A 245,979-nucleotide genomic window follows, 5' to 3' on the forward strand; every position below is an offset into this window, starting at 1 on the left:
GCATTTGATGTTACTGATAAACACATTACTCTGATAGAGTTTAATGGGAATTATATATAAAGTGCGATTTACAACCATGAGAACTTCAATTTCCATGTGAAACAGTAAAGACCATACAAATTGAAAAATACTTTCGTAATTACACAGGACGTATATCAGTATGTGAACGGGGCTTTGCATCGACTTCCAGTCTTTGAAAATAGGTTTCAGTGGGGAATGTTGTCTACCTTTCACTTTAGTTTTAATGCCGTTAGATAACCTGGTTTGTTGGAATTGATGGAGCTGCGCAAATGGCGTTTCTTTTACAAAAGATTTAATTATAGCTTGTCATGAAGGTTAAATTTAGTGCCAAGGTACTGTAATTCGTCTGAATTATTTGTTTCCATGTCACCAAAAGCATCTTCTTCACCTTTGATCGGTACCAGCACAACAGCAATATATACTCTGCACACAAAAAAAGAAACGTCAAAGTAGAAAAATCCTAATTACCTGACAGAGTGTTGCCGACATACATACAAAATTAATACCAAAAGTCAATTGGTCATTTCTGCATTGATTAGGATTGATGTGTTGGGAAAGAATGAGGTAATGCAAAAATTTGGTGAAGAGATGGAAAATCTCAAAAACACAACCACGTGCGAGCCTGACGCCGAAACACACCAACTCGACATGCAGCATCACTTGTTCGGCTATAAAACGCTGGGTTTTCATTTGCTTGCCACCACAATCATGCAAGCGAACAGCGAGTGAACAGCGAGTCAACAGCAAAAACATGCCATGACTGACGGAAACCCAACGCAACAACGCCATCGGCCGACTGCCAACTGGAGAATCATCTCCAGCTGTTGCCAGTTTTTTCCACGTGGCGCCAAGCACTATTACAAGAGTGTGGGACCCTTATCAGACCGATTGACCACGTATCACTATTACAGCACAGGACAGATTTATACGGCTACGTCACTGAAAGAACCCCCACGACCCCCTACAACCATGACAGTACCAAGATTACGTAGGATATCAGCTCAGACAGGGAGGAACCGTCTACTCACTGAAGGTATTCGCGCTAGACGACCAATTCGAGGTGTCATTTTGACGGACCTACATCGTCAGCTGCGATGTCAATGGAGTCAAGGTCACAGAGTATGTCAACAACTTCGATTGAGACAAGTTTGGTTCAGCGACGAGTCACGTTTTTTGTGTCGCCGTGCGCATGGTAGACGTCGTCTTTACAGGTGTCGAGGGTAACGTTATGCATGAGACTGCATACAGGAAGTGGACAGATTTGGGTGTGGTATTAGTGTGATGATGTGGGCAGCCATCTCCCACGCTGTTAGAATAGTCTTGATGCTAGTTCAGGGGAATTAACGGCATAACGTTACACGGATGAGATTCTTCGGGCAGGCGCCCTTTCCATTATGCAACAATTGAACGTCATTTTCCCAACAAGACCACACCCGACAACACACGTCAAGACTGACAGCAACCTTTTTCAGGAATAACAACATTCAGGTACTGCAATATAATAGTCCTCAAGGTCTCCAGATTGGAACCCAGTCGAACATGTATGGGATGCACTTCAGAACCTCCGACAGTTGGCACAAGCACTGCAGGCAAAGTGGGTGAACACCCCACAATTTTAGATCTGATTGCTTCCATGGGACGACGATGCCAATCAGTTTTGGACCAATGATGTCCATACAAGATATTAAGAACATATGGAAATCAGTTTGAAAATCAACTAAAATGTTTGCGATATGAAACTTGGGTCAATGACTATGATGAGTGCCAAATGTTGATTATTCATATGATATATGAAGTATGCATCTAAAATCAATTTGCGTTACTTTTTTTAAAAGAATATATGAACAAAAGTATTGTTCTTATTAGTGAAGCAAAGTTGCCAATAAAATCGTTGTTGAAAGAGGTAGCGTGTAAATGAGAAATTAATATGAAATTATGGAGTAAGCAATTCCTCCTGCAGTATCTAAATTACCCAGTAACAGAATATGCTGCATATTTGAAAACTTCCTCAACCCCTTGGCATCATGTCAAATAAGGCGAGTGACTTGCTGACAGAGTGAATACACTTTAATTATTGATGATTTCCTTCCCACACAATTCGAATCTTAGATGCCTAAGTTAGATACATCCATTAATCAAGCATAACAAGGTATTCCGACGTTCCAGATCAGACTACTGACATCTAATATCCATACATCTGTTATTTCGTTATCGGGCCACACAGAATTGATGGTGGCACGCTGTTCTTATCTTTACAATTACCTGCCCATTCGTCCTATATCTCATACAATATCCAAAATCGCGTTCTTTTCAGTATTCATTAAAGATCCCACAAAGGAATATATCTTGTTAATGTTGAAATATGAGCATTATGGGACTGTAAATTTCAACATTATAATCCTTGAAAAAAGAAAGCAACAGATGCGTGATTTTACTCTTAATAAGCACAGGCACTAATTTGATAACGAAACCATTTTTCACAATCCCATAGTCACAAATCAAATACGTTTACGTTCAAAAGATACAATTTAGGCTAAACTTGCAGTTTATGACAAATCGAAGTCGGTGCCAATTTAAATGACGTCAAATGGGCTTTAAATGTCAGAAATAATCCGAAAGAGGTAAGACACAGTTAAATGGTATGCAGTCCTATAGGACAACTAAAATGCGCCTTATCGTTTCGCTGACATCCGAAAATATAGAATGATACAGTATATGACATGTCGGAGGAAACTTGTTATTGAATATAGTGATAAGATAAGGTCAAGGTATCAATAATGAAAGCTATGATCATGAATCATTAACACTCCTGCCAAGTTGCAAGGACGAGCTTTTCATTATGCCGCTTATTAATGTTACAGAGGAACGCAAACTGTGTGTAACATAGGGCATACTTGTTACACATTTGTTTGTAACTGCATGCGTTTTTTGTGTAATAATTATTTCCATGGTATTTAGTATATCTTTTGATTATACTTTCAATGCCAATGTGTCAATGGGTTTTGTACATGGAAACAATTTCTGAACTAGTGTATCCTACTGCAATATTATAAAACAAAAAATGTGGATAAATCAAATAAGTATTTTTTTTCAAAATAAGTGAACCAGTGAATAAGTAACTGTTTTTGAGAGTCAAAGCATTTTGGATTTCCATACTGATATATCCGTCAATTAAACAAAATCCAAACAAAATTGTACCGACACACTCATGGATCGATCTTCGCCCGAGGTGTCATTATAATTAATAAACATACAACTTTATGGATCACAACATGATTTAATGCATCTAGAGAGGTTTTGATGAAGAGTCTTTCACCGTTATCCAGATTGAAAGAACCTACATCAAAACGTCGCTAAATGCAATAAACCAGAAATTGTTATCCATAAACTGTATGTTTTCTTATTTCCTCACCAAACAAACAGTCATACAATTGACGGTGATAAGTGGGCTTACAACAAAAACAGAAAAATAAGGTAATCATATGAATAGAAAGACGTACTGTACCTGCACTATTTCCTATACATGTCAAAAATGTACCTGAGTCATTACAAATTCACATTCTTCGGATTCCGGGTTAGAATAGGCAACCAAGGCTGGTCGTTAAAATCGACTAAATATATCGGGTGTGGTCGGTTTTAGTGCCTAGGTTAAATTGCGTGCCATCGTACCCCAACGGCGTTTTACAATATCGACCATGGACTGTCTGGTCCAAACGCGGTTATTTACAGGCCGCGTCATATAGCTGGAGTGCGGCGTTAAACAACAACAATTTGAAACAAACCAACGACGTAACACACTAATCCACACAGCAACTCCACGCAGGTCTTCGGTCACTTTACAATGGTTTACATTTCCTATAGATATACTGCAGTATCCTCACACTGACCTACAATAACTTTGAAGTGATCTACAGCAACTTTCACACTTTGTTTGTTGTTTAACGCCGCCGCAATATTTCAGCTATATGACGGCGGACCTTTTACGGGACCGGGTGACATAGGGGCACATTCCCCTTACCACATTCACGTTGATTGTAACATAGGGGTAATAATGAGGATCAATATGTTAGAAGCTATTGCATGACAGAGATAACATGCGATGTGAAATTAATAAGTACCGTTAACGTTATTATAATGATAGGAAGAAGAAGAAGAAGAACAGTACTTTTCGAACACTGGAGGAACTCCAAACAGTTTCCAAAGACCACAAAGAAAATTAAAAGAAACAAGGAAAGATATATCCTAGATAGAACTTTGTGGGAGGATTACAATAATATTGTACATGACAAAATAAGGTCACCAATGTGTTTCTTTCTTTACATATGAAAAAATTGTGCCTTAAAAATGTAATTCAATCTTATACGCCAGTATTCGAAACGGGTTTTAGAAGCTATTCCCACGTATCCAAACACCATTTCTTCACTATTTAAATTCTCTTGTGGATACAGTGGATATTCCACCTTAATTGTGCAATCCTTTTCGAACAATACCTCTCCCAAAGAAAGGTAATTTGAATGACCCTATAAACTTCCACCCTAATACTTGTCTGAATACACAGTGCAAACTATTCACAGGGTGTCTTACAGATCTTGTATCATCATACTGCGCTTCCGGTGACATTATTTACATGGAGCTGAAAGGAGCCAGAAAGGGCTGTTGGGGTTGTAAGGATCAATTGCCAGTTGTGAAAAGGATCCTTGAGAAAGCTAAAACGCACCACCATAATCTCTCAATGTGTTGGATAGACAACAGAAAAGCTTATGATTCTGTACCTCACAAATGGATTTTATAGTCACTGGAATGGATTGATCATGACCTCCCCGACGATTACTTGTTTGTTGGAACCTCAGGCCTATACGTACTTGGGGATGCAGAATGGGGACAAACTCCAGAATGCCAATGTCAAGGAATAACAAATGGAGACTTAAGAGTTAATGGCTGAAGTTAATGTGTGATTTTGAATCAAAATGTAAATATGAAATGTAGGTATCATGCAATAAATTTAATGAGACTGTCCAACTTAAGCGACATGATGGAATGGTTCGAAAACTTTTATTACCGACTTCGCCACGCTTGTGGTTTTGATACAGAAGTCCATCCATGGTCCGACGTAGAATATGTTGAGGGCGTCATGGAAAATGATCAATACATAATTCTTTGGAATAGGCCCGTGTACAATCTCAAACCTGATCTTGGCTTTTTTTATAAATCCAATGAAATCATTTATATCTTTGAATTTTCTGTCTCTTTAGTCGTTAATGTGATTGACAAGATTCAGGAAAAACATGGCAAATCCGCGGACCTTGCTTCCGAAATATCATGCTTGCACCCCAAATACCAAGTTGTCCGATTCCCCATTGTTCTCGGTGCCTTAGGTTTGGTACCTCCCAATCTATTGACTGACATTGGGAGAGTACCCGGGTTTGCTACCAGGAATACAGCCCTTCTGACAATCGGGGTAATGCAGAAGGCTGCAGTGTTGGAGAGTCTTCACATTCTCCAAAAAGTTCTGGGTGGGTTCGACTTGGCAGTGCTTCTTGGGAGAAGCCCCATTGGCTGTCTGGGCTGCGTGTAGAGGGGACAAGGGCCCTGAGCTGATGATGAGACTAACCAGCCTGACTGCGCCAGGAACCAAAACCATCTTTTATTTAAATCTAATCTGTACATGATTATAATATGCCAGCACCTCCTACAGTGCGATAATGTTACGTGAAGCCGCGCGAGAGGGAATGTTAGTTTCCATTCTTTCACAAGGTCTGTCACCGAGTGAGTCTTCACGACCACATACTATCACATGTTGCGGTAATGACGAGCAGCAGGTTACAGACTTTATTGCCGCTCGACAATATCTGCAGCACCGATTCAACTCAGTGACATTTCCACACATCTATAAAATACGAGTTCATCTAAGAAGATTGTCCTAAGAAGATTCGTGAGTGCGTCTTATCCAGAATCACTGGCTGTGTCATAAAATTCAGTCCTGTGCATAACATCAAATGGAATTAAACAGCTTCCACGCGGCGATTATATAAATAAATAGGTCTCAAGGGTACAAAAAAAAACTATTGATTGTGCACGGAAGATACAGTGTACGCAACTGATATCCTGTTAATGTTGGAGGTAGTATCAAATATTTGGGGTTTTGTGTGCAAAGGAAAATTTGAACTCGGAGACGACTACCGTTTCCAGTATAATTGTGTCACATATCAGGTGAAGTTTAGTAACGTTTGTCGCGGAAAGTCCTGGGATGGATGACCGAGTTCGGCAGCCTGGCTCCTGAGAATTCTACGTCTTCGGTTCTGCCCAACACTGAAACACATGCAGCATGCGGTGTCTCCTTGGGCAACTTACTTTGTTCGAAACATGCCTCCGTTCACACAGCTATGAGTGGTACCCGGCAGGATGAGATGGTAATGTGAATGTTAACCTTCTAGCGCCTCACAGGCATCTTGTGTTGCAAACTCCCCATAGAGCTGAGAATGTAAATGTGCACACTGATACATTGACCGGGATCAATTTCTTCTGTGCAACCCTTTTATGGAAGACTGAAACATGCTCACAAGTATTTAAATAACTTCGACTATTCCAATTGGTAGCAAAGAACAGTTTTACATGCGAACGAATTGAACATTTACAGATATCTACAGTGGTAATTTTGTGGCAGGCTCTTGTGATGAAAAACATTTTGGTAACAACCGCACTAGAAGCATCAATCATGTAAATGGGAAATAGCACAGATTAATAATGCATGAGTTGCCACGAGATGAAATTATGTGTCGAAATAAACATACTCGCGTTGGTAAGAACATTGAGAAATATTATTTACCCAGTTATTGTTAACACATTGTTAACAAATACTTTGAAGCTGAATATGGACAATAAAACATTACATACCTGATATTAGAATAATATTATGTAATAGATATTTAGCATATTTAAGGTACCTATTCCGAGGATTTTACTAAATATGACTCTTTGCTCGTCAACATGATGCACGATTCTATCCCATACTGTTACCTTTGCATAAACCTTTCACACCTCCCTATTCACTGCCACTTACTATAACGTTATTGGAATAGGTGGTAAGACCCGGTGACTTGGTTGATAGAGTGACTACGTATCCCAATGTCGTGAATGATTGATTATAATATATGCAATGCCCTCAGAGCAACAACTCTCCCCTTCCCTTTAGTTTGTGGCTCGGATAAAAAAAGCCTTGAGTTGTTTGAGACAAAGTTGGGTAAAAATCAAAATAGCAAAAGTCAATGGTTAAGTTTTGTGGAAATGTGTTGAACGGCTTTCAAATTATGTCGCGGACACTTACCCTACCATCGTTTGAAACTAAGTCGAAATTGTTTCCATGGATACCTGACGAAAAATGACAAAAAAATAGATTTAGCAAAGGTCACTAATTAAGCCGAGTAGCAATGCATCTGTCAAGTTTCGTTGAAAAACCTTGAACGGTTTTCAAGTTATGGCCCGGAAATGAATCCCACAGACGTTTGAGACTAAGTCGAAATTGTAGTCGAAACATAAAAAATATAATTATGAAAACATTTTAGATTAGCAAAAGGCACAAATTAAGGTGATGTATGTGCATATGCCAAGTTTCGTTGAAAAACATTAAAGGGTTTTCAAGTCAACACCAACGCCAACGGGAACCGAGCCAAAAACACTGCGTCTCCCCTCCCATGGGGAAACCGCTTCATCTGCTTCACATTAGGGTCGATGCATAAAGGTTCCGAGTGACACATAAACGATCTAGAAGTGGCCCTTTTCGTCGAGCAATATCCCAGCAGCTCTGGCCTTTGGTGTCTACATATCACAACACTTGAGGTACAGTCGAGACTCTAGAAGAGCATCATACGACTCTTGAAGTTGTTTGACCAAGGTTACAACATTCAAGGCCTCAGTAAAGCTTTCAAAAGGAATTTTGGTAACATAAGTTCCCGTGTTCTTTTCAGGTGAACAATTGACTCGCCTGTGTTTGTGACGGGTGTCACTGGTGGTGTTTGGCGAAAATCTGCTAGTATCACTATTTGATAGGGGGGTACGGGTGGCCCACTCGTCTAAGGCGCCGCGATTCGCTGTGTAGAGTTGCGTCCCTTGGGCACGCCAGAAACCTATGATTGTGGGTTCGAATCCCGGTTCGCCCCGATTATGTTTCTAGGTTTGTCAGCACCATACCCGTGCCCGTGGGTTTCACCAAAGTGGTAAACGTCTGAGACCTGCATCACTTCGGGCTTTCCTCCCACATTAAGCTGACACGCCGCGATGTAACTGGAATACTGTTAAAAGCGGCGTAAATCCAACTCACTCACTCACTCACTATTTGATAGTGATCCATGAACATGCTATATGACGGCGGTCTGTAAATAAACGAGTCTGGGCCAGACAATCCAGTGATTGATATCATGAGCATCGATCCATACAATTGGGATCCATGACATGCTTCAACCAAGTCAGCGAGCCTGACCACTTGATCACGTTAGTCGCCTCTTACGACAAGCATAGTCGCTTTTACAGCAAGCATGGGTTGCTGAAGGCCTGTTCTACCCCTGATATCTTGGAATCGTACAACGGACTTGCATTATTTAAGAATTGACCTTCACTTTGTGTGAGTTCATTGGAGTATGAACCTTTATAGAGTGAGGGCCACACTGTATGAACGTCGGAGCTTGCAGACTAATTGCTGACACATCTAAAAGTATGTCTTCAACTAAGAATAAATAACACTAAAGTCTTGAAAGCCTAAAAGCTCTAATCTCTCTAAGATGAATACATTCCGAATAACTAAAGCATTGCTTCCTATTTTAGAATATTTTATGGACTATAGACTCAGAATTTGGTGCGTGTAATTTAACTTTATATCATATTCATCTAAAGATTTGGATAAAATCTGACGGATTTAGTCTCCCTTAGTGTTGCTAAATTGATGATAAACTACAAGACTGGGCTTCATAAAGTCAATCTGAATGGTATCTTGCAATAACTTTCAGTGATTAAAACTCCGAGAATTACCTCGAAAGAATATCTCCTCGGAAACGCAACTCCGAGCTGTCGATTCACCATGCACATAACAAGGATAAAACTATCATACAATCTTCACCGCTGAGCCTTTGTTGAATCAAGTTATTCTGGAACTGGAATTGAATTTTCAATATCATGTGTAGCACCACCACTACAGTTGTCATTCCTCAATCTAGTTCAGTTTCGGGTTTGGAACTTTTGACTAGATAACGGCATGATTATGCGAGTAGTTTTCTGTGATGTTTGTCGTGGCCATTGAAGCCCAGTGGTAACGCCTATCCACTGTAAGGCACAGTACTAAGTGAAGAAATTACACACTAATTCCTGTTTTCTCTAGAGTTATGAGATAATTTGGTTTAACGCATCTTTGAACAGTATTTCTGTTATACAATAGCATGTCAACTTAAGGTTTGAGGAGAGCCCGAAGTAATGTAGTTCTTAGATATTTACCACTTTGCTGAACCCACGCGCATAGGTATTGTGCTGTGCCTAGAAACATTATCAGCGAATTATAACGAATTCTACTCCCACGACCTGGGTTTCTGACGGACACCTGTAAGACACAACAAAGCACAGCGAACTGCGGCGCCTCAGACGACTGGGCAGACTCTATGTAAGAAATAACCCTCGAAATTGTCATTATGAATATAGATAAAGAATCATACATGAAACATCGTGCATTATACACCCATAATTTGGAAACACAACAACTATACTGTGCGGATGATAAACCATTACAAATGATCATCTTTAAAAACAATATTCCTATTATTATACACACATGGTCAAAACCTTATGAAATCTAAATAGCAAATGCCTTACCTACATTTGTGATTCATAAATAATTTATTAACGAAATACAATAATGTTATGCAAATATTTGGGAATTATTTAAATTTAGAAAACACTAGAATTATTATTAAGCCCTCAAAAGCACATACGATATCATGAAACTTCCGCAAAGGAGGGGCGGTCGGGTAGCCTAGTGGTTAAAGCGTTAGCTCGTCACGCCGAAGACCCGGGTTCGATTCCCGACATGGGTACAATGTGTGAAGCCCATTTCTGGTGTTCCCCGCCGTGATATTGCTGGAATATTGCTAAAAGCGGCGTAAAACCATAGTCACTCACTCACTCCGCAAAGGAAATTAAGCGGCTTTTCTTCTGCGAGGTAGCCTTGATTATAGCTTTCGCTCTTTATGTCGAACACCCGGGTTCGATGCCCTACATGGGTAAAATGTGAAGCCCATTTTATAGCTCTGGTGTCGTAGACCATATCCACTAACTAACTTTTCCACTGCTGAAACAGAAGGACATCAGGAACATCATTGTCCTCTCGAAGTCTTGCCAATGTCACATTCCAAAAGCAGAGTTTTGACCAAAGTCGAACAATTCAAAGGGTACATGTAGAATCCGGAAGAGCTGTATGTGTCGTAGCGTATCGTTCAGACCCTGCAGGTTAACCAATTCCAAGGCTGCTACTGCGGATTTCATTAGCTGGAAGGGGCACGGGTGGCCCAGTCGTCTATGGCGCCGCGATTCGCTGTGCAGTTTCGTCCCTTGGACACGCCAGAAACCTATGATTGTGAATTCGAATCTCGGTTCGACCCGATTATGTTTCTAGGTTTGTCAGCACCATACCCGTGCTCGTGGGCTTCACCGAAGTGGTAAACGTCTGAGACCTGCATCACTTCGGGTTTTCCTCCCACATTAAGCTGACACTCCGCGATATAACTGGAATACTGTTAAAAACGGCGTTAAATCAAACTCACTCACTCACTTATTAGCTGGATGCAAACATATCAGTTCATTATAAACAATTTCTTATGATAATGCTATTCAAATCAGGCGCATTTTTAAAGCATATGAATTTCTATACAGTTAGGATGTCTTGCACAGACATGATTGGCTTTGTATATACTCATAGAATTTGTCAAGAGGTGTTGGATAGAAACGTTGACGAATATCTCTTTAAAAGTGATGATCATATTTTGTGTAATCATTTAACTTGGATATACTTGTAGAAGGTCTTTTGAAAACATTTGTGGTGAATATTAAAACTGAGTGTCGCCATAGGGGAAATGGTCGTGTGAGAACCATCGAGGGCAGACATTAATTAAAGCCATAATGGAGGACTTATGTCCCTAACTGGAACTGTAGCAAACTGCAGTGAGCGGATAAATTCACTGTTACATGCCCCACAGTATAGCTTATTATTAAATACCACAGGATTACCTTATTTGAACAACTTTTTGTGAAATCTCTTGGCTTCCACAAATCAATCGCAAATAACATTACGTTATTATACCCTAACCATGTAACGGTTTCTAAATTGCCTGACTGCAAACTATACCGTTATTGATTCTGCATAATAACATGTCACTGAGCACAACAAACGTATTTGTGCACTATTTTCGTCCAAACAGTTCCAAGTCTAATTTGAAATTCTATTCTGTGATGGGCACATATCGCAGGAAAACATTTTGTCTTGGAATCAAAAGAGGGGATTGCAGTTGTTATTGTCATGCGAAATGACCCTTATATGGAAGGATGTGATGTTAGGGTGTGATATGTCCCTCAGGCCCTAACCGTTAATATCTAACCAGACATATTATACTGGAGCATATCACCATCGCCGACTTCATTCATTCCCACGACCCTACCTCACTATTGGTACAATTGATATAAACGTTATGCAAGATGGATTCAATATGTTGTCAATTATCAGCCTTGTGTTTGTTGAAATACTCTTAGGATTAATGGTAACAACCGACATGTATGTAATCTCTTTAGTAAAACCGCGGGACATTAGATACATATATGTTGTTTGATCTGAAAAGAATAAAAGCCTAATTCTGTATTGCTAGTATCGTTACATGAATTATCCCCTCCAAGTACTTGACTGCAACATTTACATTACCTGATTTCATTTACTTTTTTAATTTCATATGAACATCAAAAGTCAACGCAAGATAATAATCAGTCTCAAATATGTCCTGGAACCGATTCCATTGGCCCTTAAAGGCAAAGTAACGGTTAAAATCATATGAATGAGTCACTTAAAATCAGTGACCGGACCAGGTGCTCGCACGAAGTGCAAACACCCGCCACTCACGTTAGATGCATTAAAAGTCAGTGTGTTGCCTGACGCCCAACAGGACGCCTTCCATCCGACTGCAGCCTGTAAGCGATCGAGCCTTGACCTGACAATCAAGTAATTGACCAGGGAGTCCTGAGTCATCTCTTTATTAATGACTGCAGGAAATACACTGTGTACGTCCTAAAGAGATGAAGCAGAGTACACATATATCAGTAATACTGTTACTATATTCACTAAGGGCTTAAGCAGAGGGATAAGTATGTGCACACCGGTATGTGAGATCATTGTACCTTAAGAAATTGTGTTAAGTATGCTACTCCAGTTTGAGAGTTTCGTCTTTGATATCTTAATTGACAATGCCCCAAAAGCAATACGGCTTCCGTCTACTCCTTCCTATAACAACCCCTGACCCCAATTTAAGAAGGGCAAGAAATAGAAAGAAACTAAGATCGAAATATACTCAAAATATCTGAACAGCAAATATTTTCCCAACTGTAGTTGATGAATTCAGCCTCACTGCGTTTGTTTGTAGTTCAGTTTTTTCGGCATTATCTATGCGTGAACAGAACTAGTTGGGAACAAAAATAATTGAAATAGCGTAAAAGAAGAATTCCTTAACCTGGAATCAGGCAACTTCTTGAATAGGGGTTTTATTGAACAAGAAACATAAAACAAAATGTTAATTAAGTTTCTGAAAGAAATTGAAGTTGAAGACTTAGTTAAATCCTATTGTGAAACAAAATTATAAAGCACAAGTCGCCTCAGATAGGACATCAAACCCTGTAAACTAAAGAAATCAGATTCTAAAACTGCCTAACAATTGGAAGAACCCCTGAACTATTAGCTATTAAAGGAATTAAAAAGTTATAAACGTCACGCCCCTGGTGGCTTTACAGGTGAGTTATACTCATTTTTCTGGAAGGACTTTAACAATTTTATTTGGAATTCTATAAATCTCGCTATAAATAAAGAATTATCCATAACACAAAGACAAGCACTCATAACATGCAACCCCAAATATAATAAACTCAAGAAATATATTTCAAAGTGGAGACCAAGTCCCTTATTGAATGTTGCCTATATTTCAGCGTATGATGTAAGTGCCGAACAAATACAGATAATATTACCAGAATTATTTAGCGAGGAACAAAAAGGATTCTTATCTAGAAGTAGTAACTCGACTTTTATTTGATGTGATGGAATACACAGAAACATCCAGCCTTCTCCTCCAGATTGATTTTCATAAAATGACTTTGATATAGATCCATAAAATCCTCAAATCGTCAACTTCGGATCTTCAAATCAAAATTGGACTAAATTGTTCTTTAATGATATTCAGTCATGTAAATTACTTGATTGACTCGCAACTGCATTCTCTGAAATACATCGAGGCTGTCGCGGAGACTATCCGTTGTCGCCATACATATTTGCGCGAACACGGTACCATCCATTCATATAATTGTCACTGCAATTTTACCATTTACGTTCAATGAAAAATATTTCGGCAGATACTCGAGACAAATTATTCTCTGGCATTGACGATTTATATTTCCTATGTGCAGAAATTATATCGAAGTTATTATGTATTATGTCCAGAAACAAGAAGAAAAAGATGGAAAAATATACAGCACATGTTAGCACATTCATGTCCTAAAGTGTTATGTTAGATTGTTCCGGTTTGAGGGTAAATATAGATCAAAGCAAATTGTTTTCGAGGGAACCGGTAGGCTATTAACCCGCCATTAACAACTTGTATACACAAACTGGAATTCGTAAGTAACCACTGACACGTTTAACCAACTGGGAATTGTTTCCACGTACATTTAGATAATATTATAGATTACAATAATTGCAAAACAATAGTACAAACTGAAAATGTTATTAACACATGGTAAATTAGAACCCGAACTCCATTTGGAAGAAATACTATCATGAAAACAGTTTTGCTGCCCGAACTTCACCACTTACAGTCACTTACAGTGGCTGAATGAAGAACTGTGTTGATGGAGGTGCCCTCCGAGGCCCACATGCCTCTGCTCACGATTCTTGAATGCCTGACTCCCTATGGTGAAGCGGGCTCATTTTTGCTGGTGTAACACGTTATTCACGGCAGAAATTACGTCGTCATCAATTCCATAATGCTTGTCAGACAGTTTTTGTGTGGAAAGAGGTAGAAATCTGAAGGTGCCACAGCCATACAGGACGTCAGCAGATTTGGTGATGGTAGTGTGATGATGTGGGCGACGATCTCCTACACTAGTAGAACATACTTGGTGCAAGTTCTGGGGAATTTAACAGCACATCGTCACACCGATGAGATTCTTCGGCCACACGTCCTTCCCATTATTCAACACGCGAACGTCATTATCCAACAAGACAACGTCCTGCCACTAGACGATACAACCGGTAATGATAGTTTGTCGGCTTTTATTTTCAGCAACAATTACAAATAATAAAATTTTCGTTTTGTTCATTGTAATTCCTGCATTCTAATCAGTTGAATTGGTCACGTGTTTTCCCATCCATTACCCAATGAATGTACAAAAATAAGCCACGCCCACAGAAGATGACTACTTTTATTACTACGGAATGTCGGGGAATCCCAATATTACAGTCGAGGGAATTCCCTTTCTGCTCACGTGTATCGTCAGGCATATGACATTTAGCGAAAATCATGCTTATTCCTTGTCCAAACTACTGACTTTGTGGGCGTGTCAAGTTATGTGCATAAATTAAACAAACACCTGATTCATGTCAAGCATCAGTATATGTTCCTACTCCTTTTTGTCTGCTTTGATATATACAACAGTTGCTAGTTAAACAGTTGTAGATAACACATGTTTTCGTTTTCGAATCTAATTATGGGAACCTTTGTAAGGATTCAGGCAAAGCTTAAATATGTTTGAGATACATAAACATGTAAGTGCAGTAATTGCAAGGACATTAAATACTTGTTGGGATTTGTTATGATTATATGGTCTAAATAAATGGAATAGGGTTGAGTGGGGCGTTAAAACACAAACAAACATAAACATGGGCTGACTATTTAAACATCCTTTTGAAAATTTACAAAGCAAATGTTTATGGCCAAAGGACAACGTTCCAATAGATGGATAACCTCTTATTTTCACAAAGGTGTTAGATAAATTGGCGATCTCTTAAAAGAGTAATGGACAATTTATGACAAATTCCGAAATATCAATATGGATGTAAATTAAACTTTGTTCAATATGATGGTTTTATACAGACAATAAAGAATTGTTAGAGGAAACTAGGAACACGAATATTACCATCTGTTTTGATGCACTGATAAACAGAATAAAGCGCTGTAACAAGTTTACACTAGAATACTAGAACTTGATTTTAACAAAATTCTGAACAGCATGAGAAATGAGAAAACAGCTCTGGGCAGACAGAAATAAAGAGCTGAACTGTTGTAACACTATCATTCAGATGCACAGATTTAAGATAGTTCCTACCAGTATATAATAGTCATTTCTGTATCAGCTACTTACAAGCTTATGTATCAAATGCAGATTGTTGATAATGAAAGTTGTAGCTTTTGCGGCGGAAACCAACAAGGAACATTAGCGCACCCGGTTCATGAAATCTGAATCTATAAGTAACGTGTGGAAACAAATGCAAAAGTTGATATGTGGAACTGTAGGCATAGACATATAGCTATCCTTGAAAAAATGGTATTGGTTTTTCAAAGCCTTCAAATTATCCACTTAATATCTTAGTTCTTATAAGAAAACAAGCCAAAAGTCTTTTGCCCTAAAGAAACAGTTCACAATTTATAACTATAACAAGAAAGGTTATAACCTATACCAACAACAGTTACGATCACTTTTAATTATTTCTGGTCTTCAGTTCAGCAGCTGTTGATAGACTTGATGAGTAGTGCAAAACACGTTGTGATGACACCAATGTGATTTCAAACCTGTACAGTCGATGTAAACTACAGCAATGTGTGCGAGGATCATGTTTTGGATGACATAAAAAAATCACCCATAAAATATAAATTAAAATATCTCTGTACACAATGATTGGGTAACCTCTTACTTTCATGATGAACGGAGAGAGGCATGCAGTCGTGGGGACGATGTGCACTAGGTGCTTGAAAACTGTGTTTGGATGTATCGTGACAGAATCGTTGCACATCATCATCAGAGAGCAAACATTTGCAAAGATGTCGTTAGACGTCCGAAGTATCAGGTAGATGCAGAGCCATGCTTGAAACTGGGTCAACACAACGTCGCGACGCAAACGTCTATGGTGTCAGCCATTGTGTGACCAGCAGGTCATGGAATCAATACCAGACGTTTGGATCAGCTCCCCAGTAACATGCAGGTGGTCGACAGCGTTCCACCACACAGCTGTAAAACAGGTTTCTCCTAATTGCAGCAAGAGGTCATCACTTTGTGACTCAGAAATGACCTGCAGAACGCCGGTGGCGTTAACGTTTCTACTCAGTGGGTGCTTAATCGTCTCCATGAGGCCAGATCAGGTCACGGGGGGAAGGGGGTGGGGGTTTGTTGTCGTTATTTTTTATGTTTCAAGTTTGGTTAGATACTCTCATTTTGACGAGTGATCTGGCTGACTATTGGTCACATGTTATTTGCTGGCAATGTGTGGCACAAGCCAACGGACGTTTGTTTATTAGACATGTTTTCACACAATATTGTCTTTGACTATCTCTACAGATGTACACAATTTGAAGCATTGCCTTTTAAAGTGGTGTTCCTTCGCAAACTTTAAGTAGTGTATGTAAAAGTGTACTTTATTCGGTTCTGAATTTCTGAAAATTGCAGGTAACGAAAGTTAACTCCATTCTCCCAGGATAATATCACTAGGCTTGTTACTGTTTTCTTGACCTAGCGAAAAGACATAATTTGTTTACTTGTCATGGAAGGAAAACCCTAGAATCGTGTTGGCCTTGTCACATTTCACTGAAGAACTAACTTTAATGACGGGTTCATTCACGGGCAGATCTTAAAACCATCAAAATCCTTTTTAAATCCTGAGCAAAAGGCAGAGTCGATTGTACAATTCTGACTATGTCATGTATTGTGTTTATGAATCACTATCAAATGGTCATGACACCAGTTGATCGCGAAAAGCTGAGCGTATCTTGGTCCTCCAGTGCCATTTGGAATGAGAACCGAATACTTTGCTATAAGCAATTACATTTTTGATTTATATGATTCTGACCATTTGACATGTTATAGTATGCTATATAATTGTGAGATCAAAAACTGAAAACAGTATATTTGTAGACAGGTTAAAACTTTCCTTCTTAAGGCTTCCCCCTGATGAACAACGAAGCTGTCCGGTGTTTATCTGAAATACTAGTACGTTGTAGGAAGGTTACTGTTGTAGCGCTCACATAACTGCTGGCATACACTCGGGATAAAACGGATTGTCAGTTTTTGTTCTGATCGGGTTACGGGTTGAATGCAATATCGTATGGACGCAACCTCTTATCGTCTAATAACGATACAGTATCGGAGTTAGAAGCCATTATGATAGCTGATGATTTGTTTACAAACATAGGGTCACAAGGCCAAAGCAACTCGCTGATGAGACCATCAATAAATACTTGGTCTGACATTGATTAGACACAGCTAGCGGACAAATCAGAATGCAGGATTCTAAAGTGTCGTTGTAGATATAATTTGGTGAATATAAGTATCTTTTGATGTCTGCACATCATGCTTAATCAGTAACAGTGATGACGGTTAAACCCTAAATATATAACACAGTGAGGATAATTACGCTTTCCATCACCTCTAAGTGTTGGTAACAGCGAGCAAAGTTGCATTTGGAAAGAAAGACTTACAATAAAGACTTGATGAGTCAGGCAATCGTCTCTGCACAAGCCACCACCCATATAACAGGGAAAAAAATATTGGCGGAGGTAGGATGTGTAAGATATAATACACTTTACTGTCGTTCAGTTACGAGCAAGATTGGGGCGGGCACCAGTAGAGGAGACCAGTTCACTTAAAGTTACTGACCAACAAATACATTTGTCTAAGTTTATAAACAGCTGGGTAGATTGGGGCGCCGCTACAGGATGGTCATTCATTTGTTGAGATTATCATTCAGCTGATAATCAAAAACATTTGTCAAAGTTAATGTACAGCTGAGTAAACGTTATTTCATTCCTGCGACATGGGCACTTTTTCATGTCCTATTTAATACTTCTATTTTCCCGGTGATACTGTTGTATGCTTATCCTCTTTGGCGCGATTGAACAACACTCACTACAACCCATTTGACGTTAAACGAGCGAGTGAAGGCGTGCTTAAGGGTCAGGGATGACTTTTATTAATTTGTGTTGGTTTTTTTATGTATGGCAAATGGGAGTCTTAATACATCGTCAAAAAACATGACTCAATATTATTTGTTTCCATGCGATTGCCTCACAGGGAAAAGGCCAACCCCAACCCAGAGGAACACGGGAAAAGTCGATCAAAGAAAAGGCTGTTTATGGGCTGATAAAGACAAAAATGTATTATATGTCTGTCTTAGTTCTAAAGTTCCTCAAGATCTAAGGTCTTACTAAATGAATATGCATGCTGCTCGTATAATCCTGTTTGATTGCCTGGCGGTAATGCTCATAGTCACTTCACCTTACATGATTGGATGACTTCCTGTAATACTCTTCCTGTACTTACGTGACCGTGGAGCCTACACATATTCCCGCTGACATAGTGAACAGTTGGGTAGCAGAATACATATGTCCAGGGTTTTAACGTGTTCCTGCTTCATTTGGCTGACTAGACATCTGTGTCAAAGTACTTCTAATGATAACCATATAGCAACCACCTGAATAGTGGAATCGGGAAGTTTTGGGCTTTGAAATCAGCCTGGTTACAAAATTGCTTTGGTTGTAAAATTCATTATTCTGAAATCACCTAATCATTCAATTATCTTGAAAATGGATTTGAAAGTTTTCAAGATTGATTGTTCGTTATGCAAGTTGAGTTGTTCTTTCCCACCCTATTATCATGACCCTTCTAAAAAGACGTAGCTTCAGTATAGATCAAGTCTAAGCAAATAGGGATTTCAGACACTGTTTAAATTACAAATGGTAGTACAGTAAATATACATGATGCGATTGATTCACCCGGTCCCCACGTCCAGCGATACGTCCAATCTGGCTTTCACCGTCAGGAACGCCTAGTTTAGTGTAGACAGCATTTGAGGTTCCGGAGTCAAGACTGGGACAGTACTCTGTCAACAGATAAGTCCAAGTGAATGTGTAATTGCATGGGGTGGCACCACAACTCATGGCAGAACACAATTTCATCGTTGTAAGTGGCAATTTTAATGGCGTACGGCAACCGGGACGACATCGGTAACGCTAACGCAGTTCGACAAATCTTTGGTTGACATTTGGGACAACATCCCCCAGGCTGTTGTCAATCATCTGGTGTCTTCATTGTACCCTCTGCTGCCTCGCCTGTATCAACGCAAATGGAGGGCAGATTCGATATTGACATTGGTTATTGAATTGTTACACCACCCTCGCTTACGGTGTGTTGCTGTGTCTGTTACCACGGGTTTTGTCAATGCATTTGTAGTGATATAACTTTGATCAAATAACGGATGACCAAATATTATGTTGCTATTTTCAATAACATAACATTTGCACCTCTTCATATGAAACGGAGTCTTCCGCTGTTATAATTATTTTAATTGCAACCTATCCTCCAGTATTCCATTAATAAAAGCAGCGGCCATGTGTTGAACATAATACAGTGAACTCCACAGTAAGCTAACAAGTTAACCACTGGCTTAAAGATTGAACAGGCTGCCCGAATACAGCAAGTTAATAACGTGCGGTTGATTAACAGGTTGCCCGACGAATGCAGCAAGATGCTGGTGAACAGGTTGCCCGAATACAGCAATTAGTTGGTGAACCAGATGCCTGAAAACAACATATGGGCAAAAATAAGTTGATGGTGAATAGGTTGCTTCAATACAACACGATGTGGTGATATTCATGAGCTGCATTCTTCACGTTTTCGATGAAAGGCTAGGCAGCTCTGTTTGAGTGGAAGGCTCACCTGAAGGAACTGGAAACATATGGAACAAATCAAAATAGAGAATTTCATCCGGCATCATAATTGCTACTGATGTGTCAAGTTCGGAAATGTCCTCCACATGTCTGTCAAAAAACATTTTGAAAGCTATACCGAGGCCTTGCATGTTCAGCTTTCAGGCAGTGATTAAACAATAAAAACATGATTTGTAAATAATTTCAAGCGATAAAACCCTTTCCATGGCCACAAGTCACCTTTGCTAAAAGACATATTTTATTCTGATCTACGGTAACTGGAACGGAATATCACATAGTGTTCGATCAGATACAGAGGACATTTCAAGGTTCATGTGGAAATGTAGAGGCGCGTTATTGAATGTGATCCTTCTTTTCACGCCTTGTCATGACAACAATAGCAGGACATGACAATCAATATTTTTCATCACCAGCGTAATACATTTTCATTATGGATAGAATAGCGTGGAAATGGGTAAACTTGCCTTTAACATAACAAACTATCGGAAAGGTCAATTTTGGTAGATGTGTAATTGCTGCTAATAATTCATCAAATTTTAAATGATTGAATTTCGCACATTTCACTCACAAGTGGAAAAGACAGTCATGAAACACTTTCAATTAAGAAACAACGCAAATGACGCTAGGAATTCATAAAATATTGACACAAGACCGTAATGGCAACTCAATAGACAATGAGACACAATTTCAAATTCTTGGGAGTTTTATGTACACGAGTTCTGTTGCCCCAGAATAGAGTGCGCATTAACTTGAACTCAGCAAATAGTGTAAAGGAAGGTAAATATTAACAAACAAAACAATGATTTTTGTTTGCACAAGGAACAATGTGCATACATACACTTCAAACAAACAATGTGTAGTACATACATATATCAAGACATTAACTAACAATGATTAAAGAACACAAACGACAATGTACATTACACATCAACAAAGGTACAATGACAAAAGAACATTAACGACAATGTACATTACACATCAACAAAGGTACAATGACAAAAGAACATTAACGACAATGTACATTACACATCAACAAAGGTACAATGACTAAAGAACATTAACGACAATGTACATTACACATCAACAAAGGTACAATGACTGAAGAACACAAACGACAATGTACATTACACATCAACAAAGGTACAATGACTAAAGAACATTAACGACAATGTACATTACACATCAACAAAGGTACAATGACCAAAGAACATTAACGACAATGTACATTACACATCAACAAAGGTACAATGACTAAAGAACATTAACGACAATGTACATTACACATCAACAAAGGTACAATGACTAAAGAACATTAACGACAATGTACATTACACATCAACAAAGGTACAATGACTAAAGAACATTAACGACAATGTACATTACACATCAACAAAGGTACAATGACTAAAGAACATAAACGACAATGTACATTACACATCAACAAAGGTACAATGACTAAAGAACACAAACGACAATGTACATTACACATCAACAAAGGTACAATGACTGAAGAACACAAACGACAATGTACTTTACACCTCAACAAAGGTACAATGACTAAAGTACACCAACGACAATGTACATTACACATCAACAAAGGTACAATGACTAAAGAACATTAACGACAATGTACATAACACATCAACAAAGGTACAATGACTAAAGAACACAAACGACAATGTACATTACACATCAACAAAGGTACAATGACTGAAGAACACAAACGACAATGTACTTTACACCTCAACAAAGGTACAATGACTAAAGTACACCAACGACAATGTACATTACACATCAACAAAGGTACAATGACTAAAGAACATTAACGACAATGTACATAACACATCAACAAAGGTACAATGACTAAAGAACACAAACGACAATGTACATAACACATCAACAAAGGTACAATGACTGAAGAATATTAACGACAATGTACATTACACATCAACAAAGGTACAATGACTGAAGAACACCAACGACAATGTACAGTACACATCAACAAAGGTACAATGACTAAAGAACATTAACGACAATGTACATTACACATCAACAAAGGTACACTGACTGAAGAACACAAACGACAATGTACATAACACATCAACAAAGGTACAATGACTAAAGTACACCAACGACAATGTACATTACACATCAACAAAGGTACAATGACTAAAGAACATTAACGACAATGTACATAACACATCAACAAAGGTACAATGACTAAAGAACACAAACGACAATGTACATAACACATCAACAAAGGTACAATGACTGAAGAATATTAACGACAATGTACATTACACATCAACAAAGGTACAATGACTAAAGAACATTAACGACAATGTACATTACACATCAACAAAGGTACAATGACAAAAGAGCACAAAATACATCGCTTATAATTACACAAAGGCATTAAACAGAATAAATTGGGGGAAAGTATATCCGTATCTCAACTGGAACACCTACACATCCTGGAATGGAATAATGAACGGTCATATGTTGGGGACAACCTGGATGGGTGACAACTTTACTTAACTTTACTCGGTCAATGTGTCGTCCTGTCTCATTCAAACGACAGTGTCTTTTAACGAGTTTTAGCCACTCACTCAAACGATAAGTCCTAAATGAATGGGCCTCCGTGGTATAGTTGTAGTGCGTCTGCCCGGAGAGCGGGTTCGATTCCCGGGCGCGTCACACCAAACGACGTTTAAACATGATACTTGTGCTACCCTGCCTGGCGCTCGTCATTAAGGGGATAAAACAAGGATTGGACGGCTCAGAGTCCGTATACTGTTTCTGGGTGGGGCATTCTTGTTAACTGCAGCATGTTATCCCTGTGGGTTTGCACTATTATATCGGCATCGGTCCGAGTACAAGCACACAAACACACGCGCACACACACACACACACACACACACACGTGCATGCACGTCGCTGCATAAGTGAATTCGACTTTAAACCCCATTTCGCCTCACCTATATGTATGCGAGCATTAATATGGACTGTTGTCTCACTGCTCCGCTGTGCCCTGCGGTTACAGACTTGTCCAAGTCGGTCGAATCTCGCTTAGACGTGTGGCTTCCTCACTGTATTTATCGTCACTAAAAAATATATTTCATCAAAACTTTATTTATTTATTGCTTTCACAGGATGTCTGAAGTCCTAATCTACTTTATCAATACATTCCTCGATGACTATATTATTATTTCCTCTATTAAAAAGAAATTGTAGGATAAAGATTTGTTTTTTGCTGAATGAAATCCAACTACATAAAATTTTATCCAAGCATTTGAGCAATATGTGACAGTTTTAATCCCCTTTAGCTCTGCTGAATGGACAGAAAAAAAACATGATAGGGCTTCATAAAATTTTCTTGCAGTATCTCCAATGATAAACCAACAGTTACCTCGGAGGAATATCTCTCTTACACACAACTCAAAAATCTCTTTTCTGGGAGCAAATATCGAGATGATGAAAACGTCACTGTAAATCCCCAGAACTGTTGCCAATAACTTTCTTGTCTAGGAGCATCTTTGCGATCGAAAATATTCTCTGATCCGCAAGGTGACGATAGTTTGCAGATTTTTCCACAATAATCGGTTTTACAAAGATTGTCACAAAATAATACACGATGCATATGGTATGTATGATTCTGCAGTAGCTACACTGCTAGCACCTAATTGATGAATCAAAATGATTTTGTAAAACAAAAAGCAGCTGCTTATCTTAGCGTCTAAAAGGAAAATAACACATGCATCACACTTATTGATTGATGCATCTTTAATTCTCTGTTGATTTGGATGATACGGTGAAGAAGTGCATGAATATGCTGCACATCCACGCTTCTCATTGATTTTAAACTGGGTTTTAGAATGTTTACTCATATTATGCACAATGTGAGGTTCACCTTTTGGGGCAAAGTTTTAATTGATCGCAATTTCCATTTTACAACAGAAACACTGCGATTTGTATCTGGGGTCTTTAGGATGCGTTATAGTTGATAAACGTTCGCTGCCCTGGTGATATTGGCAGTTATTGTACATCAAGGAACTGTAAAGGCTTGATTCAAGTAAACCTGGGTTTATACGGTTAATTCTATACTTTGAAAGTAGTTAAGGAGATATTCTCCTCGACAATGTGTAAGATATATATTCTTTCTAAGAAGAAAGCATATTCACTTGGTTCAATCTGAATTTTGTCATCTTGAGAAAATTACATCAGTCTTGAAAAACACTGCATAACTGGCCACTCAGTAGATTTCATCATATATTTCTTGCAGACCATCTGAGTAGTTTGACAATTCAAAGAAACCAGGGAAAGGAGTATATGTGCATATATATGTCTAGAACGTTTCTTATTTGAGAGACAATTGCGGTGGCACCATCCCTGCAAAGCTGAACTTTCGTTGCTGACAATTTAAATGGTATAAAAGACATTTCATACATGGAAAAAAGAATAATTGTTTGTTTTTAGCCTTTAGAGCCTGAGGCGCCTTTTTTATTTATCCATGAATATGATATATTCAATTCTACAAACATTGTTAAATTGTTTCTTTGTCAGTTCTGCTTAAATAGATATCAAACTGACAGGGATCATCACTACATTGATCTTAAGGTCCCTTTTGAAAAGATAATTACTCCCTCTCAAAGAATATCGAACGTTTCATCTTTCAGATCTGGGAAGTTATTACCAGGGAAAACGTTGATGAATTCAGTTAAGACTATATAGCGCAATAGAATATTTCGGACAATATAATCATTCCCATTGTTTTTTATGCACAGTCAGCATTATTTGTGCTACATCACGGTGGTGTGGACAGTCTAATAGCGGACAGGTAATCCAATGGTTAACAGCATGTCCAGGTATCTATGCCGTCGGGGCACTATGACACAATCAACCCATTCACGCACTGTATCCACCCAATGGCGTCGGTAGTCGCCGTGTAGAGTAACATCCTGCGGCGTTCGAGCTGTGACACAACAGAATGTATAACGATCCTCCGATGTCCATAATGACATTCACCTATTTCGCATGACCATTTGTGCTCTATCACTCAAGAGTGTTATCAACTGTCCATTTAAGCGTGCCGTAAGCCTGTGATCATCATCTTCCCGAGGCAAGGGAGTTAACCGATTATAAAAGTCCAGTTTCCACCCTTGCCGAACTAGGCTGGAATTATGGAATTATATTTTGTCTGGACTAACGAGTCTATACATAGTCCAATGAAAATCGACTAACGAAATCGACATCCAATTTGCAAACTGCCATGCAGATTTCGATCGACTACAGTGAGTGAGTACGATTTTACGCCGCTTTTAGCAATATTCCAGCAATATCACGGCGGGGGACACCCGAAATGGCCTTCACACATTGTACCCATGTCGGGAATCGAACCCGGGTCTTCGGCGTGACGAGCGAACGCTTTACCCACTAGGCTACCCGACCGCCCCCGGTCGACTACAGGATTTGCGTACCGAGTACCGTCAATTTAGCGTCAAGATATATATTCCAATTTTTTTAATGTCTTTAATTAAGGTGCTCACGTGATTTGATAAACTTCGCGAAGTAAGACCCGTTTTATTAAAATATACTAGTATATATAGATCTTGATTATCGATCAGATCGTCTTGACTGGGAAGCGCCATTTTGTTTGCAAAATTTAAGTCATAAGAGAAGTTGAATCTGATTAGTCAATATTACGGACATAGATGGGACATAACTCGTAATAGCCACTGGTGGCGCTACGATAGAGCCCAGAAGTTCCAGTCTAGTTCGGCATGGGTGAAAACTGGACTTTTACAGTCAGTCACTTCCTTGCCTCTTGAAAATGTTTCGATAGGTTCGAATCCAAGATTCCACCTGTTGGTTAATCAGTACCATACCGTTGATGTCATCAATTAGAGAATGTCTAAAATCTTCATGACTTCTGGCTCTCCTCAATTATTAAGCTGATATGTGATGCAAAATCGTGTCCCTAGTCCTGGATATTGCGAAACGTAGTCACTCATATATTGTTCGACTCATGGATCCGGCCCTGTTACTATTGTTTAATGATCATGATCACTACCATAACTGTTGACACGTTCTAATATAACTCACCCACTCTCCAGTTTCCATGTACACGTTACCTGTTTTGTCAACTTTCAGGAACGCTATTACTTCTTATGAAGCGAAACAGAACCAGTTGAATTCGTTTGTCACAATTACTGGAATGGTAAATAACTACTATTTTTTACTGTATTTCACCAGACCCCAGAAAGCATCGGTTAACAAATTATAGTAATTTCTGTAATAGATGAGACATAGACGAATAGTTGTATTTCCACATAAAACGTAATTATCGGCTGTCAAATAGTAAAGGAGATGAAACGTGATGTTTTGTTGCAGAAACAAACTGCCACAGTGTCTTTTTTATTTTACTTTTTTATGCCATGGGTATGAGTGAGTGAGTGAGTTGGGTTTAACGCCGCTTTTAACAATATTCCAGTTATATCACGGCGTGTCAGCTTAATGTGGGAGGAAAGCCCGAAGTGATGCAGGTCTCAGACGTTTACCACTTCGGTGAAACCCACGAGCACGGGTATGGTGCTGACAAACCTAGAAACATAATCGTGGCGAACCGGGATTTGAACCCAAAATCATTGGTTTCTGGCGTGCCCAAGGGACACAACTCTGCACAGCGAATCGCGGCGCCTTAGACGACTGGGCCACCCGTGCCCCCCGCCATGGGTACGAAGTTTGGGAAGTACTTGCGAAATGCCCTCTATAACCAGTATCAGATAATCGATGACTGAAATAACACTAATTGTGGTGAGTGCAATTTCACTCCTAGAGTATTCCAACTGGGCCATTATAAATGATGACAGTGCACTCTTATCTTGCGGTGATCCATACCTCGAAGGGTACACACAGCGGTGAATTATTATCTGGTCAACGGATCAGTGTGCAATCCAATTGCTTTCTCGGCTCCTTGGGGATCAAACAAGCCAAGCTGCCTGTTAGACGCCAGACAATTTTGCATCTACACTACTGTCTCATTCCACCAGGTACTGAGTAGATAAATGAGCAGAGACACCAACGTCAGTTATTTGGTGAGGACACACCACGCGGCATAAGTACCTTGTGAGACACCAAGCAAAAAGTCCAACCTATATCTTCCATTATAGTAAGAACATAGCATTATTATTTTTTTCAAAGCATGGGTCATTACCGTATTTGTCCTATATGACATCACCGCCTCCGTGGTCTTATGGTTGAGCGTCCGCCCGGAGAGCGGAAGGCCCGAGGTTCGATACCCAGCCGCGTCATACCAAAAGACGTTAAAAGATGGTACTTGTTGTTACCCTGTCTGGCGCTCGGCATTAAGGGGCTTAAACAAGGACTGGTCGTCTCGGAGTCAGTATACTGTGTCTGAGTGGGATATTCATGTTAAACTGCGGCATGGTATCTCAGTGAGCTAGCACTATAAATCGGCATCAGTACGGACTAGTACAAGCAGCCACACACACACACATATACACGTGCATGCACGTCGCTATATAAGTGCAATAATCTTGGACGCGACGTTAAACCCCATTTCACCTCACCTCACCTATATCACATCAACACAGCAGTATGTTTACGTCTCCGTGCATGGGTCATTACCGTATTTGTCCTATGTGGCATCAACACAGCAGTATGTTTACGTCTCTGTGCATGGGTCATTACCGTATTTTTCCTATGTGGCATCAACACAGCAGTATGTTTACGTCTCTGTGCATGGGTCATTACCGTATTAGTCCTTTGTGGCATCAACACAGCAGTATGCTTACGTCTCTGTGCATGGGTCATTACCGTATTTTTCCTATGTGGCATCAACACAGCAGTATGTTTACGTCTCTGTGCATGGGTCATTACCGTATTAGTCCTTTGTGGCATCAACACAGCAGTATGCTTACGTCTCTGTGCATGGGTCATTACCGTATTTGTCCTATGTGGCATCAACACCGCAGTATGTTTACGTCTCCGTGCATGGGTCATTACCGTATTTGTCCTATGTGGCATCAACACAGAAGTATGTTTACGTCTCTGTGCATGGGTCTTTACCGTATTTGTCCTATATGGCATCAACACAGCAGCTGTATACGTCTCTGTGCATGGGTCATTACCGTATTTGTCCTATGTGGCATCAATACCGCAGTATGTTTACGTTTCTGTGCATGGGTCATTACCGTATTTGTCCTATGTGGCATCAACACCGCAGTATGCTTACGTCTCTGTGCATGGGTCATTACCGTATTTGTGCTACTTTGCAAGGCATAGCGTGGTATGTCCGTTTCTACGCTACATGACTAACACAGTAGCATGTTTACCTTGCTGTGCAGGGTGTGGTATGTCCATGCTTATCCTGTTAGACACCAACACGAGAGAATGTCTGCACTGCTGTCCAGCCATTAAGCGTTCGCCACAGATATCAGCCATAGAAAACGAGTGCGTGTGATATAAATATTCCTAATGAATATCGGATAACAGTTTGAACTTAAAAACAGAACAACAACGCAGAGGATACATGCAGGCGCACATTAAATACAATTGATTCGTTCCATCAAAGGTTGATGCAAGGTAAATCAAATTCATTTTGATAGAGACCACTGACGGTGATAATGATATACCGTGTGATCAAGATGTATTTCTCTCTGTATGTATTATCGCTTTGCTCCTGTTGGCATACTGCTAGGCCATTTTGCCACACATGATCACAAGAATGTTGACACTCTGTTATTACCATGTACATTGTATGTCACGAAGAACTTAACCATGAAGGCTGGTGTTTATCAGATGTAGGGAGGTCATTAGCTAATCGGCTTCGACAATGCAAGAAGTGGAAACTAATTACGACTACTGACATGAGCTGACACCAATCACTTTCTTCTTTCATCTGGTAAAGCCTGTCGATTACGCTTCTCATTTCCTTCATGTCTCTGTGTCTGCATGATCGTATGTTTTTCAAATAGACAGATTGGGTACATGTGAAAAGTGGAACAAGTCTCCAGTAATTAAATTGTTTTCAATGTGCTCTCTAATCTAGTCTAAATATGCCCAATTATATATTTAACACACGCCTTCCACATGTAATCTCCTCACCCTTCTCTCTTTGTTCAAAAGGAGATCAATATTGTGCAATTAACTGGCATTTTTCTCTCTGATTATTAACATAATCCAATTCAATCTATAAGTTTCCTTAGTGTGGCGGCAATGTATTCTGCATAGTCCATGGCAGTTAGATAGACAAAAAATGGTTAAGTATATGTTGATACACAAAAAACATTGTAAATTGCTTGAACGTGTCCAGGTGCCTTGAAAGCAAGACCTATACTAATCCCTGCTCTACGCTCGTATCATCTTAACGTATACTTGTGAAATGTCTTTCGGTCCTGTTATTAGTAAAAGAATTACGTTCACTTTCCAATTTTCCAAATCTGCATAACAACATTTGCTTCAATTTATACGAATATTAAACAATTATCATGGAATGTTTTTGTCACTATTAAATTCAAAATAGCAAAATTCTTTGTTCATCTCTATAGGCTTGGGCGGACGTTTGGAAAACGTTGAATGCAAGATCGTGATTGGTAACTGGAATATACAACTGATCCAAAAGTATAAGCAATATACAACTGACCATGACTAAGTGTACATAACGTCCACTTTGCTGCCAGTTTTCGCTCATGAGATACGACTACTCACGTAACATAAAGTATAGGGAATTGGTTTAGTAAACTAGATATTAGATATTTAGTATCCCATTGGACAAGAGTGAGTTGGGTTTAATGCCGCTTTAAAAGTATTCCAGTTATATGACGGCGTGTCAGCTTAATGTGGGAGGATGTAGGTCTCAGAAACATTTACAAATAATTCTTAATTGATTCCGAAGTACATAGAAGTGATTGTAAACTTATGTAAATGTATTAAGAATACCCAAAGGCCATGTGTTCACCGTAGTTACAACCCTTTCATAACGTATCTGGAAATGTTGGCAAACATCCATTCGTCATAATTCAGCTGATGAAATGGCGTAAAAAATTTTTTATAACATTTAGGGGTTGAAGTAGCGTAAAATTATTGTCCCCCTAAGAGGGTATGTAAGTCCAATACCATTCAAAGTATGTTTATGTATGCCATGTTTTTAATCGTAGTATATTCGTCATTTTAATCTTTGGCTTATCTGGTACACCGTCGCCAGTTACTGAAGGGATCATATAAATCCTGCTGGGGTCCATGCATGAAGCAAAGGTACTGTAAGTCCCCATGGTCCCTAGTATGGTGATCTCCCTTCAGTGACTGACGATCTCTAGCCAATTTTTATATTGGGTTGTTCATTAGTACTTACTGCTTTTTTATATTCTCAACTAGGTTTAAAACAAATCTGTGATATTCTAGTTATTCTACTGTCCATCGTTGACAGGTTTTTATAAAGTCTCAATATATGTATCATTAATGTATAACTTCACGATATGGCTGAAATACTGCCGCTGTGAAGTTAAATATTAACTCACTCACTCACACACTTATAACATTTAAGATCATCTCGTTTTTCAATCACAGAATATTTCAACGATAAGGATGTCATGTCATCCCCTTTTCAAAACGAGAAACGTGAAAACTACTTTTCGTATATTATTTGACTTCTTTGAGAGAGGCCATGTAGGAGGGAATGTCTAGCGTGTGATGTCCGATGCAATTCAATATTTTGACATTATCATTTTTTCGCGTTTTTGCCCAGGTGAACATTTGACAGGGTTTGCAACCGGTGTCATCGGTAGGGCAGGACACGCCCACCTTTTCGCTGAAGGACGTGGAAAGATGTATTTATTACACCCCCGTTCAATATAACAGTGTTTTGATAAACACACAGCTGGGTTACACAATGGGGAAATAATAACGTACTAACGGGTGTATTTGTGGTCAGCAGCTGGTCATTGAGGTTGCCTTCAGTTTTCACTAATAAAAAAAACCGTTTCTAATGGGGATTGGTTTTTTTGTTTTTTTATTTCCCATTTGACTAGAGTGAGTGAGTAGGTTAAACGCCGCTTTGGAAGTATTCTAGCTATATTACGCGTGACAGCTTAATATGGGAGGAGGCAGGTCTCAGACGTTTACCATTTTGATGGAACCAACGAGCACAGGCATTATGCTTACAAACCTAGAAATATAATCGTTGGAAATCCGAAATTCGAACCCACGATTATAGGTTTCTTGTGTACCCAAGGGAGGCAACTCGGCACAACGAATTTCGGCGCCTTAGACGAGTGGGCTACCCGTGCCCCCTCACAGTCCAAGAATCTTACATTTAATGTAAAAAACATACCACCTACCCTCCACACATTATGTACTCAGCATTCTTTCTGTGTAAAAAGTAATCAATATTGTAACACTGTGATATTTTATATAAAATACAATGCATATTGTAAAACTGTAATATTTTATTTTGAAAGTAGTGTGAGTGTGTGTTATTTAAAATATCATAGTCAAGCCTCAATCCGTCTGTATTATAATATGGATACATATACGTTTAGATTTCCATGTGTTCATATCTATCCTCAGTATGAGTAGGCATACACATCGCAATTACGTAAACAGACTATTTTCCTTGTATGGCAATAAAAAAACAGGTGCTCATAAAACACGGAGTTCTGATTTCATGTCCAGCATAGGACGTCATATTATATTTCAGAACAGACATTTATTGCCTCAGGGAATTTCCTGTTGTATAACATCAATATCAAACCAGCAGTATTAATGCACACACGATATGCGATGCAGTTTTTACATTGGATGTTCAGTGAGAGTTGTTGTCATCAAGTCAGGCAAAAGTGTCACTGTATTGTAATGTAATGTAATTTGGAGACATTAAATGCATGACCTTAATTAATGAAAATATTTTCGGAAAGATTACGGCTGTTTTAAAGGATGTTTCACGATGTAGCTCAAATTTCTTCCTGCCATTTAACTTGCAATTTAAACTATTTAGCAAATTAAAAGTAAACACAAATTAGATAGCATTTTAATCTTCAAGAATAATATTTTAGATAATGACCGACAGTGTACTTGCTTCGCACATCAGCGATTGTCAACTCAACTTTGACCATTACAGGCGGAAACATTTGATTTGCTTGTTTGTTGTTTAACGCCACTCTCAGCAATATTCCAGCTATATGACGGCGGTCAGTAAAATAATCGAGTCTGGACCAGACAATCCAGTGATTGACAACATGAGCATCGGTCCACGCAAATGGGATCGATGACAAGCATCAACCAAGTCAGCGAGCCTGACCACCCGATCCCGTTAGTCGCCTTTTATGACAAGCATAGTCGCCTTTTACGGCAGGCATGGGTTGCTGAAGACCTCTATTCTACCCCGGATCTTCACAGGCCCTAGAACCATGGTACACAATACTATATTTAACATTGTATGTGTGGCGATGCACTTGTGTGTCGTTTAACTAAGACGTATGTGTTTTTTACTTGTAAAATAATACGTGGCGTAATGAGGGATCTGCTTTTAATGACAAAGCTCGTTGACGTTTAACGCTGGTTGGATAAGGAAGTACCGTGATTATAAACAGGGTTTGTGATTGTTATCACAGTGTGTACGATGACCAAAATCACTCGATAATGCCAACAGTAAAGTCTCATCGGTAAATTCGCACTTTAACTGTGTTATGTTAACGTCTTGCCATCTCCACTATTTACTCCTGAGAGGGCACGTAAGACATCCAAAGCTCCCGAGATGAAAGCTTTATCAAATCCGGATAGAAATGTACCATTTTCACATTCTCCCATATGATGAAAGCTTTAGCAAGTTCCGCCCAGTAGAAATATACCTAATTGTAGAACACGCTCCAAAGCTGCCGGAAAGGTACATATTAGAATTCCTTGACTTTAACCTCGGTAGTCAGCATAGTTTCCAAGGGGAAGACCGTGGACAATCATGGGTTGCTTAATCAGTACCATCAATGTCCCAGGAAGAAATCACTGCCACAGTAAATATGAATTATGAGACACTATGCTTCTCGGTTACAGGCAAATATGCCTCTCGGTAACACGCAAATGGTACGTCGAAGAACTTCATCTGGTTGACCACAGCTGTGTCCCTGCATGAAGCATCCTTGCTGACTCGCGACACTGGTTTAGTGCCTACACTCGCTACTGATAACCAGCCTGACATAAAAAAGAGTCTTCCTGTGCTTTTGCTGAAAATACTAACGACGTCCGCGTCTTCGATGTCCTCGTTCACTGTGAGGAAATCACCAGCAAATTTCACAAGAAACAGTTTATCTTTGCAGCTACGGCTTAACTATGATGGGCCAGCTTGCAGCTTTTGTATTCAGCTGGCGAGTTCAATAAAACCTTTTTGATTCATTGTGCATGTTCTAATCTCTTATAAAAAAACTTTACCACTTACTTTGATATTATTCCTGGGAAAATATTAGTCACTGTGACTGGACGATATTTAAGTCACGCCTTCGCGCATGTGGCAACATGCAGTTTATTGTAAACTGTACATCGCTTCATGTTTAGACTAGATATATATTTCGACCTCAGCTCGAAATACCTATCTTTTGTTTGTTTGTTAATTTTTAACGCCGCACTCAGCAATATTCCAGCTATATGACGGCGGTCTGTAAAATAATCGAGTCTGGACCAGACAATCCAGTGATTGACATCATGAGCATCAATCCACGCAATTGGGATCAATGACATGCATCAACCAAGTCAGCGAGCCTGACCACCCGATCCCGTTAGTCGCCTTTTACGACAAGCATAGTCACCTTCTACGGCAAGTATGGGTTGCTGAAGACCTGTTCCACCCCGGAATCTTCACGGGGGACAAGTATGGGTTGCTGAAGACCTGTTCTACCCCGGAATCTTCACGGGGGACAAGTATGGGTTGCTGAAGACCTGTTCTATCCCGGAATCTTCACGGGGGACAAGTATGGGTTGCTGAAGACCTGTTCTACCCCGGAATCTTCACGGGGGACAAGTATGGGTTGCTGAAGACCTGTTCTACCCTGGAATCTTCACGGGGGACAAGTATGGGTTGCTGAAGACCTATTCCACCCCGGAATCTTCACGGGTCTTACGATATTGAGACCAGTTACTCCTTTAGTTCAGTATCTTTCAAAGTGATTTTGAGTGTTACTGTTATACTTATGCTCAGCTTGAATATTTGTTCTGGTTTCATTAATGGGTGATCTATTTCAACTCAACTCGTCTCACCTCAAGCAGATCAAAACAGCAGAGGCCAAAGATAAATAAAAATAAAAATTACTGATAAGTTATCATTTATCTTAAGTCAATCATATTGATTTATATAAAAATTATTCTGCGCTTGTGCTTTGTATGGCAAGAGAAAGGATAGTTTAACTGTAGCGCATGAAAATTTCTATTATTATTCTGCCGATAAAACTATAGGTATACAAAACGATTTTAATGGGACCCGGAGATTCTAATATAAAGCTTTTCTTTATTATCATAAGGGTTATTATTATTTTTACTTATATAATCACAGATATCGCTGGAATACGCTCACTAATAAAACAAATTTAAGATCATGATTTGCATGTATTCAGACGGTCAGACTAGACAAATTTGATGTTACCATAATTTAAGACCACAAAACACGCAAATCATGTTGAACAAAGCTTTGCTATCGTTAGTTAACGCCGCACTCAACAATAGTGCAGCTGTATGATGGCGGCCTAAAACATTCCAGCCAAGACGAGAAATAATAGTGATTGATATTATGAGCAACGTCCCATGAAACCCATCGGGGCACGGCGAAACGCAGTCAAGCAAGTCATCGAGTTTTACGAGGGGCGTTCAATAAGTTTTGCAACTTCAATATAAGACCAAGTCGCAGAATATGTTTTGCACTTTTATTTTTCAATATAATCTCCATTCACCTCAATACACTTATTCCATTTCTCCTTCAAGCTTTTAATACCACTTTTATAGAAATCCACAGATTGGCCCTCTAACATATTCTGCGACTTGGTCTTATATTGAAGTTGCGAATCTTATTGAACGCCCCTCGTATCATTGACGAGTGAGTGATTTGTGTGGGAGGGTTTCAAGCAATTCAGGGAGAATGCCACCAACCATAGCTCATTTTGTTAACAATGTCTCAGTGTTCTTTCGTGTATTTCATTATTCTTATTTAATCATCAACGCTTTACGTAACAAATCAACGATTTTAATTAAGTTACTAGAAGTGTCATGGTATTCACTTTTAGATTCATTTTATGCTTGTGTCCCTCATTGACACACCGACGCTTTCGTTACACCAATGTCAACTCACAATTAGACCGAAAGTCTTCTACCACAAAATTACCTTCAGAGAAGGTGCAATGTCTACAGACATTATGATAGGAAGAAATTCGCCACATAAAATAATTATGTTTTTTTTCTTTGACAGGTTATCATCGGCCCACTCATTGCTTTAATTATTTAGAAGAGTCAGAAAAGAATATGGAACTATTTCAGCCTCCCCGTGTGCGTCAAGAAGCCGTTGAAAACACTGTAAATAATTGAAGCCAATTTCTTGCCAACACGTGCTGACAATCGGCTCAATCCCTGTTCATTTGGAATGCGGCATAACTATGTGCCCAATCTACAATGTGTTGCTCGTTGACAGCTACTTCCATCCATCACTTGATTGAACAATTAAGTGAACAGGCTGTGATTAATCATTCAACTGTGAATCGTAGGCCATAGCTTGCAGCGTAATGAAGGGGACAGACACGGTGAGAGAAAGAGGGGGCAGAGAGAGAGGGTAAGAGAGAGACACTAGGGTGGAGAGAGTAGAGGGTGGTTGCAAGGGGAGCACAGTGAGAACTACTATCTTACCCCGACGAAAGCGCCCCAAATCCCACCACAATATCCCCTTCGTTTTGTATATTAAAATTATTTTACCCTCAGTAGAGAATGTTTAAGGTCAGACTAATTTAATTATTGATTTTCCTTCAATTTCCGTTTTAATACATTGAGATGGGGTAAATGTTTCAAGAAAGGACTTTTTGTAAGTTTGCTTCTTGTTTAACGCTGCAATAGTCCAGCTATATGACGGCGGTCTGAAAATAATCGAGTCTGGACCAGACAATCCAGTGATTAATATCAAGAGCATCAATCCACGTAACTGGGATCGATGACATGCATCAACCAAGTCAGCGAGCCTGACCACCCGATCCCGTTAGTCGCCTTTTACGACAAGCATGGGTTGCTGAAGACCTATTAAACCCCGGATCTTCTCGGGTCTATTTTTGTAATTTCTACGTACCTGTATATAGTACATATGTGTTCTGAAATGATGTCCGATGTTATTCCCTATTTTGAAATGTACCATATGTTCCCGTGTTTTTTTCATGTGAATAACTGACTTTCTTTTGTGTTTGTGACGGATTCCACCAGTTTCGCGAATACCAGATGTCATCACTGTTCGATAGTGATTTGTTAACACATGCTCATGGCATAGTCGGAGTCGTACAATCGACGCTGCTTTTGGCAGATATTTCTTATGAATATAGAAAGGGTTTAGTCGCTTTCATTTATTAGCATGTAAATAAAAAAGAGAGCACACGTAGATTCTTTGTCTGTAAACTAACATAAATGTACATTGGAAAATAACAATGATGTGAGGCGTAGTGTTTAAGTGAGGCGGGCGGGGATGAAAGTCTAATAAAAATGTATTGTGGCTTTAAGTTAATTGACTAAAGTATCAAGTTATCTCACAACGTTTTGAATCAGGTTATTTGACGACCGACAAAATTTGTACATGAATGATTTTTAAATGTTCCATTTACTGGTTTTTGTCAAAATGAATATAGTTGCCTTGGGGATTACACGCCGTGTTAATGTTATCCTCTTGAACATCAACACTTTAGTGTCAAAGAATACCAGATCCATAACCTTGTATCTCCAGGTCTCTGAATCTCATAGGGGCGGCGTGGTAGTCCAGAGGTTAAAGCGTTCCCCTGTGACGCCAATTGCCCGGGTTCGATTCCCTTCATGCCTACAATGTGTGAAGTCCATTTCTGGTTTCCCCGCAGTGACGTTCCTTGAATATTACTAAAAGCGTCGTAAAACCCAACTCATCACTTACTCACTCTGAATGTTCTAAAATATGGGGACACGATCTATAGTACTAATTATACCCTTGTATATTTCACGAACAACATTATCTTTTGATGAAATACAAATTGATACTGCATTGGTTTGTCCATTCTTATTTAGCTTCAATTCTGAAGTGACAGTCTTCGAAATGCTGGAATTCCCTTTCCATTCCCGTTATGATGCTGATGCACTATTTCTAAAAGCGTGATGCATCACTTCCACTGCATTGCTTATTCATTGTTCCTTCTTTCATGCTTTACGTTTATCATCTTCTGTGTCTCCCCCATGCAGTTTTACACGAAATCTCATTATGTTCCATCGTCCCCCATTCAACCTGTTATGCATATGAAGACCCTCCGCACATTCACCATTAGGCTCCCACAATCACATCTCCCACAAGTGCCAAGTGCAGTGGAGAAAAACCTGTAAGAGCTGTCAACGATATTCAGTCAGTTACTACTGACAGTTATGATTCCGAATTACCACCAAGTGGGAGCAGAAAAGAGGCATATTACTTGCATCCTAATGCTTCGTGGGGATGAAAGCATTTCTATGAATTCGCTGTTTCAGAAAGACATTTCAATATGCTCGATAAGCCCAGCGAGGATATAATTAAAGTTAATGTTACGCCACAATGATCCATTGGGTCTACCCATAATGGAACCACAGACGGCGTAACAGAAGCACTCTTGGTTCCTTGCTCAAAATAATGTTACCGCTAATATGATTGTAATTCCAATCATGTCTTATTTGCTTTTGGAGGTAGATTTATTTTGTGTATGAAATATAACGCATTCGACATTCTGAATAATGATCCCTGTGACATCCCGGCGTCCTTTTCTATGAAAGTAACGTTACCCCTTTCACGTAGGTTGAAATCAAGTTCATATAGTTAAAGTGATCATGATGTAGACCAAGTTAATTTTATTGTGTCAACATGTTTTCATTAATTTTACAGACATCCAATCACCGAAGCAGGGTTGATTCAGATGGTTATGTTTATCTTATAAAAGGTTCTAACTTAATTAAGCTGACACATTCCAGCTGTATACAATATTCACACACCCTGTAACCTCTCAAAAAGGCAAATTCAAGGCATATTCTCAGCTAATATGCAATAGGCATTCACTGAAAAGGCGTTAGCTTCCTACCGATGTTTTTAAAGTTTGAATCTGAATATCAAGTAATACACACATTCCTGTGGGATATTCATATTCGTGTAACGTTTACACTTATTCGTGGTCAAGTTTCATTTCGCTGTGTCGCTCTCATTCGTTTCTTGTGACTAACTTGCAGGATACTGGCAACCCCTATGCAAGGGGTTCCTTGTCACCGTCTTTCAAATTGTAGAAACTCTCATTTTAGATCTATGCATAAATCATCAACCTCCCCCTTACGCCGAGCAATAGTCCTGCAGCTCCAGCCCTTGGTGTCTACATTTCATAACTTTTGAAGTACATTCGAGCATGTCCTTTCCACTAAGATCTAAATAGCGTTAAATAAGGTTACAACATTCAAGGCCTCGGTAAAGCTTTCAAAATGTTTTATGGTAGGCAATGCGGACATTTCATAATTTGACGCATCAGTGACAACAAAATGAGGTACCATTCAATTCTCTAATTTGACCATTTTTCAGGTGAACAACTGACATGCCTGTGCATGTGTTTGTGACGGGAACCATCGGTCAGGCAGGTAACGATCACCTTTTTGCGAAAACCTGGTAGCATCACTATTTGGTAGAGAATTCTAAAAAACATGCTCATGACGTAGTCGGAATCGTACAATGGACTCTGTTTTGTCAAAATCTTTACAGTTCCTTTTTGTTCGACATCAAGGGGCAACAATAATATTATAATGTGGCAACGGCAACTTCCACTTCTGATGCAGTACCTACAAGGCCAGTTATGTCATCATCTTTGGGACCCTGTAGGCTGAAATCAATAGCTTGTCCCACACTATGGATCCTCCTCAGTTTAACGGATTCCAGCTGTGGTCCCTCCTAACTGTACACTAGCAGCTGACGTGTCCACGTTACCCCACAGCGATAGCAGATGGGAGAAGGCTGTCCATAGGCATCAATTGCACCCCTGTCTTGGCTAAACTGTCCTTAGTTGAAAGGCTTGCTGTCCCTGTGCATTGTTGTTCTGTGTCTATATTGAAGCAGGGGATGAAAACCGAGCTGGAGGACCCTGGGGGTTGCCGTTGCATCTCTTGGACTCCCCGAAACGGTGGATACCATGCACTAGCAAAATCAGCTGAGGGTCGTGTCTGTGCTGGAGGGGGGTTGTCGCACTTCTTCTTGAGATCAGCCAATTCCTTGTTCTCCTTGGAGACAGCCGCCATACCAGGAATAGGATTCTTCTTAGTAACACTAGAAGTGAGAGTAGTAGACAGGGGCTCTTCATGTGTCTTTATAATTACTGTTCTATTAAAATATATAACGATCCATATATACAATTATGTTCCCCACTTACCACTGTGTGGTAATGAACTTAACTCTAAGGCACACAGTCACGTTGAAAGGTTGATTACGGTCACGTCATTCCATAAAAGGTTGAAATAAAATCTTGATAATACTAATAATGGCCATATAAAATAATTTATAAAAAACAACTGATGTCCCACACACACGCCCTTATTCCATACCGCATTCAAACAGTTATAGGTTTAGAAAATGTTTAGATAATAATTTAGTTTAGTAAATTGAATACTGGTAATGCAGTATTTAAGTAGATAACATATTGTATAGATGCAATACGATACATTATAGATTTAAATGAATTGATCTCTACATACAACAAACCGCACTGATAGTTGCTATACCTACTTTACTGTAACTACCAGCTAAGTTTAATTGTACACTGATGCATTAATCTAATCTACAAGACCATATATACAGTATATGAAATACACAAGCCAAATAACTAACCTGGATAGTGAAATCCTGTATATACCCGCGTAAGTCTATGAAGCGTAAAATAATATTACCAACCAATCGTTGTTTCAGAAATTTCAATAATAGCGTTATTGATAAAGCAAACCCTATTTATCTATAATGTCACTTTCAATATTCTGACAATCAGAAACGTGTAAAAACCTTGACACAAAAAATCGGTTGCCCTTCTGTTGACACTAACGTTCATTTTACATAATCCTAAAAATATTAAATACATTTACTAAGCAAATTATGTTCCCTGCCTCAAGAAAAGCATATTTTCGTACCCAATAAAATCAGGTGTCTTGCCTCTAGTCCTCTGTCCAAGACTATATCTTTATCTATGCACCTATTTTTTTATATATTTTTTTTAGAATTAGTCATATTAAACCTCAAGACACTGATTCAAACGATGATTCACAAACTGTGACGAGATGTACATTGAGTATTACTTTTGCACTTCGTGCGTAGAAGAGAAAAATCCACCAGATAGCTTCGCGACTGAAGTAAGTTGGATGAGTGCGTGTCATTTAATGTCCCCAATCGCCGTGATTTATGTTATCAAACATAACAAGTAACGGCGATCTTGAATGTATTTCATTGTTAAAAGCTGATGAAGAAATCATTATTGGCATTGACATATTAATGTTTATCAATGCCCCGATAGACAAACTTGATTAAAATCAATAAGTCACTGCGTACAGGTCGGGGGAACAAATAAAAACAGAATGCTCATCGAAATCTTTATGAAACTAAAGGAAGTCAGGTTAGAAGTAACAAAAGATAAAACTGGAAATAAAAACTGTTGCAGTGATTTTTGTCAGTGGCAGCAAATGATTGAAGTGCTAGTAAAATGTCGAGTGCTATCGTGGTCAGATTTTAGTGGCAGTCAGCGACAGCGAGTAATTTAGTGTTATCCTGTTTGTCGTAAATGACATGCTTGATCGGTCGAGGAGTTTCGGAATGCGACAGTTTCTAGAAGATGGACTACACCAATGTTAGAGCGAGAAGAGTGCGATTCGATGGCTTTTTCGACCAGACTTGTGTCTCATCTACTTGCGGATAGGATCTATAATTCATAAACCTGCCAGCTTCCAGCAGTATTCTGGATTCAAGAACGGAGACAGGCGTGTTTCACGACATTCGACAGTTTCAAACAGCTTATGGCCTTACCGTAATCTCGGGGCCTGTTACCTACTGCTGCTACCACTGACGTGACTGTTACTTAAATATGGGTTTCGGTTAGGGGTGAAACGATGCACCGGTGTATCGTGAGTTTGCATGTGATGATACGATACACGATACGTTTTTCTCTGTATCGATATAAGACATACACTTGCTGAACTAAATTACTAACTACTCCGTGAATGACTCCTGGCGTTTTTATCAGTCAGTCAGTCAGTCATGTTCACTACTAAACATAGCCATTACGAACATGTGTCTACAGCTAGCTTTTCCTTTTGAACCTGCTCTGAAATATCTATTGTCAAGAGATTTCCATGCTATTTGACTTAAATATGTGTATCGCGATACGTATCGCATCTTGACCTATGTATCGTGATACGTCGTGACCTTGCTGTATCGTTTCACCCCTTGTTTCAATTAAATAATTGGTGTGATCGTTTACTTATTTCACACATACGTTCTGTGCGTACCAATCGGTTAACCTTATGACGTACATTATGTCTTCTGGAAAGGGCGTCTTGCCGGTGTGCGAAAGGTTGATTGTTCGATCCCCTGGCCGCGTCATACCCAAACCACATTCGACCCGTGAAGATCCGGGGTAGAATAGGTTTTCAGCAACCCATGCTTGCCGTAAAAGGCGACTTTGCTTGTCGTTAGAGGCGACTAACGGGATCGGGTGGTCAGGCTCGCTGAATTGATTAAAGCATGTCATCGTATCCCAATTGCATGGATCGATGCTCATGATATCAATCACTGGATTGTCTGGTCCAGACTCGATTATTTACAGACCGCCGTCATATAGCTGGAATATTGCTGTTTGCGGCGTAAAACAACAAACAAACCAAACCACATTACCATATGGTGCCTGTTGTTACCCTATCTTGCGCTCGGCTTTAAGGAGATAGAACAAGGACTGGTCAGTACACTGTGTCTGAATAGGTATGTTAAAGTGCGGCAGGAGATCCTGGCTCGGTCATTGATAATTTTCAACTTGACCGACACCTTTATGCTGATGATACCCAGCTTGCTTCCATCTTTGCTCTCCAGCCTGTCAATGCAACCACTGCAGCAGAGTCTATTTCAAATGTCGTGGCCATATTAAAGAATAGGTATCAACCAACAAACTTAAGTTTAAGTATAATAAGACTGAGCTCATGGTGGTTGTTCCAACAGCAAGGCGAATGAATACTGGACTACATTCAATTCTGGTGATTCACTTGTAACTCAATCAGAATCCGTCAAAGACCTTGTGGTAGTGCTTGATTCTGTGCCGTGAGGACGGACACATTAGTCAGTGATCAAGGGTCCTCCAGCTTATGAATATGGGGAATATCAAATAAGTCTTCTTGCTGGTGCTCCTTCACATCTGATAAACAGGTTTCATAGGACTAAAAATACTGCTGCGATGATGGTTTCCTGAATCACAAGTACGATAGTACACTCCAGTTTACACTGGCTTCCTGTGCGTTACAGAATAACCTTGAATTAACTGCCTTACCTACCAGTGACCAACTGAAGATACACACCAGCACGCATCCTAAGGTCTGAATCTCGCCATCTCCTTACTGTACCACACGGAAAGACGCTACTCGAACGTAATGTTTCTCCAACTTTCCAGATATTTAGCGTCGATTAAAGAATCATCTCAATCGTCAATTGTCAATAAGCATGTACAGTAACCATTTTTATATTTCAGAAGAGAACGTGTCATAAGAAAAGTAATAATATCTGGCATCAGCAATAAACTTATTAATATAAAGGAACAATATTTATGTACGAGGGTATAAATTTTGTAACGCCACTGTCAGTAATATTGGACTAACAGGCTTGTAAATGATCAAGTCAAGGCCAGGCACCAGTGGCTGGTTCCTTGTACCAGGACCAACTATATTGCCTGTCCAACTAACTAATCACTGACCTCATGACCTAATATATCAATGCGCACATTATCACGCTATCACGCTAGCGTGTTTTGTAGGATACGCTCACCTTTTGGCGAGCCCCTTGTATCATTTCTATTTGAGAAAGTGAGTGAGTTAAAAGTTAATTTACACCATCCCGTCAGCCTCATTGTTGTCAATGTTAGCCATCAATTAAAACTAACAGGTATACTACGATTAAAAATTTGGTAGACCTAAATTTACCATAATTTTACAGTACTTTACCCCCCTTCGGGGATACAGCCACTTCCAACCTTAGATGCTAATTTAATCAACCAATATTAAACCATTTATATTTTACAAAACATATCAATAAAAAACTTCAAACAACTCTTTTTCCTACCGATGATTAAATGAGAATTAATACTTTTTAAAAGATCCTTAATAGATGCATTACTATTTGATAATGATCCATAAACACATGCTCATGAAATGGTCGGAATCGTACAATCGACTCTTCATTTCGCAGTAATTTCTTATGAATGTGGAAAGGGTTTTGTTACTTTTATTTATAGAGATGGTAAATGTCCTGTATTAGGAATAAAAAAACAAGGATGGCGAAATACATCGTATGTTCCTATTACATGTCTTGATATTTATCATCCCCAAACCTCTATTTCCCCGCTTCATTCAATAGATTTGTATTACCTACATGGAGAGGCTGTGCTCTGTAATTCGTAGGACCGAAGTAATACTATGACTTCCGCCTCCCCACTAGTTGGTATCGCACATAAGGATATGTCTGTTGAGCACTAGCTAAAGGAACTATCCGAAAGTTATCCGAAAGTTATCCGATGTAAGTCCGGTCATGTTATTAAAAAAAAATATTTACATTCACCGGGTTCTACGATCAATCAATATCCAGTTGCATGTAAATTGCCTCCTGAATGAGTTATTGCCAGATCAAACAGGGCCCTTCCACGTGGGATGTTGGGATGACGCCAGTTTACACATGTACACTACAGAGGACTTTAAAGTTGACGTAAAAGAAATGGAAATATTCAATATTTTCACACATTCATCTCGTGACTAAAAATGGTCGGTGACATTTTATTCAAGTTTACTTTTTAAAGAAACATGTGAGTTGATGTTTGAACTAGCTGTTGACTTTTGCAAGGGCGGCTCGAAATACACTGCTTTAAACCAATCCACTGTTACGTCGTTTGATTAAGCTATAACAGGTGTGCTCCTTAGAGTTATTTTACTTTGGTTCTGACGTAAATCCTTTTCCTCTTTAAAGAATGTAAAATCTGTACAGAAAATGTCATAGTGGGCGACCGGACTACGATTATCGGTCGTGACATCGTTCCCTAAGGCGCGGTTACACTGTAAAAAATTACCGTAAACAATTACGGTAGAAGACCTGGCAGCTGGGTGCCAGCAAAGTACCGTATACAAATTACTGCTTCACAGTAGGTACGGTCTCCCCGTTATATAGTGCTAGTAATTATTTACGGTAAAATACCTGGCAGTTGAGTGCCAGCAAATTACCATATGCAAATCACTGTGACACCGTAAGCACGCACGGTGTGACAGTTAACTCCACCAAAAATCTGCTTGCTGAAAGTTGCAAGTCTCACAGCCGTGAGGAATTTGTTTAAGAAAACAAATGCCTGTCATTCATATTCTGGTTCAGACCATGAGAATATCAGGACACAACCATCTAATAGTAATCTTATCAACATACATAAGGGAACCTTATACTCATACTCATACAAATGCAAGAATCAAAAACGAGGAATCGATTCATGATCTTTTATTAACCAACAAATGAAAGAACATCAACTATACCGATGCTTGGAACACTCAATCAAACATTAAGTTTCATGAAATCCTCATCTCATAAAAAAAATGTCAATAACATAACACAATAAATGTTCATTCACAGAAATGATTGTCTTACTTTGCCTCTGCACCTTGAACAGTTTGTCCAGAATTATCTATAAAGACCTACTTGTAGGTCTGAGCCACAGGCACTCAGCGTTAAAACAATAATCTTTAAAAAAAAATTCCAACTTGTCAAGGTTGCCTCATTCATAAATATATTTTCTTCAATGATACATCAATCATGTCAATGCCACTGAGAGCTTTGATACATGAGGAATTTTTTTTATGAAAATGATGTTTGACCATGAATAATAATACAAACCACAATGGTTTGAATCTATAAACAATGAAACTATTTAACACAATGATGTTTTTCAAATATTCAAAGTTCTTGAGATTCTGAAGTAAAACTACAGTTGCCCATATGAAAGCTGTGTTCCTCTTTCACAGCAACACTTTACGTATCTTCACAGGACACTTTAAAGTTCCATGTAAACAATGAAATTATTTAACACAATGACCTAATTCAAATATTCAAAGTTCTTAATATTCTGAAGTAAAAATAAAGTTCCCCATATGAAAGCTGTGTTTCTCCTTCACAGCAACACTTCGAGTCTATCTTACTGACACAAACATATTTATATGAAAGCCCTTTTTCACAGCAGCAACTGTCATCCAATAAAACATAAATTTCTATGTTTCTGAACTTCAAATAACAAGGGATGAAGTGAACATAGCTAACATACCCCCGCCACGGCTTAACCCTGAAGACTAACATTTATTTTGTATATATTCTTCTACCTGTTCAACTGTAATATCACAGGATATGCTCTTAGTAATTCTGTTTATCTGTGATCATTCTGTGAACAGTACCTTCACAAGTCCAAAGCTCAGTTATACCAAATTAACCCATGCTGTATGAATGCTTAAGTAACCTGTGAATACCAAGATTATGTCAAAACGTTTTTGGTTATGAATCAACAAGAATCGAGAGTGATTGAAACGTGATCAACATACTGCAAGTTGGATAAATCATATACATCATAATAGTTTAAAATTTCTTTAAAAGTCACAAGTAAACCATGTTGGAAAACAGCTTCTTATAAAATTCCTGCCACGTATATTATCCACAAGAAGTACATGATAAAATCCTGGAAAATTTGCATACATTAAGCAAATTAGGTAAAATCCAAAATATTTCTTCAAAAGACAACTACACCATGTAATTCAATTAACCTGTGATTATTAAGAGTTTCTGATAAAGACTTTTGAGTTATGAAATCCACAAGCAACAAAAGTTATGTGAAGGAACATTTTGAAAACTTGCATAAATTGTGTTAAAGAAGTTCGTTGAAAATTTTGTTCAATAGGAACAACCTAATCACTAAACAAATGTTTTCTAGGCATCTATAAGATTCAGTGTGCCCTATCTGAATCACTGATCAATAATATGTAGAAGTCAAAAGTAAGGAAAATTTGCATAACTTATGCAAATTAGGTAATAACCATGATATCCAAAACATTTCTTCAAAAGACATGACTAGACCATGTAATGCAAGTAACCAGTGAATATGAAGTGTTTCTGACCAAAACATTTATGAAATCCACAAGAATATAGAATTATATGATGGACATGCTATATGTATTAAAGTCAGAAGACAATTTTCTTCAAAAGGCACAACTAGATCATGAAATGCAGGTAATGTGTGAATATGAAGATTATCGGATAAGGACTTTTTGAGTTATGTGTTACACAAGAATCAAGAATCATGTGATGGACATTCTGTACAAGTCAAATTTTGAAAATTTTCATAACTTATGGAAATGAATTTAGGTGAAAAGTTTCTTCAAAAGGCACAACTAAACCATGTAATACTGGTTACCTGTGAATATTAAGATTTTTGGAAGGTAAGATTTTGAGTTTTGTGTCACACAAGAGTTCAGATGGATGGATGGATGGATGGACAGTAATATTAACAACAACAGCATGATGTCAGTCAAAAGTCTTGATATAGGGCTTGTAAGTTTTCACTTTTCATTTTTCATCAACTGAACTTGGGGCCCATTCAAATCCTGCAATGGAGTTGATCATCTTGAGGACCTTTGGATTCACACAGGTGCTCTTTCTTTTCTTGTCCGTTTTACATCCTTTGTCCGGATTTATCCGCAGAAAGCCCCTGTAACAAAACATGGTTTATAAAATTATTATAGAAACTTGATTGTCAATGTTTAACAGAGTCTAAGAAAATCAAACTTGTCAAGACCATAGTACTTATATTTCAAAGCAAACATTCAAATAATGGTTGACATGGTTTATTTAATCTTTGCCTTGGAACAAGAATTCTTCACCTGTCCAAGGCCTTATCTGTTTGTGAAAAACATATTGACAAATAACCATTCACCATTTCAATAGTTTCATCCAAGTTACACACCCAAAACATTCTGACAAGCGAATCAGAAATTCATTATTTGATCATGTAACTGTTTATACTGCTCACCGCCGAATGAACTCGAGAGTTGCCCCTGCCCCTGACTGGTACTGGATGTTGAACACATAGTAGTGAGTGAGTGAGTATTTATAGTCACATCGGCAATATTTCAGCCATATCGTGACTAAAGCAATTTATACGTTAAGAAAACAACATTTTATACGATATAAAAACCTGTCATCAAAGGACAGTACAATTACTAGATTTATCACAGATATCATTTTTTTTTAAACTAGGACGTGATCATAAAAAATTTAGTACAAAACAGAACAATACATTATAAAAACGGGCTATAGATCGCCAGCAACTGAAGGTATATAGATCACCAGAACACATAGTAGACGGAAAAAAGAACTGCAACTGCAGTCAGAAAGCTTGTCATCCCTCTTGTGATGACACTGTGGTCAACAATAACCATGAAATTGTCTGCTGACAATAGGGACTCTCCCGTAAAAAGCAAGAATACTACTTACAACAATTGCATTTGGTTGTGTGAAGTGTTAAAGGTCAAATTGAAGTCATATGTAAAAATACAAACTATTTGTACCCGCTACGTATTTCGCAACTGAAAATTTCAGCTACATAGCTGTACACTTATGACTGAAAAAAAGTTTAATGTTTTAGAAGTTGGCTGTATACTGATCATGCTGATAGGGCCTTAGTTAAGAAACATGGACTTTATAGTTATTGGGCTATAACTGAAAAGCAGGTCATAATCATGACCTTACAAGCTCTTTATATATTCAACTAAATAGAAATACTGTTAAAATTTACCAAGCATAACAAGTCTTGGCCAGCTATCAGTGTTTTCCTTCTCTACTTCTTCGACTGTGGAAGTTGCCTGCAAACAAGACATTGGAAACTGATATACCATCACGTCACACAAATCTGTTAGAAGTATCAAAACAAGATATGATTTATTCCCTTTCTCAATATCATTACAAATATCAATGCAAATAAATGAAGCAAATTCTAAATATCAAAATTATCATCATCTGTGCTCAGTGTTTCAGGAGATTAATTATCATACATTAGATTTAAATTACTAACCATCATAATCAGATACATTCTTGTAGATGCTCAATAAAACATGGATCAATAGATTATCCCCAAATCCCACCACTTTCGGTACCTTTTTCTGTATTTGCTTTTGTGTGTGTACATGGCTGTTAAAACAGTCTACCATGATCAACAGACTGAAAGAAACTTTCTTCACCAAGTCAAATATACTTACATCAACAAGCAAGAAAAGGCTGCTTTCTTTTTCCTTGAAACATTTCATCATGCACAAGAAATTTGCAGGAATCCAAGCCTTTACATTGTCCCTTTCTGACTGCTGATGTGCCTCTTGTATTAGTGGTTCCACTAGACAATTTAGCTCAGATTTGAAATATCTTTGTAACCTCACTCCTTTTGACTGAACTCCTTCTCTTATTGATGCTACAGCATCTATTCCAACCAGCAGCTTGAAGTGATGAAGAATCCCTTGAGCTTCCCTGAGAAATGGCCATTCCTTCATTCCTTCAGTATGTCAGTAATAGAGTTGCCTTCATTTATGTCTCTTCTTTGGAGGCAAAAGGTTGTACTCATTTTCAACTAAGCATCTTCATTATCCCATAACACAGGATTCTGCTTGTAAATTTCTTTCAGTTCTTCCTTGGTTGTCTCCAACTGTTCAATGTCTTCTGGATTAACATCTGGATTCGAATTGATGCATCCATAAGAATCACGTAGCTGCTTAGCCTCAGAGCCAGAAGAAACACTTTCAGATGCTTCAAGGCTTACGTTTAGTAGCTTTGGGTCGGTTCAAGTTCTCGTTTCTCGAAATCATCTGCATGACAAGAGAGTCATAACCTGAACCAATGACCTCACCATCAGTGTTGTCCTCAAGGGACTTTGGGTACAGTCCAACCATTCTTCTGGCCAACACTTCAAACTGTCTCTTGTATGGATGTAAAGTTATTTTTCTAACCTCATCAACGAGCATCCTGATCAATCGCCTCCTTAAATCTGGTTCAAGTCTTTTGTTATTCTTCAAAGAAAACTGAATTTCTGGAACTTGGTCCCACGGTATCTTCACGTTCTGTGGCCAGTTTGGATCCCTGTTATTTGAAAACACGATTAGCTGGGGAGACCTAGGGGAGGTCAGAGAACCTGCTGATGAACTACTGGTACTCGGGGTTGGCGAAGGACACAATGGTATTCCTACTTGACTGTTTTCTGAAGTAAATTTGAACATATACAATTTTAAAATGACTTCATGTAACAACTTACATTGCTTTACAACAGTTGTTCTCAAAAGGTTTTGTTAACAGGCTCAAATTACTTAAATTCTCAATACAGCAAGAAAACTTACTCCATGATGATACTAGTAAATGCAAGTCCTTTAAGTAGCGCATTATTTGGCTGCTGTGGAGACCATTAAGACATTTGGATCAGAATGCCTTGAACAAATGGAGTTGGCCTCTAAGGTAGGATTATGCTTGTAAAGTTTCAGCTTTGTCAGACCAGTACCCAACTGCAACCTGTGACAGCCATAGTGTTAATGAGACGTTAGCTTGATTTGGGCTTGGGCTTGAATGGTAACACTTTCTGACTTAAAATTTATCAATGAAGTGATCCCTGCAAACAGTAGCTGTTGAAATGCATGTATTATTTAGTGTTGGGAATCGGTTGAAATTTCATAATCTATCACTGATTAAAATCAGTTTGTCCCAATAAGTCACCATCAATTATGTAATCGGTTACTACTATTGTTCCTATATTCTTGGAAATCCAATGAAAATTTACTTTTTTAACACCAGTTTTAAGAATTTTTCTGAACATATTCAGCAGTGCTTCACATGTTGCCTGTTCTAAAAAAATTATATCTTCCAATTATCGATTATGGGTGATCATAATCAATCATTCCATAGGATGTGGGTATAAACAAGATAATTGCTGAAATAATAATAAAGCTGAAATACACTGATATCAAAGGCAATGGGTTAATAAATGATAAAAAAACTGGCAAAATTGTGACTTTTTTTCAACCCCAACTTCAGCGGCCTATCATGACGGCCATATTGGTTTTCATTAAAGTTATATTTGGGATTACACTTTCTTGTAAAGTACCAATCATAGTATTGTTTTGGGTAGAGTGATCCCATTATTGATTTTTGAGAAGAGATTATTGGTGAAAAGTTTATGGATGGATGGACAGACAACGGACTATGCGCCATGACATAAGCTCACTTTGATGTCAAGGTGAGGTAAAAATGTTCTCGAAAAACATTTCAAATGTATGATGCAGTCTATGGAAATAAGTACTTTATAAGTTCCTGATACATACATCCATACAAATAAAAAGAATTTCATGGTTCAAATAAGAGAAATATATAGCTTTATCATGTTTATGTTCACGAAACAGTCATAGATGTGGAAATCAGGAATTCCTGCTAAAACAAGTAGCTTTCCTGTTTTATAAAAGTCAGGTGTATCTCACTTAAAGATTACCGAACAGGAATGCAGCCTATCCTTTCCAAATTCCTTTTTTAGGAGGAATGTCAGCTTTCAGTGATCATGGTGATGGTCAGCATTGTTTCTGTTTTGATTTGATTGTAAGAAATATCAGAATTTTCTTTAACGGGCCTAAATCTTAAAGAGACACATAAATAATAATAACCTGGAGTTTTGCTGAAGTGTTTCATCAGTTTTCTTGTCTGTATTGGCCTTAGGATTCCTTGGAGATCCACTTCACTAACCAAGCTGAGATCATCTGTTGCCTCTACACCAAGCTCTTCTAAATACTTCATAAGTTTCCCCAAGACTTCTACAGTCAGTGACGGTAGTAACTTGGTAATTTCTTCACTCACACTGCCCCATTTTGGTTCCACGTCCAGCGACATGACTCCCTTCACCAGTGCTTAAGTGAAAAATAGCAGTTACCATACTATTTATAGACAGTAATCAGATTGAAACTACACACCTCTGATACTTTCACACAATGGCAAGTGTGGTCACAGGCATATTGATAGCGATACAAGCCGAGAGAAGGCTCCGACACATACTGAAAAACTCGAACAATTACATAAAGTTCCCCATTTCTTTCAATTATACCACTGATTGTGCCACTGATCAAGTGTATGATCTCTGTAACTGACAACAAAATCTTTGGCATAAGCAACACCTTTGTATTGTGCTTTTACGGACATATTTGAATCACTGTCATGAAAATTAAACTTTCTTGTACACTCCTGAATTTCATCATTGTATGACTGGGGGTCAAATGGGATGGACTGTTCTGTGATAAGCTGTTCAGGAAAGAGTGACCCACATGCATAATATGCTTGCAAGAGTTGGTGCCAAAGGCTAATAGTCTTGGCTAAATGTTTGTAGTGAGTGAGTGAGTGAGTGAATATTTATAGTCACATCGGCAATATTTCAGCCATATCGTGACTAAATCAAGTTAGACAGTAATAATACATACATTTTTATCATAAAAACTGTCGTCAAAGGACAGTAAAACAACTAGATTATCACAGATGTACATTTTAAGACTAGTATGGAACCATAAAAAAGTACTACCATAAATAACAATACAGCATAAAAACGGGGCTAGGAATCGCCAGCAATTAAAAGTAGGCCACCATACTAGGAACCGTGGGGACTTACAATACTTCTGCTACCTGCACGGTTCCCCAGCAGGATTTACACCATCCCTTAGCTGCTGGCGATTATCATCAAGTTTAGCCAAATTAAAACAAACAAGTATACTACGACTAAAACGGTAGTAGGAATAAATTTACCTCGAATGATGTGGACTTACATACCTTCTCGGGGGGACAATAATTTTACAGTACTTCAACCCCCTTTGAAGATACAGCCACTAACAAACTCAGTTACAAGTTAAACACTACTATACAGTAAAAGGTAACTATGTACACATATTCAAAATTTATCTACTAGCTCAATTTCTTTTAAAAAACTAATTATTAAATGAGACGACACATTATTAAAAAGATCCATTATTGATGTTGCACTGAAATATTTATCCCTTGTGATGGAAAAATCAATACAGTCAAGCAGGACATGCTTGACTGTGATTCTTTCATCACAAGGGATACAGAATGGAGGATCCTCACCTTTCAATATATATTCATTTGTATATCTTGAATGGCCAATACGACATCGTCGTATAATGACCTCATCAAATCTGGACTGACAACCCAAGTAGGTATAACCGATATTTGGTTTAATTTCATGTAATTTATTGATACCCACCTGGGTGTCCCACTTCTTTTGCATCAGATCCCTGATGTAACATCTGATCACTGGTTTATAATCACTGTATGGAATTTGAAGTGGTGTCACAGATTTGTTGAGGGCAGCTTTTGCAGCAACATCGGCCATCGTGTTACCAGTTATGCCAACATGACTGGGTAACCAACAGAAAACGATGTCGTATTGGCCAGTAGCAAGATCATTATATAATTCGACAATTTCTAATAAAAGTGGATGATGACATGCATTATTTTGAATGGCCTGAAGACATGAAAGAGAATCAGAAAATATGATAAATTGTTGATATTGGGATTGTTGATGAATGTATTTAAGAGCTGTTAAAATAGCTTTAGATTCTGCTGTAAAAATGGAACAAGCATCTGGTAATCTGGACGAGATTGTTTTCGATCCAATGACAGTGGCGCTAGCCACTGAACCACCATCCTTAGATCCATCAGTAAATATAGATCGATAAGTATTGTAGGTATGTCGTAACTGATGATATTCCTGCTGATATTGGAATGGATTAGTTTCTGATTTCTTTAGTTTTGTTAATTCAAGATCTACCTGTGGCTTTACGAGTTGCCACGGAGGAGACGACAATAAATTGGTAGGAGATATGTTAGAAAGTTCAATTTCTGCAGCAGAAACGTCTGGCTTTATCCTTATGCCAAGAGGTGGAGTGAGGGATTGTTTCTTGAGATAGAGATCCTCATACAGCGGATGAAATACGCAGTGATAAGCTGGATTAGATGGATTAGAGAACAGTTTAGTAATGTATTGTAAGGATAGTTTTAAGCGACGGTGTTTGAGTGATGGTTCATCAGCCTCAACATACAAGCTATTGATAGGAGAGGTTCTGAAAGCACCAAGACAGAGTCTCAGACCTTGATGGTGGATGGTATCCAATATTTTTAAATTACTTTTACAGGCCCCACCATAGACGATGGAGCCATAATCTAGTTTAGAGCGAATGAGTGCTCTGTACAGTTGGAGGAGCGTTTTTTGATCCCCTCCCCACTTTGAATTGGAAACGACTTTCAACAAATCAAGGGCCTTCATACATTTATTTTTCAAATATTTTATGTGCGGTAAAAAGGTCAGATGATGATCAAATATTATGCCCAAGAACTTGGCCTCTTTCACAACTTTAATAGGAGTGTTATCCAAAACTAGTTCTGGGTCATTATGGTGTTTGTATTTTCTACAAAAATGTATACAATTTGTTTTCGATTTAGAAAATTTAAAACCGTTTTCTAAGGACCATTTATTTATTTTATTTAGACATAATTGCAATTGTCTTTCAATAGTACGCATGTTTTTACCGCGACAAGATATGTTAAAATCATCCACAAAAAGTGATCCATCAATCGAATCAGTTAAAACCTTGGAAAGACTATTTATTTTAATACTAAACAAAGTGACAGACAAAATACTGCCTTGTGGGACACTAAATGTTTGTAATTTTGTAACTTTCTTGTGCATTGTTTAAAGTATGAGTGCTTACTCTCAAATCGCATTGTCCACAAGTGGATTAGTGGTCCAAATTGTAGCATCAATCTTGGATAATGACTGAGAAAATGGTGTTTTGGTCTTAGTGGTACATCTGGGAAAAGTGTTCTTCTCCCATGCAGATATTCATCTATCAAAACGTTGAGGTACGCTACCTGAGACCTACTGATGCAAGGGGAACATACAATCTCACAAATCAGTTTCAGATTCAGGTAAAGCTGCTAAATAAGGTCTTGTGTGTCCTCTACACAGTTAAGGATCAAGAGAGAAAACAACCGCTAAAAAACCCAGTTCTCAACTGCATGTCCTGAAAGTCTATCTGACCTTGGTGAAAGCTCTGGTTGCTTGTCAAGTGCATCACTGTCCCTATATGGAAATTTTGTGATAAGTATGTTAAGTTTTATGTGAGTAAACCACTGAAGTTCCACAAAATGGTTAATGATTAAAGGAAAGTCATAAGCAACGACCCCTTCAAACAAGTCGTGACGAATACAAGGAGGCAAACCTGGATTCATTACATGGAAGTATTGAAGTTCATTAAAGATAGAGTTGCACTTAATGCCATTGAAGGAAGTTAATCTAGGATCATGAGCAACATGACTTACACACTCATCATAATGCTCTTTTGTTCTTGGTGAAGTACTTGCCATATCACCCTTTTTTAAATTCTCCTGTGTTGACAGACAGTACCTGCAGAAGTAAGTTGATGAGAAACTCTCCATGAAACCACCTATCATATGTTATCCCAAGTTGTCCCCTAGGATGCATGTAAGAGACCCTTTTATAACCTCACCCCTTGCAGTAATACCATTATTTTCTGTGAAAATACTTTCTCTGTGCCAAAGTGCTTTAAATCAGCTTCCCTACACATCAACGCAAGCTGCATGTGAACAATTGAAGATCTTTTGAAAGACTCAAAATTTGCAAGAGTGAAATAAACACCAATTAACTTAGTAAGGATAAGAATTTATGGATGAACAACTTCTTTATTACAATTTCGGTCGTTGTGATCAGTCTCCCCTACTTTGGAACAGTTAGCCACAAAATCCAGAGACTCTTAAAGAAACAGGCCAACATTGATGTAGTCTTCAAAAGAAGTCAGACTATTCAGAACTCTATTAAAGCCACAGGGAAACCACCATCCAGCCACAAGCCAGAACCATCAGGAGCAGTGTACCACATTCCGTGCAATTGTGGACAAGCTTACATAGGAGAAACATCCAGGCCCCTCAAAACCCGAATTAAAGAACATCAAAGCTCAATCTCCAAAGATGACTCTAAATCAGCTCTATCAGACCACATCCGTGACAACCCAAGCCACAACATCCAGTGGGAGAGAGTCACAACCCTCGCCACCAACCTCAAAGACTTCAAGATCAGGAAACTACAAGAAGCCATCAACATCAAAAGACTTCAGCCCTCAATCAACCGTGACCAAGGCTATTACATACCCCTGGCGTACCATCAACTCATCAAAGACCCCAATCAGCCATAATCCCGTTGTTTATATTACTGGCTTCATCCTTTGTATCATGGCACTGCCCTTGTGTGTACACAGCAGGCTTCGCTACTCCAGTATATCTACCCTACTGTATAAACATTGCCTCCTACGTGTATATATACTTGCTTACTGCACTCTGTAAATCACTTGCTTGATAACGGTGTCAGAACCTACACCGAAACGTCGCTCTTAATTGTAATAAAGAAGTTGTTCATCCATAAATTCTTATCCTTACTTAGTACTCCAACTTCTAAATGCCTATCAAAGAAGTTACCAATTAACTTATGTGTTTTTTTGCAGACCCCAGGGGATTCACAACCTCAAAGGCATCTTGATAGAGAACAATTTGTATTGTTTTATTTTCATTGGAAAATAACCGATTGTTTCTGAATGACTGGCCATTATGTATATCAGAGAGTATCCCTGATGGGGTATTATTGCAATTACTGAAGGTGAAATGAGTGGGAAAGTGCTGACACAAGAGTGCAATGGAATCACAGATTGGCACATACTGGTAGGATCTCGCAATGTTGTTGTTATCATGTCCAAGTGATATTTCTTTTGGTTCAACATAAACAAAGATTATTTTGAAGAATGTTTTTCTTTTCTGGGTCGTTGCAAGGGGGCCTGTGTTACAAGCTGAAAACAGGTCTGATTTGACAATTTCTGACTTAACACTTTGAATTGTGTCATCTGAGATAGACATTGATCTCATTTCCAATTCAAGTTTTTGTAGTAGAATGGATTGACTGATTTCATGCATCTCCTGAAATTCAATTATGAAATTTTGAATAACAGACTCAGGTAGGAGAAACTTTCCTTTCAATTTCAAATAAAATGTGGCTAAGCTATTTAAATAGTCAGTGTCTGTTTCAGATGTTAGTTCAAAATCATCTGTTTTCAAATTGTCTTCCAAATTAATATCATGGCACAACATATCTCCATCAGATTGATTAAATGATACCATTTCCTCTACCGATGACTCATTATGTTGGCTGTTTGGCACATGCTCCTGGGGTGTTAGTAAAGTAGTTTTCGACAAATTCTTCCAGTTTTCATTGTGATGTTTTCGAGAAAGATGTGAAGAAAATGTTGATTTTTTAGAAAATCGTGTTAAACAGTTTTCAAATGGGCATTCAATTTGTTCATGGTTTCCAATATGTACTTTCAAGTGTGCAACTGTGCAACTAACCCCTTTAAACTGTCAAAAACCATTCTACAATCAATTTTCTCACACTGCAAAAGTGTTGATTCAGCACTAGATCTAGATGCATATGGGCTTGTCTACTGGACCCAATACTTCGGTTTTGAGTCCCTATCATTTTGGCCTACTGAATGTGTTCGAATTATATGCGAGCGAAATGCCCAAAAGTTCCGAAAAGTCTTTTTACAGTGACTTATACAACAAGGGAATAATACATTTGGGATATGTCGATGGAATTTGTAGCGGGATGTGTATCTGACGAGATCATCTGTAGCAAATTTGCACACACGACATTGGTGCGACATGATCGTTTGGCCTTGAGCATTGAGACCTAGACAAACAAGAACTACAATCAAGTACCAGAGACACAGTAGCATACTCTCCGTGTAGTCATCTGTTTGTTTTTGTGAAATTCAGTAGTGTCAGTGCCTTAACTAATACCTAATATACCTCAAACCCCTTGATCCACCTCAATACCATGTGCTCCTCAAACGTAAAATGGCGGAAACCAACTAAGCGATGCCCGGATGATATCCAAAGGTTCCTTAGTTTACCGGACAACGGCGTAAAAAGTACAAGAAACCGTGGAACACGACAAGTCGACCGTTTCTTTTACGGGTATGCCAGTGATTATATAAAAAAGGCGAATTCCGTAGACAAAAAACAGTTACACCACCGTTTTGTATACGGTAATTTGTTACAGTGTAAGTGTTCATACTTTCAGTGACTGGTCTGCCTGTTCCAGACTCGAATCGCTCAGAGGTCGCCGTTGTAAAGGTGGAACAGTGCTGACTGCAGTGGTAAACAACATTCATTTACTCACTCACCCTCAGGACAAGGTAGTTGGTTGGTTGGTTGGTTGGTTGTTTAGCGCCGCACTCAGCAATATTCCAGCTATATGACGGCGGTCTGTAAATAATCGATTCTGGACCAGACAATCCAGTGATTGATATCATGAGCATCGATCCACCCAATTGGGATACTATGACATGCTTTAATCAAGTCAGCGAGCCTGACCACCTGATCCCGTTAGTCGCCTTGTACGACAAGCATAGTCACCTTTTACGACAAGCCTGGGTTGCTGAAGACCTATTCTACCCCGGATCAAGGAAGTAAACATGTACCTTTGACAATATAATCGCAGAAGGTTGTGGTAATTTTTATGAACATGAAATAATTATTTCTTTGAAATGTACATCTTTTATTGAAAGCGACAAAAACATTCATTATACGATTCCGACTATATCACGAGGATGTGTTAATGAATCACTATCAAATAGTGATGATACCAGGTGAACCTTTTGAAAGCTTTGCTCAGTCCTTGAATGTTGTCACCTTGATAAAAAATACTTTGAGCTGGAGTCGTACGCGGTAAAAATTAAGATACCACCTTGTCATACAGTCATGTGGTGAGTGTTTTGTCACTCTGAATCTTTATGCATAATTATATATTTGTATCTAAAAATGAAACAGATGAGGCGGTTTCATTGGTTTCATTCAGCGTATTTTAATAAAAGCAACACACTCTTATAGTCGTCCCTGCCAAAAGCAGAGTCGATTGTACAAGTCCGAGTATATATATAGAGCAGTCGGACATCATTTTTGTCATTGATGCGTCAAATGTGGACATGTCCACCACATGTCTACAATACAATATTTTTGAAAGCCTTACTGAGGCGTTGAACTGCTGAGCATGAGTTGTATGAATATTAATAGAGAGAGCATGCTCGATTGTATCTCAAAAGTTGTGAAATGTTAACACTAAATGCTGGAGCTTCTGGAATATTGCTCGACATTTTTCACCGGAAACCCGAACCCAAAACGTAAAGGACATAATTAAATGTAACTATAATGTTACATCCAATCACGTGACACAGGTTTCAGGACACCAAGTGTAACACCAAGTGTAACGACAAGTGTAACCAAGTAACTGTAGTGTTACATTCAATCTACATATACCGACTTTAAAACGTTGGACTCGTGCACTTTTTCATGTCGTTGAAATGTCTTTGTTCTTCAAGTAAGAAAATACCCGAACACTAAACAACCAAATAGAAGAAAAGCACCACACAAAAGAAGTTAAAGAACACCCGCCTCATAACTGCAAGCATGAGAGATTAGTCACGATGTGTGTTTTTTTAGGTTGATTCTGATTCATAAATATACTCAACAACAAAAGTTCCTATGACACCAATATTTTAATGTATTTTTCAAACAAGTAAAGTTTTCAATATTGTAGTACATGTATGGAATCAAACCACAAAAACGCAACAGCTACAGAAAAGCATGCATTCCATGAAAAAAAATACTTTTATGCAAGTCCCATGCATTTCACTACCCAAGAATGGGTATAAAAAACATGTGCGTAAACGGGATTCCACTTGCATTATTTGGCATCGTGCTGACAACAACCACTCAGAAAAACAACAAAAGTACGCAATTATTCAACATTACGAAATGCCACGCCTGCCCGAAAATGAGCATCTGCGAGCCACTGGTATGCTTGAAGCAGGATCGAGTCAACGTGATGTTGCAAGACAATTTAACGTCCACAGAAACACCATTTGGTGTTAATGGCAACGTTGGCGACAGAAGAATGCTGTCAGAGACCATCCTCGTAGTAACCAATAATCGACAAAACAACTGGATTCGAACAACACACCTACGAAATCGATTCCAGCCAGCAACAGTGACTGTAAGAAGCATACCTGGCCTTCGACGAATATCTTCACAAACCGTACGTCGTCGCCTCAGATGTGCAGGGATTGTCGCCAAAAGACCCGCCAGACGTCCTATTTTGACAGGAAACCACCGTCAAGCACGTCTACAGTGGTGCAGACAGCGTCTACGCTGGACGGCCATGCAGTAGGGACAAGTTCTATTCACTGACGAGTCTCGTTTTCACCTCAGCCACATCGATGGACGGATTCGAGTGTACCGACGTCGAGGTGAACGTTACGTCGATCATTGTGTCATGGAAGAAGATGGGTTCGGGATTGTCTTAAAAAAAAACAACTTGAATGTCATCCCCTGGCCGGCTCGCTCCCCTGATCTCTCACCAATCGAGCACATGTGGGATGAGATGGATCGGCGCCTTCGACATCAACCACGTGTTCCACAGACACTCCAGGAACTTCGAAACATGCTCCAGCAGATATGGAGAGATACTAGTATCCCACAGGACTTTGTGCGACGCCTGGTCCATTCCACGAGACGAAGATGTGTTGCTTGCATCGCAACCAGAGGTGGATACACACGCTATTGATTTGTAAATTGACATTTTGGCATTTCCATGGGTTTTTATATGAAATTACGCATTTCTGAAGTCAGTTTGGCAAATTTCACCATTTTAACACTTACAGGAGTCTTTTATCTGCAAACCGAAATTGATTCAGATTTGGTAAAAAACGTAACTTTGCATTAAATCTTATTCAATGTCACAGGATTTTTTGTTGTTCAGCATATATGCTCATGATAAAGTCAGAATAGTACAATCGACTCCACTTTTGACAGAGATTTCTTAGGAACATCGCTTTTATTTATTTGAGGAGTATATGTTACAGCCATTAAATAAAACGCTCAAACAGCAGCTGTGACCGTCAACATTTAGCCGGTAGTTTACGTCAGAGCCACAGCGAGAAGAGTAGTGATTACCGTCAGTGTCTACAGGCAGTACATGTTTCTTGTATTAATGAAGTTCTGCTTCACACAGGAAATGATCAATACATTATGGCAATTGTCAATTTCAGTGATTTGCAAGAAGAGTGTATTTGCATTCCGTTATATATTGTGGATAGGAATTATTTAGTTTCTAAGCAATGGTTATTAGCAGGCCTGTGTGCAAGAGCTGGTCAATTTACTCCATGCATCAACGTGTCCTCAGTCCTGGGTATTGCGAAACTTAAACACTTGGTATGACGTGTCACCTGCAACCTAGTTTGTTCGTTGCGTCGAAACCTAGATCCGGCATTTTCACGATTCTTGATACTGATGCCTATCACCAAAGTGGTAAACTTCTCTGAAATGCTGTACTTTAGTAGACTTTTCTCCTCATTAATTTGATGCGCATTGATATAACTTAAACTCACTCACTCACATTCTTACACATATCCAGGATTTTCTCGTATTCCCTAACATTACCACGTGGACGGAATCATCCACTTGGCATATACTTGTCGACCTTCAATTATGTATTCTATAGTAAACCCAAATGTCTTTAAATGTTACGGACAAGTCAGGTCAATGATCTCCCGGTTTCATACATGTGACAAGTCTCTCCGTTTGTAGCATTTGTTATGTTTGCACTCTCTGTGGCATGGCGATGATAATCAGGACTCCCCTTCACCGACTGCATGTGTCTGTTTCAGGTATTTTTCACTCCCGAGGCTACTTAACCATTTTCATCTCCAAGAACGCTTGATCATGATTACGGTCGAGTACCCCTTAAACCTAAAATTCACATTTTTTTCACTTTTTGTTCGGTGTCACTTTCGTTCATTATCACACATAAACCACAACAACAAAATACCTGTGGGATAATCAATATATCAAAGCCCACACCTAAATGGTGTCAGTGATTGGATAAACATTTTTTTATCCAAGTATGTTCCAAAAATGTTCTGATCTTACAAACGTAAGTTTATTAACAACTTGGAAAACTAAAACATGGAATGGGAAAAGAATCACAAACCTCCACTCGTCATTATTAAACTGATACCAGAGCTTACCGAAGAGGGGTAGCGTGGTTTAACTCCAAGTTATATGCAATAACAGAAAGATTATGTCGGGGAATACTAAACATTGCCATACATTTTGGAATCCAATCCTCGTCTTTGTATGACGAGCAAACGCTTGGCAATTTGACCACCTCGTCGACGTCAAAACAAGGGCAAGAGACCAGGGCGGGGTTACTCATCCAAATCGTTGAGCTCAATTAAGTGGCAACTACATCAAAGCATAGTTTCTGTTTTTGTAAATACAAGCGACAAAACCCTTTCTATTTTCGCGAGAAATATCTGCACAATGCAGAGTCGATTGCACGATTCCGCCTATACCATGAGCATGTGTTTATGAAACACCATCAAATAGTGATGAAACCAGGTGTTCACGAAAAGGTGGGCGTATCCCCTTCCATCGATGGCACCCGCCCCAAACACATGCAAACGCAAATTAATAGTTCACCTGTAAAACACGGGAACATGTGGCACAAGTCAATATAAGGAATTGCATCGGACATCATTCTTGTCACTGATCTGTCAACTTTGGAAATGTCATCCACATGCCACTTTTTAAAATCTTTACTCAGACCTTGAATGATGTAACCTTGAAGAAACAGCTTATGGGCAAGAGTTGTATGACGCCCTTTCATAATCTTGGTAAAGAGAGTATGCTATATTGTACCTCAAAGTTGTGAAATGTAGACACCAAAGGCTGGAGCTGCAGGAATGAAGGGAAGTTGAAGTCATCCCTCTTGTCATAGTCTTGTGGAGAATGTTGTGTTACTCTGCTTTTTATGCATGCATCCAAATATGAAACAGATGAAGCGGTCCTAAATCTCCCTTTTTTCAATGGTTATTGAACGATATCAGATCATCGATATCATCGCTTAACTTCTTGGCCAAATTACCCTGTGTTGGTTTTGCCAATCCGAGCAGATACTCTGATTCATATGTATAAAGGAGATCGGCAAGAAGACTAGCACAATTGGTGTCCGTGAGGATGACCATTTCTTGCCGAAATGTTTTACCCCCAAATTTCACATAGACGTTATCATTAGGAAGTCCAGCATTTCACATATTGTTTTCTCAGTGATTTTCAGACAGCATTTGCTTTAACTTTGGACAAATTGATCTGAACCTCTGAAGTTAGATATGTTACTCTATCTGTGGTCACCACGTTTTGAAACAAAGGCCCCTAGGATCAAGGAATTAATTGTTTCCTTACAATTGTCATGTTGAATAGTGGTGTACAAAGTTGAAAAATCAGTTTTTTGACAAAATTTAACCTGGTTCTTTTTTGAGATTGTAAGAAGTAAATCAATTTATTTTGAATCAACTTGGTATAATTTCGACATTTCTCAAATATTTTCTGTGAATATAACAAAAGTCCTTCCTTGATATTATTAAGGGCCATGGGACAACGAAAAACATTTTGATTAATTAAAGTCGTGGATGCAGAAAATAAGACTAATCAAAGTGATATCGCAAGAACTCCTCCGGACCATACCTCATCAGGATACCGAGGCAATTAGTCCCTCAATATTTTAGGTTTGATTAAAGAGTCGACACAAAATGACATCCGATCTGACCTTGGTCATTGCTTATTCATCAGCCAATGCTTGGTCTAATCAAGACGAGGATACAGTTGTAATGTTGCCGATTTTGACGTGAAGCAACATTCACAACTTCATGTCATGTCATCTTACCGCAACCGAGGGCCCTCTGACAACTTACATGTACCTACTCCTTCTCGCGCCACGTCAATTGAAGTTAAATTTCCCATCAGTGAGTGAGTAAGATTATACGCCGCTTTTAGCAATATTCCAGCAATATCACCGTGGGGGGCACCAGAAATGGGCTTCACAAGTTGTACCCATGTCGGGAATCGAACCCGGGTTGACGAGCGACCGGCTTGATCAGTAGGCTACCCGACCGCCCCAAAAGTTCCTATCAAAACAAACATTCAATTGATAACATTTATTAATAATGTTACTTGCATTACGTCGCCGTCGCCGTCGCCGAAAAGGCATCAAACAAAATACAGAGACAGTTGTAAGTTATAAAATTGTAAAGTGTTATTACACTCTGAAATGTGTTAATAGAAAGTGAGGCACAGGGTATGTCCCGATGAAGAACTGTAGATTGACTGACTCGGACCACCAGGCCGTCACACATAACCAGATTTAACTCGATGCTTACTTCAGAAAATTACTCCATATCAGTGACTCGTTATGTGAGGTTTCTTCTATCAGTTTGTTACTGAAGTATAAAGCATTAAATTGTAATTGAAAACGTAAGGCCACAGGTCTGTAAATATTTACTTACAGTTTCATTATTCTAGACTACAAGAGAAGCGTTTATCAAAAGAAAAATCTCCTTTTGATTTCTGTCGCATTATTTAAGAAATAAACGAGTGGGAGTTGTTTATTTCTTAAAAGAGATGTCAACAATATGTACAGCCTCTTTACGGATGTTTATAAAATGTACAAGCATTAAAAATAGTTACCTTGATTTTAATAATGATGACTCCCTGAATAGAATCCGACCTCGGCAATGCCATACAAGTCCATATAATGAACAGGTGGATTAAGTTTGGTATTTCCCGCATATTCCAATAATCCATGCGTCGATTATGTTTACCTTTTCCACTAATACCGATTGTCACATCTGTCCCACTTTTGATGCGATGGTTCGGCCACTGTGTTTACCTGCGTACCCCAGCTAAAGCTATTGGGGACAACTCACCAGACATTTCCCTCCAACAAATAACGTTGTCCATTATATGACGTCATAGAGTAGCGAGCACATGTTCGAATCTCCAGAAATGCCTTCATGACAGAAGAATGTTTCATCGTGAAATAAACCACGCTTCGTTCTTCATTGTTCTTTGCGATTTATCGCGAAGCTATCTCATATTATTATTATGTCATAGTGTAGACTTTGTGCTCATATCGACTTCAGATCATAAAATGACTTAATGAAAAACAGTAATTGTCCTTCAAGAAATTAATTAGGCTTATAGACACATAAGACATATCAGATATATACCTATGTTGTCTCTTCGTTATGTCGTTTTGATGTCGCCCACAGGAATAGCCAACTTATGTAACCGGTCCTCACCCATTACATTCAAACATACATTCCTGGACACTCCGACATTAAAAAAGATTTTGATTGTGGTGAGTGAGTGAGTGAGTGAGTGGACGAAAGAAACATGATATATACCAAAGTGCAAGGAGTAGCATCTATTCACTGTTTCCATAGCTCGTTTATATGTCTTCGTTTAAATATATTTGTAAAATTCACACAAATACTATTCAAATTTGTAATTGTATCCAATAAACAGCATGACAAAGTGCATGGAGTAGCATCTGTTCTGACTTGCATATGTCCTCATACAAATTCATTTATCCCACAACAATTGAACAAAAAAATTATTTTATCCAAAAGCAGCATGACGTACACTGTACCTCCTGTACCCTGTATCATATGAAAGGTTATCACATGGATGTGGTATTTGGGTTGTGACTGGCACTGCCGCAGCGTAGTTTTGAAGTCTCGTGTAGTCAGTGTTTACCGCTTAACGGTTCTGACCAAATGTCTTCAACATCTGGATGATGAGTGGTGCTGCTTCACCAAATCGAGGTGGAAGTGTATTAGGGGCACAGTTCTGAGTGTTCTCTTGTGATGCTGGAGTGTGAGTATGACTGCGTCCACCATCTGTCACATCCTTGAGTAGTCATTACACTGCCATCAGTAGAGTTAATTTGGCTTGATGATTTAACGGTTGCTGAAGGTACGGATTGTCCTGACAACTTCGAATGATCAGCATCAAAGAAACGTTAACACAAGGTGCCGCGCAGCAGAAAAATGGCAAAAAGATGATGGTTTAGAAATGACCAAGTATGTATATATCATCCTTTATGACAGGTTATTATTTTTTGACAAATGTGTTTTAGTCGCCCTGTCTGTCATGCTTTTTCATCTTGGAAGTTGAAACAAATTACTATCTATTGCCTTCTATATATCAAGCAGACACCTCACTCGTTTCCCACTTCATAAAACACGCATTGCTGTATTTGCAGGGATTATCAGCCGTGAATGTTTCCTCAGCATCAATATCACCATGGATATTGTTTATAACGATATTGACTAAAGCTTGCCGCCTGTAGGCCACTTTATCAATCATGTTCATAGCACAATCGACATCCTCCAATTACCAAGGCCCTCATAGCCAGGATTGGAACACAATGATACCTCACACCGGACATACGAAGCCAATCATGCAGAGCTTCCTGTCACGATAGCAGCTTTACATGTTGTTGTTTCCATTCTGTTGCGGGCTATCAACATACTCACTCATGTAGATTATTTAAATTGAACTAATAATGACATTTGACCAAATCAAAATGTACTCCTATCTTACATCGAAGTAGGACAGCAGGTTTATTTATCATTGACCTTTTTCCTCGGCAGCTTTCGTCGACATGTTTGTAATTTTACCAATTAATAAACGAGCCACTGTAAGCCAGTTTCCACACTTGACAATGGCAATTGCAAATATTTTCATTCTACCTATGGCAACCCCAGGTGGTTCATTCGACGCAAACGAAGGAATGTGATTCTGCAGCCGATTTACAGCGATCGTCCCACTCTCCAGCGACAGATAAACTATCAGATTTCCCCTGTCTTTTGCCCGTCTTAGACAAAACTAGGTTAATAATGTAACTTAATGGTTCAATGTGTTTAGATTCACTCAGTCGAGACTCCTGTCTCGGGGAATCCTATGCAACGTGATATGTTCTGTTCAGGGTTTTTTTCCTTCCTTTACAAGTTCTGTGGAAGTATTTTTATCCATCTCAGCTAGTCAGGGCTTTCGGGACATCAACTCCAATTAACCTAACGTTGAATTCTGATGTGTTTCTAGATCCTTTACCTAAATTTGGAATTCAAGATGGTTAGCAATCACTCAATGCTTCAACTTCTAAGATAGGGAGATGTGTGTGAACAATACACTGCAATAAACACCCACATAAAAGTCCAGGAGTCGCTGTGTCTACCGTCGTGCTGCTTCCTCAATCAGTAGTTAGTGATGACAGATCGAACGAGGTTCCCTTTCCTTTGGTATTTGGTGATAATGTTTTATTCATAAAATTCAACATAAACAACATCATATTAACACTTAATACTTTTCAAGAAGTAATGCCCAGGGAATACTGACGTGACTTTAGTCTTTGTTGTTTGTGCTACCGTTAGTAGTAATCCAGAAACATGTGTTACGTGTATACGTTCACACAGTTGAGAATATATGCACACCATGAGTGAATCCTACAAGATACAATACCCTCAAGATAATTGTTGATAACATTTCATAGGTTCCAAAAGGAGATAACAAAATACAGCTAACGCTTCTTCTCTTTTTCACCTCTTTGGTTTATGATAGTTTGTATTATGGTGATATTACCTCCCCTTCTTTTGTGTGAGCGAGGTTTTATTGTAATGTTAAGTCTTTCGTGCGACATTTTACATAAGGCCGACATAATGTAATCCTCAATCGCAGCTCACGTTGGAACTGTAACACTGATCTTCATTAGATTAGTTACTTCAAATGAGTGAGTGAGTGAGTTGGGTTTAACGCCGCTTTTAAAAGTATTCCAGTTATATCGCGGCGTGTCAGCTTAATGTGGGAGGAAAGCCCGAAGTGATGCAGGTCTCAGACGTTTACCACTTCGGTGAAACCCACGAGCACGGGTATGGTGCTGACAAACCTAGAAACATAATCGGGGCGAACCGGGATTCGAACCCACAATCATAGGTTTCTGGCCCAAGGGACGCAACTCTGCACAGCGAATCGCGGCGCCTTAGACGACTGGGCCACCCGTGCCCCAGCTGGCCTTAAGAGAGTACAAGGTGAATATGATTAAATAATAACGACCAACATAAAAGTTCTTGTGTCTACCGCCGCGTTGCTTCTGAATCAGTAGTATTGCTCACATACAGATCGCGGATCCTTATTCTTTGATATTCGATGAGAATGCTTTATTCAAATAAATCTTAACATGACACAACATCAATATTTGACAGTGATTCATAAATACATACATACAATATGGTCGGAAACGTTCAACTGATTCTAAGTGATTGTGGAGTAATATATTTCATATTTCTTCATATTTCTTTCAAACTTGTGGTCAAACCAGCACCTGATTCAACTAAATCAGAAACGACTGCATGGTCCTGAAATCTAAGACAAAAAATAGTTTCCCTGAATATTTCAAATGTCAGGAACCACCACTACAAACACGATCTAATCCAAGTTGTTTAATAATAGGAAGGCGTGGCAGAACGTGGACTTGGCAGTTCATGTCGTAAACTCCTTTTTGTGGCTGCTAAGACGCATTACACTGCTACCAACCTGTTACCGGTCATATATCAGAGGTGACTTCTCTATAGTTGACAATAACAACTTTCATCAATTATTCAAATAAGGCCCACAGTATGTTCAACAGGTTGCTACCAATTACAACTTTAAAATCAGTATGGATGTTGTCGAAGCACATGCAAAACAATGGGCTGAACGAGCAGATGAACCTGTAGAGTGTTAAGTCTATGCGTGATGTTGTCATAGGTATGCAAAAACGTAACAAAAAGGAAGCAGAATAGGAATATACGCATTCTGTCCCAGCCAGCCTCAATTGAAGAAAAAACATTATATATAAGTGTCACCACATTTATTGCTTGAGCAAAGAACTGGTACGGATGACAAATCAAACACAAATATACGGCCGGTATTTTAAATGAGGAAGAAATCAACATTTAGCCTGAATCTAAGACCTGAAAACAATTATGCGTACCTCTTTAGCACTGAGTTCTAAATTTTCATAAACATCCGTACAAAGAGAGATATATTGCTGGGTCCTGCAAATGTACCACCAAAATCCTTGTCTTGATGGACCCGTGAAGATTCCGGGGTAGAATAGGTCTTCAACAACCCAGCCTTGCCGTAAAAGGTGACTATGCTTGTCGTTAAAGGCGACTAACGGGATCGGGTGGTCAGGCTCGCTGACTTGGTTGATGCATGTCATCGATCCCAATTGGGTGGATCGATGCTCAATACGAGGGGATAGCCTCAGACAGTATTCCTGGTCGAATGGTACAATGCGCTACACCTGATGTAGATGAATGTCTTAGCTACTGATGCTATGTAGAAACATATTGCTGGCTGCAATTATTTTGTCACAACACTTCGTGGAAGAGACCTACCCCTAGTGAAATGGCAAAATGGACACATCTGAGTACAGAGCGGTGATAAAGTTCCTTGTCCTAGAGGCTCAATCTGCCAAACAGGTGGAAGAGCGATTGACTGCAGTTTATGGAGAGTCTTACCCATCGTCTGCAACTATCAAACGGTGGGTGAAGGAATTTCAGCGTGGCAGAGAGAGCTTAGAAGATGATGCCCGGTCCGGACGGCCATCAACCAGTACCAACCCTGAAAACATTGACACTGTACACAAACAAGTGATGGAAAACCGCCGTATTACTCTCCATGAACTAGAGGAAACAACAGGCCTATCATATGGATCCATACATAATATAATTCATGGCAAACTCCACATGTCCTAAGTGTGTGGCAGATGGGCCCCGAGAATGCTTACAGATGACATGAAGCTATCAAGGGTCACCATCAGTGGAGCCTTGCCAACTCGGTACAACGACAACCCAGATGATTTTCATTTTAGGATTGTAACCAGTAACCTGGGTTTATCATTATGATCCGGAGAGCAAACAGGAGTCGATGGAATGGAAACACGCCACTTCTCCAAAGACAAAGAAGTTCAAAGCCACCAGATCCACCAAGAAGGTTATGATGACCATCTTCTGGGACAGCAAAGGAGTGATTCACATGGACTACCTGCCCCATGGCACCACAATGAATTCGGAGTATTACGCCAAGTTTATGAAGCAGGTGCGCCAATCCATCAAGGTGAAACGCCGAGTCCACACTAGCCGTGTTGCAATGACAGCCGTGCAAGAATGTGGCTACAAACTCCCCCCTCACCCACCCTATTCTCCAGACCTAGACCCCAGTGACTTCCCCCTCTTTCCCAGAAAAAACACCTCCGGGGCCGGAGATTTGAAGATGACGATGAGCTAACTGCTGCTGTGGAGGGTTGGTTAGGAGACCAGAATGTTGACTTCTACCGATCGGGCATCAGTGACTGGCAAACTAGGTGGAACAAGTGTGTGGAGTTGGGAGGGGACTATGTTGAAAAATAAAGTAGTAACAATCCAATTCTTTTACTTTTTCTGTGTGAGGCTCAAAACTTTTTGATATCCCCCCGCATGTCAATCACTGGATTGTCTGGTACAGACTCGATTATTTACAGACTGCCGCAATATAGCTGGAATATTGCTGGGTGCGGCGTTAAACAACAAACAAACCTTCCACGTGTGATGTTATTATGACACCTATTTACCCAGGTGAGGTTGAAGTAAAGGAATGAACTATATATACCATAATCTTACATATTCATCTCGTGTCAAAAACTATTGAATGCCATTTAATTCACGTTTACACATTAAAGGAACACTTGGGTTGATGTTTTAACGAGCTGTTTACGCCTGCAAGGGCACGATTTATTCCTGCAGTTTCAAACCTAGCGCCTGTTTCGTTGTTCTCTCGGGGAACCATATGAGACCATATTCGATCGGCTAGGTAAGATAGCTACGCCATACATAGTAAAGAACTATGAAAAACGAGGTGTGTTTTACATCACGATAAAACATTGTTCTATCTTTACGTCATGTTTTGTAGATTCGAACATATGCTCGCTACTTGATGATGTCGTAAATTGGACGATACCAGTTTTGACAGGGTAGTGAGTTGTTCCCCTAAGATGTGGCTCGGCAACGCCGATACACTAACCCAGTTGTTGACTGTTAGACATGTTATACGCCATTTTGTGAAACGCTTCATGAATTACGGTTGAGAATCAAATATATATATTACTAAATTTTTCATTGTTTTGATGTTTCTTTGAATATTAAGGAAATACAAAACCTAACACACACACCCCCCCCCCCCCCACCCCACCCCACACCCCACACCCACCCCACCCACACCCACACACCCCAACCCCACCCGTTCATGGAATGACTTACTTACATTGCCGACATCGGTTTGTATGCAGGGAGTCAACATTATTTAGATACGGGAAATTACTTTTAAAGCTTTAGATTTTTGTTAACATCCTTAAAGAGGCTGTAAATGATGTTGATATCCCATATAAGAAATAAACGGCTCGTGGCCGTTGTTTATCGAACAATAAAATACTGCAAGGGGGAATAAACCACTCCAGTCAGCACCCTTGTGGTTTATTTCCCCTGCCCAAAGTGGGTTATTCTCCCTGCAGTGTATAATTGTACGATAAACAACACCCCCCACCTCGTCGTATATTTCTTGAAAAACCGCTGTCATCTTTACAATGCATTTACGTTGGTCCTGATGTGAATCCTGTTCCAAAAAGACTGTAAACGTCTGCACTTTGCTCCCAGCACCTTTCCCAGTGATAGATAGAATTATCGGTCTTCAGCCCTGTTCTTTGATTTAAGAGGCGACTAAACTAGATCGCCAGCTCAGGCTCTCTGACCTCGCTAATCACGTGTCATCGTGCCCCAAAGGCGCGTTTCGGTATTTATACTTTCAATGGTTGGTTTGGCTGTTCTAGACTTGTATCGTTCACAGCCCGCCGTTGTAAAGCTAGAATAGTGCTGACTGCGGTGGTAAACAACATTAATTTGCTCACTCACTCTCAGGACCTCGACACAACTTAGACAATTGGTCGATGATTGATGTGGCTTGCACTGAATGCAAGACTTAAAGACTGAAACAGTTCAATCATGGTTAATACAACTCTCAAATGACTAAACCACCGTTCCGGTCCTCCAGTGCAGGTTAATGTAATGGCCACAAACATTACGTCCAGGGTACATGCCAAAACAGTGCAGCATGTCATGGTTCATGCTTTAACAATATCAATTAATTACACGGGCAGTCAATGGAAACTGTTCGTGTGGCAACTGACAGAAAAACAAGCATTGGCTGTTTGTGTTCAGTTATCTGTGAATAGATGTGTTGTATTTTGTGTATATTTTATGATATTTCAATGGACAGGTATATTCGCTGTGCAGGGTTGCGTCCCTTGGGCACGACAGAAACCTATGATTGTGGGTTCGAATCCCGGTTCGCCCCGATTATGTTTCTAGGTTTCTAGACAAACCCCTTTCCTTAATTTTAAGAAATTTCTGTTAAAAGATTGTCCATTAATTGTTGTTCGATTTCGACTGTATCATAAGCATGTGTTGAATATGGATCGCCAGGTGCTCCTAAAAGTTTAAGTGATCTGTCCCTAAAAGCTAAAACTCACCACGCCAGTCATGCATCTGTATACATTTGTAGGAAAGGTGATTGCGCTTTCCATGTTAGGTTGCACTTCATGTATTGTGCGGGGGCACGGGTGGCCCAGTTGCCTAAGGCGCCGCAATTCGTTGTGCAGATTTGCGTCCCTTGGATACCCCAGAAATATGATTGTGGGTTCGAATCCCGGATCGCCCCGGTGATGTTTCTAGGTTTGTCCGCACCATACCTGTGCTCGTGGGTTTCACCGAAGTGGGAAACGTCTGAGACCTGGATCACTTCGGGCTTTCCTCCCACATTTAAGCTGACACGCCGCGATATAACTGGAATACTTTTAAAAGCGGCGTTAAACCCAACTCACTCACTGTGTTCTTAGTTTTGTAGTGATAACCTTTTATGTGTATATAGTTTTTATGTTTTGTGTATATTTTTAGTCCATATATAGTCTCTCGTAACCCTTAAAGGGTGGCTCACTTTTTATTGTATTTTGTAAAGAATATTTTTACCCTGTACTTGTGAGGTGCGACTTAGATAAATTATCTGTCTGTCTGTCTGTCTGTCTTTGAAATAAGGGAGAAAGAGATGCTGCTTGGCGACGGAATGACATCTTGGCGACCAAGGACGCAGTTTCATCACTAGATTTCGCGCAGTGTGTGGGTGGAACACATGTTGTAGCTCCAAGGAACCATGGTCACTGATTGTATTTACAGGAAAATCACTACAAGTTCCATCTGCAACCCCTTCAGCATAAACGACGTCTTAACAACGTCTTCTTTTAATGCGTAAAAGTGAAACAAAGTTGTTGTTTTTATTTGAAATGGCAGAGACATTTTGATTAAATTCATTTGATTAATTTACTTCGTTGATGCAGTTGATAAGATCCACAAATTGGGATCGATCTGGTACGTTGCTTATTTCATCAGCTTATACTCGGTCGGATGTAGACGAGGACACAGCGAGGGAGCTGTAATGTTGCCGCCTGTGACGTAAAGAAACATTCATTCAGTCATGCCACATCCTGTAGCGACCGAGGGCCCTCAAACATGCTAAGACTGCTACTCGCGACACGACACGCCACTCTACGCCACATTCATATCACGATAAACATTCTGCTGGTAACATTTCTTAATAATATAACAAATGTACGTTCATTATGTTATTTGCATTACGTCGCCATGAGTGAGTGAGTCAGTTGGGTTTAAGGTCGCTTTTAACAGTATTCCAGTTATATCGCGGCGTGTCAGCTTAATGTGGGAGGAAAGCCCGAAGTGATGCAGGTCTCGTGATACGTTTACCACTTCGGAGAAACCCACGAGCACCGGTATGGTGCTGCCTAACCTAGAAACATAAACGGGTCGAACAGGGATTCGAACCCATAATCATAGGTCTCTGGCGTGCCCAAGGGACGTAGCTCTACACAGTGAATCACGGCGCCTTCGACGACTGGGCCATCAAAATAATGCAGAACGGTTTAAGTTATTTAAGTGAAATAATACTGTATCATGTGTTGATAGCAAGCGTGGCAAAGGCGATGTCACGGTATGAAACCGTAGAGAGAGGACTGACTCACACCGCTTAGCCGTCACATGGTACCAGATTTATCAAACCCAGTGCTTAATACAGAAATTACTCCATTTCAGTGAAGTGTTATATGAAGTTTCTTCAATCAGTTTGTAATTAAACGGGAAAGCATTAGACTGTAATTTTAATCATAATTTAAAACGTATTTGCTATAAGGCTGATAAATGTATCTCACAATTTCAGTATTCTAGATTACTCGATATAAAGGTTATATGAAAAACATCTCGTTTTGATTTGTCGCCTAATAATGTAATATTTCACGGTAAAGACTCTGTGCTCACATCCCCTTAGATGATGAAATGACTAAATTTGAAACGGTAGTTGTTCGTTAAAACATTATTTAGCCTGATGGATATATAGATATATGATCTCTGTTTGTTTATGGTGTTTTCATGTCGCCTACATCACAAGATAATGGTACCTTACCAAATAAGGAATAGCAAACGAGTGTAATCGATCTCCGCCAATCACGATCAAGCATACATTGCTTTGATATTAAAAATACTTTTATTGTATGATTCATACACAAATCAGGACTGACATCTGGAAGATGAGTGGTGCTGCATCACCAAATCGAGATGGACGTGTATTAGAGGCACAGTTCTGAGTATTCTCTTGTCATGTTGGCGTGCGAACATGACTGCATCTACCTTGTTTGGCAACCTTGAGTATTGATCATTACACTGCCATCAGGATAGTTAATTGGGCGCGACGATTTAACGGTTGCTGTAAGTACGGATTGGTCTGACAATTTCGAAAGTTCAACATCAAAGAAACGTTAACACGAGATGCCATTCAGCTTACGAATGGAAATAAATTATGGTTTCTGACAGGTTATTATTTTATAACAAACGTGTTTCAGTCACTCTATCTGTCATGCTATTTTATCTTGACCTCTACTCGTAGGATGATACAACTTACAACCCATTGCCATTTAAGAAGCTGAATCCTCACTCGTTTCCCACTTCTTAACACATGCATTGCTCTATTTGCAGGGATTATCTACCGTGAATGATTCTGCAACACCAATAACACTATGGCCATTGTTTATAACGATATTGACTAAAGCTTCTCTCATGTCAGCTACTTTATCAATCATGTGTATAGCACTATTGACAGCCTCCAATTACCAAGGCTCTCATAGCCAGGATCGGAACATAGGAAGACGTAGCAGGTTGTGCAGAGATTCATGTCACGATAGAAGGATTATCTGTTGTTATTCCCAATCAACATACTTTTACGTATTGATTATTCAAATTAAACTAATAATAAATGACCTGATCACTATTTATTTCAATCTTACATCGAAGCCAAGGATAGCTGGTATCTTTATTATTGACCCTTTCCTTGCCAGTATAGTAATTTTACCTATTTGGAAATCTGCCACTGTAAGCCAGTTTCCGCACATGCCATTGACAACTGCAAATCTTTTCACTCGTCCAATGACATCCAGAAAGTGGTTCAGCTAACGATGATGAAGGAATCTGACGCTGATTCAAGAGGCTGCTGTCGATGTACAGCGATCGCCTGTTGGGCCCCATTCCACAACGATGGATAAACTTTTTTTCTGTTCTGATTGTCTTAGACAACACTGAGTTAATAATTCAGCGTGTTTAGTTTCTCTCTGTCGAGAAGCCTATGCAACATAAAATGATGTGTTTATTTTTCTATTGTCCTCTTATCCCACATATCTAGTCATGGCTTTCGAAACATCAGATCCAATTAACCTAGCATTCAATACTGATGGGTGTGTTTTCTCACTTAGATTGGGCCATGAAGGGGGCGAACCATCACGCAATGCTTCGACATTTAAGATAGTGATATATGAGTGAACAGTACACTCCAGTACACACCTTTCCTTGGCATCTCGACATGCGTGCCCTACATGACTATGGAGAATGTTTGGACCAAGAGCAGCTATGGCTACACTTAAGTCCAGGTGACCTTGTGTCTACCGCCGTCAGGAATCAGTAGTTATTGCTCGCAGATCGAACGAGGGCGCTTATCCATCGATCTTCGGTGAGAATGAAACAGGGAACAACATTATATTAAAACGTTTTAAGAACTGCTTTCTGGAGAATGCTGACGTGTTGTAGGTGCAACCTCTGTACAGTAAATCAGAAAAGATATGTTACGGTTTTTTGTGTACATATACACGAACCTATCGTTCACACCACAAGGCAAGAATTCACGTTAAAGTGACTTCGATAGAACGTGTAGTACATGCAGAGAAATGCGACGTCTTCTCGAGGAAAAGCCAATGGGGAAATCACTCATGAGGTTGGTTTTAAATATATGAATGCCCTCGGGCCCGGGGGATTTACCATCTTAAGGCTTCAATTGTTGATATTAACACTTAACTTCATTAGATAGATATACCACACACTTGGTGGGCTTAACGGGTCGCAAGTGATTATGATTAAACAATATCAACAATATTAAAGTCCAGAAGTCCCTGTGTCTACCGTCGCGGTACTTCCTGAATCAGTAGTTATGGCTCACTGACCGAACGAGGGTCCTGATCCTATGATTTTCGACGAGAATGCTTTATTCATACAAACCATAGTCTTTAGTGTTAGTGCTGCAAGTGAAACAGAAACGGTTATTTTGTCACGGTTATTTTGTACATATATTGGCACCTCTTGTATATTTTAGCTATTTTTGTCTACAAAAAAGCATACCACAGGGCTCTTGCAGTCACTCTAGTCCAGTCACTTACCATATAAGGTTTGGATAATGTTAATAATTTTTTTCTCTTTTGTGCAAATCATGTGAGTGGCGAATCTACCGGTCGGGCAGAACGTGCTTCCCCCTTTGGCGAACACCTGGTGTCATGGATGATTTTAAGTGGCTATCCATGTTATTTTCATCGCCGTTTTGCCCTTTTCGCCAAGAGGAATCTGTTGCGGTGGATAATCGAATCTGATTGTTCTCTGGCGTCAGCGTTTTATATTTAGATGCAAGAAAAGGCCACATCTTTTCGTCAGGGTTTGCTTTTTCCCTTATCCCCCATTTTGTACCCCTTGACGTTCCCCCTCCTCTTGGTGTGCAAACCGGGGTTATAATATATTTCCGCGTTTGACATTTTATGTGAAAACGTCACCCTTTCCTCGCAGCTCACGTGTTTTCTGCAACACTTAACGTCATTACATTGATTACGTCACCCTCGCCTCGCAGCTCACGTGGGATCTGCAACACTTAACGTCATTAGATTGATTACTGCACACCTGCTGGGATTAAGGGGTTGCGAGATCAAGAAAAGGCTAAATGTGGCAATAGGTCGAGACCCAGACATTACGGAAATCATGACAGCTTCAATTTATGAGATCTCATCCCAAACAGTATAAAGGTTCCCCATTATATGGTCATTCCTGACTATTTCAACCAATTATTTCCAATTACACTCTGCTGCTTTCAGCAATAGAAAGATGCGCTTGTTAACTGATAAATCGTGGTGGGCCTTGCGGTTCCAAGTTTTGACGTGTGCCCTGTGTTCTCGTGTTGTTCCTGTTGAACAGTTGGTTTGCCTTTGCATGTGTTTGTGACAGGTGCCAACCGTGCGTCATAATACGCTCACCTTTTCGAGAACAACTCGCGTCGTCACTATTTGATTCATAAATACATATGTAAGATATGGTAAGAGTCGAGCAATGGACTTCTAGTGAAAAGTTCTTCATATTGCATGCTTTAAACTAATGTAACATTCTCAGACTAAAAAGGTCCCACAATATTTCAAATTTCAGAGACCACAAACAACTTTAGTCTCCTAAACGAACACCGTCTCATCCAAGTTGTTCAATTATACAATGTGTTGTAGAGCGTTGACTTGGCAGATCCTGATGTAAACTCCACTACTTGTGGCTGCCAAAATTCATCATACTGCTACCAAGCTGTGTGTCACATAATCACAGATGACTTCTCTGTAGTTGACAATAACAACCTTCGTCAGTTATTCAAATATGGCCAAACAGGTCACGAACAGCCTGTAACCAATTTGGACCACAACGTTTAAATAATTATGGATGCTGTCAAAGCGTATGCCAAAACACGGGCCCAAAACGAAGATGGGCTTTTTTCAGTGTGGGTGAAGTCAGTGCGTTAAGTCTTCGGTGGAATGCAAAAACTTGAAAAGAGTAACCAGAAATGGAATAACTCAATTTTTTCCAGCCAGCTGTCATCCAAAGTCTGGCTGTCGTGCATGCAAGGTTTGTAGGTGTTCCCACTTCCATGGCCTTGAATATTATAGTCATTATATATACGTATCACTACCTTAATTGTTTGATCGAAAAACTTGGAAGACATGACATGTCAAATGATGCCACATATGGCCTTCATTTTAACGACAGAGACATCTGCTAAAATCACATCTCAATACTAGATTTTAAAACCTGAAGACTGTCCATACCTCTTTTGTATTGGATTCCAAAGCGTCATAAAAGTTCGTACAAAGCAAATGTACAGCAAATCTACCACCAAAGCTTAACTTTGATCCTTAGTACAACCAAAGAAGCGCTTTCTTTTGTATTCATAGAAAGTATTTGAGACAAATGGAATGAATATCCTATGGATTCCGAAAAATCTGAAAGGGTTTGCTTGAGTATTTCCTTCTGAGAGTAGAACCAGAGATTGGGTAAGTCATGCACCATGGGGGTTTTTATATAAAGGGGTATGGAAAAATATAGTAAGGGGCCTGGATGCACAATAGTTTTCTTTCCTGTGCCCCCACGTTTACGTTGACCGACATATCACAATTTTATTTCAACTTTACGACCAATAAATCGCCGATTTTCATCGTTGTTTAAACAACCGTACTTTTTCATAAAACAATCCTTTTTCTTTTCAATTCCTTCCAAAACGTCCCGATTATGGTTGATTTGAACTGGTTACATCATTTATTTGTTTAATGTTATTCCTATAAACATGGAATGTAGGTCGGGTGATACCGTAATTTTTTGTGTAGACATCACGAGACATGATGGTTTACAATTTCAAATGCATTTCTTGTTATGCTACAGTAGACATTGTTTTATATGCAGAGATTAAGATCACTGTGCATATTACCGGAAAAAGCAATCAGCAGAACAAACACTTTCTCCTAATTTACCGGTGTTACATTTGAAAAATATCCATGATTATAACTTATTATATGTAAGAATGTTGATACACTGTTTCGAACAATTTGACCTGTCACCGTTTAGACTTTCAGCATTTTGCTATTTCTGTTGCGAAAACGTTATGTTGAGATATAATAGTCAAACTACAACGAATCTGACTTTTAATGAGTCAAAGAATGGCATTTACGATTCATGTATCTCTTCTGTCAACCAACTTAATTGCGTTAATAGAGGCAATCTGATCGCTGTTCTGTCAAGAACAGTGAGTTTGTGCAATCTGGCCCGATCAGATCACACACGGTTTCACCGAAATCAATAAAAACAATATTTAAGAAACATTTTAAACATTATTTTTTACATTCTAGATATACAATGAACACCTTTATATTTCAGGATAGTGTAACAACGGGATTCACTTGTGTAATTCAGTATACTTGATATGCTATTTCCAATGACGTGGAGTTGTGTGTTTGTGTGGAATATAATTATTAAATGTATTGGAACCATTGATTACCCTGTTGTTTACGCTAATCCCTGGTTTCATGAAGGGCGTTATCATGATGCACGACAGTAGTTCATTTGTCAATTGGCACAGTGATGTTTGTTACTCGCGTGAAAACCTCTTTTAACCCGCTACAATAGATTTGTATTACTAACGCTGAGACGATGTGATCTGTAATTCGCAAGATCGAAGTAATATGATGCACTGCGGCTCTACCCGTGTGGGTATCTCACATCAAGATGTGCCTGTTGAACAGACGAAATATCCGAACTTTATATGTTATGAATCCGGTCATATTTTTAAAATATTTTTATTGTTATCGTAGGGGCAGGCGCCTCACATCCGGTGAAGAAATATTCCAGAATTAATGTTTATTTCCCAGTTTTAAAATCAATCAATTTCCAGCTGCATGCAATTTTCCAAGTGAATGCTTTATTGCTAGATCAAACAGAGCCCTTCCACGTGTGATGTTGTGATGACGCCTATTTACACATGTCCACTACAGAGAACTCTTGGGCTGCAGTAAAGGAGTGAACTATATTCCATATTTTTACACATTCCTCTCATGTCTAAAACTCTTTGAGTGTCATTTGATTAGAAATAAAGTTTGCATTACCCCCATGTTTAGAGTAATAAAGTAAAGTTTTGCTCTGAACTATTGTAGCCAATGCAAGAGGACATTTGCATACACTGCCCATAGGGGTAGAGCAAACGTTATTACTTTTCTAAAATTCCGAATTTAAGACTAACCTTGTGTTTTATTGGAGCTAGATTTAAGGTCAAATATATAATGGCCTGTGACGTAAATTGGAAATCCTCAAACAGGGCTACCTCACAGGCTCTTCCACCTAATCGCCTGCACCCTTACGTTAAGAGACGTAATAACATAATACAACAACACTGTTGTCGATTGTTTATTATTGAAATAGGTCATATTTCATTATCCGTTCAGTGTGTGGTTATCCATAATCTCATGAAGCAATAAGTAGGATTTTAAAATTTAAGTTTTATATTTATTTGCTTCAATTTAATCACGTGACTCGAAACATTCCACAAGTACATTGCGGGACCAAGCTATCAAATGAAATTCGGTGGCGCTGGTTATTGCGAGTTGAGGTGTTTTCTGTCTCACAAGTTGCAAGTGTGTTTCAACCACTAATATTAGCAGACTGCAGCAACTGCAATCCATGAAGTAGTGTGCTTACCGAGTTGGTTGTACTGCACGATACCGTAATCGACGTGAATCGACGGCCTGGGGCGTGATATGGCGTCGCCGTAGCACGAACATGGCGAAAGAAAAGTGACCGTGGTGGGTTTTTTCATCGTCCATACGAGGCTAAATGCCTTACACTGAGCAATTGGTGTATGTACATGGTTTTGACACTCTTTAACGATTGCTCGTCCTGTGACCAGAGACAGACATACATGCAAGTCCTGGGGAACCAGTTGCATTGCCTCCGACAACTTTGTGGCTGCTGTGGCAAGGATACAGCGGTTTGAATAGGTTTGGGAAAACGGCATGAGTGAGTTAGGTTTAACGCCGCTTTTAACACTATTCCAGTTATATCGCGGCGTGTCAGCTTAATGTGGGAGGAAAGCCCGAAGTAATGCAGGTGTCAGATGTTTACCACTTCGGTGAAACCCACGAGCACGGGTATGGTGCTGCGAACCTAGAAACATAATCGGGTCGAACCGGGATTCGAACCCACAATCATAGGTTTCTGGCGTGCCCAAGGGGCGCAACTCTGCGCAGCGAATCGCGGCGCCTTCGACGACTGGGCCCACCGTGCCCCCGAAAACGGCATGAGGGATGGTTGACATCATATTGCCATATTTCTTTCCGGGTGATTCATATTCGATAAGTTCAAAGAAACTATTTCAGCGATAACTGATGTGTATTCACCATCTTGATTGGCAGTAATGAAAGAACGATGTTACCAAGCATACATAAGATCATGGGGGAGGTTATTGAACAGCGACATGCGTCAGCCAATTATGACGTAACTCAAAAAGTGTACTTTATCGCAGGATACATTACAGTCGGCGCCTTTGATCTTTTAGCGAAGCATCTTTGAATTCAAGTTATCTTATATGAAAGGAAGTTATTGGATGATGTGTTAACTATCTGTTTTTGTGTTTTTTTGTTGTTTAAAGCCGCACTCAGCAATATTCCAGCTATATAATGGCGGTCTGTAAATAATCGAGTCTGGACCAGACAATCCAGTGATTGACATCATGAGCATCGATCCACGCAATTGGGATACGATGACATGCTTCAACCAGGTCAGTGAGCCTCACCACCCGATCTCGTTAGTCGCCTCTTACGACAAGCAGAGTCGCCTTTTACGGCAAGCATGGGTTGCTGAAGATCTAATCTACCTCGGAACTTCACCGGTCTGGGGGGCACGGGTGGCCCAGTCGTCTAAGGCGCCGCGATTCGCTGTGCAGAGTTGCGTCCCCTGGACACGCCAGAAACCTATGATTGTGGGTTCGAATCCCGGTTCGCCCCAATTATGTTTCTAGGTTTGTCAGCACCATACCCGTGCTCGTGGGTTTCACCGAAGTGGTAACCGTCTTAGACCTGCATCACTTCGAGCTTTCCTCCCACATTAAGCTGACACGCCGTGATATAACTGGAATAATGTTAAAAGCGGCGTTAAACCCAACTCACTCACTCACTCACTCACTCACCGGTCTGTTCACTTCTCCAAGGGCTGTTGCAAGTACAGTTTCAAATCTTGTCTTTGTTCCGTCGTTCGCACCAATACAGATGTTTGATTCAGCTGTAACCGATGTGATCTTAAGAAAGTATTTACGTTGGTTTTGACGTAATTCATATTCCTTTTTAAAGAATGTAAACGTCTGCAATTTCCCGACTAAACTGGATCGGTAGGTCTGACTGATTTGGCTGTTCAAGACAGCCCTATCGTTCACAGGTCGTCGTTGTTTAGTTGGATAAGTGCTGACTGCGGTGGCAAGAACTCAGTCACTCTAAGGACTAGGGTGTAAAACATACCCTCGACAATATCGTCGCCTATGACTGCGGCATGGTACTATCACTGAACATGAAATAATTATTGCCTTCAAGTGAGGCTAAAAACATCACAGCGTTACATCCATACCCGTACTACAGAATAAAGGACATTATATGATGACATTAGTTCGGTACATCCATTACAAGTTATTGGGCATCAGTATTCGTAAATCTAGTGTTACATGCAAATTCGTATACAAGAACAAAGGAAACACGAAAATCGTTCTACCAGCTACTGTGCTACAATTGTGCTGTGTTGTGTCACAGAATACAGAGAACGCATTAAAGTGTACATTTCTGAGTAATGGTGAAAGAGGGACAATAGTCTTGTTGACATTTCTTGTCTAGACGTAATAGTGACATGCATCGTGACATCTGAAGCCGAAGACAAGCAAAATGTTTTCACAACATTTTGATTTCCCTTATTCTAGGATAAAGGGTTGAAGTTAAACAGAAAAGTTACTGTAATGTGTTCTCTGTCTTCTATAAAACAAAGTGAGCTAGCACTATAAATCGGCATCAGTCTAGTACAAGCAGCCACACAAACACACACACGTACATGCACGTCGCTATATAAGTGCAATAATCTTGGACGCGACGTTAAACCCCATGTCACCTCACCTCACCTTACACTTGCAATGTTTGGAATTGTTGCCATGGTCCCGTATACAAAACTACCTAACACTTTCCAGTTTCAAGAACCCTTTGGAAATCAAATTTACCTTTTCTCTTTTTCTTCAAACTGAAAAAGCATCAAATTGTCACATATTGCCGATGTGACGTTAAATCTTAACTCGCTCACTCCATGTATGTTCCAAATCTGTTTTCCTCTTACAAATGAATTATGTATGCATACACGTCATTCGGAAAAGAATCACAAACCTCAAGCTCTCCATATTGTATTGATACGAGGGCCTTCAAGTTGGGGTGGTGTGGTTTAACACCAAGATTATAATTCTTTTATGTGGAACATTAAGAATGGTGATAAATTTTGAATCGAACCCTTGGTCTTCATATGACGTGCGAGCGTTTTGACTTTCAGCTCGTCCCCTTCATATTTAGAGTCACACATCAGCGCGAGGTTACTCATCCAAATCCTCATTTAGCAGTTGTTTCATTTGGCAACTTCATTGAAATAAAAGGTCACAACGATCGACTAATTCCTGTTTCAGTTTTTGGAAACTCAGTCCTTCTAGGTCTCATATTGCAAATTAATGTAATGACCACAAACGGGGTATATTACAAAACAGTGTAGCATATAATGGTTCATGCATTAACAACATCACTTAAGTACATGGCCAGGCAAATGGATAAATACGTGTGGCAAATTACAGTAACACATCCTTAACAAGCTTTAGCTGTCAGTGTTCAAGATTTAGTTACCCGTTAACAGAAGAGAAATATATGCTGATTGCAGACAGAATTGCATCGTAAAGGTCAAGGACGGCGTTACAACGCTAGACTTCGCGCAGTGTATAGGTGGGGCACATCTTGTAGCTCCAAGGAACTCACTAATTGTACTAGCAGGGAAACCCCACCACATTATCAACCTCCAAGGCCTAAGAACAAATATCATCTTCTTTTAATGAGAAATGGTGTGTTCCATATTTTAAATTAAAAATGTCAGATACCTGAAATACAGTTGAAACTACGGCTACTTAACAACGCAACGCAACGCAACGCAACGCAACGCAACGCAACGCAACGCAACGCAAAGTAAAGCAACGCGACGTATAATTCATTCCGATCAATATATAAAATCTGCTGATAATATTTCTCAATAATATTAAAATGGTCGTTCATTATATTACATGCATTATGTTCTTTGCATTCTATCGCCGTGAAGGCATCATACAAAATGATAGAGATGGTGTAAGTTATTTAATTGTTAAGTGTTATAATACTTGAAATGTGTCAATAAAAAGTGAGGTAAAGGCTACGTCCCGGTGTAGAGCTGTAGACAAGGGACTGAGCCGGACAATCCGGCCCTTCCATGTAACCAGGTTATCAAACCCGATGCCAACTACATGAATTACTCAAGTTCAGAGACGCAGTGTGAGTTGTCTTCAATTTTTAATTAAACGATAAAGCATAGATTGTAAATGACTAATAACTGAAAACGTAATGCTGTAGGCTGGTAAATATGACACACAGTTTCAGTTTTTCTAGATTATGAGAAATACGTTTGAATAAGAAAAATATCGCCTAATGATGCCTTATTTCATGGTAAAGACTTTCTGCTCATAACTCTTCAGATGTAAAATGACTACATACGAAATCGTAATTGTCTTTGAGAATATGATGGACATATATAGACATATATATGGTCTCTGTTTCTTTGTTGTGTGTTAATGTCGCCTTCAAGATAATAGAACCTAACCAAATAAGGAATAGCAAACCGGAGTATTTATCTCTACCCATTACGATAAAACACACATTGTCGGACACTTAACAATACGTTACAGTCATCATAAATACGTACATTGTATTTTTAAATACATGAAAGGCTGGAAATACAATATTATTTAATTACGTATTTTCAGATCACAACCGTTGGTATAACATAACACACGACAAAGATAATGTATACAGTAAATACTATAATAATTTGAGTATTTCTAGAACTATGTTAAATGTTAAGTAAACCATATTTTATGCAAATAAAAGCGTTATAACCCTTTCCATACTCAAAGGAAATAGCAGCCAGTCGATTGTGCGCTTCCGATTATATCATGAACATGTGTTTGTGAATCACCATCGAATAGTGATGAAACCAGATGTTCATAAAAGGTGAGCGCATCCTGCCCCACCGGTGGCGCCCGTTACAAACACATGCAAAAGCAAGTTAATTGTTCACCTGAAACATACAGAAACATATGGTACAAGTCAAAATAGGGAATTGAATCGGACATCATTTTTTACACTAATGCGTCAAATTTGTGTGCAAGAAACACAAAATTTGACAAAGTTCAAGGAGTAGCATCTGTTTTTGGAAGCATATGTCCTGATTCAAATATATTTATCAGACTCCTACAACAATTATACATAATTTATATTTTATCCAAAAGGATCATGAGGAACATTATAACTCCTTTCTGTATCCCATGACAGGTTACCACATGGATACGGCATTTGGGTTGTGACTGGCAATGGCTCAATGTATTTTGAAAGAGTCGTGTAGTCCTTGTTTACCTCTTGACAACGTCTGGAGGATTAGTGGTGCTGCTTCACCAAATCGAGATGGAAGTGTATTATAGGCACAGTTCTGAGTGTTCTCTTGTGATGCTGGAGTGTGAGCACTGCGTGCACCTTGCGTGCACCTTGTGTCGTATCCTTGTGTAGCCGTTACACTGCAATAAGTAGAGTTAATTGAGTGTGATGATTTAACGGTTGCTGAAAGTACAGATAGATCTGAATACTTCGAATGATCAGCATCAATGAAACGACAGCACTATGCAGACGAATCAGCATACGAATGTAAAAAAGATGATGGTTTCGAAATGACCAAGTATATATGTATCATCTTTTATGACAGGTTATCATTTTATGACAAATCTGTTTTAGTCACTCACAATGTCTGTCATGCTTTTTCATCTTGTAGGTTGATACAACGCACAATCCACTGCCTTCTATCACGCATAAATCGCGCTCGTTTCCCAAGTCACAAAAAGCACATTGCTTTATTTGCGGGCATTACCAGTTGTGAATGTTTCCTCGACATCAATAGCACCAAGGATATTGTTTATAACGTTATTGACGAAAGGTTTTAGCACAATTGACATCCTCCAATTACCAAGGCTCTCATGGGCAGGATAGGAATAGGATGAGACCTCAGGATGGACAAACTCAGCCAATCATGCAGAGCTTCCTGTCACGATAGCAGGTTTACATTCTGTTGTTTCCATTCTGTTGTGAGCTATAAACATTGCCATATATGTTGATTATTTATAATGAACTAAAAATGACATTTGACAAATGTCAAAATGTACTTTTATCTGACATAGAAGTCTACGACAGCAGGTATGTTTATCATTGCAATTTTACTAATTTATAAACGAGCCACTGTAAGCCAGTTTTCGCACTTTCACTTTTCCTTTGCAACGTCAAACGATCTGTAATTTCATGAATGCTATCAGACCATCAGGGGATTTACCACTCTTAAGACGTTTAATTGTTGATAACATTTCATAGATTCCAAAAGGATATAACAAAATACAGCAAACGCTTCTTCTTTTTTCCACCAAGTTGTAATATGATAATAAATCTTGACATTCCCTCCCCTTCTTTTGTGTGAGCCAGGGTTAATTGCAATGTAAATACATTCGTGTGACATTTCACACATGTCCGTCGTACTGTAATCCCCGATCGCAGCTCACGTTGGAACTGCAACACTTAGCTTCTTTAAAATTTTCACATATGTTGGGCTTAAGGGGATACGCGGTGATTATGTATAAATAATAACGAACAACATTAACATTCAGGTCAGGAGCCCTTGTGTCTACCGTCATGTTAATTCTAAATCAGTAGTTATTGCTCGCAGACCCATTGCGGATCTTTTTCCTTTGATCTTCGGTGAGAATGTTTTATTCATGTAAACGTTGACATGAAACAACATTATATTAATACTCTTCAAAACTATTTTTTCTAGACAATGATGATGTGACCATAGTCTTTGTTGTCAGTACTACATCATGTAGAGAAAAGCTAATTACGGCTTTTGTGAATATATATATATATATATATATATATATATATATATATATATATATATATATATATATATATATATATATATATATACGCACTTAGTGTATGTTTTAGCTATCGTTTCCTACAACAAAACTTACCTTTAGGCTTGACTTTGCATGGGCAACCGGTGGAGCAAGATACGCCCACCTTTCCGCGAATACCTGGTTTCATGACTATCTGCTAGTGATTCATAAAAACATACATACAATATAGCCGGAATCGTACATCTGACTTTCAGTGATTGGAAAGTAAAGTTCTTGATATTGCTTTGAAACGTGTGGCAAAACCAGCTACCGACTTCACTAATTAGAAAATAATGCATGTTCCTGAATTGATGCTTTATATTTAAGTAATATTTTCAAACAAAACATAGTTTCCCTAAATTTCCCACATAATTCAAATGTCAGAAATTACCAACAGTTACATTCTCCCATACGAACACGATCTCATCCAAGTTGTTCAGTTATAGTGAGTGAGTGAGTTGGGTTTAACGCCGCTTTTAACAGTATTCCAGTTATATCGCGGCGTGTCAGCTTAATGTGGGAGGAAAGCCCGAAGTGATGCAGGTGTCATACGTTTACCACTCCGGTGAAACCCACGAGCACGGGTACGGTGCTGACAAACCTAGAAACATAATCGGGGTGAACCGGGATTCGAACCCACAATCATAGGTTTCTGGCGTGCCCAAGGGACGCAACCCTGCACAGCGAATCGCGGCACCTTAGACGAGAGGGCCCCCTGTTCAGTTATAGGAAGATGTGGCAGTATGTGGACTTGGCAGCTCATATCGTCAACTCTGGCTGTCAAGTCTCATCATCCTGCTACCAATCTGTTCGTCATATGATCACAGGTGACTTCTCTATAGTTGACACAACAACCTTCCTTCATTATTCAAATATAGCCTACAATATCTCCAACTTTAAAATCAGTATGGATACTGTCGGAGAGTATGTACAAAACTTGGCTGAGCGAGAAGGTGAACGTGTAGAATGTCTATCAGAGTGGGTTAACTCAGTTCGTGATGTTATCATTGGTAGAATACAAAAACGTGAAAAGAGAATTGGAATAAACGTAGTGTGTCCCAGCCGGCCTCAAATAAAGAAAAACATTTAATGTAAGTGTCACAACATTTCTTGTTTGATCACAGAACTTGGTACAGATGACAAATCAAACACACAAATGAGTCCAAAATTTTATCTGAGGAAGAAATTAATTTTTGGCCGGAATCTAAGACCTTAAAGCATGTTCATACCTCTTTTACAAATGATTCTCAATTTGCCTAATCTTCCGTACAAAGACAGGATGATTGCTGGGTCCTGGAAATGTACCACCAAATCCCTGTCCCAAAGATCAACCATAATCATAATACAATCAATGAGGAACTTTCTTCAAATTCTCTTTTGCAATCTCTGAAAAAGAACCAACTCCAATCTGTTTTCTTAGGAATAAACATCAAGGCCAACAAAAACAATCATTTTCCTATTACAGGATTCGCGTCATAAGCACTCCGTTCCCGTTTTGTATTACCGACACTGAGACGCTGTGCTCTGTAATTTGTAAGACCAGTGGCTTTTACATCTGGATGTGCCTGTTGAGCAATGGGGGTAATTAACATCCGAAACTTCATATTTTCTAAATCCGGGCATCTTTTATAAGTACTTATTTTGATCAGCTAGGTGATGCCCACACATACATCTCGCGGATAACTAATACAGAACTACTGTTCATCACCAGTTCAAAAAGTAATCAATGTCCAGTTGCATTCAGTTTTCCTAATCAATGCTTTATTGCTAGATCAAACAGAGCCCTTCCACGTGTGATGTTGTGATGGTGCACACAAGAAGGCACTAATGTTGAAGTAAAGGAATGAACTATATTCCATATTCTTACTTATTATGCCTCAAAGTGAGATTGACCAATCATCGCGCAGAAGTACTAACCCAAAATACCGTATACCGTCAGTAAAAATCCAAGATGGTTGCTACTGACTTAATATGAGACCGTATACCGTCAGTAACAGCCATTTTGGTTTTTCCAACACTCACCTCACATATCTCACATGAAAATTCTGGTACTGAAAATCGTTATTCGAGACTGTTTTGTGTTTTAATATCATTAATTGTGATGAGCAAAGATATTAATTTTTTAAAGAAACCATGTTCGTGACTTTATTTATAAAATTTATAGAGAAAAAGCTAACAACGGACGTCACATTGTTACAAATAGCAACGTCATAGAACATAATATAGGATGACGTCACAAAGAAGAAACGTGACGCAAATGACGTCACATAGCAATAGATAGCTGCCCGTCGTTAGAGGAAAGCGGATTGCTATCAAGTTACAGTGGCCCGCAGATTTCTGTAAACATGCGGACATTTTTATAATTCTATCCATTTCAGCTACAATACTTTAAAAGTTCACATTTAGTTCATTATATATAATCCATTGTCAAATCGTTTATGGTTACATTAAAGTGTTGTATCGGAAACATATGTACTGGTCCTGTCGTTTATACCGTTGTAAGTGTCAAGTTTTTATTTTGAAAAGATACAAAGAAAAAGCTACCAAATAGTGTAAACTTTTCGGCATAATAAATTCGTTATGGTGTCTTTAGTTGCCGTATACGATGTCATATTAGGTTAGCAGAAAACGCCTCGCCCAATATTTTCCTGCTAACCTAATATGACACCGCATACGGCAACTTAAGACACCATAACTTATAATATTCCTCTCGTGTCTACAACTATTGTGTGACATTTAATTGAAGTTAACATATGAAAGGAAGATATGAGTTGATATTTCAACAAGCTCTTTACTCCTGCAAGGTGAGGTGAGGTGAAGTGAAATTGGGTTTAACGTCGCGTCCAAGATTATTGCACTTATATAGCGACGTACATACACGTGTATGTGTGGCTGCTTGTACTAGTCCAGACTCACTGAGATACCACTAGACCACGGAGGCGGTCTACCCCTGCAAGGGCGGCTGAATGGACACTGTTTTAAATCTTGTCTTTGCTCCGTTGTTCGCACCAGGGCACCATTTCAGATCTTGTTTACTTCAGCTATAAACGATGTCATCTTTATACATTGCTTCTGACGTCAATCCCGTTCCCCTTTAAAGACTTCAAAGTCTATATAGCAACTTTCCCATCGGGAACAAGGGTTAGAATTATCGTTCAACAATGGTGTTTTGTTTGTTTTGAATTCGCGAACTGGATCGGTAGGTCACGCTCAGTGACGTGGATAATCCCATATCATCGTGCACCAAAGCCGCAGATAGGTTTTCATACTTTCTGCCTGTTCTAGACTCGAGTCGTTAACAGGTTTCCGTTGTAATGCTGGAATTACCCTGACTGCAATGGTAAAACCATCTATTTACTCATTCACTCTCATGACGGGGTTGTAAAGGTATACCTTTGACAATATCGTCGCGTGATACTACTTATGAACATTATATCATTCTTGCCTTGGAAGTTATGTAAATCTTTTAAGAAACGTTATGACACCATTACATCCATACCCGTACCACAGAAGAAAGGTCGTACTATGATGAAAGCACTTAAAAGACTATAGCTCTAACTATAGCGTTACATGCAATGTCATGTACATAATTACAGGACAACTAGCTATTGTATTACATTCATTACATGTGTTACAGAATACAAAGAAAGCATTAAAGTAGTTATTGTTTACCTTCAATCGTGTGTCCGTGAATAAAGGAAATCATTAAAATTAAACACATTAAGTCCCGGATTATTTTTAAAATATATATAACAATGATGATAATAGGAATTTCCTCTGTGTATAATCGTGTTATTCGTACTGTTTAATGCGAAACATAGACACATGCATGTTTTCACTTCATATTACGTGTCACCTAAAGTTTAGTTTTTTCGTCCGTTCGATTCCCAGATCCGGCCCAGTTACGATTCTGTCATGACGCTGGGGGCTTTCACCAAAAGTGGTAAACTTCTCTGACATGCGCCACTATAATAGGCTGTGCTCCACCTTATATTGACAACCTATATATACGTCGATTTAACTTGAACTCAGTCACTCATTCACATTAATGGATAAGTGAGTGAGCTGTGTCATTCAGTTAGCTTTGAAATATATCGACTTGTGAGTGAGTGAGTGAGTGAGTGAGTTGGGTTTAACGCCGCTTTTAACATTATTCCAGTTATATCACGGCGTGTCAGATTAATGTGGGAGGAAAGCCCGAAGTGATGCAGGTCACAGACGTTTACCACTTCGGTGAAACCCACGGGCACAGGTATGGTGCTGACAAACCTAGAAACAAAATCGGGGCGAACCGGGATTCGAACCCACAATCATAGATTTCTGGCGTGCCCAAGGGACGCAACTCTGCACAGCGAATCGCGGCGCCTTAGACGACTGGGCCACCCGTGCCCCCTATCGACTTTTGATTTTGTCATTTGCGTTATTATTCAATTATTTATTCTATGACAAACTGGAAGATCTTCAAATGCTACCGATCACGCAGGTCGTGCTAATTCACGTAAATACTAGAGCTCCTTGTGCCATGATCGTCACTGCAGCCATAATGTGACAATATCTCAGTTTGTGTTTGCACTCTATCTGACATAGCCACGGTGGGCCATTTAGATTCAAATCTAATATACACTACCTCAAGTGTCGGCTCAAGATCTTTCTCTCAAGGTGCTACCTAACCTATTTATCTCCCAAAAGCGCCGAACACACTTTCTGACGATTGGTTAAAGAGGGACAATAGTCTGCTTCCCCTATCCAGTCTAGACGTTGCGATTGGTTGTGTGAAACTGAGAATTTGTCGTGGTGTGAATGGGGTAATCATTAATGGTTTTAAATGGTTTTACAACACTTTGATTTCCCTATTCTAGGATACAGGATTAAAGGTAAACAAGATAGGTACTTTTATGTGTTCTCTCTATTCAATAAAAAAATACCTTTAATGTAACACAACAGCTGCGTTGTCCTTAAACACACTTTCCAGTTGCAGGTACAAATTAGAAATCAAATTCACTTTTTCACTTTTTATCGCCCCGGTTTGAGAAACATGGGCAAAATAGCGATTAGTGTGTCCGTCCGTCCGTTTTTTTCCGTTTCCGAGCACAAACCGATAAATATTTCTTGTTGAAACTTCCTCCATAGATCAGTGATATAGTGGGGAACTGGTGCCTTTCGATGATTTGGGATTTTTACACTTTTTATTTTTTTGCTTTGATGACTTTTTTTATGAAAACAAGCACAACTCCGAAAACCGTTCAATATTTCTTATTGAAACTTGCTATATAGATTAGTCTAGTGGTGAACTGGTGTTTTTATGATTTGGGATTTTGAAAAATACTGAAGAGCATTTTTTTTTGTGAATATGTATAGGTTGTTGGTAAACATGTACCAAGTAGTGCAGCTTTAGCCGCCTGCAGTAGACACGGACTTTATATAGATTACTACCAAAACTGTGTAAAGTTCTGGGTAAATTCTTCAGAATGTCGGCACTCGTGAAGAGCAACCACCCCGTGGCGAGTGCTGGGTAACGCTAATAGCTCTTCCCCAGTGTGGAACCGGGGCAGAATATTTCCACAGCACCCCATTGCTGGTCGTAAATTGGGCAACCTTGTTTGTCGTGGGTTGCGCCCCTGTGTCGGTGGAGGAAGGGATTCTGGTGCTTGTGGGCACTGGAGCCAGGAACAGTGTTCCTTTTGCCCAACACACCACTTTGACCCTAACTTCACCTAGACGGGTGGTAGAATGGGCCCGATTCTATCAATCGGCTGGTCACGCCATGCCCTGTGCATGGACGACTTAGCTCCATTGTTAAGCAATGGTTTTGATCAGGACATATTCAAATCTTAAATAGCATGTTCTGTAATATGTTTTGCCTAGAGACCTATGCCAGAAGGCGGTGGCTCATGGGCCAATCTGGCATTATTGACTTCTGGGTTCTTTTTGTCTTCAGGTATCTGTCTAGGGCAGAACCGGCCTGACTTTTACCCTGTTTGACAATTTTAGCTACCTGCGTCCTCTTTGCTGGAGTATAGCACCCATATAACCCTGGTGTTTGTAGTCGGTTTCCACTTCAACACTGTCCCTGTTGACGCTCCATGGTGGGTGGGGAGCAGGGGTGTTGAATCTTTCCTTTCATTATGGCTACCTCACAGCTCACTGGTTCTCGTACAAAAACGAAAAGAAGGCATCTCGATACAGATAGTGTCGTATCGTCTGATGATGAATCTGTACAAAATGTAGAATCGTGGCCACGATTTCTGGTTGTCGAAGGAGTTGACGGAGAGCCTCTCAGAATCAACCCTTTTGTGGTTTCAACATATGTGGTACAGTAAAACACGTCACTCGTCTCCGGTCTGGTTTCCTGATTGTGGACTGCGCCAAGAGACAACAATCTCTCAATCTTCTACAAGCACATCATTTTTCAAATACTGAGATTGTTGTCTCAGCACATAAAACTCTGAATTCATGTAGAGGCATTGTACGCGATCGTGCAAAGTGCCTCTCAGACATGTCGGAAGAGGAGATTGTAGCAGAAATGAAGCCTCAAGGTGTTACATCTGTCAAACGGTTTAGTAGAAAAGATGGTGAAATATTTGTGAAGACAAACACATACCTTTTTACTTTTGCCCTTTCAAGAATCCCTTCATCAATCAAGGCCGGATATTTCAACATCGGAGTGGATGTGTATATACCAAATCCTCTCCGTTGTTTTAAATGTCAGCAGTTCGGGCATGGAGCTAAATCCTGTCGCAACTCCCGCTGCAGTAAGAAACATGATGGCACTGACTGTACAGATACCATCAAATGTTCCAACTGTAGTGGTGACCACATGTCGTCATCCAAATCATGCCGCTCCTTTGTGACTCAGACAAAAAATACTCAAATTAAAATATACTAATGATATCTCATTCTCAGATACTAAGAAACTGCTTCAAATTGAATCAACCTCTTCCACCCATTCACTGACCTACTCTGCTGCTGTCTCCTCTGCTATCAAAGTGGATAACGGATGCCAAACAGCTATTAGCTGGGTGTCAAATAAACGAACCATGGTATTTCAAATTGATGCTGAAGACACCACCACTTCATCCCAATCCACTTCAACACCTTCACAAACAGAACCTCTGCCGGAAAATGAAACTCACTCATTCACTCACTCAATCTCAACCTCATACCCCATCTGAACCTGAAAATGATAAAAAAAAAGTGATGCGACCCAAACCAGAAAAGAAAGAAAGAAACAAAGGAAAAAAGAATCTAAGACCCTTAAACATATTAAGGTGCCTTCAACTTTGACAGGTCCTTTGAACATTTAGATATGGAGGTCACTACATCGCTGTCATTACAGCGTAAAGGACCTTCTCCACGCTCACGATCTCCAATTGAGCCGAAATGAGTTGCTCTCCCAATTTAATCCAGTGGAATTGTAGAGGACTTCTGACCAATTTTAATGACCTTCAGCTCTTTGTTCCTTAAAACTACAGATAATTTTGATTTACGACAATATGATTCCTAACATTGCTTTTCCCCACCAGGGGATAAAGCAACTGGGGGATCTTCTGTTATGGTGAGGCAGGGCATCATTCACAGTCCTGGTCCTCTCAACACCCCTCTTCAGGCTGTGGCAGTACGTATAACATTGAATATTGTTTTTACTTTGTGTTCTTTGTATGTCCCACCATCGTACTCTCTACAACAGTATGATCTTCAGGCACTGTATGACCACCCCCCTAAGCCCTGTGTCATCATGGGAGATTTGAATTGTCATAACCCGCTTTTGAGTAGTAATGTCCCCAACACTAAAGGTAAATTACTGGAGGATTTATTCTTAAATGACGATCTGTGGGTTTTTTAATGATGGTTCCCATACATATCTACATCATGCAACTGGAACATACTCTTGTCTGGACTTGTCAGTGGTAGATTCTAATTTACTTAATGAATTTGAATGGTCAGTCCACGATGACCTCTGTGGAAGTGACCATTTTCCTACCAAGCTGAACAATATTTCCGTCGCCATCCTATGGTCCACAATTTAAATAAATCTAAAATATTAAACGCTAAAGAACGGCGTACATTTAAAAAAAACAAGCGTCAGTCTTGGCAAAATTATGTCTCCAAGATAAATTCACGTACGCCGATATCTAACGTATGGAACATGATAAAGAAAATTAAAGGTAAGGGTTCTAAATCTGGTGTCCACCACCTTAAAAATGGGGATGAATTATTAACCGATACTTCTGACATTGCAAATAAACTTGGTGAAACTCTGGGTCAACATTCTTCCTCCTCGAACTATGCCCCTAAATTCCAAAAATATCAAAAACAGCAAGAAAAGAAACCTATAAATTTTAATTCAGATAATGGGGAGGATTACAATGAAATCTTCTCCATCCATGAGCTCAATACTGCCCTTAGGTAAGCTCATGATACTGCTACAGGGTCTGATAATATACATTATCAACTCTTAAAACATTTGCCACAATCCTGTTTAGAAACCCTCTTGATGATATTTGATAAAATCTGGACGTCAGGAGAATTTCCTTCTTCATGGCGTGATGCTATAATTGTTCCCATACCTAAACCTGGACGTGATTATACTGATCCTTCCAATTATCGACCAATTTCATTGACTAGTTGCGTTTGCAAAACCATGGAACGCATGGTCAATAACAGATTAACCTGGTACTTAGAATCCAATAACTTAATCACAAATATCCAAAATGGATTTCGTACAAATCGCAGTACCATTGACCACTTAGTTCGACTGGAGTCATTCGTTAAGAATGCCATTGTAAATAAGCAACATGCATTGTCTATCTTTTTCGATCTAGAAAAAGCATATGACACTACATGGAAGCACGGTATTTTAAAGGATTTACATGACTTTGGGTTGCGAGGCCGTTTGCCTCAATTTATATCCAAGTTTTTAACTGACAGACAATTTCAAGTCCGCGTGGGTGGAACCCTGTTGTCTGATCATTATAATCAGGATCAGGGTGTCCCACAAGGCAGTATTTTGTCTGTCACATTGTTCAGTATTAAAATAAATAGCCTCTCTAAGGTTTTAAATGCCTCCATTGATGGATCTCTATTCGTGGATGATTTTAACATTTCATGTCGTGGTAAAAACATGCATACTATCGAAAGACAAATACAAATGTGTCTAAATAAGATAAATAAATGGTCGTTGGAAAATGGTTTTAAGTTTTCAAAATCGAAAACAAATTGTATACATTTTTGTAGGAAATACAAACCTCATAAAGAACCTGATCTAGTTTTAGATAGCACTCCAATTAAAGTTGTAAAAGAGGCTAAGTTCCTTGGTATTATTTTTGATCACCATTTAACCTTTTTACCACACATAAAATATTTGAAAAATAAATGCCTGAAAGCCCTTGACCTACTGAAAGTGGGGAGGGGATCAGAAAACCCTACTCCAATTATACAGAGCACTAATTCGCTCTAAACTGGATTATGGCTCCATCATCTATGGTGGAGCCTGCAAAAGCAACCTTAAACTTTTGGATACTATCCATCATCAAGGTCTAAGACTATGTCTTGGATCTTTCCGAACTTCTCTTATTCACAGTCTGTACGTTGAGGCTGATGAGCTGATCTCTTAAACAACGCCGAATAATCCTTACATTATGTCATTAAATTACGCTCTAATAACTCGAATCCAGCATATGACTGTGTTTTTAACCCCCTTTATGTAAATCTCTATAATAAAAAGTCATCGGTTCTCCCCCCACTTGGAATAAGACTTCAATCTGATATTTCAGCCGCTAAAATTAATCTTGAAGATATAGCCCCCACGCAGCTTTTGTCTTCTCCACCTTGGCAGTTAATAAAGCCAGAGGTGGATCTGACCTTAACTAAATTAAAGAAATCGGAAACAAACCAACTTATTTATCAACAAAAATATGATGAATTAAGAAACACATATAATACTTACAAATCTATATTTACAGATGGATCCAAGGACTGTCTCCTCCAGGTTACCCCATAATAGTTCTATTTTCACAGAAGAGGCCAATGCCATTTTAACAGCTTTACAATATATCAGTAAACAGTCAAAATATAAGAAATTTATCATATTTTCCGATTCTCTTTCTTGCCTGCAGGCTATCCATAATACAGCATGTCAACATCCACTTTTAATCAAAATTATTGAATTATTTAATGAACTTGCTACTGGCCAATACGACATCGTTTTTTGTTGGTTGCCCAGTCATGTGGGCATTAAAGGCAACACAATGGCTGATGATGCAGCAAAAGCAGCTCTCAACAAATCTGTGACACCACTTCTTATCCCATACATTGATTATAAACCTGTAATCAGATCTTATATTCGTGAGCTGATGCAAAAGAAGTGGGACACCCAAGTAGGTATCAATAAATTACATGAAATTAAACCAAATATCGGTTATACCTACTTGGGTTTTCAGTCCAAATTTGAAGAGGTCATTATGCGACGATGTCGTATTGGCCATTCTAGATATACATATGAGTATTTGTTAGGTGAGGATCCTCCGTTTTGTATCCCTTGTGATTAAGGAATCACGGTCAAGCATGTCCTACTTGACTGCATTGATTTTTCCATCACAAGGGATAAATATTTCAGTGTCAAAACACTTAAGGACCTTTTTAATTATGTGCATTCTCATTTGATATTAAACTTTTAAAAAGAGAGAGAACTTGTCCATAAATTTTGATGTTCTGAATGTATTATTTTATATATTGGTAGAGCTAATTAATAACTTAGATTGTGAGTGGCTGTACCCTCGAGGGGGGTTGAAGTAGCGTAAAATAATTGTCCCCCTAAGAGGGTATGTAAGTCCCAAATCATTCGAAGTATTTTTATGCATACCAGACTTTTAAAACGTAGCATTGTTTTCATTTTAATCTCAGGCTTAACTGGTAATCTATCGCCAGTGACTGATATAAATCCTGCTGGGGTCCATGCAGGAAGCAAAGGCACTGTAAGTCACCATGGTCCCTAGTATTGTGATCTCCCTTTAGTTACGATCTCTGGCCCATTTTTATCTTGTGTTGTTCAATAATACTTATGTCTTTTATATATTCTCAACTAGTTTTAGATCGTTGACAGATTTTATATTGTCTAAATATGTGTATTATTAATGTACTTCTCGTCACGATATGGCTGAAATACTGCCGATGTGACGTTAAATTTTAACTCACTCACTCACTCACTCACTCACTCACTCACTCACCATGCAGGTAGCAAAAGTACTGTAAGTCCCCGGGGACCCTAGCGTGGTGGTCTACGTATACCCTCGTTACCTAGTTCGTTAAAGAAGCTCTGAAATGTAAATATGCACTTCATAGTAAGTATATTGTGTCAACTACCGCTTACATGCCATAATGGTGTATCAGTAGCCAAACTCCATTTCCATTTCGAGGATATGTCATCTCCCGGTGACTCTTGTTGTTCATATATGACTCATCACAGCGATTCTCCCTTCACATATGTTTCTGTCTCCGTTGATGCTTAAGCAAGTGTTCCCATTACGCTTCACTGGTAGGGTATTTCATTGTGTGGAAGAACGATTTATAAGAGAGTCATTTTCCCTTTCTGATTAATTGATAGCCACCAAAATCAGAAACTTGTTCAGAGTTAAAACTAGTCAATTAGCCCATTCTATATTACAATAAGGTGGAAGGAAAATTCATCTATACATCCTTCTAATCTGAACTGTAGGGTATATATTGAAAGGTATGAAAGGTAAAGCAATTTTACATGTTAAAACTACAATAGGTATTGGTTTAATTAGGAGCCCTCTTTGTATGACTGTGTGTTTTTGCGGTTTTCGAATTCGGTGTCACTTTCGTGGATTATCACTGATTAACCACGGGACGATATTAAATGTGCGATAAGCACACACATTAAGGCGTAAATCTAAATGGTGTAAGTCAGTCGATGGATATTTTTTGGTGTGACATCCATATATGTTCCAAAAATGTTCTTGAAAAGGAAATGTATCTGAAAACGTCAATCGGAAATGAATCACAAACCTCCACTCTTCCGTATTAAACTTGTGGCAGAGGCTACTGAGTTAGGACGGTGTGATAAAACAACAATTCTTATGTAATAATAAAAAGATTTTGTCGATAAATACTAAGAATGGGCATGTATTTTGGAGTCGAACCTGGACGTCTTATGACGAGCGAACGCTTTGACTATTAGACCACCTCGTCTACTCCATAACATGAGTAACGCACCAAAGCGAGGTTAATTATACTTTTTTTTTAAACTTAAAAACCGGTTTCATTTGTCAACTTCACCCCAGCACCGTTCTGAGGACAAATGGTTACAACGATCGACTAATCCTTGTTTCAGTCATGATTAAAACACTTCACATGTGACGTGTTAGGCCTCTAATTGTAAACTAATGTAATGACAACAAACATGATGGTCAGGGAATGTTACAAAACAGTGTGGCATATCATGGTTCATGCTTCAACAACATATCTTCATTACATGGCCAATCAAATGCATTAACACGTCGGACAAATTACAGTAACAAATCCTTAACAAGCTTTAGCTGTCAGTCTTCAAAATGTAGTTACCTGTAAATTGTGGAGAAATTGATACAATAGGAGAAATAGGAGAACTGATGCTGATTGCAGACAGAATTGCATCTTATATGTCAAGGATGCCGTTACAAAGCTAGACATCGCGCAATGTGTAGGTGGAACCCATCTTGTAGCTCCAAGGAACTCACGTATTGTATTAGCAGGACAATCTCCACATTATCAACCTCCAAACGCTCAGCACAAATAACGTCTTTTTTTAATGCCAAACAGTGTAATGCATTTATTACCTTCGTACATTCAACTTCTTATTTTTCAGCCAGTGCTTGGTCCGATCGTGTCACTGTGAAGCTGTAATGTTGCCTAAAGCAACATTCACTCATTCATGTCGCATCTCACATGAATCGAGGGCCCTTCAACAACCTAATACTAACTCCTACACGCGGCACCCCACGCCTTGCCACGCCACGCCTTGCTACGCCACGCCTGGCAACACCATGCCTTGCCACGCCACGCCTTGCTACGCCACGCCTTGCCACGCCACGACTTGCTAAGCCACGCCTTGCTACGCCACGCCACAGACATTTTCATGATAGTATTTCTCAATAATATTACAAACGTTCGTTCAGAAGGTTACTTGTATTATATTTTTATATTCGGTCACCCATGTCGTAGAGAGAATTTCAAAATGTTCAAAAATTTGGCACGCATCAATTTTCGTGCCATGTGCGTGCCACTTGCGTGAACCATGCACGAACACTGCACGAACGCGGCGCGAACACTGCCGACGGTGCGTGTCAATGCGTGCCATGGGAATCCACTACACGCTCTGACACGCTATGCCACGCATTGGTCACGAACTGTCCACGTTGTGGGCGCACCTGTTCGCGCCGCGTTCACGCATTCGAGCGTGTCGCGGAGTGATCGTGCGGTCGTTAGGGTGTTGTCCCGAGTTGTTCATGTAATCATGGAACGCCCAGCTCATGCATAGGTCGCGCACGTCACGAACCATTCGCGCAATGCACGAACTGCTCACAAAGTGTTTACGCATTGTTCGCGCGAAGTCCCCGGCCGATGAGCGAGGACGGCGCTCCCGTCACCTTTGAGATGAGGTGGATCGGCGCCTTCGACGTCAACCACGTGTTCCACAGACACTCCAGGAACTTCGAAACATGCTCCAGCAGATATGGACAGATATCCCACAGGACTTTGTGCGCCCCTGGTCCATTCCATGAGGCGAAGATGTGTTGCTTGCACGCTATTTATTTGTAAATTGACATTTTGGTATGTTTATGGGTTTTTTATGAAATCAAGCATTTTCTGAAGTCAGTATAATTAAACCATTTGAACACTTAAAGGAGTCTTTTATCTGTTGCAAACCGAAATTGTTTCAGATTTGGTAAAAAAGCCTAACTTTGCATTAAACCTTATTCAATGTCACAGTAACTTTTGTTGTTCAGTATATTTTGGAAGGGTCGTGTAGTCATAGCTTACCCCTTTACAGTACTGACCAAATGTGTCCAACATCTGGAGGATGAGTGGTGCTGCTTCACTAAATCGAGATGGAAGTGTATTAGAGGCATTCTTGTGATGCTGAAGTGTACGCATGACTTTTCCGCTTTCTTTGGCATTCTTGTGTATTGGCCATTACACTGCTATCTGGACAGTGAAATTCGGCGTGATGATTTAACAGTTGCTGGAGGTGCGGATGGGTCTGACAACTTCGAATCATCAGCATCAAAGAAGCGTTAACGGTAGGTGCCATTCAGCAGACAAACGGAAATCCATGATGGTTTAGAAGTGGCCAAATGTGCATCTTTTATGACAGGTTATTATTTTATGAGAAATGTGTTTTAGTGCTCATCCTGTCTGTTATACTATTTCATCTAGACCTCTACCGGCAAGTACTTACTATCCATTGCTTTCTGTAACTGATATGGTCCGAAAACGTCACGACTAGTTTTGCGCGTGGGTCTTTTTCCGAGGCCGATTGGCATTTTCATTTTGTCGCTTGAATTACTATTCAATTATGAATTCTATTATAGCAAACTGGAATACGAGGGCTGGTCAAAAAGTTCTAAGCCTGACAAACTTTCAACTATTGGCCATAACAAAGTGAACTGGTACATTGTTTGAATAGTACATAGCATGTGTATTTGGTCTGTTGAGGCCGTTTGTATATTAGTGACAGCCAACTGGACGTGATAGGGGTCCAAATAGACACAGAAATGGGAAGGAACGAGTACGGAGCTGTCATCAAGTTTTTGATTTAGAGAAAAGTACTCCAGAAGAAGTGTTTGGGGAATATGTACCTTTTTTATTCCACTGTTAAACATTGGGCATATTTGTTTAAGGCTGGGAGAACAAGGTTTGATGGTGACCCTTGGTCTGGACATCCGTAACTTCCATCAATTAAGATTCAATCAAGGAGATTAAAAAAAACTTATACTGTCAGATAGACGTATTGCCATTGCTGAACTTGAGGAAGACACCTTCCTGAGCCATGGATTCATTGAAACTATTATTCATGTACATTTACAGATAAATAAGATATCTGCTCGTTGGGTGCCAAAGTTGCTAGATTCTGATCTCAGTGAAACAGGTACTGACACTGCCGGTGAAAATTTAGAGCTAATTGAGGAGGATTTCGACAAATTCAAAAAGAGATTAGCAACGAGTGATGACACATGGATCTACCACTATGATCCGGAGTCAACACGTCAATCAATATAATGGCACCATTCCACTTGTTCGGCACCAAAGAATTTCAAGTCTTCAAGATCAATGAAGAAAGTTATTGTGACCGTATTCTGGGATGCAAAGGGTATAACCCTTGTTGATTACCTAGAAAGTCTAAAGACGATTACCGTTGCCTACAATGCTGATTTGCTACATCACCTGAGAGATTTTATCAAAGAAAAGCGTCGAGGAATGCTGACTGCTACTACTTCATGACAATGCCTCTTTTCGCACCTCTCGACTTGCGAAAGTTGCTGTGCGGCAATGTGGGTTCGATGATCTTCCTTGTTTCCTAAACTGAAAGGACACTTTCGTGGGAAGCGCTATGACGACAACGATGACCTCAAAGCTGCCGTGAATGGATTTTTCAAGGTGGCGTCAGAGAACTACTTCCTGGCTGTAAATGAAAAGCTTCACTATCGAATTAAGAGGTGTAGTGAAAAGCAGTGAGATTATGTTCAAAAATAAAATTCAAAACGCTTTCACAACTGTTGGTTTTGTTTGTAAGGCTTGGAACTTTGTCACCAGACTTCATATGCAAATGCTACCGATTAGGCAGGCCGTGTTAATTCGTGTAAATATCGTGCAACCATAATGTGACAGCATCTCAGTTTGTGGCATCTGCTATGTTTGCACTCTGTGTGACATAGCAACAATGGACCATTTACATTATGATCTAATCTACACTACTTCAAATGCTGAGCACACTTTCTGTTAAATTGGTTAAAGAGGGACAATAGTCTGGTTCCCATGTCTAGTCTAGACGTTGTAGGTGGTTGTGCAGCATCGTCGCGGTGTAAACAGTGTAATAATAAATTGCTGTATTGACATGCATAGTAGCATTTGAACTGGAAGATATATTATTAAGCAAAATGCTTTAACAACCCTTTGAATTCCTCCACTCTAGGATACAGGATTGGAGGTAAACATAATAGCCACTGTGTTCTCGATAATCTGTTACAAAAAGTCAATGAATGTAACACAACAGCTACGTTGTCCTTTAACACACGTTCCAGTTTCAAGCACCCCTTTGAAATAAAATTCACTGTTTCACTTTTGCTTCATACTGTTGGTTACATGGCGGCAACTTATCATACCGGTATTTCCTTATCCTTAGCATGTGCCTCTGTTAATGTTTAAGCAAGTGTTTCCATAACGCTCATTAGAGCAGTCTTTCGTTGCATTGAAGATAGATTTATTAGGGAGCCAATTGCCCTTTCTGATTAATTGATAGCCACCTAAATTAATACTTTTTCAGGGTTGAAACCCATGTCGATTAGCCCATTATACAATATACAATTATGTAGAAGTAAGAAGCATCCAGACATCTTTCTAATCTAAACTGTAGGGTTTATATTGAAGGGTATGAAAGGACCTGCAATTTTGCATTTAAATAGATATTTAATTACTTATTATTCCTCTTCGTAAGTGTATTTCGTTGTTATCGTAAGTGTATTTCGTTGTTAACATAGTCGGTGTCACTTTTGTTGATTATCACACATTAACCAAGGAAAGATATGAACTGTGTGGGGATCAGTACATCAGGGCGTGCACCTAAATGGTGTCAGTTAGTCGATGGATATGTTCAGGTTTGACAGTCACGTATGTTCCAAATAAGTCAATCAGAAAAGAATCACAAAACTCCACTTCTCCGTATTAAACTGATGCCAGAACTTACTGAGATGGGGCAGTGTGGTTGTTTAATACCACTTCATATTCAATAATAAACAATACGCTATGTCGATAATTATTAATTATTAAGAATGGGCATGCACACTGGAATGGAACCCTGGTCGCCGTATGACGAACGCCTTGACTATTAGACCATCTCGTCTACTTCGTATCAACAGTTACACACAAGAGCGAGGCAACTATATATCTTTAAACTTGATTGATTTAGTTGTAACATGTGGCAACTACATCGTTCCATCGTTCATTCTAAGACAATCACAGAACGATCGGCTAATCCTTGGTGCATTTTTTCATATTCAGTCATGATTAACACACTTCTCATGGCCATGTGATAGATATCGTGGATCATGTTTAACAACATCACTTATTTACATTGGCTGTCAATTGGATAAAAACGTGTGTCAAATTACGGTAACAAATCCGAAACAGACTTTAGGTGTCAGTGTTCAAGATTTAGTTATCCGTAAATAGTTGAGAAAGGAAGAAGAAAGAGAGGCTGCATGTCGACAGAATGGCATCGTATAGGTCAAGGATGCCGTTACAAAGCCAGACATCGCGCAGTGTAGAGTTGGAACACATCTTGTAGCTCCAAGTGACTCACGATTGTATTAGCTGGACAATCACCACATTATCAACCTCCAAGCCTTCAGCACAAATAACGTCTTCAACAACCTAGTACTAACTCCTTCATGCGGCACCCCACGCCTTGCCACGCCACGCCACGCCTTGCTACGCCACGCCTTGCCATGCTACGCCTTGCTACGCCACGCCTTGCCACGCTACGCCTTGCTACGCCACGCCTTGCTACGCCACGCCTTGCCATGGCACGCCTTGCTACGCCACGCCTTGCCACGCCACGCCTCGTATTCATTCCTATCATAACAGAAATGTTCCTGATCACATTTCTCGATAATATACTCTTCAAAAAATGAAACTCAAAACGGATATTTTTTGCCATAAAAGCAAAATTAGCGGACCAAGATGTGGGAACTGAAGACTGAGGTTTTAGAGTCAGTGACCAATGTCCCGGATCAAAATGATCACAACAAGGACATGTAAACCATTAGTCGGGAAACACGTACGATTCGGAAAAACGCACCCAGTGCATAAACAAATGGGCAATGGAGCTGCACGCACTGCACGTGCAGCAGCACTATGAACGGTTTTAAAATGCAGAGGTTTTGATTGCCTGGCAATTGCGTCAATCGATCAGTGACAGTTCAACAACATGCCAAGATTAACAGAAGTGCAAAGAAACAACGTCATGGGCCGCTAGCAGGCAGAGGAATCCCGATAAGCTGTAGCCAGGATTTTGAATGTGGCGCCCAGCACCACCACAACGCTATGGAATCGATTTCAACAGCATGGGTCAACACGTGATCGGCCAAGGTCGGGACGACCAAGAGTAACCACCCCCGCCCAAGATCGTTACATCCGACTGCGCCATCTACGTGAAAGGACAACCACAGCCACCTCAACCGCATCCCAAATAACCGGACTGCACAGTATCTCCGACCATATGCATTGGTGTCGTCAACACAAGGTATGGCTTCAACTGCAATGGAGAGATGTCCGGTTCAGCGACGAATTTCTCCTCCGTCGAGAGGATTGAAGAGCATGGGTCAAAAGACGTCGGGGAGAACGTTACGCCGGAAGCTGCTTACAGGAAGTGAACAGGTTTGGTGGGGGTAGCTTTATTGTGTGGGCGGTTATCGCTCATCATGGCAGGACAGATTTGATCCATATGTAGGGCAATCGTACAGCTAAACGATACATCGAAATTCTCCGACCACATGTCTTCCCAATTGCAGCCAACGGCAACGGTGTATTCCAGCAGGATAACGCTCAACCGCATACAGCATGGATTACAAGAGCCTTCTACACAACAACAACGTTGATGGTATTCCCTTCAGATCCCCCGATTTGAACACGACAGAACACCTGTGGGGTGAATTGGACGTTGCAGCAGTTGGCTTTTGTCTTGCAGGTCGAGTTGGCTACCATTCCCCAGGATGTGAACGCATACTAATCTCTTCCATGGACAGGAGATGTCAGGCCGCTATTGGTACCAACGGGGGACATTCGCGTTATTGATGGTAGCTGACCTTCACCATGGTGACGTAAAGCCAGATTGGTGACTTTTGCTGGATGTTAGAATAAGAAAGGTCTAATTATGTAATCATTTCATTTCATGATATATACTTTGCGCTCAAATCCTCTTCAGATGACAAAATGACCACATAAATAATCGTAATTGTCTTTAAGAATTTAATTAGCTTTAATGACATTAATATGGTCTCTGTTTGTTTGTTGTGTTTCAATGACAATAGAACTGAAGGCCCTCCAACAACCTACGGCCTCCTTAACGCGACACCCCACGTCCTTGCCACGCCACGCCACGCCACGCCACGCCACGCCATGTATTCATTCCTATCAAAATAAACTTTCTGATGATAACATTTCTCAATAATATTACAAACGTTCATTCATTATTTTACTTGCATTATGTTTTTATGTAACTTGCATTTTTACATTCTGTCGCCGTGAAGGCATCATACAAAATGATGAAAAAGTTATTTCAATGTTTAGTCTTTATAAAACTTAATGTAATGTATTAATAAAAGATCTGTAGATCTAGATGTAGAACTGTATACAGAGGACTAACACATCGTCAAACCCTCACATGTTACAAGATTTATCAAACCCGATACTTCCTTTCGAAACAACTCCAGTTCAGTGTCGCGTTATGAGGGGTTTCTTCAATCAATTTGTAATTAAACGTTTAAGCATTAGATTGCGAATTAATCATAATTGAAAACGAAATGCTAAAGGCTATTAAATCTTCACTCACAGCTTCAGTATAATAGATTACAAGAAAAATACGTTTGAAAAGTTTCGCCTAATTATGTATTGTGTCATGGTAAAAATCCTCTTCGGATGATAAAATGACTACATAAAAAGAAATCGTAATTGCCTTTGAGAATGTAATTAGCCTCATAGACATATGTATGGCCTCTGTTTCTTTGTTGTGTTTTATGTCGCCTTCAAGATAATAGAACATAACCAAACAGGGACTAACAAACTGGCGTTGTTGACCTCCGCCCATCACGATCAAACAAACATTGCCGGTCATTTTGACTATAAAAGTACTTTCATTGTACGATTCAAACATAAAAGGCCGGCTACTCAATATTGTTTAATGATGTATATTCAAATAACAACCGTAGGTTTAACATGACACACCACAAAGATAATATTAGACAAACATCTAGTCTATGAAATGAACATATTTTACAGAAAATCAGTAAATTATAGTTATAAAATATAATAAAAAGAAGCCCGGAGACTTTTTTTTACAACATTATATACTTGCATGGGCTATATTGGATATATTTGTTTCAGGGTCTGTATGACAGACTAAGATAATATATATACTACATGCTATATGATTATTTCTTGAACAAAGTCAACTGTGAAATATACTGGATGAAATAAATATATAATTTGATAAAGTGCAAGGAGTGGCTTCTGCTCTGAGTAGTCTGATTCAAATATGTTTGTTAGATTCCGACACAATTGTGATTTTATCCAAAAACAGCATTACGTCATATGACACTGTGGCTGACACTAGCTTAATGTATTTCGAAGGGTCGTGTAGTTATTGCTTACCTCTTTGCAGGACTGACCAAATGTTCTCACCATCTGTAGGATGAGTGGTACTGCTTCACCAGATCGAGATAGACAGGGATCACTACACGAGTGTCGGTCATATACCATTTATATTACTGGTTAACACGCTCGTCACGCTCGTCACGCTCGTCAAGCCGAAGACCCGGCTTCGATTCCCGACATGGGTACAATGTGTGAAGCCCATTTCTGGTGTCCCCCGCCGTGATATTGCTGGAATATTGCTAAAAGCGGCGTAAAACCATACTCACTCACTCACTCTTACGACTTGCTTCAAACGTATCTAACAAGCGAAAGGTAGTTAGATACGCTGTGAAACAACAAGTTGTAAGATAAATGGTATCTGACAGGGTCGAGTGCAGTAATCTGTTTCTTACACACCCAAAAATCGCACCTTTTTAGCATCGAATCTGTTTCTTACACATCCTAAAATCGCACCTTTTCAGCATCGAATCAGTTTCTTACACATCCTAAAATCGCACCTTTTCAGCATCGAATCAGTTTCTTACACATCCTAAAATCGCACCTTTTTAGCAACGAATCTGTTTCTTACACATCCTAAAATCGCACCTTTTTAGCATCGAATCGGTTTCTTACACGCCCTAAAATCGCACCTTTTTAGCATCGAATCCATTTCTTACACACCCTTAAATCGCACCTTTTTAGCATCGAATCGGTTTCTTACACGCCCTAAAATCGCACCTTTTTAGCATCGAATCCATTTCTTACACACCCTTAAATCGCACCTTTTCAGCATCGAATCGATGCATTTCGTCTCTTTGCATGATCGTAATGCCTCATTCATACATAACACCACGGTCATAAGTGACATCATCCGATGTTCCGCTTACTACTCATAAATAATGTGACCCTACACAAAAAGGTTTCCGCCATATCTGTGGATTATCAAGGCGATGATGAAAGTGCAAACTTTCGGTGGCCCATACCCGCCACTGGTGAGACCATTTTTCACTGTATGCCTCTATATTTTATTTGGCGGCCGCCAGATATTTCCACTAGTGAAATAAAATATAGAGGCATACAGTGAAAAATGATCTCACCAGTAGCGGGTATGGACCACCGTACAAACTAGATAAGAACACGCTGGATCCCGAGTTAATTATTTTCACTAAAACAAATTACAAAATATGTACAACAATGACTTCTTCCGTATGACATCACTACACTTTTACAAAAAGGCGTGTTCAGTGACAACAGTACGCGAGGAGGATTTTCGTTGATTGAGGGATCATATAATAAATGTGTCATGTAAGAAATCAGGAACATTTTGCCTACTGTTATTTGTTCTATGTTTTCTAAAGAGAATTAGTCCGAAATGGAGGTAACTGCCGCCATCGTTGTGCGTTGATTTAGCGTCAGCAATGGCGTCACGCAGGACGGAAACTTTCACGATTTTTGTGGAATTTACCTGATCATTTTAATGTAAATATTTGTAATTCCATAATACGTGCTACGATACTCTTCCCATGAATAGTTTCAAACGCGTGAGGCAATGTATGCAACAATTAGACGAATGGATCACTCAAAATTGGAGAAAATGCTACACAGTGTAAAATCTGAATTTTACTTTGTTTGCATTTCAACAAGTAGACCTACAGTTTTCAGACCTAATATATTTCGCTTGATATTATCGAGATAATTTGATTTGATTCTAAAGTGTATGAGGAAATATACGTGATCTCATAAGCGTCTCATAACCGGCATACGTGAAACGTGATTTTGTAAACACTAACCATTAATGGCGGAACGTACACTTCGGCGTTCGTGATTTCCAAAACATTCTAAACGATTCTAGTCTTATCTGTGATGTTTCAGAATTATCATTAGTAATTTAATTTAAAAAAGGATACCCGTGAACACTGCTATAAAATTCAACTCTTCGAGTAAATATCCGATATTCAGATTTCTAAACACACTGTAAATAATGCCGTGAATGAAGATTAAGAAAAATGGCGAGATTTACAATGTACCCAATTTTCAGAGGTCACTTTCAGCAATTTTGCTTTGCCTAAAATGACATTGGATGATATTACAGAAGTGGACATTTCCCATAGAATTCAAAACTTAGTGTGCGTGGTGTATTTTGAATTATAGTCGACGAAGTGAGGGTTGAAGCCCGGAGGTTGGGCGGTGGGGGGACATAATTATGTCGCTGTGGCATCCAGGGGGTTTGCACTCTAAAAATAACAAAACGTTGAACACAGAAATAGGTGAACATTCGACTGAAGCACAAGCAACTCATGAATAACTTACGCTCAGGATAGTTGTCCGTCATAATCTGACCTAATGTCATCACCATGGAGTAGACTGGAATTCGCTCTCACACTCTCATGGTTGATACCAGTCATCTCAAATGGGTTTCTCGCCCACAGGTGTGTAAGAAAAGTGTTTTTAGAGGCATACATTTCAGTGTTCTCTTATGATACTGGAGTGTGAGCATGACAACATCCACGTCGTTTACCGTCCTTGTGTATTTGTCATTACACTGCCATCAGGATCGTTAAATTGGCGTGATGATTTAATCGATTGTTGTCAGAACGGATTGGTCTGACAACTTTGAATGACCAGCATCAAAGAAGCGACAACCCTAGGTGCCATTCAGAAGACGACTGGAAATAAATGAACGTTTAGAAATAAAAGTGTCCACTACATTATCTTTACGACATGTTATTATTTTTGTGAGAAATGTCTTTTAGTCACCCTGTCTCATGCTATCTTATCGGGACGTCTGCCAGTACTTTGATACAACTTACTTCCCAGTTTTCTCAAGTAGAAACCTTCCACTTCATAATTATACTGTCCCTCGTCGACAGTTTTTGTTCAAGTCACATTATGGCTGAAATATTGCCGACGTGACTTTAATTAAACTCACTCACTCACTCCACTTCATAAAATACACACATTGCTGTATTTGCGTGGATTATCAGCCGTGAATGTTTCCTCAGCATCAATTGCACCATGGTTTTTATTTATAACGTTATTGACTATAGCTTGCCGTCTGTAGGCCACTTTGTCAATCATGTTTATAGAACAATTGACAGCTTCCACTTACGAAAGCTCTCATGGGCAGGATCGGAATAGGATAAGGCCTCCGACAGGACAAACACAGCCAATCATGCAGCGCTTCCTGTCACAATAACAGGTTTACATGTTGTTGTTTCCATTCTGTTGTGAGATATCGACATACTCATACATATAGATTGTCTCTTGAGCCAATAATGAGATATGACCTGGTCAAAATATCTCAAATCAAAGTCTTGGATAGCAGGTAAGTATATTATTTACCCTTTCCTCGACAGGTCTCGTCTGGAAGTATAGTATTTTTACTAATTCAGAAGTTTCCGCACATGCTAATGACAAATGCAAATCCTTTCACTCAACCAATTGCAGCCCCAGGTGGTTCCCCCTTATAGAGATGAAGGAATTTGACGCTGATCCAAGAGTAACTGCGATCGTTTTTTGTGCCCCAACAGCGATGTATAATCTTGTTAGATCTTCTCTCTGTCCTCCACGTCTTAGACAACAATACCTTTATAATGTAAGTTAATAATTCAGTGTTTTCTTTCACTCAGTCGAAAAGCCTGTTTCGGCGAATCCTATGCTTTCTGAATTGATCTGCTTATTAGATCTTTATGGTCTCACACGCTTTGTGGAAGTATTTTGTTATCCATCTTATCAAATCATGGCTTTCGAGACATCCAATCCAATTAACCTAACGTTAAAGTCTGGCGGTTTTTTTTACTCACATCAATTGGGCAGTGAAAACGGTTATCAATCACTCAGTGCTTCGTCTTAAAGACAGTGACATAAGTGTAAACAATATACTCCAAAAAGTATCTTTCCTCAACACCTCGACGTACGTTTCCTACGAGACTATGGAGAATGTTTGAGCCGACAATAGCTATGTTTAAACAACACACCGACCTGAACGTCAAGGAGTCCCTGTGTCTATCGCCGTGTTGCTGCCTTCATCAGAAGTCATTGCTCGCAGATCAAAGAGGGAACTTTATCCTTTGATCACCGTTGATAATGTTTTATTCATATAAATCTTAACACTAAACAATATTATTTTTAAGGGCGTATGCCTGGAGCATGCTGACTTGACCATCGTCTTTGTCATATTGATGATCTCTGACTCATGGCATTCATTCACGTGATGAAGGAGTAAGCATATACTCCGAAACGTTGTGTTCCTCATAATAAAGAAGTTGACATCCATATATTCTCGTTCTTATGTGAATCACTTCTAAATGCCTTTCAAAGACCTCATTGTTGGTGTAACCTTCTGTAGTAAACACATAAATCTGTCACGGTATTACAGTGTTCACACATATGATAAATCAGTATACCACAAGAAAAGAATTCACGAGAAGATGAGCCCTGTAAATACACTTTTTAAGACTGGGATAAAAAGGCTAATGACTGTTGTTTGCTGATGTTGATGTAACGTGAATTGCCATCAAGGAAACGCCACATATCCTCTACAAAAGCTGGCAATACCACTCGTGAGGTTGGGTGTAATGAGCTGAATACCATCATGCCCGGGGGATTTACCACCCTTAAGACGATTAATGGTGAATAGCATTTCTTAATTTTCAAAAGGAAATCACAAAATATTACAACGCTTCTTCCCCTTTTCGCCATTTCGCATATCTTTTGACGACCCCCCCCCCCCTTTCTGGTGTGTCAGCAGCCTTGCGAGTACCCTCGTGTGACATTTGACACATGTCCGTGATAATGTAATCCTCTCATCGCAGCAGCTCACGTGGGAACTGTAACACTTAACGTCATTACATTGGTTACTACACACCTGCTGGGCTTAAGAAAGTACGAGTCAGGGAAACGCTAAATGTAGCAATGGTTCGAGGCCCAGGCATTTGGAAAATTTATTTATGACATCACGTCTTGAACAACACAGACATTCTCTATTAGTTCGAATTGATTTTTGTTGTTTTCATCCACGGAAAGATACATACGTAGCTGTTGCTTCAGCTGGCAAGATGATTTAGATGATGCAGCTGCATATGCTGAAAGGTTTGACTTCAATTTGAAAGCGTGATTCAGTTTAACACCCCTTTGTACACTGTTTCAATTACATCACATGATGCCCGAATGGATGCTTTTCGCCGGCTCTTACGACAAGCATAATAAGGTACCGTATTCTGAGCCAGGATCTCGATAAGGGTTGGGGACAGAACTGTCTTTTTACTGAAACAATTAAAAGTAAGTTGTTCTGACATTTGTTCTAATATTATTGTTTTCTTGCACACGGTGATTGGGTCGCATTTTGTATTGCAATCAAGATGTAACAGTTATTCATATCAAATTCATGCTTATCCTTTTCTCGAACACCTGGTGTCATCACTGATTTTAAGGGGTCAATTCATATAATTTCCACAGCTATTGTGCCCTTTACGTCAAATGAAATCTGTTTCGGCAGAAAATCTAGCCTGACCGTTCACTTTCATTGACAATTTATATTTCCACACTCACATAGAGTTTGATGATTTCGTTAGCCACACAATATCTTAGTTTAAATGGATAATCGTTGGATAATCAAGACTGTTCTCTTGCCTTGACGTCCTATATTTATTTATATTCACAGAAAATATCTGAGACAAGTGGAATAGATACCATGCGTTTTCTCAAAAACTCAAAGCATTAAATTTTGCTTTGAGTTTCTCAACATCAGAAAGGAACCTAGTTTAATCATATGTTATCAAATATATTGTTTTTTTTCTAGCTTGTACATCACTATCACACACGATAAACGAAAGGGAAAACTTCATTCCTTGACCAATAGTCTTACAGATAGAAATGTAACTAAACCCATGGTCCCTACAAAGCAAATGTCATCTGAAGTGAAAGTTTGGGACAGGACGTTAAAGCAAGAAGTGGGTATCCCCATTTGTAGCAACAGAGACCCCTTCTTGCTGATCTGTCAGGACTTAGGCTTCGGTATTACCTGATGTCATTCAGTACTGTCAAATAGCCAATTCAATTCTACCGCCTCACCTGCTGCGTAAAGGGTGACAAAACAAACTCTCCACAAGACTATAACAAAGGCGATAACTTCAAATGTGCCTTTATGCTGATCAGTTATTCCAGCAGCTCCAGCTTTATTGTCTACATTTCAAACTTTTCAAACAAAATCGAGCCTTCTCTTTCAACAAAGATTTCACAGAGCGTCATACGACTCTTGGTCGAAGTTGTTTGATCAGGGTTACAAAATTCAAGCCCTTAGTACACCTTTCGAAACAAAAGTTTCATGGTAGACATGTGGAAGACAGTTCCAAATTTGACACATCAGTGACAACAATAATGTCCTATTAGGATTTTTACCATGTTTCCAAATGCTTTAAAGTGAACAATAATTCACTTGCCCATGCATGTGTTTGCGACGGTTGTCACTGTCGCGGCAGGTAACGCTCACCTATTCGCAAACCCCTGATATCACTATTTGATAGTGATTCATAAACGCATGCTCATGATATGACCCGAATCATACAATTGCCGCAGAAGTATTGTATGTTTATCGAAAGAAATCATCGTTATTATAAACTGAAACACAACTGAGAATTATAAAACTTGCCAGAGACCACAAAAGCTGACACCTTTGATAATGATAGGAATGGTTTGTTCTACACGTCAATTTCGTGTTCAATTTCGGTAGGAGAAGGTGGTGTTGAAAAGAAGATTGTCCACTTACTAAGAACAGCTTCATGCATTGAAAGTGTTCCTTATCATAATGGACTGCTGATCATTTACCGAACAAGGTCACAACTCGGGGTCGTGTAAATTAATGTCATATTCTGAGGGCACTGTTCATTTTCTGGGAAAATGAAACTTAAGTACATGCATCTCAGCGTACCGATCTTATCAAATGGCGTGCTAGAAAAAGGTCAAGGTTAATTTTAGAGGTAATGGTTGTGGCTACAGCCAATAGTTACATGTATCACACAGGTTAACTGTGAGTAGTATGTTCCATAAAGGTCAATGTTATTTTTAAGATTAAAATATACTTGACTGTCGGTTACATTACCCTCTTTCGTTTGAAGAATCATGATAAATTGTGTATATGGTGAAGCGTTGATATTGGTACTGTTTGAGCTATAGTTACGTTCCCTGGGTATTGTCCTATCAGTATAAGATCATTATATATGTCATATGGAAATACAGATGCATTAGTTTTACAAACCAGTAGTAACATTATGAGAACTGCATTATACATTTCTCATTACCAAAAGTAGAAGTGTCGGTGCGTTTTGAAATATCCAGGGCAATGGTAAATCAGATACAAATTCGTCTGATAAGTTATGCTGTACTTGTTGCCATCGTAGATTTACGTTTTATAAGAGGCCACCAAAATGTACATTTAGCTTTTTTAATAATTTTCAAAAGCAAGAGACAGAAATATAAAAGAAGGCCAAAATTTAGTGTGAATGCGCTTAATTACATTCGTGTACAACATATACCGTACATTCATAGCTGTAGATTAGGATTGGCTGTGTTGAAGTTGTTTTCATGATTTTTCATAACCGGACGTATTTGAATATATATAACTGATGACAAGAACTAACGTTCAGTGGCTGTCGTATTTGACATTTTATGGTATTAACAGCATTTCTAGTGAATGAGTATGGTTTTACGCCGCTTTTAGCAATATTTCAGCAATATCACGGCGGGGGGACACCAGAAATGGGCTTCACACATTGTACCCATGTAACAGCATTTCTAAGTTATCTGCCGGGAGTTTCCTTGAATTATAATAGTTTAAAAACCGGAATGTCAATTTTGGGCACAAACAAATTACGTTTATTAAAAGATTTAACGCATTACTTATCATGTGCTTATGAAAAATAAAAATCGTTTGTTATGAACTGACATAGTCATGTGTATTTGTATTAATGCATTATTGTATCCATGTGTTATATAACATTCCTACTTGCGATGTGTTTAAGGGCCTGAGGCCTTCATGCAAATGAACGTCTTCAGTGCAGCAGAACTGCTTTTAGTGTTCGTGCCATCGAATAATGACGATTGATAATCATTTTCGATTCTGTAAGAGAACATTTATTAGTGAGAGGTGTCTATTATTCAAACGTCAATTCTCTCCTTGAAATGCCCAGATGCTTTTCGACGATTCTGCAAATAACTGTCCTCGTGAGGCGGAACATAAATTGAACCCATTACCATCAGTCACCGGGCCCTCATGCGACACGTTAAGAGGGTCTACTTTGATTAAAAAGGCTTTCCATGAACACTTGTACAAGACGTTTGAAATCGGTCTACCACATTGATGCAGGCTGAATTCTATGTTGGCGTTTCTTTGGTGCTTATAGTCACTGCCCAAACAGCATACATGTTTATATCCTGATGACAAACCTTATTTCGAATTACATATTTCACATGTCACGACAGTTTGAATATGATTTTTTAGAAGAAACGACACAGTTATAACCGTATGCACATGCTTCATTAACACGTACCAAGCATTGCTCAAACAACATGCACTATACGTGATGGTGTCAGTGCACCTCGTAGGTTAGTGCTTGAAAAAACATCACCAAAGGGTTGTGATGCGCCCTTATTCTCAGCTGTTCTCAGGAAAAAGGTTGACCTCATTTCAACATAATTAATACAAATGTTCAACGTCATGGGTGAGGTGAGGTGAGGTGAGGTGAAATTGGGTGTAACGTCACGTCCAAGATTATTGCACTTATATAGCGACGTGCATGCACGTGCTTGTGTGTGTGGCTGCTTGTACTAGACCGGACTGACGCCGATTTGTAGTGCTAGCTCACTGAGATACCATGCCGCAGTTTTAACATGAATACCCGACTCAGACACACTATACTGAATATACAGTCCTAGTTTTAGAGGGTAACAACAAGTACCATCTTGGTATAACGCGGCCGGGATCGAACCCCGGACCTTCCGCTCTCCGGGCGGACGCTCTACCACTAGACCACGAAGCGGTACGTCGTGGATGAACATATAACACCTGAAATATACGTCAGAGAATAATCAGTCTCGATTATCCACCAAAACAGATTCCATCGGGCGTAGAAGGCAAAGTAGTAGCGAAAATTATATGAATGGATCACTGAAACTCAATGACGACACCAGGTGCTCGCGAAAAGGGTTAACAATGAACGATTTGCGTATTACTAACTTGGTTTTTAGTGATATTCGTTGTTATGTCTATAATATGAACCATAACAAATGAGAAAGACCATCCGATTTGTGAACGATAGAAAACAAAAACATATGTAGCCATTTTCCCCGTTTGTTGTCACTCATGATGAATTAAAACAGAAATTACAAGTTCTAATCAATAGGAAAGGTACTCGGATATTTTAATTTTCTTATATGGTCAATTTGTCAAGTGTGAAAGAAACATATTGCACACTATTGAGTTGCTAGATTTTCTTTTATATATCTTTATCCAATTTTGGGGTTGAATTTTTAAACAAGTATTGGGCATCCCAATGGGTACTAATTGTGACCCTGTTTGTATAATTTTAATTCAAAGGATAACGGAAAAGAAGTAACGGCAGTGTTTTGGGGCATTAGCAAGGCCTTTAATAAAGTTTGGCATATATGATTACTATATTAATTGTACAGCAAGATGACTACTGGTCCCACTGCCATTATTGTGCGCGTGTCTACATTTCTCTGTATGTATTTAACTACGTATCTATTTAGTTTGCGAAATGTTTTCTGAAAAGTATATGTATACACACATACATCCTCTGAAAGTTATCCATTTATAATTGATATTCTTTATTCTACTTCCATTTCATGCTGTTTCGGGGATTCCTGCAATCTGTGCATCATACTTGTGAGAACTTAGTAAACAACCCGTTTACTAATGCCTTAATTTCTTCAAATAACAGGAGACGGAATTACAAAGGCTAAAAGCAATCTCAAGAGCGGTAAGACTTTAGATGGAGATGGGATACCTCCGGAATTTCTAATGGCAAATATGAAACACATTACTCCTTATCTAAATGTTTAATTAAATGATGGGCACAGGGATATTCCAAAAAGCATGGAAAATCAGTTTGATAATTACCTTATACTACCTCGAGTAAAATCAGATCCTAATAATTATCGTGGAATGAATAAATTGCAAGTGATTCCATTGCATTTAATTGGCTAACCAAGCAATTTTGGTTTCGTTTATGTGTCCATAAGCCGAATACATGGGCCTCACGCACTAACAGACTACTGTTTCATGATTGGCTAATAATGTAATAGGCGGGGTCTGTGTTGCGTTATGGCGCTGAACGATGTCACTGAGTAGCTTGCTGTTAACGGTTTTTTGTGTTATTGATATTAAAACAAGCAGTCTTTCCCACTGTATGTTTTAGAGATATAAAAGTAAAACCTGGTGTGCACTCTGCGTAAAACCGGTTTAAAAAAATGAATTCAGTTCTCAAATATCCTTAATTAAAGTTACAGAAATACTGTTCCCTGCTTTTCTGGAAAGAAGACTTCAAAATATAAATCAATATAAATGAAATAATTTCTGAATCACATACTGTTTTTCGTGAGCGTTACCCTACAATAAGATTTTCACTGTTCAGGCACTTTGATGGAACCTTGTATTAAAATCTAAAGGTCGCTTTATTTTTTGTGTTCAATGTGTTTTAAAATGTTTTTAACTTTGTATGAAAGTCATTTTTTCTCACTTTTCAGTAAGGTTTGCCATGATAAAATTATACTGCTGTTGCCTTCAAAGGCATTTCATCTGTTTTGATAAAAGTTGTTGTTAATGAAGATCAAACAAATGTAGTTTGTATTCAGGAATGGTTGGTTAATCTCTTGTCAGGAAATCTGATGTGTGGGGGAAAACTACAATCTGTTACTTATTAATATTAATTTATTGGGATTATGTTTTCCTCTGTGTGATAGTGGCCACGGGCTTATCACAATATTGCTATAGAAGCAGGAAAACCTGTTTTGCATATTTACCATTATTTTAAGAAATAAAAACATTTATCGTTGAGGACAGCATGTAAACATTAAAATTGCCCCTATATAATTCGTATGGCTCTGATAAAATTGGACGTGAAATATAAAAGTGTTTTTGAAACAATACAGGCATTATACGATTTGTAAGGGTGGGGAAGTATGTTCCAAATATGGCCATCTCGGGGATGTGATAATATGTTGGCGTGCACTCAGTTGAAAGAAAGTAAGTACTGGTGAGGCTGTAACGTATTAATCCACTCCGATATCCATTGGATGGAAATGATATACAAAACTGGGTTTCTGACATAAGATGTTTGCTGTTTTAATGTGGATTTTATCATGCATGGATCTCACCTCATGCATGGATCTAACAGAATGTCGGTGATATCAGAATGTTTTTTTCAAATGTAGTTCAAAGATTAAGGAATATAGATTCAGTAGTTTTAGCTCATCACATCAATATCGCTATTAGAAATTGAAATTACAATACTCATTTATCACGAGAGTGAGTGAGTGAGTGGGGTTTTACGCTGCGTTATATATTAACGCAATATTCCAGCAATATCACGCCGTGGGACACCAGAAATGGACTTTACACATTGTACCCATGTCGGGATTCGAACCCGGGTCTCCGGCGTGACGAGCGAACGCTTTAACCACTAGGCTACCCCACCGCCCCCATTTATCACGAGAACAACGGGGATGGATTAGTGTAGGTTTACAGAAATCCGAGCCCTGGAGCCCTGGAGATATAGTGGATGTGTCAGTGGGAACAACTACATACTTTTCATGAAGGGAGGCCAGACTTTGGATGGCAGCCGGCTTGATAGAATGGGTTTATTTCGGTTCTTTTTCCTCCTTTTCAGTATGTTCATTCTACCAATGACAACATCTCGCAATGACTTCATCCACTCTGAAAGACATTCAACACTCTGCTACATTATGGAAGGCACGTTTACTGTCTTGGCACAAACACTTTCTCTTTTGTCTGTTCAACATATTTACGAAAATACTACCAAGTAAGTTATATGTATCGGGGTCAAAATGATCACCAACAGACAAATCGACTGGGTTCATATGTGACAAAACCCTTCTAATATTGATAAAGAAATATCCGCAATAGTCCTTTGTGCAATTCCGACTATATCATAAGCAGATGTTAATATATTACTATCATATGGTGATGATACCAGGTATTCGCGAAAAGGTGAAGGTATCCTGCTCCGTCACAAACACATTAAAAGGCAAATATATTATTCACCTAAAAACCAAGGGAACGTAATGATTTAAGCAGAAAATAGAGATTTGTGTCGGACATTTTTGTGACTGATGCGTCAAAGTTGGAACATAAATAATAAAAAAATATGTCCTTGCCTTCAACAAATCTGTATACCCTTATGGTCAGGCAAACTTACAAAACCAAACCTGTCAAGTGATTATCGAAAAAATAGAAAAAATGAAAGGGTATGGGCATCTTGCAATGATGTGGGGGACCGACCATGTGATATTCTGGAGTGGGGTGCTGAATTTAGTATCGAGAGAAGACATATTTTCAGCTTCAGCTGCAAAACTAGATAGTTTTCTATTTAAAACTATGGACCTTATTCTTTTATGAGAAAAACACCTCGCAACAATGTATTTTTATTGCAGTTTCTGGGTTTTTTCAAAGGTCTGAAATATTTTATTTTTTTCAAGAATTTACAGGGACATAACATCAAATGGTTGTTTCCAGGCCTTTGGGCCAGGTGAGCTAAAACTAGGTACACAAGTGCAGGATGGGGAGAAGCAGTCAGATATACAATATCTGTTAACGAGATAACATTGCGACAGCCGTGCAGAATTTGTTCGACTGCAGGATATGCAAAACGTGTACCTCTAACTGGGCGTCGGCCGATATTTTCCAAATATTTTTTTACGATTTTTATCAATGTGCTAAAGTACTCTGCCACAGTCGCCTTGACTGGGCGACGCCATTTTGTAAGTAATATGAGAGGTGGAATCTGATTGGTCAATAAGAGGAACAAAGAAGGGACATAACTAGTCATAACCACTGGACAGGACATTTCAGCCTTGTTCGGCAAGTCCCCTTGCCTCTGGGAGATTGTGAGTGTTTATTGCCGCAGTTATAAATATTCCAGCTATATCAAGCTGATGTAAACAATCGAAATCTCAACCATTGTAACTTTATTTCTGATGATATTAAGCGGCAAAAAGAGTCAAGCTCTCATGAAATATATCATCAACCTGCACTCCAAGTGGTTGTTAGAGTGACCTCCCTTGGTGCCTGATGTTGATAAACGCTATAGATCTAGAAGCTTCACGACTCAACACCCAACAACCAGGTACAACACTGACTGATGCAAATATTTTGGATTTTGTGTACAATATGCTGCACGACTTTGTGTCACGAGGGACGTTCTAGTATTGGGGTGAATTGGGTTCAAGTCGCGTTCAAGATTAGTACACTCATAGCGACGTAAGTGGACAAAAAAATACGAACTTCAAAATACAGTGAATATAGGTTTATTGAATAAATATCTTTTATTCACTTTTCTATTGCACTTTCTTTATACAGAGAAAATGGCACAAGACACTTAATCGTGTGTATGCTGTCGTGAGGGCCGGACATGTATTCCTTACCAAGTGATATATCCACATTCCGGGCCATGCTGTCTCGACCAATGACCCGGAGGGTGGATTTATAGTCATCTCGGTAAAGTAAACTCTCTGTAAATAGCAGAAACAAGATAGCTAACCTAACATGTCATAGTACAAGAGACAAACATGAGACATGTAGCTAATACAACTAGCTTGACAAAGGCATGTGTTACACTGATATCATCATCATGGAATCCAATTATATTACTGCAGAATTCACATATTTCGTGAAGACACTCTCCAGCTTCAAAAAAGGTTACTATGACTGTAGTCGATCACAATCGCCTACGATATATCACATTATGTGGTAAAGCACATGTTATCACATACACAACATTTGATCACATTTCATATAATTACTATGTTACACAGTAAAACGAATAATCCCAGGAAAGAATGTGTTAACCTACAGTATGTTAAAAAAAACACACATTCATCAGCACATTACGAAGAAAGCAGTTTTCTTCAAGAGAAATATTACCTATATTTTTTTCAGGCTGAAGCTTAAACTGAAGCAGGTGCTGTATGAAATACCTTAAAACAAAAGATGGCTTTGAATGTTTTTCTGAACTTCCTGCTGAAGAAGGAATAGAGGTAGAAATTGATAGAGGCATTAATCTGAACAAGGAAGTTGCAGATGTTGCCCGCTATCTTAACATCATTAACAGGCACCTTGAGTCCATGATCATCCAGGTATGACCGATACAACAGCAGTACTGTCCAGGGAAGCTGGCACAATAGGAAAATTATGACAATTGTCACCAACATCAGCGTGACTTTATTTTCTTCTCGAGTGCTCTTGACATTCATTTTATTCACACTACTCTGGATCATCAACTGTCGCTTCTTCTTTGCTCTCAACAAAGATCTGATGAGGAGGGTGTTGAAGATGATGAGAAACACAAAAGGCACAAGCGTAAAGATGGTGACATACCACCAGTTGAAGCCAATTTGGTAGCTCTTCTCTTTTGTCATAGCCGTGTAGCGACACTTCCAACCACCTGAATCCTTGGGGACTATTTCCAGTTCAAACATTTCCGGAAGGGTGTTCACAGCACAAAACAGCATTGCCAGGAATGAGTACAATCTGGCTCTTCCTACAGTACACCATACCTTTCCTTTCATAGGCAAACACACAGCCACGTATCTCTCAATTGTAAATATCACGGTAATCCACACTGCGAAGTTACCAGCAATATCTGTTATCACCCGTCCGTATGGAATAAACTGTAGGGACCATCTTGGCTGGTTCTGATCCGAGCAATGGATGAAGGACAACGTAAACATGAAGATGAGGTAAATGGTATCGGCAAATCCCAACGCCATGAGGTATATGTTTGTCGAATTCCTCATAGAAGGATGTGACAACACTGCAATATTGAGAATATTGCCCAAAAGACCAACGGTAACTATCAGTGGTACTAACACCTTCTGGACGACGAACCTAGTGATTTTAAGAGAGTCAGATACCGTCGATGCTGTTGCCCCCTCTACGTCACTGCCATTCAGGAGGGAGGTTAGAGTGGAGATAACAAACAGTGGATCCGTGTTGTTTTCATGGGAACTGACCACGTAAATGGACTGCTGTCCATCGACAGTCATGGTGGAATTGTGGTCGAGGGACATCCCAAACTTGACAGACCGCCCTCAGTGCTTCAAATGACACATCCTCACATAGCCTCTATATCTGAAAGGAAAACGAGAATATTTGAACATTAATTTGATTAGTCTACTGATGATGTGATAGGGAAATGTAAAACACTATTCATTTCCCCCTGAAGCAAATCTATGTCTCGGATAAAATAACCTATCCAAGAGGTAAACTTTAAAACAAATGCCAGATTGTTAGTTGGTCCCCAGTCGTTAATACGATAGACTATTGGTAATCCAGTCTTGGAACAACATATTCAGTGTAATAAACTTGGTGACCTCCCAATATCCACGCCTACACGTTACTACACTCAGAAGAAAAACATTAATGCTTTATGATAACTTGAAGTCAATCAGCCACATATCCATCCCAACACACATGAAAAGGCTATTGATTAATCTACTGTTGTGATGACTGGAATATAGTGGTGAAGTGTTAGTGGAGAACAGCTAAACGTCAGTTGTTAGTTGATCAATAACAGAAGCTTCTTTGTAATTAACAACACGTCAATCACACAGATGTTGGTCAGCAAAGATCAATTTGTAGGCCATGCATGGCTGATTGGCGCACAGTTAAGGTTTAAATTCAAAACACTACTACAGAGATTGCTCCTTACTTCCCCGCAATTGCCAATGAAACTATCCTGTGATGATCCGGCGTATCTCCGGGGAGAGTCAGCCATCCTTCTCATTGAACGGATGAGAAGCTAGAAAATCAAGGGTTTTATCTTAATAAATGTTGAGGGACTTGGGAACATAAATATCGAGTCCACAAGAACCGGGACGGCAATGTCTTTGGTCTCATCGGAGTGGAGTATTGTCAGTAATTGCTAAGAGTACTAAGATGCTCCACTTCCTTGGACGTCAGGAAAGTAGACGTGTGGGACAGGCTACAGTAATGCTACCAAATACTTATTAACTCGTTATCGTTCGTGTATTCTCTGCACATCCGAACATGTTCCCGTCGTCTAAATGTAAAGAGATGTACTCCAATTTGTTATGTATTATCCGTTTTAATAAATGGCTACGGCATGTATTCAAGAAATAAAATAGAAACAAGTAGACTTAATGTGTATTAGTTCTGCCTGTACTGATTACATTTTGTCATTGTTTTGCAGTTAGGAAATTTTGAGATTCAAAATGAGAGGAAATAGAGAGTTTTAAGAAATAGAAAGTGTACAAATTAAGTTAAAAAAGAATCGTGTTCCATTCGGAGTCGGCAAGCTGTTGGTGAGTGTGTAATCAGTGTAAGCTGTATTGTCAACTTCATGAAATGTTTATCAGAGGCTTGTAGGCTCCAGAGGTGGGTGAAAATTGCCCAAGCACATGCTTACCCATTGCACGAACACCTGGTGTCAACATTGATATTGAGTGATCCATTCATAGTTTCAAAACCAGATAATAACCAGTCTCGATTATCAGCGGAAACAGATGAAATGCAAAATGCCAGTAAAAATAATATGAATGGATCACTGAAAATCAGTGTTGACACCGGATGTTCTGGAAAAGGGTAAGCATGTCCTACCCCACCGGTAGCCATCGCCACTCACGCGATTTGCATAGGACATGAAATGGGCTGGTGGTCTAGTGTGAAAAAACGAAAAATTTAAATTGCCCGTGATTGGAAAAGCTGTCTTACTGGAGAAAACAGGTAAACTAACTTTGTAGAGAATTGTTCGGCTAAATTTACCATGTCTTGGAGCCATACAGACTTGTTAGTATAGATAATGAGACATGGCTGAGAAAAAATGAAATGACAGGGGGTTAATTAATGGTAATAAATTAAGGACATATCGATTGTTTAAATTCTCTTTCAGTTCCTCGCATTATGTTAGTAATATCACCGACAGGACGCAACGCAGTAGTCTGGAAAAAGTTAGATGTAGCACACTACCTCTTGAAATTGAACTCAGTCGTTTCTCAAGCCAAAACCTCCTTTAGCAAATCGGCTATGTAAAAACTCTACTGCTCACAGTATTAAAGACGAAGTTCATTTTCTGATAACTTGTTATCGTTATGGGACTATGAATATATCTTTTGAACCGTGCCCCCTCTATTAATCCAAATTTCATATCCATATCTCTTGTAGATCAGATTATATTGATAATGCAGTGTGATTATTTATCAACTTTATGTAGTCATTGTTATAACATGTTACAATGACCTGTACCCTTAAATAGAATCAAACATACCACAAACCATTTACATGTAGTTTAATAATAATAAAATAATAATTTTATTACCGTCTGCGCCATGCTTGTGGTTTTGACGCAGAGGTCCACCCATGGTACGACCAAGAATGCGTGGAGGGCGTCATGGAAAATGACAAATTAAAAATTCTTTTGAATATGCCCATACAGAGGTTTGGTTCCTCCCAGTATTGACATTGGGAGAGTATCCTGGTTTGCTACCAGGAATACAGCCCTTTTGACAATCTGGGTAATGCAGATGGCTGCACTGTTGGTGAGTCTTCACATTTCTCCGAAAAGGTCTGGGTGGGTTTGACTTGGCAGCGCTTCCTGGGAAAAGTCCCATTCGCTGTCATGTCTGCGAGAAGCGGAGGCAAGGGCCCTGAGCTGACGATGAGCTAACAAGCCTGGCCGTGCCAGGATCACATTAACCCTCTTTGTGGCATTAATAAATTTTACTCTGTATGATAAAAATAAATGCACTTTTATAGCCCACCTCCAGTAAATAAGGTCCTCAGTTCGCTTAGTCACGGTCAGTGTTGGTGTTCCGTATGCATAAATAAATCTAACCGAACTTACAAATTTGGGAAGAAAATCAATATCATAAATATATAAGCGTAAATGTATATGTCAGGCAGACGTCTCTTCCTTTATTAATGTGCCACGACTTCTTTGTTTATTGCCGACAGCCTACTTTAATTACATTGGCAATATAGCGTTCATAGACAGTGGGTACTTTCTTAGTTAATATTCGAGAGGACTTGACAGCAAAGATTTATTTCAGGTCAACCTCTGACGATCTATTGCCATACGTTACAAATAGCAAGTTTTTGTCGTAGCAGCGTACAGGCGTTACGGCCTCCGAGACGATAAATATGCACAGGTCACTCGCCGTTAATGGCACTTCTGTCTGATTTCATTTAGGTGAGGTGATGTGAAATGGGGTTTAACGTCGCCTACAATGCTGTTGCACTGATATAGCAACGTGCATGCACGTGTGTGTGTATGGCTGCTTGTACTAATCCAGATTTATGCCGCTTTTATAGTGCAATCCCACTTAGATACAATGCCGCATTTCAACGTGATTACCCCACTCAGACACAGTATACTGACTCCGAGCCGACCAGTCCTTGTTTTAGCCCCTTAATGCCGAGCGTCATACAAGGTAACAGCAAGTGTCATCTTTTACCGTCTTTTGATAGGACGCGACCGGGGGTCAAACCCCCAACCCTCCGTTATCCGGGCGGATGCTCAACCACTAGACTACGGAAGCGGTCGATATCTTTTAGGTTCGACTATGAGTAGCAGAGGGGTTTTAATAATCACCGGTACTTTATTCCACTCACTGTATTTTATTATGCCTTCCTGGTAAAGTATTTCATAGCTTCCGTGTGCCGGATTATAAAAGGATATTGGAAATAATGTTGTCTTTTGTCAAAGCATAAACTGCCCGAAGGTCACAGTGGGTGAGGCAGTTATTCTACTTCTATATTAATAAGTAGCATCAGAGATGCTCTATGCATTCGCTCACATCCAACTCATCTGTCTGATCAACCTTTACTTGTAACAAACAGAATCATCCTCACAATGACGTTCATCAGTTGAAAGTTTATCCTGAGTAGATAGCCACGGCGTTGTCCGTCCTTAAGAAGTCTATATGATCTTTCAGGAATAGAAATGCGTGACGAGACTATGTTTGATTTATGTCCGTTAGGTACTGACTTTTGGGGAATTTTGTATTGAGACCACATGTTTTTTATCTGCAGCTGCAAAACCAGAATCTAGTATTTTATTTTGTATTTTTAAGCTATGAGCAAACATATTATTTTCTGAAAAACACATAGCTACAATGTAATTTTGGTTGCTGACAATTTATTCATTTTCAACAGTATGAAGCCTAATTATATTTTTCAAGAATTATCGAGGACAATCATTTTAAAATCCCTAATGATATAAAATAATATACACTACATAGGTTTCCAAATAAACTAGATCGATTCCACGTCCACACCCAATGCTACACTTGGTTGATCAACGCCCTACATGCGGCTTCGACAGATGTTGCGTTCAAGTGGGCAATTGGTGTAACTTAATAACGCTTTCGACATCTAAAATGTTTGACGACCAGACCATTAACCACACACTAAATAACTTCTCGAGTGGTTGGTATTACGTTTCCATCTGAACTCATTTTCCTCCACCCTGTGACCAAAGCTCGAATATAAACCATAGAAATTGATGCATCACTTAAGAGATTACTTCTTTTCAAAAGTCAATTAACACGATCGCGTTGGGTCGTCATTTGGAACATTTCATTTCACCTCGTTGCAGCAGTTCAGCCTGATCAAAGACAACCATCTGAGCTTGAAACATATTTCCAAGGTGCATTTTAGAATGACAATCTATCGTTAATTGCTTCAAAGACAATCAATACCTACGAAATAGGCATGCATAAACTAACACCAGAGACGCCAACGTACAGACGAGAGCAGGAGCGCTGTATAAAATGATCCGTACATGCCCTAGACGGAGTATCGGTACACTCACCCCTCAGCGAGGGCAGTGCGTGGAGTCATAGAATGAAAAGGATTTATTAAAGGTCTTTCTATAGGCATAAGAAGTTGTGTGTAAACACGACAAGAAGTATTAGTATGGCAATACAACTTCTTTATTATACATACACGATGTTTCGGGTAAATGAAGGTACAAGACTTAGCCCTGAAACGGTGTGCATGGACAATACAAACGTTGTTATCCATAACAATATCAAACAACTGCCGTGTTTGGTGCTTTATACATCGTGTCTGTATGCATGGTGTTAACGCTTAGGTTGGTTTGTGAAAAACAGTTGAGTTAGAAAACGAAAATGAATTAGTTTTGAAGTACTTGCTTGTAATGTTAAATGTGAGGTGAGGTGAAATTGGGTTTCACGTCGCGTCCAAGATTATTGCACTAATATAGCGACGTGCATGTACGTGTGTGTGTTTGTGTGGCTGCTTGTACTAGTCCGGACTGATGCCGATCTATAATGCTAGCTCACTGAGATACCATGCCGCAGTTTAACGTGAATACCCCACTGAGGCACAGCATACTGACATTTTAGCCCCGTAATGCCGAGCGCCAGACAGGGTAACAACAAGTACTATCTTTTAACGTCTTTTGGTATGACGCGGCCGGGTATCTTATCCCGGACCCTCCGCTCTCCAGGCGGACGCTCTACCACTAGACCACGGAGGCGGTCCTAATGTTATCTGTACCCAGCCTATTACTACTACCATCCAAACCACCGTTAATAACGATGGTCGGAGATGGCGCATGGACATTTTGAAAGTCCCTCTTACTCACCATACTCAAACAGAAACCTCTGGTACACTCATAAAAGACAGACGTTCCATGTAATTACATGGAGACAATCAGATTCAGTTTGGATATTAGAAATATCTTTTCTGATTAGTTCATTTGTAAGAAAGAGTTTGGGTTCTAATCAAGGAAGATATTGTTATTTACGGAAACTAACATTAACACAAGCCATATGATTCTGATATACTGATACAGGCATTAACGTCTTCGACATATACATATCTTGATTGTCAAATATAACGGAACCCAGACATTTCTAGTGACACCACTGTGGCCATTAGCATTATTGAATGTCAGTATAGTCTGCTGCAGGGTGGCGTTTATAAACACCCACTCTTCTGTCTGAAATGGCTAAGCTAATGGTAATATATGAATGTTCATTCGTGAGAAATAAGAATAACGTCCGCAAGTTCAACACTTGCATATAGTTATAGAAATAAGAAAAGCCAATAATTAGTAACATGAGCATGTCCCATAACTAGAATATGACAGGGTGTCTGCAATATTTCGCTCCATTGTATACGTACAGCTATTTAGAGAGCATAATGCAACTGAGCTTCAAGCCGATTTAACAGACTGTATTTAGCAAGTGTGAATAATTGATCACGTCGAAACCACTGTACGTTTCCTTAGTTCTACCTCGCTGTACAATCCCAGAAAATTCATGTTGAGAAGAGAGGAAATTACCCTGTCATTCAATGAGCCTCTGATGCCCTGTCTACATAACAAGAGAATTAACCTGTGTCACGCTGTGACATGTCAGAGTTGTTTGGCGAACTGACTGAATACCATTGACATGAGGGTAGAGAAATGTCCCGAAAGTCTGAGATTGATTTTGAAAGGTCAACCTTATGTAAGCTGACATTCATATAATTGTATTGTCAATTCCAATCGGATGGCATAACGCTGTTGGGAATACCAATAACTCTTCACTCTCTTATTTTCCTTCTGATAACGTATTACGACGTCGACCATGACTCTGAAGCGACACAGCTGTATTGTTGTTAGACATGCAGACGACGTATTATTCCAATGTGACTGGTTGGTTAGGACAGACTTGCATTGCGTTCATGAACAAAATTTCATGCATGACGTTTTAATTGCAACTTGCTGTAACTATTCTTAGTGGAACTGACATTTCCATTTATGACAATTTATGTTCATTGTCTGTTGAAAGGTTCTGAGCCTATGTTGGGCTGCCTCGGTGGAGTTGGTTTCTCATCATTTTTTTCAAAATAAACCCCTCAGAGGTCATAATGACAACGATGCTGGAGTGCCTGCATCCCACTGGTGGTGTAAAAGGTCCTCCGCGGCCAGTTTGACGTCATCATCATTTGCATATGCTTGCCAGACTATTCTTCCCTTACGTTAGGGAAGTGATGGAAATTTCACAGCCGATACGTCATGTTTCCGCTAACACTACACAACATCCAGTCCCCAACTTGCCGCACTGAATTGCTTTTGTCTTTATGCTCATGTTACACCGTCTGTGTTACAAAACAAATACATTTAGTAGGCTTTACCCTATATCTTGTAAGCAGCAGAATCTCTGCACTTGTACGAAACAGATATAATTATAGAATTACATTTTTTTTTAGTTTCACCAAATACGTATCTGCGCTGTTGTTTGAGAAGATAATCGTGATTGAGTATTCTCTGACTTTGACGTTTCATATTTCCTTTTACATTATATTTATTTCAGTACTTTCTTATCTTTCCCTTTACAGCGTTTATCCATGGGTGGGGGGGGGGATGATAATGGGGGATGAATCCTCTCATCTTTCAACATACGTACAATAACCTGAAAGTTATATAATCCCCATGGACTCGCTGTGAATTGCCTGGTGTAATAAAGCAGTGAAGTTAAGTGAATGCACATGACCCTTGAGGTTCAAGCATGTCATGGGCTGATGGTATGTCACGTTCTTCGTGTCCACTTTGCCACCCCAAAGCATCACTTCAATCAATGGCTGCATTTATACTTCATCAAACTCTCTTCTCTAGAAGAAACAAAATTGTGGAGCAATGGACGGAATATTGGAATTAAACCCTTTTAAATATTGGAGTATGTAACTTATCTCCTGTGTATTATGTGAGTAGCGGGTTAAGGCTCTGAGAACTCGAGGGAAAGCGTACTAAATTATTTATAATCGACCATCTTTGTAAACAGAGAGCCGGTGTTAGCTTAGCCTCACGTCTTCTGTTGTAATCAATCACGAAGGTGTGATAGTGATATGTTCGAGATATGGTCTCATCTTATTCGTATTCGTGATTAATCACACATAATCTTTGTCTCACAGTTACAAAGTAAGTACCGCTTACACAAAGTTATCTTGTGCAGCCGCCAATCCTCCGTTAAAGTGTGGGCGTTTATAATCGACTTACCACCTGACCCAAGTGAGAAGTGAGCATTCAACCAGGAGCAACACATGGATTCAGAAGCTACATTAATATCGAAATTGCTGATTTCTTTTTCTCAGGTTTTGGTCAAATTCGTACCTATATTATTTTGATATTTTAATGAATTTAATGTTTTCAAGGACCGGCCTCACTCCTCAAACAATCATGTACCTTCTGCTGAAAAAGCATTTTTTACCTCCCAAGTCAAGTGAAAAATAGAAAGTCTCACAGGGGTAAAGATTTTTAGGAGTTGGGACAGACTCAGCTTTTTCTCATTCGATATTCTTTTCTCAATTACGTTTTGTCTGATTTGGACTGTAGTTTTCGATCAGTGTCCACTGCAGCATAAGATTTCATTTCCTTTTTGTGTTTTGAAGCCACCATAGGGACATCGCCGCCATCTGTGAGACGGGTGCCCATTGACTGCAGCCCGATTTCCCGATGCTGATTGGAATCCGGTGTCTATATTACGCCCAGTCACTACCATGTTATTTGGACATATACTGACGACTGGGCCTATACAGAAGCGATCGACGCTTGACTTCATAACATAAATATTTTGAGGTATTGTGGAGAAACGTTTCATTTGACATTGAAAACTTTTAAACAACGGTGTAATGTTTACTGATCTTTAAAAAAATAAACACTGTCAAACATCCACCTAATTAGCCATCTTCAAAACAATAGTTTTGTTGTGTACACATGTTTTAACACATGAATGGACATAAAAATAAGTTGAAACACATTTCCGGACAATCATGTTCATAAATGTCCTTTGTTAATGATACTCCATTACTTGTATAACCATATAATTATAAATCACATCTGTGGGATTCCTTGTCATCCCTGAACAGGCATTTTGTGCGTTACTGTCGGATCACAGTGCAGAGTCAGTGCAACAATACACCATCATGTCTTTTCATGACGTCATGACGTCTACAGCCTTTCCTTCTTTTTCAAAAGAGATAATACTAAATTTCAAAAACATGTTTCTATTATTTCCAAAATATTGATTGAGTAATCACTGCTATAATGTCGAAAACCGATCTCAATTGAGTGTGTGGAGGTGAATACCTTTTTTTAGCAATATTTCAACAATATCACAGCGGTGAATGCAATTATGGAATTCTAAAATTGCATGCTTTTCGGATGTAAACTTGCCTCATAAGTTAAAGAGCGAATTTTGTTATTACCCGCCAGGCTACTGCAGACTAGTTGTCGCAGGTAACACACGCAGGTACTTTGTGGACAACATAAATGATTTTCTACAGAACAAAAAACGTTAAGGATCGTGAATATTTTGGGGAATATTTTGCTTGTTGTGAAGACTAAGCACCAAAATTTACATATTCTGCACTGAAAGGCAAAAGAAACGTCATAAAGGTGTATCATATAAATATCTTTATTTTCAAATGCTTATATATGTAAGTATTTTGCGAATTGTGAATTTGGGGAGGCGCCAGAAGACATCACAGCTGGTGGTCTCAAAATCTGTACCTGGTGTGACAACCACGGGCGTTGACTACTGCCACACATCTCCTGTACATGGAGTGGACTAGCCTGTTGATGAAGCCCATTGGGATATTGGCCCATATCTTCAGGAACGCTACACGAATCTCTGCTGCAGTTGTCGGCCTTGGGCGTACGTCGTTGAGTCGGCGTTGGGTCTCATCCCACAAGTGTTCAATGGGATTCAAATCCGGACTGAGGGCAGGCCAAGGCATGATTTGGATGTTGTGCTGCTGGAGGAAGTCCCTGGTGACTCTGGCAGTGTGGGGACGGGCATTGTCTTGCTGAAAGGTGTGTTTTTGATGACGGGCAAAAAAAAGGCATGATATGGGGTCTGAGGACTTGGTCAATGTAGCGAAGAGCTGTGATGCAATTACCCCTGCTTGGACCAATATTCTGAAAGACCACAGGTCCCACTCTCTGGTTCATGTCCGATTCCACCCCAAACCATGATGCTTGGGCCGCCCCACGGGTCTCGTTCCATAACACAAGCATCAGCATAACGTTCGCCCCTCCTTCGCCAGACTCTGACTCTGTCATCCACCGTTGAAACACAGAAGCGACTTTCATCAGTGAAGATGATTCTTCTCCATTGCTGTTGACGCCAATTTTGATGCTGCCTGGCCCATTGCAGACGGGCCTGTCGGTGACGATCTCTCAGGATGGGTACACGAGCAGGACGGTGGCACGAGATGTTGTTGGCAGTTAGGCGACGTCGGACTGTACGATCACTGGCACGCTGGTGGTTGCCAATGGTTTGCCGAGCTGTTTCAGTGGCCATTATGAATCGGTTCTGCAGATTGTGGCGTATCATGAACCGATCCTGTCTGGGAGTAGTGACTCTAGGACGACCACTACGCGGTCGGTCGTCGGTGGTGTTGGTGGTGTTGTGGCGATGTTGCAAGCGATATAACGTTCTGACGTTGACATTGAATGCATTTGAAACGACCTATGCACTCTGGCCTGCTTGCAGTCTTCCGATCGCTTGTTGTCTCTCATTTCCTGATAATCTTGGCATGGCTGATGAATCGAAATAACGAAAGCCAACTAACAGTTTTGGGTGTCTTTTATACCCATACCAACCACGATATGCACGTGCATCATGTTTTTGACAAGACTTTTCCGCAAGACTTTTCCGCAACTGAGTCCCATTGCACTTTTGTAGGCTGCGTTTGGGCAAAGCACTCCATTGTAAACTCAATTGTTAAATGTACTTTAAGGCAACAAAAAGAAGCAGTAGAACGATAAATGAGTTTATTGACCACAGAACATGTAACTGCCAGTGTCTGTTAAGTGTTATCAGTATTTTCAGAAGTGACGTTTCTTTTGCCTTTCTGTTGAAATCAACTATTTATACGTGTATACTTTCAATGCGACGTTTCAGTACAAGTTCAAGTACGTATGTCAAGCAAGTGTACATCAGTTATCCTGAAGGTATTATTTGCCTGATATCAAGGCTCTAGACTAAAGATAAGGACTCATCATAACTCCGAGTTAAGACACATGTCACAATCGAAAACACGCTTTATGTTTCTATTGCCGAAGGTAGGTACTGGATCGATAACATAATATTATGTAGTACAGCATTAATGAGACAAACTGCTTATAAGCATCATAGCTTTCGCTCAATGTTTTATACGTCTCTGTTCTATTATTTCAAAATACACTGAAGACATACAGCACCTTAACATGGTTACGTAAGTTTAACTATAAGAAACCGAGGATATTCCCTGAGTGTTTTATTTAATTAAAACGGAGTGAGCGTTGGTTTTGCAACGGAAGCCGGCGGGTTTAAGTTTCTTTTAGTTTAATGTTGTTGGCAAATGCACCTGAATTGTTTAAGCTCAGCATGTAAGCATTCCGACTGCAATTTTCTTTTAAAAGGGAAGTTGTTCCAAGTATTACGAACTATTTACGCCGTAAAAAATAAATGTGTTTTTTTTCTGCAAATCGGAATCGAGAAACAAAAAGGTTTTTGTTTCCAACAAACTTTCAAAACGACCAGCAGTTATGAAGGGTTGTGTTGAAAACGATAATTTTATTTTCCTTACACTTCCATTGAGGCTTTCTGATCGCAGATCAAATTTGCATGTTTTCACCGCATCGGATACGGTGTAGAGGTCAAGCACCACCACATACACTCTCACATCACATGTTATCAACGCAGCACAAGTCAACGGCTTACAATTGGTCAAACTGCTTATTTTGAATACCTGTTTATGGTGAATAAAAGCAACAAAACACCTTTCATATTTATACGACATTTCTGCCAAACGATTCCCACAATATCATGAGCATGTTAGTACATACGAATCACGTTAGTACGAACCCGCGAGCCCGTTCAGATTACGCCGTGAGTTACGGACAGATTAAGCCTTGAGTAACGGAAAAACTACGCCTCGAGTTACGGACACATTACGGCGTGAGTTACGATCAGATTTACGTATACGCCGTGAGATACGGATTACAATCAAATCACTCCGTGAAATACGCACACATCAGGCCGTTAGTTACGATCAAATTATGCCGTGAGATACGCCCAAATTACGCAGTGAGTTACGCACTCACTACGCTGTGCGATACGACCAGAGCACCCTGTAAGAAACGGATAAATTACGTCTTGAGTTGTGGACGCCTTGAGTTACAGAAACGTGAGTTACAGAAACAGTTACGGACAACTTACATCGTGAGTTACGAACAGCTTACGCCGTGAATTATGGAAAGCTTAGGCCGTGAACTACACATTACGGTGTGAGTTACGAACAGATTTACGTCTACGCCGTGAGATACGGACACATTAAGCCGTGAGTAACGGAAAAACTACGCCTCGAGTTACGGACACATTACGGCGTGAGTTACGATCAGATTTACGTATACGCCGTGAGATACGGACACATTAAGCCTTGAGGTACGGACACATTACGCCGTGACTAACGGACAGCTCACTTCTTGAGTTACGGACACGTTACGCCGTGAGTTACGGACACGTTACGCCGTGAGTTACGGACACGTTACGCCGTGAGTTACGGGCGGACGTCTTACGTTTTAAGTAATGGACACATTACGCCGCGAGGTACTGACAAACTACGACGTAAGTTACGAACAGATTACGCCGAGAGTTACGGACAAATTAAGTTATCTATTTAATCCACAATACGTCATAAATTGACATATTTCATATTGCATCCCTGACACGCGTCGAAGTAGCAGAAGCAGTCCTAAAGATAAAATACTTCCTCCGACTCCAGTGACACCGACGGCACCATGGTCTGACAAATGGGCTGTCACGACCTTGGCACAGGTACCCGTATAGTCCCCATAAGGAATTTCCCATCACCTGTTTATTTCTGTCTGCTGAATTGTGAAGCCGAGTGACAATGGTGGTATCCGAGTGACAATGGGACGTGCACGTAACCCTGCAATACACCGACACGTCGTTCCAATACCATACGGATGTGTCATTAGTTGTAACGTGAGTAGCATTACCCTGCTGAGTTAATCACATGCGATGAGCTCTTCCAGTGGTACTCCCGTCCCATAAGCACAGCATCCTCATCCTTTAAGTCCAATAATGCAGGGAGTCTACTAAAGTGGCATCATTGATGCTTCTGTGAATAAGTTTTAAGTGTTAATGTACAAAAATACACACTAAAATATATTTCATTGTGGAGACCTCCGTGCAAATACATCCGATATTAGAAATACAATATATCAAGGTTGTTACTGCCATATCGCATTACCAATCTGGGTGGATGGAGTGTCGCAGCCACACCTCACCGAGGTCCCAGGTTCGGTTCCAAACATTGATGAGAAACAAAGTGTGAAACCCATTGCTGATGTGTCCTGTAGTGATTTTGCGGTTCTAATAAATCCAATTCACTATTTCACAAGTAATCCGGCAAAAATTACATCCCTTAAATATGTCTGGATCCGCAGACCTTGGATTAGAATCCCGCACAGTTCGCCCTGGTTATGATCCATTTTGCGTCAAACAGGAACCGCGAGTTTCACCAAAATGGTAAACGTCAGTTACCTAATTTTTATACATGGAGCCGTGATGGAACTAAATACTTCAAATGACATACACCCAGCTAATAGCCAACGGAAATATTGAGTACAAGCGAACCATGACAACACGAGAAACTGTCTATTTGAGCAACGAAATCGTAAATTTAGAACTAACAGGAAACGATGTCGACGGGAGCTGCATATTTGCATCATCAAGCGGTGTATGCACGGCACCCAGGAGTCAGGTTACAACCCAAGTGTAATTATTGACGGACACAACCTGCCTCTATTTCCCTAGCCAGAATAGCAGGGATCACACTAACAAGCCTGGAAGCTAATGACGTATGAACTCATTGCACTGGCATTTCGTTCCTATGTTGTCTTGACAGTGGCCTTCTGGTAATCCTCAACCTATCAGCGCTGTCTTGATGGTTTTATTGGTTTCCCACTAAGCTTTATCATTGTGTCAGTTACAGCTATTGATCTAAGTATGGAATATGACAGAAAGGAACTGTTGACAGTTATCATAATGGTATTGTCAGCACCATGAGCCCAAAGGGCTTACACATATCCCCCTTCAGGCTGTCGGTGTCCTCTAATATCCAAGACAGACATCTAAGTAGACACATGGCGTCCATCTGGCACGAATAACAGAGAAGACGTTGTGTTTTGTTTGGCGGAATACTTGGTAATCTAGTTCCACATATATGAATTAGCATACGACACATATGAATGATATGGCTGTGAGAGTGACACTATGATTGTGATGTATGTTCCTTTTATGAAAATAGTCCCATGGCCATATTTGATGCGTGACAAGCATTGCTTCATCTTGATCCTCTTTGTCAGTGATGCAGTAGGTTACAGATTCGAAGCTTCCCGTGCTTCCGATATACTCTATCCGTTCTTCAACTGCCCAAACAACATAGCGGTGATACTACTACTGGTTGTAGTTGTGAGTGAGAGAGTTTGGTTTAACGTCGCTTTGAACAGTATTGCGGTTATATCACGGTGTGTCAATACAAAAGGGAGGAAAGCCCGAAGTGATGTAGGTCTCAGACGTTTACAAGTTTGGTGAAGCCCACGGGCAAGGGCACTAATACTAATAATTATGATAATTTAAAAATAATATCCACAACACCCCTTACTCAGCTCCTTTATATGGATGACCTTGAACTTATTGCCAATGGAGGACCAGCAAATATTTATGCTGTACCCGTCCTTTCATATTCTTTTGATATTGTTGATTGGGCGAAACAAGAAATTCAGGGTATTGGCACCCTTACACGAAGAATCATGGACAATATATCCCTTCCTCGCTGTTCCCTCAATGCTTATATTCACTCATCATAATGGGAGGGCGTGGTTTGATTAACGTGGAGGCTCTTCATGATAGAATTGATTTGTGTACTTTTGCACACATTTATTTGTCTGATGATCCTCTTGTGAAGCATGTCAATACTCATGATGAAAAAAAGGCATTCCACAGTTTTCTTAAACGAGCCAAGGATGTTGGACATAATCTCAATGTCAGTGTTGATTTTGTTGATGGTTCTGTACTGCTAGACGGTACAGAAATGGGCGTCAAACAAGCGAAGTGCAATATCAAAGCGGCACAGTTTTACAAGGAGAGGCTATCTAAACGACCACTGCATCGAGCCTATGTGCAATGTGTTTAGCAAATAAGCAACCATGAAGAGTCGTTCGCTTGGATGAAGTAAGCTGGCCTGAAAAGTGAAACAGAAGGCTTTCTGTTTGCTGCTCAGGACCAGTCACTTCACACCCGAAACCGTCAATGTGTGATTTTGCATCAAAATGTATATATGAAATGTAGATTCTGGAATGAATTTAATGAGACTGTCCAAAACATTGTCAGTGGATACCCAGCTTTGGCACAAACAAAGAATCTTAAGCGACATGATGGTGTGGCTCTATCATTTTATTACCGTCTTCCCCACGCTTGTGGTTTTGACACAGAGGTTCGTCCATAGTACGACCCAGAATATGTAGTGGGCGTCATAGAACATGATAAATACAAAATTCTTTTGAATAGGCCCGTATACAGCCTCCGACGTATCCAGGCCAACAAACCTGATCATGTCTTTTTTTATAAATCCAATGAAATCATTAATATTGTTGAATATTCTGTCCCTTTTGACACTAATGTGATTGACCAGATTCAGGAAAAACATGGCAAATATGCAGACCTGGCTTTCGAAATGTTATGTTTGAATCCCAAGTACCAAGTTGTCCGACTCCCCATTGCTCTCGGTGCCTTAGGTTTGCTACCTCCCAATCTTTTGACTGACATTGGGAGAGTACACGGGTTTGCTACCAGGAATACAGCCCTTCTGACAATCTGGGTAATGCAGATGGCTGCACTGTTGGGGAGTCTTTACATGCTCCAAACAGGTCTGGGTGGGTTTGACTTGGCAGCGCTTCCTGGGAGAAGTCCCATTCGCCTTCTGGGCTGCGTGTGGAGGGGGCAAGGGCCTTGAGCTGATGATGACCAGGCTGACTGTGCCAGGATCACCCAAACCCTCTTTGCTGCATTTTGTATTTTAATCTGTACATACTAATAATCATCAGCACCATCATCATCATAATCATAATCATAATAATCATAAATTGTGCGTTGTTAATATACAAGAAATATGTATTATATTAGAACAATTAATCTGATAGTAGATTCACCGCAGGCACAATGCCTACTAATTATAACTATGCTTTTCATTTGCGCCTGTTCGTTTTCAACACGGAACTAAATTCAGATGCAGGTATGCCCGCTTTTCTCCCCTTCATCCTTGATAAATCATTTATCATTACCACATTAAAAGATGACAAGTGACTCACGGATCAAAATATCCACTGTTTGTGTTTCCCCTTCTGCATCTTCTCGTGTTTACAAGGAACAGGTTTGGTTTTGTAACACAGATCATTGAGCTGGCCACTACAACCATTGGCAGGAACCATCATACATTTCACTCCATATTAATCTGTCATTCAAATAAGCGACCTCTCGGGGATAGTGGAGAATGTACATGTCAATTATTTAGAGTGCACGCTGGGAATCAATTTATACTGAAGTTGATCACTGAATTTTCATAACAGTAATAAAAGACAATATAATGAAGTGAGTGATAATCTTGACTCCCATATGTGAATAATATAGCACCAATCCTGCATGTGATTATTTAAAGACGTCCACGAAATCCCCACGGCTCATCATTGTTATCCTCTGTTGTGCAACATCCGGGTTACAATAGCTCTTCAGCAACCCATGCTTGCCGTAAGAGGCGACTAACGGGATCGGGTGGTCAGGCTGATTTCATTGATGCATGTCAACGTATCCCAATTGCGTCAGTTGATGGATGCTCAAGACATCAATCACTGGATTGTCTGGTCCACACTCGATTACTTATAGACTGCCGTCATAAAGTAGGAAAATGTGCCGTTAAACAACAAACAAACGTGATTACTGTGGGATATCTTGTACAATAACTGTGAGCTGTTAGAAAGTGGGGGAAACGTTGAAATTCCCACCGTTGAAAATGGGATGCTGTTAACGAGGCTTCTGTCACTGGCAAGACGGCTTGCATATTGTGGTGGAGGAAGTCGATACCAGAACAGTGAGATGGTTGAAATCCCCAACAGGTCGTACACACTTACCACCTTGGTACAGACAGACCAAGGGACATAATCAGAAGAATCTAGGATTCAAACCCACTGCAAGCATTGATTGATAGAGTTTGGTTTTACGCCGCTTTTGGCAATATCCCAGCAAAATCACGACGGGAGACACTAGAAATGGGCTTCACATATTGTACCCATATGGGGAATCGAACCCAGGTCTTTGGCGTGGCGATCGAAATCTTTTGCCACTAGGCTACCCCCACTGCAAGTAGATATGACATGCATCTGAAAATAGTCTTTCCCATTATGCTTCCAAGTCTACACTTAATTTATAAGCGACGTAGACAAGAACTTCTGTCAGAACATATCAATTTGATATGGGACGAAGACCAAGATTATCACTTTGTTGAAACCAACTGAACTACATACGAGTATGCTTAGGAACACGATACACAATTTTACATACAAAAACGTGACAGATGGAGTTCTCTACGTGGTTTACAGAGAGACTGACCACAGGTGCTGACTGTGTACTGACGAACAAATTATCATGGGCTGGTATTCTCATCCCAGACCAGCATTTCTGCTCAAACATAGGAGTTCTTAGAACACTGATTCGATTTTAAAAAATCTCTCTCCTCTATGAATTGATACATCATACCACACGCTGGATTCCAGTATAGCGCCAGTAACACGTATCAGTGTATGTTGAAGAAATCCGTGACACGTCGGGACAACGATACTTTGTAGGAGCTAAATGTAGCTGGTAACTAGTTAGTAGCTAAATGATCAAATCAACTGAATATGATTCAGTCGTCATGATGACAACCAAAGCCACAAGTGATATTGTGCTACTAGATGTGATTGGAACGCGCCCTGAATTTCGCCTACAATCCATCTTCAAGCCGTACATACAACATCTAAGCTGACGCAGTGTATTTAATTACCACCACCACCACCCAATATGGTCTGTATTGATATATGTTGTTGTAGGGCGTTTAGGTCACACAAGTCATCAGCGAGATCAGTTTTCAATTTCAAGTGTAAATATATTTTTTGTTCGATATCGCAAACAAATTAGCTTCCATGCAAATTGCGAGATATATTGTTAATCAGTCATTCTGCGTACAACACTTCAGTTAAAGAAGTGGACATCTGGACAAATAGGCTCCCGCTAGTATGAATTTTAGTTATCAATAAATATATATATCACAGTTATTTTTATCTTTTGATTATAGACAAGGTAGGGATGATATTAATTGCTATTTTAATATAGTTTCAGTCTTAGTGTGTCATTGTTGTCACCTTCTGGAGTTACACATAGATGCATCACTACAATTAATTGCTATTTTATTAATTGCTATTTTAAATATAGTTTCAGTCTTAGTGTGTCATTGTTGACACCTTCTGGAGTTACACATAGATGCATCACTACAATTAATTGCTATTTTATTAATTGCTATTTTAAATATAGTTTCAGTCTTAGTGTGTCATTGTTGTCTCCTTCTAGAGTTACACATAGATGCATCACTACAATTAATTGCTATTTTATCAATTGCTATTTTAAATATAGTTTCAGTCTTAGTGTTTCATTGTTGACACCTTCTGGAGTTACACATAGATGCATCACTACAATGCAAGTGACGGCACCAGTTTGTAAAGTGGAACATCACGACACATGTTCCTCATCCCCGTCTGGTCATTTAACATGACGTGCTGACGATTATGCTTCGTTGTGTTCAATGATTAGTTCAACACCAGTTCGGGGCGGTCGGGTAGCCTATTGGTTAAAGCGTTCGCTCGTCACGCTGAAGACCCGGGTTCGATTCCCGACATGGGGACAATGTGTGAAGCCCATTTCTGGTGTTCCCCGCCGTGATATTGCTGGAATATTGCTAAAAGCGGCCTAAAATAAAATCTCACTCACTCACTCACTCAACACCAGTTCTCTAAACGTCAGCAGATGCCGGACTTACCGTCCCCTAGCTTACGTTTGCCGTCGTGTTTTCTGTCACGTTTGGTTGACTTATTGCCTGCCGAGAATAATGAGAATATATAGCCTTTTGACCTGGATGTTTTAAAAATTAGTTTCTTGTGAGACCCATCTTTAATTTCAAAGACTAATATATAATTAAAAGCGACAAAACCCTTTCGACAGACATAAGTAATCTCTGCAGAGTCCATTGTTCGACGCCCACTAAAGAGGGACTATGTCCTATGACCTGTGGTCCATCTCAGGTGAGATCAAGACAATCAAGTTCCATGCATGTCGATGAAATTCACACAACCAGTGTCTGTTCGATTGATATACATATGAATAAATAGTGTTTGAATTTATTGGATTCAAATTTACTTCAACTGCCCATTGTCCCGAGCCTGGTAAATAAGAGGGACAAAACCCTTTCCATAATCATAAGAATTCTGTTAAAAGTCAATTGTACGATTCCGACTGCTGACTTAATCGTGAAATTAATGCGTCTCCCAAAGAATGCGACCGCTGGTCCCTAGCCAAAAATGCGGCTCAATACGAATGCGACACCCTCCTCCTCCTCTCAAGCATTAGTGGATGTATATCTAAAGAAATGTCCTCTGCCAGGTTTATTATGAGCATGTCTAAGACTTGATAACTCACAATCAAATAGAGCCGTGAAGATTCCGGGGTAGAATAGGTCTTCAGCAACCCATGCTTGTCATAAAAGGCGACTATGCTTGTCGTAAAAGGCGACTAACGGGATCGAGGGTCAGGCTCGCTGAGTTGGTTGATGCATGGTATCGGTCCCAATTGCGTGGATCGATGCTCATGACATTAATCACTGGATTGTCTGGTCCAGACTCGATTATTTACAGACCGCCGTCATATAGCTGGAATATTGCTGAGTACGGCGTTAAACAACCAACCAACCAACCAACCACAACCAAATAGTGATGATACCTGGTGTTCGCGAAACAGTGAGCGTTTCCTGCCCTACCGATGGCACGATCACTAACACAATCGTGCAAAGGCAAGACAAGTGTACAGACCTCGAGTGGAGTAACTGGGATCCATGTCCCAATAAGCCTGCAATAGGAAATTTCTTGTAAATCATTTTTTCTGTATATGTTATCGTCCTTTTGATTTGACCAAAAGTGATCATATGTACAGCAATGAATCAATTTCCAGGTCTCGATATAAAATAAAGACTGTGAGTAAATTTAATAACAATGAAACAGGTAAACAGGGAAACATTTGATGATATATTGAACCATCAGGTCTGAAGAGATATATATTGCTAGGACCAGCATATGTACCACCTCATTCCTGTCTCACAAAATTGACCTTATTTTCTTACATCCCCAGAATTAAGTTGAGACAAATAGAATTAATACCACGTGGATCCTCAAAACCTTAAGGGATTTGCTTGAATTTTGCAATCTCCGAATAGAACCAAGTTCAATTATGTTCAGGCTTCGGCCAGAATGATCAGACTTCCGGCACTGTATCACTTCCGAGTTGATACATATATATGGAACCAACCTGAAACCTTGCTGCGACACTGGAGTTTATAAAATCCATTATACAAGTGTTTGTGTATTGACTATGTTAGGCTTTGTAAAGTTCATGGTAACCACTTTGTACTGAGGACAGCAACATTAGCAGAAATGTCAACGAATGCTTGTAACATACCTTGTTTTGAAAAAATATTTCTTGAACTGAATGAGTGGAACTCTGGGCTCGAATACAATTTCTAATTATGTAACCTTTTGCAATAGAAGAATCAATCCTCCGAGGAGACGTCATCCATTCATCACGAGCAGAGGTGAACGAGACGGTCTTATATATAATCAGTACATTCCTTTATGTAACAAGACAATGGACAGAGGGAGGAAAGGAGTTAAGTCCAACGACTCTTTGAATAGTATCTCACTTATATCACGGTGTGTCAGCTTCATGTGAGAGAAACTCAAAGTGATGCAGGTGAAACACATGAGCACGAATACAGTGCTAATCAACTTCGAAACATAAACAGGGCGAACTGGGAAGCTGGGATCATAGGTTTCTGGCCCACGGACGCCTATAAGACCCGTATTCCCGTGACGAGGAATTGGGAGAACCAGGAATACAACGGAGATAAGATTGTAGGGCGAATTGCTTGGCATTGCATCGTTATTGCGTCGTTATACTAATGTTTTCAGTCAATGATTCCACCCTATCGCTACCACAGTCATCTATAATTTAAAAACAGGGACCCCTATGCGCTTTATATTATCGAGATACACATGTACATTAAACTATATGACATTGTCTTTCCTGTGAATCGTGAGGCGGGTCTCAGAGGTGTTCCTTCTCCATAAGACCCACGAGGTTGGCTATGGTGGCAAACAAGGATTCATAAAAACGAACCCGGGATTCGAACTAATGAACATACGAAGTTGGCACGCCTAAGGAACGCAGATTGTCATGGTAAATGGTTGTGCCTTGGACGCCTGGGCCTCCTAATACAACACGAGAATGACCTAGCGTCACATACAGAAGACTGAGTTTATGAGTGATCGACTTATTATCAAAATACCTTACTGGTATATCCATAAAGCTGCATTGACTACATAATGCAACAATCATCATATCTTTTATAGTGGAAACTGATATTCGCCTGGTCGTGCCACTTCATCATTATAAGATAAATATGCAGGTCGATTCCCAGACAGTCTGTGATTGAAAGACGTTTAGTAATTATCTTGCAATAACACGTCACTTCCTGCCATGCGCGGCTTCCGTTTCCTGTTCAGGAACAATGTAAAAATATCTCTCTTGCAGCATTTAGAAATGTTAACGCTGATTAGCCACGCCGCAATGTATTGACGATAGAAAATGGTCATTCAAGAACACGAACTGCAAATACGTCCACAAATGAAAATCATGTTAACTTTTGCTTATTTGAGAACACTATTTCTTCAAGGGCGTTGGTTTAAGAAATCAAAATCAATTATGCTTTGTGTCCTTGCTGAAACGAAGATACAAAATCTTCGAGTAGTCATTGAAAACAGTTACGTTCTTGAACAATGCATCCTCACATCCCCAAGGACAAATTAATCCCTGTGAATTACTTCCAGTTTAATAATACAAATAGCAGCTTCCCTTTCACAACGAAGAATAGACACCCTCAAGGCATGGATCATTGTCTTGAAGAAAGGGATAAAACCGTTTTGTTTGTTGTCATGTCTATGCTTTATAAAACCCAATGTCATAATTTTACAAAAACCTCAAAGGCATTAGGAGTTTCTTGCTCTATAAAACCTATGTATAATGTGTCTATTAGGACGATCGTTGGTCAAATAGTGATGAGACCAGGTGTTCGCGAAAAGGTGAGCCTATCCTGCCCTACCGTTGCCACCCATCACAAACACATACAAAGGCAAGACACTTGTTCACCTGAAACATATGGTTCAGAAAATGGTACAGAAAATGCATAGGACATCATTTTGTCACAGATGCGTCAAATTTAGAAATACCCTCCCCATGTCTACCTTAAAACGTTTTGAAAGCTTTGCTGAGGCCTTGAATGCTGTAAACAACATTTGAGCACATACCACTCTTTGTAATATGGAAGCAAAAGCATATTTATTGTACCTCAAAAGTTGTGAAATGTAGACACCAAAGGCTGCGTGAATATAGCTCGACATTAAGGGAAAGCTGACTTTTGTAAACTTGGAATCGTAAATTAGTGCAGGAGTAATGGCTATCTGTTATTGAACGATGGGAGAAAGTGTTCAAACTTAAATTGTCATAAATACGTCCATACGTAAACTGTTATAAGTGCATACATACTTAAAGTGTCATACGGTTTTCATACTTAAAATGTCATTAAGATGATCATCCTTAGGTGTCATTAAGGTGGTCATCCTTAAAGTGCCATTAAGATGATCATCCTTAAGTGTCATTAAGGTGGTCATCCTTAAAGTGTCATAAAGGTGTTCTTCCTTGAAGTGTAATTAAGGTGGTCTTCCTTTAATTGCCATTAAGGTGGTCAATAAAGGTATTCATGAAGGTACTATTTGACTATTAGGCGATTATATTCTTGGAAACCTAAGATTAAAGAAATGAATGTTATTTTAAACAATCGATTTAGGTGGTGTTCCAGCTTATCCCCAAAGTCTTTAGTAGTTTCACATTCAAATAAAGATATGTTAAAGATAAGAACAAAGTTGATCATCCACTAATTTCATCATACATAATTCCTTTATAGTATAAAGTATCTTGAATCTCGAGTACATTTTCCATACTGAATATAAACAAATGTCATGAAGGTTTTCAGAGTTGAATAAATGTCGCATTGGTGTTCACAGTTAAACTGTCATAAAAGGTGCTCTGAGTTAAACAGACATGACAAAGGTTTCAGTGTTAAACAAATGTCATAAAGCTGTTCCCAGTTAAACAGAAGTCATAAAGGTATTCACATTGAAGCTGTCATAAATGTGTTCTGCTTTAAAAAGAAATCTTAAATATGATCACAGTTGAACAACTGTCAAAAAGGTATTCACAGTTAACCAGCTTGCCTACAGTTATCAAGGTATGCATATGTTGACATGACATATACAGGCGCTGTGTTTAGAAAGACGTGGTGAAGGTACTCGGGGTACAAACTGAACTTCAAAAGGTATTCAGAATTAGGAAATAAGAGGTTACCGTGGATAACATTTGATCACTTTTTCAGTGTGCCATAGAACATGCGTGTACTTCCAATGTGATTACAAGCACAGTGGTAACATGGTGAAGTTACCTATTACAACCCGTACATTCCATTTCACCCATGCCAAGTAACCAGTAGGCCGTTCTGCTGATATGGATGAGAATAGTCAAGCATGGATAATGAGTGGTTGAAATAAAGTGCCAAGACCAGAAAATGTCCGCATACTTCAGAAACAATTGCCAATGCCCCGAGGGGTCTATTGATATTGCTTCTATCAAATGGTTATTGTAATAGGACCAGATTGGTAGAAGGAGGGGTGCGTGATATCATTATCTAAACCATTAATCTCACTGAAGTACATGGTTTGTCATAAAAGACTCTTTGTAGATTATAGGTTATGCGTATGAGCGCAGCAGGTTTCTCCAACGTGCTTATCCCCACTATACCAGGGTTATTTCTTATTACATAAAGATGTTCGAATTCGTTTTTCTCCAGAGTACATTTAACTATTGACGTAACAGGAATACTCACTTGACAAGTAAAACCTCCACGAAAAGATATTTGTTAATTCAACCTTTTGGTATACTAGTATTGATCTGAAACAAAATTATTATCCATCATGTGGGGCTAATCAAGTTTTTCTACGTTTTTACTTTAATGTATTGAGACTGGTAATATTCATGGACGGTGCCGGTGGACAGATTGTTGGTTCCAGATAACAGTATACTAGATAGTAGCTATCATCCTAGATGTTATCAGAATGTTGTGATCACGCTAGCTACATGTGTGATACTCCCGGTACAAACACACTACAACACGATAACTATAAAACATAGATTATGTAAAATTGTAATTGCTCTCTAATTTGTGAAATCACTCAATGACACATTTTTTATTGTTGTTTATCTATATCTTTGTTGCAATCCTTGTGGCTCGTGTGCTGAATGTGGCGTCTTTTATGAGTAAGGGTACGGTGATTATTGGTATGAATCCCAAATTCACTCTGAAAATTAATTTGTTTTGTCAGCATATTATACGTGTTCGCGAGGTTCTCTGAAGTGAGTGAGAGAGTGACTGAGTTTGGTTTAATGCCGCTTTTAACAGTATTCCAGTCATATCAGCTAAATGACGCAGGAAAGCCTGAAGTGATGCAGGTCACAGACGCTTACCACTTTGATGAAACTCACGAGCACGTGTATGGTGCTGACAAACTTAGAAACATAATCGGGGCGAACCGGGATTCGAACTCACAATCATAGTTTTTTTGGCGTGCTCAAGGGATTCAACCCTGTACAGCGATTCACTGTTAACATCCCAACCAACTCACTTGTTCCAATATTTGAAATTAGTATCATTTGAGTATATTTGGAGACAGTGTTCTAAGGGTATAGACCCACCAAGACACCATTCAATTATTCCGTATGAAGCGATACTGGCATATGACGCCCAATCACGCCCTTTGTGATCCTATATCCAGATAAGTGCTAAGAGCTTGAACGCAGATGCGTCTCAGATAGCTGTCAGACGAGACATGGCATTGACATTAAGTTTCTGCAATCACAGCTCAAGCAATTCATCCGTCGTTATCCGAATCGTATTTACGGTAATATACACTCCATATATATACTCTATAAATGCGTCAAGTCCCGTTAATCCGACATGGTTGGTTGCATATGATTATGTCGGATTAACGAGTATGTCGGATAAACGAAATTAAGCAGTATCAACGTTCGTGATCGAAAATCGGACAACTACACCTTAGATAACGATAAAAACACGTTATAAAAAATGAAAAATGTTACATTGTCAGCGGAATATGTTTTTTTTATTTCTGCAACCTCAAAAGTTTAACACCAAAAAAGATGTTATTGACTGTATGACTTATTCAAAATACTTTAAAAAGCATAGTCTTGAATGGAAGTAGCAAGTATGAAACTGGTACCGCAAAGCTTAAGAAAGCTGCTTTCTTAGTGGCTAATTAGATGTATCAGAGTCGGAGTGCGAGACTATCTGACTAACGGGTCTAAATAGCACTGATTTAATCGGTTCCCATCATTAGTGTCAGATAAAGCCGGATGTCGGATTAACGAGTGTCGGATTAACGAGCATCAAGGTGAGGTGAGGTGAAATCGGGTTTTGAGTCGCGTCCAAGATTATCAAGCATCAAGAATATTGAGATCGCATGCCATGTGCATCGGCATTTCAAGCAACAAGACGAAAGAGATCCATATAAAATTGTTGTTGCACCAAGCTGTGAGATAATACTTCGAATGTAACATGCCAGATTACCAATACCTCCGATACCATTAAGCAGCAACCACAGGAAATTGATTAGCAGCTGCACAAAGGAAAAAGTATTTTCACTGACAAAGGAATAAGGGACATATATGCCTGCGAAAGATTTCAATAGGAACAAACCGTAAAGACATCAAAGGTTGTTTTTTTCCTAAAGGATGATCAATGTAATTTATACTCTCGATTGGATTTGTTTTTATCAATAAAAAAAACGTTTCATATGTCAGGATCCCTTGATGTCGCAGACACAACAATAGTGGAAAATGTTCGATGAAACGTTTATAAAAAAATCAAAATTGTTAGGAATAGACAGTCGTTATTCAAATTTATAAGAGCCGTGTTTGTGTGATTGGCTAGGTCCCCCAGGTCACGAGGTTGCTATCAATACTGCTTAGCCAAGGCTGGATGGTATGTAACTTCAAATGAAAAGCCGTCTCGATATTTCAATAAGTGCTCAATTCCAAGCGTTGTTATGTTTATGAACGATTTACACTGCATTTGTCTGACTGCCCAAATTAATCTTCCCGTCGTTGATGTTGCTATGGTTTTGATGTGACAGCTACAAATTCGGTCGTTACTTGGAAATACATACAACGTCTCCCGAATCGATAGTGCAATATCACATACACGTATTCGTTATAAGTTGATAATTCGTTTAATTTAGAGTCACAAACTTGATTGATTTATCACATTGTAGTTGTGTTTCTCGGATTCCAAGCCTGAAGCTTGATAGCGATTCCGATGAATAATTCATGGAGGTTTTCTTCGTCAAGTCAAACTATTTCAGCTTAATTTATTTTCTTGAAGACATTTATCAACCCAAATCTGCAATAACTTCTTCGTGTATGTAAGAGTTTCATGTGGAACTGAAGATAACCAACTGAACTTTTCCCTCTGACAGAAAATCGTTATGCACACTCACAATAGTACAAACCCTTATCTGGAAGGACTATACTTTTTATACATCCTTCATACATGCACACCACGTCAAACATTCGAATCTTTCAAATTTCCAGTACGAGTTCCACACGTACAATTATAATGAAAGTAGTGTAGTTGCAAGTAGTTCCGTGATAACAGGCACTATGAATTTTTGTTGCAAATTTAAGATCAAAGCAAGGCAGAAGCCTTTTAGGCAAACCAGCATATATGGCACTTGTGTTTCTGAATCAAGTAAAGTTGCTAAAATCACGTATGAGACAGAATCGATTTCTACTTGACTGAAGAGACAGGCTGGTGTTCAGAGGCAACAAGGGACGAATAATTGCGGTGGAAGTGGAATAGGTTCTCTACGGTACAAATATATTTTTCTTCATAGGCTTCTCGCCATTTTTTTAAGAAGGGTACCATTTAACAATGAAATAGCTGCCCATTTGTATTCTCTTTCCAGTTAGATTTTTTTATGTTTTTGATGAGTTGTCTCTCTGATTCAACCTTACGAGTTACCTTACCAGTCCAGAAGTCTACATAATCTGCCCTTGACACCTATCAGTATGTGAGGTGAGGTGGAATGGGGATTAACGTCGCCTGCAAAATGGCATTTATTTAACGACGTGCATGCACATGGGTGTTTGTTTGTGTGTGGCTGTGTGTACTAGCTAGTCTGGATTAATGTCTGATTAAGGGTGCTAGCCCACTGAGATACTATGCAGCGGTTAAACATTGATAGTCCACTTTTAGCTTACTTTTTTATGACACGGCCGGGGACAGAACCATCGACCTTTTGCTCTCCGGGCAGGTACTCTATCCTCTACACCCCGGCGCTAAGTCAATACGTAGGTTTACATGGCATTTCTTACATATATGTAGTACATACCGAAGAGTTCTTTCTACACTTGGTGCATTTGTTTATCTTATCCCGAACACCTGGTATCGTCACTATTTAATAGTAATTCACCAACCAATGATATGGTTGGAATCGTACGTGTACAGCAGGGTACTGTGTGCATTCCAATAGTCAACTTGCCCTTTATGTCGAGCCTATATCCCAGCAGCTCCGGAAATTGGTGTCTACATTTCACAACTTTTGAGGAGCTTTAATACCAACATAGTCTTGTTCGAATTCTCTCTCTCTCTCTCTCTCTCTCTCTCTCTCTCTCTCTCTCTCTCTCTCTCTCTCTCTCTCTCTCTCTCTCTCTCATTTCTACATTTCTCAACTTTTGAGGTACAATCGAGCACGATCTTTCGACGAAGATTTCAAAGAGCGTCATACGACTCTTGTTCAGAAGTTGTTTGATCAAGGTTACATCAATGAAGACATCAGTAAAACTTTCAAAAGGTTTTATCGTAGACATGTGGAGGACATTTCCAGATTTGACGCATCAGTGACAAACATGTTGTCCGATGCAATTCCCTATTTTGACTTGTACCATATGTTCCCGTGTCTTTTTCGGGTGAACAATTGATTTGCCTTTGCATGTGTTTGTGACGGGTGCCACCGGTGGGGCAGGATACGGTCACCTTACCGCGAACACCCGGTATCATTACTATTTGATGGTGATGCATTAACACAGGTCTCATGATACAGTCGGAATCGTACAATCGACTGCTTTATGCAGAGATTTCTATTGGATATATAAGACTCAAAAGTTGTTTGGACAAAGTTACAACATTCAAGGCCTCAATACAGCTTCTTAAAGGTAGACATATGGAAGGCATTACCAAATTTGACGCATCAGTATATACGATGGAATTTCCAATTCTAGAATGTACCCTTGGGTTTTTTGGGTGAACAGTTGTCTTGTCTTTGCATGTGTTTATGACGGGTGCCACCGGTGGCGCAGGATACGCTCACTTTTTCGCGAACACCTGATATCATCCCTATTTGATTGTTAATCATAAACACATGCTCATGATACAGTCGGAATCGTATAATCGACACTGCTTCCTTATGAATATGGAAAAGGTTTTGTCGCTATTATTAGAGCACAACATGGCACGTTCACCCGACGCGATGGGGCAGTGTGTTCTGAGAAGCGTTGACGTTGCTTCTTTTGACGCCGGAAATCTTCAGGCGATGGTTCACGGTCAGCGTTAGCATGGATGCGAAGGCCTTCATCCCGGAAATTGGAGCACACTGTAACTTCCACAAAGTCTTTCTATTACTTTCTGTATTACCTAAATAACTTTAATGTTCATGACCATCTCGTCAAATACACTAAATGACAATTACAGAACCCTTGCTTTCTGATTGGTATTGATCAACCTCATTGTTGGAGGTAGTTAGAAACAGAATATCAATAAAAGTCCGTTCCATTGAGGTTCATTTTCATCAGCTATGTTATTTTACGACAAAGGTGTTATTTACGGCCTGTAGGTCAAGAACTCGGCTCGGTGGAATATTGTCCCAAACTACTGAGCACCACAGCTGATAAGTCACAATGACTAGCCTCGCCATCATTGCTCTACTGGTTGGATCATGAGGACAGAGAGAGTGTGCTCGCGGATCGCTTCAGTAAGTCCTCGTTCTAATGTCTCAGGACGTAACGGGTTTTAACGGGTTTTTTACCATGGAAGGGAGAGAAAACAAGACTAGTGATTTCAAAGAAAAACGTTTTTTATTACCGCACTGCGGTTTTGCAGATCAATACTGGTCTCGTACAAATGTAATGTCGTTTACAGGACGGAAAATCAGGTAATCGAGGTTTTTTGCCAGCGAAATCCATACCGTGGAAGAATATATGCTAGCGATCATGTCACTCGGAAATTAATCTCAGTGACCGTCAATTACAGTACTCACACCCCCATACTAGGTGGTGTTAAAAGAATCCTGTTAACAAAAGGTCCCAACAGCGCATAATTATGTGTATCCCCACGTCGCTTTCATCGTGTTTCTCAGTACCTGTCAGAATGGGGACCAGTGACTGTGTTTCTCTTGTCCCAGTACCTGTCAGAATGGGGACCAGTGACTGTGTTTCTCTTGTCCCAGTACCTGTCAGAATGGGGACCAGTGACTGTGTTTCTCTTGTCCCAGTACCTGTCAGAATGGGGACCAGTCAATGTGTTTCTCTTGTCCCAGTACCTGTCAGAATGGGGATCAGTGACTGTGTTTCTCTTGTCCCAGTACCTGTCAGAATGGGGACCAGTCACTGTGTTTCTCTTGTCCCAGTACCTGTAAGAATGGGGACCAATGACTCTGTTTCTCTTGTCCCAGTACGTGTCAGAATGGGAACCAGTGACTGTGTTTCTCTTGTCCCAGTACCTGTCAGAATGGGGACCAGTCACTGTGTTCTCTTGTCCCAGTACCTGTCAGAATAGGGACCAGTGACTGTGTTTCTCTTGTCCCAGTACCTGTCAGAATGCTGACCAGTCACTGTGTTTCTCTTGTCCCAGTAGCTGTCAGAATGGGGACCAGTCAATGTGTTTCTCTTGTCTCAGTACCTGTCAGAATGCAGACCAGTCACTGTGTTTTTCTTGTCCCAGTACCTGTAAGAATGGGGACCAATGACTCTGTTTCTCTTGTCCCAGTACGTGTCAGAATGGGAACCAGTGACTGTGTTTCTCTTGTCCCAGCACCTGTCAGAATGCTGACCGGTGACTGTGTTTCTCTTGTCCCAGTACCTGTAAGAATGGGGACCAATGACTCTGTTTCTCTTGTCCCAGTACGTGTCAGAATGGGAACCAGTGACTGTGTTTCTCTTGTCCCAGTACCTGTCAGAATGGGGACCAGTCACTGTGTTCTCTTGTCCCAGTACCTGTCAGAATAGGGACCAGTGACTGTGTTTCTCTTGTCCCAGTACCTGTCAGAATGCTGACCAGTCACTGTGTTTCTCTTGTCCCAGTAGCTGTCAGAATGGGGACCAGTCAATGTGTTTCTCTTGTCTCAGTACCTGTCAGAATGCAGACCAGTCACTGTGTTTTTCTTGTCCCAGTACCTGTAAGAATGGGGACCAATGACTCTGTTTCTCTTGTCCCAGCACCTGTCAGAATGCTGACCAGTGACAGTTTCTCTTGCCCAGGCACCTGTCAGAATGCTGACCAGTGGCTGTGTTTCTCTTGTACAAGTACCTGTCAGAATGCTGACCAGTGGCTATGTTTATCTTGCCCCAGTACCTGTCAGAATATATTCATATCATCACCTAGGCTCTAGGATGCCTTGCTATACATACACGGGCTATACACATGTGACGTTTATCTACATTTTTACCACGACCAAGCCTCCAGGATGCTGTCATATATACACAGGTCATACCGCCGTCTTCAGTCTATATATGCTACTGTGGCCTAGCCTCCGGGATGCCGTCATATATACACAGGTCATACCACCGCCTTCAGTCTAAATATGCTACTTTTGCCTAGCCTCCAGGATGCCGTCATATATACAGCGGTCATACCAAGGCCTTTAGTCGATATATGCTACTATGACCCAGCCTCCAGGATGCTGTAATATATACAGCGGTCATACCACCGCCTTCAGTCTAAATATGCCACTATGACTTAGCCTCTATCATGCCGTAATATATACACAGGTCATACCACCGCCTTCAGTCTTAATATGCTACTATGACCTAGCCTCCAGGATGCCGTAATATATACGAAGGTCATACCCCCGCCTTCAGTCTATATATGCTACTATGACCTAGCCTCCAGGATGATGTAATATATACACAGGTCATACCTATGCCTTCAGTCTATATATGCTACTATGACCTAGCCTCTAGGATGCCGTAATATAAACACAGGTCATACCACCGCCTTCAGTCTAAATATGCTACTTTTGCCTAGCCTCTAGGATGCCGTCATATATACACAGCTCATACCACCGCCTTTAGTCGATATATGCTACTATGACCTAGCCTCCAGGATGCCGTCATATATACACAGCTCATACCAAGGCCTTTAGTCGATATATGCTACTATGACCTAGCCTCCAGGATGCCGTAATATATACGAAGGTCATACCACCCCCTTTAGTCTATATATGCTACTATGACCTAGCCTCCAGGATGCTGTAATATATACACAGGTCATACCACCGCCTTTAGTCTAAATATGCTACTATGACCTAGCCTCCAGGGTGCCGTAATATATACATAGGTCATACCACCGCCTTCAGTCTAAATATGCTACTATGACCTAGCCTCCAGGATGCTGTAATATATACACAGGTCATACCACCACATTCAGTCTATATATGCTACTATGACCTAGCCTCCAGGATGCCGTAATATATACACAGGTCATACCACCACCCTCAGTCTAAATATACTACCATGACCTAGTCTCCAGGATGCTGTAATATATACACAGGTCATACCACCGCCTTTAGTCTAAATATGCTACTATGACCTAGCCTCCAGGATGCCGTAATATATACGAAGGTCATTACACCGCCTTCAGTCTATATATGCTACTATGACCTAACCTCCAGGATGCCGTAATATATACGAAGGTCATACCACCCCCTTCAGTCTATATATGCTACTATGACCTAGCCTCCAGGATGCCGTTATATAGAGAAAGTCCATACCACGTGCCGTTAGTCTATGTTGATACCATGACCTCGACTTTCACCAAGCATAAGATGACATTTTGCTTGCCTTGTCAGAATTTGATTCGGACGTAATTCAGTGAGATGATATCATTAATAACTTTGATAATATCAGAATATGGAAACATGTTTATGGCCCTAAACGCATAGCCATGACAATTGTCATTAACTTATACGTTATTACGTTTATGCGTCTATCTTTGTATTATATAACGTGAGACACGAGAAGGACAAATTTGCGGCTTGTAGAAGACATAATACAGCTGTCATGTTCTGTCTGTCCAGCTTTCGCCCTGCATGCAACGCCTCGTCAATTCTACATCTAAGCGGACGAATCAAATTATATGGCCCTGGTAGTGTGATATATAATACCTATTTTCAATGAGGTGGTAGTTAGAATGACAGTTATTTCCGTCGTTCACAGCGACTCAGCAGCAGATCAGTGGCGTGAACTTCCTTGATACGCCGTGGTGCTTTTATGGGGTTACTGGTACGCCTAGTCGGAGAGATGACATTAACAAAACAGTCACGGAACAGTTAGGAACAGTTAGGATGCTACAGTAGTTGCCTTACATTTAGATGAGATGAGGCGAAATTGGGTGTGTGTGACAAGGTAACAACACGTACCATCTGTTAATGTCTTTTGGTATGACGCGGCCGGGGATCGAACGCTCTACCACTAGACCACGGAAGCAGTCCTTACATTTAGGATACGTCAAATCGTTGATTAAGGAGCTTGGTTTCCTTAGGTCAACCGTCGGTAAGCTGAAAGAGTCAAAGTGACAGGTAAACTGTAGGTAAAGATGTCAAACTTATATTACAGCCACCGTTGATAGGCATGTCACATAATTACGTTATGTCAAAGGAACATTTTAAATGATGACGTCACAAAAATGTAACGATAACCGAACAACCGAACAACGGAAATTGCGTCAACGTTGGTCTAGCGTACATGTTACGCTAATTAACCCTAACCCTAACCTAACCCTAACCTAATGTTGCTACCTGGAAGTACATCAGGTTATATAAATAAAAGCGACAAAAAACATTTCCATAACCATAAGAAATCTCAGTTCATTGTACAAATTCGACCATATCATGATCGTGTGTTTATGAATCACTATGAAAAACATATGGTAAGCGTATCCTGTCCCACCGGTGGCGCCATCACAAATACATGAAAAGGCAAGTCAATTGTTCACCTGAAAAAAACACGGGAACAAATGATACAAGTAAAACTGGGAATTGCATTGTCATCATATGACAGTCTTTGAAATCTTCTTCGAAAGAGCATGCTCGATTGTATCTCAAAAGTTGTGAAAATGAGATACCATATAAATAAAGCGACAAAACCCTTTCCATATCCAATAGAAATCTCTGCATAAAGCAGAGTCGATTGTACGATTCTGACTATATCATGAGCATGTGTTTATGATCATTATCAAATAGTGATACCAGTTGTTCGCAAAAAGGTGGGCGTACCCTGCCCCACCGGTGGCACCCGTCACAAACATTTGCAAAGGCAAGTCAATTGTTCAACTGAAAAGAACACTGGAAAATAATGGTACAAGTTAAAATAGGAAACTGCAAAGTCTGGGGCTGCTGGAATATTCTCGACATAAAGATGACTATTGGACTAGACACTGTCTCCTGCTGTTCACCTATATCAGTGTTAAAGGACAGGCACAAGATACGGCTGTCACCTTCACGCTGAACCAGAGCGATACAGCTTACAACTCACAAGACAATGTCCAGTTGATGAGGAAAGTGTTGAAGACCTTTGGTCAAAAACTAGGAAACAACATTGCAAATGTCTGTTTCGAAGGATGTGAACGCAGTTAGACCACTCCAACAACCATTTTAAGTATTTGGGAGGCTTTTGTTGCTGGAAATCAATGTGACGGTTTTGCAACTGTATATAGTGGAACCAGAACATACCGGTTAGCCATGAGCCCCTACGTCACCACGACCACAGTTGCAATGCCGAAAGTACTGGGTCCATTTGCACAAAGCGATTTTTAGCGTTAAGTCTATCGCAACTCCCATGTTTTAACATAGGCCTACGATAGTCGTAGAACTAAGCTCGCTTTGTGCAAGTGAGCCCTGGTCTACGAAATATATGTTGCTTCAGTGATCATCTGATATATCGATTTTCCGACGGAAGTTGACCTAAAGATTTTCTTTGCAAGAAATTGTGTCGCCAAAACAAAAGCGTACCCAAAGTAAAGACACTTAAGGCAATCACATCTTCCAGGATCTTTGAAATATGAACATCAAACAGAAAAAAGCTATCGAACTATTGACCTACAAAAAAATCTTGAAAAGCTGAACCCAATCATCCAAAAAACAACGTTGATTTGACCTACATCACAGAAGAATCGGAGAGGACATATAGACAACAGCGTGTTTTCTGCTTCGGTATAGCCCCAGTGCTCTTAACCCTCACAGCGGATGTCCGCGCACTACAATAGACTATCCAGACATATTCCTCTTATCTAGATGTCCCCTTGGGCCACTCATGTTTTAGATATTAGGCCTGAAGCAGTTAACATCTGACTTTTTCCGACAGTTTCCAAAACTACACATATTGTGTAGATCGCAAGTAAATATAGGCAGTTATTTTTTTTAAATTTCTGTGTTTTTTAAAGATATGTCAACTTTGGCAGATGAGCCCATTAAGGTATTGCGATTTTCTGAAAACGGATCTCCCATGTCCTTGAAACTAACGTATAATTATGGAATCCCATGGTATATTATATTGGAACACATAGAAAAGGTCTGACAAACACTGTGATGCCCTCTGTAGAATTGCTATGCCTATGAGAAGTACGATGTCAGACACTTTACCCAACAATAGCCTTTGGAAAACGTTTGACTTCCTTAACATTCCAGCACTGCTTCATCGTGGAGTATTTCCCTCGACGCTTCCTTCGTGTCAAGTGATTGACCATATGTACACTTATACAGGGTATGAGTAGTCCACTGGGAAAAAAGGAAACCAAAGGCTACCAATCCAGAATTCGGTTAAGAAATAAAAATATGTTAAAAACAGAAAAGCTGCAATTCTCATTGTAGAGTTGGGTCCCTTTGTTGTGCGAGGATTGGAAGACCGTTGCCTCGAATCGCAATTCCACCATGACAATAAGCCTTGGTTTGTCAGAATATAACCGCGCTTTGGGTAAACGGCCCAGAGCAGCCTGTCTTTAGACTTTACAAACTGACACCTTAAGCTGACACCCCGTATACCTGTAAGCGATATACCTTTTTTTGTGGTTTTCCACGCCCTTCAGTATGCCAACATCATTTCCATCTTACGTGTCGTAATGGCCTTAGGAGCGACTTACTGATACATGTGTCGATATAACCTACATGCTAAATGTCTACTTCAAATAACTGAATGACAGAGACTTGTTTGGCGTTAGATGGCGGCTTTGGTTGATGCATGACACACGAGATAATACAGAACGTTTAGGATAGAGACGCAATCAATACGTGTGCATGTTACAAAACACTTACAGAACCTAACAGCACAGCCATTTATGAGAGTCACTTGAAACACCACTCAACATTACGAAGCAATGTACAGTACAGATAAGCCCACAAGACACAAATGCAGGGGAGGATATGTTAATAATTCATAAACACAATGAATCTGAATCTCTGCCCTGTGTTCTGCTGACAACGATTTTACCGTTCGTTCGATGGCTCGATATGAACCTCAAGTCTGACAACCACAACAACTTTCGCTCCATCATGAACGAGATGGGCAAACACACGCAGCCCATCGTGCCTTCCGTGACCAGGCGGTATTGTACCCACAACCCAGTCAACATTTACCTGAACTGATAATTGGAAAACTAAGAAAGCCAAGCACGAAACTACTCTCAGCGGAGACTGATGTGGAATGTGATGCACAATTTCAACATAAACCATTCAATAGATACGTGTTGTGCAAAGCCGGACCATGGTGAGGTGAGGTGAAATGGGGTTTAACGTCGCTTCCAAGATCATTGCACTTATATAGCGACGTGCATGTACGTGTGTATGTTTGAGTGGCTGCTTGTACTAGTCCGGACTGATGCCGATTTATAGTGCTAGCTCACTGAGATACCATGCCGCAGTTTAACATGAATACCCGACTCAGACACAGTATACTGACTCCGAGCCGACCAGTCCTTGTTTTAGCCCCTTAATGCCGAGCGCCAGACAGGGTAACAACAAGTACCATCTTTTAACGTCTTTTGGTATGACGCGCCGGGGATCGAACCCCGGACCTTCCGCTCTCCGGGCGGACGCTCTACCACTAGACACAGTATACCAGAACATGGAAGTAGTTGGGTGGTTATAAGGGTCCCTTGTTATCTTGGTTTCCGTGCTGGATGTTTAGAAATGTAAACCTGAAGATAAGAGTCATATATAGAGGTACAAAACGAGGTGAATGTAATTGTCTTCATCATGGTGAGATGAGGTAAAATCTATGTGTGTGAAAGGTGTGTGTGTCTCTCTCTCTGTGTCTGTCTGTGTGTGTGTGTGTGTGTGTGTGTGTGTGTGTGTGTGTGTGTGTGTGTGTGTACGTGCGTGCGTGCGTGCGTGTGTGTGTGTGTGTGTGTGTGTGTGTGTGTGTGCACGCGTGTGCCCGCGTGTGCACGTGTGCATGTGGCTACTCGTACTTTCATCAGTTTTATATTGCTAGCCCACTGACATACCATGCCTCGGTTTTAACAGGACATAACCAACTCAAACACAGTAACCTCCAAGGTGGTGCAGGTCCCAGATGTATACCACTTTGAAGTCCATGGGCAATGGTACAGAGGCAACACAACCAACAATCATAATCAGGACGAATCCTTGATCCAAACCCACGATCAGCACGCCATTCTGTATAGAGTAGCAATGTTCCTCAGACGACTCGACTACATGTGTCCCTGTAGTAAAATACTAATTTAAAACCAAAGCATTTCTGCTAGGACGAAAATACGTTCCAATACCATGTGCCTCACAAAACGTATGGTGATCAAGGCTCATATGACAGTCGTAATCTGCATCATAATCGACAGGTTATATGGAACATGAATGTTAATGAAGAATCTCAAAAGAGTGAAAAATAGAGCAAATATTAATTTAGTTGTCCTGTTATCAGTAAAATAATTACCTGTGTAAGTAGCATGCAATCTATCACTACATTTGCAATCAACCCATTGTATGATGGAGCTCGTTTACTGGCAGCGAGTATCAACAGCGGGAAAACTATTATCCATATATCGTTCATACCATTACGTACCTACTACAAAACAAGTAACTGAATAAAATAAAACGTTACACCTCAGCTAATGCTCAAACATTTCCCCGACAAACGCAGGTACGTGTTATATGATACTTCACAACATCTTGTTCTGGCATCGTGATCAGGATGCATTGTTTGACCAGCGGAGTGGTCATTGGCAAAGGATAATAATATTAAGCTACTATAAGCTATTTAGTTAATGCCATTTCAGCTGAAATCAATTCGCCCAGTCCTCGAGGAGTTCTAATGTCGGCTGTACAGATTAGATCCATCAATGTTGGAGAGCTGTAACCACAGACTGAACACGTGCAACATGGCGTGAAGTCAGCATAAAAGAAGACCGTGCAGTAGTTTTGTGTTCAGGACAGCGAACCACCGTACAAACAGCTGAAATCAATTCGCCCAGTCCTCGAGGAGTTCTAATGTCGGCTGTACAGATTATATCCATCAATGTTGGAGAGCTGTAACCACAGACTTAACCCGTGCAACATGGCGTGAAGTCAGCATAAAAGAAGACCGTGCAGTAGTTTTGTGTTCAGGACAGCGAACCACCGTACAAACAGCTGAAATCAATTCGCCCAGTCCTCGAGGAGTTCTAATGTCGGCTGTACAGATTAGATCCATCAATGTTGGAAAGCTGTAACCACAGACTGAACCCGTGCAACATGGCGTGAAGTCAGCATAAAAGAAGAAGTAGTTTTGTGTTCAGGACAGCGAACCATCGTACAAACAAACCATGGTTCAATATGCTGACTGTTCAAGGTTGCAGTTGTGTAAAATGTGACCAAAAAACTAATTATAGAATTTCGCGGTTATATTTCTAAAGTTTTCGTCCATGCTGGAACGGAGGATTGACTCTCCAGAGACACGTACCTCTAGTTTAGTGTTGATTGGTATAGAAAAGCCAGACTATTGGCAATTTCACTCAGATGGTGTCTGAGGTTGTCGTAAATATCATACAAAAAAAACAGGCATACTCTGCAATTAACATAGGTTTGTAGATGTTGTTCGGCGCATTCGGTCATACTGTAGCTATAACAGGTCGGCCTATGTATAAATGAGTCGGCGCCAGGTGAATATCATAAGCATTGACAGCATAATTAAGCAAATAGAAGCGAAAAGAGTCCGTTGTACGATTCCGTTGTTCGCGAAAAGGTGAGCGTATCCTGCCCCGCCGGGGGCACCAGAAGAGCATAGACATCACGTTTGCCAAATTTGGAAATGTCCTCTACACAATGCTTTTACTACCATAACTGCCAAAAGACTCACACCGTCACGATGGTACGATGATAACCTCCTACAATGTAACCACCTGATCCCCAGCAGTCGACAAACAAGGAGCTTTAATACCAACATAGTCTTGTTCGAATTCTCTCTCTCTCTCTCTCTCTCTCTCTCTCTCTCTCTCTCTCTCTCTCTCTCTCTCTCTCTCTCTCTCTGCAAGCCACGATGTCTACATTTCTCACTTTTGAGGTACAATCGAGCATGATCTTTCTACCAAGATTCCAAAGAGCGTCATACGACTCTTGTTCAGAAGTTGTTTGATCAAGGTTACATCATGAAGACCTCAGTAAAACTTTCAAAACGTTTTATTGTAGACATGTGGAGGACATTTCCAGATTTGACGCATCAGTGACAAACATGTTGTCCGATGCAATTCCCTATTTTGACTTGTACCATATCTTCCCGTGTCTTTTTCAGGTGAACAATTGATTTGCCTTTGCATGTGTTTGTGACGGGTTAAACCGGTGGGGCAGGACACGGTCACCTTACCGCGAACACCCAGTATCATTACTATTTGATGGTGATGCATTAACACAGGCTCGTGATACAGTCGGAATCGTACAATCGACTGCTTTATGCAGAGATTTCTATTGGATATGGAAAATGTTTTGTCGCTTCATTTATGAATATGGAAAGGGTTTTGTCGCTTGTATTTAAAGAAATTAACAGCGCAATCAAACAGAGAACACCATTAGAAATCTTAAGTCATCTTTGCAATAACCAGTAAGGCAATTTCGGCATAGTGCAACATAGCTTTGTTTTCTTGCAACACAGGGCCGCCCTTCGCCTTATACCCTCCATTCCCAACCCATGGCAACAGCTGCGTGTTGCTGAAGGACTACCGGTGCGCTTATAAATATGCATGTGCTTTTGCTCGTGTTGAACTCTTGTCAATCGAATTCGCCCCAGGGGTATTTTCGAAACCAATGTGGGAAATGAGCGACAGCTTTAAGCACGAGGCCCAGGAAGTGCAGCCACAGGGAGTGTAGATAACAGTTAATCCGTACCACCGAGGATGGGTTAAAGCAACTTAGAGCCACATTTTACAATGATGGGTTCAAAGAACATGAAGAAGGCACATGTTAACATTATATGTGAAGAAAATGTTGTCAGTATCTCGGTCGCACTGGCATCCAGCGTGCATATCGAATCAAATGAAGTGGGCAAAACATGAACCCCAGTATTGAGTCCATTTCATCAAACGAATCCATCGGTGTATTATACATGTATGCTTGGCCATACAATATTTCCCGAGATGTGGTATTTACCCTCATTAGATGAAACATGGATCATTGATGGCAAATAATGTATATTATCACAATTCTGCTTTATCCACGTCTGGTCCTCACCTCTGAAAACAAATCGCTAGACGACAAGGTCAGCCATATATGTATGTTCACAAGACTTGGAGCTATCGTGTGGACTACGTAAGTAAATGTTTTAGCGCTCATGTATTATTGCTGGTAGTGGCATAAGAAACTGCTCGACTAAATCTTCATCGGGTTCCCATTTAGGTGGGGGACCTCTTATGTCTTTCAGGTCAAATGCAATCTGTTTCGACAGATTATCGACCTATACAATTAGTCGTTAATTAGTTAAAGGAGTCGGATAGGCCGGGGGCTGTATTCCCTTGACATGGCATTCCGCAAAACATCGTATTTCTGTCGTTTAATGTTTTATAGGGGTAGGTCGGGTAACCTAGTGGTTAAAGCGTTCGCTCGTCACGCCGAAGACCCGGGTTCGATTCCCGACATGGGTACTATGTGTGAAGCCCATTTCTTGTGTCCCCCGCCGTGATATTGCTGGAATATTGCTAAAAGCGGCGTAAAACCATACCCACTCACTAATGTTTTATATGTTTCAAGACAGACAGTAAGTTAATTTCAGTAATGTTTTTTTTATCTATAATGTACATAACAAAAAGGGACCTTCTTATCAGTTCCAAACTCTCTTCCTCGACACACCGCACCAGCACAGCTGGAACAGCAATAGTCAGGAAACTACAGACGGTTTCTAGAATGCTATCATATCCAGGGCGTGAATCATCATGGTTTATATTAGTAAGTAGGATATTTGTATCGGGTTGATTAACACTTCGGACACGAATTTACTTTATTTAGTATATGAAATACTTTTCCTAGAGCCATATCCTATTTGCAGCTTTGAAATTGCAGTGGCACGATATCATGTGAACCCCGCCAATCAACTCCCCAGCAGATAAGAGATCCTGAGGGGCCTGATACAAAATAATCCCAGTCCTTCTACAAGTCCACATATAGATGATAGTGATTAAATTCGCCTAATAATATCAATTATTGGTAGAAAGGGCATCATTCAAAATTATTGCCTGATATTTGATACGTTTTGTGTCCTTTTACAGTTAGCAGAAACTCGATTCTGTGAAGGCGGTGATATTCTTTTCCTCTGTCCAAGAATCAAATGGGGATTTCGGGGGAAAATAGATCCACACTTGAGCTGATTAATGAGGATGAGTGGCTGCAATTTGTGACCTGGTTGATCGTGTGTCATGACACCCCGTCATCACACAACTAAATTTACACACACTTTAAATCGACGTTGTAGTTACTGCTTGCTTCCTGTATTCAGACACCCGATATGCAGCCAGTTACAGCATCTCAGCCACCAGTATGACACACATTTCCGACCTGATTGGTGACGTAATCCACATCTTAGTTTGTAGGTAATCTGGCATCAAGTCGAATAACCACTCCCTGCTAATACAGATGCCAGATTATGTCACCCAGAGTCTTACTCGGCCGAAACTGCGTGTCATACTACTGGCTGAGAGGTTGTAACTTGTGATTCATGCGCTAGCTTAGGGACAGGACATTTCATATTCTAGGGGCGGGTCTGGCGCTGTGGGTGTTCTGCTGTAAGGCTGAAATATTCATAAGTGAAAAGCTGTATGATACGTGTGTGATGAACAGAACTGAGTCGATGGAACTTGTAACCTTCTCTAGAAGCAGAACTGGTCTCAGTTACAGAAAAGCATCGATATATTCAAAACCTAAATAGTATTGATTTTGGATCTTGGAATTTAACACAAGAATACACATTTTGAAACATAACCCTTCAATAGGCAGCTGGGATGGTTTTGTGTAATTTATTTATAGTTTTATTACCAATAAGGATGACATTAATTCAACCAAAAGTGCGTAATTAAATCAATGAACGATAACTTTTCTCGTCTTTCATTTGAATAGAGGGGGCATGGGTTGCCGAGTCGTCTAAGGCGCCGCGATTCGCTGTGCAGAGTCGCGTCACTTAGGCACGCCTGAAACCTATGATTGTGGGTTCGAATCCCGTTTCGCCCCGATTATGTTTCTAGGTTTGTCAGCACCATACCCGTGCTCGTGGGTTTCACCGAAGTGGTAAACGTCTGAGACCTGCATCACTTCGGCCTTTCCTCCCACATTAAGCTGACACGCCGTGATATGACTGGAATATTGTTAAAAGCGGCGTTAAACCAAACTCATTCACTCACTCACTCATTTGAATAGCTACGAGAAGTACGTCAGAGATATTTGAATAGCTACTAGTTTAGAGTGGGTCAAGGCAACGTCAGAGGTATCAGAATTGCTGCTAGTTTAACGTGGGTCAAGGAAGTACGTCAGAAGTATGTCAATAGCTGCTTGTTTAGACTGGGTCAAGGCAACGTCAGAGGTATTTGAATAGTATAGGGTGTGTCAAGGAGGTACGTCAGAAGTATTTCAATAGCTACTAGTTAAGAGTGTGTCAAGACAATGTCAGAAGTGTTCGCTTTTGCATCCCTGTCACGTAGAAACTAAGAGATCAAAACTGGAAACGAAGAATACAGTTTGCCAGTGGTTATAATACAGAAGAGGAAAATGTTATGTCTGAAGAAATTGTGGGTGGCGACATTCTCTCTGGTAAATGTACAGGTGTATCCTTCAGTTTGTAGGAATAGTTCACAGCTTCTACAACAAGGGGAACATATAAAACGGCATCTCCAGAGAATAACCGCTCTCAAACTGAAAAGTATGTGAATGGTTCACGATATGTCACTGATGACACCAAGTGTTCCCGTAAAGGGTAACAAGTCCTGTCCTACCGGTAGCACCCTCCACTCACACAATTTGCAACAAAAGGTAGGTGTTTGTTTGTTCTCTAACGCCGCACAGCAGTGCTCGCGAGGACTGTAAACAAACCGACAGTCAAGTGAGGTGAGGTGAGATGAAATTGGGTTTAACGTCGCGTCCTAGATTATTACACTTATAGGGCGACGTGCATGCACGTGTGTGTGTGACTGCTTGTACTACTATAGTGCTAGCTCACTGAGATACCATGCCGCAGTTTAACATGAATACCCCACTCAGACACAGTACACTGACTCCGAGGCGACCAGTCCTTATTTTAGCCCCTTAATGCCGAGTGCCAGACAGGGTAACAACAAGTACCATATTTTAACGTCTTTGGGTATGACGCGGCCGGGGATCGAACTCCGGACCTTCCGCTCTCCGGGCGGACGCTCTACCACTAGACCACGGAGGCGGTCCGACAGTCAAGCGACACAATAGCGCATTTACTGATTTTGTTGAAACTAAATGCAATTTTAAATTTGTCAGCAGATCATTTTAATTACATGAGATAAAAATAATTAAATCGCCAACGGAAAGAAAACATGAAAAGCCCAACGATTAAAAACTGTTGAAGTCATATCAGAAAATTCGTTCAGATAAATAACTGAATGTCGAAGAAAAGCCATATGGATCATTATCAAAGTGGAGCACGTGCGAACTCAACAATAATCAACTTTACTCAACAATAATGTTGAAATACCGCGCGATTTAGTAAATATATAAAGTCAACGTCTGAGAATAAACAGACTCCGACAAAACAGATTTTATTGGGATTGAAAGGCAATATAGTATGGGTTTGTTGCCTGACACTGGTACTCCTACCGGCGGCATGAAAACAAACCAGACAATCAAGTGATGGACCAGAAAATCCAATCCCATGACTCATTTTCTGATTTTATCGAAACTGAAAACGACACGTTAATGAAACATCGCATTGAAATTCCCAAAATATGAACTTATACAAAGTTGCGCAGAAGGCATACCGTAAAAGGGTGGATATACACAATTTCATAGTGCCTGTTTCCATTCTACGTACAGTAGCAACGCCCGGGGCTGTATTGTTGAGCTGGCTTGTTACAGGATACCATAAGCATTGGATGTATTACTGTCGATAAGGTGATCATATTCCTGGTATATATCCACATAACAATATTAATTTAAATCAGTCCTTGAATATACAAGAGTTTTCTCATAGAAACAATAGATATTGACTCGTCTCAGCTGAAAGATGCCTCTCATGAAGACTGCATATTCCGAACCTGCTGGCAATACAGAATGAGCTCGAATCTTCAGAATAGCATGTACACAAGCAGTATCATCCAAGGTGCGATGTACATATCATGGACATAAGATTTTTTTACACACCGTAAATGAGACATATGAATGGATGTTATCAAGTTTAATTGTTATAAAATAAATAGAATAATCTTTCACCCCAACTCTGATCACAGTCTAACCCGTATGTACCAGTACACATTTCTACATATACTTCTGACAAGAAGTTAAAGAACCCGATTCTGACATATGGTTCCAGTTAATCTTTTCTGCCATGAAACAAAGGATAAGTCACACCCAGGTACCATCCGGGTTCTGTTGTTTTCGTATTTCTATAACAAATCACTCACCCAGAAGCACAATTTATCCTTGGTAGGGACAGTACGCGTGTCCTGCAAGCGCCCTCTGGTGCAACAAGCGATTAGTCACTCCTGTGTTCACCCAGGACAGATGGCTGCTGTCACCTGATGGTCGGTGAGACACGCGTTGCCTGTGGTCACGTTTGTCAGAGACTTCAAATGCGCAATATAATAAATATAATATCGAGAAAAGACATAATTATAGATACAAGTACAAACAGGCTGTTATCAGTGACCATTTAATTAGTTTTCCACGCTCACATCCGTGACGGATATCGAAGGGCAAGCTGTGGCGGATGTAGATGTGATTTATTTACAATCACTAAACATATTTAAATATTTTGGCCATTGTATAAAACTCAATGTGCCTGACAACAATATCCGAACACAGACTGTGACAGAACATACGGCGTGTGGCTTTGTATTTGTCTGTTTGTTGTTAAACGCTGCATTTAACAATATTCCAGCTGTATGACGGCGGTCTGTAAGCAAACAATCCAGTTATTGACATCATGAGCATCGATGACATGCATCAACCAATTCAGAGAGCCTGACAATCCGACCCCGTAGTCGCCTCTTACGACATGTATAGATTTCTGAAGACCAATTCTAAGCCGGAATCTTCACGGGACATGTTTCTTTGTGAACTATAGTCATGTAACACTTATCAATTATTACTTCAGTAAAACCTACAAAACTGTTTCATAAGCATAAGTTAATGAATGACTGTTGAACAGTGATGCTGTCACGTGAAATGTGATGTTTTACATGTACCGGTTTATTTTGTCAACTGGATAGGTTAGGTTATCATTGAATCAACGTGTCGGGAACCATGACCAAAATAAGTAGGATAACGAACATTGCAAAAGTCATAAGAGTGCATTTCAAAACTGTGTACTGATACAGTAAACTTGGTTTGTTTTATTTGCGTGTCTTACTCGTGTAATGATCCGCTGATAGTTGGTTTGAATCCCACATTCACTCCCATATGTTTAGTGCGTCAGCAGGAAATCAGTTCTCGTGGTTTTCGCCTTCGTTGTCAATGTCTGCAATCTGCTCTAACATGGGATACTGTTGAGCAGACACATTTCAGGTCTCTGAAATTGGCGCTAATGCGGAATCAAACTGTTATTACTTCTTGTGAACTTCTTTGAGAGGCATTTAGAAGTTGGAGTGCTAAGTAAGGATAAGATATATGGATGAACAACTTTATTACACAACAAGCTTCTCCACCCCTTGTGTAACTACATCTGAATCTACTCTGCTGTATGAACACTGCCTCCTACCTGTATAGATATACTTGTCAACCATACTCTGTTCATCACTTGCTTGATAACGGCATTAGAACCTACACCGAAATGTCGCTCCTAGTTCTAATAAAGAACATGTTCATCCATATTCCTTACCCTTACTTCTTGTGAACTGTGGGGAGGTCCACATATGAAGGCGCTACTATAAAACGCCGATATTCCGATAGGGTTTGCGCTTAAATTGCTAGATTAAGAAATTAACAATAAAACGAATCATGATGTAATGGAGAATCTCACCCTCGTGTCTATTGATATATATGAGTTTCAACTTTTTATAAATTCTTGTTTAGGATAATGACTTTTGGCAATGAACAACAAAATGGCAATCAAACTGGGTATTAAATATAAGTGATCCACAGGGAACTAATTATGCAGTCTAGACCAGATGGAACAAGGTCGTTAAGTGTGACCTTTCCCCGCTAACCCTATTAACTAGTGGTGTAATTAGTCCAGTGCTTGCCACATGGTCAATGTTATAGCCTACGAACAGGAAGATGGTGACAAGCATACGGCGACGTCGACTCCGGGTTCCTGCTGTGACGTCGTGGTCATCGACATCTAACATATGAAAGTGCATAGGTTGTCCCTTCCAGTGATAGAATTCGGTGATGGCTGGCTCTTGGACAAAGCCATTATGTTGCACACCCTTGGGGTAAACTTTCTGTAAAGACTCCTTGATGTGGAGGTTATAAAAGAATTATAAGAAAACGATTATTAGAAAGAAAACGAGCGTTGGCTTATCAAGCATAAAGTTTCTATTTCGATTCCCAATTCAATTTGCGTATATTGCTCCCAGACGTTGTGTCCACCCCTATAATATGTCGAAACATTATTATTACCAAACGCGTGCATTCCGTTTGCCGCGGAACTCCTGCATAGTAAACACGTCTGATGTGTTAAGAAGTTCTTGGGTTTTTTTACCAATCAACAAGTTCTTTGAATCTATACTGCTCTTTTTAATGCCATAGTTCAGCATTGTGAATTATAACATTGGAACCGAATACACTAGTTTCACTAGTTCACTTACTCTTTGAGCAGAGATCACCGGAGAAATCGACTGTGTAAATCAAGTTTTACGGACCACAACGGGCTTGAAATTTGGCACGTTTCTATGGCCGACTGTGAAGTTATATTTTCTGCGTCACAATGAGTGATGTAACGTCCTGATGTTGACGCGCGGTGTAGACCTAAACCTTGCGGGGCTTGTCTTATTTACTTTTGTGGTGCCTACTTCATGTTGGCGACGCTACACACTTCCAATGTTCTATTTGCGAGTGAAGTATAACGATGTTAACAAACAATATTTGGGCTTAAACACCACTACACTTTCATGTTTCATGTCTAGAATCTATGTTTCGTTAATTCAGCTCCGACAACCCACTGAAAACATTGGAGCCAACCCTTGTCGCTTCTCTTAATATCCTTGCTAACACCAAAGAGTTCGCTTTTAATTTTATCATATGAAATTGGAAACAAAGTCGAAACGTAAGGTTTCAAATTTAGAGCAAATAAATCTACTGGTAACCTAGCTCTACATTAAAAACACAGTAGGTCTATCTCCTAATTGGCTTTCGCGGTACTACACCAAAAAGAACATACAAAATACAGCGTGTCAAGTTTGCTCCAACAACACAACATAACGAGAATTATGAAACGTTTGAAACGAAAACAACAAACGACACAGTGACTGTTAACATCTGGTTGAAACTACCCAGTGTTTCAGAACATATCATTACATGATGAAGATCTTCTGAACGTGACTGTCAACTCATGCAAATGATTGGAGCACATATCCCATATGGTTAGTTGTTGGTTCCAGACGTGAGTAACAATGTGTTCCTGCGCAGGCCATCCCGACCACGGTATATCACTCATGAGAAGCTAACATCATTAACAATAACAACTGAAAGGAAGTTCAGAGCGTCAGTGCTTAATTACAGTGAGCTCACTAGAGTGGAAACTGACCTACGCAGAGGCGATTATCTACGTGACTGTAGACGCTTCCAAACATGACCTGATGTACTTGCTTGTGAAGTACTAGTAACTAGACAGACAGTAGTTAATGAAATCCCGTCTGTAACATCTCGTGTGGGACGTGTACAAATTGGTGCCCCGATGGTTGGCCGGGGATGGGGACTGGCGCTTCCCCCGGGACATGTTGTTTCGTCTGAGGCAGATGGCGTGTCGGTCGAGTGTAAAATGTCCACTTTACACATTCAGAAAATATAGTCAAAGACAACCATAATTGTAGAGAGCTTACACGTTGAATATACTGACAGATCAATGTGCAATAAAAACATCGTGTACAATAAACGAAGTTTGTGTTCTAAAACACAAAGTGCAAAATCTAAATTAAATGTAATTTCAAGCTGGTAATGCAATATTCTAATATCATCGTGCCATAATTGCTTCGACACATGTCACAACAGCGTTGTCAGAGCGACAGGTATGACAATCACGAACCGTGACCGTTCAATTATTGTATACAATCATCTCCAGTGCACAGCGTAAATGTCGTTCGATACAGACGCAGAAACTGAAACGAAGCATACTTTATCATGAAAGTACCAGACATACAGCTATTGGTGGTAAGGTGAATGGGGTCTAACGTCGCGTCCAAGTTTATTGCACTAACATAGCGTGCGTGTGTGCGTGCGTGCGTGCGTGTGTGTGCGTGTGTACGTGTGTGTGCGTGTCTGTTTGTACTAGTCCGGACTTATGCCGATTTATTGTGCTAGCTCACTGAGATACCATGCCGCAGTTTAACATGAATACCCGACTCAAACACAGTATACTGACTCCGAGCCGACCAGTCCTTGTTTCAGCCCCTTAATGCCGAGCGCCAGACAGGGTAACAACAAGTACCATCTTTTAACGTCTTTTGGTATGACGCAGCCGGATTGAACCCCGGATCTTCCGCCCTCCGGGCGGATGCTCTACCACTAGACCACGGAGGCGGTTACAGCTATTGACGTGAGTCTGATTTGACCGCCAGAGGTATCGAATCTACGTTAGACCATGATCTTGCTGATGACTGCATTATCGCTTAAGAAAATATTTATTTAGAAGCATTTCTTTCGCAAACCCGCCCGATTGACAAGTTTAAATTCTGCACTTGCTTCTTTAACATTTCTTAATAACCTATTGCGGTTCCTACATTATTTACAGAATGTGTGGCAATATATTTTACGGGGAAATACTTCTAAATTGTACTGTAAAATTGAGTCACATCAATAAGGCTCGACGTTAGGTTTTTACCCTATCGTAGAGTAAACATAGTCACAATGATTCGACTTTCCTTCCGTGCAACATTATGACGGTATAATAGTTGTATGTATGTGCCCTTTTTATGTTTTATTGAAGTGGTTCAGGTATTATTGTTATAATTGTGGGTTGAGTACATTTAACAAACACATGAGCAGATTAAATCAGACCTCCATCAATCCCTGAATTCGCCCTTCCAGCCGTCTGAAAGTACCAGGTTCAACCGATACCAAATGACTTATCATTTCCTCTATAACCAAAGAAATCGAGATTGTTTTTGTCAGTGTGTCAGGGTAAAATGGAAATAAACCAAGTGTGTTTTCAGATTAGAGGTTTCGAACATAGATTCGGTACCTGTAATCTTCAATGTGTTTTCAGTTTAGAGGTTTCGAACATAGATTCGATACCTGTAATCTTTCAAGTTCGAAACCTCAGTTTCGGTTCGATAGAAATTTAAAGGTCTCGAATCTACTTTCAAAATCTCTGAAGTGAAAACACAGTAGATTAATCTCTTAACTTATGAATAAAATATGAATAGTGAACATATTGCCTTTGCCAGATAATGTGCATTGTCAACGCCATACTGTTTGATTATTTTGCAACTACTGCCACCCTACGTCATCTTAGCAATGTTATTTGATAATGACTGGAGAAGTGACCGTGCAATGCTATTCTTCTATGAGAAATGCCATCATCTAACAATGAAAAGAAATCTTTGCATACTGGTGTTGCTAATTAAACCTTTTTTGTGAATGATCACACTATAGATGCCAAAAAAGTAACATTAAATATTATCGAGGAAGAATATACATGAATGTTTTACTACCTGACTTAAGACATCTAATATACATATGGTATATCGTCATCACAAAGGCCAGCCATCTAAAAATTCTAGTTCTAGAGTGATTGTGTTAATAATGACCTGTTGCCAAAATATACATTTAATAGTGCGACCTATGTCGACGGTCAGAGTGTATCTTGTATGGATGACACTCTCCAGCTGAAGTATGTGATGGTGGTGTGGGCATTGTTGTTAACTTGATTTATTGGTATTTCTTCTTTTGAGAGCAACTAGTTTCACTAATAACCATTTGTCAGTGTCATCCATCGTCACCGTGATCTTTACACACAGAAAATAACAGGCTATGTACGTTCTCATAGTTCTTCGGCGAGTGATGATTTTCACTTGTAACAAATCAGGTGCCAGCAGGCTAGCAAGTGACCGGCTAGAAGAGAAGGCTAGAAGGTGTCCGTGGTAAGGCTAGCAGAGAGGGCTAGAAGGTGACCGTGGTAAGGCTAGCAGAGAGGGATAGAAGGTGCCCGTGGTAAGGCTAGCAGAGAGGGCTAGAAGGTGCCCGTGGTAAGGCTAGCAGAGAGGGATAGAAGGTGTCCGTGGTAAGGCTAGCAGAGAGGGATAGAAGGTGCCTGTGGTAAGGCTAGCAGAGAGGGCTAGAGGGTGACCGTGGTAAGGCTAGCAGAGAGGGATAGAAGGTGCCCGTGGTAAGGCTAGCAGAGAGGGATAGAAGGTGTCCGTGGTAAGGCTAGCAGAGAGGGCTAGAAGGTGACCGTGGTAAGGCTAGCAGAGAGGGATAGAAGGTGTCCGTGGTAAGGCTAGAAGAGAGGGCTAGAGGGTGCCCGTGGTAAGGCTAGCAGAGAGGGATAGAAGGTGCCCGTGGTAAGGCTAGCAGAGAGGGCTAGAAGGTGACCGTGGTAAGGCTAGCAGAGAGGGATAGAAGGTGCCCGTGGTAAGGCTAGCAGAGAGGGAAAGAAGGTGTCCGTGGTAAGGCTAGCAGAGGATAGAAGGTGTCCGTGGTAAGGCTAGCAGAGAGGGCTAGAAGGTGTCCGTGGTAAGGCTAGCAGAGAGGGCTAGAGGGTGCCCGTGGTAAGGCTAGCAGAGAGGGCTAGAAGGTGACCGTGTTAAGGCTAGCAGAGAGGGCTAGAAGGTGTCCGTGGTAAGGCTAGCAGAGAGGGATAGAAGGTGTCCGTGGTAAGGCTAGCAGAGAGGGCTAGAGGATGCCCGTGGTAAGGCTAGCAGAGAGGGCTAGAGGGTGCCCGTGGTAAGGCTAGCAGAGAGGGATAGAAGGTGCCCGTGGTAAGGCTAGCAGAGAGGGCTAGAGGGTGCCCGTGGTAAGGCTAGCAGAGAGGGCTAGAGGGTGCCCGTGGTAAGGTTAGTAGAGAGGGCTAGAAGGTGTCTGTGGTAAGGCTAGTAGAGAGGGCTAGAAGTTGTCCGTGGTAAGGTTAGCAGAGAGAGCTAGAAGGTGTCCGTTGTAGGGCTAGTAAAGGGGATACTAGGTGTCTGTGGTAAGGCTAGAATTTGGGGGTAGCAGGCGCCAGTGGTAAGGCTAGAAGAATGAGGCTAGCAAGTGCCCGTGGTAAGGCTGGTTGAGGGCGGTAAACGCAGCCATCGGAGTTGATGCTGCCAGAGCAGGTGTCCGTTTTGAGGAAGGTAGAGCGAGGGTACCGGTTGCTAGTGTTGAAGTTGGAAGAGCGAAGCCAGCATATGCCCGTGAAAAGGATTCAAAAGGTTAGACTAACAGGTATCGTGGCTGTGTTCAGGCCGGTAGATTGGGGCGTGCAAGTGGCTGTGTTCAGGCCGGTAGATTGGGGCGTGCAAGTGGCTGTGTTAAGGCCGGTAGATTTGGGCGTGCAGGTGGCTGTGTTAAGGCCGGTAGATTGGGGCGTGCAAGTGGCTGTGTTAAGGCCGGTAGAGGGAGACGTGCAAGTGGCTGTGTTAAGGCCGGTAGATTGGGGCGTACAGGTGGCTGTGTTCGGGCCGGAAGATTGGGGCGTGCAAGTGGCTGTGTTCAGCCCGGGAGAGGGAGACGTGCAAGTGGCTGTGTTAAGGCCGGTAGATTGGGGCGTGCAGGTGGCTGTGTTAAGGCCGGTAGAGGGAGACGTGCAAGTGGCTGTGTTAAGGCCGGTAGATTGGGGCGTGCAGGTGGCTGTGTTCAGCCCGGGAGAGGGAGACTCGCAAGTGAATGTGTTCTGGACGGTAGTGGGAGACCTGCAAGTGGCTGTGTTCAGGTCGGTAGAGGGAGACCTGCAAGTGGCTGTGTTCAGGTCGGTAGAGGGAGACGTGCAAGTGGCTGTGTTCAGGTCGGTAGAGGGAGACGTGCAAGTGGCTGTGTTCAGGTCGGTAGAGGGAGACCTGCAAGTGGCTGTGTTCAGGTCGGTAGAGGGAGACCTGCAAGTGGCTGTGTTCTGGACGGTAGAGGGAGACGTGCAAGTGGCTGTGCTCTGGGCGGTAGTGGGAGACCTGTAAGTGGCTGTGCTCTGGTCGGGAGAGGGAGACGTGCAAGTGGCTATGTTCTGGACGGTAGTGGGAGACGTGCAAGTGGCTGTGCTCTGGTCGGTAGTAGGTGACGTGTAAGTGCCTGTGTTCAGATCAATAGACTAACAGAACGGTTCTACCAATAAAACAGATAAACAGAATACGCCACGTTAAACTTTCCATATTCATATGAAATCTCTGCCAAATGGTGATGATGCTAGGTGTTCTCGAAACGGTGAGCATATCCTTCCCTATCGGTGGCACCCGTCACAAACACATGCAAAGGCAAATCAATTGTTCATCTGACAAAACACGAGACTATATGGTACAAGTTAAAATTGCATCGGACATCTTTTTGTCAATGATGCGTCAAATTTGTAAATGTCCTCCACATGTCTACCATAAAAAATGAAAGCTGTTACTGAGGGCTTGAATGTAGTAACCTTGATTAAACAACTTCTGAGCAAGAGTCGTTCGACAAGCATTGAAGTCTCTGTAGAAAGAGCGTGCTCGATTGTAGTCACAATTTGTAACATGTAAACACAAAAGGCTGAAGCTGCTGGAATATTGTTCGACGGAAAGGGAAAATTGACTACTGGAAAGTTGAAGTCATCCCTCTTGTAATAATAAAACTAATGTGTTAAAGTCTGAAGGTAAATTGTTACTCACCTCATTGTCCGTGCACATTAACGTGCTGGTTTCCAACATTGCTCGTCAGTTTTCCGGTAAATATTGTAGTCAATGCTACCCCCAGTATGCCTTGTCAACAACATGCATGACGCCTATTTCCTTATGTTACGCCTTCTTCACATAATGTCTGTCTACATCCGTGCATCCACTCGTCTTGCTACTTTTCATAATGACGTCATACATGTTCCAAAAACAATTCCTTTTTATTTCTAGAACCGATTGGCACAAACAATGAATATGCGTGGTGTATACATGTAGGAATTGAAACGCCATGTTTTCTCATCCTTTACATGGTCGCGAGATGGCGTATATGACAAACATATGGATGGCGGTTTGTATGTAATTGTGCCAAGTTGACATAAGGGTGTGACCTTATTAAGTAAAGACTGTGACCAACAGTTGCCAGTGTAACATGTAATCGCCCCTGAGGCAAATTCGGGGGATTTACGGCGTTGGTCTACTGAAGACACACCAACGGCGTCAGTTCTAATACATAAATGCACTCTGCGAGGCCAAGCTAATGACATTTCAATACAAGTCAGCATAGAGGATTACCTACTGTAGGTTGGTCCTTGTCCGGATTTCGGCCTAATACTGCAGCTGCATAGATACAGCTTAGCGCTTATGTTCTCCGGCCAATCCTGTCATAGATTCACATCACATAATCTACTTGGGAAACTATTCTTCGAACCAAAATGCATCGTCATACGTCAATATGATACTTTAAGCTATCAGCGCACCACGCCAGAAAGAATAGCGACACGCATCGTCGTTTCTTGCCGATATAGAGTGCAGTTCTGTGTTTAGGTATTACCATAAGGGTCCGTTCCTCTGAAAATACTTATCTTATTAACACTGATTCATAAACATCGTATCGTTGGGAGTATACAATAGACTTTGCTTTTAGCAGAGATTTCTCATGTTTATGGAAATGGTTTTGTCGCTTTTGTTCACAATAGTATCTACATATACTATATATATCTGTTAAGTGGTTTCTTTGTTTGAATATTCATACCATTTTAAATTTTCAGATATGCTGACTCATTTGTTCTCGCGCAACTTGCGCTACTTAGAAGGGGGGAATAGGACATACAAAAACGACGAACACAACTCTTTCATGACGCAGGTTAATTAGTTCAGCCAATGGCTAACAGTATGGTCGTATTTGTCTTAACACGACTGAGAACAATATGTCGAAGATCAATGCGTATCCATCAGCAGTGGTGAAAGAAGCGTGACTCACAGATAGCTTTCACGGAAAGTCTGTACCTTTTGAAGAATTTGGACAATTATTTCTGTCTGAATGTCTAAGTACTATAGAAGGGTAATGTAGCTGGGGAACGGAAAGTAGGTGATGTATGTGGGCAAATTACATGATTGCATGAAGTGGCCGCCTCCTTGACAATGCCTAGCTGCTAAGTTGTGGAACCCCTGCGTGCTAATGCCCTATGAGGGTGGTGTTTGGCACCTCCAGGTGACCAGCAGCACTTTGCTCTGCCTCTTCATAATCTCTTCTCGTCAGACCCAAGTCAAATGGTGAGAGTGCTGGCGTTTCCCGCAGTACTCTAGGTGCCCAAATCCCATTGCCACGAGAACTTGCAACTTAAGATAAGTGTGGTGGGTCGTGGGAGCCGGTACATTGTCCTGACATTACGTGTTACACCGTTACACCCTTCTCTGCAGACGCACCGACGAACAACCCATGTTGCATTGCAACATAAACACTGAACTCTTGTTGAAGAGATGGACATCACTTTGTGAAAACATATTGCATTTATTAACGTATTACTCAAACAATTCAGGTTCAGATTATTTAATATTAATCTGTGTTGTGCCATGATTACAGAAATGTGGAATGATCGGGTTATCCTTAACCATTTTTGAATAGTATATATTCATGTTTGTTGTTGTTGTTTTTTTATCACACGACAAACATACTAGGGTGTGGTGCTATTACGCCAGAAAGCAAGCTCATATTATTACATCATAATAAATTTGAGTGTTTTACCTCACATCAATTTAGTACTAAAATGCAATGTAAAAGTATTACACTTTTACACAATCATTATATCGATGCGAATAAAAAATGGTACCTGTTAAAATTAGCCTTGATATAACCTCTCGTCATTTTGTATAGCATCACAACTTAAACACACCCTCTTCACATAATGTGAGGCAAGTTGGTTGTGCTAGTGAATCTGAAGTGATTTCTTTAATCAGTTCAAGGGGATAAGCTCAACTATCCTTACTGCCATCTGGAAGAATCACGCCCTTTACTTCCCCAATACTTTAACTTAGATTAAATCACCTTTATGTTTCGCACAAAAATTATAAAACACTGAAATCAAAGAAGTGTAATCCTGTAATTCACACAAGTACATACCTTTATTTCACCGAAAGCAGTTCGGCCCCATCGCATTCCTCCAGCTTTGCAGTAGTCCAACTAAGAAAGTTTTGAAATGTAACCTTCAGTAAACTAGCTTCCATGTTTTTTCACAGTTCTCTAGACACTGAGAAAAGCGATCCGTGGACTTGATCTGAATCCCACACACTCTCAGTCGTTAGTGGAGCCCTCTGTAGCTGTCTCTCTGATCGATCGACGTCACATCTCCCGTAGTCCGGCTATCTCTTTAACAAACCACCATCACACTCGAGCCACCAGATTGGAAGATGCGCTGCCTCCGCAATTTTCTTGCTTATAGATTCAGAAAAAAACTTCCATCAGCTTCAACTTTATGTGGGAAGGTACCTTGAGCCTTTCTCGATGCCACCCCTTGTTGCTATCAAGTAAGCTGTGATGAGTAATACTTTATACATATACGCGTTCCATAGCTTGGCAATCAACGGTTGTCGCTTCTCTGAATGTCTGTTTTAAAAATAATGTTGTTTCCGTGCGTCTTAAAACATACATTACTATGTGAAGTATGATTCTTTCAAATTGAAATGAATTTCCGATTTGTTTTAAATTACATTATTGGTATCAAATAAAGCATCTTGTAGAGCAAAGTTAGTTTTCAAGTACTTGTAGAACTCAAAAGGTAAAAGGAAATACTTCGAACAGCATAATGTCTTACTTAAACTAGAAATATTTTACAAGATATTGTAACTGCTTTGATAAAAAAAACATGTCCAAACTCTTTATCACGTTTTCATAATCGTCTTTAAACATCAAATGAATTTGTTATAATTTTAGGGGCTAGAATTAATTTTTCATAAACTGTAATACGTGAATTGCAAAATATTGTCGTCTTGTGAAGCGAAATACTGGGTGTTTAATGCATATATTATACACATTATTAATATTTAACGACTATTACTTCACATGCTAATTTTTTATTAATTATCTGGTCCAAACTCGATTATTCATATAACTGGAACGTTGGAGTATATAACTGGAGTTGGGTTTGACGCCGCTTTTAATAATATTCCAGTTATATCACGGCGTGTCAGCTTAATGTGGGAGGAAAGCCCGAAGTGGTGCAGGTCTAAGACGTTTACCACTTCGGTGAAACCCACGAGCACGGGTATGGTGCTGACAAACCTAGATAATATCTGAGAGAATTATTCCTCATTGAATGGAATTTCAGCCCAATGTCCAGGGGCTTTCGATGAACACACAATTGTCTTTGTCCGGATTAAATACCTCTGCCGAGAGGAAGACGGATTTTATCCTGACGGTCATGATACCAGGGACTTAGGCTCAGACATTCATTAGCACCGTCTACTTTTCTAAAGATGTGCAGTAAATAAAAGCGACTAAACCCTTTGCATATTCATGAGATATATCGATTGTACGATTCCGACTATAGCATGTGTTTATGAATCACTATCAAATAGTGATGATACCAGGTGTTCTCGAAAAAGGGAAGCGTATCCTGTCCCATCGGTTGCACACGTCACAAACACATGCAAAGGCAAATTAATTGTTCACCTGACAAACCACGGGAACATTTGGTTCAAGGCAAAATAAGGAATTGCATCGGACATCCTGCCACTGATGCGTCAAATTTGGAAATGTCCTCCACATGACTACCATAAAAAATTGAAAGCTTTTTACCGAGGCCTTGGGTTGTGTTACCTTGTTCAAACAACTTATGAACAAGAGTCGTATGACGCCCTTTGAAATCTTGGAAGAAAGATCATGCTCGATTGTACCTCGAAAGCTGTGAAAAGTAGACACCAATGGTTGGAGCTGCAGGAATATTGCTCGGCATAAAGGTGAAGTTGACCATTGGAAAGTTGAAGTCATCCATTCCCCTTGTCTTGTGGACAGTGTTTTGTCACTCTGAATCTTTATGCATTGACCTTAATGTGAATCAGTTGAAACGTTGTAACTAGTCTCCTTTATTTCTATACTACTCAAAAGAAGTTAAGGATCACCTGATTCTTTCATATTACAATAGTTAATCTCTCATGCCATGACAGATTAACATTTACCAATATGAAAGAATCGGGTGATCCTTAACTTCTTTTGAGTAGTATAGTTCAGGTGGTTAAACCAGTGGAAGGGAATTGGCTATTTGATTGATATTGAACGATCTCAATTCATCGATATACATGAACCTTAAGTTAAGCTTCTTGGCCAGATTGCCTTGTTTTGACCTTGCCAATCCTATCCGAAATTCTGATTCATATGGAAAAGAAACATATCAGCATGAAGGGGAGCGCAGTTGATGCCTATTTTAGCCTAAATGTCTTATCCAAAGAAATTACAAGATTGTTAATTATTATTAAATCTGAAAATAAATATGTAACTATTTCTATGGTCATTCTGTAAGGTTGATTGCATTTAAGGCAATAAGATGGGTGGTGTGTTTTCTCTTATATCCTAACTTCCATGCAAATTATGGAGTGATTTTCAGAATTGAAATATTGGTAAACACAATTGGAAACCCTTTTGTTGCTACCCGATCTAAGGTAGCTGATATCTGTTGTGTCTCTCCACCATACATCAATCCACAAGGGGTACACTGACGTTTTTAGTTTGACTTGATAGGTCTTCAAATGTTACCACAGCACGCTTGTTTGAGACAAGCATGGTCACGAGTGGAAAACAAATGGCCGTGGTCATTCAGTATAAACTTAGCAGTGGAAGAAACAAGATGTAATGGTTTATTTACACTGCGTTAATACCCTTGAAGATCCTGCTAGAATAGGTCTTCAGCAACCCGTCATAGGCAACTATGCTAATAGGCGACTAACGGGATCGGGTGGTCAGGCTCACTGACTTGGTTGATGCATGTCATCGATCCCAATTGCGTAGATCATGATGTCCAGACTCGATTATTTACAGACCGCCGCCATATAGCTGGAATATTGCTGAGTGCGACGCTAAATAACAATACACTGTGTTGAACAAAAAAAAACGAAAGCATCTTGAAAAGAAATACTTTTCATATTTTTTTCACTTTGACCAGCCATGGTAGTTCCCTATCCTGAAGCCGATGTTCATGGCCTTATACAAAAGAATGTCTTTTTCATTTCCCGACATAATATTACAAGGTGTTTCGCGAACCTAGAACAGATTAACAGAGACAGACAGTCACTGTATTTCGGCTTTGTGGCCAAAGTGCAATTGAATAAACAAAATATATTTATAGTTACGTGACTAACAGGACATTTGCTAAATAAACAACGTTTAGGAATATTAAAGAAAATGTGTTTGATACAATACATACTTAATGACTTCATTGTTAAATATTAAGACCCAGATTTACAATATGTACAAATAGTATTTGAATATATCTTCGTTCTTCCTAATATCTTATAATTTTTTTAAAGTGTAAAGGCCTCCTAAAGTTACAAATAGCTCGAAGAAGGGATTTATCATTTAATGTTACAAATATTTCTAAAGTTCAATCACTGATTTAATGGAGCATAACGTCAAAGAAATGAGAATATCTAATACTTTCTAACCAACCTTGAACGAAAATACCCACGAGTCTTTGTTTAATGGTAGAAAAAAACTTAATGATATTTGTCCCAAAATCTTGGACAATCCAAACAAAGGAAACACACAAGAAAATAATAATGTTCTGACATCATATGCCAATGTATGCTTGACATTATTATCTAGCGATACTAGCACTCGATAATAGGGCAGATCTAGAGGTATAAGTTTAATCCAGTATTTAATTACTTCCATCTGGGTTTCAATAAATATAAAGGAAACTGTCGAACCGCAAGAAAAAATAAATAAATATGACGCATGAACCTTTTAAAAACAATTAAAAAATATAACAAATGTTACATCTGGGATAACACTTTCTCAGCAAAGTACAGATTTTAGTACTTTGGGGGGTTTAGTCCAATTGTAAGCAACTGTAATTTACGTCAGTAAAAAGATTGACATGCCCATTTGCATTGAATTGGGGCATGATGCGCTCACCTTTTCGGGAACAACTGGTATCTTGACTATTTGTTAGTGGTTCATAAACGCATGCTCATGATGTAGTTGGCATCATACAATGGACTCTGTTTAGCAGAGATTGTGGAAAGGGTTTTGTCCCTTTTATTTATTTTGCATTTATTTGTAGGAAGGTAATTAGAACCTTAACCAAATCAGTTCTTATCGGTTTTCATGAACAATCTTGGCTATTGCTGAGAACAAACTTCAAGGATTGCTTTGCAAGCATCTGCTCATTTATTCTTCTGGTGTTATTTCATAAGACGGGGGCGCGGATGGCCCTGTCGTCAAAGGCGCAGCGATTCGCTGTGCAGAGTTGCGTCCCTTGAGCACGCCAGAAACCTATGATAGTGGGTTCGAATCACGGTTCGCCCCGATTATGTTTCTAGGTTTGTCGGCACCATACCCGTGCTCGTTGGTTTCATCGAAGTGGTAGACATCTGAGACCTGCATCACTTCGGGCTTTCCTCCCACATTAAGCTGACAAGCCGTAATATAACTGGAATACTGTTAAAAGCGGCGTTAAACCCAACTCACTCACTCATATTTCATATGACATTCGGTGTATTCAACCTTCTTTAAGGTATCAAGCTGGACGTATCCATACTAATGTGATCAGGGAAATGAATGGTACAAAGCAGCGTCCATGTCAAGACGTAAGCAGTTAAAGTGAAGGATTTTTTACAAATTAGTTTCTGTCTCCAACATTAGCGAAAAGTACACACTTCTGTGGTCCAGGTAATTAATTCTGTAGATTTCCTGTTAAGCAAAAAACAATTGAGGTATATATGATCGACACTTTGAACAGGAATGGTGTTAATCATCGTTCTCAATAGTGTTTGAAAAAGGTAATCTGACGTACAGCCATTGTCAACGAACCTCTCCATTGACCGTTGTTTGCAGGGGAGATTGATATGCTTGCCTAATCCCCGATGGCACACTGATGATATTAACGTCCACTTAATGAGTCATTCTACAAACACCACAGACGACCCTAAATCCTGGGCAGGGTTGACATACATGCCCTTTCTATTATTCTCAAAACAGTTGTTCTACCAATGTGCAGTAGAATGTAAACACGTCTCAACTCTATTGTCTGAATCTATTCCTGTCAACACTGCTGATTATTTATAAGGCCCTGCTTGTCGTATTCTCATGGCGAATTCTCGGCTACTAGGCTAAGTTCACTCGTGACAATGCAAGATCAGCGAATCATAGGTGCTGAGTGGGGTGTTTTCTTCGTGGTCGGCGTCTCAGGAATAACATTGTTTCACTGCAGATCTACGTTGAAGTTCATATTACGTTAGGGATGGAGCGATTGATTGTCATACCGACGCACACAGTTGATCGTGGTCTGCTGCAAGATATTAATGATGAGTTAAATATCAATTAACATTAAAATCGCAATGCACAATTGATAATTGCAGTGACAAAAATACTCCAACTTTTCAGCTGATCCAAAATAGACATCGTTTGAAAAAATTTAAGGTATTCATTCAGAATAGATATGTTGTTGAATTTATTTCTGAGAACAATTAAGGTGTCTCATTACCCAACAACATTACTTATAAAAATAGACAAAGAACTTTCATAAGATTCTATAGAACTGTTCAGAATATACCCTTGTGAATGATGTTAAATATACGAACGTTTTAACAAAACCTACCTATAATGCAAAATATATAATTCTACACACATTCAGATGGTTACAAATTACATTCTAAGAACAAGTTATTTGAGCTGTCGTAATGTATAAGTATCCATAAAATGTCAGGTGTTATTGTTAAAGCTTCAATGCATGCATGTCACATATTCCACCTTAGTCACGATAATTTCAAATATATATATACAGTATATATATATATGTCAAATTGGATCGCCTACAGCAGCTGACTGGGCGTTGCATAGAATTATTTTGCACCATATTTATATCGGATAGGATTCGGTTAAGTGATTGCTATGCAAAATTAAAATATTGTAGAGAAACATGATATCTAAGAACCAGGGTTTGATTAAATATGTCATATGATCCCAATTGACAACTCCTATTTTTTTTATAAAAACAAAGATGCGAGAGGGTCCAAACAGCTTTTAGTCTAGCATACATTGTACGGAATTATTGCCGTGTCCTTTAAGTATTTTTCAACATTGTCCTCTTGCAGTTCAATATACTTGTTCCTTTTTTCTTATCTCTAGGGTAAGTTATCACCGTCCCATAAAAGCCAAATTCTTGTCTGTCAACCCACCCTCCACTTCTGCTACGTCTTCGTGGTTCTCGTTTCTTGTCAGACCACGCAATGTTATTAATTTGAAAACTGGTAGTAGTCACTAGGGTCAAAATTGGGTGAATACTATGGATCGGGTAGAAGCTCTTTTTCACATTCCACTACAATGTCGTAACTGGTGGTATCCCCTTCACAAAGGTATCCGGTATCCTCTATCCTCTCGTCAAGGTAACCCTTCCCTCCGCCACAGGTCCCTAGCTGTCTGCTCTGATCGAGCTAGTTGCACCCCCAAGGTAGCTAAGGCCTGGCCATGCTATTCCCTTCCGCAAAGGTGGCCGACAAACCTTTTCACTCTGGTCGCAGTGTCCCCAGCCACTGAGTGAAGCCACTGCACCAACAGAACTATGAAATATGCCCTCATTAATCATGAAATGTCGTAAACGTTACACTGGATCTCAGAATACATACCGTCCGTTCGTTATGATTTTATGTTTGCCAATTAGGGTTTTACCATATTTACTTGTCATAATAAAAACACATTCCCATGCAGCAATTAGCAAAGGTAAAGCTGATTTTACTACTATCACTCGTATGTTCATGTATCTGTAAAGTACTCGCGCACATTAAGGACTGCTAAAATATGCCTGAGAAAGTCGTTCCAGGTATCGCCTGTTAGCTGAACGACCTTATAACAGAAATCAAATAGAATAACTCATAATAAACTGTATTTTAAAATAAATATACTGCTCTTGTTGCTTGAAATAATTTAATATATATATGTTCTTAATACAGTTCGTTTTCTTTGAATAAATGAGAAACCCTTTCCATAAGAAATATCTGCTAAAACCAGAGTCGATTTTCCGATTCCGACTTCATCATGACCATGAGTGAATGAATCGCGAAAAGGTGAACGTATACGGCCCCACCGGTGGCAAACACATGCAAAAGCAAGCAAATTGTCCACCAATAACTGAACAACCTGGATGAAATTGTGTTCGTATGGGAAATAGAAATTGGTGGTTTGAAATATGCGGGACTATTTTCTGTCTGAGAATGTTACTTTTGACTCTTGTTCAGAAGTTGTTTGATCAAGGTTTCAACATTCAAGGCCTGTGCACATGTGGCGAGCATTTCAAATTTTTATGCTTCAGTGACAAACGTGATGTCCGGTGAATTTCCCTATTTTGTCTTGTACCTTATGATCGCGTGGTTTGTTGTAGGTGAAAAATTGACTTGCATCTGCATGTGTTTGTGACGCGAGCCAACGGCGGGACAGGGTACGCTCATCTTTTCATGAACACAAGGTATCATCACTTTTTGATAGTTATTCATAAACATGTGCTTATGATATTGTCGGAATCGTACTATCGACTCTGCTTTATGCAGAGATTTCTATTGGATGTGGAAAGGTTTTTGTCGCTTTATTTCAATGACACAGGGTATAATGTTGTTCTTATTTTGTGGTTCCTGAAGGAGGGGGAACACATCTTCCAAATGAATGGAGTCATTTGGCCTTCGTCCTTTCTTGTGGTCATGGCTGCGTCGACGTCGACTCATTACATTGACGTTGGCAGTTCGTTTTGCCAACGTCTTTTATTTTGTCTTTACATCCATATGGCATTGCTGCACACAACAGTCGAATCCAGGAATGTGTTGACGTTGATTTTTGTTCAACGTCGAACTCAGCAATATTCCAGCTATGTGACGGCGGTCTGTAGATAATCGAGTCTGGACCAGACAATGACTGACATCATGATCATCGATCTACGCAATTGGGATACAACGACATGCATCAACCACGTCAGCGAGCCTGACCACCCGATCCCGTTAGTCGCCCCTTACGACAAACATAGTCGCCTTAAACGACATGCACGGGTTGCTGAAGACCTATTCTAACCCGGATCGTCATGGGTTCGATTCCAATTATTTTCTTTGGGCATTCCATGAGGTCAACTGCATTTTAAGTAATTAGATGGGTGGTATATTTTCTGTAATATCCTAACTTTCATGCAAATGATGGAGTGACATACAGAATTGAAATGTTGGTATTTGCCTTTGCATGTGTTTGTCTCGCGAGTGCCACCGGTGGGACAGTATACGCTCACCTTTTCGCGAACACCTAGTGTCATCACTATTTGATAGTGATTCATAAACACTTGTTCATGATATGGTCGGAATCGCACAATCGACTATGCTTTTAGAAGATATTTCTTCTGATTATGGAAAGGGTTTTTCCGCTTCTATTTACATTTAAGGCAATTCCATAGTTTTCAAATTTCAAATTCAAGAACAAGACGCACAGGACGACCACATACTGTCAAGTTTCATCAAATGAAAATAACAAAAAATATTTCTATAACAGGAAATAATATTTTACTGTGAAATTTACACGATACCCTGTTTTTCCATTGAACAAGAGGCCGTCATATGGTCGCAAAACTAACGTTCATAAGCGTGTCAACACCACGTGTTGACGTTCACACGTTTTTAACAAGACTGTGTTCTTGAAATGACGTTAACCCTGACGGTCTTCTTCCACATTACTTGGGAAAACCTTGGAAATCCACTAACATGTGAATAAACACAGAAGCGTGTCAGCATGCGTTGGGAAGAGTCAGAGTTTGAGCGCATGCACATGCATGACTATCGTGGTTACGATATAACCTATTAAAAAGACGAAGATATTTGACTCAGCTTTGTAATTATCTTACAATGACCTCATCTGAATAAAATATCATTTTTAAGCTATTTGTCGTAATCAAACTACAATCACTGTTACTATAAACAATTTGAGCATACACACGCTCTCCTGTCACTTCTCCCCTAAAGGAACTTTCTGATTCAGCGAATAGTGATCTAAAAAATATATATTGATGACTAGGGTTTTTTTTGCATATAGCGACGTTTCGATGGAGATTCTTACACCGTTATGAAGCTGGAGTGACAACGTGACAACAACCAAGTGATGAGAGGTATATTTACATGACATGTTCTGACGGGCAGCAGATTAACATTGACAACAACGGTAATAGATAACAAGCAGATACTAGTAATCGGATGAAGCCAGATGTACAGTACGAATAACAAATATCACACAGGTAATGAAGCCAGTTGTACAGTAAGGATAAGGATTAAAGGGATTATACAGTTGCGTGAGGCTTATTGCTTTTTAGATCTTCATGGGCAAACGAGCTATGATACCCTTGATCTCTGTTGATCAAGGGTTTGTGACAGCCATATTCTTCAAAAGGCCCCACCACAAACACCTAACCTCCCCCGAGCTGAGAAGAAAACCATCCAAAACCTCTAGACATCAACATTGTACAAGCCGAGAAGGGTAGAGCCTTCCTAGACGTCCTTGTATCCAGAGACCTCAAAAACAAGATCCAAACCACCATCTCCAGGAAACCTACCAATTCTGACCAGTACATTCACTTCACTTTAATTAAGTGAGCGTTATTACCGCGGTTTTGATAATTGATTGGGCGATATTCAGATAACAGATATAAATATAGAAGAAGTCGAATGTGAAGTTACTTAAGTAAAGTTACAAAATGTGAAGTTACAAAATGGCAAACGCTCAAGTTGACATCAAATTCATACCATCCCATCGTGGAGGTAGGATTCTTTGTTTTCAAGGGTTTACGTTCCGTTGCAATAACAAGAGTGGCAGTCTTGGCAGTGTCTTGAAAAGCAATGTCATGTACGTACAGTAAACTACGGTTATAACGAACACGCTTATAACGAACTGACGGATATAACGAACTTACTTTTTGGTCCCGACTACTTGCTGTAGTCATGCTGTATATGTACTTATAACGAACTACGGTTATAACGAACTAAACCTAGTAGTCCCTTTGAGTTCGTTATAACCGTACTTTACTGTATTTCGACTTAAGATGACCAAGTCACCAATATTAACCGGGAACACAACCATGACTCCAAACCAGTTGACATTAAGGTATTTGTTCTCCTATTCCTTAGTTCTATTATTAATAGTATGATAATAGTCCATTAAATACCTATATTCTTAGTATTAAAGTATTATTTTGTTTTCTTTCTAAAGACAATTTATCAAGACAATTTATGTATTATTTCAGGTGAAAGAGACAATCGAGAAGGTAAAAAGCTGGCAAAAGAGACCACAACAAGCTGAGAGATGGAGCTTGGGATGATGATATGAAGATACTAGTTGCCAGCATGCCAACCTTCCCTTCGACAAAAATGTCTTTGAATCGCAGCAGAAAGAAGACACTTCCTAAGGTACAATATCTTATAAGAATCGCCATCCTAAAAGCCAAAAAGTCAAAGATTCACGCACTGTTTATTATATACACATTCATACGTAATTTGTAAGAGATGTTTAAATGTTATTTTCCTTTTATATGAACCCCAGCATAGACGAGATGTCGCTATTCCTGAGGATATATCAACAACCAAGACAGGAGAGAACTTCCTACTGATCAATGACGACGATGACAACAAGATCCTTGGCTTCTCCACTGAAGACAGCTTGCGACATCTTTGTGCTGCTGATACTTTGTATGCTGACGGAACCTTCTATGTTGTGCCAAGCATCTTCCATCAGCTGTACGCATTTCACGCTCTTATAGACCAAGTGGTGTTTCCTCTTGTTTTCTTCCTTTTGCCCGACAAAAAACAAATTATTTATGAGAGAGCCTTCCGTCTACTGCGTACCGAATGTGAGCGAAGACATCTGCAGTTGCAACCACAGATGTTCCAGGTATTTATATATACGATAAAACTATAATTATTTGTAATTTGTTTAAGTATAAATTAACATAAAATTTTACAATTTGGTATTAATAATATTTCCTTTTAATAGATGGATTTCGAAGATGCTGCTTGAAATGCTGCTTGCACAGTTCTGGGATGTGAATGGAAGGGTTGTTTCTTCCATTACTCCCAATGCATTTGGCGACGTGTACAGAACCTTGGCCTGCAGATTCCTTACAGAGAAAGCCCTGAAGTGAAGACCTTTATGAGGAGAATTGCAGGCCTGTCATTGATTCCACCGCATCAGGTAATACATTAAAATATTATAAGTAAATTGTCTACTAAAATTTGAAACATGATTATATGTTGTAATCACGATCAACGAAAAATCATGTATCACATCTTGTTTATATTATTCTTATACTTTCTTTTTTTCTTTTTAGGTAGAAACTCGGTTGCTAGACATAATGGAAGATATACCAGATGACCACCGATGCCGATCCCTAGCAGACTGTCACCTCTCACTGGATAAAGGGCCACCTGCACACCGAGCAATGGAACCACTTCGGCAACGACGGTCCAAGAACTAACAACCATCTAGAGGGATGGCATCACCGCCTGCTGAGACTGGTATCCAAGGCCCATCCCAGATTTTTTTCAATTTCTTGCCTCTTTAAAGAAGAAGCAGCTCAACAATGAGACGTTGATGTCGCAGAATTAAGCTGGAGGAAAGCGGCCAACAAAGAAGAGGAGATATACTAACAGCGACGACCGGCTCCAGATTCTTAGAGCAAAACTGATGGATAGTGCCGTATCCAGAACGGAGTATACAGACCATTGCTGTGAATTGCTTCACTTGAAGTAATGATATATTGTTGTGACATGGTTGATGGTTGTTTTGTGAATAAAATTATTATTTAAAAGAGGAAAGATATATATGTTTCATATGGTATTGATGTGAAAAAGGATATGGACTACTGTGTTTTCATTAGGATTAGACATGGGAGCTTAAACGCATTTTGCACTAAATCCGAACTTAATTGGTTCGTTAGCAAATGTAACGCGAGAGCGACATTGAGCTAGTCGTGTCAAATTGAACTATTTTCACCCCAATGTCGCTCTAGCATGCATAAACCGCCACGCAACGCCAAAGCTTGTTGCCAGCGCGTCGGCAATTTGCGCCATATTTGCTGTTTGAGGGGGCCCAGCTTACGGCCACTGGGTGTGCACAACATAGCGTTTATTGTAGCGCGTGGGTGATGTCAATGATTTAAAAAAGAGATATAAAACAAAATTCCACGAGCACTATCCGATAAGGGATCAGCATACATATCAAGAGAAATCAGATGAAGATTCGCTTCATACCATCTCGATGGGGCATGTGGTCCCTTTAATAGATGGTATCGATATAAACGGGAAACTGCACGAGTAGAAGTTATCACGAACTCACGAAGGATGTCTAAAGGTGATAAAACACAACACAAGTGTCCATAATTTGTCGGTGAAGTTCTTATCAGTCAATATCCGGTTGGGGTGCTTCAAAGATCATGCATCACAAAAGCATTAACTTCTTCTTAGCACCGTCAATTACAACGATCAATACCACCGACTGCCTCGTTATGTTGGATCTGCTATAGTGAAGAACTGCAGAGTAAGTGCAACTTGAGACGCTCATTGTGATGAAAACGTAGACGTTCTGAAGCCTTTGCTGTGCTTTATAATGAATGTTTAAGGTCAACGCCGGGGATATGTTCAAACGTGTATCTCTGTGACATGAACTGTGAAAGATGATCCATCAAACTTTGAATTCTAGACGAGAAAAACTCTGAATGTCATCAATGTATACGAAACGCGACATACATGCGCAAGCCATGTTCATATATACTACTTAAAAGAAGTTAAGGAACACCAGATTCTTTGATATTACTATTAACTATAGTAATAGGAAAATACCCGTGGTGATTCAAGGTTTTTAATGATCCACAACAACCTATACAGGTCCCAAGAGGCGATTATTTGGATCGGGGGTCAGGCTCGGTGATTTGGTTTATGTCATCGTACCCTGATGACGTGTTTGTTGTTCACAATGTCAATCACTGGATTGTTTGGTGTAGACTCGATTAATTATAGGCCGCCTTCTATATTTACTACTCAAACGAAGTTTAAGAACACCCATATTTTTCATTATAGTCATGCAAAAAAACCAATTATCACTAAGTATTGTCACGGAATCTGATGTTCTTTAACTTCTTTTCTGTAATATGCATAAGACGCAATAGAGCAGGTTGTTATGCCCGGAACACGGATAGCGCGGAACATAGACATGCGGAAGACGAGTGAAATACGGAACGAAAACACGATAGAATGGTAGAAGTATTTAAAATAAGAATCAATAACAATTTCATTGTAATGCACAGTTTTTAATACGAGAATATTGGTGCTAGTGCACAGTTTACAAGAATGGAGGACAAAACAAATGGGATAGTCACGTGATCTCGTGTAACATGACATCAGGTCAACTCCTTTCATCATTTACCAATCATTGGCCATGTACAACACGGTGAGTGAGTATGGTTTTACGCCGCTTTTAGCAATATCACGGCGGGGGACACCCGGAATGGGTTTCACAGATTGTACCCATGTCGGGAATCGAACCCGGGTCTTCGGCGCGACGAGCGAGCGCTTTAACCACTATCCTGCCCGACCGCCCCTGTACCACAGACAAAACGTGGCGACCATAGATAAACTTACATCTCTGTCTTCAAAGGTTCTGGACAGTTTGTAAAATATGTAAGTAAGTGTAATAGCAAGTGTATGCTGGACTTCCTCATAGATGTTATCGATGGGAAATTTGAGGATAGGACATCTCAGCAACAAGTAGGCATCCCATGGGAACCAATTGTGCTCTCCTCCTTGCTGATCTGTTTGTTCAAGCATATGAATCGGAATTTCCCCATGGATTCGCATAATCGAAACACGAAAATATAACCAAGACGTTCAAATTCCCTTCCACTGATTACCCACCTGAACTAGCATTACAGGTGAACTGAACAAATAGTGATGATATCACGTGTTCACGAAGAGGTAAGCCTGTCCTGTCCCATCGATGGCATCATTTTTTATCAATGATGAGTTAGATTTGGATATGTCCTCTAATGTCTACCCAAGCTTTACTTAGGCCTTGATCAAACATCTTTTAAGGAAGAATGGTATGACGCTCCTTGATATCGTCGTTGAAAGTGTATTCTCACAGTACCTAAGAAATGTGGGCACTAAAGGCTGAAGCTGCTGGAATATTGCTCGACATAAACGGAAAGTTGACAATTGGAAAGTTTATTTCTAACAGTCAACGCCAGAGAATGTCGATTATCCACCGAAACAGATTCCTTTGGGAGCGCAGGGCAAAACAGTGATAAAAAGTATATGATGGGACCACTGAAAATCGATGACACCAGGTCTTCGCGAACGAGGTAAGATATCCTGCTCTGTCGGTAGCACCCGCTACTCACAAAATTTGCATGAAAAAGTGTTTGTTGCCCAACGCTGCTCCCAGCAATACTGCAAGCCACCCCTCGTATCATGCATCCCTGTGTATAGTTTGTTGTTACTCAGAATCTTTATGCACATATCTAAAAATGAAACAGATTAGGCGTTTTCACAGGCTTATTTCTAGTTCAGTCGGGTGAATCAGTGTGAACACAAACACACTAAATGTATGAGATGACTGAGAGAAATCATGACGTAACACATGCTTACTATGTTATTGTACATGGACCTGACAAGAGATGGATTGAATTCAAATTGTTAGTAGACAATGTGGAAATATGTTATTGTAAGACCTGTCTATCTCGTGGCAATTTTGTGTTTGTCTCACTGAGCTGTATCAAGTAACACGATGTGACTTCACGCCCAGATCCCAAGCCCAGACAACAGCTGACTGTATCTGTGATGAGGGGCCACTCCGAGGCTGTATGTACACTTGGTTGCGTTTTCTGCATACTAATACCATGGCTTGGTATAATGCTCGCTTGTCAGACCACGTATTGGTTTTTCATAAGATAATAATTGGCATTTCCGTTTTTTCGAGCAGTTTTTTTTGCAATGTTTAGAAAGGTGACATCAGGTTTTTTAGTTCGGGATTGTGTTATCCATGTTGCACATTGAGATGTCACAACGTCGTTTGGATGTTCAGACAACCTCACAACCTTCCGGAAATGTTGTCACGAGGATATCAAGGGTGTATTCAACATGTTTTAGCGATATTGTGTGTCACACTTTAAGTGAGTGAGTGAGTTGGGTTTAACGTCGCTTTTAACAGTATTACGCCTTAGACGACTGGGCCACCCGTGCCCCCAACACTTTAAGGGTAAGTTCACCAACAAAGATCTAAGAGTGAGTGAGTATGGTTGTACTCCGCTTTTAGCAATATCACGGGAGAGGGGACATTTATGTATCACTAAAGTCCTTTAAGGTCTTCATTACATTACATTACATAGCCTACTATCAAACGTCATATTAAGAATTGACTTTCACTTTGTGGAGTTCAAGTATGAACCTTCGTAGAGTGAGTGAGTGTTGGTTTTTATGCCGATTTCACAATATATCAGTAACCAGAAAATGGGCTCCACACATTGAACCTATGTTGGGAATCGAACCCGGGTCTTCGGCGCGACGAGCGAACGCTTTAACCACTAGGCTACTCAACCGCCCTAAAGATCTCAGAAAACACTTTTGTGCATTTATACACAAGAAACTTTACACTTCTTTTTCAAACCTTCTAAGGGGAGAATTAATCTGTATTTATTCCCAATAACTGGGGCAAAAGAAAAACGATGACTGAAAGCGATTCAAAGAACAGTTGAAGAGTAATATATTTATGTAATGTATGTACGGTCAACTATACTTAATAAGTAGTAATGTTAGGACGAAAGGTTGCATCTAAGGATGCCAAATCCACAACACGGTCAACGTGTGAAGTGTGAGCCCCTGGCTATATCCTTGTATAGATACCACCCAAACGCCAACGATGTGAAGATCCGTGGTTGAATTTGCCTGATGTGGTGGAAATCCTAATTGGAACTTCATTTGGAAATAATCCCGTCTAGATTCATAGTGTTCCTTAATTCACCTGGTTCGCTCGATTAGACCTTTACTGTCTACGTCCGATGACACAGAAGTGGGGTTCGCCCTGACAGCGTAGAACAGTGGGAATCCCCAATTACAGGAGCAGCATCGATTTATACAGTAGACGTAAGGCTAAAGACACGACTCTACACTATGGCAGAAGGATCAGTGTTAATGGGCGATTCAAATCAGCCTTCTGGTAGTCCTGGTGTAACTATATGCCCACGTACCCATTGCTTTACAAGTCCTTAGTTTAATAGAATCAGGATAACCATGCTGTCTCAATCTATGGGTACGTATACGCCCGGTGGTAGTGTGGTTAAAGTAGTTGGAGGGAATGCAGTCCTCATAAGTCGCCTACTGCCTATTGGCACCTGGGCCCCGTTCCTCAAAGCGATCTTAGCGCTAAGGTGATCGTAAGTCCCATACTTTAACATAGGCTTACGATCATCGTAGCGCTAAGATCGCTTTGAAGAACGGGGCCCTGCACTGTAGCCGAGGTGCACGACGGTTAGCATTTAACAAAAAAGACTTGCAAACCGAGGCGCCACAAATTCTATTGACGAGTTCTTCAGATATGTGTGATTTCGCAATAAATGGAGGATATTTGGCTTTTCTTGTCAAATAACATCCTTATCTCCTTGATCGGACACAATTCCAGAGGCACGGGCGCGTGTGAAAAACCTAACTTTTTTAGGTCACGAAATGTTCCGTTATTCTTGCTGGTATTCATGATGTTCCTATGGAAACAATAATGTCATTGGGTCAGACTGAAAGTAGTTCCGGAGTAACATGTTTATTATCAATCTATATGTTCATATGAATATTGTATTTCATCACCCTATACAGAATAGTAGAGAATATTTAACCTGCATAGCTGTTGCTTGAATAGACATGCGACTAGGGATCCAGAAGGGACAGGAATATATTATTATTTGAAGTCAAAATCAATGACCTTGAGACAAATGTGACTTGAGTTGTTGTCACACAGACTAACCAAACAAATCGGAATGCATACATTTGGAGAAGATTATATTATTATTGATAACTCAAAAACAGATTGTTGATATCCCGGTGCTAAATATCATCCCATGCCAACACTGATATGCCAGTGCAGTAATGTTTAATGAGACGTTTATTGGGTGTACAGCTTTTCCATTGGACAAAAGGAACACCGAAACCGACATTCATGGGCGTGTCAACAACACATTTTGACGTTCATGTTTTTCACAAGACTGTATTATTTAAATGACGGAAGCACAAACGGACTCCTTCCATATTTATGAGGAGTGTTTGGGGGCACGGGTGGCCCAGTCGTCTATGGCGCCGCGATTCGCTGTTCAGAGTTGCGTCCCTTGGGCGGGCCTGAAACCTATGGTTATGGGTTCGAATCATGGTTCGCCCCGATTATGTTTCAAGGTTTGTCAGCACCATACCCGTGCTCGTGGGTTTCATCGAAGTGGTAAACGTCTGCGACCTGCATCACTTCGGGCTTTCCTCCGTACATTAAGCTGACAGGCCGTGATATAACTGGAATACTGTTAAAAGAGGCGTTAAACCCAACTGACTCACTCACTATGAGGAGTGTTTGCACACACTGGAAAATGTCAGAGTGTGAGATTGCATGCCGGCGATCGAATAGTATCACTCCGACTCCTCCAAGTGTACAAAATGAAGAAATGCACACAAAAACTTTCGACTCGATTCGTGTCAAGACTGACATTGACAGTCAACAACATGATTACATTCTGTAGTAATGTATGAGTTTACTTCAGTATGTGTTTGATATATTTTTAAATGATGTTATTGTAGGTCCTTTTGAACATACATCCGCTTATATTCTCACGCGTTTTGATGAACTATTCTTTTCCGCGATACAGCTGATTATTGTACATTTGTCAGAATAAACATGAGGTCATACGTACCAAATAAAATCAGTATACATCCTTCGAGGTACCAAATGGTGTAATATGTATATATGATAAAATGTGACTGGCCCTCGCTCTATGAACCTTCGGGGCGATTGGGCAGCCTAGTGGTTAATGCGATCGATCGTCACGTCGAAAATCCGAGTTCGATTCCCCACATGGGTACAATGTGTGAAGCCTATTTCTGGTATCCCCTGTTATATATTGCTGGAATATTGCCGAAAGCGGTATAAAAAGCCATACTCAGTCACTCTATGAAGGGTTCATATTTGAACTCACACAAAGTGAAAATAAATTCTTACGTGATTGTGCCATCATATGAAGGTATTAATATGGCGTTTGATAATAGGGCTTGTATAATTCTCGTATTGGCTGGGGCGGTCGGGTAGCCTAGTGGTTGAAGCGTTCGCTCGTCACACCGAAGACCCGAGTTCGATTCCCGACATGGGTACAATGTGTGAAGCCCATTTCTGGTGTCCCCCGCCGTGATATTGCTGGAATATTGCTAAAAGCGGCGTAAAACCATACTCACTCACTCGTTTTGGCTGGGGCCATTCGAGAGATTCTTAGACTACATTTGGGATAAATCATGTAATGAAGACCTTGTACGACTTTTGTGATAGATAAATGTTTTACGCTGGCTCATTAAAGAGGGTTCAGTAGATACCTGTGTATGCGATATACTCTTTAATAGTTTACGCTAGTATATAAGCCTCTCTGTCGCGAAGGAGATGCCATGCCTGTCACGCTGCAGGCCGTCGGTGAGGTGCTATATCTGTCATCACGACGGGCAAGAGAGGCATGTGGGATCCACACCAGTGGCGGAACATAAGGACTGTCAAGGACAAGGGATAAAAATGAAGCAGATTTAATTAGATACGTTGACAGTACACTAAAGTCAAGCCATTTAAATTTAGTGATGATAAAAGATTGATTCAGAAACGGAAACAGGTTTAAGATAGAAATGCAAATATGTTTCATTTGCATAATTAATCTTTCAAGTATTAATATATTTTGCGGTATAGTAACTTACTGGGCGTAAATATAACTGGTGTGCTAAATGTAGCTATCAGTGTTAAATATGTACATACTTAACACCATATCATATGGCGAGGAAGGGGGCTTCTCCTTCTTCGGGAATGACGTGATGGGGAGGGGGGTTCAGGTATGTGTGTCAGGTAATGAGTGAGTATGGTTTTACGCCGCTTTTTAGCAATATTCCAGCAATATCACGGCAAGGGACACCAGAAATGGGCTTCACACATTGTACCCTTGTCGGGAATCGAACCCGGGTCTTCGGCGGGATGAGCGAACGCTTTAACCAATGGGCTACCCGACCGCCCCGTGTGTCAGGTAACGAAAGAGTTCTTACAGTATTAATCAAATAGAACAATATACAAAGGTGGGCGTATCCTGCCCCACCGGTTGCACCCGTCACAAAAAAAAACATGTAAAGCCACGGGAACATATGGTACGAGTCAAAATAGGGAAATGCATCGTAGTGCAACTCGTATGACGCTCTTTGAAATCTTGGTAAAAAGAGCATGCTCGATTGTACCTCAAACGATGTGAAATGTAAACACCAAAGGCTTGAGCACAGGGATATTGCTCGACATGATGGGAAAACTGGTCCATTTTAAAGTTGAAGTCATCCTCATGTCCTTCAGTCTTGTGGCGAGAGTGTTGTCACTCTGAATCCTTATGCATAGATCTAAATATGAAACAGATGAGTTGGTGTCCCTGGTTTTCCTTCTAGATCAGGTGAGTAAATCATTGGAAGGGAATTGGCTATTGGACGATATCAGATCATCGCTATTCCGGAAGCTGAAGTTAAACTTCTTGGCCACATTACCTTGTATTGACTTTGCCAATTCGAGCAGAAGGTCCGATTCCTATGCATAAGGAAAGGATCAGCAAAAACGGGAGCACCATTGTACCATGGTGATGCCTACTCCTCGCCTAAAAGACTTACCCCTAAATTTTACATAGTTGTTCTCTGTGGGGAAGTACGGCATTTCACATATTGTTTTCTCAGTAAACTTCAGATGGCGTTTGCTTTCATTTTTGGACAAAGCCCTCTGACGATAGATATGTAACTGTATTCCTAGTCACCAAGTTTTGTAACAAAATCCCCATGGATCAACAACTGTCATACATCGGACACTGTCACTGATAGTTTCTTCAATTCAAAAGTGATTGTATGCAAGGCGATAGTTATTGCACACACGGGAAAAGCTGTTCTCATGACACCCATACTAAAACATCAGGTTTTAGAAAGGAATTTACGTCCGCATCAGTGTCTTGCTAAAAGTATATAGCACAGCTCATTCCCAAGTTTTCAGAGAAGCAGTCTTCTGGTACAGAGATAATATGCTAAGCTGCTCACCGAAAAAGGCATAAAGCATTCTCGGATCCTTTATTTTCCGCCGCGATGCAACAATGTCACGGCGGAGATACGAAGGTTGATTGAGAAGTTCTGATCCTCACCCAGAAGGAATTAGCCAATAGTGAAATGTTTCGTTGTGGGCATCACATGATTTACATCCACAAAAGAGAGAGATTAACATGAGTAGGTTAAGTAATAAGTAAGGATAAGAATTTATGGATGAACAACTTCTTTATTACAATTAAGAGCGACGTTTCGGTGTAGGTTCTAACACCGTTATCAAGCAAGTACTTGCTTGATAAGGAAAACTTACAATGTTCAGGTAATGTTTGTGAGAGATTAGAACAGATTTATCGAGCACGGGATTGAAGAATGACATTATATGATAAAGACGTTATCACGCCAAGGCTTGTTAAATACAATGTTTATTACATATTTCAGTGTGAAATACTCATCTGAGTTTTCTGAAGTTGAGAAAAGGGACATTTTCATTGCAGTGAACATAACAATTGACATTTCACTGCTGTGAACGTAACACTTGATATTTCACTGCTGTGAACGTAACACTTGATATATCACTGCAGTGAACGTAACACTTGATATTTCACTGCAGTGAACGTAACAATTGACATTTCACTGCAGTGAACGTAACATTTGATATTTCACTGCTGTGAACGTAACACTTGATATTTCACTGCTGTGAACGTAACACTTGATATTTCACTGCAGTGAACGTAACACTTGATATTTCACTGCTGTGAACGTAACACTTGATATTTCACTGCTGTGAACGTAACAATTGACATTTCACTGCAGTGAACGTAACACTTGATATTTCACTGCTGTGAACGTAACAATTGACATTTCACTGCAGTGAACGTAACACTTGATATTTCACTGCTGTGAACGTAACAATTGACATTTCACTGCAGTGAACGTAACACTTGATATTTCACTGCTGTGAACGTAACAATTGACATTTCACTGCAGTGAACGTAACACTTGATATTTCACTGCTGTGAACGTAACACTTGATATTTCACTGCTGTGAACGTAACACTTGATATTTCACTGCTGTGAACGCAACACTTGACATTTCACTGCAGTGAACGTAACACTTGACATTTCACTGCTGTGAACGTAACAATTGACATTTCACTGCAGTGAACGTAACACTTGACATTTCACTGCTGTGAACGTAACACTTTGACAGAACTATTTTCATACACGAGTGACCTAAACTCAAATTGTCTCCCTTTATTGTGTCTAGCCCGTACACAAACTGTTGACTTCCTTTTTACGTTTGTTTAACATTGACAAGACACAATAATGACAGATGGTCATTTATGGAGTTAATATCGTTTCATGCCGTTTGTTATTCTCTTGAAAATGTTTCGTTATAACCCGTAAATGTCTCATTTAACACTTCAATCGAGACTTTCGTACAGCGCCATATTTGTAACTTGACCAGCGTGTATTCTTCCGTTTCCAACAGCGGTCTCGCAGTATTCAAGAATATTTTTTATTCACGTTGATTTTGTATATAATCATATCTATATGTATGTCGCGGGTTCTGCCAACGATGTAATTGAGGGAACTGAGGTTTAGAGGATGAGGTATAAAAGGATTTATTACCTGTAAAAATATATAAATGACATCAACATGAATTGATAAGTCGAGGAAGAAAGAATGTCTTCCCTCGGCAATGGCATGACATAAAAGTGGCATTTGAAAGTGTCCACGTCACACCCCAGATATCTGCACGAGATACTGCTGGAAAGACAACCAGGAGTAAGATGAAGCGTCCGTAAAATGAAACAGAGATAACTCTTGGCAACTAACCCTAAATATATCCGTCGACATGTATGATACAGAATGTTCGTCAACCTAAATGTTTTGTTACTTTTGTTCATATTTTTTAAGATTTTGCAAACACGAAAACACATTTTAGTCGCACATACAAGGGATGGTGATCCGTCCATGTGTGTTAGGTAGTGTGAATTTACGTCTCAAGGATTTACATTTGTAATGAAACAATTTACTTTTCCGGTGGTAGACAACAACACAAAAAGTATATACTTAATAAGATATTCAATGTGTCTCGTGAAATATCATGTTTCTCTCATGTCGTGACGGGGAAAAAGGAGATATATTTTCACTCGTGGCTTCGCCACACGGGAAAATATCTCCTTGTCTCGTCGCGACATGGCTGATGTATTGCCGATGTGACGTTAAATTTAACTCACTCACTCTCTTCATCGTCCACACGGCACGACTTTTCGACCAAAAGGGTCAGTGAAAAAGGGGTTTGACTCTAGTTCACCGATTAACGTACGATTCTCTGTGAACTGCGAGAATAACTTCTTTGAGGGTTAGGTTTTGATTTCCTGTGCAATTACATAGCTGTGTTGCTTCCGCCGTAATTTATTGGTTTCAGATAGGTAACGCCGATGCCATGTTATTATGCAGAATTATATTGACATATCACCAGGAGCACGCGAGTTTTCCGACAGTCGTGCCGGAGAGTTCGATACGTAATGCATGTGCTGAACGTATATTTGCGAGTACGACCACATTTCAAACAGACAGCTGCAAACAACGGGATTCACAATGCACACTTCGATGGTAAACTGTTCGTTGCTGCGTTTCTTGTTTGTCCTCATGTCATCATCGCCATATGATGCCACCACGCTGATGACAACGCAAGCTGTCACACTGGTCTCTATTACAACGCCGCCTGGTACCCTGGTGACCACTACAACGCTGTCTGCTACCCTGGTGACCACTACAACACCGTCTGCTACCCTGGTGACCACTACAACGCTGTCTACTACCCTGGTGACCACTACAACACCGTCTGCTACCCTGGTGACCACTACAACACCGTCTGCTACCCTGGTGACCACTACAACACCGTCTGCTACCCTGGTGACCACTACAACACCCTCTGCTACGCTGGTGACCACTACAACACCGTCTGCTACGCTGGTGACCACTACAACGCCGTCTGCTACCCTGGTGACCACTACAACACCGTCTGCAACCCTGGTAACCACTACAACACCGTCTGCTACCCTGGTGACCACTACAACACCGTCTGCTACCCTGGTGACAACTACAACACCGTCTGCTACCCTGGTGACCACTACAACACCGTCTGCTACCCTGGTGACCACTACAACACCGTCTGCTACCCTGGTGACCACTACAACGCCGTCTGCTACCCTGATAACCACTATAACACCGTCTGCTACCCTGGTGATCACTACAACGCCGTCTGCTACGCTGGTAACCACTACAACACCGTCTGCTACCCTGGTGACCACTACAACACCGTCTGCTACCCTGGTGACAACTACAACACCGTCTGCTACGCTGGTGACCACTACAACACCGTCTGCTACCCTGGTGACCACTACAACACCGTCTGCTACCCTGGTGACAACTACAACACCGTCTGCTACCCTGGTGACCACTACAACACCGTCTGCTACCCTGGTGACCACTACAACACCATCTGCTACCCTGATAACCACTACAACGCCGTCTGCTACCCTGATAACCACTATAACACCGTCTGCTACCCTGGTGATCACTACAACGCCGTCTGCTACGCTGGTGACCACTACAACGCCGTCTGCTACCCTGGTGACCACTACAACACCGTCTGCAACCCTGGTAACCACTACAACACCGTCTGCTACACTGGTGACAACTACAACACCATCTGCTACCCTGGTGACCACTACAACGCCGTCTGCTACCCTGGTGACCACTACAACACCGTCTGCTACCCTGGTAACCACTACAACACCGTCTGCTACCCTGGTGACCACTACAACGCCGTCTACTACACTGGTGACCACTACAACACCATCTGCTACCTTGGTGACCACTACAACGCCGTCTGCTACCCTGGTGACCACTACAACGCCGTCTACTACACTGGTGACCACTCCAACGCCGTCCGCTACCTTGGTGACCACTACAACGCCGACTGCTACCCTGATAACCACCTCAAAACCGTTTTCTACAACGTCATGTACCGCAACAGAGCAGTCGTATGCCTCTGTTCTAACTACGAGTATGTACGTCATTACAACTATCCTAGTTTTAGAGAATATTTTGATAATTGTCATCATACGAAAGACGACATACCTCCGTTCTCACACAGGAACACTTCTAATCAGTCAAACATGTGCAGATATTCTATTTTACATCGCCGTTGGGTGTCAGTATTTTCCTCAAAATGTATCCCAGCGAGATATATATAGGAACATAAAGCACACGTGTTTTATCGGAAGCACTGGACTTATAGGCGTGACCATCATAACGTTTGCTGCAATTAGCCTTAACCTTTACATGGCGGTGTGCCACAGTAATTTGCATAGGATACGCATGAAAAGGTTGTATGTCATCTTGTTCATCGTCATCTCCTGGATCGTCAACTTAAGTCTACCTTTCACGAGACTGGCCAACTTCAGGACCAGAACCAATCCGACATCCGGTGACATCATCCTCGTGTACACGCCCTCCAATGTGTGGTCGTGGTTGTTGTGTGATATCGCTGTGTACGGAATATCCCCCTTTATAAACGGGTTCTGTTACTTCAACATCTGGAAATATGTGAGAAAGATCCAACCTATTCCTAACTCGAACATTAATCTATACGACAAGGTAAAGGTAACCAAATTCATCAGCGGAACCTGTCTGTTCTACATTCTGACAAGCGTTCTGACACACATATTCCGCATATTGTATGGAACATTGGAGCCCTGCAGACACTACGCCGGGCCATTTCAAATCATGTGGATGTTCTTCAACTCGTTACTCTTCGGATACCATTTCTTCAAGATTGTGATATACATGTTTTTGTATGAGCCATTCCGACGTACTGCTTTTGACATGTGTCGAAAAAGGAGAAATGTGCCTGCTGAACACGCCCTCTAAACACACTGAAAACAGGAGCACCACGGGAAGTGTCCTTAAATCCATATATTGTTTGAAGATTTCACTTTGCAGTTGTTCCTTGGTGTTTGGTGTTCATTTATGTCTCAAGAGTAGTCGGCTGGTTATTCGGAAGTAACATTTGCCTTAGTTGAAATAGTATTGATTTTTATTCACGCAATGCTTACCTCTCGACCTTAACCACTATTTCACCCATCTACAACCAATGTTACCCCAGCCACAACCACTGTTACCCCGCCTTTAACCAGTGTTACCACAACCACTGTTTCCCCCGTCTAAAATCACTGTTACCCGAACTACAACCGCTGTTAGCCCGCCTTTAACCCATTTGCCAGGCCTTAAATCAATTTACACCGCTTTTAACCAATGTTACCCCTCCTTCAACCAATGTTACCCCGCCTTAAACCAATGTTACCCCACCTTATCCCATTGTTACCGCGATTTTAACCAATGTTACCCCACCTTAATCAAATGTTACCCCACCTTAAACCAATGTTACCCCGCCTTTAACCAATGTTACCCGCCTTTATCCAATTATACCCCGCCTTTAGCCTATGTTACCCGCCTTTAACAATGTTACCCCGCCTTTAACCAATGTTATCCCGCCTTTAACCAATCTTACCCCGCCTTTAACCAATGTTACCCCGCCTTTAACCAATATTACCCCACCTTAATCAAATGTTACCCCACCTTAATCCAATGTTACCCGCCTTAAACCAATGTTACCCGCCTTTAACCAATGTTGCCCCGCCTTTAACCAATGTTACCCCAATTTTAACCAATGTTACCCCAACTTTAACCAAATGTAACCCTGCCTTGAACAAATGTTACCCCCTCTTCAAGCACTGTTACCCCGCCTTAAAGCAATGTAACCCCCCTTTTAACAACTGTTTCCCCAAATACAACCACCGTTACACCACCTTTAACCAGTGTTAACCCGTCTTGAACAACTGTTACACCAACTACAACCACGACTACCCAAACTACAACTACTCTTTCCCCACCTTTCTCCACTCTTTCCCCGCCTCTAACCGGTGTTAACATGCCCGCTGTTACCCCACTTTTAACTGTTACCCCAACTACAACCACTACTACACCAACTACAACTACTCTTTCCCCACCTTTAACCACTCTTTCCCCGCCTCTAACCGGTGTTTACCCATCTACAGCCACTGTTACCCCGCCTTTAACAACTCTGAGAATGGAAAATGACAATGCATAAACATGAAAATAAGACAAGTAAGTGAGTGAGTATGGTTTTACGCAGCTTTTAGCAATATTCCAGCAATAAAACGGCGGGGGACACCAGAAATGGGCTTCACACAATGTACCCATGTCAGGAATCGAACCGGGTCTTCGGCATGATGAGCGAACGCTTTAACCACTAGGCTACCCGACCACCCCTAAGACATAGTAAGGGAAGAAGTAGGGTCACCAAACACTTATCACAACTATATGGGGAGGGTATGAAAATATGACTGTTCTATTTTTTTCAAATCAACAAGTTTCAAATTTGAACATTATCCCATGACTGGTAATTTATTGTAGGTCGGGGGGAGTCCTTATATTATATAGTCCCTCTTATGCCCCCACCCCTACTGACCTTCCCCCCCAAATACATGTCACATTTTACCATGCTAAATCCCCAAGTCTTTTTTTTCTAGAATAGATAGTTTCTTATTTTGTACTTGTATCTTTATTGTGTCCCAACTAAATAACAATCATATATTCTAGTCTTAAGTCTCTGTAGATTGCAAAAAGAATGAAAATAAATTTAAATCAGAATTTCATAAAATTCATAAAAAGAGTTATTTGAAAAACTAAAGAATCATAAACTAATCAGAATAAAGTTAACATGATGTATATCTTATTCTTTTAAAGCTTGTGAGGTAAATGTTTGTATTTCTGAGCATTTGTTTCATATCCAAATAAAACAGCGATAATATTAACTGCAGCTTTGGTGCTCATTTTATTTGTAGTCTTCTTTGTCCTCAAAGTGCAGGGATTCTCATATATATGTCTTCAGCAGAAGGTCAATCCTGCAGGAACCAAGTAGTGACATCTCCAGTGCACGAGGCTGTAGACACATCATTTATCCCAGGTCCTGAACACACTGACTGTTTGCTTCAGCATGGGGAACCGGTGTCATGTGACTGAAGGAAGCCATGAGAATTTCAGCACCGAGAGGAACTCGGGGCCAGACTGACGACTTTTCACGACAACCATCTGGAAGCCATTCTTCTTCATGATATCCTCAATTTCATCTGAAAAATATGTCAGTCATTATTCCTGTAGTTCAAGTATACAGTTAGTTTCATATAGAATACTAAACGAGCTCCCACGTAATACCAATTTTATGAAACAAGTGAATAGTTGTGGTATCTGACGAGCGAAAGCGAGTCAGATACCACAACTATTCACGAGTTTCATAAAATTGGTTTTACACGGGAGCGAGTTTAGTATTTTATTTATTACTTGTCATTTATAACGTATTTAGAATTATACTGTTGAGTATGAATAGGCTGACACCTACACAATCCACGGCATAGTCCAATTGAGTTTAACAGAATAATGCTTCAACCACGTCAAAAGTTGAAACGTATGAATTTAATACCAAACAACGGCCCACCTTTAGAATTCAGGCGTCCACAAAATTATCATAGCGTTAAGGTTATCGCAACTCACATACTTTAACTTAGACCAATGAATGTTGTTGCGCTACAGTACGATCGCCTTGTGGAACGGGGCCTTGCACCGCAAAGTTTACAATCACGTCACAATACCCGATGACATAATTTGTGGAATTTTGTTGCAAGATCCTTCGGCGAAACAATGCCATGTGACGTCAGCCTGGCAACAAGGTTGCTGGGGTCATCGAGTGTGCATAAGCTCCTCTCAGTGATCTATCATCTCCACATGCAATGTTGTTGAATAAGCCAAGGGATGTTAAGAGCTTTCACTATTTGTTGTAGAAATGTGTTCCAAAGAGTACATTATGCATGCGTTTTGGTATTACACAATTGCTAATACAACTGTATGTTTATTAAATGGGTGATCTCTTCACAGGCAAGTAATAAATAATGTTTTTACATTGCCTAGAATGAGATACACAAACTATCAATGACAGACCTGTGAGTGTCAGTTGTGTTGTTCAAATGTGACCGGTATTAAGTTTGAAAAAACAAAAAAGCTTTTCTCATGAAAAGACAATTGGGTTGCCATTTTGCTGATTTGGGTGATGGGGTGGTGCCCTGAAGCAGTACAAACTCCAGTACTTTGGGGGTTGAGTCCCACCCTGGATTTGTACCCACACTCTCAGAGCAGGCACCTAATTACCAGCAGACAAAGTCAGCAACACAACCCACTCAGCCAACTGGGCTTCCACAGAAATGGACGTTGACAACTACACAAGGTACATGACCTAGATTACCTACCAGTGGCCTTACTCTCAACCAATGGGGCTTCCACAGAAATGGACGTTGACAACTACACAAGGTACATGATCTAGATTACCTACCAGTGGCCTTACACTCAACCAATGGGACTTCCACAGAAATGGACATTTCACAACTACACAAGGTACATGATCTAGATTACCTACCAGTGCCCTTACACTCAACCAATGGGGCTTCCACAGAAATGGACATTTCACAACTACACAAGGTACATGATCTAGATTACCTACCAGTGGCCTTACACTCAACCAATGGGGCTTCCACAGAAATGGACATTTCACAACTACACAAGGTACATGATCTAGATTACCTACCGGTGGCCTTACACTCAACCAATGGGGCTTCCACAGAAATGGACATTTCAAAACTACACAAGGTACCTGATCTAGATTACCTACCGGTGGCCTTACACTCAACCAATGGGGCTTCCACAGAAATGGACATTTCACAACTACACAAGGTACCTGATCTAGATTACCTACCAGTGCCCTCACACCCAGTGGTTCGAAACCCAGATGGGACTCCACCCATAAACATACAAGAATTTGTCTTTACTTAGACATCTGACCGTGGTTGCTGTTAATAACGGTGAGTTGTGCGATCTTCCGATCACTTCACACACGATTTCGCCAAAATTAATTAAAACAATATTAAAAGGAATTTTGAATAAAATTACAATTTGAAATAAGTTACAAACATAAGTCCAGATATACAAAGAACACTTTTTATAGCCAGACAGTGTAATTAAGAGAATGAATACATGTACGAGTACATGAATAATTTGCAAACTTCAGTATGGATTTGTTGACATGCTATTTCCGGTGTTACGTGCTCACGGTAATGTCTTTCGGGAGGGGTAAAACATCAAAACTCATTAATTTGAGTATAATGAGCACCCCCTTCTACACAGCTGTGTTTTTTGGAAAAAAAGTGTGCACTATACTCAAGAAAATACGGTAATCCAAAATACACTGTTTAACATATGTCACATTGAACACTTTCTTAACAACATTGTCTTTTCATGATTACCATTTGTTGAGCGGTCAGTCCCTAGTCCTGCACCATGACAATGGAATATATTTATTTTATGAAAATAAAAAATCTAGATGTGTATACAAAAGCAATTCTAGCCAGCACTAGCAAGCTCCACATCAGCATCAGAAAAATTATTTGTTTAATTTTAGGGGCAAGAAGAGTATTGTGTAATATAAGATTCCATAGAGCAAATGTTAGTCCAGATCAGTCCCCTGAGTAAGTAGCTGTTTGCAGTCATAAACATCACACAATGATTCTCAATGAAACATATCGATATCTTCATCCTACGACAACATCCTCCTGGAAGGAATCACATCCTGACCTTGACCTTTGTCCTCACAGCAAAGCAGTTCTTTATGTGGCTTTAAACAATATCTCAGACATCTGAGAAACAATTGGTGCATGATGTTTACCACATTGGTGAAACTCGCGAGCACTGGATGTTGCTCCAAACAACTGGACCGCCCCCGTGGTCTAGCGGTAGAGCGTCCACCCAGAGAGCGGAAGGTCTGGGTTCGATCCCCGACCATGTCATACCAAAAGACGTTAAAAGATGGTACTTGTTGTAACCCTTTCTGGTTCTTGGCATTAAGGGGCTAAAACAAGGACTGGTCGGCACAGAGTCAGTATATTGTGTCTGAGTGGGGTATTCATGTTAACCTGTGGCATGGTATCTCAGTGTGCTGGCACTGTAAATCGTCATTAGTCAAGACTAGTACAAGCAGCCACACTCACAAACAAACAAACAAACAAACAAACACACACACACATGTCGCTACATAAGTGCAACAATCTTGGCCGCGACATTAAACGCCATTCCACCTCACCTACAAACGAGTGAGCGAGTTTTATGTTTAACCACAAGGCTACCCCACCGCCCCACTTACAAACGATCCTCATCATGTTGAATATAAGATTAAAGGTGTATGCCCATTATAACAGCGATAAGCATGAATCAGATGTAGAGTGTGTCTGTATATATGTACAAGCCTGTCATCACCTTGATCATTTTCCTTGATAATGACGAGGTAGAAGACGCCATCTGGTGACAAAATTGATGGAATCAAGGGAAATAACCTGTCCACAACCTCGCGGCCTCTGACACCTCCTGCCCATGATGCCTCAATGCCTTTACTGCCCACCTATGTACACAGAACAGGCACAATAAACACCAACCTCATTAAAGTCAGATCTTGTAGTCAAATATACAATAATCTTTTCCTTTTTGTGCATGTCAGTTAGTTTTTCAAGGTTGAATTTCTCACAAACTCTAAAGTAATAAATCTGACAGACCACAATATTGTTGATATCGCCAGCCCAGCATTGAGACTGGTTTGTAACTCACATTCTGATTGGTCCATTTGACTGAGCAACTTCCCAATCTAATTGGCCAATGAAAATTAAGGGCGGGTAATTTGAGATCATGAGAACCATGGGAAAGTATCCAGGTGTTATAGTCCTGGAGCATGTCAGCCTTTTAGGGCCATTTGGCTTTTTTCAACTTAGTATCTTCAAATTTAAGCATAGCATCTTGAAATTTCAACTTACTAACTTGAAATGTCAAGAAATTAAATGGCTTCTGCAGATTTATATTTGTAATATGGCAGATATTGTAATTATTTTCAATATGATAAGAAGGAATTCATCAACCGTATTCCGGAATACCCTGTGTTAACCTTTTGAGGGTGCAATATTACATAACACATTCTGACTGTCACTTTCACAATCTGGTAAGCGACACTCTGATTGGTCAGGTGAAAGGTCGTTCTGACATTACCCGTAATGGGATGTCCTCAGATCTTTGTCAAGAAGTCTGAATGAGATTGAGTGATGAGCAACACCCTATGCTTCACCAGACAAATCTACATATGGAGAGTTGGTAGTAACACTCTACTCCCTTACATGACATGACTACCTCTTGACTGGGGGTGACTACATACATAAGAGTTGACAGCAGCTCCGTACCTCTTGACTGGGGCTGACTACATACACAAGAGTTGACAGCAGCTCCCTACCTCTTGACTGGGAGTGACTACATACATAAGAGGTGACAGCAACTCCCTACCTCTTGACTGGGGGTGACTATATACATAAGAGTTGACAGCAGCTCCCTACCTCTTGACTGGGGGTGACTACATACATAAGAGTTGACAGCAGCTCCCTACCTCTTGACTGGGGGTGACTACATACATAAGAGTTGACAGCAGCTCCCTACCTCTTGACTGGGAGTGACTACATACATAAGAGTTGACAGCAATTCCTTACCTCTTGACTGGGGGTGACTACATACATAAGAGTTGACAGCAGCTCCCTACCTCTTGACTGGGGGTGACTACATACATAAGAGTTGACAGCAGCTCCCTACCTCTTGACTGGGGGTGACTACATACATAAGAGTTGACAGCAACTCCCTACCTCTTGACTGGGGGTGACTACATACATAAGAGTTGATAGCAACTCCCTACCTCTTGACTGGGGGTGACTACATACATAAGAGTTGACAGCAACTCCCTACCTCTTGACTGGGGGTGACTACATATGGTGGGTTGAAAAGCAACACATCAACGCAGCCAGCAAGGCGGGATGCAAGGGAGTTCACCTGAAAGAATAATTGACCACCTTTTTAGCATGTTCAGTGAAATATTTTATTGTGACTATTTTCATTATTGATCAAGAGTATGGCAATGGCACTTCTTTTTTATTGTGTTCTGTGTATCTTGGAATACCATTACAATGACAAATATAATCACTGACTTGGGCTTGATAAAGGAATTTGTGGTCAGTGGTCTTAAATCTGAGTGCATGTTTATTTTACTGCTGCAATTAGCAACATTCCAGTTATAATACCACAGTTGCCTGTAAATAATCAAGACCAAAACGCCATCAGAATAGTGTTGGATCGTCTCCTAAGTTCTGTTAAACGTATAAATAACCTTCCCAGTGTTATTGTAAGTTAGCATCAACTCTTCCTCGTGTCAAGCATGCAACAATTAGAATCATAAACACGCTAAAGATATATTTTTTTGACATAATATATAAACATTATTTCGCAAACATGTGAATTTCCAAACTGTGTTACATAATAAACACACAATGACTATTAGAAAGTGGTCAAATGTCAAAAATGTTAAATTTGGGATAAAACTTTCCAAGTAAAGTACAGATTCTAGTACTGTTTTTGGTTGAGTGCCATCCAGAATTTGAGCCCACACTGTGGGTTTAGGTGATAAGGTGCCTCACTCTGGCAGTGTGGGTTAGAATCCCGAATGGGACTCAACCCAAAACCGTACTAGAATCTGTACTTTACTAAGAAAGTGTTATCCCAAATATAACATGTTACGCAAGTTTCAAAGGATGTGGTGCCCTGAACTTCAATAACCACCACAACATACCAGATCTGTAACAACAGGCTCCACCATGACAGAGTTCCTACACGCTGTGTCCCTCGTGATGCAGGCTGCCCTCACATTGATGTCAGTGCTCCTACAACATCATGACACCATTGTGTTGGTTACTGGTCTAAGGGAGGTAATTCATGTTGTATGTTACTGAACACATATTGAGGTAAGAGAAAATTACATTTTGTCTATTGTGGGATACGGGCTGATCCCGGATATAGACCCACACAAAAACTTGAACCTTGAAATCACTATCTAAATCATATACCTTGAAGTAAGGCCTATAACCAATATAGATATTGGTGGGATTTCATTACTGGGCTGTGTCTTGCCTTGATGGATAAGATGTATGCCCAGGACATGTTTGCAACATTTTATGATTAAAAGATCTACATGCATTGGATTCATCATCAGCCTGTGCAATGCATAGATCCAGTGTACTATATATATATATATATGCACTACACGTACTGATAAACAATTTACATATTCCTATTAAATAATTATATTCCGTTTGCTGAAAAATCGTATCAATGAAATGCAAAATAGATATAAAACCCAAAGCAACAATTCATCTTAAACGGTATGAAAGTGATCTATTTGTCCGTACCAACCTGCACCATAATTTCAGACATTGTCATGATGGGTAGAAAAAATTGTTTAACAATGTAATTGTTGGTGTTTAAATACCTGTTGTTACAAGGGTACATGCACTGTAAACTGAACAGCCCTTCATGCGCACGTGAAATAATTATACACTGAAAGTTTCATACTTGAAAGTCTTCTTTTACCCAAGAATACATTATACGAGTCATCAAGTGAGTGAGTGAGTATGGTTTTACTCCGCTTTAAGTAATATTCCAGCAATATCACAGCGGGGGACACCAGAAATATCATACTCTGATGGCATAGATCGTTCAACAGTATGTCATCAATCACCAGCTTATCAGCTGGAATATTGCGAGTGTCATATTAAACAACAAACAAACAAAAATAAGTCTCCACTAACACCTGTTTTCTTAATGCTTGAGCATGTTGAGGTTACTCCTGTTTCTTGGGTTTCGAAGCCATGGCTAACAGAGCTAGGCACAGCTGACAGGTGCAGTGACAGTGTCTTTGATCACATTGACCTCTGGGCCCTTTATGAGTGAGTGAGTGAGTATGGTTTTACGCCGCTTTTAGCAATATTCCAGCAATATCACGGCGGGGGACACCAGAAATGGGCTTCACACACTGTGCCCATGTCGGGAATCGAACCCGGGTCTTCAGCATGACAAGCGAACGCTTTAACCACTAGGCTACCCGACCACCCCATATGAGTCATAGAGAAGCATAGGTAAACCTATGGACATGTTGTACACTGCCCAGTTTTTTTGTTATATCAGTGCATTCACGGGTCTTAAATCAATGCTTGACTCCTGTATACAGTAGGGTTTACAGGGCAGACAGGTTAGTTCATCACTGCTACTTACTATGGCCTAGCGGCTAATACATTCAGAGACCAAAAATACCCATGCACATTATTAAGACATCGACCTTGTGGGGATTCTGTGGTAGAACTGGTCCCAAGCAACCTATACTGATTGTAAGAGGCGACTTAATGGATCAGGTGTCAGATTGATTGTGTGTTATCATACTCTGATGGCATAGATCTTTCAACAGTATGTCATCAATCACCAGCTTATCAGCTGGAATATTGCGAGTGTCATATTAAACAACAAACAAACAAAAATAAGTCTCCACTAACACCTGTTTTCTTAATGCTTGAGCATGTTGAGGTTACTCCTGTTTCTTGGGTTTCGAAGCCATGGCTAACAGAGCTAGGCACAGCTGACAGGTGCAGTGACAGTGTCTTTGATCACATTGACCTCTGGGCCCTTTATGAGTGAGTGAGTGAGTATGGTTTTACGCCACTTTTAGCAATATTCCAGCAATATCACGGCGGGGGACACCAGAAATGGGCTTCACACACTGTGCCCATGTCGGGAATCGAACCCGAGTCTTTGGCGTGACGAGGGAACGCTTTAACCACTAGACTACCCGACCGCCCCTGGGCCCTCTTTGAAGTAAATGAAGGCTGCTGCAGACTCACATGTACGCACTGGAGGAGCCCAGCATCCTGGCCAGGAAGGTGATGCATACTCCAGATCCTGATCCAATCTCCAGGCACACTGTTGGCCTGAAATCATCAGTAACTTGAACTATATTCTTTAGTGAATGAAAAGTTTCACAATAAACATTTCTAAAATCAATCGTTAATATCAATCCAATGTGGTAAAATGAGTTTAGATAACATCATTTATTCATGGAATCACATATTGAATAATATCGTATACACTGTACATTTGGCTTTTGGTATCTGTATGCTACATGTTATCTATTACCTGTTGTTGTCAGTGTTAATCTGTTCCTTATCAGAGCATGTCATGCATATACATATATATCTCTCATCTCTTGTTTGTTGTCACTCCAGCTTGATAACAGTGTAAGAATCTACATCAAAACGTGGCCGTATGCAACAAGCCTGATGTTGCACTGTTCCTGTTTACTGGTAATTACTAGTTTTTTACCGGTAAAATTAGGCTTGGACCGGTAATTCATCTGACTGCCAGTCCCTGTGGACTGGCAAAAAAAGTTCTTATAGATCTTTGTTGTTGAACAAAATAAATCGGTGATATTCATATATTCAGATATATGCTTGTCTGTTACCATCAGGGTTTCCCCTTGTCTATTTCTAGGTAAAATATATATTAAAGAGAAAATTGTGACTGAGTTTGTGTGAATGATGTATAGAGCTAACTAAGTTACTTCAGAGATGACATCTTTGCACTGAACATGAAGTTGAAAGAATTAAAACCAAATAATTTTCATATGTTTTTTAATTGTTGAAAGTTGGGACTGGCAAAAATTAGAGGGGACTGGTAATTTTTAGAATTGCCAGTCCACAAGGACTGGCAGTTTCAAAAGCCAGCGGGAACACTGTGTTTTTATAAAGTTGTACATTGTACAAGTGATGTGTTTACACTCTGTCACAGACAGAGGTGGCTTGCTAACACAGTGCTTTTTTGGACCTGTATGACCGTCGATAGTAGATCAGCATAGCAATGTGCCACAATGGATATAAACAAGGCAAATGAATATTTCTGCTCAGCTAGGTGCTCAGGTTGGTGTACCTCAGCTTAGCAAGGAAATCATGTTCTTGCTCCAAGGCATCCAGGAAGAGGAAGGAATCTTCGGCAGGCTCGTAGACATGGTTGTAGTCTGAGCTACCCAAGTGGCCCATGTCTGGGGTGGAAAACATGTCTGACATGCTGGAGACAGAAAGATGAAATTAATTTTTCTTAATGAAGGATAAAATCTTGCAAAATATTATGATTTTCAATTTGATGAATATATTTGTGATTTAGAATATCTATAGTGTTTCAATATGAATAACACTTAATTCATTTTGCAAAACCTACTTCAGTGGAAATCATACAGATTGTCTGGGATATCAATTAATGCTCATAACAATTGTTGTCAACTACTGTACAGTGATACAGATAAAAGTGTTATGGCCAATGTTGCAGTATGGCCGCAGTATTAGGGGTCCTATTAAACCTTCTGGTTGATCTAAACAAACAATGTATCACTTGTTACTTGCAATCGAACAAGATCATTACTTTCACATATCCACTACATTCAGACGATCGTAGTAAACATATTTGTCACATGATAGCGATGATTGACTCGTGCTACCAGTGATTATCGATCGAGCCTGGGCTCCAAATCTACTAGGCTTAGTATATTAATCAGCAGTATGACTCCACGAGGTCACACTAAAGAATACAACTCTAAAATATAACTCTTATCAGTACATAAAGTGTCATCTCCATTGTCTCAATTTACCACTTACGTTGATTAAGACATTTGTTATTCAGTCAGAGCTCACATGTCGTTGTTTACCCACGAGCGTGATTTAGAGTTATTCGCCCTTTGCAAAGCCCTTAAACTGGTACCAGATATATGTTGCGAAAAGCACATTCCCAGTCTCATTCGTCAACACTCGCATCTTTCCGAGAGCTGTGACAATCGAAAGTTTAGTCTGTAGAATGTGGAATTCAGCCATATTACACTTAAATTGAGATGTCGTCGTTGCATATTCAGAACATATTTTATATTATGCTGATATTTATGATCTCCGGAGTACAGTTCTTCTTTTGTATACACTGTGAAAATCAGAAAATTAGTCCTTGAGGAAAAAAGGACATCGGATTACACATGAAAGGTTTAATAATGTCAGCTATTGACCAGAAACGGTCTGATGCATCAATTAACTACATAAAGACGATTTTGAAGTATCTCTTATTACTGGAAAAGAATAGCATCCACCCACATGATTTTTATGTTTTCTTTCCGTAATTGCGTAATCCGTAATCCGTTATTGTCGACATTCATGCTACAAAATTAACGTTTCCCGTATACTTCCCCGCGGGGAAGAATAAATGGATGGATGGAACGAGTTGGTCTGCAATGGCCAAGGCTCAAACTATTTCACTGATTAGATTGTGGAGTTAATTGACTCAGGTGTTAATTGGTCTCCGCCGACTTAATTGGCAGTCTACGCATCTGGTCCGTATCTTGCCAAAGTGTTGTTTTAGCTACTCTCCTTTTTATTGCTGTAATCGAAGACCAGAAAACAAAACGCACTTAGCTCGGTTAATTTTGTCTTCACTCACACCTCGGCAGTCAAACCAGTTAAAAGTAAAGGAAGCGCTAGTAAAGTCCCGTACATTAAATGATTCATGGACCCCGGGTCGCTTGAAAGTCTCATTACAACGAGTACAGGTGTATTCTGGTGAAACTCTGTCCTCAAAACACTTCAGTTTGTTTGATGGAGATTTTGTTTGCCCACGGATGACTGATTTTGAAATAAGGCTAGACCTCCGTCATATTTATGGACATTCTACATCAGCGTTCTTTTACACTGGAACCAGTGACGAAAATCCGGAGAATATGATCAAAACGGCTTGAATGATTTTTCAGTGTTTATTAGAATTTTTAGTTGTAACTTAAGTGTGTTTTTACACCAGCAAATCGTGTAAGAACTCATATCCGGAAAACAATTCGAAACTATCCAATCAGTGAATGATGTATACCACAGTCAGCACTAATCCAGCTACGGATCTGAAAGAGTTCCCAACAACCAACATTTGTCGTATTTACCGCCTAGTCATAGAAGAAGTACTATTATTAAGAAACGGATGGTTACGATATCTTACTGGCCATGTGTGTCAACGCAACGAAAATTACTCATGCTATCAACCTATGGTTTGCTTGGCCCAGACTTATTATTAACAGCCGCGGTGTTGCTGGGGTAAACACATCGTGTGAATCCTTGCAGAACACATGACTGACAGGTGACATCCCGTGGTGAGGGGAACGTACGGGAGACACCATGTGATAAAGGGAACATACAGGAGACACCACGTGGTGAGGGGAACGTACAGGAGACACCACGTGGTGAGGGGAACGTACAGGAGACACCACGTGGTGAGGGGAACGTACAGGAGACACCACGTGGTTAGGGGAACGTACGGGAGACACCATGTGATAAAGGGAACATACAGGAGACACCACGTGGTGAGGGGAACGTACAGGAGACACCACGTGGTGAGAACATACAGGAGACACCACGTGGTGAGGGGAACGTACAGGAAACATCACGTGATAAAGGGAACATACAGGAGACACCACGTGGTGAGGGGAACGTACAGGAGACACCACGTGGTGAGGGGAACGTACAGGAAACATCACGTGATAAAGGGAACATACAGGAGACACCACGTGGTGAGGGGAACGTACAGGAGACACCATGTAGTGAAGGGAACGTACAGGATACACCACGTGATGAGGGGAACATACAGTAGACACCACGTGGTGAGGGGAACATACAGTAGACACCACATAGTGAGGGGAGCGTACAGGAGACACCACGTGGTGAGGGGAACATACAGTAGATACCACATAGTGAGGGGAGCGTACAGGAGACACCACGTGATGAGGGGAACGTACAGGAGACACCACGTAGTGAGGGGAGCGTACAGGAGACACCACGTGGTGAGGGGAGCGTACAGGAGACACCACGTGATGAGGGGAACGTACAGGAGACACCACGTGGTGAGGAGAACGTACAGGAGACACCACGTGGTTAGGGGAACGTACAGGAGACACCACGTGGTGAGGGGAACGTACAGGAGACACCACGTAGTGAGGGGAGCGTACAGGAGACACCACGTGGTGAGGGGAGCGTACAGGAGACACCACGTGATGAGGGGAACGTACAGGAGACACCACGTGGTTAGGGGAACGTACAGGAGACACCACGTGGTTAGGGGAACATACAGGAGACACCACGTGATGAGGGGAACGTACAGGAGACACCACGTGGTTAGGGGAACGTACAGGAGACACCACGTGATGAGGGGAACGTACAGGAGACACCACGTGGTTAGAGGAACGTACAGGAGACACCACGTGATGAGGGGAACGTACAGGAGAAAAAATATATATATATAAATACATAAAGAAATAAACATTAAAACCTTGAGGAATATGAAAAGCCAATGTGTAATGCTAAAGCAGGAAGACATGATAAACTGTACCAACATTACAATGTTCCCCGATATGCATGCTTTACCTGGGTTACATACGGGTGATCTAAGTTAGAAATATATGACTGATATAAATTCTTTAAACACGGTAATATCGAATATGCTTGGATCATCTTTTTTTTCAAATGTGCTCCATTCAAAAAAAGAAAATTATATAGAATTATGTGTTTACTCTCCTCCATGTATTTTGCTCTTTTATGAAAAAGCTTTTTACACCTTACACATTTTAATTACAGATTCCTTTGTTTTGATTTTAATGCAAACAAACCAGGTTTTACACTGTCTTTTGTTTCAACAGATTTTTATACATAAATATATGAATGGGGATTGACAAACAAACTTTTCTGGCTTATGTAAAAGCCGTCGCCCTTTAGGATTATAGAGCACTTTGGTCAAACGAACAAGGTACCAATATCCGAACACAGGAACATTTACTGTGTAACCCAACATATTCATATATGGATGTCTGCCGGGGAGCCCCAAAAGAAGGGACCACTCAAGGGCTGGATCAAACATTGGAGACACAACGTGGTTAGGGGAACGTACAGGAGACACCACGTGGTTAGGGGAACGTACAGGAGACACCACGTGGTTAGTGGAACATACAGGAGACACCACGTGATGAGGGGAACGTACAGGAGACACCACGTGGTTAGGGGAACGTACAGGAGACACCACGTGGTGAGGGGAACGTACAGGAGACACCACGTGATGAGGGGAACGTACAGGAGACACCACGTGGTGAGGGGAACGTACAGGAGACACCACGTGGTTAGGGGAACGTACAGGAGACACCACGTGATGAGGGGAACGTACAGGAGACACCACGTGGTTAGGGGAACGTACAGGAGACACCACGTGATGAGGGGATTGTTCATGAGCCCGTACAAGTATTCTTTCGCGTTTAATTACATCCTCACATTTAATGGTAGCAAACGAGATTATAGTTATACATTTATATTATCAGACTTTTGCTTACAAACTGTACATGAATATAAATACCTTAGTGTTGTATTCAATAAGAAATGTACATTTATTTCTACAAGAATATCTTTGTGTGAAAGGGGTAGAAAAGCCATGAATTTTATTTTATCCAGAGCTAGGTATCATAATTTGTCAATCAACTGCTAGCTTAAGTTATTCGACGTCCAGTTAACGTTCATGAGAAAAATATTATCTGTTAGGAAAAGTACCCCCATATGCTATGCAGTGAAATAGGAAGAAAGCCTCTGTATATAAATAGACAGGAAAACAATCGAAGCTATCTGGTCTTAGCTATAATGTCCATGGTATTTCTAAAGAAAACACAAAAGTCAACCAAAAAAATGGATTTCTTAATTACATTTATGACACAGTGACTGTAACAACGATAGGCAATAAAGACATCTGGACTGCCCGGGCCTCTCCAGACAGTAATTGACTTCATCATAAAATAAAGATTACTCTAACAGATCTATATATTCAAAAATTGAACTCTGACCGAGAAACATCGAGTAAAAGCAGATTCTACAAGACAACTAAAGAAAATACTGCCATTGAATTTTATCTTCAATATTTATCTAAAAAAAGTAAAACTAGTTTAGTTCAATTCAGACTTTCTTGTCACCGACTACCTGTTTAACCAGGTAGTAGGCAGAACATTCCTCTCATGGAAAGAAAATGTACATTTTGTCCATCAAATGATACTGCCGATACCATTATTTGTTTAATTTTGTGTATTTTAATGATTCAAGAAGGTTTTTATCTTCTTATTAGATAATTCGACCATCAGTTTTCAAAATGACCAAGTTATTTCAATGTAGAAACGTATCTACTCTGAGGAAACTGTATCATTTCTGTCGCAACATTCGTGACAAACGATCTGCGCGGGGCTCTTCTGACATTCGGTGAAACGTGTATGTTCAATGCAGTGGGCTGTTCTCCCCGCTTTATGTGTCAGGTAACACAACGCATTCTTTCTTGTGTTTGGAAACACGTATAAATCCCTTTATTTAAGAAATAAACGGCGAGTGGAGTTGTTTCTGGGACAAGAAAACACTGCAGGGAGAATAAACCACGACGGGCGCACATGTGGTTATTTCCCGCATATTCTCACAATCCTCACGTCGATTGCCTGTACCTTTTTCTCCCAATACCGATTGTCATATCCCTCCTGCTTTTGGACGCGATCGGCCATAACGTTTATCTGCTTTGCCCAGCTACATCTATGGGGAACATGTCACTAGACACTTCCGTCGGCCAATTTACGTCATCACGTTGCGAGAGTGTTCGAATCTCCAGAAATGACGTCATGATAGAACAATGTTTTATCGTGAAATAAACCACGCTTCGTTCTTTATTGTTCTTTCGATTTATCGTAGCTATCTAATATTACTCGATAACCACCATCGCTGGTACATGAGTTATTCAATGACATGGATAACAAAATTAACAATAATACAGCAAATTGATATATGTTGTAGAATGTGTCTCAGTATAGTTTTGTAATGTAGATTATTTACCATTTGTGAACAGTGAAAGATATGTGATTACGTTTGGCAATTGTGTGCAGTATTCATTAATACATTCAGTACGTAAGGTTTATATAAAAAGTGAATTACATCTGAACAAATAGCAGAATTCTTCTCCTGTAACTTGGGAGTCACACGATATACACATCCTTTGTTCTCCTGATATATTTTCCCATCGGCCTGTTTCTATTGGTAGTTTGTGATCATCAGTTCTAAAATATAGTAAAAGTTTAGAACTGATGATCTGGAAGAAGTACGGAGATTCTGTAAAGATACTATAATACCTCGCTTTATGTGAGGTTTGGCTATCACTTCTCCATGAGTGAAAAAAATTATCTTTAAGACCTCTTCCAACTTATATGTGTGTGCTCTTTTCACAATCCAATTTCTATTATATTCACTAGGGTTCTCAAAAATCTTAAGGTAGGCCAAACTATATAAGATGTGTTTAATATGGGTTTAACCAGGGATACAAATTACCAAGTTTGTTGCGTTCCGTCATATATTTCAGCGCTAACGATGCAATCTTTATAAGATTAGGTAATCCTTACTTGCACCAGTAAGATATGGCATGTTTAGCAATTATAATGCTTAGTGGTTCTCTTACCGATTCACCGTGCTCCATAGGTTGGAGTGTTTAATGTGTACCCGTATACGTAGCCACATTTAGGAACTTCAGGTGTACGCGCTCTATTATATCTGCTATTTCACAGTACCACACTTCACAAGCGTAAAGTAGAAAAGGTCCGAAGAATATCAAAAGTAGAAACTAGACAGTCGAAAGGAAATTGAATTTTATTGTCTCTTTCAGTAGTGTCATTGAAGCTTTCATGCCAATGTCTGCAGTATATTTTAAGAACCCAATCATTCTCCCATTCCTATCAAATGTTCTGCCCAATAACTTATAACTGTCCATTTTCTTTTTTTATTGCCGGTGTCCCGGTATAAACTCTCCCCCGTACAAATTCTCCCCCCAGAGATTTTATACCGGTACAGATTCTCCCCCGGAGAATCTGTTCTGAAATAAAATCTCCCCCGGGCGGATATATTTCGCGCCCCCCTCAGTATAAAGTCTCCCCCCTGATTTTTCGGTTTGTTGCAATGTCTTTAAGTACTATATTCTTTAAATAGTTATCTTTAATGTAAGGAGGGTTACTTTAAAAAAATAGATTATGAAATATGGTCTTAATTAATTGATATTTCAGCATATTTTATTTGGTAACTGTACCTTCCATCCTAAAATAATTATTATGAGACATATATCATACCTAACAAATTTGAATGAAATGACTTCATGTAACAATTACATGTACGGTTACTGTTGTAACTTAATTCATAAATCTTATTAATCCTCGCAAACATTCGGTTTTAACACTAACTACGTAAAAACTGTCAGCATATCCACGCGCGCCTCCAGCCCAGGCTGTCCGTTATACTCTGATTTAAGTTCTAAAATATGTTCCTCATACAGGCTAAGATTTGAAAATGGTATCAGTGTAATATCTGTGGCTAGAATAGCATGGTGCAACCAGGTTTCTGTTAAACACCCCCACACGTGCACATACAAGTAACTAAATGTATATTAAGATAAATATATAACCCAGAAAAAATAAAGGAGAGAAAAAAATATATATATAAATACATATTAAACAAATAAACATTAAAACCTTGAGGAATATGAAAAGCCAATGTGTAATGCTAAAGCACGAAGACACGATAAACTGAACCAACTTTACAATGTTCTCCGATATGCATGCTTTACCTGGGTTACATACGGGTGATCTAAGTTAGAAATATATGACTGATATAAATTCTTTAAACACGGTAAAATCGAATATGCTTGGATCATCTTTTTTTTCAAATGTGCTCCATTCAAAAAAAGAAAATTATATAAAATTATGTGTTTACTCTCCTCCATGTATTTTGCTCTTTTATGAAAAAGCTTTTTACACCTTACACATTTTAATTACAGATTCCTTTGTTTTGATTTTAATGCAAACAAACCAGGCTTTACACTGTCTTTTGTTTCAACAGATTTTTATACATAAATATATGAATGGGGATTGACAAACAAACTTTACTGGCTTATGTAAAAGCCGTCGCCCTTTAGGATTATATTAGTTTCCATGTGCGCGGTTTGCCACGCGGTTTGGGGCTTGTTTAGGAAGGCGGGTGAAATGCTATACAAAAACTATGCTTAAAATTTCGGCGACTTAGTTTCCATTGTGCGCGGTTTAACCAACTGCAAACCGCTAGAGGCTAGCGGTTGGTAAAAACGCGCAAATCGAAACGGTTCATTTATGATGTAGTATTTCCATTGGCGCGGTTAGGACCGCTCGGCTAAAAAATTGTCAAACAGTGCTCGTGGTTAGCCCAGCGGTTCTACCCGAGCCAATGGTAATTTTACAGAAAAAGGCCTAATTTCCTTTGAAAAAAAACTTGCATAGCGGTTTGACTAATCAGCATTGATTTTTACTCCATAAACTGTCAAAAAGTATTCATAAAGTATCAGGGGTCATTTCAACTTGCAAAATGATTGACATAGTCCTATAGAGCGAGGATTGGGCTGTTTTCCCACCCGATTGACTGATATTACAACATTCACATGGTTTAGAATGGTACACTGTTTGGCAAAGCATGCAAATAACACTATTAAGCGATATTTCATCAGAAAATATCATATCTCCGTTAAAACATAAAACCAATATTTATGAGTCCACATATGGATATAAGACTGTATCACTGTATTCAATTCCAAAATTTTAGATATAAACTTTCGGACAGTCCAGTTCAAAATTCTTCAACCATTAATACATCACAGGATGTATAGCTAGACGACGGGAGTCTTCAAACAGCTGAACACATTCTTACCACATACATTTCCTTATCTAGTATTTAGGTCTATCACAAAATACCACACAGACACTGCATAGCATAAGCATTTAATAAACCTAAAATTTTTGAACTGCGTGACAAGTCTGTATAAATAATCGGGGGGGGAGAAAATATTCTAGGGTTTGATTGGTAGCTAACCCTTGAGAATCTACAAATAGGAGAACCCTTTTGTACCACTTACATTCCCTTAATTGACATTTAAATTTTAATACCTCTAGTTAGTACCGTTTTAAATTTAGGATCCAGTGAAATGCCTAAATACTGCTTTTGTTTACAAAATCAAGAAATCCAATGAACCCAAAACTGACTCACTTAAATTTATACATGCCAACAGCCATGCACTCAAGTAAAAGTTGTTCAGAAGCAGATATTCTCCATCAAAATATATCACAAAGACACCACATAGCAAAAGCATTTTTAGACAATTACAATCGTTGAACTGCATGACAAGTCTATATAAATACGTAGTTCGGGGGAGAAAATATTCCGTGAGTCACTGTCATTGTTACAATTGTTGAACTGCATGACAAGTCTATATAAATACGTAGTTCGGGGGAGAAAATATAGTGGACTGCAAGCCCTCCAAAACAAAAATACCAAAAACCTACCTAAATTAATAAATCTAATACTTAAAAGCTCCAACGACCTAACTAACGCAGGCAAACAAATAACCTTCTTGTGGATACCCGCCCACGTAGGAATATACGGTAATGAAAACGCCGATAAGGCAGCTAAACCATCCCTCAAAATCCCAGAAATAAGCTTAAACTTACCAATCTCAAAATCAGAAATTAAAAGCGTAAATAACCAAAAAATCACCAAAAAATGGCATAACCTATATCTAAACTCAAATAGCCAAATCAGAAAAGTACTCAGCAAACCACTGACCAAACCAAAAATTCTCCATCCATCAAAAAAAATCGACAGAGTAATCACTAAGCTCCAAACAGGACACACCAACCTAAATAACCACCTAAAAAAAATTAAGAAAAACATACTACAGGTAACTGCCCACACTGCAAACAACTAGAAACCCCAGAACACGCACTCATCTACTGCACACACTACCTAACACATCGAACCACATTACAAACCACCCTCAATCTAAACAAGGCTCTCACTCTAGAAGCAATACTAAACCCACAAAATAAACTAGAAAACTTCAAGGCCAACTTTAATCAAAACGGAACTAATAAAATGCATCTAAAAACACTATAATCCACCAAATCAAAATTACATAAACACACAAACATCCACCATACCCAGCTCCCTTAGTTCTCCTCCCCTACCCCATCGGCATCTATTCCAAATCTCAAAATTCCCAAATTCTATATAAGCAACCCCTAAAGCCCCTTCTTGGGTTGCACAGACCACTTTCGCCCCTTTCGGAAACACATTAAATGACCTGGCCGGGCCCGTGTGCGAAATACGCATCAGTCGGAAAGCGCACGTTAATCTCCAAAGTAAGTAAGTAAGTAAGTAAGTAAGTAAGGGAGAAAATATTCCGTGAGTCCTCGTAGGAAAGTCAGTTTCTTGACTGTGTTTTCTTTGATGAGAATGTTTCTCACCGACCTTAGCGTGTAGGGGTGTGATGTCCTGGGCAGGAAATGACAGTGTTTTGACGACTTGTTTAAAGTGGATTTTGACAGTCCGAGTCAAGTCGGACCACACACAAGCCAAACACAAGTATTTATAAAACGACCGGGTGGGGGAGTGGGGAAGGATTTTGTTTCGTAGGGTGGGGGAGAGTTTATTTCGAGAGGGGCGAAACTGTACCGGTATAAATTCGCCGGGGGGAGATTTTATTCTGGGGGCGAATATATTTCGTGACACCGGCCAAAATTTCTCCTTTGTGCTGGTCCGTTTTGTCAATATAATACAAGACAGTAGGGTGTCAATTGTGTTCTGAAGCTGGGTTGTACTTTCTGCCAAAAGTACAGTATCATCAGCATACAATAATACTAAAAGTTGCACGTAGAGAAATATGTCGTCACTGTTACACTTAAGGGTTTTTCCTTCGGATACGTTTTCTTAAAGAGCAGTGTCCAAGTCGTAAAGGAAAGCAGAAGATGAAATGGGCGATAGATTTTCAGTTGTGTCATGCGACAACTTTACTGTGTCAGAAAATGATTAGGCTATGTAGGTCTATTCACTTTAAGTACATTGACATTATATATTTTGTATGTGGCAACTTGTAATATTATTCATTGTATATTTCGACAATTCAGTGCTATTTCAATATCTTGTAAAAATGTAGCATGGCCATATTAGGCCACCATGTTTCATGTATTAACAATGACGATTTTCAAAATTCACCTAAGGCTTTTTCAACCGCCATTGATAATGTTTCTAACGTCAGCAACGTTAAAGGATTCATAGCGGATAGAATAAAAACACAATAGATAGAGGAAGTCATAAGAACTGCAAGCTATTGGTCGCCACAACGCAGGTATATATTTCAATACAGGTATTATACTTCAATGTGCATGGTCTTATCAGTATGATAGCACCACTACATTTCCCCAGACAGGAACCTTTCAATATGACCACGTATCGGACAATGGTTGCGTAGCATGTTGCTGTATTTGATTTGATTGTAGGTTGTTGTGACCTGCTGAAATATTTTACTTGAATAATCGAGCATATAGATAACGCGTCAAGTTTTTGATGTTATTGGCCTACGCGTTGCAATACATGCATTGTGTCAACATACACACATCGGCGTACACGCTTAACTTAATCGTGAAACGCCTTTCATTTCAGGTGAGTGTTACATGTTTCACACATTTCATGTCGAATTTAGCAAGGTATTACGATTATGCTATCTAGATAGTACGATGTGTTTGATGTGTTAACAAATTAGGAAGATGTTTAATGCAGAACCTCAATATTTAAAGTAAGTGCATACATATTACAGTAGTGACGACACCACACATGGGTGCTTTGATTCCACCGCATCGGTTGACCAGTATGACAGTCTTCAGCAACCCATGCTTATTGAAAAGGCGACTATGTTTGTCGTAAAAGGCGACTAACGGGATTGGGTGGTCAGGCTCGCTGACTTTGTTCATGATACATGTAAGCGTATCCCAACTGCGTGGATCGATGCTCATGATGTCAATCACTTGATTGCCTGGTCCAGACTCGATTATTTAGACCGCCGTCATATAGCTGAGTGCTGCGTTAAACAATAAAAACAAACAAAAACACAGTTATTTGTGTCAGGACGCACCACATCGGTGGTGTCATACGCCAACTTTCTTGTGTCCGGAAATCATCAATCAGCAACATTAATAAATTATACGTAAGCCTTTTCAGTTTTAATACACTGACATTTACCAACTTGTAATATGTATATTTCGACAACTGCGAATTCAGGGCTGTTTCATGATCTTGTGGTAGGCATCCTCATTACCACCAAGGACACCCTGCAGTTAAATTATTTTATTCATAGCGGATAGAATAACATAACACAAAAAAGTCTGTACTCAGAACTGCTGCGCAACTAGTTAGTTGTTGCATGTAGATGGGAAACGCCCACCACACAGGTGTACTTGTGCATGATCATCCAACACTACACTTTCCCAGGATTGATCATTTCAATATCACCACTTCGGACAAGGTTTTCGCTACATCAAATAGTGCATTAAATATCCCACTTGATATTCTATTTCATTTCTTTTCGCCGGTCCTGACCCAGTTTGTAGTATTTGATTTGATTGTAGGCTGTAGTGACCCGCGCTAAACAGTTACTTGTAAAATATACCTACTAAGAAAGTGCTATTGAAAAAAATAATTTGTTACATGTATTTTGTTGCGGTAATCTATTTTTTCTCTATTTTTAAGGAACAATTTGTTTCTCTTCTAACTTATGCAAGGGCTCATATCAAATGGTCGGTCCCCGCAGCAGAAGGAAATAATGAACCTTAAAGCATGTAATATACAAATACGTCAGCATAGTTTCCAATAAATGCTACTCCTAGAATAGCTGTAACCAGACGGAAGACATTTAGAAGATGTTTATCACTCTCACCAGAAAGTATGTTTTCAGACATCGTGATTTTGTTTTTAACTATATTCCGTCTTCAGCATATTACGGCGTGCAACTCGCAATTAACCTATCGTACACCAGACCAGGTGAGTTGAGGTGAAATTGGGTTTAACGTCGCGTCCAAGATTATTGCACTTATATAGCGACGTGCGTGCATGTGTGACTGAAACAATATTCTGTCCCACACAGAATAATAGGCAGCCTGAACAAATTAAGTTTCATTTTCCCATTATTCCTCTACCTGATGTACACTATGCTTCTGTTTCAGTGTTTACAGTCACGATGTCTCTCTTCGGGGTGTGCATGACCTTCAACACATATTACCTTTTGCTGCGGTTATCAAACGTGATATTCATTCAGGAGATGACTCCCGTGGAAGAACAACTAAACTCAGTAGATAAATTCAATTTAACGTCACATTTACTGTGTCCAAACTTCAACTGCAAAAGCAAGGAATGCAGCCTGGACAACAGCATAGGGGCGAGAGTGTGCTCTGGTGTATGCACGGACGGATGGAGAGGATCAACGTGTCAAAACCTTTGTCCACGAAACTGCATCAGATGCACCAAATACTCCGCAGTCTGTAGCAAATGCATGGAACCCTGGTCTGGATTGAAATGCACGTTCCTTGTGGTTAAACAGGGTAACTAACTTCCTGCAGATATCCTATTATCAGTAGTCGTATGATGGTTAGAGGTAGCAGTAGTGGAAGCAGCAGAAGTATTAGTGAATGAAATTTAACGTCGTAAATTCAGCTATGTCCTAAGAGTAGTAGCAGTGGCAGCAGCATATTAACGCCAAATAAGGCTCCTTGGTTAATTGATGTGAAAGGTTACGGGAGATTTGTACCGTGAATTCATTCAACGAATAAAGGTCCACTGTCTCGGGAGTATGTTTCCTTGCAGTACCAATACTACTTCTGTAAGCAATGTCTAAATTTCTGCAAGTATACTATCGGTTTTTAATAATTATTTCCCTTTATTGTACATATACACGTCAACGTAAACTGTAAACAAATCAAATATGATGCAAGTGTATGCTGCCTTATAACTGTTGTCTTATTAGCAATGGGGATTGGTAAGCTAATGGGTGAAGCCTTCGTTAATGATCCCAAATAACAAAATCACATGTTGATGTCTAATACGTTTACAATTAAAATAAAAATACATATGACAGTACAAGGTCGGCAGGAATTGCGTCATATTGTTTGCACACAGGAATGCCATTTCCTCACCAGTCAATTCTGACTACATGAAATTTCCAGTTTACGATGGCAATGCAACTATGTGTAGTGTATGAATGGGGAATTATGAAAAAGCATAATCTGTCTTGAACGAAAATCCAGGACCATCAGCTTGCCCCCTTTAATGTTTTAATGTACACAATGGCTGTATCGAAATGTGTACAAGTGTATTTGAGCCCAAAGTCTCAACTGTTGACAATATTTGTTAAATACTGATGAAATAATAAAAATTAAAACTGTATTAAATGGGTGTATCTTAAACATAAATTGGTAGTGTGTTCTTTCTAGGAGACGATAGTAGGGAGGCTAAAGTGAAGGTACTTCATGGCCGCCGACTGCACAGTATACAACACCATTGTTTGGACGAACATTGCGTGTTCTGTAAGAAAGGTTGGTTTGGGGAGGATTGCTCAGGTGAATGTCCAAACAACTGTTATGATGGCTGCCACAAAGCGGAAGGGTACTGTGACCATAGCTGCAAACAAGGTTTTTATGGTCGACTGTGCAGCGAATCCTGCTCACCACATTGCCGAGAAGGCTGCAATCAGACCACAGCCTACTGTTTTGGAGGATGCGCAAGGGGAGTCTTTGGTCCCCGATGTACACAGACCTGCATTACCACTTGTGACAATGGTGTCTGCGACAGAAGAAGCGGGAAATGTACTGAAACAACGACAGGTGATCTTAATTTGTTATGCTCTTAATGTTCATTTTAGGGACCGATCATTTGATAATCAGGTGGTGAAGTGGGGATGGATATATATATATATATACACACACACACACACACACACACACACACACACACACACACACACACACACATACACACACACACACACACTAAAGTCAAAAGATGAGTTGTATATATATAACAGGGAAATTATACATTTGAATTGTGACAAGTCAGCCCTTTCCTTAATTGTCCAGAATAGAAATTCAAGTTAATTCATCGATCGATCGATCAATCTGAATGGGTAGCCAATCGATTAAAAAATTACGTCCTTCTATACGTTCGAAAAACTATCTGCATGCGTTACCTTCATAATATGTGCGGAACGTTACCAAACTAATTATTAGAAACTGGAGAAAAGACAGATAATTAACGGTGTCTCATTGCATAAACGTGTCAAGGATGAGTGGGAGAGGGCGATTAGATACGCCCGGCGTAAATCATGGTTACCAGACATGTAATGTGACGTGTTCCTTTCTCAGAAACATCACATATGAAGGAGGAATGCCCGAAAGGATTTTACGGGCCCTACTGTGAAAACAAACTGCCAAGTATTCCTCTATGTGAGTATACATGTCGGAACGACTTTTCAACGTTACCAGCCGCAAATATGTCTCATGTGCTACAATACCCACACAAACAGATTTAGCAATAGCTATTTGACTACACGCATCAAAAGGCACACGTGGGTGAACTACAAGTGGTGCCTGCTATATGGAAACAAAAATTTGATCTGAAATTATTACGAGATGACATGTCTGCACGCAAAGATACTTGTGATTACATTCATAGCATGTCAAGAATCCCAGTGCATAACTCAAACCCACAAGCAATGTATATTACTATTGTATTGATGATGATGATGATGATGATGATGATGGATTTTGAAGTGACTGGAATGTATTATCCTCCCCCATCGACTATTGGTTTTACTTAAGTCTTTAATGAATTGCTGGTCAACCCAATTTAGGATGTATTCGAAGGGGCAGGTGATGATTGCGGAACCTATTTCTGTTTGAAGTGGAATATTTCAGGAAGACTCTTTTAGTCCTTTGCATTTCTGTTTGTCACTAAATCCTTTAAGCATTGTGCTAAGCAAAGAGGAAAGTTATCATCCGGGGCCTCCTCAGTACAGATCCCCAATACCCCTTACTCACTTCCTTTACATTGATGACCTTGAATTTCTTGCCAAAGGAGAACCCACACTATAGAAACAGCGTCTCCTCGTGGAGTACCTTTCTAATGATATCGGCATGTCCTCTGGGCTCGTCAAATGCAACATTCTTCATCTGAAACGTGACAAGGTAGAAGAGAGGTCAGTTTATCTGATGGAGTTTTTGACCGTTTCGTAGAAGGTCAGGACTATGCGTACATAGGGATGCAGGTTAGAGACAAACTCCAGAATGCCCATATCAAAGAAAAATATCTGGCTGAAGACAAATGTACAACATCCGGAGTTCAGAGCTGAACGTTCGCAATGAAGTCAAAGTCACAAATACTTATGCTGTACCCGTCCTTACGTATAGTTTCAGTGTTATTATTATGAAGAAAGAAGAAATTCAGTGTATTGACACCCTCACACTAAGAGGCATGTCAGACAATAGATCCCACCACCTCCGCGCTTCCTTCAATCGCTTATATTTACCAATTATAAATGGAGGGCGTGGTTTGATTAATGTAGATGCTTTTCATGATTGTATTGTGCACTTGTGCACATATTTATTTTTCTGATGATCCGCTTGTGAAGCATGTTAAGACTCATGATGAAAACAAAGCATTCCACAGTTTTCTTAAACGCGCCAAGGGTATGGGACATGATCTCAATGTCAATGTTGATATTGTTGATAGTTCTTTACCGCTTGACATACATACATACAAATACTTTCTTACCCAAAGCAACCTCCTATTGCTTGCCAGTAACACATGCATACAACTGGGCCTGGTGCCTAACCTTTAGCCTTTATTGTCATGAAAGCAATCGACAGAATGTAGGACGTTACGCCTTTCCTATGGAAACGGAATATTACGTATATGTACAATACTAGATTGTAGCTCAATATAATTTTACGAGGATTGTTGAATGCATTTGGCGTTAAATACGTCATGTTTCATTTCCAGATATTTTCATTGGCGTCGGCATCGGTCTTGTGCTTGCAGTTCTCTTGTATGTGTGTTACAAACGTATGTATGCCCGTATTAAGAAGAAATAAAGGAACATGTGATCAACATCAATGCTAGTACCACAATACAAATTAGTTCTATCTTTTGTACATGGTTATACTTGTTCTCAGTAAAATGATTTCAACTTTTATTTCATCTCTTTTGTTGTCAATGACAGAATGGATTTTATTGCATCATCTGAACATGTGGTGTGGGGTGGGGTGGGCAGTGGGGGTGGGGATGGATTGGTGACTTTCCATTTAGTTTAATACATTGTATATGCATGACTATTCATACTCGAATAGTATTAATCTGTAGCTTCTCTGAATGAAAAACTGAAGGACATTGGTATCAGATACCTGGCTATTTGAAGATAAATACGGATATAGGTGCAAATAAGTGAATAACTGATCGTGCTATCTACAATTCCGACTGTATTAGTCAGCTGGTGTTATGAATCACTATCAAATAGGAACGATACCAGGTGTTCGCGAAAAGATAAGCGTATCCTGCCCCACCGGTGATATCCGTCACAAACACCTGTAAAGGGAAGTCAAATGTTCAACTGAAAATTGTACGGGAATAGTTATTTTACTGAAAAGACACGCCTCCACATGCCTGCAATCAAACCTTTTGAAATCGTCACTGTGGCGGTGGGGTAGCCGAGTGGTTAAAGCGTTCGCTCGTCACGCCGAAGACCCGGGTTCGATTCCCGACATGGGTACAATGTGTGAAGCTCACTTTTGGTGTCCTACGCCGTGATATTGATGGAATATTGCTAAAAGCGGCGTAAAGCTCACTCACTCATTGAAATCTTCCCTGAGGCCGTGGATGTTGTAACCCTGATCAAACAACTTTTGCGCAAGAACCGTGTGCCGTAGAAAGTACATTCGATTTTTTTCATATTACTGTGTTAATCTTAAACTGAACAAAGTTTTTTGTGAATACTATAGATATCTGCCTCCTAATTTAGAGGTATTTTTGATTAGAAGCGATATTTTTCTCTCTTTAGAAAAGTGACATACAAAAAAAAGAACATATTTTATTTTTCGGACAGTTATGAATGTTTGCACTTATGTCATTTCAGGGAGGGTTGTATCCTCTTTGAGGTATGTACATGTCTAATTCTCCATATATTTAACCAACGAATATTTTCTAAGTTTCCCTTCTCTCTCAGACGTCGATGAGAGATTAGAGACGTAGTTAATATAAGACTCACTAGGTAACATTATCTTGACACTCTCCATTTTTGATAGGTACCTGAACATTGATATGACGGAAATGTCAAGCGACTCGGAGAATGACGACCTGAGCATGTTCGTATACTAGTTATTATGTCCATTTCTTGTCAGCACGACCTTTTATTGCGTATAAAATCAATTTAAAAATGCAGAGAATATCATATATACAGCAGTCTATTTTCGATTTAAAAAATTTAATGATCAGCCAAGTTCATATTTAACATTCAATTAAAATTATTGATTGTAGGTCTGCGTAGGTAAAGTTTCTCATTCAGTACTCATTTAGAATGATGTATTTCATTATTAATCAAGACCATAATACTTTTGAATCGATATATCGATACTACAGTTTCCTATCAATAACACCTCTATTAATTACAGGTCTCTCCACGTCGTCACAGAGAAAAGAAAGCGTGTGACTATACGTTCACGAATTTTAGGAATAACCAAGTAAGTGGAAAATAATCGCCTCCACTGTAACTTAGGGAAAAGGGTCTCTAAGTAAGGACGTACAGAGACCATAAACAGACATGGTCTCTGGGTAGTGTTACACACGGCATAAACCAAACGGATTCCATAACCATAACCTAAGAATAACAGACACAAATACAGCGGAACCTCGTTAATCCGGACGCTTCCGTTAACAGTCCCTTTATATATATCCGCGCGCGTGTGTGTGTGTGTGTGTGTGTGTGTGTGTGTGTGTGTGTGTGTGTGTGTGTGTGTGTGTGTGTGTGTGTGTGTGTGTGTGTGTGTGACAGCGGTCTGTAAATAATCGAGTCTGGAACAGACAATCCATGAGCATCGATCCACGCAACTGAGATACGATGACATGCATCAACCAAGTCAGCAGCCTGACCACCCGATCCCGTTAGTCGTCTCTTACGACAAGTATAGTCGCCTTTTACGGCAAGCATGGGTTGCTGAAGTGTGTGTGTGTGTGTGTGTGTGTGTTGGGGGGGGGGGGGGGGGGGGGGGGGGGGCTCCTTCCAGTTGAGTATCCAAATATGTATTATTCAAAATGTAAGGTAGCAGAATATTCAAACCTATATTACTAGCAATGGGAAGAGAAAGAGTTTAAGTTTATATCAGTAATACACTTCCATCGCGCACGTACTTTTTACGACATTCGTTTATATGTGACTTTCTTGTATCAGATCAATATTTTTGTATTTGTTTAGGAAGAGGCAGCCAACGATATCAACAGCGTAACGCTGTCCTTTTACTAACGAAGTGTACGACGGAAATGTTTCTGTACTGTATCGCCTCGGTGGTCCAGTGGATAGAGCGTTTGCCCGGAGCGCGGAAGGTCGGTGGTTCGATCACCCGGCCGCGTCATTTCAAAAGACGTTAAAAGATATTACTTGTTGGCGACGTTGAAAAAAGAAAAAGAAACATAAATTATAATAACATCAAAAGAAGAATCAGGTTTCTGTTTTCTTTCGTTAAACTTCATAATGAAAGGTTTTATATAAATATTCAATTATGTACGGCCTATTTCATGTAGCGATACAACAGGGTTACTGCGATTATGTAATTATTGCCAAATACCCAGCCTTTCACTAATAGAAGACAGTATTTCTTTATATATGCTATGTTTTCTGAACATATTATTTTAAGAACTTCAAACCTCGGACTATAAGCAAGTGAATTTCGTTAATCATCACCGGGTGACACTTTGGAGGGCTTTGCAAAGAGATTAAAGTAGCAAAATCACTTCATAATTTTAAGAAACACAATCCTTAAATAGCACGCATATTGTTGTTGCCTATACAACCAGTACGACCGCCAGTAGATTAGACTTGGTTGCCAAGTCCTTTTGCAGTCGTGTACCGTTAAAATTAATTACCCTTCGTGGTTCTTAGCAAAATCTATGCGCACCCAGCTTGATCATTTATGCCTTCACATACACCTCGTGCAGTCAAACCAGTTTATAGTAAATGGAGCGTTGGTAAAATCTCGTATATTAAATGATTCATTGACCCTGGCTGGCTTGAAAGCCTCATTACAACGAGTACGCATACTCTGGTCCAACTCACTCCTCAAAACACTTCAGTCTGTTTCATGGAGATTTTGTTTACCTATGAATGGCGTTTTTGAAATAAGGTTCGACCTCGGTCAATTATTTATATAATCTAAATGCTTTCGACATAAATAATCTTCTTTTTTGTCGTTTAACGCCGCATTTCAGGTTTATGACAGCGGTCTGTAAATAATCGAGTCTGGAACAGACAATCCATGAGCATCGATCCACGCAACTGAGATACGATGACATGCATCAACCAAGTCAGCAGCCTGACCACCCGATCCCGTTAGTCGTCTCTTACGACAAGTATAGTCGCCTTTTACGGCAAGCATGGGTTGCTGAAGACCTGTTCTACCCCGGATCTTCACTTGTTGATTGAATGTCATCTATCTGAATTGATGGATCAATGCTCATGACATCAATCAACGGATTGTCTGGTCCAGACTCGATTACGTAGGAGACAGCACGTGGTGAAGGGAACGTACAGGAGACACCACATAGTGAGGGAAACGTACAGGAGACAGCACGTGGTGAAGGGAACGTACAGGAGACACCACATAGTGAGGGGAACGTACAGGAGACAGCACGTGGTGAAGGGAACGTACAGGAGACACCACATAGTGAGGGGAACGTACAGGAGACACCACGTGGTGAAGGGAACGTACAGGGGACACCACGTGGTGAAGGGAACGTACAGGAGACACCATGTGGTGAAGGGAACGTACAGGAGACACCACATAGTGAGGGGAACGTACAGGAAACACCACGTGGTGAAGGGAACATACAGGAGACACCACATAGTGAGGGGAACGTACAGGAGACAGCACGTGGTGAAGGGAACGTACAGGAGACACCACATAGTGAGGGGAACGTACAGGAGACACCACGTGGTGAAGGGAACATACAGGAAACACCATTGGCCGGGGGGGGGGGGGGGGAACAGAAAGGAGACACCACGTGGTTAGGGGAACGTACAGGAGACACCATGTGGTGAGGGGAGCATACAGGAGACACCACGTGGTGAGGGGAACGTACAGGAGACATCATGTGGTTAGTGGAACGTACAGGAGACACCACGTGGTGAGGGTAACGTACAGGAGACACCACGTGGTTAGTGGAACGTACAGGAGACAACACGTGGTGAGGGGAACAAAAAAGAGACACTACGTGGTGAGGGGAACAGAAAAGAGACACTACGTGGTGAGGGGAACAGAAAGGAGACACTACGTGGTGAGGGGAACAGAAAAGAGACACTACGTAGAGAGGGGGACAGAAAGGAGACACCACGTGGTGAGGGGAACAGTAAGGATACACCATGTGGTGAGGGGAACGTACAGGAGACACCATGTGGTTAGTGGAACGTACAGGAGACACCACGTGGTGAGGGGAGCATACAGGAGACATCATGTGGTGAGGGGAACGTACAGGAGACACCATGTGGTGAGGGGAACGTACAGAAGACAGCACGTGGTGAGGGGAACGTACAGGAGACACCACGTGGTGAAGGGAACGTACAGGAGACACCATGTGGTGAGGGGAACGTACAGGAGACACCACGTGGTTAGTGGAACGTACAGAAACACCACGTGATGAAGGGAACGTACAGGAGACAACACGTGGTGAGGGGAACAGAAAAGAGACACTACGTGGTGAGGGGAACAGAAAAGAGACACTACGTGGTGAGGGGAACAGAAAGGAGACACTACGTGGTGAGGGGAACAGAAAAGAGACACTACGTAGAGAGGGGGACAGAAAGGAGACACCACGTAGTGAGGGGAACAGTAAGGAGACACCATGTGGTGAGGGGAACGTACAGGAGACACCATGTGGTTAGTGGAACGTACAGGAGACACCACGTGGTGAGGGGAGCATACAGGAGACATCATGTGGTGAGGGGAACGTACAGGAGACACCATGTGGTGAGGGGAACGTACAGAAGACAGCACGTGGTGAGGGGAACGTACAGGAGACACCACGTGGTGAAGGGAACGTACAGGAGACACCATGTGGTGAGGGGAACGTACAGGAGACACCACGTGGTTAGTGGAACGTACAGAAACACCACGTGATGAAGGGAACGTACAGGAGACACCACGTGGTGAGGGTAACGTACAGGAGACACCACGTGGTGAGGGTAACGTACAGGAGACACCACGTGGTTAGTGGACGTAAAGGAGACACCACGTGGTGGGGGTAACGTACAGGAGACAGCACGTGGTTAGTGGAACGTACAGGAGACAGCACGTGGTGAAGGGAACGTACAGAAGACACCACGTGGTGAGGGGAACAGAAAGGAGACACCACGTGGTGAGGGTAACGTACAGGAGACACCATGTGGTGAGGGTAACGTACAGGAGACACCACGTGGTGAGGGGAACGTACAGGAGACACCACGTGGTGAGGGTAACGTACAGGAGACACCATGTGGTGAGGGGAGCATACAGGAGACACCACGTGGTGAGGGGAACGTACAGGAGACACCACGTGATGAAGGGAACGTACAGGAGACACCACGTGGTGAGGGGAACGTACAGGAGACACCACGTGGTGAGGGGAACGTACAGGAGACACCACGTGGTGATGGGAACGTACAGGAGACACCGCGTGGTGAGGGGAACGTACAGGAGACACCACGTGGTTAGTGGAACGTACAATAGACAACACGTGGTGAGGGGAACGGAAAAGAGACACTACGTGGTGAGGGCAACAGAAAGGAGACACTACGTGGTGAGGGGAACAGAAAGGAGACACCTCGTGGTGAGGGCAACAGAAAGGAGACACCGCGTGGTGAGGGGAACAGAAAGGAGACACTACGTGGTGAGGGGAACAGAAAAGAGACACTACGTGGTGAGGGGAACAGAAAGGAGACACTACGTGGTGAGGGGAACAGAAAGGAGACACCTCGTGGTGAGGGCAACAGAAAGGAGACACTACGTGGTGAGGGGAACAGAAAAGAGACACCACGTGGTGAGGGGAACAGAAAGGAGACACCTCGTGGTGAGGGGAACAGGAACTAGTCATTACGTAGAGAGGGGGACAGAAAGGAGACACCACGTGGTGAGGGGAACAGTAAGGAGACACCATGTGGTGAGGGGAACGTACAAGAGACACCATGTGGTAAGGGGAACGTACAGGAGACACCACACGGTTAGGGGAACATACAGGAGACACCATGTGGTGAGGGGGATATACAGGAGACATCACGTGGTGAGGGGAACAGAAAAGAGACACCACGTTGTGAGGGGAACAAACAGGAGACACCACGTGGTAAGGGGGGCAGAAAGGAGACATCACGTGGTGAGGGGAACAGAAAGGAGACACCACGTGGTGAGGGCAACAGAAAGGAAACACCACGTGGTGAGGGCAACAGAAAGGAGACATCACGTGGTGAGGGCAACAGAAAGGAGACACTAAGTGGTAAGGGGAACAGAAAGGAGACACCACGTGGTGAGTTAAGTCACATCGGCAATATTTCAACTATATCGTGACTAAAACGATTAATACATTAAGGAAACAATAATTTAGACTATATAAAAACCTGTCAGCGAAGGACAGTAAAATTACTAGACTTTTCACAGATATCAATTTTTAAAACTAGTATGTGACCATAAAAAGCCAAAAAACAGAATAATACATTGTAAAAATGGGCTATAGATCGCCAGCAATTGAATTATCTAACCCTAGAGGAGCCTAACAGTATATCCCTTCAAGTTAAAGACATTTGGTGACAGATTTTGTTTTTGTTTGTTTGCCTGTTTGTTTTTAACGCCGCACTCAACAATATTCCATCTATATGACAGCGGTCTGTAAATAACCAGACAATCCAGTGATTGACATCATGAGCGTCGATCCATGCAAAGTGGGATCGATGACATGCATCAATCATGTCAGCGAGCTTGACCACCCGATCCCGTTAGTCGCCTCTTACGACAAGCATAGTCACCTGTTACGGCAACATTGGGTTGCTGAAGACCTGATCGACCCAGGATCTTCACGTGCTGGATATTTGCAGCACTGTTGCGGTGTTATGGAACTCTTTTCCCCTAACGCCTCAGATGCGCCCCTTCAATAACCGTCTTTAAATCACGACTAAAGGCCCATCTCTTTCAACAACATTGACATTTATTGACTGTGTGTTTGTATGCACTTGGAGCATGCCCACCAGGCGTGGAGTTACAAGTGGCCTCATTGTTACTCTCCCACAGGCCTTGTTGACCCCAAGGAAGCGTTGGTAAAATATCGTGTATTACACGATTTGGAGGCAAAGACCAGTCGGGTGAAGGTCACGGCACAGAGAGGACTCGTGTTTTCGGGTTCGGTAGTTAGTGATTTCAAACGTAAAGTCGCATCAGCAGTATTCTAGACATTATGACTAGATCATTTATAGACTTTATATCATATAAAATCCTGTCACCAAAGGACAGTAACACAACCAGTAACATCAATGACATTTAGAATTGATATACATAAGGAGTGAGTGAGTGAGTGAGGTTTTACGCCGCTTTTAGCAATATTCCAGCAATATCACGGCGGGGGACACCAGAAATGGGCTTCACACATTGTACCCATGTCGGGATTCGAACCCGGGTCTTCGGCGTGACGAGCGAACGCTTTAACCACTCGGCTACCAGACCGCCCCGATATACATAAGGAAGAGAATTTATGGATGTCACAATAAAGAAGTTGAAATCCATAAATTCTCTTCCTTAGCCAGTCACACGTCAATAACAGGTTGGAAATAATTAAAGATGCTTATAGACTAGGACACAACATTCAATACGGGCTCTAGATGGCCAGCACCAAAAGGTAGATTACTATACTATGGACCATGGGGACTTACGGTACCTCTGCGACCTGGATGGTACCCCGGCAGGATTTACACCATCTTCTTTACAGCTGGGCAATATAAGCCGAAAATAGACACAAACAAATAATGCACGATTAAAACAGTTGTAGATAAATATGTACTATAAATGCTGTGGTTTTACTGGTCAAAACAAACTTAAGTCCGTTTTTAAGATTGCATTTGTTTACTTTAAACCAGAGATCTATTATATGGTCTCTGTTTAAACTTAGTCGTGTTTGGCGGACATGAGATGAGTGTTTTTGACTGGAACCTGTGCAAAGAAGGTAGAAATGATTAAAAACATCTTTGTGGTGTCTCTTTTTTTACTAGAATGTTTCTTTTTCGATCATTTGTTAACTTAAAGTGTGTCTTTAACATCTGCTAAATGACTTTAAATAGTGAGTGGATGTTGGCATCCAAGAAAACATCCTCATGAGATTGGATGCCTTTTTGTACTAATTGTATAGGCGTGTTTGTTTTCGAGGCAGAACGTATTCAGAACACAATTCCGAATGCCAGGTTTGCCCTAACCATGATCCTTGACTTGTGATCATAGCTTGGGCCTAACATTGAAAACGTGTCCGCGACCTTTGACACGTTGGGCTTGTGACGTTGGGTCTGTAATAAGCTGATACACATCGATAAAGCAACTACAGTATAGACCTCAAATCCAACTAATCCACTCACTCACTCGAGATAAATTGACAGGTGAATATTCCCTCGGTGTCGGCTTGTCGGAAATTTCGATTCCGCAGTACATATGTGCTTTGTGTTGTAAGAATGATGGGTTGCAAAACATGTCCTTAAATATGGAGAAAATAAGTGGTGTTAGTTTGCACAAATAAGATATTCCGATGGATGGCATTCCGTTTGCTGAATTTATGTTTTATATCTCAAAGGCGGTAAGGAGAGAAGAAATGATGTTCAACGCGGCGCTCAAGATTGTTGCACTTACATAGACCGAGACATGCATGCACGTTGGTGGCTGCTTGTACTAGTGCGAACTAATGTTGGTTATAGCGTTGGCCAACTGAGATACCATGCCGCAGTTTAACAGGAATACCCCACTCAGACACACTATACTCACTCCGGGCCGACCAGTCCTTGGTTTAGCCTCTTAATGCCGAGCGCCAGCCAGGGTAACAAGTACCATCTTTTAACGTCTTTTGGTATGACGTAGCCGGAGATAGAACCACCGACCTTCCACTCTCCGAGCAGGCGCTCTATCCACTACGCCACGGAGGCGGTCTTATATTTCAAAACTAACCAAGGGGAAATAATGGAATTGTACCAATATTTCAGAATGTCTAAAGGCCTCTTCATTACATTGTGGTGGATATTTTATCAAATCTGTCATTTCAGAGCTGCATGACATCTAAACCCAAAAAGGAGTAACATCAAAGGAATAATTGTGACTGTTCTTTTGTTAAAATCTAAATTTCCGAAGCGAGGTGGTAAAGAAATTAAGTATCCCGTGAAGACCCGGCTCAGCAGTGGACTTCAGTGACCTATGTTTGTCTCCCTCGAGAATATCCCGGTTAGTATTGGACTCCAGTGACCCATGCTTGTCTCCCCTCGAGAAGATCCGGTTAAGTATTGGTCTTCAGTGACCTATGTTTGTCTCCCCTCGAGAAGATCTGGTTTAGTATTGGACTTCAGCGACCTATGCTTGTCTCCCCTCGAGAAGATCCGGGTTAGTATTGGTCTTCATTGACCTATGTTTGTCTCCCCTCGAGAAGATCCGGGTTAGTATTGGACTTCAGCGACCTATGCTTGTCTCCCCTCGAGAAGATCCGGGTTAGTATTGGTCTTCAGTGACCTATGTTTGTCTCCCCTCGAGAATATCCCGGTTAGTATTGGATTCCAGTGACCCATGCTTGTCTCCCCTCGAGAAGATCCGGTTTAGTTTTGGACTTCAGCGACCTATGCTTGTCTCCCCTCGAGAAGATCCGATTTAGTATTGGTCTTCAGTGACCTATGTTTGTTTCCCCTCGAGAAGATCCGGGTTAGTATTGGACTTCAGCGACCTATGTTTGTCTCCCCTCGAGAAGATCCGGGTTAGCATTGGTCTTTAGCAACCCATGCTCGTCTACCCTCGTGAAATTCCGAGTTAGAAGTGTTATTCAGTAGCCCATGATTGGGTATTCATGTTAAACTGCGGCACTATAAAATCGGCACTAGTACGGACCAGTACAAGCACACACACACACACACACACACGCGCGCGCGCGCGCGCGCGCGCGTACGTCGCTATGAGTGAAATAATCTTGTACGCGACGTTAAACTCAAGTTCACTTCTTTACTACTACCACTATATACTGTCGAGTCCACATAAGCTACCTCACATGCCTATCTCTCGGTAAAACTGGCAAATAAACGGGAAATAGAGATCAATGACTGCTCAGAATGGGTTGGACTCGGCTACTCCCTGTCCATATTTGCAGCGCATAGCTACAGGTGAGACCCGTAAAATAATAGATGACCGCAGATGAAGCAAGCTGGCCAAGGCCTATTCTACCCCGGATCTTCATGGGTCGCACAGTTATTAAGAAGGACTATATGTATGTTTGTTCTACCGCCAGGTGACCATTATGAGAAGTTACTATTGCTGTAAAATGAGACTATGCTTGTCGTAAGAGGCGACTAACGGGAACGGGTGGTCAGGCTCGCTGACTTGGTTGATGCATGTCATCGATCCCAATCCCATGATGTCAATCACTGGAATGTCTGGTCCAGACACGATTGTTTACAGACCGCTGTCATATAGCTGGAGTATTGTGGAATGAGTGATTGTGTGGATCGATGTTCATGATGTCAATCACTGGATTGTCTGGTCAGGAAACGATTATTTACAGACCGCCGTCATATAGCTGGAATATTGTGGAATGAGTGATTGCGTGGATCGATGTTCATGATGTCAATCACTGGATTGTCTGGTCAGGATACGATTATTTACAGACCGCCGTCATAAAGCTGGAATATTGCTGCGTGCGGCGTTACATCAGCTTTAAATTATTTCTTAATTTCTAACCGTTCTCTTGTCCCAGCTAAGTCAATTCATAACTACGAAAAAAACATTATAACATATTCGTGAAAACATTTTCGTGAATGTTCATTAAATAATTTCAGTGTTCAGTATCTTTCTGGATTCTTTAAGTATGTTCACCAAACTATGTTCTTAATTATCCTGACGCTCTTCCAAAATTGCTTCCCTTTTGCAAGTCTCAGACACAATCGGAATAAAGAAATAGAAGGCATCACTAGGAATGGCATGTGAAAAGTCGGAATCGGGTGCGAAAACGGAATTTGAGTTTAAAAAGTCTGCAGAAACAATATACTTGTAAAAGGGGCGTGGGATTGTGATGGTGCGAAAATTAAGAAATATCTATGTTCAAGCCTTGTTTGGGGGTTACAGAATCAAAATATGACATGGTATGTGTATAGTGTTTTGGTGAAAACATTAGTAAGTATATCAATACAGTAAACTACGGATATAAAGAACTCTAAGGGACCACTAATTTTAGTTTGATATAACCGTAGTTCGTTATAAGCATATATACAGCATAACTACAGCAAATAGTCGGGACAAAAAAGTAAGTTCGCTATATCCGTCGGTTCGTTATAAGCGTGTTCGTTCTAAACGTAGTTTACTGTACTTCTCTTGCATGTTTTTAAGCTTCTATATGAGTACAATATCCGTTTATAAGCTGAGCTGAATCGTGCTGTAGTCGGTTGCACAACCCAAAGCCATGGGTTCCGAAGAGGCTGAAAATGGTTACAGGCCGCACACCGAGTACCATTCAGGGCCGTTAGTACTAATGATCGACCTCATCCGCAAAGTGAACAATAAAAAGGCAAAATCGTTTCGTTTTCACGTTAGAAACTGTACATTAGGAAGCCGGGACAGTCACCTAATGCATAGAATTAAGGGAACTGAAAATGGTATCGCGGTTCGACGGATATAAATTACACTTTCATACTTTTGTAAATCTGGACAATGCATGGCTTCGGTGCATGACATTCGCGGTCCTAGATATACATTGTAGATAATCGATATAGCGAATCAAGTCCAGCATGTGAGATATATGAAAAATGATCTCCGCGGTTGCTCCACAAATATCTCACCTATGTCTGATGGTGGCTAACAAAACAAACAAGAAATGGTCATTCGATGATGTATTTTTATACGGGTGTCACAGTTCTTTTTGGACCTTGTGTAAGCTTGCTTCGGAGAATGTTTTCAACTAAGTTATGTTTTCATAACGTTTGTATTCTTTTTATTTTGGTAAAATCCAGTTTCGAAGTGTATTCTTTCTCTTTGCACGGCAGTTTATTTCATATGAATATCAGTACAGTCCACGAGTGTACATGTATTCACAAACACACTGAACAAGACCCTATCCAAGAGTATACGTAACGACCTTCTGGTGTCGCGTGGACTGTATTATCATATCCATGAGATATCAAGACAAATAATCACACAGTTTTACAGAACAAACATGGCCACTCAGACTAGTACAAAATCTTTACGTCTTCACAAAACTGGAAGAAGGGACTCGCAAAAAAAATCAATTTTGCTAATCAGCTAACCGTCCGGCGGAAGCGGGATCTATATCGGAAGATAATTAAATGCTCGTACGTTTGATGCTAAATTCAATTATCCATTTCCAAAGCCCGGCTCGGCCTGACAGCCCGAATCAACTTGAAAGTGAAGAGCGTGACGCTACCCTCTCCATTCCCTTTTCCAATTCCCTTTAGTGCGCGTGCATCGCGAAGCCAAGGAAACCTATGTCACGTATACGTTACTTTGCTGTCAATCAAACTCCGGAATATCTGATTTGAGTGACAGCACGCCCAACCCTTTCGCCCTCGTCAGTCGAGGTCTATACTGTCTGCTCCTCTGGACTCGTTTTTCAAAATAACTTTGGCCAGAGCAGCAGGGGGAATATGTCGATAGTGCCGGCCATTCCCACCAAGCGCTTTGTTAAATTCTCGATTAATTTGTGAAGTTTTTTTGTGGCAGGCCTTTCAAGTACCAGTACGATTCTGTATGTCGAACGCATGACTAATTTGTCATATATGATTATAAATATTTAGCTCTGCCGGTGTGCGTTCCTCTGTGGAAATTATCTTGACATTTCTGTTGGCATGTTGGTGTGGGGGTGTCAGGATATCGAGAGTTTATTCGATTT

General features: G+C 40.3%; 6 protein-coding genes across 8 annotated transcripts; 4 read left to right on the forward strand and 2 right to left on the reverse strand.

Annotated features, from left to right (window-relative positions):
• Window positions 1-69,245: 69,245 nt before the first annotated feature.
• LOC139454779 (protein GVQW3-like) lies at window positions 69,246-69,587 on the forward strand. Its single transcript, XM_071236427.1, has one exon. The coding sequence runs from the start codon at window positions 69,246-69,248 to the stop codon at window positions 69,585-69,587; it is 342 nt and encodes a 113-aa protein (XP_071092528.1).
• Window positions 69,588-122,119: 52,532 nt separating this feature from the next.
• LOC139462079 (FMRFamide receptor-like) lies at window positions 122,120-176,820 on the reverse strand. Its single transcript, XM_071243584.1, has 2 exons — window positions 176,747-176,820; window positions 122,120-123,394 (listed from the first exon to the last, which is right to left on the reverse strand). Exon 2 carries the CDS (start codon window positions 123,331-123,333, stop codon window positions 122,212-122,214), a length of 1,122 nt encoding a protein of 373 aa, XP_071099685.1. The 5' UTR covers window positions 123,334-123,394; window positions 176,747-176,820; the 3' UTR covers window positions 122,120-122,211.
• On the forward strand, window positions 175,220-176,068 carry LOC139454807 (uncharacterized). The gene has a single exon (XM_071236436.1). The coding sequence runs from the start codon at window positions 175,220-175,222 to the stop codon at window positions 176,066-176,068; it is 849 nt and encodes a 282-aa protein (XP_071092537.1).
• Window positions 176,821-189,622: 12,802 nt separating the features above from the next.
• LOC139454818 (trophinin-like) lies at window positions 189,623-204,084 on the forward strand. Its single transcript, XM_071236445.1, has 4 exons — window positions 189,623-189,661; window positions 189,795-189,988; window positions 202,281-203,634; window positions 204,058-204,084. Exons 1-4 carry the CDS (start codon window positions 189,623-189,625, stop codon window positions 204,082-204,084), a joined length of 1,614 nt encoding a protein of 537 aa, XP_071092546.1.
• A 2,425-nt stretch (window positions 204,085-206,509) lies between these two features.
• On the reverse strand, window positions 206,510-216,379 carry LOC139462089 (methyltransferase N6AMT1-like). Of its 3 annotated transcripts, none has more exons than XM_071243593.1 (7): window positions 216,325-216,379; window positions 215,603-215,740; window positions 214,522-214,608; window positions 212,424-212,514; window positions 211,547-211,630; window positions 210,032-210,173; window positions 206,510-206,805 (listed from the first exon to the last, which is right to left on the reverse strand). In XM_071243593.1, exons 2-7 carry the CDS (start codon window positions 215,737-215,739, stop codon window positions 206,687-206,689), a joined length of 660 nt encoding a protein of 219 aa, XP_071099694.1. In that variant the 5' UTR covers window position 215,740; window positions 216,325-216,379; the 3' UTR covers window positions 206,510-206,686. The 3 variants fall into 3 exon arrangements, with proteins under 3 accessions (XP_071099694.1, XP_071099700.1, XP_071099708.1); XM_071243599.1 differs by having other exon boundaries at window positions 215,603-215,714; window positions 216,325-216,376; XM_071243607.1 differs by lacking the exon at window positions 211,547-211,630.
• Window positions 216,380-227,197: 10,818 nt separating this feature from the next.
• On the forward strand, window positions 227,198-235,221 carry LOC139462111 (multiple epidermal growth factor-like domains protein 11). Its single transcript, XM_071243619.1, has 9 exons — window positions 227,198-227,250; window positions 228,807-229,181; window positions 230,070-230,459; window positions 230,997-231,077; window positions 232,633-232,695; window positions 233,762-233,783; window positions 233,931-233,990; window positions 234,297-234,365; window positions 235,097-235,221. The coding sequence occupies exons 2-9, from the start codon at window positions 228,821-228,823 to the stop codon at window positions 235,125-235,127; spliced, it is 1,077 nt and encodes a 358-aa protein (XP_071099720.1). The 5' UTR covers window positions 227,198-227,250; window positions 228,807-228,820; the 3' UTR covers window positions 235,128-235,221.
• Window positions 235,222-245,979: the final 10,758 nt, after the last annotated feature.

Source organism: Haliotis cracherodii, unplaced genomic scaffold (genome assembly GCF_022045235.1).
Source record: "Haliotis cracherodii isolate W230 unplaced genomic scaffold, xgHalCrac1.p SCAF_1, whole genome shotgun sequence".
In the NCBI taxonomy this organism is placed as follows: domain Eukaryota; kingdom Metazoa; phylum Mollusca; class Gastropoda; order Lepetellida; family Haliotidae; genus Haliotis; species Haliotis cracherodii.

Bases quoted from the DNA above. Each gene is read 5' to 3' on its own strand.
- LOC139454779 (XM_071236427.1), top strand. From the start codon at position 69,246: ATGGACACATCTGAGTACAGAGCGGTGATAAAGTTCCTTGTCCTAGAG.
- LOC139462079 (XM_071243584.1), bottom strand. From the start codon at position 123,333: ATGTCCCTCGACCACAATTCCACCATGACTGTCGATGGACAGCAGTCC.
- LOC139454807 (XM_071236436.1), top strand. From the start codon at position 175,220: ATGCTGCCAGAGCAGGTGTCCGTTTTGAGGAAGGTAGAGCGAGGGTAC.
- LOC139454818 (XM_071236445.1), top strand. From the start codon at position 189,623: ATGTCTTTGAATCGCAGCAGAAAGAAGACACTTCCTAAG. The intron at 189,989-202,280 runs GTACGCATTTCA...TGACAACGCAAG, and splicing joins CCAAGCATCTTCCATCAGCT to CTGTCACACTGGTCTCTATT. The intron at 203,635-204,057 runs GTATGCCTCTGT...GGCCAACTTCAG, and splicing joins TGTACCGCAACAGAGCAGTC to GACCAGAACCAATCCGACAT.
- LOC139462089 (XM_071243593.1), bottom strand. From the start codon at position 215,739: ATGTCAGACATGTTTTCCACCCCAGACATGGGCCACTTGGGTAGCTCA. The intron at 211,631-212,423 runs GTATGTTGTGGT...TTATTCTTTCAG, and splicing joins AGCCTGTTGTTACAGATCTG to GTGAACTCCCTTGCATCCCG. The intron at 210,174-211,546 runs GTAGGGAGTTGC...CTGTGTACATAG, and splicing joins TAGTCACCCCCAGTCAAGAG to GTGGGCAGTAAAGGCATTGA.
- LOC139462111 (XM_071243619.1), top strand. From the start codon at position 228,821: ATGTCTCTCTTCGGGGTGTGCATGACCTTCAACACATATTACCTTTTG. The intron at 233,991-234,296 runs GTTCGTATACTA...TATTAATTACAG, and splicing joins GAGAATGACGACCTGAGCAT to GTCTCTCCACGTCGTCACAG. The intron at 234,366-235,096 runs GTAAGTGGAAAA...GTATTTGTTTAG, and splicing joins CGAATTTTAGGAATAACCAA to GAAGAGGCAGCCAACGATAT.